The sequence below is a fragment of the Delphinapterus leucas genome, chromosome 20 (genome assembly GCF_059928025.1).
Source record: "Delphinapterus leucas isolate spDelLeu-1000000601 "Yukka" chromosome 20, BTC_Dleu_Yukka2, whole genome shotgun sequence".
NCBI classification, from domain to species: Eukaryota; Metazoa; Chordata; class Mammalia; order Artiodactyla; family Monodontidae; genus Delphinapterus; species Delphinapterus leucas.
This window is the reverse complement of record NC_143148.1, coordinates 15,947,477-16,218,443: the sequence shown is the minus strand read 5'-3', so window position 1 is coordinate 16,218,443 and position 270,967 is coordinate 15,947,477. Positions and strand designations below refer to the sequence as shown.

General features: G+C 52.0%; 22 protein-coding genes across 52 annotated transcripts in view; 14 read left to right on the top strand and 8 right to left on the bottom strand.

The window, feature by feature from the left end:
* The window catches only part of RBM42 (RNA binding motif protein 42), a 7,523-nt gene extending 2,573 nt beyond the window's left edge, over positions 1 to 4,950 (top strand). Inside the window, exons 5-10 of one of the 5 annotated variants that reach the window (XM_022586367.2) lie at positions 1,082 to 1,147; positions 1,249 to 1,400; positions 1,895 to 2,227; positions 2,546 to 2,663; positions 4,421 to 4,615; positions 4,707 to 4,950. In XM_022586367.2, the coding sequence (XP_022442075.1) occupies positions 1,082 to 1,147; positions 1,249 to 1,400; positions 1,895 to 2,227; positions 2,546 to 2,663; positions 4,421 to 4,615; positions 4,707 to 4,819 (977 nt within the window). In that variant the 3' untranslated portion in view covers positions 4,820 to 4,950. Of the gene's footprint in view, positions 1 to 1,081; positions 1,148 to 1,224; positions 1,401 to 1,894; positions 2,228 to 2,545; positions 2,664 to 4,420; positions 4,616 to 4,706 lie in introns of all 5 variants that reach the window. The other 4 variants (XM_022586365.3, XM_022586366.2, XM_089902306.1 and 1 more) reach the window with 4 other exon arrangements.
* A 4,491-nt stretch (positions 4,951 to 9,441) lies between these two features.
* On the top strand, positions 9,442 to 11,191 carry ETV2 (ETS variant transcription factor 2). The gene is made up of 4 exons (XM_089902466.1): positions 9,442 to 9,452; positions 9,590 to 10,167; positions 10,614 to 10,726; positions 10,972 to 11,191. Exons 1-4 carry the CDS (start codon positions 9,442 to 9,444, stop codon positions 11,170 to 11,172), a joined length of 903 nt encoding a protein of 300 aa, XP_089758592.1. The 3' UTR covers positions 11,173 to 11,191.
* A 1,998-nt stretch (positions 11,192 to 13,189) lies between these two features.
* COX6B1 (cytochrome c oxidase subunit 6B1) lies at positions 13,190 to 21,517 on the top strand. Its single transcript, XM_022586477.3, has 4 exons — positions 13,190 to 13,307; positions 15,072 to 15,188; positions 16,304 to 16,404; positions 21,020 to 21,517. Exons 2-4 carry the CDS (start codon positions 15,083 to 15,085, stop codon positions 21,071 to 21,073), a joined length of 261 nt encoding a protein of 86 aa, XP_022442185.1. The 5' UTR covers positions 13,190 to 13,307; positions 15,072 to 15,082; the 3' UTR covers positions 21,074 to 21,517.
* Positions 21,518 to 31,820: 10,303 nt separating this feature from the next.
* Positions 31,821 to 47,135, top strand: UPK1A (uroplakin 1A). 4 transcript variants are annotated; one of them, XM_089902334.1, is made up of 8 exons: positions 31,821 to 32,154; positions 33,667 to 33,867; positions 34,833 to 34,907; positions 36,929 to 37,003; positions 37,137 to 37,244; positions 38,965 to 39,144; positions 40,465 to 40,548; positions 40,628 to 47,134. In XM_089902334.1, the coding sequence occupies exons 1-8, from the start codon at positions 31,906 to 31,908 to the stop codon at positions 40,670 to 40,672; spliced, it is 1,017 nt and encodes a 338-aa protein (XP_089758460.1). In that variant the 5' UTR covers positions 31,821 to 31,905; the 3' UTR covers positions 40,673 to 47,134. The 4 variants fall into 4 exon arrangements, with proteins under 4 accessions (XP_089758460.1, XP_022442107.2, XP_022442108.2 ...); XM_022586399.3 differs by lacking the exon at positions 34,833 to 34,907 and having other exon boundaries at positions 40,628 to 47,133; XM_089902333.1 differs by lacking the exon at positions 34,833 to 34,907 and having other exon boundaries at positions 32,063 to 32,154; positions 33,640 to 33,867; positions 40,628 to 47,133.
* An 8-nt stretch (positions 47,136 to 47,143) lies between these two features.
* On the top strand, positions 47,144 to 67,476 carry ZBTB32 (zinc finger and BTB domain containing 32). 2 transcript variants are annotated; one of them, XM_089902260.1, is made up of 6 exons: positions 47,144 to 63,277; positions 64,381 to 65,366; positions 65,560 to 65,696; positions 65,813 to 65,881; positions 66,006 to 66,170; positions 66,357 to 67,476. In XM_089902260.1, the coding sequence occupies exons 2-6, from the start codon at positions 64,480 to 64,482 to the stop codon at positions 66,638 to 66,640; spliced, it is 1,542 nt and encodes a 513-aa protein (XP_089758386.1). In that variant the 5' UTR covers positions 47,144 to 63,277; positions 64,381 to 64,479; the 3' UTR covers positions 66,641 to 67,476. The 2 variants fall into 2 exon arrangements, with proteins under 2 accessions (XP_089758386.1, XP_022442061.1); XM_022586353.3 differs by lacking the exon at positions 47,144 to 63,277 and having other exon boundaries at positions 64,369 to 65,366; positions 65,623 to 65,696.
* A 411-nt stretch (positions 67,477 to 67,887) lies between these two features.
* Positions 67,888 to 88,158, top strand: KMT2B (lysine methyltransferase 2B). Of its 2 annotated transcripts, XM_089902220.1 has the most exons (38): positions 67,888 to 68,271; positions 69,431 to 69,503; positions 69,741 to 69,935; positions 70,080 to 71,758; positions 71,993 to 72,106; positions 72,201 to 72,351; positions 72,635 to 72,914; positions 73,076 to 73,131; positions 73,362 to 73,640; positions 73,940 to 74,034; positions 74,315 to 74,413; positions 74,555 to 74,668; positions 74,790 to 74,936; positions 75,036 to 75,131; positions 75,603 to 75,720; positions 76,218 to 76,331; positions 76,504 to 76,688; positions 76,763 to 76,852; positions 76,938 to 77,042; positions 77,176 to 77,249; positions 77,853 to 77,968; positions 78,064 to 78,155; positions 78,236 to 78,373; positions 79,110 to 79,268; positions 79,513 to 79,633; positions 79,711 to 79,789; positions 79,891 to 80,051; positions 81,131 to 81,358; positions 81,442 to 82,738; positions 82,823 to 82,912; positions 82,990 to 83,099; positions 86,069 to 86,206; positions 86,291 to 86,365; positions 86,470 to 86,647; positions 86,951 to 87,058; positions 87,176 to 87,259; positions 87,378 to 87,507; positions 87,598 to 88,158. In XM_089902220.1, exons 1-38 carry the CDS (start codon positions 67,903 to 67,905, stop codon positions 87,871 to 87,873), a joined length of 8,013 nt encoding a protein of 2,670 aa, XP_089758346.1. In that variant the 5' UTR covers positions 67,888 to 67,902; the 3' UTR covers positions 87,874 to 88,158. The 2 variants fall into 2 exon arrangements, with proteins under 2 accessions (XP_089758346.1, XP_022441930.1); XM_022586222.2 differs by having other exon boundaries at positions 69,741 to 71,758.
* A 393-nt stretch (positions 88,159 to 88,551) lies between these two features.
* On the bottom strand, positions 88,552 to 90,566 carry IGFLR1 (IGF like family receptor 1). Its single transcript, XM_030761383.2, is given in 6 exon segments — positions 88,552 to 88,658; positions 88,661 to 88,930; positions 89,015 to 89,408; positions 89,710 to 89,747; positions 89,750 to 89,894; positions 90,372 to 90,566. Coding segments are annotated over 6 exon segments (1,086 nt in total). The 5' UTR covers positions 90,558 to 90,566; the 3' UTR covers positions 88,552 to 88,605.
* Positions 90,566 to 93,557, bottom strand: U2AF1L4 (U2 small nuclear RNA auxiliary factor 1 like 4). 4 transcript variants are annotated; one of them, XM_022586432.3, is made up of 8 exons: positions 93,461 to 93,552; positions 93,229 to 93,316; positions 92,767 to 92,833; positions 92,634 to 92,683; positions 92,461 to 92,559; positions 92,154 to 92,287; positions 91,948 to 92,043; positions 90,566 to 91,591 (listed from the first exon to the last, which is right to left on the bottom strand). In XM_022586432.3, the coding sequence occupies exons 1-8, from the start codon at positions 93,502 to 93,504 to the stop codon at positions 91,507 to 91,509; spliced, it is 663 nt and encodes a 220-aa protein (XP_022442140.1). In that variant the 5' UTR covers positions 93,505 to 93,552; the 3' UTR covers positions 90,566 to 91,506. The 4 variants fall into 4 exon arrangements, with proteins under 4 accessions (XP_022442140.1, XP_089758485.1, XP_022442142.1 ...); XM_089902359.1 differs by lacking the exon at positions 92,461 to 92,559 and having other exon boundaries at positions 90,629 to 91,591; positions 93,461 to 93,557; XM_022586434.3 differs by lacking the exon at positions 91,948 to 92,043 and having other exon boundaries at positions 90,629 to 91,591; positions 92,166 to 92,287; positions 93,461 to 93,555.
* A 105-nt stretch (positions 93,558 to 93,662) lies between these two features.
* On the top strand, positions 93,663 to 95,066 carry PSENEN (presenilin enhancer, gamma-secretase subunit). 3 transcript variants are annotated; one of them, XM_022586454.2, is made up of 4 exons: positions 93,663 to 93,800; positions 93,972 to 94,089; positions 94,507 to 94,611; positions 94,869 to 95,066. In XM_022586454.2, the coding sequence occupies exons 1-4, from the start codon at positions 93,678 to 93,680 to the stop codon at positions 94,955 to 94,957; spliced, it is 435 nt and encodes a 144-aa protein (XP_022442162.2). In that variant the 5' UTR covers positions 93,663 to 93,677; the 3' UTR covers positions 94,958 to 95,066. The 3 variants fall into 3 exon arrangements, with proteins under 3 accessions (XP_022442162.2, XP_022442160.2, XP_022442163.1); XM_022586452.3 differs by having other exon boundaries at positions 94,798 to 95,066; XM_022586455.3 differs by having other exon boundaries at positions 93,707 to 93,800; positions 93,934 to 94,089; positions 94,798 to 95,066.
* A 1,504-nt stretch (positions 95,067 to 96,570) lies between these two features.
* LIN37 (lin-37 DREAM MuvB core complex component) lies at positions 96,571 to 101,519 on the top strand. Of its 4 annotated transcripts, none has more exons than XM_022586428.3 (9): positions 96,572 to 96,809; positions 99,368 to 99,443; positions 99,605 to 99,655; positions 99,973 to 100,002; positions 100,084 to 100,169; positions 100,255 to 100,421; positions 101,081 to 101,163; positions 101,252 to 101,325; positions 101,412 to 101,519. In XM_022586428.3, the coding sequence occupies exons 1-9, from the start codon at positions 96,776 to 96,778 to the stop codon at positions 101,459 to 101,461; spliced, it is 651 nt and encodes a 216-aa protein (XP_022442136.1). In that variant the 5' UTR covers positions 96,572 to 96,775; the 3' UTR covers positions 101,462 to 101,519. The 4 variants fall into 4 exon arrangements, with proteins under 4 accessions (XP_022442134.1, XP_022442136.1, XP_022442135.1 ...); XM_022586425.2 differs by having other exon boundaries at positions 96,578 to 96,809; positions 101,023 to 101,163; XM_022586426.3 differs by having other exon boundaries at positions 96,571 to 96,809; positions 101,252 to 101,519.
* A 78-nt stretch (positions 101,520 to 101,597) lies between these two features.
* Positions 101,598 to 104,353, bottom strand: HSPB6 (heat shock protein family B (small) member 6). Of its 2 annotated transcripts, none has more exons than XM_022586445.3 (3): positions 103,941 to 104,353; positions 102,799 to 102,954; positions 101,598 to 102,720 (listed from the first exon to the last, which is right to left on the bottom strand). In XM_022586445.3, the coding sequence occupies exons 1-3, from the start codon at positions 104,136 to 104,138 to the stop codon at positions 102,547 to 102,549; spliced, it is 528 nt and encodes a 175-aa protein (XP_022442153.1). In that variant the 5' UTR covers positions 104,139 to 104,353; the 3' UTR covers positions 101,598 to 102,546. The 2 variants fall into 2 exon arrangements, with proteins under 2 accessions (XP_022442153.1, XP_022442154.1); XM_022586446.3 differs by having other exon boundaries at positions 102,832 to 102,954; positions 103,941 to 104,331.
* Positions 104,354 to 104,844: 491 nt separating this feature from the next.
* PROSER3 (proline and serine rich 3) lies at positions 104,845 to 115,061 on the top strand. 5 transcript variants are annotated; one of them, XR_016390858.1, is made up of 12 exons: positions 104,845 to 105,365; positions 105,763 to 105,859; positions 106,229 to 106,398; positions 106,619 to 106,821; positions 107,792 to 107,919; positions 108,027 to 108,127; positions 108,788 to 108,870; positions 108,971 to 109,113; positions 113,289 to 113,464; positions 113,580 to 114,537; positions 114,637 to 114,775; positions 114,874 to 115,061. XR_016390858.1 is itself a non-coding variant. In XM_089902230.1 (12 exons), exons 3-12 carry the CDS (start codon positions 106,393 to 106,395, stop codon positions 115,013 to 115,015), a joined length of 1,989 nt encoding a protein of 662 aa, XP_089758356.1. In that variant the 5' UTR covers positions 104,846 to 105,365; positions 105,763 to 105,859; positions 106,229 to 106,392; the 3' UTR covers positions 115,016 to 115,061. The 5 variants fall into 5 exon arrangements, 4 of the variants coding, with proteins under 4 accessions (XP_089758356.1, XP_089758355.1, XP_089758357.1 ...); XM_089902230.1 differs by having other exon boundaries at positions 104,846 to 105,365; positions 109,004 to 109,113; positions 114,637 to 114,718; XM_089902229.1 differs by having other exon boundaries at positions 104,846 to 105,365; positions 114,637 to 114,718.
* Positions 115,062 to 119,197: 4,136 nt separating this feature from the next.
* Positions 119,198 to 133,144, top strand: ARHGAP33 (Rho GTPase activating protein 33). The gene is made up of 21 exons (XM_030761344.2): positions 119,198 to 121,461; positions 121,541 to 121,625; positions 121,979 to 122,059; positions 122,169 to 122,306; positions 122,738 to 122,830; positions 123,787 to 123,909; positions 123,997 to 124,074; positions 124,160 to 124,226; positions 124,310 to 124,369; positions 124,460 to 124,612; positions 124,696 to 124,798; positions 126,232 to 126,376; positions 126,454 to 126,536; positions 126,621 to 126,728; positions 128,124 to 128,269; positions 128,905 to 129,058; positions 129,142 to 129,287; positions 129,368 to 129,442; positions 130,488 to 131,153; positions 131,247 to 131,638; positions 131,723 to 133,144. The coding sequence occupies exons 1-21, from the start codon at positions 121,301 to 121,303 to the stop codon at positions 132,500 to 132,502; spliced, it is 3,837 nt and encodes a 1,278-aa protein (XP_030617204.1). The 5' UTR covers positions 119,198 to 121,300; the 3' UTR covers positions 132,503 to 133,144.
* On the bottom strand, positions 132,994 to 139,477 carry LOC111180549 (inactive serine/threonine-protein kinase TEX14-like). The gene is given in 18 exon segments (XM_089902262.1): positions 132,994 to 133,141; positions 133,239 to 133,288; positions 133,806 to 133,946; positions 134,244 to 134,258; positions 134,343 to 134,510; positions 134,512 to 134,541; positions 134,614 to 134,785; positions 134,865 to 134,889; positions 134,892 to 134,960; positions 135,046 to 135,116; positions 135,118 to 135,234; positions 135,674 to 135,778; positions 135,915 to 135,992; positions 135,994 to 136,028; positions 136,105 to 136,156; positions 136,247 to 136,639; positions 137,029 to 137,144; positions 139,346 to 139,477. Coding segments are annotated over 18 exon segments (1,917 nt in total).
* Positions 139,478 to 141,940: 2,463 nt separating this feature from the next.
* PRODH2 (proline dehydrogenase 2) lies at positions 141,941 to 153,779 on the bottom strand. Of its 2 annotated transcripts, XM_022586369.2 has the most exons (10): positions 153,592 to 153,779; positions 153,319 to 153,515; positions 153,090 to 153,228; positions 152,921 to 153,007; positions 147,396 to 147,476; positions 147,154 to 147,309; positions 146,886 to 147,052; positions 143,581 to 143,691; positions 143,107 to 143,192; positions 141,941 to 142,125 (listed from the first exon to the last, which is right to left on the bottom strand). In XM_022586369.2, the coding sequence occupies exons 1-10, from the start codon at positions 153,763 to 153,765 to the stop codon at positions 141,941 to 141,943; spliced, it is 1,383 nt and encodes a 460-aa protein (XP_022442077.1). In that variant the 5' UTR covers positions 153,766 to 153,779. The 2 variants fall into 2 exon arrangements, with proteins under 2 accessions (XP_022442077.1, XP_089758440.1); XM_089902314.1 differs by lacking the exon at positions 147,154 to 147,309.
* Positions 153,780 to 164,264: 10,485 nt separating this feature from the next.
* On the bottom strand, positions 164,265 to 183,009 carry NPHS1 (NPHS1 adhesion molecule, nephrin). The gene is made up of 29 exons (XM_022584926.2): positions 182,351 to 183,009; positions 182,028 to 182,243; positions 181,829 to 181,951; positions 181,494 to 181,622; positions 180,783 to 180,864; positions 180,294 to 180,397; positions 179,983 to 180,110; positions 179,724 to 179,895; positions 179,379 to 179,536; positions 178,968 to 179,112; positions 178,741 to 178,865; positions 177,361 to 177,547; positions 177,006 to 177,135; positions 176,684 to 176,856; positions 176,127 to 176,267; positions 175,896 to 176,036; positions 175,268 to 175,389; positions 174,110 to 174,281; positions 173,858 to 174,014; positions 173,611 to 173,762; positions 172,126 to 172,237; positions 171,861 to 172,042; positions 170,191 to 170,247; positions 168,375 to 168,494; positions 168,210 to 168,234; positions 168,027 to 168,102; positions 167,777 to 167,870; positions 167,577 to 167,695; positions 164,265 to 165,547 (listed from the first exon to the last, which is right to left on the bottom strand). The coding sequence occupies exons 1-29, from the start codon at positions 182,487 to 182,489 to the stop codon at positions 165,416 to 165,418; spliced, it is 3,813 nt and encodes a 1,270-aa protein (XP_022440634.1). The 5' UTR covers positions 182,490 to 183,009; the 3' UTR covers positions 164,265 to 165,415.
* A 336-nt stretch (positions 183,010 to 183,345) lies between these two features.
* Positions 183,346 to 193,551, top strand: KIRREL2 (kirre like nephrin family adhesion molecule 2). The gene is made up of 16 exons (XM_089902465.1): positions 183,346 to 183,372; positions 185,090 to 185,166; positions 186,351 to 186,532; positions 187,144 to 187,293; positions 187,455 to 187,615; positions 187,993 to 188,143; positions 188,416 to 188,521; positions 188,638 to 188,786; positions 189,115 to 189,242; positions 189,320 to 189,452; positions 189,754 to 189,854; positions 190,017 to 190,236; positions 190,702 to 190,806; positions 191,123 to 191,223; positions 191,576 to 191,641; positions 193,158 to 193,551. The coding sequence occupies exons 1-16, from the start codon at positions 183,346 to 183,348 to the stop codon at positions 193,491 to 193,493; spliced, it is 2,193 nt and encodes a 730-aa protein (XP_089758591.1). The 3' UTR covers positions 193,494 to 193,551.
* Positions 193,552 to 195,393: 1,842 nt separating this feature from the next.
* APLP1 (amyloid beta precursor like protein 1) lies at positions 195,394 to 204,759 on the top strand. Of its 7 annotated transcripts, none has more exons than XM_089902234.1 (17): positions 195,395 to 195,615; positions 196,521 to 196,664; positions 197,491 to 197,623; positions 197,845 to 197,957; positions 198,160 to 198,323; positions 198,434 to 198,618; positions 199,080 to 199,210; positions 199,582 to 199,656; positions 200,523 to 200,681; positions 200,760 to 200,888; positions 201,821 to 201,920; positions 202,959 to 203,066; positions 203,330 to 203,353; positions 203,544 to 203,614; positions 203,856 to 203,918; positions 204,050 to 204,193; positions 204,308 to 204,759. In XM_089902234.1, the coding sequence occupies exons 1-17, from the start codon at positions 195,487 to 195,489 to the stop codon at positions 204,404 to 204,406; spliced, it is 1,971 nt and encodes a 656-aa protein (XP_089758360.1). In that variant the 5' UTR covers positions 195,395 to 195,486; the 3' UTR covers positions 204,407 to 204,759. The 7 variants fall into 7 exon arrangements, with proteins under 7 accessions (XP_089758362.1, XP_089758360.1, XP_089758359.1 ...); XM_089902233.1 differs by having other exon boundaries at positions 203,327 to 203,353; XM_022586266.2 differs by having other exon boundaries at positions 195,397 to 195,615; positions 198,190 to 198,323.
* A 3,686-nt stretch (positions 204,760 to 208,445) lies between these two features.
* NFKBID (NFKB inhibitor delta) lies at positions 208,446 to 216,210 on the bottom strand. Of its 2 annotated transcripts, none has more exons than XM_022586373.3 (10): positions 215,140 to 216,210; positions 214,225 to 214,582; positions 213,613 to 213,830; positions 213,165 to 213,355; positions 212,977 to 213,082; positions 212,712 to 212,858; positions 212,543 to 212,594; positions 212,301 to 212,449; positions 210,223 to 210,339; positions 208,446 to 209,934 (listed from the first exon to the last, which is right to left on the bottom strand). In XM_022586373.3, exons 2-10 carry the CDS (start codon positions 214,295 to 214,297, stop codon positions 209,701 to 209,703), a joined length of 1,287 nt encoding a protein of 428 aa, XP_022442081.1. In that variant the 5' UTR covers positions 214,298 to 214,582; positions 215,140 to 216,210; the 3' UTR covers positions 208,446 to 209,700. The 2 variants fall into 2 exon arrangements, with proteins under 2 accessions (XP_022442081.1, XP_022442082.1); XM_022586374.3 differs by having other exon boundaries at positions 208,446 to 209,072; positions 209,770 to 209,934; positions 214,225 to 216,209.
* Positions 216,211 to 216,240: 30 nt separating this feature from the next.
* Positions 216,241 to 219,273, top strand: HCST (hematopoietic cell signal transducer). Its single transcript, XM_089902464.1, has 4 exons — positions 216,241 to 216,331; positions 218,031 to 218,192; positions 218,608 to 218,739; positions 218,965 to 219,273. The coding sequence occupies exons 1-4, from the start codon at positions 216,241 to 216,243 to the stop codon at positions 219,003 to 219,005; spliced, it is 426 nt and encodes a 141-aa protein (XP_089758590.1). The 3' UTR covers positions 219,006 to 219,273.
* TYROBP (transmembrane immune signaling adaptor TYROBP) lies at positions 219,251 to 226,510 on the bottom strand. Its single transcript, XM_022586463.2, has 6 exons — positions 226,507 to 226,510; positions 222,201 to 222,404; positions 221,793 to 221,819; positions 221,503 to 221,637; positions 221,278 to 221,324; positions 219,251 to 219,481 (listed from the first exon to the last, which is right to left on the bottom strand). Exons 1-6 carry the CDS (start codon positions 226,508 to 226,510, stop codon positions 219,422 to 219,424), a joined length of 477 nt encoding a protein of 158 aa, XP_022442171.2. The 3' UTR covers positions 219,251 to 219,421.
* Positions 226,511 to 254,937: 28,427 nt separating this feature from the next.
* On the top strand, positions 254,938 to 269,672 carry LRFN3 (leucine rich repeat and fibronectin type III domain containing 3). Its single transcript, XM_022586295.2, has 3 exons — positions 254,938 to 256,299; positions 257,861 to 259,297; positions 261,668 to 269,672. Exons 2-3 carry the CDS (start codon positions 257,877 to 257,879, stop codon positions 262,131 to 262,133), a joined length of 1,887 nt encoding a protein of 628 aa, XP_022442003.1. The 5' UTR covers positions 254,938 to 256,299; positions 257,861 to 257,876; the 3' UTR covers positions 262,134 to 269,672.
* Positions 269,673 to 270,967: the final 1,295 nt, after the last annotated feature.

Genomic DNA, 270,967 nt, shown 5'->3' with positions numbered 1-270,967 from the left:
CCCCACACATTGCTGGGATATACCAGCAGAGCTCTTGCTGAGGTCCCTTCTCTCCCCTGCTCATTGTCGCCCAACTTTATTCTTCCAAAACCTATGAACTAAACCCAAATCCAGCTGTAACCCAAATCAACTAAAATCTCTCCTCTCCACAGGTCACTCACTCCTACTTTGTGTTGTTGAGATGACCTTTATACACACAATTTTTGTGACATTCGTATTTCCTTATGTGTTTGAAAAGGGTATGTGTTCTGTAAAGTTCTGTTGTGATCTCTATTAGATTGTACTTGTTAATTGTGCTACTTAAATCCTGTTACACTTTTTTATCTGATATCTGAGAAGGTTTAACACCTCCTACCCTTTAGTATGGTTTTGATCAAAGTGCATATCTGACATAGTCCCCTGCCCAGCTTCCAACCCTGCTGTGGCTCCCCAGTGCCCTCCAGAGGACATACACAGTTCAGCCAACAAGACTGCTTGGATGCCTACTGACCTCTTGACCATTCTCCTATGATGCTGTCCAACTCTAACATCCTCTATTACAATTACACTAAACTGAAAAGGGAAAAATTTTTGTTTATAAATGTTCTCCTTGCTAGTAATATTTCCAAACTCACCCTTTGCCTGACCAACTCTTCATTATCCTTTGGGTCTCAGCTCACAGGTCCCTTTCTCCAGGAAGCCTTCTCTAGTCCCCCCAGCATAGGTCTTCTGAGCTCCCACTGCTTCCTGGGCTCCCCACTCCCAGCCTCCATCACTCTGCCTGGGCTTTCCCCCATCCCAGCCCTGATCTCTCTGGCTGTCACTCTGGTGATAGGTCTGCTCTCTCCTGCTCTGGACCAGGAGCTCCCTTAGAGCCCTTGGTCTTTGGTGTGTCCCTAGCATTGCACAGGACAGGGCCAGGCCCAGAGGAAATCATCAGTGGTAAGTTTTTGTTGAATGAACAAATGAAAAGAACCCTGCATCTCCCAGAAGGCTCCCCAGGCTCTTCTCCAGATTTCTTGGTTCTGAGAGTACCCACAAGCACACACCTTGCCCCAAGTGCCCCAGTCCCCCTTGACACACACCCCCATCTCTCCCACAGCTGCGGCCCCCCAGAGGGCCCCTATTCTGCATCCAGCCTTCATCCCTCACGTGCTACAGAGAGCAGGTGAGGGGGCCAGGGTCATCATCCTGCCATGTAACTCCTCCCCAAGCCCTCCGATTTCCCCACTAACACCCTGACAGATTCTGCTCTTTCTTCCACAGCAGGTGGCCCCCGCCCTATGGCTCTGCGGCCCCCTCACCAGGCCCTCGTGGGCCCCCCTCTGCCTGGCCCCCCTGGACCACCTATGATGCTGCCACCGATGGCTCGGGCCCCAGGGCCCCCTCTTGGCTCCATGACTGCTCTGAGGCCTCCTCTGGTGAGTGTGGACAGGGAACTGAGGGTCAGAGGTGCAGTGGGCTGGGAGGCCCTCATCCTGGCCCGGTGGGCTGTGTCCACCAAGTCCGCCTTTCCTGTGGCTTTTCATGTCTCTGCCTTCTCACTCTCTGACTTTGTCTCTGTCTTTCCCTCTTTCCTTCTGTGGCCATATCTTTCTGTTTTTTTCTTTTTATAAGGAAAGTATAGAGAGAAAACACAAGTTACAGGTGTACTTCTCTCTCTGTATCTCTGTTTTTCCTTTGATTGTCTCTGTATTTCTGTCTTCATGTCTTTTTTTGTCCCTATGTCTGTCTGTCTCTCTGCCTGTGTTTCTCTATCCCTGTGTTTGTCTCTAACTAGAGACTCCTTTCCCTGTCTAGGTGTCTCTTGCCTGCTCTCTGGTGCCCAGACCTTTGCTCTGTTGTACAGGGTGGAGGTGGTAGTGAGGTCTGAGCCTGTGATCTGGCCCCCCTCATGCCCTCCTTTTTCCTACAGGAAGAGCCAGCAGCACCCCGAGAGCTGGGCCTCGGCCTGGGGTTGGGCCTGAAAGAGAAGGAGGAGGCTGCGGTGGCAGCAGCGGCCGGGCTGGAGGAGGCTGGCGCAGCGGTGGCTGTGGGGGCAGGGGGCACCCCAGCTGGCCCTGCAGTCATTGGGCCCAGCCTGCCACTGGCCCTGGCCATGCCTCTGCCCGAGCCTGAGCCCCTGCCCCTGCCGCTGGAAGTTGTGCGAGGCCTACTGCCCCCGCTGCGCATTCCTGAGCTCCTGTCCCTGCGTCCGAGACCCCGGCCCCCTCGGCCTGAACCACCCCCTGGCCTCATGGCTCTTGAGGTAGGCAGGGAGCAGAGCAGTGGGGGCACAGAAAGGGCTGATTGGGCAGACAGGAGCCCAGGGGCTTCTTCACGCAGAAACACATGGCATCTTCTATCTGTGGAGGTAGGAGGGACCCAGGAAATTGGAGGGGTTGGGAGGACATGGGGAAGAGGGAGGCAGACACACACACCTGACGGCCAGCAGCACATCCAGTGCCCCAGCTATGGAGGTGGGAGGACCGGGTAGGCAGAGGAAAGTGGGGGAACATGAAGAGGGCATACGGGTCCAGCAGACTCCAGCATCAAGCCCTTTGCACCCCATCCCTTTCCTCTGCAGGTCCCAGAGCCTCTAGGTGAGGACAAGAAGAAAGGAAAGCCAGAGAAATTGAAACGCTGCATTCGCACAGCAGCTGGGAGCAGCTGGGAGGACCCCAGCCTGCTGGAGTGGGATGCAGGTAAGTGGGCTCGAGTGCAGGATCTGTGCTGCTCCACCAAGGGAAGGCGACCCAGGTAACTGCACACCTCTCTGAAGGGCAGCATTGTTGTTAGCCCACCCCGGGGAGAGCCAGGCTAGGACACTGGGGGGGCAGGCCCTTGCCCGGCCACTGAACAGAACTTGGTGGAGGGGATTGGCACCTAGGACCTTCTGGCCTCTGTTTCATTCATGAGGGGCCTGGCTTGCTAAAAGTGAAAGAGCATTCTTTTGTCTCCTAACTTTTTATGAAAAATTTTAAATACTGAACTGCACAGTTAACAGCTATATATCTACCGCCTAGATTCAGAGGTTAACACTTCGCTGCATTCACTTTGACTCTCCACGTGTTTGTACCTTTTTTGGTTTTTGCTCAGTCATTTGAAGTAAATTATAAATGAAGTTACCCCTTCACTACTAAATACCTCAGTATTCATCTCCTAAGAAAAGTGATCTTTTCTTTCATATCATTACACGATTAACACATCTAAGAAGATTAACAATAATTCTGTGGCATCTCATATTCTGTTTATATTCATATTTTCCCAGTTGTCCCCAAACTATATTATAGCTGTTTTTCCCCCGAATGAGAATACATGCGGTTTTGTGTCACTAGATTATCTTTTAATGAGAATTGTCTCCCTCCCACTGCTTTGTCTTATGTATAATAGTTTTTTGATGTGTTCAGACTGGTTGGTTTGTAGAAGGTCCTACCCTTTGTCAGATTATTTCTGCCTGGGGTAAACTAACTTGTTCTCAGAGAGTGTCCTCAGTCACCACCAGAGCTATGGGGCAGCCACAGCGGTAGCCAAGGAGAGGGGCCTGCCTCCCATCCTAGTCTTTGACTTCTGCCTCTTTCCCTGGGACCGTCTACCCACCCCAGGCCAGAGCCATGGCAGCGCCGGCCCAGATGTGGCCAGTGCAGGCTGTAGGCCCTAGTTCTGTGACCTTGGGCAAGTCACTTAGCCCTTCAAGCTTCATTTTCCTCATCTCCAGCAAGAGGATGGTAATAGTATATGCTCATGGGGGAAGGGATTCTTTGGGCTTGAGCACATTTGGTCGAGGCTCAGGCCCAGCCCAGGGGATGTGTCCAGGAATGGCAGCTGAAGTTGGCCTTGGAGAAGAATCAGGCAGTATGTTCAGGTTTAAGGGACTCAAGGGGGATTAGAGTGGGCTTTGCAGAGGAAGCAGAGCTGAGGAACGATGAATTCTGTGGTACCGGGGTGCCATTATGGGAGCCAGTGGGTGTCAGGGGCCCAGGGAATGTCCATGGGGAGGTGTTCAGGAGACCAAAGGATGCTGTGGGCTTGGAGGACAGGCCAGGGCTGGGATGACGAAGGTAGGGGCTTCATCGAGGGAATGGGAGAGCTGGCCCTGGGGTGGGGCAGGGCAGGGCAGTTAGTTAAAAGTGAGGACTCTGGAGCCAGATGCCTGAGTTCTTGTCCCAGCTCTGCCGCTTCCTGATTAACTTGGGGCGGGTGACTTGACCTCTCTGTGCCTTAGTGTAAAGGGTTGTTGAGAGTGCCAGATGTGCTAAAACCTCATGGGTGCTTAGCAGAGAGCCTAGCACAGGGTAAATACTATACAGGCATTGGCTGTTATGACCAAGAGGGCCCCAGGCAGAGACTGCTGGGCATACAGAGGAAGAGGGCTTGGTGATGTTTCCAGAGAAGGTGGGGTCATTTAAATAAGACTGAGCCAGACATCTGTATCCTCTGACCTCCTCTCTCCCAACCCCAGATGACTTCCGAATCTTCTGTGGGGATCTGGGCAATGAGGTGAATGATGACATCTTGGCACGAGCCTTCAGCCGCTTCCCATCCTTCCTTAAGGCTAAGGTGATCCGCGACAAGCGCACGGGCAAAACCAAGGGCTATGGCTTCGTCAGCTTTAAGGACCCCAGCGACTATGTGCGCGCCATGCGTGAGATGAATGGTGGGTGCAGCCTTCCCTAGGGTCAGTGGGCATGGCAGGCATCTGGCCTGAGCCTGACCCCAAGCCTGACCATGAACCCTCCCTCCCACAGGGAAGTATGTGGGCTCACGCCCCATCAAGCTGCGCAAGAGCATGTGGAAGGACCGGAACCTGGACGTGGTGCGCAAGAAGCAAAAGGAGAAGAAGAAATTGGGCCTGAGATAGGGTCTGTGGCTGGGCACCCGCTCCCACCCGGCCGGGCGCTGGCTCCTCCCCACAGTTCTTTGGGAAATCCTCAACTATCCACCCACCCATCCTCCCCAAAACCAGTTTCAATAAATTTACGTTCATTTCCATCCTTGGCTAGGCTTGGAAGCACTCTTTGGGGGGCAGGGCTTAGCATCCCCCACTCTGGGAATAGTGGGGAGCCTTGAAAGTTTACTCAGACAAACATGCAGATGGGCATTTTTCGGTCCCTGCTGCATGCCCCTTACATCTTCTTGAAACCTCTTAAGTGCACGTCCAGTGCAGCCTATTCCACAGAGGAGGAAGTAGAGGCTTAGGGCAAGGCCGAAGCCAAGCAGAGGCTCAAACCTGTGGTCTTCTGACTCCACCCTGTGTTCTCAGCACCAAGATAAGGGGGTCTTCGGGGCCCTGCCCTTCTGGAGCTCACAGCCTTCCAGGCTTTCATCCATTCAGCAGACTCTCATCAAGGGCCTGGACAGTGCTGGGGACACAATGGTGACTTAAACAGCCACAGGCCCTGTTCCCTCCAAGTTCATGGTCCAGTGGCAGAAGATAGGGCTGTAGCCAGACAGTCACAGCCCAGAGTGATCAGGGTTGGGATGGGAGCCATCCTGGGAGTCAGGAAGGGGCTTCCTCAAGGCACTGGCCACTTCTGAGACTCTCATTCTCTTCCTGTTTTTCTCTCTCCTAGTCTCTGCAGTTGTCACCCTCTAGGTCTCTGAGACTGTTTTCCAGTTTCTTCACTCTGCCAAAATCCAGCCAACTTCTGCTCTATCTCTTTGAGTGTTTCTCTGTGCCTCCTTCTCTGTTTCTCTATGAGTGCCCCTCTGTTTCTTGTCTCTTTCTAAGTGTCCATATCTCTCTGAGTCTCTCTTCTCTCTCTGCATCTGTAAGTCTCTCCCCAACTCCTGTTTCCCAGCTCCACGCTTGTCTCTGCCTGTCTGAAGAAGTGTCCATGCAGGAACTTGAATGCCAAACTGGGAGCTTAGACTTTACCCTGAAAGCAGCCAGCCTTGAGAAGCTGAGACAAAGTTCAAGCAGGGGACTAGCATCACAGATTTGCACTTCAGAAAAATCTGGGGTTCTGGAAGGAGGCTGGAGCAGTGACCAGGCAAAGGAGGGAGATGGCATGGGGAGGGGATGAGGGCCTCCCTGGGACATAGCCATCAGAACCCCTGATTGGGAGAGGGCTTGGGAGGGAGGGGAGAAACAATGCCAAGGCTTCTCAGGGAAGCCAGTTACCCAGGAAAGGTGTCAAATTTCCTCAGTTCCTGTCTTCCTCCCTTACTGCCCCCTCTGACGTCACATTTTCCAGTCTGGTTAGAGGGGTGAGGGCCTCCCATCAATGGCAGGAAGTACCCTTCAGCCCCCTGCCACCTGGGCTGGACCACCCAGCTCCAGAACCCTCAAACCCCATCCCCACATCACTAGCCTTCCCTACTCCTGACCCTCTTCTATTCACTGCAGGCAAAGGAGGAGATGGAAAGAAGAATGATTCCAGAAAGGCGTGTTTTAAATGTGTGCATTTAAGTCCTGAGGGGAGACAGAAAAAGATCAATGGGGTTGAGAGACAGAGGGACCGAAATGGAAGGGATGTAGTGAGCAGAGACAGAGAGGTGGGGAGGGAGACAGGAAGAGACGAGAATTGTGGGTCTGAGGCAGTACAATGGGAAGGCAGTTGGGGAATAAACCCAGGGAGGGAAAGAGATGGAAACAGATAAGGAGATAGGGAGAGAGATAGAAAACACTTAAAGACAGGTGGGGAGGAACTGAGACATCAGAAGAGACTTGAGGGAATTCCCTGGGGTCCAGTGGTTAGGACTCCTTGCTTTCACCTCTGAGGGCGCAGGTTCAACCCCTGGTCAGAGAACTAAGATCCCACAAGCTGTGAGATGTGGCAAAAAAAAAAAAAAAAAAAAAAAAAGTTACTGCAGTCAGGCCTGGTACAACAGAGACCCAGGGCCAGGGACGTCAACCCAGGGCAGAGAGACATGGAGAGACAGATACATACAGACAGGAGAGAGGCCAGCTTCAGGGAGAGGAGGCTCCAGGCCTGGTGGGGCACAGCAGGTGGAGACTCCTTTCAGACCCCTGGGTTAGATGGATGGAGGGACTCGTGATGCCCGAGGGCTCTGTGGTTCAACCAGCGCTGGGTCCAATCCCAGGAGCCCCAGGACCACCCACTGTGTGACCTAGTAAGTTGCTCTTCCCGTTGAGGCCCAGTTTCCCTCGTGTAACAATGAAGGGCAGTGCCCACACCCCCCACTCCTCCCACCCCCAGAATGGCAAGTGGTTAGTGATTGAACTGGGTGAATATTGGAAATGGCCCATATTAAAGAGGTTATTTTTGTTTTTGTTTTTGTTTTTGTGGTATGCGGGCCTCTCACTGTTGTGGCCTCTCCCGTTGCGGAGCACAGGCTCCGGACATGCAGGCTCAGTGGCCATGGCTCACAGGCCTAGCCGCTCCGCGGCATGCGGCATCTTCCCGGTCCAGGGCACGAACCCGTGTCCCCTGCATCGGCAGGAGGACTCTCAACCACTGCGCCACCAGGGAAGCCCTAAAGAGGTTATTTTTAATGCTAAATATTTACTTATCAATATTGCAGGATGGGTACAAGCACAGGCTCTGAAGCCAAGCTACCAGGGTTTAGGGTTGCCAGATTTAGGAAATAAAAATACAGGGCACCTAGTTAAATTTGAACTTAAGACAACAAATAATTTTTTAGTATAAGTGTGTCCCAAATATTGCACGTGTGCATGTACATGTCGCAAGTATACATGGTTGGTTTTTTTGCTGAATCATTGGAAACAAGTTACAGACACAACACTTCACCCCTAAATATCTCAGTGTTCCTTATAGAGATAGCTTTCACATCATAATACCATCATCACATCTAAGAAAATGACTAATTCTATATCTCATATTCAGTTCATATTCAAATTTCCCCATTTGTCCTGAACTGTTATTATCAGGGAAGGGCATGGATTCTGGAGATGAAGAAAAGTGGAAGGAATTCCTCCTCAATTTCCCGTTTCATAAAATCAGGATAAGACTAGTACCAACCTGGTAAGCGGATTAAACAAAGGCCCAGGGCACAGCCGGTGGCATGTAATGAGCCCCCAATAAATGTTAGCTATTATTATCACTGTTGTTATTGTTCATACTGTTGTTGCTACTGTCCTCGGAAGCAGCCCCAGGACTTCCCCTCAAAGCCCTCAGAAGGGGAGAAGTGGGCCTGGTGGAGGATCCCAGGTCAACCTACCCCCACAGGCCCCCTGTGGATTGTGACGTCTGCCCACCAGGGGTCTGGCCGGAAATCCCCCTTCCTGTTGCAGATAAGCCTGGCGCAGCCCAGCTGACCCCAGGCTCTCCTCCCCCACCACCTCCCGTGTCACAGGATCAAGTCCCCAAGCCCCCCCCCACCCCAGTCACCCCGGAAACACCTTTCCTCACCCGGGTCTCGCCCAGCCCGCTGTTTCCCAAGCTCCTGTTCAAGTCCAAGCCACCCCTGCGGCAGGACAGCCAAAGCTACCATGGAGGCGGATGGCCATCTCTGGGGGCAGAGGGGAGTGGGGCAGGGGTGACACAGCTCGGCCCCGCCTCAGCCCCTGCAACTCGACCCCCGCTGCGACCCCCAGCTCTGACGTCTTGGAAAATTCCCTCCTGCCCAGGCCCCCGGGGGGAGGGGGTGCATGGTATGAAATGGGGCTGAGACCCCCGGCTGAGGGCAGAGGGACCTGCCAGAGGTAAGCTGTGAACTGGGAACTGGAAGTCTGGGTGTCTGGGGGCCTGGATTCCTGGGTCTGGGTGTCTGGGGGCCCTTAACTCCTGGTCTGAGAGAAAAGGACACTGGAGGCCAACAATCCAGGGTCCTGGGGAAGGAGGGAGCAGAGGCCCGGACTCCTCTGTCTGAGCGAAGCAAGGGATGGGGCCCAGACTCCAGGGTCCCTAAGTGTCACCAGCTCACCCTGGGCCCTTTTTTTTTTCTGACCCAGAATATTCACAGCGAGCAGCCATGGATTTGTGGAACTGGGATGGAGCATCAGCACAGGAAGTGCCCCTGGGGAGCAGGCTGTCAGGTCTGGGGCTGAGACAATGTGTGTGGGGAGGGTGCTCAGGTGGGCGCCTCCACTGACCCTGACGGGGCTCTAACCTTCTTGCCTGCAGAAGGAGCTGAACTCGACTTCTATTTCCCTGAACTGGCACTCCAAGGGGACGCGCTGACAGCGGAGACAGGTTGGAAAAGTGTCTGTGGGCTGGGACCCCTGAGCGCTGGGGAAGGTGAGACGCTGGCTTCTAAGTCTAAGGGAGGAAGGGGGCGTGCCTGGACTCCTGGGGTTGAGCGGAGAGAGGGGTGTGGGCTTGAACTCCAGAGGTTGAAGGAGGAGGGGCCCAGACAGCCTCCTGAGTCCCAGGTCTGAGTGAGTAGGGGCCGGGGGTAATAACTCTCAGTCCCTGACAAATAAGGACCACTGGGTTGAGTGGCTGAGGGGAGTCTCTAGTCATTGTGCACACCATCCCCTAAACTCTGCTACGTCCTATCCCTCTCAGGGCTCCCACAGCCGGACTGGGGCTCCGCATTACCGTACCCAGAAGCTCCATGGGGGGCGGGTGAGTGTGTGCGGAGAGGTGGGGGGAGGAGGGGACTGGGGTCCTCCATTGTGACTAGAGGTTTAGACTCCCCGATCTTTGAGGGGGAACGGGGATAGGACGGGGGACGCCTGTGCCCTTAAGGTGGCATGACCGAGATCCTGGAGCGTGGGGCCCCAGGCGCCAGGGCTGCGAGCTTCGACCCCTAGAACCCCCGAGGGGGCCAGGGATCGGGACACCTGGGCTCCTCTCACTTGGGGTCCGTTCGTCCTCACAGAACCCGCCCCTCAGGCTCTTCCGTGGTCGGGAGACTGGACAGACTTGCCGTGCACCGGCTCGGTCCCTTGGAGCCGCGTCTCCCAGGCCCTGGGTCCCGCCCTCTGGGCTGGCTCTGAAGGGGCAGCCGCCCAGAACTGCGCCACCTCCGCGGGAAGTGCCAACTCATGGTCGGGCGCCCAGGTCGCCGCCAGCTCCACCAGCTGGGACTATTCTGTTGGCCCGGACGGCGCCACCTATTGGGGCAAGAGCCTCGGCGGGGAGCCGCCCGCCGACTCTACCATTTCGTGGGGCGGGCCTGCGGGATCGGACTATACCATCTCCTGGGACTCGGGGCTGCATACGGGCTGCACCACCTCTTCGAAGGAGTACCAGACTTCAGATCTCACCACTTCTTCCGAACCGAGCCAGCAGTCGGACCGCGCAACCTTGGCTTGTTACCCCAAAGCTAACCACCGAGGTGAGGTCCGAGACACTTTGTCCCAAGAGAGCGAAGCCGGAGTCTAGTGAGGCGGGGCCTAGGCGCCAAAGGGGGCGGGGCCGGGAAACTGGCGGGGCTCGAGAGAGGAGGGGGCGGTGGCCCTCCTGTTGGGTCCCCAGGGAGGAGAGGACTAAGACACGGGTAGTCTTCCCGAGAGCAAGGGAGGAGGACCTAGGCTCCTGCATTAGGCAAGAGGAAAGAGATGAGGATATGGATCCCTGGGTCTCCAAGATGGGGCAGCCAAACTCCTAAATCTCCAAGATGGGGGCCCCGATGCCTGGGTCCCCAAGGCCAACTCTTAGGTCCCTTAGACGGAGGAATCCGGACTCGGTCCCCGAGGAGGAGGGGATCCGGATTCCTGGGTCATCGAAGCGACATGATCTGGGGCCAGGAAACCTGAGTATTCACTTGCCTCCACCCCGCAGGTCCCATTCAGCTGTGGCAGTTCCTCCTGGAGCTACTCCACGACGGGGCGCGTAGCAGCTGCATCCGCTGGACGGGCAATAGCCGCGAGTTCCAACTCTGCGACCCCAAAGAGGTGGGGCAGCCTCCCAGACCCGCTTAGTCCCGCCTGGGTCTCCCTGTGTTCAGTTTAGCCCCACCAGCACTTCGCCTAGTGCTAGGCCCCGCCCTCAGCCTCGCCCTCAACTCCGCCCCGCTCCGCCGGGCCTAACCCCCACGCTGACAGACCAGAACCCCAACCCCGCCCCACCATCTATTGTCAAGCCCCTCCTACTCCCCACCTCTCCCGCCCCCTGAGACTAAGCCCGGCCTCCGCCCTAGGTGGCGCGGCTGTGGGGCGAGCGCAAGAGGAAGCCCGGCATGAATTACGAGAAGCTGAGCCGAGGTCTGCGCTACTACTACCGCCGCGACATCGTGCGCAAGAGCGGGGGGCGCAAGTACACGTACCGCTTCGGGGGCCGCGTGCCTGGCCTAGTCTATCCCGACTGCGTGGAGAGCGGACAGGGAGCAACGACTCAATAAAAATACACGGTCAAGCATTGTTGTGCGTGCTGTTTGCATCCTTCCTACTGATACTAACTACGTCTGCTAGGGAGCCTGTGTGCACCAGCACACCCACATCGCCTCCACAGCCCCGTGTGATCCCGAAACACACCGGGGGACCTACCGTGTGCTCACTGTGTCGTGGGACACGCAGAGGAATCAGAGAGTCCCCACTGGGCCTGCCTACCGTGTGCCTGTCCTGTACTGGGACTTGCACAAGAATCAGACCCAATCACTAACTTTCGAGTTTATTTACTGTCCCCACCTTGAAGAGAGGACTCAGACTCCAAAAAGGGCTTACTGTGTGACCTCCCAGTGCTAGGAACCATCAAGGAATTAGACCTAGTGCTTACGCCCCAAAACCATCTACTCTGTTTCCCCACTCCAAGCTGGGGGCCATAGAACTCAGACCCCAAGGAGAGCCTACCCTGTTCTAGGAACTACTGAGCCTCTAAAGAGAGCCTACTGAGTGGTCCCCTTATGGGCCATGCTGGGAACTCAGCAGTGACCAAGACAACCCTGGACCTTGCCCATAGGAAGCTCACAGTCCAGTGGGGAGACAGACCCATCACCAGCCAGGGACAGCCCAGAGTGGTCAGGGCTGGGATGGGGAAACTCTAGGGGGTAGAGGGGGACCAAAAAGAGGGATCTGCCCTAGCCTGAGGTGGGGGCAGGGGGGTGGTCAGGGAAAATTTCCTGGAGAAGAGAATAGCTGATTTGAAAAGTCGGGTAGGCAAAGAATGTCCCAGTTAGAGAAATAGAGTAATCGAAGGCCTGGAGGTAGATCTCACAGCACTGTTCAATGAACTAAAATATCAGCATGGCTGGAGAGGGGACCACGGCTCAGTTCACAAAGCTCCAGTTGGAACTGCCTATGTGGGCCATGGTAAGGGGCCTGGACTTTGTCCTGAGGGCACAGGGGAGCCAGGGAGGGGGTTAAGCAGGGAAGGGCTTTGGGCTTTGGGAAGATCTCATTGAAGGGGGTGGGTGCAGGCATGTAAACAGGCAGTTCCACAAATAATTACAACGCTGATGAACACAGAATGCATAAGAGGCCCCCAACCCAGTTAGGCCTGGACACTGCACCCAGCACAGTATGTGAGAAGCTTTCGAGGCCAGGCTGAGGGGAGGGGCAAAAGCAGGTCTCTTTCACAGCTTCCTCTTCCAGTCCCCGGAAGCCTCCTTTATTCACACAAGAAATTCACTCATTCCACAAATATTTATAGAGTACCTATACTATGTGCCAGAAACAGTTTTAAGTGCTAGAGAAACAATGGTGAATGAGACAAAACTTGCTCCTTTATGATGCTTCTATTATATATTGAGGGAGACAAAAAAAGATAAACAATAAAAGGAAGGATACAGTATGTCAGAAGATAAGTGCTTTGGAGAAATAAAGTAGGGAAGAAACTGACAAGAGAGCAATTTTAAATATTTGGACTGAGAAGGACTCATTGATAAGGTGACATTTTAACAAAGACCTGCAGGACATGATGGAGGGAGCCAACTGCAAGAAGAGCATTCCAGGCCAAGGGGACAGCAAGTGCAAAGGCCCTTACGGGGAAGCCAGCCTGCACGTTTATGGAACTGCTAAGGAGGCCAGTGTGCCTGGAACCGCAGCAGTTAAGAGAAGGAGATAAGAGTATAAAAGGGGGCCAAACCGTGTAGGTCATTTGCAAGGATTTTGTCAGGGTAAGCATTCAATAAATAATTCTTGCACGAATAAGAGCATTTCCGCTAGGATGTTTTTCCCACGCCCACTCTCCAGCCAGCCCCAAGACCCAGACTCCTTTCTCCTGGTAAACACAGAGAGATGACCATGCTGCGCCCACAGCTTGCACAGCCATAGCTCCGTGCGGTTCCAAGTGCCACGCAAGCTTACGATTGGGCCGGGATTGAGGATGAACAGGCATTCAGCCCAATAGGAAGGTTGGACTTCGCTCGCATGGGCGTGGCCTGAACCGCTCCAGGGACGGCGCTCTAGCCGTGCGGAAGGCTGTCCAGTGCGCTGCCTCGTCCCGCTTCCGGCGGGTCTTCGTTCCGCTTCCGGTCCGACGCTGGCGTCATTGCTAAGGGTCACATTGAGCGTCCAGGGGCTTCAGGAGCATCTTTAGGTGAGTGTGGGGGCTTCGGGCGCCCTGGAACCTCAGCCTGGGGAACTGTGGAGCCCGACCCTTGCTTCCCGGAGAACGAGATAAGGTTTCCGGCCGGCGGCGGCCGACCTCCAGGAGCCCTGGGGTCCTGTTCAGTTAGTAATCGTAGCTGACGATTATTTAGTTCTTCGATGCCAGGAACATTCCAAGCGATTTATATTGCTTCATGTAATCCTCCCTCCAGCCCTATGAGATAGGGCCTGCGATTATCCCTTTTTGACTGGCAGGCAACTGAGGATCAGATATTATGCAGTTTAGCCAGCGACCAGGACTGCAGTGCTCTTAGTCACCAGGCCGCAGGCGTCCCTCCCCCCACGACCCCCGACCCCCCAGGCTTGCCTAGGCCGCAGCCTGGCTTCCTGGTGTCTGGCCCCTCCTCTCCCTTGGACGTTGGAGGGGCTGCAGCGTCATCCGCAGTCCACCCTCCCTCCCGAAAGCGGGTGGAGATCGCTTCCAAAACAACTCTTCCGACCGCGCCTGTGTCCCAGCGGCTGGTGTTCACATCACCCCGCTCCCGGAAAGACTCTCCTCCGGTGCCCCAAATCCTTACCGCTACCCTGGGTCGCTTGAATTTATTACTGGTCTGCTTCTGTGTAATCCCACGACTCCTCGAATAATCTGATAGGCAGTTTCTCTCGGATTCCCTGATGAAAACAGTGTGTCACCACATAAGAGAGATTACAGCACAGGTTTTTAACCCTGGGTGCACAGAATCTGTAGAATTCAAGGGGTGCTAGTTCTTGAATGGGGGGAAATTTACACCTGTACTTCTGCTAGTTTCTAATTAAAATGTAGCGTTTCCTTCAGTTAAGAATGGAGGCAATAGCCCTAGTAGTATTGGCATCATCTGTGACTTTGTCAGCAATCAAAATCATAGGTCATCTTACAGACCCTTATGGTTGCAGATTTCACAACATATCATTTTCAGGCATGATTATTTTGAAATTGTGGTAGTTAATAAATCCTCAGCTACAAGTAACTGGTTTTCTTTGTGATCCTATGCAATTTTTAAATGCATTCTTAAGTTTTTATTTATTTATTTTCTTTTTGGCTGCGTCGGGTCTTAGTTGTGGCACACGGGATCTTCGTTGAGGTGCGCAGGCTTCTCTCTAGTTGTGGTGTGCTGGCTTAGTTGCCTCCGGGGCAGGTGGGATCTTAGTTCCCCGACCAGGGATCAAACCCCCGCCCCTTGCGTTGGAAGGCGGATTCTTAACCACTGGACCACCAGGGAAGTCCCCTTTAAATGCATTTAAACATATTCTGAGAAAGGGCTCATTAGACCCCTGAGGAGTTCATGGCATCAGTAGACATTAAGAACCTCTGCAGTGTAGGTTAAGTTAGTGATAGAGTGCAGCTCCACCACATGTGTGCTGAATGACCTTAAGGGAAGTCGCTTAAACTCCCTGTCTCTTGTCTGTGAAGCAGCGATAGTAATAGTTTCTGCCTTTTAGAGTGACTGTAGGAATAAAGCTTCCTTGCTTATAGTAAGCACTCAGTGAATGTCAGCTGGTGTTATGTTGGGACAAATAAAGCCTGATTTTACCAAGGAGTTGACTCCCCCAGACACCCTGCTGTGACTTCCACCCTTAATGTGTTCTTGCCCTGCCTTCGCCTCTGTGTGTACTGAGAGGGAGGGGCGTTGGCTTGTTGCTCACCGGGCCTGGGTGGACTGACAGCCCCTTGCCAGCCCCAGAACCCGTGCCAGCACCCATTCTCTGCCTCCAGGAGTCAGCACTATGGCAGAGGACATCAAGACCAAAATCAAGAACTACCAGACTGCTCCTTTTGACAGCCGCTTCCCCAACCAGAACCAGACAAGGAACTGCTGGCAGAACTACCTGGGTGAGCAGGACATGGGGGGGCAGGGTGCGTGGGGCGCAGTGTTGACCTTCCCCTGGTCGCACACCTCAAGTCGCTTGCCTCTTGGCTCCTCCCAGGGCCTGTGCCCCTCATCACCACCTGTGCTTGAGATCTGGCCCAGGGTCACAAACTTTGGTTCCCACAGTGATTTTTTTTCCCCCCAAGATGTGTGTGTGTGTATTTATGGAATGTGACATACGTACAGGAAGTACATAAAACATAATGTACAGCTAAATGAATAATTCTAAAGTGCATCCGCCATGTAACTATAATCTGGATAGAAAACTAGATACTGCCAGCCCTCTGGGCTCCCATGCCTACTGCACGCCCTGTCTTGAAAACAACACTCTACTCTCCCCAGGAGAGATGTAACGCCACAGACTTAGGGCAGTCACACTTTGGTTTTATCACCGCTGTGAGGTTTGCCTCTTTGCGATCTTTATAAATACTGTATGTGTTGTCTTATGTTTGGATGTCTTCATTCAACAGTTTTGAAGATTCATCCATGCTGTGGCATGTGTTTTGCTCATTTTTATTGCTGTACAGTTTTCCACATTTTATTCATGGACACTTGCATGGTTTCCAGTTTGGGGCTCTTATGAATGGTGCTGCTATAAACATGCTTAAAATGTAATTTGATGTCCATGTGAATGCTTTTCTCTCTAGGGAGTGTGCCCAGGCGTGTAATACTTGGAGTAATTTTTGAATTAATTTCCTACTATTAAAAACCAGATTATCCCCCTCCCGTCTTCCTCTCCAGGATGCCAGCATCTTAGCATCGAGACCACCGTCCCCTTCCCCTGCCCTGGTTCTGGACTTCCATAATCCCCACACACACCTCTCAGGTTGCCTTATCATTCCTGACCCCAGAGTTTTCAAGTAGAACTGTCGTTCTTTAGGGGTTGCAGAATCAGTTTAGCGAGGTGTGTCTAGCCCTTATGAGTACTACACTTGTAAGGGTATGCTTTCTTTGTGAAACTTGGGAGTAGGGGGGATTTGTGTAACTGGTTGTGAAGTAAAAACGATTTCTGTGAATGTTGATCAAAAATGTGTTCCAGCCCTTGGTCTGGGCTGACCCTGATCCCCATTCTTCACAGACTTCCACCGCTGTGAGAAGGCAATGACTGCTAAAGGGGGTGACGTCTCCATGTGTGAATGGTACCGGCGTGTGTACAAGTCCCTCTGCCCCATATCCTGGGTATGTGCCTCCTCCTGGGGCCCTTGGGGTGCTGGGGTGGGGGTGGGGTCCTAGCAGAGGGACGTGTGATGACTTCATGGGAGCTCATCTGTGAGAGGCAAAGGGAGGACAAGGCATCACACTGGCCATGGATGTAGCCTTTTCTTCTTCATAGAATCACCTCCCTTTCCTCCTTTCACCGGTTCTCTCAACCAGCCAGGCTCTCAGCCAAGGCAACCAGATCTGTCTCACCCACACACTCTACAAGTAAATGCCCTGTCCCTGTGGAGCTCACCATCTTTTGGAATCCTGTCCTTTTTTCATATGAGCATTTCCAAATATACATAAAAGTAGAGAGAATAATTCAGTGACCCCCCAGATATACCCATCACCCAAACTGAATAGTTTCAAGATTTCTCCACATTTCCTCCATTTCCTTTTCTTTTTCCTCTTTCCTTTGCTGAAGTATTTTGAAGCAAATCCCAGACATGTCGTTTCACCCCTACCTACTTCCGCATGCATTTCTAAAAAACAGGGATGCAATAAGGCAGTCCTTTTAGGCCTGATCTGACCAGACCCGTTGTTACTATTTAATATTCTGCCATACCCTCTTTTTTTAAATAAAAGATTTATTGCATCAAGTCAAAGACCCCATCGACTACAAGAAACACTGAGAGATGTTTAAATCTTTTTTTTTTAATGCCAGAAATGGATGTAACAAGCATGCTATTTTCAGAGATGTTAAAATGAAAAAAATCATATGTCTTAAAATATGATATTATTACAAAACTAATAGTGCTCATTTTAAAAAATAAAACAGTACAGTACAGGGCAGTGCAGTAAAATGAAAAGTAGACGTCCGCTTTCGCTCCCCAGTCCCCCTCCCCTGAGGTAACTACTGTTAACCGATTCATCTTTCTCTATATACATTTATCATACGTAAGCCTGTGGAACTTTCTGTGTATGCATGGGTCATACTATATAGTCTGTTCTGTGACTTATAGTGTGTCTTGAGCCTTTTTTATGACAGTGCGTATAGATCTACCTCATTCATTTTTGTTTTTTTCTTTTCTTTTTTAAAATTTTTTGGCTGTGCTGCACAGCATGTGAGATCTTAATTCCCCAACCAGGGATCGAACCTGCGCTCCCTGCAGTGGAAGCGCAGAGTCTCAACCACTGGCCCGCCAGGGAGGTCCTTACCTTACAAATGCTTTTACTTAACTGGTCCCCTTTGATGGAGATTGTGTTCTAATTTTGATGTACATCTTTGGGGCTTGTTTCTTGAGAACAGATTGCCTTAATGCACTCTTCCTCAGCTTGCTTGGTTTGCCTCCCACCTCTGTGGCCACACTCTCAAGTGTCTTGAGTACCCTCTCCCCTCCCAGGATTTCTCCTTGTCCCTGCGTGATCTTGGGTACCATGACACCATGATCCCATAATATCCACCCTCCAGCCTCAGGGCCTGCAGTAGGTGAGTGCTGGACAGGGTGCTAGGAAACATGCTTCCAGTCCCGGTGCTGCCCCACACCCCAGCCTTTGGGACCTGGGCCTGCCCTTACCTGGGGAGCGTTAGATTCTGTGGTTCCTCCCCTCGGGTGCCTGCTGTCTCTGCCTTCTGAGGGCTGGATGTGAACACACCCTTTATACCCAGCAGCCCTGGCTTCTTTATTCCAGAAATTTGGTGAAGTAAAAACAAGTGTTTTGTTATTGCTATTGTTTGTTTTTGTTTTTTTATAAGCAATATAACCATTTCACAGAAACTTAAGAAATAGAGGAAGGGGCAAAAAATTGTTTCTCATCCTCCTGACCTGGCTGATAATACTGTAACATCTTCCAGGTGTTTCCTGTGTATTTTTAAAAATTAGTCTCTAACCCCAGTATGTGTATTTGGGGAGGAGTGGGGCTGGGAGTCCAGCACTTATCCTATATGAGCATTTAAAACATTTTTTCCAATCATTTTTTCTTTTCTTTTTCTTTCTTCTTTTTTTCCCCCACATCGCGAGGCTCTCAGGATCTCAGTTCTCTGACCAGGGATTGAACCCGGGCCACAGCAGTGAAAGCTCTGAATCCTAACCCGTAGGCCACCAAGGAACTCCCTTTTATTTTCCCATTTTAAAAAATCTTTAGTTTCTTCATAAAAAATACAGTAAACCTTCAAAGTGAAACTATTATAATGTAAAAAGTGAAAAACTCCTAAGTCACCCCCTTCTGAGTCCAAAGTTAACTTCCCTTAGAAATTTGGTATAAATCTTCCACTTCCTTTTCTAATGTGTGAGTAGGTGTTGGTGTATGTTTATATACTTTTTTCTTTTTAATTTATTTTATTTTATTTATCTTTGGCTGCGTTGGGTCTTCGTTGCTGCACGTGGGCTTTCTCTAGTTGCAGCGAGCAGGGCTGCTCACACTTCGTTGTGGTGCACGGGCTTCTCATTGCGGTGGTTTCCCTTGTTGTGGAGCATGAGCTCTAGGCACACGGACTCAGTAGTTGTGGCTCACGGGCTCTAGAGCACAGGCTCAGTAGTTGTGGCGCATGGGCTTAGTTGCTCCGCGGCATGTGGGATCTTCCCGGACCAGGGATCAAACCCATGTCCCCTGCATTGGCAGGCGGATTCTTAACCACTGCGCCACCAGGGAAGTCCCTATGTACTTTTTAAATATAGATATGGATCATACTGTAGATACTGTTTATCCTTGGCTTTTTTACTTGCATTGTTTACCTATTTTCATGTCAGTACAACCTGCTCAATTATTGGGTAGCCATTGTCTTTAATAGTTAAAAAATAGTCCCTTCCCCTTTAGCTGGACTCAGTCTTTTTTCACTATTTTAAATGATACTGCAGTGTACAATTCCACTGCAGGAAATGTTTTGCCTTCTATTTGAATGGTTTCCTTAGTTTCCTTTCCATGAAGTGGGATTATTGGACAAAGACTAATTTGCCAGAGGATCAGACCAGCCTGATCCTTTAACTTAAAAGGGATGGGGAGTGGAAGGTAGTACTAAGTGTTGGTGGTTCTATAGATTGATCCAATCACTTTTTTTAAAATTTATTTATTTTTGGTTGCATTGGGTCTTTGTTGCTGTGCGCGGGCTTTCTCTAGTTGCGGCAAGCGGGGGCTACTCTTCGTTGCAGCACGTGGGCTTCTCATTGTGGTGGCTTCTCTTATTGTGGAACACGGGCTCTAGGTGCGCGGGCTTCAGTAGTTGTGGCATGTGGGCTCAGTAGTTGTGGCTGGCGCACTCCAGAGCGCAGGCTCAGTAGTTGTGGCGCACGGGTTTTGCTGCTCCGCGGCATGTGGGATCTTCCTGGACCAGGGCTCGAACCTGTATCCCCTGCATTGGCAGGCGGGTTCTTAACCACTGCGCCACCAGGGAAGCCCAGGTCCAATCACTGTTAAGGTCAATCCTGAGACAGGATCTTTCAAAATGAAAAAAATCATACTCTAGATGTGGCAGTTTCACATCTACACATCCTATAAAAATGTTTGTGTACAAGGACAACCATTGCAGAGTTGTTTGTAATGGGGAACATTCAGAAACAAGTTATATATGATGGTATATTCATCTTGATCTATGTGACAGAATACAGAAAGAGCTCTGAGACTCATGGAAAAAGCAAGTTGCAGGACAATCTGTATAGTATGGGGGGAAAAATCTGTATAGTATGGCCCAATTTAAGTAAAGAGTATTTGTGATGTGTGGTGTATGTGTGTAAATAAAATAGGCACTTGCTATGGGCCGGCTACTTTGTAAGTGCTTTATATCATATAAGGGCAAACATGCTTAAAAAAAAAAAAAAGATAGGTACTATTATCAGTATCCGCATTTTACAAAATTGGAAACTGAGGCCCTGAAAGGTTGAGTAATTTGCATGAGGAAATTACAGCTAGGAAGCGATGGAGCAGGGATTCAGTTTGTCTCCCTTATCCATGCATTTATCCATTGCCTCTAATGTATAGCATGTAAATGTGAATGTGTGTGTATATATAAAAATAAATGTGCTCTGACTGCCTGTAAGAGGGTCCACAAGTTGCAGAGTGTTACTTCGGGAGAGTGTTAACAGTTCGATATGGGCCTGTCCATCGTTTTGTATATGTACGCATACATCTGTGAGCAATAGTAGGATCACACTCTGTAGCCGGTTTGGACCTTTTTGCACTCGATTGTGCATTTGATCGTTAGAGATGCTTTCCTGCTGGAGCATAGATAGCCTCATTTTTATTCACAGCTGCCCAGTATTCCTTCTTTCTTCTGTTCTGACAGACATCATTGAGGGTTGACTCTGGGGTTCCTGAAGCAGGGCCTGGTCATACTTTTGAAGGTCTTTACACACATCTCCCCACAGACAGCTCTGCAGTGAGTCTGCCTGTTATTATTCCTCCACCACCACCCCACCCCTCGCCCCACCCCTTGTCCCCTCAGTGGGTCAGTTCATGTTAGCTCATTCAGCACAGTGATTCTTGTCCTTCTGGGTCACTACTGGTTCCCCGGCTCCTGGAACAGTTGCCAGTACTGGCACATAGCAGGTCCTGGGGTTACTTGTTGACTGAACAGGTAGGCAAAGTGGGGAAGACAAAGAAGTTCACCCATCTGGTTTCCCTGTGGAGGAAGGGAGTAACACTGGCTGTCTTTCCACAGGTGTCAGCCTGGGACGACCGCCGGGCAGAAGGCACATTTCCTGGGAAGATCTGAACTGGCTCCACCCCACCTTCTCTGTCCTCCGCCCTTCTCCCCAGGGTGGTGAAGGGGGACCTGGGTACATAGTGATCCCCACCCTGGGGTCCTGAATCATGGCTTAACTAATAATAAATACTCGTTGGAAGAGTGTAAGGCTGTGTATGTGTAAAAGAGCTGGATGATGGGGCCAGAAGCTGGGGCGGAATTAGTACCTTGACCAGTAAGAGAGACTGAATTCAGGGTAGTTTTTTTTTTCTTTTTTTAAATTTTTCTTTTAATAAACTTTGACCACCTCTTCTTTACCAGACAGTAGAGTGAGTGATTATACAAAATAGCCTCATGTTCCTGTATGTGCTAAAATTTATCTGTATGTTCTCCTTTATTATCTGTATAATTTTTAAAAACTTACGTTTTGGGCCACATGAAAATAGTATAATAAAAACTCCTATGTACTCATCACCTAGCTTCAACAATTATCATCAAGTGAACACCCCTCTCCCTCTAGGTTATTTTATTTTATTTTATTTTTACTTATTTAATTATTTGGCCACACCATGTGGCTTGTGGGATCTTAGTTCCCCAACCAGGGATTGAACCCGAGCCCTTGGCAGTGAAAGTGCTGAGTCCTAACCACTGGACCACCAAGGAATTACCCCTGTAGGTAATTTTAAAGCAAATACTGGAGATCATATTTTATCCAGAAATAAGTAAGTATATGTATCTCTTCAAGATACAGGTTTACTTTTAAACATAATCATATAATTACATCTAAAAGTTAATACATTCTTAATATCGAATAAGCAGTCTTCTGTGCAATGTGTAATTTCTCCCTACTTTCTAGGCCTCCTCTTAATCATGTTGATCATGGTGACAATTGGAAGTCATTTAAGTAGGCCAAGTTAAGAAATGTTCTTTCTTGATGTCCCCAAAGGAATGGCCACACAGTAACAGTACAGAATATCATCCACCGTAAACGTGTCAGCAGGGAACTCCTGACGCAGTGTGACCAGCTAGAGTACCATGCTGCAGCCAAATTGGTGTTTCCTCAAGACCCAGATGGTTGTGTAACAAACTTATCTGAAGTATGTTCAAAAGAGCAGAGAGATGATTCTTGTACTGAGGGAAAATGGCCCTAGGGAGGGCTCTTCTGAAATGGCCGCCCATGAGGAGGGGCGCTGTGAAAGGGAGCCTAGTGCATGCTTAGGGGCTTTGAGGGACTGTAGAAGCTTCTGGCATGTGTCAGGAATAGGAAAGAAACATGGTGAAAATTTCAAATGAAACAGGAAGTCCAGTGAAAAGATATAGGACTTCCTTTGACCCCAGTCACCCAATCCTGCCCAGAGGCTGCCACCATTAGCAGTCACAGAGATAGCCTGTACATCTAGAAGCACTTACCTTGTCTATTTGACTTGATACGGTTCTCCCAATCCCTCTTCGCTCTCCCACTGCTCGTTTGCTCATGCAGTTCCTCCCACACTGACCTCTTCATTGTGACAGGAACCCTGTGAGCCCATGAGAAGGTCAACGCACCAGGCTCGCTCCAGCCTCAAGGCCTGTACAACTGCGGCTTGCTCTGTCTGCGAGGCTTAGCCACACAGCTCACTCCCTCCTTCGTTCAGCTCTTCCCCAAATACAACTTAGTGTGCCCTTCCCTGGCCACTCGACCTAACAGTTCGACTCCACACACACACTTTGCAGCCCTCACCCCTTTGGTTTCTTAAGTATTTACACTAATATTCCTGTATTTTATTTATTCATCCTTGATAATTGTCCCCCCACCACTAGAATGTAATTTCTGTGAGGACAGGGATTTTAAAATATATATATGTATGTATGTATATATATATATATATATATTCCCTCTTTTATCATTTTATTATGAAAATTTTCAAGCATACAGAAAAAGTGGACAAATAGTACAATAATTGCCCTTATACCCACCACCTAGTTTTAACAGTTGTTACTATTATGTCATATCTACTTTGTATATGTGTACATGTAATTTTTTCCTGAATCATTTAAAAGTGCTTTCCAAACATGCTGACAACTTCACTCATAAGTACTTAAGCATGTATCTTTCAAAAATACCATGTTTCTTCACTACAGTTGTCACTCCTAAGAAAAACTAACACGAATTGCCTAACATCTCATATTCATATTTCGCAAATCATACCCCAAAATCTTTTTTCTGTTGTTTTTTTTTAATTTATTTTTTATTTATTTATTTTTGGCTGTGTTGGGTCTTCGTTGCTGCGCGCAGGCTTTCTCTAGTTACGGTGAGCGGGGGCTACTCTTCATTGTTGTGCGCAGGCTTCTCACTGCAGTGGCTTCTCTTGTTGCGGAGCACGGGCTCTAGGCGCGTGGGCTTCAGTAGTTGTGGGTCGCAGGCCCTAGAGCGCAGGCTCAGTAGTTGTGGTGCAGGGGCTTAGTTGCTCTGTGACATGTGGGATCTTCCCGGACCAGGGATCAAACCCTTGTCCCCTGCATTGGCAGGCGGATTCTTAACCACTGCATCACCAGGGAAGTCCTGTTGTTTATTTTTTATACCAGGATCCAATCAAGGTTCACCTTCTGCATTTGATCTCTAGGTCTAGTAGTTTTTCAGTTCTAGAATAGCCCCACCCCCGCCCCACCCACTCTTGTAAGAGTGGAATTTTTTAAGAGGCCAGGCCAGCTGTCTTGTAAAATGTTCCCCATTCTGGATCTGTCCGCTTGTTTCCTCATGGTGTCATTTAGCTTCTTCCACCCTCTGTAGTTCTTATAAACTGGAAGTTGGCTCTAAAGGCTTGATTAGATGCAGATTAAGTATTTTTTGCAAGAATCCTTCCTGTGTGTATCTTCCTTACTGCTTCCCATCAGGAGGTACCTGATGCCAGGTTGCCCCAGAGGAGGGGCCACTAGCCGTGTCCTCTGGAAATATCTGGCAGATGACCTGTGGGATGATACTATGGGGAATGGTTCCACCACGACAACCTTGCACATCTCCACATGAGCCACGTAAGCAGTACTTAGTTATGGTCTGGCCCGAACCACAACAGAACTCCTGGTGATTCCTCCTGAAACAAAAGGAGATAAGCAGTCTTGCAAAGAGCTGCCGTGAGGCATTTTCTCACCCGCCTCTTGCAGAGACTGCTTCAACACCATTTCTCACCCAGCTCCCTTGTTTCAGTTGATTACAGGACTTTCCACCTCACTCCTTAGGGTATAGCTGCAGGCTGTAAAACTACTCTGAAGCTACCCCACTGGACACCTTACCTGCCTTATCGCAGATCTTCCAGCAACTCAATATGATTATGACCCCTATTTTGTAAGTGAGGAAACTGGGGCTTCTATTCCCCTGCCAGTCCATGTGGCTGTGGGTTTCCCTTTAGTGTATCTGTATAGGAGAGGGTTCAGTGCAGAAAACAGAAACCTTTCAAGGCATATTAAGTAGAACGGGATTTAATAGGAGAAATTTGGTACAATAAATCTATGTGATGATATGAATTTGGATATAGTATACCCTCATCGTGTTCACTCAGCATAACCCCACATAGAACATACCTCAACATAATAAAGGCCATATGTGGCAAGCCCATAGTTAACGTCATACTGAATGATGAAAGGTTGAAAACTTTTCCTCTAAGATCAGAAACAAGACAAGGGTGCTCACTCTCACCACTCCTATTAACCTAGTACTGAAAGTCCCAGCCAAAGCAATTATGCAAGAAAAAGAAATAAAAGTCATTCAAATCAGAAAGGAAGAAGTAAAATGGTCTCTGTTTGAACGTGATATGATCTTGTATGTAGAAAATCCTAAAGACTCCACCAAAAAAGTGTTAGAACTGATAAATTCAGTAAAGTTGCTAACTTCAAATCACTTACAAATACTATCCTTGTACACCCCCATTTTGTATTTTTGATGTCACAATTAACATCTCTTTATATTGTGTGTCTATTAACAAATTATTTTAGCTATTGTTAATTTTGATACTTTTGTCCTTTAATCTTCATATTAGAGTTAAGTGATTAACGCACCACTATATTACAGTATTAGAGTATTTGACTATATACTTACCTTTACCAGTGTGTTTTATATTTTCATCTTTTTATGTTACTAGTTAGCATCCTTTCATTTCAGCTTGTAGAACTCCTTTCAGCATTTCTTGTAAGGCAGTTCTAGTGATGATAAATTCCCTCACCTTTTGTTTGTTTGAAAAGTCTTTATCTCTCCTTCATTTCTAAAGGACAACTTTTCCAGGTAAGTATTCTTGGTTGGCAGTTTTCTCTTTCAGCACTTTGAATATATTATCTTACTCTCCCCTGGCCTGTAAGGTTTCTGCTGAGAAATCCACTGATAGCCTTATGAGAGTTTCTTTGTAGGTAAGGATATTTTTTCTTGCTGCTTTTAACATCCTGCCTTTGTTTTTCATTTTAGACAGTTTTATTGTGTCTGGGAGACGTTGTGTGTGTGTGTGTGTGTGTGTGTGTGTGTGTGTGTGTGTGTGTTTTAGTTGAAATTTTTGGGGAGGGACGTCCCTGGTGGTGCAGTGATTAAGAATCTGCCTGCCAATGCAGGGGACACAGGTTCGATCCCTGGTCCTGGAAAATCCCACATGCCGCAGAGCAACTAAGCCCGTGCACCACAACTACTGAAGCCCGCGTGCCTAGAGCCTGTGCTCTGCAACAAGAGAAGCCACCGCAATGAGAAGCCCGTGCACTGCAACGAAGAGTAGCCCCCACTCGCCGCAACTAGAGAAAGCCGAGCACAGCAACGAAGACCCAACGCAGCCAAAAAGATTAAAAAAATAAACTGTACTGGAATAAAGTATTTTTTAAAAATTGGGGGGAAGCTTATGAGATTAATGAATTTGAATGTCCAAATTGCTCTTCAGATGTGTGAAGTTCTCAGCCATTTTTTCTTTTAATAAGCTTTCTCCCCCTTTCTCTGTCCCTTCTCCTTCTGGGACTCCAACAATGCATAATTTATTTCTCTTAATGGTATCCGATAGTTCACACAGGCTTTCTTCACTTGTTTTCATTCATTTTTCTTCGTCTCTTCTGTCCGGAAATTTCAATTGAACTTTCTTCTACTTCACAGATTCTTTCTTCTACTTGATCAAAGCTATGTTGATGCTTTCTACTCCATTTTTCAGTTTATTCATTATAGTCTTCAGCTCCAGAACTGTTTGGTTCTCTTTTATAATTTCTGTGTCTCTGTTAAACTTCTCATTTTCTGTCTTGTTTTCTTGATTTCATTGAATTGTCTTTTCTTGTAGCTCAAGAAAAGCTTCCCTAAAACAATTACTTAAAATTCCATATCAGGAACACCACAGATCTCCATTTCACTGGGGCTGGTTACTGGAAAATTATTGTGTTCCTTTGGTGGTGTCATGTTTCCTTGATTTTTCATGTTCCTTGAAGTCTTGCATTGCTTCCTTTGCTTTTGAAGAATTGGTCACCTCCTTCAGTCTTACTGACTGGCTTCAGATGAGCAGTACCTTCCATCAGCCCTGGTAGGGATTCTGAGGCTTTCTCAGGACTTTTCTATGGATACCCCTGCTCCATCATTTCTTGTTCCCTCTTGAGGGGGAATTCTTAAGACTGTATGCCTTCTATCAACGCTGCAAAGCCAGACTGAATGCTCACAACCTCCTGTTTGCTTTCCCTAGGACTGTGCTGAATGCCCAAGTTCATGTGCTTTCTCCTAATCCCCCAGAGTTGGCTGACTTTCTGCATGCGCTCAGTAGCCATCTGCAGAGGCCCACTCTCACAGCCCTCAAGGGTGTGCACAGGGAGCTGGTCGTGAGGTGGGAATGTGTGTGGATGAGGCACGCAGAGCACTGGAGGTGCTGTGGGCCAGCTGTGGGGGAACCACAGGCGAGGCACCCCCAGTGGCTCATGCGCAGTCTTCCTACTGTCTGTGATGTGGTTACTAGGATCCGAGTCCCTTTGATGCTTTCTGAGAGCCCTGGCTGCTATTCTCCCTGCCACTCCCTGCTCCACCACCCACCCCCCGCCAGTTATGCAAAACTCAGTATTCCTCTTCAGAGCATCGAACCTTGGATTTTTTATTTCCCCCAGCAGTGTGCTGGATACCCAGACTTCTCATCTGTGAGTGATTTTCAAAATCACTTTTGGGGGACGATGGTAGAAAAACTCCTATTTCACAATTTTGATAACATCACTCACTCTCTCAACTTTTACAAAGGTACAAAAATATGCAGGAAAAATCAGTCGTTTCCCTACCTTCTCCTCTAGCCACAACGAGGTGACTGCCATCACTGGTTTCTTGTGTGTCCTTCCAAAGATAGTTTATGCATTTGCAAGCAGATCCTCCCTCCTATCTGCCTACCCAACATAGTAGCCTGCTGTTCCTGGTGTTCTGAACCTTGCTTTTCTCCATTAATAATAGTATCTGGAAATCATTCCATGTCAATCTGATATTCTTGAACTTTTGCAAATTGTACAAGTAATGCATAAATATGTTTTCTTCTTTTTTCTTTTTCTTTTCTTTTCTTTCTTTTTTTTTTGACCACACCATGTGGCTTGTGGGATCTTAGTTCCCCGACCAGGGATTAAACCCAGGCCCTTGGCAGTGAAAGCGAGGAGTCCTAACCACTAGACTGCCAGGGAATTCCCTGAATACGTTTTCTTGGCTTAAAAAAAAGGAAAATATTCCAGCAGAGTCAGTATCACCCAGAGAGGCCATATGGTGTAGTGTAGTGGTTAAGGGGGTAGGCGCTAGAGCTAGGCTGTCTCAGTTCAAATGCAGGCTCTACCACTTACTAGCTCTGAGGCCTTGGGCAAATTACTTGACCTCTCTGTGTCACGGTTTCCTCATCTGTAAAATGGAGTTGATGACACTTCCCTCGTTGGGCTGTTGTGCGGATTAAATGGGATGCTATGTGTAAAGTGCCTAGAACAGTGCCTGATACTATATGTGAAGTGCTTAGAGCAGTGCCCTGTGTGTCGCAAGTGCTCTCTAGATACGACGTGCTCCTGATACATTGGTCTCCTTTCTGGGCTGAGGACACATCAAGGAACTTTTCCTTCTCACTGTCTTTGTGTGTGTGTGTGTGTGTGTGTGTAGGACACTTAACATGAGATCTACTCTCTTAACAGTTGTTTTTTTTTTAGCTGCACCACACGGCTTACGGGATCTTAGTGCCCCAACCAGGGATTGAACCCAGGACCTCCGCAGTGAAAGCACGGAGTCCTAACCACTGAACCACCAGGGAATTCCCTTAACAGATTATTTTTTTTATTAAATTTATTTTATTTATTTATTTTGGCTGCATTAGGTCTTTGTTGCTGTGCACGGACTTTCTCTAGTTGTGGCGAGCGGGGGCTACTCTTCGTTGCAGTGTGCGGGCTTCTCATTGCGGTGGCTTCTCTTGTTGGGGAGCATGGGCTCTAGGCACACGAGCTTCAGTAGTTGTGGCACACGGGCTCAGTAGTTGTGGCTCGCAGGCTCTAGAGCGCAGGCTCAGTCACTGTGGCTCACGGGCTTAGTTGCTCCGCAGCATGTGGGATCTTCCTGGACCAGGACTTGAACCCGTGTCCCCTGCATTGGCAGGCGGATTCTTAACTACTGTGCCACCAGGGAAGCCCCCCCTTAACAGATTTTTAAGTGTACAGTATAGTATGGTTAACTGTAAGCACAATGTTGCACAGCAGGCCTTTAGAATTTATTGATCTTATATAAGTGAAACTTTATACCCATTGATTAGTAATTCCCCCATTTTCCTCCCCCCCCCCAGCCCCTGGCAACCACCATTCTACTCTCTGCTTTAATGAGTTTGACTATTTTTGTCACCTCTTATAAGTGGAATTAAATACTTTTTTTTTTTTTTTTTTTTTTTGCGGTACGCGGGCCTCTCACTGTTGTGACCTCTCTCCCTGCGGAGCACAGGCTCCGGACGCGCAGGCTCAGCGGCCATGGCTCACGGGCCCAAGCACTCCGCGGCACGTGGGATCTTCCCGTACCGGGACACGAACCCGTGTCCCCTGCATCGGCAGGCGGACTCTCAACCACTGCGCCACCAGGGAAGCCCGAAAACACCACTTTTAACACATCGAATATGTTTCTTTTGAAAGGATCGACCCTCTTTAGAATAAGGCATTGGAATAAAAAAAAAAATACAGAAAAGTGCACTTATCGTGAGGGGACCGCTTGATGAATTTTCACAATCTGAATACCCCTGTGTAACCAGCGTCCAAATCAAGAAAGAGAAGCCCCCTTCCTGTCCCCCCGCCTAGTCACATGTTCCCAAGGGTAACCACTCCCTGACTTTTATCATTCTAGATTGGTTTTGCCTGTTCTAGAACTTCCTATCTAGAATCATACAGTGGTAGTCTTTTGAGTGGCTTTTTTTTCATTTAGCCTAATGCTTTTGAGATTCATCCCAGTGGTTGCGTGTATCCGTAGTTCGTTCCCTTTTGTTGCTGACTAGTATCCATTATATGCATGTACCATCATGGACTTATCCATCCTCCTGTTAAGGGGCACTTGGGTGGTTTCCAGTGTGGGGCTGCTATGAATACACTCACAGCCTTTGGTAGACGGAAGTGGGGGAATTTCCAGGGGCAAATGGCCGGATCATAGCATAGGCATATGTCATCTTTAGGAGATCCTGGCTTTGTGATTTTTATCATCAACTTTCTGAGCATCTGAGTAATTAGCACTTCAAATTTTATTGTTTTGAAGACTAGCTTATATAACAGTAAGAAAGAATAGTGGAAATTCAAGTTTGACATCAAAACATACTGGGTTCTTGTTTCAGAACAAAATGAATCCCTTTTATGACAGGTGACATATGCCTCCATTGATGAAAATTTTTTGGTTTTACCAGACATTTTATATAACTTCCAATTGCTTATAGTTATCAACTATTTGAAAATAAAAATATTTCATATTATTAGCATGGTCCTATTATTTTGCAAGTTACTTTAGCTAAAACTTATAAAATGTATTTGACAGGTTATATACACTATTAGAAAAACTATTTTAAATGTATAGTGGATTGACTAAAAATCAAATTATCCATTTTAATCGGAAAACATCTCATGAGTCTTATTACCAAGCCAGTATCTTGACGATTGAATTTTAAGTTCCATTTGTTTGCCCATTTCTCACTGGGGAAAGCCAAAGCACAGAGAGAAAACCAAGCAAATGCCCTAGCTTTCTGCGTTGAGAAGTTCTGGGCAAGGCCGGGCCCAAGTCACCCTTTTCGCCTGCAGGATCAGCCTTTTGCCACTAGGGGGCGCCACCGGAGAGACCGTGGGCTGCTCCGGAGCGCTGCTGGTGAGGCGCGGCTGCCCACTGCACACCAGGCCCGAAGACACCCTTTGCAGATATCCCCGCTCTCAGTTCCCACCGCCGCCCAGGAAAGTGGTCTGATGGTACCCATTCTGCAGATGGGCAAATGCACACGCCAGGTCGCGCGGCACAGAGTAGGCGGAACTGGGATTTGAACCGAGGTCTCTTCGGTTCCGCAAACTGAAGACATTCCACCCACGGCTCCACCTCGCTGTGACCCTGCTTTGTCCGCGCGTGTGTGCTGATGGTGGTGGTGGGGGGCCTCCCACCAAGCCCATTCAGGGTGCCCCTCCCTTTTGCTTGCACACTCCTCCCAGCTTGCTCGTTGAACACTCATCTCAAAATCCCATCACACACGCATCTCCTTCCATCCTCCCCCTCAGCGCAGAGACCGAGCACCAGCATCCCGAGCATCCCTCCCACTTGCCTCATCTCCTCCCACCTCCCTGCCTCATCCAGCTGCCCTTGCCAGCCAGGGTCCCTGCCTAGACCTCCCCTTGGGCTCCCAGCCTTAGAGAGGTGGAGCCACCCGTAGAGAATGCAATTCTAGGATTGCGGACACGCGTGTGGGTTTTTTGTTTGTTGGGTATTTTTTTAATTATTTATTTATTTATTTATTTATTTGTGGCTGTTTTGCTCCCGGGCTTCCTTTCTTCTAGTTCTGGCGGTGGGGGGGGCGGGCTACTCTTCCTTGCGATGCACCGGCTTCTCATGGCGGTGGTTTCTCTTGTTGCGGAGCATGGGCTCTAGGCGCATGGGCTTCAGTAGTTGTGGCTCGCGGGCTCTAGAGCGCGGGCTCAGTAGTTGTGACGCACGGGCTTAGTTGCTCCACGGCTTGTGGGATCTTCCTGGACCAGGGCTCGAACTCGTGTGCCCTGCCTTGGCAGGTGTATTGTTAACCACTGTGCCACCAGGAAAGTCCCCTCACGTGTGGGTTTGACTTGGATCTCTCCCTCCTCCCAGGAAGGCCCTAGTCCTGAGGAGAGACATCAGGTGGTGCACTCGCCCTCTCCACCCCGCCCCCCTCCACCACCATGACAGACTGGGAACCAGAGGCCACTGCAGTTCACCCTGCTCATGTGGCCAGATATTAGCACAATCTGGAATTTCAGGTCTGTAAATCACTTGGGGGAGGGGTCTCATAAAACTGTTCTCCCACACTGAGGCTTGACCTCTTGTCCCCTCCTCCAGACACCCTCCCCGCTTCCAGGAAACTGGCCCAAGGACGGGCCTGGGCATATATAGGGAGCCACTGTGGGAGGGCCTGGCCAGAGAGGCTTCAGGCAGAGAAGGTGAGGACGGGGCTCTGGGGGTCTGGATGGGCAGGGGGAGCTGGGGAGTTCTGAGGCTAGGGGTGGGGGGCAGCCCTGAGCTCTGGCCAGTGACTGCCCCACCCAAGGCTTCGTTTCTTCTTTTTTATTTGGCCAAGCCACTCAGCTTGCGGGACCTTGGTTCCCCATCCAGGGATTGAACCCATGTCCCCTGCAGTGGGAGCGCAGAGTCCTAACCACTGGACCAACCAGGGAACTCCCTCCTCCTCTGTAAAATGGCCCACTGCTGGGGTTGTGGGAAGCTGGGCACACTTGGTACTAGCTTGGGCCCATCAGAGAGCTGGCAGCAGCCCCTGGCAGCTGGGGTGTGGAATGGGGTAGTGGGTCCTCTCCCGGCCCCTGCCTGGCCTCATCCCGGCTCGTGTGTCCCAGGCAAGACTATGGCTTCTGCGGCAGCAGCAACAACAGAGAAGGGGTCCCCAGTTGTGGTGGGTCTGCTGGTCGTGGGAAACATCATTATTCTGGTGAGACATTCCCTGGGGCTGGGAGCCCAGTGGGCAGGTGAAGAGGAGGGGGGCGGTCCTGAGCCTGGGAGTGGGACAGCTGAGGGCTCAGGACTCACCTAATGGCCAGTGTCGCCTGGCTCTCAAGTCAGAACAGCCCCGATTCGAATCCCAGCTCTGCCTCTCCCCAGCTGTGTGAACTTGAGTAAGCGACTTTACTTCTCTGTGCCTGTTTCCCCATTTATAAATTATGTCCACACTGTGGGCATTGTTGTGTGGATTAATCCATGTATGGCCCTCAGCTCAAAAAAAGTGCTTGACCAGCGCCAGCTATCATCATTAACATGATTATGGACATAAGGTGCCTGACTGGCGCACAGGACTCCAATAGTAATGTATAATAACAGTGTCTTTTAATTACGTGGTACCTGTACATGGCTCTGGAGCCAGACAGCCTGGGTTCAAATCTCAGCTCTGTCACTTCCTATTGTGGGACTTGGGGCCAGTGATGTAACCTCTCTGGGCCTCAGTGTCCTCATCTGTAAGATGGAGATAAAATAGGAATGCTGAGGGGATAAAATGAGTTATTGGATTTGTGCTTAGGCCAGAATTTGGCACACGTGGTTGCTATCTGTGTCGGCCATAACAGCAGTAGTGCAGGAGAGCTGGTAACTACGATGATTATCATACAGAAAGCAGTTTAAAGGACCAACGCGCACAGTAAATACTCTGTGAGAGTTAGTTTGATTGTTGGCAAAGGTATCCACTGAGCAGTCTTCCTCTCTCCTTGTTCCCCATCCCAACAGGTAACCAGATTTTTATTTTCTCCAATATTTCTTTAAGCAAATACAAGCAAATGGGAACCTATACACCTATTTTCTCCCCTTTCTTGCCCCAAACGTAGCTCATTCCACACCCTGCTCCGTGCCTCCCATTCCCTCCTGTGCACATTCTCTGTCCACATGAGTCCTCAGACAGCCTCCCTGTCCTTTTCCACAACCACCCAGCCCTCCATTGTGTGGCATCCTGGCTCCTTTACCCACGGTGCTGCGGGGAATAACCTTGTGGGTGTGTGATTTTCCTGCCTGGGCAGGTGTATCTGGAGGATTGACTCCTGCAAGTGGAATTGCTGGATCAAAGGGTTGATGCTTTTGTAATAGTTCTGGCCAAGGCCAGACTCCCCTCCTCAGGGAATAGCAACACTCTTCAGGGGAGGCGGGCTAACCTAGCATCTCCTCGGTACCAGTCATGAGCGCCAGGCTTTGCATGTAGCGTCCCTTTGTATCCTTGAAGCCACTGGCAGCTGGGGTGTGGGTGGGGGTGGAGATCTGGCTGGGTCCTCCCTTCCCTCATGGCCTCCTGCCCACCTTCATCCCTGCTCACGGAAGGTGACATCTTTGCCACTCTTACTATGTGTCCACTTTACCAAGAGGGCAGTAGAGGCTCAGAATGGGGAAGGCCCTTCTCACGGAGACTCATGGAGCCGGGGCTGCTGCCCCCGTGCAGGCCTTGCTAACCGGCTGCCCTGTCCAGCTGTCAGGCCTGGCCCTGTTTGCTGAAACGGTATGGGTGACTGCCGACCAGTACCGCGTGTACCCACTGATGGGCGTCTCGGGCAAGGATGACGTCTTCGCCGGTGCCTGGATCGCCATCTTCTGCGGCTTCTCCTTCTTCGTGGTGGCCAGCTTTGGCGTGGGCGCAGTGCTCTGCCGCCACCGGTCCATGATGCTCACGGTGAGGCCCCAGGAGGAAGGGATGGGGACGGCTGGGCACAAAAGTCATCCTCACAGAGTCGTAATAACAACCACACCGCAGCTACTAGTGTGTGTTCTGCATGGCACCACACTTGGGCCTCGTGGCAATCAGGTCATTTAATCTGCCCATAACCTAACAACCTAGGCTCAGCTGTTACCCCCATTTTGAAAAGAAAACTGGGGCACAGGGGAGGCAGGGAAGGCAGCTCTGCCTGGGAGGATGGCTCTTAAGTAACAGGACTGGGATTTGAACCTCAGCTGGTTGGTCTCCAGGGTCTGTGCTCGGGAGCTCTGTTGATAACAATGACAATAATAATAGCACAGCAACCATTTAATGAGCGCTCACTGCATTCTACATGCTTTACATAGATTAGTTCATTTGCTCCTCACAACCCGCCATGAAGTACCATCATCACCTTCATCATTATCATCTTCATGGCCCATTTGACAGAGTTGAGACTGAGGCTCAGAGAAGTGAATCTACTTATCCAGGGTGGCACAGCAAGTGAGTGACAGCGCCAGGATTTAAACCTGAGCACTTCAGTGCTTGAGCCTAGGCTCCTAACCTCTGCCCACAGCAATAACCCACACTCCCCAAGTACCGCTCACGTTCTGACACTAGGCTAAGCAGTTTAGAAAATGAGCTCCTTCAATCCTCCCAGAATCCGTCTGAAGTCAGTGCTTCTCTGCCCATTTACCAGATGAGGAAACTGAGGTTCAAAGAGGCCCACAGCCCAAATGATAGGGAGACCAGGGATTCCAATCCTGGCCCCACTGACACAGAGCCAACGCTGGGTTTTCCCCAGCTGAGGGCTTTTTGGATTCCCAAGAGCAGCTACTTATCCAATCCACAAATGTTTATACAGCAAGAACCATGTGCCAAACCCTGCGCCAGGCGCTAGGCTATTTTGTGAGCAAACCATAAAAGCCCTTGCTGTGGGGGAGGATACTCTCATGGGGGAGACAGTGACCAGGCAAGGGAGAGCTGGAGCTGGGGATGGGAAAGGGAAGATCTTGCAGGCAGAGAAAGCGAAGACCCTGGGCGGGGGCTGGTGAGGGGTTGCGGGGGATTGGTAAGGGAGTGAGCCGCATGAGTATCTGCAGAAAGAGCATTCCAGGTGGAGGGAACAGCAAGAGCAAAGGCTCTGAAGCCAGAGGGGACAGGAGTTCAGTGTGGCTGGAGCCAAGTGGGGGTGAGTGAGTGACTGAGTGAGAGGACGGACAGGGGAGGAAAACAGCAGCGGGGGGAGGCTTGCTGGCCTTGAGGGGAGAGAGGGGAGAGAGCGGAGGTGGTCCTATTAGGTGGACCTGCAAGCCTTGGTAAAGACTTTGGCTTCTCTATGAGTAACGTGGAGCCATGGAAAGGCTCTTTTCCTTTCCTTTTCTTCTTTTTTTTCCTTTCTTTCCTGCATCTAGTTCTCTGGCAGAACAATTTAACCAAAGTCCTAAAAGTTCACCCAACTAGTAAAAGAAAAAAGGTCTGTGTCTGTCTCTCCTATTAGTTTGTCATTAACTAAGACACAGATTTTTTTTTCAATTGTTATGGGAAATTTCAAACAGACTAGAGTGAATGGCACGATGCACCCTGTGTACCTATCACCTGGTTTCCACAATATCACCCGCACATCGTCCCCTCTACCCCTACCCTCTGCCTGCCCACATTTTTCTTTCCTGGGGTATTTTGAAGCACATTCCAGACACCAAGTCACTTCCCTGTAAATACCGGCGTGCACATTTCTCTGAGTGATAAGGACGTGGTTTTAAAGCAGCCAGGCATGTGTGGCCACATCATCTTGTCTGGGCAGTGGAGCTGGCACATCCACACCCCACGCCCTGTTGCTTTAAGGGTGAGGGGAGGGGACAGCTGAGGATCAGAAAAATAATTTTCATTGAACACCAATTAAAGAGCTTTTTCAGGTTTGGGGTTTTTTGTTTTGTTTTGCTTTCCCCAATCACCATACTGTGGGCACGTCGTGCAAAATTCACCCCAGTCCCTTCCTATCTATCTTCCAATACCCAATCTGTGTTCAGATGTCCCTGGTTGTCTCAGGAATGTCTTTATTTTTTTCTTTTCTACAGTAGGCATTCATTTTACTGCATCCAAGCCAACAGTTAACAGTTAAGGGAATACCTTACATATTTTTGTTGATTGCATTGTCCTGTAACGTTTTATTTTTAAAAATTTCAAACATACAGAAAAGGTAAAGACTTGCACGGTGAACACCTGTATATCCCCCACGTAGATGTTTCCATTCACATTGTCCTATACTTTTTTTTTTTAACATCTTTATTGGAGTATAATTGCTTTACAATGTTGTGTTCGTTTCTGCTTTATAACAAAGTGAATCAGCTACACGTATACATATATCCCCATATCTCCTCCCTCTTGCGTCTCCCTCCCACCCTCCCTATCCCACCCCTCTAGGTGGTCACAAAGCAACGAGCTGATCTCCCTGTGCTATGCGGTGCTTCCCACTAGCTATCTATTTTACATTTGGTAGTATTTATAAGTCCATGCCACTCTCTCACTTTGTCCCAGCTTACCCTTCCCCCTCCCCGTGTCCTCAAGTCCATTCTCTAGTAGGTCTGCATCTTTATTCCCATCTTGCCCCTACGTTCTTCATGACCATTTTTTTTTTTTTAGATTCCATATATATGCATTAGCATACGGTATTTGTTTTTCTCTTTCTGACTTACTTCACTCTGTATGACAGTCTCTAGGTCCATCCACCTCACTACAAATAACTCAGTTTCATTCCTTTTTATGGCTGAGTAATATTCCATTGTATATATGTGCCACATCTTCTTTATCCACGTCCTATACTTTTTAAAAAATTGTGTTTCTGGGAATTCCCTGGCGGTCCAGTGGTGAGGACTCGGTGCTTTTGCCACCAGGACCAGGTTCCATCCCTGGTCGGGGCATGGCCAAAAAAAAAAAAAAAATTGCATTCCCATCACGGATCCATCCCTTGAGGGGTGTGACTTCACAGGCTTTGCCCTGCCAGGGCTGTCCCTGTGACCCTTCCTCCATCTCTGCGCAGTACCTGGTGCTCATGTTCACTGTCTACATCTTTGAGTGCGCCTCCTGCATCACGTCCTACACCCACCGAGACTACGTGAGTCGGGGGGAGGACAGGGGAGGGGCATGACTTCCAGGGGGAGTTTGGTGAGGGTCTTGGGCCGGTAGTGGAGGTCGATCTCTCTCCCCACCCAGCCCCGCTGGATCCTGTTCTTCCCGGCCCACTGCAGATGGTGTCCAGCCCATCCCTGATCACCAAGCAGATGCTCACCTTCTACAGTGCAGACTCGGACCAGGGCCGGGAACTCACCCGCCTCTGGGATCGCATCATGATTGAGGTGGGCGAGGGTAGGCAGGATGGGTGGGGAGGGCTGGAAGAGCTGAGGCTCTGACCAGGTCTCCCATTATGGCCCCCATCAGGGTTCCCATTATGCCCACCGGTAGATGATATCCACTCCTGTGGTTCTTATGAGGGAGAGGCTCTGGTCCTTGCCATTTTCGGGATGAAAACAGGCCCAAAAGAGGGAAAGTCACTTGCCCAGGGTCATATGGTTGGTAAGGGGCAGAGCTGGGATCCAAACCTAGATCCAGAGCCCCTGCTCTTAACCATTGCACATGCTATCTTTTTTTTTTTTTTTTTTTTTTTTGGCTGCGTTGGGTCTTTGCTGCTGTGCGCGGGCTTTTTCAAGTTGCGGCGAGCAGGGGTTACTCTTCGTTGAGGTGCGCGGGCTTCTCTTGTTGAGGACCATGGGCTCTAGGCACGCGAACTTCAGTAGTTGCGGCACGCAGGCTCAGTAGTTGTGGTTCGCGGGCTCTAGAGCCCAGGCTCAGTAGTTGTGGCGCACAGGCTTAGTTGCTCCGCGGCATGTGGGATCTTCCCGGACCAGGGCTCGAACCCATGTCCCCTGCATTGGCAGGCGGATTCTTAACCACTGGGCAACCAGGGAAGTCCACACCTGCTGTCTTAATAGTAACAATAGTAATAATAATAACAGATGGTGGTCCAGTGGTTATGACTCCATGCTTCCACCACAGGGGACACGGGTTTGATCCCTAGCTGGGTAACTAAGATCTGCATAGCGGCGAGGCAGCGGCCAAAAAAAAAAAAGAATTGTTCAATTAAAAAAATAACAACAGGGCTTCCCTGGTGGCGCAGTGGTTGAGAGTCCACCTGCCGATGCAGGGGACACGGGTTCATGCCCCACTCCTGGAGGATTCCACATGCCGCGGAGCGGTTGGGCCCGTGAGCCATGGCCGCTGAGCCTGCGCGTCCGGAGCCTGTGCTCTGCAATGGGAGAGGCCACAACAGTGAGAGGCCCGGCGTACTGCAAAAAAAAAAAACAACAAACATTAAAGAGCGCTATCTTTTGTTTAGCGCCATTCAAAGCACTTTCAAGCTTATTTAATCCTTACAACCAGTCCATAAAGAAGATCAGCTCTTTAGCGGTGAGGAAACCAAGGCAGGAAGCCGAGGGTTTGCACGAGGTCACGCAGCTGGTAGGTCACAGAACCAAAAGGACTCAAACCCAGGCTGCCGGCTTCCAGAAGCCACATTCTTAATTAAACTCAACAAGATACGGCAGCACAAGAGGAGAATATTGAGGACCCAAGGGAAATTGAGGTTCCCATTTGGTTCGTCATGCAGCTAGCCTGGACTGAGACCCAGGTTTGAAGGAGCCTATGTTTTCATCATTTGAGAGTCACAAATTAAACACCCACGGGGGTCAGGAGAAGCCAGAAATCTGCCTTTTGGTGTCATTTACCTCAGGTTTTGTTGACAGCTAATTAAAAAAATTTTTTCTCCAATGAATTTTTTTTTCAAAAAAATTTAAAATAAATCAAGAGTGTGGGTTTGAGCCAAATCCCCCATCAGCCTCGGGGTGCTGGGACCAGTATCTTCTGCTCCTTTGCTCACACACAGACACTGCTGCCCCTCTTCGAGGAGGCCCAGGATGTGGGGAAGTGCAGGCCAACCTTATCCTTCCTCGCTGTGTGACCTCAGGGGAGCGGCTGTCCTCTCTGAGCCAGAGTCCTCCTGACCCCTGCCTCTCTCTCCAGCAAGAGTGCTGTGGCACGTCAGGTCCCATGGATTGGGTGAACTTCACATCAGCCTTCCGGGCCACCACCCCAGAGGTGGTGTTCCCCTGGCCCCCGCTGTGCTGTCGACGGACTGGCAACTTCATCCCCCTCAGTGAAGAAGGCTGCCGCCTGGGCCACTTGGACTACCTGTTCACCAAGGTGTGTCTCCTCCCCCCTGCTGTGTCTGTGGGTCTCTCTGGCCCTCTCTGGTTCTTCTTTTTCCCTCCCTGTCTGTCTGTCTGCTCCTCCCTCCCATCTGGCTTTCTCCTTCTCTCCCCTCCCTCTGACTCTCTCAACTCTCCATCTGTCCCTCCCTCCCTCTGCAAGTCAGCGGGATGAACCCCGGTTCCGGTTTGATCTGATCCAGACCTGGTGGCGCCCGAAACTTTTCTCAGGTTGTCTGGGGATAAGAGCAACAATAACGGTATCAGCAGCACAACGCCAATAACAACCAACATTTATCGAGCTGATACTTTGTACCAGGCCTCCTTGTAGGTGCCTTAAGCTTTTACCCTATTTAATTCTCACCACAGCCTTATGAGGTGAAGGTTATAATCACCTCATTCCACAGATGATGGGCCTCGCTGGTGACGGTTGGAGTTGGGATGTGATTTCAGGCAGTCAGGCCCCAACCAGGTGCTTTAACTCCTGCAAAGGGAGCGCAGAGGCAGAGAGAGAAACCAGAGGAGGAGAACCGGTCCCCTTCGCTGCCTGGGGGCCCTTCACCGTCATGCCTTAGATCAGGTGTCACAGAGAGGGGAGCCTGTATGCAGACCATCACCGCCACCAGAGTCGGACAGCCCTTCCTTGAACCCTGGCTCTCTGCAGAGTGCTTTCATGCGTCATCTCACAGAATCACCACGACTGCTTTCGGAGGGCAGTGCTGTCAAAGATCGCCGTTTCACAGATAGCAAAACTGAGGCTCAGAGGGTCAGAATCATAGCTAGGCCCCATAGCCAACAAGCGGCAGAGCTGGCCCCCAGCTCCGTCCTGCCTGACTCCAGGGCACACACCCTGAACCTTTGTTTTTGGCTGCTTCCAAGTTGGGCCAAGCAGGGGTCTACATGAAGGCGACAGGTGTGGGGCTCTGGGCCCACTCAGCCTTACCTCCAAATGAGGAGGTGTCAGAACTGGACTGATCCTAAAGGCGTATTTCAAACCCTTGGAACTTGGGGGCAGCATGGAAAGCCAGCCCAAAACAAAATCACCCTCAGACTGTCATAGGCACCATCGGGGCAGCACCTGCTCGTGCAGGGCCTGGGTTAACATCACATCCCTGGCGCCCTGAAACCGCCCTGGGAGGGAGACACTACCGTGATCCCCAGGGTGAGAAACCCACTTCCTCATGGTCCCACAGGTAAGAAAACCAAGGCTCGAGGCAGGAAGTGACTTTCCCAAGGGCGCCCAGTGACTCTTGCTTTCAGCAGCCAGCCTCCCCCCCAGGGCATTTTCTCAGACCCCCATGTTCCCCCTGCCCAGGGCTGCTTCGAACACATTGGCCACGCCATCGACAGCTACACGTGGGGCATCTCATGGTTTGGGTTCGCCATCCTGATGTGGACGGTGAGAGGCGGGAGCCTGTGGGCTGGGTGGGATGCGGCTGTGAGGCTGGGGCGCCCCTCACCTGCCTCCTCCCCTCCAGCTTCCTGTGATGCTGATGGCCATGCGTTTCTACAGCACGTTGTGAGGAAGAGAAGGGAAGCCCACGTGCACACTCAGCTCCCCTGGCTCCGCTCCCTCCAGCTGCGACGCCACCCCACCTCTCCCTTCCCCACCTCCTCCACCCTTCCCTCCCTCCACTCCAAAGTTTTTTGTTTTGTTTTGTTTTGTTTTTTTTGCGGTACGCGGGCCTCTCACTGTTGTGGCCTCTCCCGTTGCGGAGCACAGGCTCCGGACGCGCAGGCTCAGCGGCCATGGCTCACGGGCCCAGCCGCTCCGCAGCATGTGGGATCTTCCCGGACCGGGGCATGAACCCGTGTCCCCTGCATCGGCAGGCGGACTCTCAACCGCTGCACCACCAGGCCCCTCCAAAGATGTTTTACCAGGTTTCTGAGCCCTGCTGGGAGTTGGGGTGCCCTGAAACCCCTGGACACGTGTACACGGACCCTTAGACCTTAACCCCATCTCACTTGGCTGATTCCTGGCCCATCTTTCAGTGTCAACTTGAAGTCATGTCCTGTGGGGGGGGTACCCTTCCCTGATCTTACCACCCCACTCGCGGATGCCTCTCTAGTAGCTCCCTGAGCTCCTTCTTCATGCTGGATGTCGTCACCATCACTGAATAGTTTGTGATTGTCTATTTAAGCTCTGGTAGACTGGGACTGCCATGAGGGGAGGGACAAGTTCTGTTATGGTTACTTTAATATCCCCAGTATTGCCCGGCACAGGGCTGAGCATGGATATTCAATAAATACTGCTTGAATGAGTTAATTTGTTTTCTTCAGAGGCCGAGGCGAATGAACCAGAACTCTTCCAATGGAAGTGGCAGAAACCCAACTGGCACTGACTGAAACACAAAATAGAAAGTATTGGCTCGTGTAACTGAGTCAGTAAGGCTAGCTTCAGGCATGTCTGGATCCAGGGGTTCAGTCTAGGTGTCCAGGAAACCTGCTTCATTCTCAGGCAGGATTTCTCTGGCGACACCAGACTTACATCTTTATAGCTAGGCAACAGAGCGGCGAGAAAGGGCCTCTTTCCCAATAACTTTTGCCAAGGTTAGGGATTAAATCTCACTGACTTGGTTTAGGTTCTAGACCCACTCTTTGGTTGGGGAAGGTCAGGCTCTATGGATTAACATTCCTGCTAAGGATGCATCCAGGGGTGGTGTTAGGAAAGGGGGTTGTTTACCAAAGGAAAATCAGAGTGCAGGGATGCTGGGCCAGTACAGGTGACAGACATCCTCCTACTAGGGACTAAAGCTTCCAGAAGTTTCTCTAAGGGGTGCATGAGAGCAAACAGTTTTAAGGATCTCATCACTGCTCTTTTGTCCTCTCTGAAGCAGGCTCATGCTCTGGCCACTTTACAGCAATTAGGCCCTGTGAGGAGAGTTTGTCTTCCTTCCCCATCAAATGAGGTTTCTCAGGGTCCTCGTTTACTCTACTGGTCTGCAGATGGTCTGCAAATGCTGAATTCAGATGTCAGCTTTTGAAAATATACTTTAAAAAAAATCTGTATTGGGTGAATCTATTAGGGTGAAAAATTGGAAACAACCTAACCTCCATCAGCAGGGGGTGGGATGTACAACTGGTGTTATATCCTTGGACTGGAATTCTCTGTGGCTGTTAAAAAGAAGATAGATCTATGTGAACTGATATAAAAAGATGTCATAATGGTATAAAGAATTAGAAAGTTCATTACAGTAACCTAAATGAACATCAGTAGGGGACTGGTTAAATTAGCTATGCTATGTCTATTCTCTAGAATACCACACACAGTAGTAAAAAATAATGTTTTAACATGAAAAAAATCTCCAAGAAATGCAAGTAGAAACACTTGCAAACCACATACGGTACTTTTATCCCTGTAGTTGCATATGAAGGGTAGGTCTTGTCTCTTAAAATAAATGGGTCAAGGTTTTTAAAATAATTTTTAGAAGAATTAGGGAAAATACTTTTAAAAATCATTGATAACTCTTCCGCTTAAAAGATTATAAAAATTTACAAATGGAAGTGTCCCATGTTCCACTCCCCAGTAAACTCCCCCCAAAATCTGTAGATAACTGCTATTAATACATGATAAATGTCCTTTTTGGCTTTTCAAAAGTTTATATCGACATATCTATATATACTTATATGAGCACGCACATACACACACACTTCAAATATTGCTTTGCAACTTGTTTCCTTCACTTAGCTGTATATTTTGGGCATCTTTCCATGTCAGTATATATGAATTCACCTCTTTTTATTTTTTTTGACTGTTGCAGTGTATTCCAGAGTATAGTTGTGTCATCGATCATCATGCTCTGTTGTAAGTAGATAAGGCAAGGAGCAGAATAAGCATAAGTGATTTCATTTTTGTAAAAATTCTATATACGTATATATATGGTATGGGATAGAGGGCCCAGAGGAGGAATTTTCACACCATATATATCTTTATAATGTTTGAAAAAGATGTTCGTAAAGATAATCTATTACTTTTCAAAAACAAAAACTAGTAAAGGGGTTTCTAAGATACTAAACAATGTACAGCTTTGCTTTTCAAGCCAGAATTTTTTTTAATGCCGTGTGGTTGTTACACATACCATATTTTAACACACAAGAGTCCCTCCAGGTTAACTGGCCTAACAGGCTTTTCTGCAGGCCCTGGAATGAAACTTCTCCCCCATGCCTGAGCACATATTTGACCACGTTGTAAACATGTCAAGGAAAGGGGGGATTTCATCCCAATCTACTTTTAAATTCCGGTGTGCCCTCAGGAGCAAGTTCACAGTGACCCAGCCCGTGACTTAGATTCTCTGAGAAAGGCAGAGAGGCAGTACTGGGTTCTCACCACACCTCCACCACACTCTGAGCCTCCATGTGCCCCTCTATAAAATGGGGTTCTAGCAGTCCCTACCGCATAGCTTAGGGTCCAATACATTCTAAGAGCTCCGGAACCCATAGACCTCTTTACTATGAATCGGGAATTTTCTAAATTCTGTGCCATCAGAACCAAATGCAGAAATAAACTGCCGGATAAGGCTGCTACTGTGTCTGGTGAGTCCCAGTTTCAAAGGTTTGGGGCTCCACCGCCTCGATGTACCGTAGCCAGCTCATCGAAGTGACTCACATATCTGTGCTTTCAAAAGTCAAATCATACCTGAAAATGCTTGGTGCTTTCGCTGAGAGATGTTCAACCCATGGGCTTGGCATATGTTAGCGTTAATATAATGCTTTTTGCCTGAGGGTCCTTCAAGAACGTTTGTGGAGTTAGTGGAGATTGATATGCCTAAAATCGAATTTTTCCTTAAACGTCACACTGCAAAAGAATATTTAATGTCGTGGGAGAATACCTTTTTTCACTGTTAAGTGAAAAAAGGAGATTACAAAAAGGCATGCCAAGTATGATTGCTTTTCTGATAAAAATTCAAGTATGTGTGTGTTTGTGTTAAAGTTGTAAAACACAGTCTCCCAAAGGTTAGCCTTGGTTATCAAGGAAGAAGAGACACTTGAGGGGGATTTTTATTTCATTCCTTGGGCATTTTGGTATTTTCCAAATATTCTATGATGACTCTTGCTTTTGTCCTCCAATAAAAATAAATATTAAGAGAGCTCCTTTCTACTTACTAGACGGGATGCTGCCTAATTCATGACTTGTTGAATGAAACCAATTAGATCTTCAGATTTACTCAGTTGATTTTTCTTAACACTCCTACTCAGAGCTAGTTCTGATCATACAACCACAGCCTCCTGAAGACAGATACTCCTCTCTAGCCATCAATCTCACGTTGGCTATTGCAATGTAACAGTGGAGCTCAAATTTGCCCGGTGGAATGGGATGTGATCCAATTTCCGATAGACAGTTCCTGAAGCAGAAGAAGTGGGTGTCCCTCTGTAGGCCTTTCTGTTTCAAGTAAGATCCAAATAAGTGACTGGCAAAGGAAACTTAAAGGCAGCTCACCACTGAGCAACTTCAGAGAGACCAGAGCTGGGAAAACCAGACACCTGCCCCACCCCATCTCCAGCGCCCACTGCAGACAACTACAAACAAGCTGCTCTTGATTTTTCACTTCTGGTAGTAACTGTATAAATAAAATAGATGAATAATAGAGAGACGGATGGATGAACGGGTAATGATTGATAATCTTTTTAAAGAAGAAAAAAAATAAATATTAATAAAAACTTCACTGTAGGACATGAGATGTGTACTGAGAAAAGAATTACCTTGCTAAACATTTTCAGACTTTACCTGAGCCGTTAAAACAGGTCAGGCCTTGTCAGATGCTGGGGTCTTGGAGTCAAGCTGGCCTCTGGGCAGCAGGTACGGGGCCTCCGCCTCTGTCCCACATCTGCCACTCCCTTCTCTGGCTTCATCTGGCCACATATTTGCTCAGCTGGAATGGCAGCAGTGCGGCCTGGCCAAGGCAGGCCTCGGCTGGCAGGACGGGTTTGTCTGCCCTGGCCTTTTCACCCAGAGGCCCACTCCTGTGGGTGAGAGAGGAGCAAAGAGTTGAGCGCCAGGTGAGTGAGGCTCCCAGGACCACCCAAGAGTGAGGCAGCCATTCGATGGCTGTTCCTACTGCACCTCTATAGGACCATGTCTGTCCAGAGCTGGATCCGGCCTCTAACCCTCCGTGGCTCCCCAGTGCCCTCAGCACAAAGTCCAGCTGCTCAGCCCGGCACTGAGGGGCCCTGTGGCCTGTCTCCTTGCTACTTCCCCAAGCCTATCTCTCCCTCCTGTCCCCCCTTTTAGTTTTTTAAATTTTGGCCGTGCCGCACAGCTGGCGGGATCTTAGTTCCCCGAGCAGGGGTCTAACCTGTGCCCCCTGCAGTGGAAGCGCATAGTCCTAACTGCTGGACCACCAGGGAAGTCCACCCTCCTGTCCCATTGAACCAACCTCTCTTTCACCACTGGAGATCATAGAATGGAAAGAATAAACTAATGTATATTATAGCAATCAAGCAGGCACACACCTCTGACTACATACACTGTTGCTTACACTCCTTCCATGAGAGCAAGTTGCCTTCTTCACTGAAATGTAAAACCCACGCCCCTTTGACCCACCCGATTCCACCTCTGGGAATCTATCCTGCATATACACTCCCGAGAGTGTGCAAAGACCCATGTACAAGGGTAACAGAAAAGCAATAACTGAGAAACAGCCTGAATCACATCAGAAGAGAACTAGTTATACAATTCATTTTCTCATACCATAGAATACTCTGCAGCTAAGTTTCAAGGGAGCTACATTTATATTTGCTGATATGAAATCATCTCCAAGATAGATTGTTCACTGAGAAAAATGCAACGTGCAAAACTGAATGTATGCTAGAGTGAAGTAAGTCAGAAAGAGAAAAACAAATATCATATATTAACACATATACGTGGAACCTAGAAAAATGGTACAGCTGAACCGGTTTGCAGGGCAGAAATAGAGACACAGATGTAGAGAACAAACGTATGGACACCAAGGGGGAAAGTGGCCGGGGGGATGGTGGGATGAATTGGGAGATTGGGATTGACATATATACACTAATATGTATAGATATTATGTAATTATAATTATGTAATTATAATATGTAATAGATAACTAATAAGAACCTGCTGTATAAAAAATAAATAAAATTTAAAAATTAAACAAAGAAAAAACTGAATGTATGCTAAATGCAATGTGATATCCTATATTGGATCCTGAAAAGACAAGACATTAGTGGAAAAACTAGTGCAATCCAAATAATGTCTGGAGTTTAGTTAATAGTCCTGTACTAGTGTGAATTTCTTGGTTTCGAAAAACATATCATGGCTATGCCTCTAAATTCCATGTATCATTTAGCACAAGGTTAGGTCTTGTGAGTAGAGGGCGCTGGAGGGACACGGCAGAAGTTAGGGGTTCTCTCCAGATTCCGGTTCTTCCTTGTTGTTCCAACGGAGCTGTGACCAGCAGGTGGCTGGGGTTCTTCTCCACACTTTCCTAAGCCACCTTCATTAACCCAGCTAGGGACGCACCCCTTAACCCAAGTAAGAAACCTATCGAAAACAGGAAATAGAATCCTGATTTCTCACTGTCTTTTCAGATGGTCTTCAAATGGAAATACAAAGATGAAAAACAGAGAAAATGGTCTTTTTGAAGAGCCACTTCTAGGGCTGCTGGAAAAAATGATCAAAAGATCCTGGCATTTGATCCCTGGCACTAAAATTCATCTCATAAAAATGTATTCAGAAAATTGAGGGAACAGGTCTAGAAACTGAAGGGATTTTTCAGCTTTCAAGATGTATACCCAGAGCCAAAGCAAGTATATTTGTTGCCTAGAAACCGCTCTAGCCCAGGGTATACTGGTTAATTTTGTTAACACGCCAAAACACAGTGACTTAAAATAATGATTAATTTTTAGCTGCTGATTCTGTGGGACCATTTGGGCTGAGCGCAGTCAGCCAGGCAGCTCTTCAGTTTTTCTCACCTGGGCGTACCCACGCAGCTGCAGTCAGCTATGGGGTGGCTGGGGGCTTGTTGGTCTAGGGTAGCCTCCCTCACATGTGTGGCTGGCTGGAAGTTGGTGTAGGTAGCCGGGGTGAGGGCTCTGACTGGGCCATGTGTCTAAAGAAGGCCAGCCCAAGCACATTCACATGGTGGTGCTTGCAGGGTTCCCAACAGCAGCAAGAAAAGACAAGTCCCAAGGTGCGTAAGCAATTTTCAATGTTCTGCTTTTGCCACATGTGCTATTGTCGCATTGGGTGAAGCAAGTCAGTGGTTAAGGCCAGACGGAGTATGGGAGGTGTGCAGAAGGGAGGAGAATTATGGAGGCTATTTTAACAATCTAACCAGGATGATGAAAAGGTACCAGCAGGACCCAGCAGAAGTATCAAATGCCTTTATTTGAGAGTATCCCACAGTTGTGATCTCCTCAAACAGCTTACAGTTCCCAGAAGGAAGCTAGATAGGAAATAGTTAATGCCAACAGTAGCCTGGACCTTGAGCCGTTCCTCCAGTAATCAAAGAGTTGTCCTGTGAATAAGTGCTTTTTCCAAATTTCAGATATCACAGAAGTTTGAGACAATGTTTTGACTTAATTCATGTTTCAAAACCCAAGCAGGAGATCTATTAAAAACATCAAGTTTCCCTTAGATAGCTCTCAGATGGCCGCCTCAGATGCCATGGGCACTGGAATGCAAATAAATAAAATATAAAAGGTAAAAAGCTGTGAATTCCCTGGCGGTCCAGTGGTTAGGACTCCACATTCTCACTGCCAAGGGCCTGGGTTCAATCTCTGGTTGGGTTGGGGGACTAAGATCCCACAAGCCATGCAGTGTGGCCAAAAAAAAAAAAAAAAAAGGTAAAAAGCCAAGAAAGTGGTCTTTCTGGAGTTCCACTTAGGTACTGTTGGACACATAATTAAAAGAAGGTCCCTAGGGACTTCCCGGTGGCACAGTGGTTGAGAATCCACCTGCCAATGCAGGGGACATGGGTTCGATCCCTGGTCCAGGAAGATCCCACATGCCGTGGAACAACTAAGCCAGTGCGCCACAACTACTGAGCCTGTGCTCTAGAGCCCACGAGCCACAATTACAGAGCCCACATGCCAGCACTACTGAAGCCCGTGCATCTAGAGCCTGCACTCAGCAACAAGATAAGCCACCGCAATGAGAAGCCAGCACACCACAGTGAAGAGTAGCCCCCGCTCGCCGCAACTAGAGAGAAGCCCACACACAGCAATGAAGACCCAACGTAGCCATAAATAAATAAAATTTAAAAAACAAAAAAGAAGAAGAATGTCCCTAGTAGTCAAGTTCCTCTTGCTGTACCTAAGATCAAATTGCCAAGGATGTCTCATCTCACCTTTCTCACTCCTTTTCAACATCATACTGGAAGTCCTAGCTAATGGAATAAGACAAGAAAAAGAAATAAAATGTACAGAGATTGAGAAGGAAGAAATAAAACTGTCTTTGTTTGCAGATGACATAATTGTCTATGTAAAAAACCTAAAAGAATTGACAAAAAACCTCCTGGAACTAATAAGCAATTATAGCAAAGTTGCAGGATACAAAGTTAATATACGAAAGATCAACTTGCTAGTGCAAGCATTACATCTATTGATCACACCCCTGCCTGATGGCAACTGAGATACCCCCAGGACTTACAGAGGATTGGTCTAGAAATAACAGGTGCAATCACTGACATTTTTTGGAGATTTGCAATCATGAGCACAAGTGCTGTTCCTTATTAGTTTTCCTGACCTTCCTCAAGAAAGAGATTATCAATCAAATCACAATAGATGAGTTTATTGTACATTTCCATGCCAAAGTACCAAATCTTTTATTCAGCAAAGGCAAATTTTCTGATCAGGAAGGAATGAGGTTAACAGACACCATGAGCCACATCATATGCTTTTTACTTAACGATCAAGATATTTCATGGGTAAAAGCCCTATTTTGATCGTAGATACTTGTATTTCGAATGTTTACCATACTAATCCTCAAGCCGAGTATGTGATAAAACCCCAGTCAATTTTAATCTTCTAAAAACATTCTCTTAAAATGCAGGCACGTCTCAGAGATATTGCAGGTTCAGTTCCAGACCACCACAATAAAGTGAATATTGCAATAAAGCATGTCACCAGAATTTTTTGGTTTCCCAGTGTATATAAAAGTTATATTTACACTATTCTGTCCTCTATTAAGCATACAATAGCATTATGTATAAAAATACAATATATATACCTTAATTTAAAAATACATTATTGCTAAAAAAACGCTAACCATCACTTGAGCCTTCCGCGAGTTGCAATCTTTTTGCTGATGGGAGGGTGTTGCCTTGATGTTGATGGCTGCTGACTGATCAAAGTGGTAGTTGCTGAAGGGTGGAGTGACTGCGGCAATTTATTAAAATGAGACAATGAAATTTGCTGCATCAGTTGACTCTTCCTCTCACGAAGAATTTCTCTGTAGCAGGCAATGCTGTTTAATAGCATTTTACCTACAGTAAAACTTCTTTCAAAATTGGAGCCAATCCTCTCAAACCTTGCTGCTGCTTTATCAACTAAGTTTATGTAATATTCTAAATCTTTCCCATTTCAACTGTCTTCAGAGCATCTTCACCAGGAGCAGATTCCATCTCAAGAAACACTTTATTTGCTCATCCATGAGAAGCAACTCCTCATCCGTGAAAAGTTTATCATGACGTTGCTGCAGTTCAGTCACATTTTCAGGCTGCACTTCTAATTCCAGATCTCTTGCTATTTCCGCCACATCTGCAGTTACTTCCTCCAGTGAAGTCTTGAAACCCTCACAGTCATCCATAAGGGTTGGAATCAACTTCTTCCAAACTCCTGTTAACGTTGATATTTTGACCCCGTCCCATGAATCACAATGTTCTTAATGGCATCTAGGACAGCAAGTCCTTTCCAGAGGGTTTTCAATTTACTTTGCCCAGAGCTATCAGAAGAATTACTATCTATGGAAGCATAGCCTTACAAAATGTATTTCTTAAATAAGAAGACTGGAAAATCGAAATGTTACCTGGTCCATGGGCTGCAGAATGGATGTTGTGTTAATCTCACTGTGCATCTCCATCAGAGCTCTTGGATGACCAGGTGCATTGTCAAAGAGCAGTAATATTTTGAAGAGAATGGTTTTTTCTGAAAGAGTAGGTCTCAACAGTGGGCTTAAAATATTCAGTAAACCATGTAAACAGATGTGCTGTCATCCAGCACATCTGTTTACAGCATCCGTTTATAGAGCACAGGCTGAGTAGACTTAACAAAACTGTTCAGGGACCTCGTATTTTCAGAATGGCGAATGAGCACTGACTTCAACTTAAAGTCACCAGCTGCATTTGCTCCTAACAAGAGAGTCAGCCTGTCCTCTGAAGCTTTGAAGCCGGACATTGACTTCTTCTCTCTAGCTATGAAAGTCCTAGGTGGCATCTTCTTCTAATAGAAGGCTGTTTCGTCTGCATTGAAAATCTGTTGTTTAGTGTAGCCACCTTCATGAATTACCTTAGCTAGATCTTCTGGATAAGCTGCTGCAGATTCTACACCAGCACTTGCTGCTTCCCCTTGCACTTTTATATTATGGAGAGGGCTTCTTTCCTTAAACTTCACAAACCAATCTCTGCTAGCTTTAAACTTTTTTTGCTGCAGCTTCCTCACCTCTCTCAGCCTTCACAGAATTGAAGAGAGTTGGGGATTTGCTCTGGATTAGGCTTTGGCTGAAGGGAATGTTGTGGCTGGTTTGATCTTCTGTCCAGACCACTAAAACTTTCTCCATATCAACAATAAGGCTGTTTCACTTTCTCATCATTCACGTGTTCACTGGAGTAGCCCTTTTAATTTCCTTCAAGAACTTTTCCTTTGCAGTGACAGCATGGCTATTTGGCACAAGAGGCCTAGCCTTTCTCACTAAGCTTAATGATTTCCAGCTTTTGATTTAAAATGACAGACATGTAATTCTTTCCTTTTTTTGGCCACGCAGCATGGCCTGTGGGATCTTAGTTCCCCCGCCAGGGATTGAACCCGGGCCCTCGGCAGTGAGAGTGCAGAATCCTAACCACTGGACCACCAGGGATTTCCCATGTGATTTTTTTCACTTGAACATGTAGAGGCAATTGTAGGGTTATTAATTGGCCTAATTTCAATATTGTTGTGTTTCAAGAAATAGGGAGGCCCTAGGAAAGGGAGAGAGAAGGGGGGAATGGCTGATTAGTGGAGAAATTACACCAGTAATCCCACAACATTTATTGATTAAGTTTGCTGTCTTATACAGGCGCCGTTTTTGGCGCCCCAAAACAATTACAATAGTAACATCAAATATCACTGATCACAAATCACCATAAAATATAACAATGAAAAAGTTTGAAATATTGCAAGAATTACCAAAATATGCCACAGAAATATGAAGTGAACAAATGCTGTTGGAAAGATGGCACTGATAGACTTGCTCAACGTAGGGTTGCCACAAACCTTTGATTTGTAAAAAAGGCAGTATCTGCGAAGCACAATAAAGCAAAGCACAATAAAACGAGGTATTCCTGTACTGCTAATGCTACTGATTGGTGCTAAAAAATTTTTAAAGCATTTCACAAAATGTGTCATTTAAAAAGCATGCATTATCACTAGATAAAACCAACTATGTGTGTACCTTTCCTCCCTAATAAAGTGTGTTTGTATATTTCCCCCTCTCAAGAGATTTTTGTCCCAATTGCTTTCATTGTCAAGTAGAATGCGTTCAAGGAGAAAAATATTTAAAAGAAAAAGACTGAGGGAGTACTGATGAAATAAGAAAGGCAGAATGTTGATAGCTCTTGCATCTGGGTGATAAGTATTGTACATAGAGGTCCATCAAACCAGTCTCTGTTAGAAAAAACAAATAGACACTTCCTTCTGTGATTCTGCATGGTTCTTAGGAGAATGCCAGCACTCCTGGCAAGGCCAGGCCTTGCCAACTACACCAGGTCTCCCTCTCCCCTGCTTCCCCTGTACCTCCTTGCTCTGAGACATTGGATTCTGGGCCATGTTTCCTCTCACCCCAGAGCTCTGGAACCTACTTTCCTACTGCCTGGAAGCCTCTCCTCACTCCCTAGTCTGGTTAGTGAGTACTCATTTTTCAGACCTGAGTACAAGCATCACTTCCTCCAGGAAGTCTTTCTTGAAAACACTGGCCAGATGAGAGTTTTACTTTCTTAATCTATCTTGTGGTTTTCCTTCGGAGCATTTAGCACAATTTTAATTTTCCTTGTAATTAATAACAATAGCCAACATTTAATGAGCACGTACTCAGTGCCAGGGGCTGTCCTAAGGACTTCAAGGGTATCTGCTCATTTGATCCTCTCAAGGCACAAAAAGTGGAAGAAACTTGCTGAAGGTCACATAGTTGGTAAATGACAGAGGCAGGACATAACCCGTCAGTGTGATTCCAGAGCTGACATCTTAACCATTCTGCTCTGCTCTCCCCACATGTTGTTAATAATATGCATCTCCCCTACCAGGCTGTTTAACCCCTCAGTGGTAGATATTTAATGTTATAGACTGAATTGTCAATAAGTCCAAACTCCCCAGACTCATGTGTTGAAGACTTACCCTCGATGTAACTGTATTTGAAAACAGAGCCTTTAAGGAGGGAATTAAGTTAAATGAGGTCCTAAGAGCATGAAGCTAATCCAATAGGACTGATAAATAAGTTTGTATTGTTTAAGGACTGATGTCCTTCTGTCTTAGTCTGTTTGGGCTGCTGTAACAGAATACCAAAGACTGGGTAGATTATAAACAACAGAAATTTATTGCTCACGGTTCTGGAAGATGGGAAGTCTGAGATCAAGGCACTGGCAGGTTTGGTATCTGGTGAGGGCCCGCTTTCTGGTTTATAGATGGCTGTCTTCTCACTGTAAACTCACATGGGGCGGGGGAGCTCTCTCTGAAGCCTTTTATAAGGGCATTAATCCCATTCATAAGTGCTCCACCCTTAAGACCTAATTACCTCCCAAAGGCCCTATCTCCAAATATCCTCACATTGAGGATGAGGTTTCAACCTCTGGATCTGGTGTAGCTGGGGGTGTGGGAGGGGGCGGCACAAACATTCAGTTTACGGTACCTTATCAGAAAAGGAAGAGACACCAGTAGTGTGCATGCACAGAAGAAAGGCCATATGAGGACACAGTGAGAAGGCAGCTACCTGCAAGCCAGGGAAAGAGGTCTCAGGAGAAACGAACCCAGCTGGCACCTTGATTTTGAACTTCCAGCCTCCAGAGCTGTGAGAAATAAGTTTGTATTGTTTAAGCCACCCAGCCTTTGGTATTTTGTTACAGCAGCCCTAGCAGACTAATATATTTGGTCTCTTCTTGTTTGCCATTATATGTTTTGGACTAAGCACCATGCCTAGCACATAGTAGGTCCTCCAAAAATATACACTTAGGGGTCACCACCTTCTCTGAAAAGTCTTCCCTCACCCTTCTCCCTCCCCCAGCCCTGGCTTAAGTGCCCCTTCTGGGCTTTAGTTGCTACACTTTCCACTTGGTTTTGGAAGGATATGTTTTAAGGTCTAATTCCTTTCTATAAGGTTAAATCTTTTAATTTAAAGATTTTGCAGGGGCTAAGTCTTCCCTGGGCGTGGCACAGATGGCATATGCTCTCGGAGTTTAATAAATATTTGAGTGAATGCAAGTCTTCTGACCCCTACACATGAGCCCTGGTTCAAGACGACCTGAGTTCTAAGCAACATCTCTAAATCCCTGTGCTTGGACACTGAGCCTCAAAAGTAATTATGGCGGACTTCCCTGGTGGTGCAGTGGTTAAGAATCCGCCTGCCAGTGCGGGGGACACGGGTTCGAGCCCTGGCCTGGGAAGATCTCACATGCGGCGGAGCAACTAAGCCTGTGAGCCACAACTACTGAGCCTGCACTCTAGAGCCCGCGAGCCACAACTATGAGCCCTTGTGCCACAACTACTGAAGCTCGCACGCCTAGAGCCCATGCTCCACAACAAGAGAAGCCACCGCAATGAGAAGCCCGAGCACCGCAACAAAGAGTAGCCCCCGCTCGCCACAACTAGAGAAAGCCCGCGCGCAGCAACGAAGACCCAATGTAGCCAAATAGAAGTTAATTAATTAATTAATCATTTTTTAAAAAAGTAATCATGGCTTTGGGTTTCTCCAGAAATCAAAGCTTGGGTAAAGTCCATTATGCTCTGAAAAGTACAGGGTCGTTTTGATGCCTGTTATGAGCACATGTGCAGTTGGGCTGAGCTCCTGAGTCTTAGTCATCTGCCTGGTTCCAGCCGGACTTCTTGCTGTACCTCAGACACACTAAGTTCACTCCTGTCTCAAGGCCTTTGCTCTTGCTACCTCTTCTGGGAACACACTTCCCGCAGACTTTCCCAGTGCAAATATCCAGCCTTAATTTTCAGTATCTACAGCAGAGTCAAGGCAAGTGATGTTGATTGCAAGGAAACAACTCAGTTTCAGAACACTGGAGAAGAGAAGAGATGCCACTGTTCTATTAGTTCATTTAAAATCCTCTTAACAGGGGCTTCCCTGGTGGCGCAGTGGTTGGGAGTCCGCCTGCCGATGCAGAGGACACGGGTTTGTGCCCCAGTCTGGGAAGATCCCACATGCCGCGGAGCAGCTGGGCCCGTGAGCCATGGCCGCTGAGCCTGCACATCCGGAGCCTGTGCTCCACAAAGGGAGAGGCCACAGCAGTGGGAGGCCCGCATACCGCAAAAAAAAATAATAATAAAAAATAAAATAAAATCCTCTTGACAGTCCTGAGAGGTATTTATTATCATTATCCCCACATTACAGATGAGGAAATTGAGGCCAAGAGAGGTTAAGTAACCGGCCAAAGGTCTCACAACTAGCAAGTAGCAAGGCCAGGACATGAATGCAGGCAGACTGGATCCAGTGTCCAGCTTCTTAACCACAAGGCTTCTCAACATATATTAAAGTGTAGTTAACATAGGGCCTGGCATGGGGTAGTTGTTCCATAAGCCATAGTTATTTCTCTACTCCTCTCAGACAGCTTACTCTTCAAATCTTACAGTCCAGCCTCCAGAATGAAACCAACAACCGTTCTGACTCCATCCTGCCAGAACCCAGGGTCCCTCACTCCATCTTCTCATGCTTGTACACACTGGGTAGTAGCTGGAATTGAGGGGTCTCGAAGTTCCAATCCAGGATCCACCATTCACTAGCTCTGTAAACATAGAAATGTTACATCCTGCCCTGGGTCTCAGTTTCCTCACCTGTAAATTGGGGACAATAACAACCCCTATATCCTAGAATTATTATAAGGATTCAGTGATATGATACATGCAGAATGTTTTCCACCTAGCCTGGCTTATAAAAAGTGTACAATAAATTGTAGCAATTATGATTAAGGCTTCTCAATGAGAAGCCCCCAAAGGCTCTGAGGCTGTGAAATACTCTCCCAACCACCTTTAGGGCCAAAGTTGGGACCAGATGACCTCATTGCTTGCAGACAAGGCTGGCTGGGTATGAGGACTTCTCACCTGACCCAACAACACAGGAACTACCAGACACATACTTCCTGGAGGTAATGTGGTTCAGGGAGTGACCTCTTGGGTCTGATAGACCTGGGTCTGAATTCCAGCTTGGATTTCTCCTCAGTGCCTCAGTTTCTTCGTTTGTCAAATGGGAAGGGAGCAGTGTGAGGAGTGATTAAGAATGTGGGGTGTGGATTCAGCATATTAGGTATGACTCATTCTACTCCTTGCTCAGCCATGGACCAGCTATGTGAGCTGAGTGTCTTCACCTCCATGAGCCTCTGTTGTCTGTTCTAGTGAGTGTTGTCATCATTCCTCTTCCTAGAGTGGCTACGAGGATTCCCCAGGACCATGTGTGCCCACGCTCTGGACACTGTAGCTGTTAGGATGACAGGCGTTGTGTATCAGTGGTTAGGAGCTTAGGCTCTGGAGTCAAACTGCAACAGGCCTAATTCAAATTCCAGCTCTGACAATTACTCCTGGTGAGATCTTAGGGAAATCAGGTTCTTCTGTCAGCCTCAATATACTCATCTGTGAAGTGAGAAAAATAACAGTAAACATCTGATACAGCTTATGAGGATTCAGTCAGTGGATGCATGTAAAACACTTAAAACTGGCCTGGTTCAGCGTCAGTGGCCAAAAAGTGGCAAAGATATTATGATGCTGATTTTTAAAATATCCTTTTCTAGAATGCAAATGCATTTGCCCCAGAATTGGAGGAGTTGAAAATATATGCTGAGTGCTGAGCCTTCAGGATGCGATTCAAGTCTAAAAGAAGAAAAACAAACAAGCAAAAAAACTCATTTATATGATGAAGTAAACCAAGGTCATGTGACCACATCAGACCCCATTCCACATCTATATAAGATCAATCCTACTTAATTGTAGTGTAGCTCGGATGTTGGACTCTCACCAGAACAATGTCGGAGTCCCAGCAATGCCCATACTCACTGTGGAACCTGAGACAAGTGACTTCACCTCTGACCCTCAGCGTTTAACCCGGCTGGTAATAGACTCCCTCACAGAGCTATTTAGAAGGATTCAGTGAGATGATGCACAAAGCGTAGTACATGGAAAGGGCTGTTGTTACTACTACAGCGCCCGTCTTGCCCCTGCTATTTGAAGGGTTATCTCCCGCGTGCCAGGCGCTCGCCTTAGGTGGTCTCGGTTCCCACTGTCCTAAGCTCCTCTAGTCGAGTCACGCCCTCCTCAGCGGGGCCCCTTCCAGCTCCTCCCCCCACCCCACTCTCCATCCCCATTTCCCCACTAGCTGTGGGGAAGGAGACGCCAGACAACAGTCGCCAGAACCCCGAAGCTGAACAGAAGCAAAGGGACAGAATTCTAACCGCCGCCCGAAACCATTGGGCTGGGCTCCCTCCTCCAGGTCCCCTGATCAATCAAAGGCGAAGAAGCAAGCCTCGGGACCAATCAGAAGTGGAAGCGGTGGAGCAATGCCCGCCTCCTTAAAGCGCCCTCGCGCCTGATTGGATGTGTCTAGGCTAAGTCACTTAGGAGTGGGGCCAGCTGATCGACGGTGCAATGGCAGCGGGGCCGGGGGAAGAAGGGAGGCAGTCGGCCAGCCACAGATTGGTACGGTGTGTCAGCACCAAAGCCCTGCCTAGTCAGAAAGCCCGCTGGCCGGGTTCTAACCCCGGGCCAGTTAATGGTGGGGCAGCGTAATGGGTCATTCTCTTTACGGTGTGGTGGGGGCTGGTACATGAAGTACGCAGTTAATTCTGACTCAGCAGACAGCTGAGGCGTCATCGTGTATTTGCAGCGCGAGCATCTAGGCCAATGAGGGGGGTCAAGGCACTGCCCTCTCTTGTGTCTTCCCTGTCCCCGCATACTTCCGGGTGAGGCAGGGTGCGTTCTGCAGCCAATTAATGGTGGTGCAAGGCAAGAGGCGGGAAAGGGGAGCTGCCCACTGGCACCAAAAGCCTGATGGCCTCCTATCCAATCCCAGTCACTTCTCCACAGATTGTAAGGGGTTGAGAGAAAGGTGAAAGGGTTTGCAACGAGGACTACACAGGATGGAAAGATAGAAGCAAGAAAGCAGTGGTATCCCTGAGCACTTTCAGAGGGAGCCTCCAAAGCTATGCAGGTGAAGGAGGTTCAGGCCCCAGACTCTTCATAAAGAGGGTGGGACAGAGCAATCTGCGCAGCCAGAAAGCATTGAGGACCGGCTGGTGGATGAGCTCTCAGCCTTAGAGCCCTGAAGCCTAAGTCCGCGGACCAATCAGATTTAAGGCCCTGTCCCTCCACAACGCCAGCCAGGTGGGCGCGAGCTCGGCTCCGCAGCCAATCAGCGGAGGTCGCGAGGCAGAGTTGGGGACCCGGGGGCCGGGAGGGGGAGGGGCGGGGGTGGTGAGGAGTGGAGCTGTCCTAGGTGCCTCCCAGGCTGTTGTGATCCCTCAGCCGGCGGGAGCCAGGAAAGAGGGTGTGGCCAGCACTGCGGCCAATCAGCGTCTGCCTCGGGATCCAGGGCGACCAGCGAGCTGTGCACGCGGCCCCGGCCTCGAGCTCCGAGCCTCGCGCCGCTCCACTTTCTAACGGCTACTCGGGCTTGTGCCGCCCAGAGTGTATGTGGGGCGGAGTGAGGAGAGGAACAGGGTCTGAGTCGGTGAGTGCCATGGATTTTCTTTCTTTTCTTCGGGCTTGGGCCTGGCCCAGGCAAAGCTGAGGTATGGGGGCTTGAGTGGTCGCCCTGAGGATGAGGATCGGGAAGTGGGGGTGAGGGCGTTAGGCTTTGGGGACTCCCTCTGCCCTGGAGAGGCTGGAAATGGGGCCTCCTGGGCACCGTTGGGCCCGGCTGGGCAGAGACCAGGCCGGCATGTCCCCGGTCCCTGAGACAGCCTGATTTGGAAGTGTGTTGTGGGGCTGGTGGAGGCACTTGGAGCTCTGTGTGGGGTCACTGGCCATGAGGTATGGCCTCTGACCTATGAGAGGTTGTCCGGGGTCTCTGGACTGAGACTGGATCTGGTGACTGGAGAGGTCTGTGACTCTCCAGAGGTTCTTGGGAGTCTTTGACCAAGAAATGAAACTAGTGAGAACGTGAGAGGTTTTCTGGAGTCCCTGGATCCAGCCTGGGCTGACAGTGAGTGTTGATGAAGTCGAAAGCCCAATGGGAAGTTGTCAAGAGTCATTGCATCCTGGCTGTGATGGGAACGTGTGGCTGCAAGACTTCTGGGGGACTCTGGCTTCTGGGTTGGGGTGCTCATGTAAGATTTTCCAGGACTGGGTCCAGGTTGGACAACGTGGCCAGGAGGTTAGGGCCATGGTCTTCTGGAGGTTCCGGGGTGGGGAGGGTGTCTCTGAATCCCAGCAGGTTTTTTGCCCTCCATGAAGTATTACTGTTTTGTGGTGGCTCTAGATAGAACCAGGATTGAGTCGTGTCTTGGGCCTTTTAGTCCCTGTTCCCATTCTTCCGCAAACTGTTTCTGGTCATTCCCAGAAGACATCAGGCTCTAAGCATGGGGCAGCTGCTTGGAGACGATGGACGTTGTACTGGAGCATAGGAGGTGTGTGAGATATCCTGCTCTTTAGGAAATCACCCAGGTTGTCTTTACTGAAGATCTTTTTATACTTATGAGGCAGGATGTTGATATCTAATTTCACTCCGCTCTTCAAGCTCTACCTGGTACTAAAGCTTTCAGGGTACTTTCATGTACACCCAGAGTTCTTAAACCAAGGGTGGAGGTGCATGGGGGGAGTCTATGAGTGGATTACAGGGTCTATGAGCTCCTGGAAATAATCCAAAAAACTGTATGTGTGTTGGCGGGGGGCAGGCGGTAAAAGCAGCCACAAGGATGAGGAGTGAAGCCTGTCCAAGGGTGAGTTTCAGAGCAGTCTGTGACTCTCTTGTCATTCATATGCAAAATGGTATAAGAATCTACAATTTTCTGATGTAAAGAGTTGATTCCACGACTTACAATTTTAAAAAGCATAGTGACCCCCTGAGAGGTTAAGAACCACTAAAATAAAGCAGGCTCCCATATTATTTATGGGGCTTAGGCAAGACTAGAAATGGAGATTTCCCCTCTTATCCCCACATCTGGTGTTGGCGCATACTTCAAAGTGTCTCACATACTAGCCTGCATGTCCAAGTTCCGTCCACGTGCCCCTCCCACCCAATCAGGGCCACACAATTACATCAATCACATAGCCCACTCAGAAGAGTATAGACCTGGGTCTGAGGCCAATGTAAACCCAGGAAGTGGGCTATTTGGGCCAGGAGGTCCAGGGTTCCGAGTTCCCAGAGCATGGTCTAGAATTGGGGGGCACAGGTTCCAGGGGGGTACTTCCTAGATACCCTTGGACTCCTCAGCCCAGGGGGAGGGACACAACTAGAGGTCAGAGTGGGGCCCTCTGTCTGGATTTGAGGCAATATGGATATTCAATACTGGTCTTGAAAATAGTCCCTATGAGGAAGTTGAGGGTCTCAGAAGAGTTAACCCCATGTTAGTGCTGAAGAAAAAGGCAGTCCACTGTGAGGATGCAGTGGAACCTAAGTTGTTTTTACTTCTCATCTGGTTGTTTTGCCACTTAATCCACAAAAGGTGTGCTATGATAGGGTCTCTATGATCTAGATTCAGCTCACCTGCCTATTACTATACCCAGATCTTGGGCTATGTAGAACATAGATTTAAGGGAAGAAAGAAACTCATTCATTCTGTGGTGCCTCTCCTCTGGTATGTGTTGGATGTACTTAACTAACTAACTAAAAAGAGTGAACATCTGAAGATTTATGTAAGGTTTGGATAATTGGTTTTAATCTATATAAAATGATGCAGGGAGTTTAACCACCTTAATTTGCCGAAAGTGATGTGTTCCTGGGAAGAGTGGAAAGTTCATAGAACTTTTCTGAATTGAATCTTGTTTAACCTGGCTTTTGGAGGTACTCAATACCTCAATACGTGAGACCAAGGGAGAATATTTTCATAAAACAAATAATCATCCCTCTAATTGGCATATTCTGATGGTTTAGTTTTAATTATAATATTTGAAGAGACTCTATACTTGTTTTGCTGTGTTGACATTTTTACAGCAAGCTGGGTTGTGCCTGAAGGTCAAGTCTATCAGTAAGAATAAAAGATATCAGATTTCAAACTTTATTTAGTAATATGAATATTAGAAAGGATTGAGAGGCAAAAATCATACCTCCTTTTCCCACATTCTTTTCTTCCAATTATATCCTACCTAACCTCTCCCACCTACGGTACCCTCTCCCAGGATGCAGGTTTGTGTCCTCATGACCTGTGGTTTCCTGGCTCCACCCCAGAGAGACAACTGCAGGAGATCCCTACTGAGTCAGCCTGGGAAGTGGAAGGTGGGCAAGGTTTCTGAGGCTGGGGAGGAGAGTTCTTTCAAGAAGAGAAACACAAGACTTCCCTGGTGGTCCAGTGGTTAGGACTCCGGGCTTCCAATGCAGGGGGCACGGGTTCGATCCCTGGTCAGGGAAGTTTTGCATGCCGCGCAGCCAAAGAGAGAGAGAGAGAGAGAAAGAGTCAGCAGTGTCCCTACCCTTCCAAGTCAAAGAGGTATTTGCTTCTGCTTCTGCTATCACTGCTCAGTGCAAGGTGGTTTGGACTGTGCAGTCAAGAATGTCAAGAATGTAGGAAGGAAGAAGGGCTGAGGTGTAGAGGGCCCTAGAGATACCTCTAAGGAGGCAGTCTCTAAAGGGATATCCTTAGATGGGGGTAGACACCAAGTGGGAGGAAAGACGGGGTTTCCCAATCTTGGGGGCTTTTGTTCACTGAATGGAGAGTCCCCTTGCCCCTTGCCCGCACTTCTAGGTTTCCTGAGAGCCCGCTGGCACTCCCTGTCAACTGCGTAAGACGATGCTGCCCTTTGAGCACAGCCTCCAACTCTTTTGAACATCAGTGGGCAACCACCAGTAGGGGAGCCGAGTCATGGGCACATGATGTAGGCCCGGGAGTTGAGGGGACTCTACTCCACTGGGTGATGATGTAATCTTCCAGACCCCTATACCTACACTTGGGGTTTCTCCTTCATGGCTTTCCCCACTTATCCCATATCCTCAGGGAGTGTGTATTTCTGTATTGGAGGAAGGATGTTTCCCTCTGTATACCTACATGTCAGGGATTGGTGCATTTCTGTGTCCAAATCAAGCGTCTTTTATATGGGTATCTAATGAGTCCCTGGGTGTGGTGGTGTGAGGAGTTAGAAAGCTCAGAAATGGAAAATATTTAACGACCAGAGTAGCAAATGAATACAGCTTGCCCATTTGCATTTTCCCTTTCACTCTGACTCATCTTCCCCTCTCCCCACACTATTATTGCCCCTCCACTAGCCCCACCCATTGGCACACCCTGTCTGATCTAGGAGGGATTAACATCCGTTTGCACCCAAGCTAGAATGAGAGGTAGAGGGAAGGCATATTAGGTCTGGAGAGAGAGTAGAAGGATGGTCTGAACATTTGGGGGTCCTGGAGCCAAAAGGTGAAACAGGAGTTTTAGAGACATAATATTTGAGTCTAGGAGGGGACCAGAATCTAAGAGAGAAGCCTAGGGGGAACCAGACTGTGTCTTGTCACCAGAGCAGCCTACCAGTGCCTGACTCATTAACCTTCCAGTTATTTATTAGGCACATATCGTAAGCGATTTAGCAGCAGTTGTTCTGTGAATGAAAATTCTGCCACAGGACGAGGAATAATGAAATAGTAAGAAACAGAGAAAGAAATTTGAGTCTCTCAGAGCTCATCTTTTCCCCAGGTTAAGGAGTGCTAAAGTGTGAAAAGAGGGGAAATCTCTGAGGACCTTCACCCCCTGGGCAGGAAGTCAAAGAAACCTCGGAGTCCTGATTTCAGAGAAATGTCATTTGTCATCAACCCAAGAAAAGGAGTTTTTCTCTTCGAAGACCACCACAGGCCCTTCCTGGGGTTGCCCCCATCAGAGCCTGATGGGAGGATCTGAGTCACTCACACACCCAGTCCCCAGTGATGTCCCAGATGACAGGGGTCATTCCCACAGAGCAGTTGAGGCTTCCTAGTACCAAGGCAGAGAGAGGGAGGAGGAGGCATGCTTTTGGCCTCCTGCACTCTCTCCTTAGAATGCAGATGTTTCAGTCCTTTTTACTTCTGAGGTAGTAGGAAGAGCTTCCAGCTGCTAGAGATCTACTGACACCGCTAAGAAACAGAACTAATACTATTTGAATGATGCTATGTACCGAGAAACCACTTTCACATACATCATGTCATTTCATCTTCACCCCACCTCCAAATGAGGTAAGCAGAGGTTATCCCTATTTCATGGATGAGTTAACTGAGGCTCAGAGAGGTGACTTGCCCAAGGTGACTCAACTAGTAAATGGCAGAGATGAGACTCAAACGCAGGTCTGATTATCCCAAAGTTCTTATTGCTTTAGATACACTTCTTTGACTCTAGGGGTTCACAAATGAAATAAGGAGACAGGAGGTTAGGAGGCAGAATGCCAGGGCTCTGGAGGGGAGGAGTGGTCTCTCCTGGAGGAGTGAAGCACAGCCAGGGGTATAAAACCACACCCCTTGGAGGACTGTGGCAGACTGATACTTGGGACACCCAATGGATGACTGTGAGGTCAGGGGCGGGGCTAGCTCCAGGGTGGGGGTGCCCAGGAGCCCCAACAGCAGTTCAGAGCATGCGGTGTCCAGGAGGAAGCTACAACCGGTGAGTGGCTGCTTCTCCCCAGCTGAGACTTTCCTCCCACTACACCCCTCTTTCTGTCCACTTCCTGCCAGCCTGTAGCCCTCTCCGTGAAGTGTCCAACTAGTAATCCTCCCTCCTATGGGGTCCATACTCATGGTGAGCCCACACCTAGGAATATGCCTGCTGGGCACTGCAACACTTAGGTGCGTCTCTTTATATCTGGGTTCCCAGTTTTCTTAAAAGCCAATGTGGTGGTTTTGATGTGTGATAAATTTCTGCCTTGTTCGGTTCTGTCCTTCTGTTCTTCACTTTTGGCTTATGAAAAACAAAATTGAACCGTCTCCTTATCCTAATCTTGAGAGGAAATAGCCTCTCCCTCTATAGTTCCCATTTCCCTTTCTCTGGCTTCCTCAAGGGTCAAAGCCTTCTCCAAAGCCTCTCCATCTTCGGATGAGGAGCCTTCTCTCCTGTGGCTTCTGACCTGCTCTCTTATCTCACTGCATGGGAGTCTTCGGCCTCTTCCAGTTCCTTCTCTGAGGATGGGTTCTAGAAGTTTCGTCCTCAGGGAGATGATTGATTGATGCCTTAGAGCCTGCCCTCCTGCAGTTACGACCCCTGTCTTGCTGCCCTTTCTTCCTCTTGGGACCCTCAGCTCCACATGATGGGCTTGCAGGGGGAGGACACACTAGCTTTCTAACCTCACCCATGAAGCTGTGTCTTGCTCCATCCCTAACTTCCAGGGCTGACTGGGTTTTGTGGTGATCTTCTTGTCTGGAATGAGGAGAGCATGACCTACTCAGAGGTCTTTCCCTGCAGAGGAGCTTGGAGAAGCAGAAGTATCAGTGTTTGCTATCCTTTAAGTCAGACATTGCCAACTGGCAGGACCCATCTATACTAGTCTTAAATCCACTACTTGAGATAGTTCTTAACTGTCTGGTCCTTGCTCTTTAAGTCCTGAATTTGGTCTAATTTCCATTCTCCCACCACCCCACCTCCACCCCTGGCCCCTGCTATGATTCTGGATAAGCTCAGGTCCTCTCTCGGGTCAGTTTATCTGTTCCATTCAGGACAGAGAGCTCTGATTCAGAACCAGCAACTCACTCTTTCTCCCCTCACCTCCACAGGCTTGAGAATATGCTGTTCCTGCCTCCCCTTTTCACCATGGACCCCACACTGTGGCCCTTCTCTCAGAACCTCTGAGATTGGTACCCAGGCAAGGCACAATGCCCACGTCCCCAACAAGACTGCCTAGTCCCTATGGCTCTGATCGGCTGGTACGGCTAGCAGCCAGGCTCCGGCCAGCACTATGTGATACCCTGATCACAGTGGGGAGCCAGGAGTTCCCTGCCCACAGCCTGGTGCTGGCAGGTGTGAGCCAGCAACTGGGTCGCAGGGGTCGCTGGGCTCTGGTGAAAGGCATCAGCCCTTCCACCTTTGCCCAACTTCTGCACTTTGTTTATGGGGAGAGCCTAGAGCTGCAACCTGGGGAACTGGGGCCCCTTGAGGAGGCAGCCAGAGAGTTAGGGGTGCAGTCCCTGGAAGAGGCATGCATGAGGGCTCGAAGAGATACGGCCAGAGAAGAGCTGGGTCCAGGGCTGAAGGAACAACAGGAGGCGCCAGAGAAACGCACAGGGGATTCTATGAGAGGAGCGGGGGTCTTTGGAGAGAAGCAGAGGCCACAGAAGTTTGTTAGAGCTGGCGGGGAAGAACAGGAGACGCTGCACAGGCACAGGCCACCAAGAGAGGGCCCTGAGACGGCAGAGGCAACTCTGGAGGAGCAAGGGGAGCAGATGAGGCCAGAGGAGAGACTCAGCCAATCCCCTGTTGGCCGCGGAGGAGTAGATGGGAAGCAAGAAGTGATCATGTGGGTGAGGGACAGTCCAGGGGGCTCTGAGGAAAGTCTGCGGGAGTTCCCTGGCCCCCTTCCCCCACCAGGTTCCCTCCAAACCGGCATCACCCCTAGGCCCTGGTGGGCTGAGGCCCCTTGGTTGGGGGAGGGCCAGCCTGCCCTGTGGAGCATCCTGCTGTTGCCGCCCAGATATGGCACTCCCTTCTCCCATAGCACCCCCATGACTGCAGCCCAGCAGGAGGTCTGGCCTCGGGACCAGAGGTGAGTTGAAGGGCCTATGGAAGACCTCCGGCTGGGAGGGAGTGGCTTAGGAGAGGCAGCAGTGAAGGGTGGAAGTGCACCACATCTCTTATCTCTACTATACATTTCCTGAGCTGGGGAAAGGACAAGAAGCTCCCACCACAGGGAAACCCAAAGCCCAGCCCCTGAGGACTCATGACACCTCCCTCTCCAGAAAGGAATTGGCCAGGATCCCAGGTGTAGCCAAAGCTGTAACTCTTCCCCATCCCACTCCCAGGATCCCACTGTCCCTGAACCTCCACAAAGGCCTCTGGAGCCAGAACCAGTTGGCCTCCTGCAGCCCCACCCCAGGTAAGCCCCTCATTGCCCTGCATGCACCCCGTAACATGTTCTCTCAGCTGGGGCTGAGGCTGGGGCTCCAGGAGTCCAGCCTGAGCAGAGCCCCTACTTCACTCTGCTCCCTTCAGGTTCCCTCCCCCAGGGCCCCACACAGCTCAGCCCTGGGGAGATGGAAGAGTCTGATCAGAGGCACACAGGTGAGTAGGGGGAGGGCACTTTTGCTTCAGCCCCACTGTAGCCCCTGATGTCTTGCCTTGAGTGTTCCAGTGATCCGGCTCTGGGATTCCCAGCCCTGCCCTCCTTTGCCTTTTGTTGCCACAGGTGAACTTGCAACCTGTGTGGGTCATGTGGGCACAGCAAGCCACCCATCTCACCAACACCCTCCCCCACCCCCTCCTGCTCGGTCTCGGCCCTATTCTTGTTCTGTCTGTGGAAAGAGGTTTTCACTCAAACATCAGATGGAGACGCACTACCGTGTCCACACAGGTATGGGCGCCCTGCCCTGTGTGAATTGTCTACCTCCTTCCAAACTCCAGTGGGCCCGCTCCTAAGTCCCTCTCTGAGTGTCTGGCTACCCCACAACGACCTTGCCCAGTTGCCCCAATCTACCCCTAGGCCAGCCTTCGCTCCTTTCCTCTTTCCTTCATGGGTCTTCCCCTCCACCTGCCCTAGGAGAGAAGCCCTTCTCCTGTAGCCTCTGTCCCCAGCGCTCCCGGGACTTCTCAGCCATGACCAAGCACCTGCGGACGCATGGGGCCGCACCCTACCGCTGCCCTCTGTGCCAGGCCGGCTGCCCCAGCCTGGCCTCCATGCAGACGCACATGCGCGGCCACTCGCCCAGCCAGCTCCCGCCGGGATGGACCATTCGCTCCACCTTCCTCTACTCCTCCTCCTCCTCCTCGAGGCCATCTCGGGCCTCGACCTCTCCCTGTAGGCCCCCTTCCTCAACCACCTGACAGGGTGTCAGTAGCTTCTTTGGCTTCAGCCAAGCGTACAGAATGAAAGATGGGCCGGCGGGCCTGCTAGGCTTCTGACCTCGCACCGCGGCTACGGCCGCCTAGCAAACTCTGCTCCAAGAAGCGTCGCAGGAAGGGCGCCAAGAGCCCTCTCCCAGATGACCGCGGGCCACAGAAACCTGGGCCAGCGAGCCCGTGTGGGGTGAGGGCAGTGAAGTGTGCACGAGTGAAGGTTAACTGTGCGGGGACTTGCGGTTCATCACCAAAATAAAGAGTTTCCTGTGCCCTCCTCTCGGGACCAGAAAGCCGAGTCCGGACTTTAGCCTGCGGGCGGGGGACAGCCTTGCCCCTAGTCCTGTAGCGGCCCCTGGTGGTTCATCGCGGCGGCCACCTCCTCCGTCTCCCGGGGCTCCCTCTCCTCCCCCAGAGGCAGAGGGCCGCGAGGACTCGGCGTCCAGGCCGACTTAGCCCTGTGTGGGGAGGCTGTCAGAACCCAAGTTACCCGTCCCTTCCACAGCAAGCAACTGCGCGCGGAGTCTGAGTCTGGGCCTCCAGCCGGAGGCTCGAGAGGAACGCGTGCTCCGCCCTGCTTTCGGCCACCCTCCTCCTTTCCTAGAGCACAAGAGCCGAAAGGCCGCAGCCTCTCCAGCATCCTCCCTCCAGGCTGTACGAAACGGCTGCCGGGTTTAGCTCCGAACTGAGACTAATCTTTTGCCGCCGCCCCTTACCCAGCCCACGCCTCCTGCAGTACCGAACTTCATTTTCCAGCGTCTCTGGTGTTCCCAGGGTCCGAGGCCCACCGCACTCTGGGAGTGGTAGTTCACACGGGCCGCTGGCCTCGACAAGAACAATGGGAGGAGTCTGGGTCAAGAACCACATCTCCCGGTGGCCCCGGAGATCGCTTTCTGGGTCGGGTCAGGACCCCATAGTCCCAGCTCTCGCGGCCCTAGCTCGCCAGGAAGGAGCGAGGCGCTCGAACTACATTTCCCAGAGGGCCCTGCGCCTCATCCTCTCCCGCCGCGACGCGGGGGTCTATGCTCTTCAGATGCGGTCTAAGGGTGACGGCCGGCAGGCCTCGGACTCCCGCTCCCGTGGTGCCCCGCGCGCGGCCGGCCCAGCCCCCGGCTCCCGGCGACCCCGCGGCGGCGCTGGTGGTTGTCGTGAGCCGCCGCCGCCCCGCCCCTCCTCTGCTCCCCTCCCCCCCGGCCCTGCTTACGGGCCGCCCCTCCCCCCGCCTCCCCGGCCCCTCTCACGGTGCCAAGATGGCGGCAGCGGCGGGCGGCGGCAGTTGCCCCGGGCCTGGCTCCGCGCGGGGCCGCTTCCCGGGCCGGCCGCGGGGCTCTGGCGGGGGCGGGGGCCGCGGCGGACGGGGCAGCGGGGCCGAAAGAGTGCGGGTAGCTCTGCGGCGCGGCGGCGGCGCGGCGGGGCCGGGCGGAGCCGAGCCCGGGGAGGACACGGCCCTGCTCCGTTTGCTGGGGCTCCGCCGGGGCCTGCGCCGGCTCCGCCGCCTGTGGGCCGGCCCGCGCCTTCAGCGGGGTCGGGGCCGGGGCCGGGGCCGGGGCTGGGGCTGGGGCCCGAGCCGGGACTGCCTGCTGGAGGAGGAGAGCAGTGACGGGGAGTCCGACGATGAGGTGAGGCAGTCGGAGGCGTCCCCATCGTCGGGCGGGGCGGAGGTGGGGGGCTTCCAGGGGTCTGGGTGGCCCCGAGGGGTGGCGTGGGGAAGCGTGGTCCTCAAGGCCTCCTGAGGAGGGAAAGGGCCCTGGAAATAGGCATGGGAGGAGGTAGGCTACACGGGAGCTGTCGGAGGAAGAGGCCTCTGAAAGTGGATAGAGAAGCCCGGGCTGCAGCTGGGCACTTGGGCCCGAGGCAGGTCCTGCTGAAGTGTCTTGGGCTGATTCTTCTTGGTAGTTGGCAAATCCAGGGCAGGAGAGGTTTGGGCTAGGAGGCTGTGGGGACTGCACGCCCAACCGGTGGTTGACAGCAGCAGCGTGGCTCGAGTGGACCCAGGCTAGGGCTCTCTGGGCTCTTACCTGCAGGCTGCCCCGCCTGGCCGCATAACCTCCGGCACATCCCTGATTTCACCAGCGCCCCAATTCTTTTTCTGACTTAAAGTGGAGAGAGGGTAAAATGGTGGAGGTCTTCCTCTTGGGGGCACAGGTTGAAGAGAAATGGAATGCAGGATGTGACTGGGCACTCTAGCAGGTCTGAGTTCAATTCAGGATTTATCACCAGTCTCTCAGAAAAGGCAGGAAGGTGTGCGTTTTATTACTTAGGACAGTTTGTAGCCACCTGAGGACTCAGGGCAGATTATAATATGATAAACCGCTTGATACACACACACACACACACACACACACACACACACACACAAACACACACCCTGCTTGGGTGCCCCAATTCCCATTTTCACTGAGGAAGAAACTACAGCCCGAGAGGGTATAAGCAGAGGTTCCACTTTTTTCTCAGTTGGAGAATGAGGGAATCTGAGGGTAGTGCCTACTGCCTGATCTGAGGAGACCCTCTTCTGTTCCCTTTGAACCAGTGAACCACTGATGGCTGTGCTGGTGTGGTCTGGAACGGGGTGCAGGTTCAATATACCCTCTGCCTCCATCCCTAGGAGGAGACCGTCTTTTCTTTTCCCCTCACTTTCTAGTCTTTTTAGTTCTTTTGTAAATAGGGATATGTTAAGGGGGAAGCTGGGGATATTCCTCGGAACCTGAGTCTCACATGAAACGAGGGCTTTGGCACTGACTGCTGTTTCTCCCCTCCACCCCTGGTCCCCTAAATCAGGAGTTTCAGGGTTTTCATTCAGATGAAGATGTGGCCCCCAGTTCCCTGCGCTCTGCGCTCCGATCCCAGCGAGGTGAGTGACGGGGAAACTCTACCTCTATAGCTTTACAAGAATGTTATTCTTGCTTTTCGTGTCAGCTCTTCCCTGTTCAACTAGAGTCTTCATCAGTTACCAAGTGTGTTCTGTGTTCAAAGCTCAAGCTAGGCTGGGCTGTCGGGGAAACAGACAAGACTTAGTCCCTGCCCTCCTGGAGTCCCTCAGTCTGCAGGGCTACCTTGACCCATCTCCCCACACCTATTCTCCTTTTAGGTCGAGCCCCCCGAGGTCGGGGCCGCAAGCATAAGACGACCCCCCTTCCGCCTCCTCGCCTAGCAGATGTGGCTCCTATCCCCCCAAAGACTCCTGCCCGGAAACGGGGTGAGGAGGGCACAGAACGGATGGTGCAGGCACTGACTGAACTTCTCCGGCGGGCCCAGGCACCCCCAGCCCCCCGGAGCCGGGCATGTGAGTCCTCCACCCCCCGTCGGTCTCGGGGGCGGCCCCCAGGACGGTCAGCAGGCCCCTGCAGGAAGAAGCAACAAGCAGTAGTGGTGGCAGAAGCAGCTGTGACAATCCCCAAACCTGAGCCCCCACCTCCTGTTGTTCCAGTAAAACACCGAACTGGCAGCTGGAAGTGCAAGGAGGGGCCCGGCCCAGGACCTGGGACCCCCAAGCGTGGAGGACAGTCTGGGCGAGGAGGCCGTGGAGGCAGGGGCCGAGGCCGAGGCGGGCTCCCCCTCGTGATCAAGTTTGTTTCAAAGGCCAAAAAAGTGAAGATGGGACAATTGTCCTTGGGACTTGAATCAGGTCAGGGTCAAGATCAACATGAAGAAAGCTGGCAGGATGCCACTCAAGGAAGAGTTGGGTCTGGACAGGGAGAGGGCCCCTGCTGGAGGAAGGAGCAGAAGCTGGAGGAGGACGGAGAGGAGGAGAAAGAAGGCAAAGACGAGGAGGAGGAAGAGAAGGAAGAGCGAGCTGTAGCCGAGGAAGAGATGGTGCCAGCTGAGGAAAAGGAAGAGGCGAAGCTGCCGTCACCACCCCTGACTCCTCCAGCCCCTCCACCTCCTCCTTCCCTCCCACCCTGCTCAACATCTCCTCCATCCCCACTTTGCCCTCCACCACCCCCAGTGTCTCCTCCGCCCCCACCATCCCCTCCACCGCCTCCTGCCCCAGAGGAGCAGGCAGAATCCCCTCCTCCCGTGGTCCCAGCTACATGCTCCAGGAAGAGGGGCCGGCCTCCCCTGACTCCCAGCCAGCGGGCAGAGCGGGAAGCTGCTCGGGCAGGGCCAGAGGGCACCTCTCCTCCCACTCCAGTCCCCAGCACCACCACAGGAGGTCCTCTGGAAGACAGCCCCACTGTGGCCCCCAAAAGTACCACCTTTCTGAAGAACATCCGACAGTTTATCATGCCCGTGGTGAGTGCCCGCTCTTCCCGTGTCATCAAGACGCCCCGGCGATTTATGGATGAAGACCCGCCCAAACCCTCAAAGGTGGAGGTCTCACCTACTCTACGGCCTCCTGTTGCCACCTCGCCACTCGCACCCCAGGAACCAGCGCCAGCCCCGTCTCCACCACGTGCCCCAACTCCTCCACCTACCCCAGCCCCACTCCCTGAGAAGAGACGGTCCATCCTAAGGGAACCCACATTTCGCTGGACCTCACTGACCCGGGAACTGCCCCCTCCTCCCCCTGCTCCTCCACCAGCCCCACCCCCGCTTCCTGCACCCGTCACTCCGTCCCGGAGGCCCCTGCTCCTTCGGGCCCCTCAGTTTACCCCAAGCGAAGCCCACCTGAAGATCTACGAATCGGTGCTTACTACTCCTCCTCTTGGGGCCCCTGAAGCCCCTGAGCCAGAGCCACCTCCTGCCGATGACTCTCCAGCTGAGCCTGAGCCACGGGCAGTGGGCCGCACGAACCACCTCAGCTTGCCTCGATTTGCCCCTGTGGTTGCCACTCCTGTTAAGGCCGAGGTGCTGCCTCCTGGGGCTCCAGCTCCAAGCAGTGGGCAGCAGCCTGAGGCTCAGCTGCAGCAGCCTGTACAGGCCTTGCACAGCCAGCTGCTGCCTCCAGCGCTCCCACCACAGCAGTCACAACTACAGCCGCAGTTACAGCTGCAGCCGCCGCCACCGCAGCAGCCGCCACCACTGGAAAAGGCCCGGACTGCAGGCCTGGGTTCCCTACCACTGTCTGGTGTGGAGGAGAAAATGTTCAGCCTCCTCAAGAGAGCCAAGGTGCAGCTAATCAAGATCGACCAGCAGCAGCAGCAGAAGGTGGCATCTTTGATGCCGGTGAGCGTGGTACTTGGGCCATGCCCCTGCACCCAGCCTCAATTCTCTGCAACCCCTGAACCTCGTTCCCTCCCTAGACACCCTCCAGCATTGCAGGGAACCTTCAGAGCCAGTCCTTCCCCTGTCCCCCAGCTTCCTGTGTTCCTTCCCTGGCCCCATCCCTTCCCAATGCTAGTCTCCTGGCCCCATTTTTCCTCGCTCTCTAGCCTCTGACCCTGTTTATTCCCCCACCAGTCAAGCCCTGGAGGGCAGATGGAGGAGGTCGTGGGGGCTGTCAAGCAGATCCCAGACAGAGGTTCTGTCAGGTCTGAAGATGAATCGATGGAAACTAAGAGAGAGAGACCGTCGGTATGGAGTGGGAAGAAGGCCCTCTGAAGAAGGCTGGTTGCGGGGCCACAAGGGGCAGTGCTCCACATATGTTCCTGCTTTCTCCTCCCCCCAGGGCCCCGAGTCCCCTGTGCAAGGCCCCCGCATCAAACATGTCTGCCGTCACGCTGCTGTGGCCCTTGGTCAGGCCCGGGCCATGGTACCCGAAGACGTCCCCCGCCTCAGTGCTCTCCCTCTCCGGGATCGGCAGGACCTCGCCACGGAGGGTAGGGGCGGGCATGTTGGGAAATTTGACAGCTGTGTCAAGTTTGGGGGCAAGTGAAGGCATCAAGAACCTGGGAGAATGGCAGCTGAGTCGGGTGCTTGGGGCCAGGTGGCAAGTGGGTTGGAGTGCTAGGTCTTAAGCAGATTTGGGAGCACCTGGAATGGGAGCACTGTGGGAAAGTGGGGACCAGAAGGCCAGTTGAATGGAATCTAGGGGAGGTTAGGGAAATGAGGTAGAACTCCTGGTGGCTTTGTGGCTCCATCCCGGCCTCTCCGCTGCACTAGATACGTCGTCAGCATCTGAGACTGAGAGCGTCCCATCTCGGTCCCGACGGGGAAAGGTGGAGCCAACAGGGCCTGGGGGAGACTCAGAGCCTGCGGGGTCTGGAGGGACCCTGGCACATGCACCCCGGCGCTCACTGCCCTCCCATCATGGCAAGAAGATGCGGATGGCACGGTGTGGACACTGTCGGGGCTGCCTGCGTGTGCAGGACTGTGGGTCCTGTGTCAACTGCCTGGACAAGCCCAAGTTTGGTGGCCCCAACACCAAGAAGCAGTGCTGTGTGTGAGTAGCTGGGGTGCAGCCTCCATTCCCACCCGTGGTTGTCAGTTACCCAGGCCTCCTGCCCCAGCAGAGCAGTGGGATTGGCATCCTTGTGGAGAGCTTCCTCTCTTCCCCCAGACCACCAGTCCCCTACCCTGGTGACGTGCTGCTCCCCTCCCCAGATACCGGAAGTGTGACAAGATAGAGGCTCGGAAGATGGAACGGCTGGCCAAAAAAGGTAACGAGGCTTGAGGAGCATTTCTTTACACAATCTTACTGAGATTCGTGGTACGGAGGAAACCATGTCTTCTTTGCTCTCCTCCCCATACCTTTGCAGTCCACCACCTTTCTTTTCTTTTCCATCGTGTGCTTGTTCGCTTCTGCCCCACTTTTTTCTGGCTTTTCTCCATCCCAGTGTCCCATGTCCCTGGCTGAGCTCAGATCCTACTAAGTCCCCTGTTCCCACAGGCCGGACGATAGTGAAGACGCTGTTGCCCTGGGATTCCGATGAATCTCCTGAGGCCTCCCCTGGTCCTCCAGGCCCACGCCGGGGGGCGGGAGCTGGGGGGCCCCGGGAGGAGGTGGTGGCCCCCCCGGGGCCCGAGGAGCAGGACTCCCTCCTACTGCAGCGCAAGTCAGCCCGGCGCTGCGTCAAACAGCGACCCTCCTATGATATCTTCGAGGACTCGGATGACTCAGAGCCCGGGGGTCCCCCTGCTCCTCGGCGTCGGACCCCCCGAGAGAATGGTGCGAATTGTTCGTTGCTTCCTCTGTCAGTCAGTCTTGTGTCTTTTGTGTGGAAGGGTCAGGACTCCCAGACCCAGGGCTTGTCGGTCTCAGTGTAGAGAAGGGGGGTGGTTTTAGTGGACAGGGAGGACGGGTGCAGGAGGTTTTCAGTAGCCTGCTGAACAAGGCCCAAGTCATCCTAGTGGACCTTGTCTAGTTAAAGAAGGCCCTGGGGATCCAGGTAACAATTGGGGGTTGTAGAGGAGGGGGAATGGGGCAGAGAAGAGGGGGAAACCTCACCGCTCATGTGTCCTGCCTAGAGCTGCCAGTACCAGAACCAGAGGAGCAGAGTCGGCCCCGCAAACCCACCCTGCAGCCTGTGTTGCAGCTCAAGGCCCGAAGGCGCCTGGACAAGGTCAGCATAGCCCCACACCAAGAACCCCGAGTCCTGTGGAAGGCATGGCTCCATCCCAAGGAGCTTCCTGGCAAGTCAGGGTAACAGGCTCACCTGAGTGCCGTGGTGTGTCCACGCCAGAGGACAGGTTCTGAGCGGGTGAAGCAGGCCTATCCTTCTGGAAGGCCAAGTAGGATCTGGGCAAAAGGCAGGGTTGGGAAGGCTGGAGGAGAGGGCGGTGAGGAGAAAAGTTGGTAAAGGGTGGGGCTGGCAGCACTCTGAGCACCACCATCTTCCCTAGGATGCTTTGGCCCCTGGCCCTTTTGTCTCTTTTCCCAATGGCTGGACTGGAAAACAAAAGTCCCCTGATGGCGTGCACCGGGTTCGTGTTGATTTTAAGGTATGGCATGGAGCAGGGGAGGGTGGTGGGGACTGCGGTGGGAAGAAACTTGTTAAATATGAGTGAGAAACCAGGGCTTTAAGGTTGGATCTGGCTTGTGTTCCTGGCTGCTCTCTGACCCCTTGTCTTCTCTTCCCTCAGGAGGATTGTGATCTGGAGAACGTGTGGCTGATGGGCGGCCTGAGCGTACTCACCTCCGTGCCAGGGGGACCACCGATGGTGTGCTTGCTGTGTGCCAGCAAAGGCCTGCATGAGGTTGGACCCCTGCCTCTTTTCACAGCCCCCCAAGTCTGGTTTCTTGGGCCCTCTCCACAGGGTCACGTTCCCTAGCCTTCTGGCCTCACACTCTGCCTGTCGTTCCGTCTCCCCACCCCAGCTGGTGTTCTGCCAAGTCTGCTGTGACCCTTTCCACCCATTCTGCCTGGAGGAGGCTGAGCGGCCCCTGCCCCAACATCATGACGCTTGGTGCTGCCGCCGCTGCAAGTTCTGCCATGTCTGTGGGCGCAAAGGCCGGGGATCCAAGGTTTGGGCACGAGGGCCATGGCAGTGGAGGCATGAAAGAGAAGGGGTATCCCTGTGCCAGTAGGTTCTGCCATTGCTGTCTTTCTTCAACATCCAACAGCACCTCCTGGAGTGCGAGCGCTGCCGCCATGCTTACCACCCAGCCTGCCTGGGGCCCAGCTACCCAACCCGGGCCACACGCAAACGGCGCCACTGGGTGAGAGATGAGGCCCCCATCCCTTACTTTGGAGTTCTGATTAATGCCGCACACCACCCCCAGACTTGCTCTAGGCCAGGGTTCTCAGGAGGAGGGGAAGGGTGGAGGTCCTTCTGAGAGTTTGATAAACATTACACGTCCTCTTCAAGAATTTCACGTAGACAAGATTTATGTGCAGAATTTGTATGTAATGGTTTTATGGGCTCATGCATTCCATGGCCCCCAGCTCACAGCCCCCTCCTGCTCTAGCCTAATCTCTTCCGTCTCACTCTACCGATCTCCCCACTTCATTTCTCTCCTGCCCTGCTTCTTTCCTTCTCCCTTCCTCCTCCTCTTCACCTGTCCTGCACACCTTTTCTCCTCTTACCCATCCTTCCTCATCTGTCTCCTGCCTCCTCTTTGCCCATCCCCGCTTCGCACTGCTCCAGCCCGGTGTCTGGCTTTCCCCCTAATGTCGCCCTGCCCTCCCAGATCTGCTCAGCCTGCGTGCGCTGTAAGAGCTGTGGGGCGACTCCAGGCAAGAACTGGGACGTCGAGTGGTCGGGAGATTACAGCCTCTGCCCCAGGTGCACCCAGCTCTATGAGAAAGGTGGGGACCTGGCAGGGGACCGGGGCCCCGGGGGCCACCGGGGAGTGGGCCAGGTTCCTAGACAAGCAGTTGGAACAGATACTCTTCTCTAGTGGCTTTCTACTCTCTTCTAACTATGGAGCCTTTCCTTCCACTCAGAGTACTCTCCCACTGAGGGCAATGGGAGTGGAGGGCGTGGAGCCCACCCTTGTGGTGGTCCCTGAGATGCCTCCTGGAACCTCAAGTCTCCACTGAGCTCTTTGAAGACCTGGGCTTCCTCATTTACTCAGGCAGCATGTTTGGCAAAGCTCTTTACTTTGTGAGGCCTTGGGGCTGCAGAGTTAGAAAAACAGCCTTATCCTTAGCCAGCTTTTGGGGAATGGTAGGGACCCAAGTGGGGCATGATAGAGGCAGCTCCTGCAGCAGTCAAGGGATGGCTGGCCTCTGGACAGGGGCTCTGAGGGGCAGCCAGTGGCACCAGCCCCCTCTGACTTGTCTCTTCTTCTCTCTCGCTCCAGGAAACTACTGCCCGATCTGCACGCGCTGCTATGAAGACAACGACTACGAGAGCAAGATGATGCAGTGCGCCCAGTGTGACCACTGGGTGCACGCGAAGTGTGAGGGGCTCTCAGGTGAGTGGGTGGATTACCTGGGGGGTGGCCTCAGTCCTTTGGGGATCCCTGTTCTACCCTTCACCGCAGGCCCTCAGGGGACAGGGCTGAATGTTCTTGGTGATCTGGGGGCTGCTGAAAGCCCTCACATCTCCCTAAACCATTTTTTCCTTTCCTGCCCTGGCTGTTCTAGATGAAGACTATGAGATCCTTTCGGGGCTGCCAGACTCGGTGCTGTACACCTGTGGGCCATGTGCTGGGGCCACGCACCCCCGCTGGCGAGAGGCCCTGAGTGGGGCCCTGCAGGGGGGCCTGCGCCAGGTGCTCCAGGGCCTGCTGAGCTCCAAGGTGGCAGGCCCACTGCTGCTGTGCACCCAGGTCTGGGGGCCCAGGTGGCAGGACGGGGTGGGCCTAGGCCCAGCACGAGCCCTGCTGACTCCCCCTCTTTGCAGTGTGGGCAGGATGGAAAGCAGCTGCACCCAGGGCCCTGTGATCTGCACACTGTGAGCCAGCGCTTTGAGGATGGCCACTACAAGTCAGTGGTGAGTGGGACACTGAGAGGAACAGGTGGGTGCCAGGAGGAGAGGATTGGGGTCGAGGCTCGAGTCCTGACAAACCCCCTTACAGCACAGCTTCATGGAGGATGTGGTGGGCATCCTGATGAGGCACTCGGAAGAAGGAGAGACGCCGGAGCGCCGGGCTGGAGGCCAGACGAAGGGGCTCCTACTGAAGGTGAGCTCTTTGGGGGATGCCTGGAGGGTAGCTAGTATGGTAGTGGGGAGGAGAGAGTGGGTCCTTTAGACCCTGCCCCCGCCAGCTCTCCTGAGGAAGCCAGTTCTTCTCATCCTGTTAACCTGCTCCCCAGCTGCTAGAGTCTGCGTTCGGCTGGTTCGACGCCCACGACCCCAAGTACTGGCGACGGAGTACCCGGCTGCCCAAGTGAGCGAGGCTGGGTAGCAGGAGGGGAACCAGGGAGTGAGGGCAAAGGCAAGGGCACCTAGGAATCCAGGGTCAAGCTGGACTGAGAATAGACGAGGAACAGGGTTAGGGTCTGGAGGGTGGTGGAACCAGCATGAAAGTCCCCAGTGGTTCTAGACGAGCAGAGACTCAGATTGTGTAGTTAACTCGTACTTCGGTTCTACTTTATGCAAGGCAGTGTTGGGGACAGCAGTGGGCGAGCCATGTTTGGGAGGTTGGGCAGGCACTGATGACCCAGACAGTCAGGGCACTGATGGGGAGACCCAGGGGCTGTGGGAGCCCAGAGGAGGCGCCTGCCTAGGAGCCTAGGGCCTGAGGCTTTCCGGAGAGATGACATCCAAGCTGAGAAGTGGAGGAAAAGTATTCCGGGCATGAGGAGCAGTGTTTCGTGGGCCAAAGGTGGCATGAGAGGGCCTGGCTTGTTTGGGAGCCTGAGAGAAATTCCATGTAGAGAGAGGACAGAGGGTGTCATGGCATGTTCAGGCTGATACTGTGGGTGGGCCCCAGTGCATCCCCCACCCCCTGTTAAGAGACGTGTCAGAGGCTGACCCTGCCTGTCCACAGCGGAGTCCTCCCCAATGCCGTGTTGCCCCCTTCCCTGGACCATGTCTACGCTCAGTGGAGGCAGCAGGAACCAGAGACCCCAGAATCAGGGCAGCCTCCAGGGGATCCCTCAACAGGTACTGGGAAATTGGGGCTGGAAGCCAGATCCCCTGGTTGGTGGGCCAGGCTCCAGGTCCTCATTCTTGGACCTTCCTTCCCGCACCCCTTCCAGCTTTCCAAGGCAAGGATTCAGCTGCTTTCTCACACCTGGAGGACCCCCGTCAGTGTGCGCTGTGCCTCAAATATGGGGATGCAGACTCTAAGGTGAGGGCTACTGCATGAAGCCCAGGCTGTGGGATCTGGTCTCTGGGTCCTCCCCTCCTGCCACCCTCCTCTGTCCCCAGGAGGCAGGGCGGCTTCTGTACATCGGGCAGAATGAGTGGACACACGTCAACTGTGCCATCTGGTCAGCCGAAGTGTTCGAAGAAAATGACGGCTCCCTGAAGAACGTGCACGCTGCTGTGGCTCGAGGGAGGCAGATGGTGAGGGCACGGGCCTGGAGAGGTGGGCAGTCCTCGGGGCTCTCCTCCACTCGGAGACAGCTCTTGTTTAGTCTCTGCCACAGCTTGTCCTTCCACTGCTGGTCCTAGGTACCTTTCTTGGTTGTCCCAGCACTGTGGTGCTGCAGTGACAGCAGCTCTTTTCCTGTTTGTGCTCTCTGGCCATAATATGGGCCTGAAGCCTGGGAGACTAAAAGTTAGTCTGTTGAATCTTGTTGATTAAACCTGTGCTGGATGCTTTCCATACAGTGTGGCATTTAGCTCTTATTACATCCCTATGAGGTGAGGTGTAGCCTGAGTTAGAATCCCCCTTACCAGTTTCGAACCTGAGTCAGGTACTGTAGAACGTCTCCAGCTCACCCTCAGAAAGATGATAGAGAGACGTACTACGGAGGGCAGACGTGAAGATTAAATGAAATAATACAGGTTCCATGCTAGAACAGCATGAGGAAGATGGTAAGGTAAATGCCACTCTCAGCCTTAGCTCTTGTTATTTTTCTTTCTGTTGCAATTCTGTATCAAACAGTCTGAAATGGTCTTGATGTGTACCTGGCCCTGGATGCAGCTAGGGGAGAGGTAATGTTTGGTGAGTGCCTTTGCTTGGTGAGGTGCTGGGCTAGGCAGGGGCCCAAGCAGAGTCTCAAGGACAACGATGCTGAGTGTCAGACCCTAGCTCAGGTCACTGGCTTCCCCCTTTAGCAGCGCCTTCCCCCCACAGCGCTGTGAGCTCTGCCTGAAGCCTGGAGCCACGGTGGGCTGCTGCCTTTCCTCCTGCCTCAGCAACTTCCACTTCATGTGTGCCCGGGCCAGCTACTGCATCTTCCAGGATGACAAGAAAGTTTTCTGCCAGAAACACACAGACCTGCTGGATGGCAAGGTGGGCCCGCACCCTGGGGGAGACAGCTCCCCACTACACTCTCTTCCTCTTCCACTCAGGGAGCTCCGTAGCCCCTCAGGCCTGGCCCCAGCTGCCTCTCAGTGTCTCTTCCTTGTTCCCTTACCCCCTGCCCCCAGTCCTTTAGTCAAGCCCCTGACTGACCAGTCTCTGCCTCCAGAGCCTTCCCTCACATCCCCCTCACCTGCCACCAATCCAGCAACCCCATTTGCCACTCCCCTCCCAGGAGATCGTGACCCCTGACGGTTTTGATGTTCTCCGCCGAGTCTATGTGGACTTTGAGGGTATCAACTTCAAGCGAAAGTTCTTGACGGGGCTTGAACCTGATGCCATCAATGTGCTCATTGGTAAGCAGCTTGCTCTCTACCCTGGTCTTCCTGACCCTGCCTGGGCCCACCCTCCTGACCTCTCCTCTGCACCATAGGCTCCATCCGAATCGACTCCTTGGGCACTCTCTCTGACCTCTCAGACTGCGAGGGACGGCTCTTCCCCATTGGCTACCAGTGAGCAGCCCAAGGGACATTGGTGGGGCTGGAGGTCTCCAGGACTGGATCTTGTTTCCTAAGTTGTCCTGACCCTCTTGTCCCACACGCCCACCCGTCAGGTGCTCCCGTCTGTACTGGAGCACAGTAGATGCTCGGCGGCGCTGCTGGTATCGGTGTCGAATTCTGGAGTATCGGCCATGGGGGCCGAGGGAAGAGCCGGTTCACCTGGAGGCGGCAGAGGAGAACCAGACCATTGTGCACAGCCCCGCCCCTTCCTCAGGTACAGCCTTGGAACTCCTTCATTTTCTTCCCTGAGTGCTGCCCTCCCCAAACAGTTACCCACCAACCCTGACTCTCCTTGTGCCCTAAGGAAACCCCAGGATGCTTGCTGTTGTGCCACTTGTTGTAATGGCAGTAGTTTGAGATGACTTAATGGCTGCGCATAGTGTGCGGGGGCTGTGCTCAGCGTCTCCCAGGACGCTGAGGGGAGAGTGCCATGCTACCTGCTTGTGCACAAATGCAAGGAGCATTTATGGCCACCTGACTTGGGGCTGCGTGCTCATGTAATGCTCCCCGCAGCCCTTTGAGAAAGGTATAAGCTCCTCTGTACAGCTCAAAGAGGGCAGTAGCTCTCCACAGTGACCTAGTGGTAGAGCCAGGATTCAAACCTAAATCTGCTCATCTCCCAAACTGGCACCTTCCAATCTGTGCTAGCACTGAGGGATGTAGCTGAGTGCTGGATGGCACAAAGCAAAGAATGGGCTTGGAGATAGGTAGAGGGAGAGGTCCTTGTGGGCCGAATGGGAGGAGGAGGGGATTTGGATTGCGCTTGTGGGTGACGTGTTTGTTCTGGGTTGGAGCATGACACAGGGTAGAGAGGGGAGGAGGGTACAGCCATCCTGGCTGGAAACAAGGAAGTGTTGGGAGGAGGCAGCAGAGATCAGCTTGCACAGATTGGGTGGAGCCAGGTAATGGGGAGCTGCAAGCACCAGGACGGGGTGGATGCATTTGATGTGGCAGGGATGTGCAGAGCGGGTAGGACTGGCCGTGCTGGAGAGAGGGCAGTGCCCTGTGTGGGGCCTGAATCAGAGAGCAGTAGGCAGCCAGGAAGTGGGGAGATAGCAAAGGATGGGTGAGGAGGGGTCACAAAGGAACTCTGACCCAGGTGTGTATGGAGGTTTTGCAGAAGCCACAGAGGGGTTTGGGACCTGGGTGATGACTGGGAACCCATGCACCTTGTCCCCAGCTCAGGGGCCAGGCAGAGAAGGTGCAGTTGGTTCAGAAGAACAAAGGTTATGTGAGGGGAGGCTTTCACAAAGAGCCCCTGCCACCCATGATGCCATTCTTTTGCCTCTTTAGAGCCCCCAGATCATGTGGACCCCCCACCAGATACAGGTGCCCTTATCCCTAGAGCTCCTGAGCACCACTCACCTGTTGAGAACCAGGACCCCCCACTTCGGCCGGATCCAAGCAGCGCCCCACCTCCAGCCCCCCGCTCCTTCTCGGGGGCTCGAATCAAAGTGCCCAACTACTCACCATCCCGGAGGCCCTTGGGGGGTGTCTCCTTTGGACCCCTGCCCTCCCCTGGTGAGTACCTGGGAGTGTCTGGGAGAGGGGTGGGGCAGGGTGAGGCAGGAGCTCCTGGCTGACACTGACCCTTCTCCCTATAGGAAGCCCATCTTCTCTGACCCACCACATCCCTACGGTGGGAGACCCGGACTTCCCAGCTCCCCCAAGACGCTCCCGTCGTCCCAGCCCCCTGGCTTCCAGGCTGCCACCATCACGGCGGGCCTCTCCCCCTCTCAGAACCTCTCCTCAGCTCAGGGTGCCCCCTCCTACCTCAGTCGTTAGAGCCCTCACACCTACCTCAGGGGAGCTGGCTCCCCCTGGCCGGGCCCCATCTCCTCCACCACCCCCTGAAGACCTGGGCCCAGACTTTGAGGACATGGAGGTGGTGTCAGGACTGAGTGCTGCTGACCTGGACTTTGCGGCCAGCCTGCTGGGGACTGAGCCCTTCCAGGAAGAGATTGTGGCTGCAGGGGCAGTGGGGAGCAGCCACGGGGGCCCAGGGGACAGCTCGGAGGAGGAGGCCAGCCCCACCCCCCGCTACGTCCACTTCCCTGTGACTGTGGTGTCTGGCCCTGCCCTGGCCCCTGGAGCCCTCCCTGGAGCCCCCCGCATTGAACAGCTGGACGGAGTGGATGATGGCACCGACAGTGAGGCCGAGGCAGTCCAGCAGCCTCGGGGCCAGGGGACTCCACCTTCAGGGCCAGGAGCAGGCCGGGCTGGGGTCATCGGGGCTGCAGGGGACAGGGCTCGACCTCCCGAGGACTTGCCGTCAGAAATTGTGGATTTTGTGTTGAAGAACTTAGGGGGGCCTGGGGAGGGGGGCGCTGGGCCTAGAGAGGAGCCACTCCCCCCAGCACCTCCCTTGGCCAATGGCAGCCAGCCCCCTCAGGGCCTGCCCCCTAGCCCAGCTGACCCCACCCGGACGTTTGCCTGGCTCCCTGGGGCCCCAGGGGTCCGGGTATTGAGCCTGGGCCCTGCCCCCGAGCCCCCCAAACCTGCCACATCCAAGATCATCCTGGTCAACAAGCTGGGGCAAGTGTTCGTAAAGATGGCAGGGGAGGGTGAACCTGTCTCACCCCCAGTGAAGCAACCACCTCTGCCCCCTCCCATCCCCCCCACGGCCCCTGCTTCCTGGACTCTGCCCCCAGGACCCCTGCTGGGTGTGTTGCCAGTAGTAGGGGTGGTCCGCCCTGCCCCTCCCCCACCCCCCCCTCCACTGACGCTGGTGTTGAGCAGTGGGCCCCCCAGCCCACCCCGCCAGGCCATCCGCGTCAAAAGGGTGTCCACCTTCTCTGGCCGTTCCCCACCAGCACCTCCCCCAAGCAAAACTCCCCGGCTGGAGGAAGATGGAGAGTCCTCGGAGGACCCCCAGCAGGGTCCAGGGCTTTGTGGCAGCGGGTGAGTGAGCGTGCCAGGCTGCGGGTGGGAGAAGGGTGGGCAGGAGAAGGCAGCTCAGCCTTCTCACAGTCCACCCCGCACCAGGTTTAGCCGAGTGAGGATGAAAACGCCCACTGTGCGCGGAGTTCTCGACCTGGATGAACCTGGGGAGCCCACCTGGGGGGAGAGCCCGAGGTGAGTGGCCAGCCTCCTTTCCCTGGAGGCTCTGGAACCTCTGCCGCTCCGTCCTTCTGACAGGTCTCTCCTCACAGGCCCCTCCAGGACCGGTCCCCTCTGCTGCCACTTCCAGAAGGTGGTCCTCCCCGGGCCCCCGATGGTCCCTCTGACCTGCTGCTTGAGTCCCAGTGGCACCACTACTCAGGTAGGGGCCAGCCTTTCCCTCTCACTGCGTCCTTCCTGGTGCTTGCCTCAGCTGAGTAACTCACAGATACAGAATTGGTCCACTTAAAAACACACACAACGCACTGGGTGTTGCACATTGCACACCTACCTGGGTACGAGCCTGAGGCTGGGTGTTAGAGTTACAGAGACACCCTTGGGAGCTTATGGCCTGTGTCAGAAACAGACACATGCCTGTTCAGTGTGCCCAAGAGCCCAAGGAAGGGCTTCAGGAGCTAGTGCACCAGGGTCAGAGGTTAGGTACCTAGTAAAGCCAGAGATGAAGTTTTGGGGATCATCCACAGAGGATGGAGCCCACCTAGGACCCAGAGGAAAGACAAGAACAGTGGAAAGGAGATCAGAGGAGGGTGGTGTCCCAGAGGCTCAGGGAAGGGAGTGGTCAGCAGTCCCAACTGCCACAGAGAACACCAGGCATGTGGGGCCTAGGGTTGGTGTACTGTCTGGGCAGATGGCACAGGGTAGGGAGGATGTTGTGTCAGAGTCCAGAACCGAAGACAGTGTTTGCCGAGGAAGCCAGAACAGCAGCCAGGCACCTTGCCAAAAAGCTCAGTTAAGAGTCTGGGGTGGGGGTTGGGGGTTGGGGGGAGCAGCTCAAAGGGGTTTGGTGTGAGGGCTGTGACAGCAAAAGCAAGGATGAGGGTGAAGGGGACTCGTGGATGGAAAAGGAGGTGGGAAGAGACATAGTGGTCAGGTTTGCATAAGAGACCCCTGAGATGGAGGGAAGGACATGAGGAAGGTGTACAGGCATACCCCGTTTTATTGCCCTTTGCTTTGTCACGTTTTTTACAAATTGAAGGTTTTTGGAAACCCTGCATGGAGCAAGTCTATCAGCGTCATGTTTCCAGCAGTATTTGCTCACTTTGTGTCTCTGTGTCACACTTTGGTAATTTTCTTAATACTTCAAACTGTTTCGTTATTTGTTACGGTGATCTGTGATCAGTGATCTTTGCTGTTACTCTCGCAAAAAGATTACAACTCCCTGAAGGCTCACGATGTTTAGCATTTTTTTAGCAATAAAGTATTTTTTAATTAAGGTATGTACATTGTTTTTTTAGACATAATGCTGTTGCACACTTACTAGACTACAGTATAGTATAAATGTAACTTGTATATGCACTGGGAAACTAAAAGATTTGTGCGACTCACTTTATTGCAATATTCGCTCTGTTGCCGTGGTCTGGAATTGAACCTGCAGTATCTCCGAGTTATGCCTGTACTTGCAGAGATACGAGACATCAGTATGCAGGATGGGGGCACGTGGAGCAGTTCTGGCTGATGGACTCAGTGAAGCTGGAAGGGCAGTGCTCTGTTGGTCATGGAGGGCAGTGGGAGAGGGAGTAGGCTATAGCCAAGTAAGCTGATAATTGAGCAGACTGAGGCTCGGAATTCCTTGTGGCCCCAAGTCCTGTCCTGATGTGTGGATTTTCTCATTATGTAGAGCTAAGCTGCTGAGTATGGAAGTGGAATGAAGTAGACTGAGACTGTTTTACTGAAAGGCTACTTACAGGGGTCGGAGATGGCATGAGGATATGGCAGTGACCATGACAGACAGGTCCCTGCCCATAGGGACCAGACCACGTTTTGCTAGAGGAAACAGATGCATAATTAACAAGCGCATTCTAGCTTAGGATGAGCACCATGAGAAAGAAGAAAGTGAGAGTGTGCCCAGGCGAGGCCTCTGTGGTTGTGCTCAGGGAACAGAATGGAAGTGAGGATGGGGAAAGGTGGCAGAAGTCAGAGGTGGACCCTAGGGCATTGCGAGGCCCAAGGATGATGTGGGACACACAGCGAGAGTTAGGTTTAGAGTCTTGCTTAGGGCTGGAAGGGCATATAGGCAGGTTGGCCCAGAGCAGTTCTGTGGGGAGAAAGTGTGGCCATGTGACTCCTGCCCCTCCTAAAGTATGCTCCACTCAAACGTATGCCCCCCACCCCACTCAACCCAGGTACAATGGTCAGGCCTCAGTCCACATCCTGCTTGAGCCAGTAGCAGCATTTGGTGTGCTGATCCCTCCCTCCTTGAAGCACTTCCTTTCCTGGCTTCCAGCACCCCAGCCCTCTCCTCACCTCTGGCTATGCCTCCTCAGTGCCCCAGCCTGTCAGCTTTGGTGTGTCCCAGGGCTCTGGCCTTGACTTCTCTAATCTCCACTCACTCCCGAGTGCTCTTGTCTAACTTCCTGACTCTAAACCCCGTCTCTAATTCTGATAGCCCCCAAATCACTAGCCAGGCTCTTATATCCTGCTGCCTGTTCGCCATCTCCACAAGCAAGTTGAAAGGGGAGGTTTTCTAAGAGGAATCTCAGGCTCAACATGTTCCAAACTGAGTTCTTGACCTTGACCCCAAACTCGTTTCTCCCTCACCTTCACCATCTCACTCAGTGACCATTTTATCCTTCCAGTTGTTCAGGCTCCACACCTCAAGAATTGTCCTTGACCCCCCCCCCCTTTTCTCTCACATCCACCTCACCTGTGTCAGCTAGTCCTGTCTGTTCTAGCTTTAACATTTTTAGCCCCTGAGAAATCCATCATAGTGTACATATACTTGATTCTGTGAGTATGGGCCTTTATAATAATATATTGGTAATCTTTACAGCAATGTGGTACACATAAGAAAAATACATGTGCAAAATATGGTAGTTCTCCAGTATTTTAAATTTTGTGTGAGATGCAGAGAAATGAGGAATAGATTGGCATTTACGGTAGACTGAGTTTGAGTGAGCCATAAGCATGTCCTGCAGTAAAGAGACTGTAGGCCCTTTAGAAAAAATAATGTCCATTCTATAGGGTTCACTGGGCAAATATTGCAGGAGGAAGACCCTCAGACCCAGCAACTGTGCTTATACACGGGGAGGAAGGAAGGGCAGAGGGGAACCAGGGGCTTTTGAGTCCAGGAGGGGTGATCGTCACCAACTCTGATCTGCTCCTTGGGACCAGGTGAGGCTTCAAGCTCTGAGGAAGAGCCTCCATCCCCAGAGGACAAAGAGAACCAGGCCCCTAAACGGGCTGGCCCACACCTGCGTTTCGAGATCAGCAGTGAGGATGGGTTCAGCGTGGAGGCCGAGAGCTTGGAGGGTGAGTTTGGGAGTAGCATTGACAGGGACGGAAGGTGTCCCGTAGAACACCATTCTGACAGCTCTGGCCCTGCCCTCTCCCCAGGGGCATGGAGAATTCTGATTGAGAAGGTGCAAGAGGCCCGAGGGCATGCCCGGCTCAGACATCTCTCCTTTAGTGGTAACTGAGGGGTTTCACAGGGATGCTGGGGGCCGGGATGACTCCCTGTTGGCAGGATGGGCCTCCAGCATGACTTATGTGTCCTCACTTTTGACTCTCCCCAGGAATGAGTGGGGCAAGGCTCCTGGGCATCCACCACGATGCTGTCATCTTCCTGGCAGAGCAACTGCCCGGAGCTCAGCGCTGCCAGCACTATAAATTCCGCTACCACCAGCAGGGAGAGGGCCAGGAGGAGCCACCCCTGAATCCCCATGGGGCAGCCCGCGCTGAGGTCTATCTCCGGTGAGAGGTCTGGGGTGTGATGCCTGAGTCGGGGTAGCCCTGTAGGAGTTCTCAAGGGTGGGAATTAAGTCTTACAGATTAGAAACTGAGGTCTGAGGAGAAGATACTAGGCCACTCCAGAAGTTATTCCTAGAGTTCACATCAGAAGAATGAACCTCATCTGTTCCCCGTTTGCTGTGTCTTCAGTAGTAGCAGTATTGCTCCTACCCTACCAGCAGCAGGCCCAGGCCAAAGAATATATGGGTAGCATCTTCTTGAAAGAATGGCTATGAACCTCCTTCCTTTTCTCCCTCTCACCTGCAGGAAGTGCACCTTTGACATGTTCAACTTCCTGGCCTCCCAGCACCGGGTGCTCCCTGAGGGAGCCACCTGTGACGAGGAAGAGGATGAGGTGCAGCTCAGGTCAACCAGGTATGGAGGGCAGGCCAGGGTACTGGGGATGGTCTGGAAAGGTCCAAAAGAGGGTGATCGGGGCAAGAGAGGTCATTCCTGGGTACCAACCTGTGTGACGCTGCCGTCCCCCACCAGACGCGCCACCAGTCTGGAGCTGCCCATGGCCATGCGCTTTCGCCACCTCAAGAAGACATCCAAAGAGGCTGTGGGTGTCTACAGGTCAGTGGGGTTGGGGGGAGGATGCCCCTTGGGTGGATGGACAGGTGCCCTAGTGTGGGACTACCTTGGTTCTGTCCCCCTGCCCCCTGACCTCCCCCTTGCCCATGCAACCCTGCAGATCTGCCATCCACGGGCGGGGCCTGTTCTGTAAACGCAACATCGATGCTGGCGAGATGGTCATTGAGTACTCTGGTATTGTCATTCGCTCTGTGCTGACTGACAAGCGGGAGAAGTTCTATGATGGGAAGGTAGGCTCTGCCAGGCCATGGGAATGAGACGGGTGAAACAGTGTGGTCCACGGGAACAGAGCCCCTGACTGCCCCACCCTATCCCTGTAGGGCATTGGGTGCTACATGTTCCGCATGGATGACTTCGACGTGGTGGATGCCACCATGCATGGCAATGCCGCCCGCTTCATCAACCACTCGTGTGAGCCCAATTGCTTCTCTCGAGTCATCCACGTGGAGGGCCAGAAGCACATCGTCATCTTCGCCCTGCGCCGCATCCTGCGTGGCGAGGAGCTCACCTATGACTACAAGTTCCCCATTGAGGATGCCAGCAACAAGCTGCCCTGCAACTGTGGCGCCAAGCGCTGCCGTCGGTTCCTTAACTGAAGCTGTGGCTGCCTGCCACGCCCCCCGCTGCCATCTTGCCCCTCGTCCCTCCCAGAGCATCTCACCCCACCCTCATGTTCAGGGTGGATGTGGGCATGCAGGTGGCAAGGGCCCTGCCTCCACCCCTCCAGCCCACCCAGCAATCGCCCCCTTCTTTCCCTGGGGGCCCAGGATGTAGATATTGTACAAAAGTTTCTAAATCCCTTCTTTTCTATGCACTTTTTTATTTAAGAGGGTGGGATCCCAGGTGGGAACCCCCCACAATAAAGTCTGTCAATGTTTGGAGAGGTGGTCTTCCATTTGTATGGTGCTGGGGGCAGGTAGGAGCTTCTGTTCCTCTGCGCCCCACACTCATCCTGAGCCAGGGGAGGCGAGAGGGCATCGTTCAGAATCAGAAGTAAACTGCGGGGGTCTGTTAAGGCTCAGAGCATAAATGTAACACCTATTCCAAGTTAGAACTCAGATGGGTCCCTATAGATGAAGCCTCTCAAGGGTAGCAGGGCCATTTCTCACAGGGGACCCTGGTTGCCCAGAGGTAACCCACATCTGGTCTTGTGTGTGTGGTGGGATTGGCCCATTCCCTGAATGGGGAGGGGAGTGAGAGGATGTCTGCTGGGTTTTGGCCCAATTAAGACTATTTTAAGAGGACCCGTGATGAGGCCCAGAGACAGCAGGCACTTACTTCAACGGAAACTTTATTTTTATCGGGTACTAGGCCGGGCAGGCCCCAGCTCAGCCAAGCCTGGACAGCACCTGCAGTGCATCTGCCCGCCCTCTCTGGGCAGGTGTGCGCCAATCTGGCCCAGAGAGGCAGAGGGCTCCCTTGCCACCACCATCTCCATCAGGGCCCACCGAGGCCAGCGACTGGGCTGCAGGGAGTAGGCGGAAGTGGACCAGGCAGCAGGCAGTCCATATTTTGCAGCCAGGTGTCGAGTGCTGCCACAGGCTCTCCCCCATCCTGGCCCAGGCTCAGGATCCAGCAGCACGATCAGCTCCTCCAGCACTTCCAGCTCATCCAGGAGGCGAGACAGCGGCTGTGATTCCAGACTTGGCAGCTCTAGGAGACAAAGGGAGGGGTGAAGGGGAGGAAGCGCAAGCTTCCAGCCCACCTCCCCCCCTCCTTGGTGTATCCTCAACTAACCCCTGCCTAGGAGTGGAGGCAGAGGGACCTCCTTCCCTGAGTCCCCTGCCTCTGAAGCCGCCAGGGAGCCTGGAGGGGACAAGTGCAAGGAGAATAGGGTGTGGGTGTTGAGGTGGTTGCAAACCAAGCCAGGATAGGGGTGTTGGACAGCTTTCCCCTGGTGGTTGCGACGGCGGTGCCTTTGCAGGGCGAGCAGGAGAATTTCTGCTGAGGTCATGAGCAGAACCAGCACCAGGGACAGGTCAAAACTCCAACTCGGCCAGGCCTGCTGAGGGACTTTGTGCTCAGATGTCCACAGGAGACTGGAAATCGCCGGTAAGCTGGGCTCCTGGGAACTAAGGACGCTCAGCTTTCCACGTGTCAGGGGGCAGGGCTCCTTGTTACGGACCGGCTTCTGGAAATAAAGTGGGAAGCATGCCCTACTCCTGCCTCCTCAGCACAAACTTCCCATCCTTAAATTCCTCAATGGGACCACATCTCCGCCTGATCCTGCCCTCCCACCCCCCCACCCCGACTCCTTTAACCCCTGATACTATCAATACTGTGCCCCCATCCCTGTCCTCTTCAGTTAGGTTACACCCTCCCTTCCCTTGATACAGACGCCACCCATCCGACCCCAAGCCACGCTCCCCGCCCCCGCCCCACTCTGGCGGGCTGCACCTTGCCCAGCAGGCTCTCCGGAGCCCAACCAGCACCTGTCTGCCGCGCCTCCGGGTCCCGCCGCGGCTCCCCAAGGAAGTGGGGCCCCCGTTGCTCCGCCGCCACAAGGACTACATAGCTCCTCGCTGTTGGGGTTGCACTGCCCAGGAGGACACTCTTTGAAGGGGTGCGTTACGTGATTGCCCGCATCATCGGGCCCGCAGTTTTCCGAAAATTCAGTCTGGTGGGACACACGTCTCACGTGCAACCGCCAAACCTGCCTCCTCTGCGCTAGCTACGTGCTTTCCCCTTTGTCCTATCCCAGCAGTCCCCGCCCCTTGCACTGTACTCACCCAACCTATCAGCGGACGTGCCCATCTCTCTATCCCCCCCCCCCCCACACACACACACCCCGCCGCACACTAGCCCTGCCAGTCTCCCAACCTTCTCTACATAGGCCCCGCCCCTTTCATTCCCCCGCCCGCCTCTTCCTCGCCTCTCGGTTCCCGCCTGTCTAACCGGCCACACCCCTTAACCATGACCGTCTTAACTCACACTGTCCCTTTCTTCGCAGGCTCATTCTCCATCCCCACTTTGTCTACGTACGGCCCACCGCCCCCACCCCGAAGCATACCCCACAGACCTCGCCCCTTCCCCCTTCCCTATCACCCCTTAACTCCGCCTGAACATATGCAAACGCCCAGTCCCGGCTCCTTACCCGAGCAGGGGGCGGCCCGAAGCGCTGCAAGCAGCTGCCACAGCACAGGTCCTCAGGGTTCCAGTACTCGAGGCGGCTGCAGTGCTGAGAGGCCTTCCTCGGCGCTGCCTGGGCCAGGAGCAGCACGGCAGTCAGGAGGAGGCATAGGGGCCCCATCCTGGCGGAGCCTGCCTTCTGGGGGGCCATGACCACAGGACTTCCTGCCACAGCACCTCTGCCGCACTTGCCAGGAAACCGGGGCAGAAGAAGGAAGCAGTGGATGTGGGGGCATAGGATCCCCAGTCCCCTTTGGAAGCCAGGAATCTACTCTCCAGCTCCAGACCAGCTCCTGGCCCGTTATCAGAGCGGCCACAAGGCCTCAAGATGGCTACAGCGAGGACTCTGGAGCCGGACTGCGTGGATTTATATCCCATCTCTGCCATCTTCTTGCCCTCTCTTTTCCCATCTGTAAAATGGTATAATAGTACCTGTCTTAGAGGGTTATTGTGGAGAAGTAAAACCATTACTGGAAGTAAAGCACTTAGAACGCCTGGCACCTGGCATCGTGTAAGCTTAAGTATTAGGTACTACCTATTCCCATCTCAGGGCAGTGGGCATGGAGGACCCAGCCATCACCCACTGGAGACTCCCACCCAACTCCCAGCAACCTTACCTTAGCTCCTAACCCCAATCTCCTCCAGACTGGGAATCCTCCGACCTGCCACAATCAAGCATCTCCCCCTTGAGAATCCTCTGATGGACGTGCTGAACTTTCAGCACAAAGGCAGCCCCACCCAACCAGTCCCACTTGGGGGTTTCTAGGACCCTGGGCATGCTGCTTTCCCACCTGTTGTTGGAAGTTTCTTGGCTGAGGTTGTGGCCAGAGCCCAGCCCTACTTCCGCTTTTCATCAGCAGATGTGGGGGTGGAAGGAAACCAGCCCACAGCCAGGCTCAAGCTAACAACGAAGCTCTAAACCCTCAATATAGAACTTTATTAGGGGCGGGGCGATAGAAGGTCCCTGTGTTGAAGGTATTACATCATGGAGACCCGGAGCATGGAAAAGATGTCACTAGGGAGTTAAGGGGGCTTTGAGGAGGGGTCCTGGCCAGGAACATATGTGCCTGCCAGGGGTGGAGGGCAAGGAGGTCAGCATCTCAGAAACGGCCATGCCGGTGGTCTGGGGACCGTCGTCGATTTCTTTCTCGGGGACGGTGGCCAGTATGGGACCTTGGGGGTGACCTGGGGACAGGAGAGAGGAGGATCAGAGCCATGGGGATGGTGTGCAGATCCCCCAGTTCTGCCTCTCTGCTCTGGGATAAGGCATGGCAGTTGATGAAATAAGTAGAGTTCCTGGGGGTGGCCTCAGGATAGGTGCACAGGAGCTGACCTCAGGATTGGAGATCCAGGTTGGACTTGGGTTTGGGGTTCAGGCTGGTTTGGGGGTTGGGACTTAGGTGCTCGTCTTCAGATGGGGCTCAGGGCTAGTCTTAGGGCACAAAAGGCTTGAGACACTTATTGGGGCACAGGATCAGATTCATCTCAGGATACAGGGGCCTTGGGATACGAGAAGTCTTGGCAGGCTGGTCCTGAGGTACCTGCGCCTGGGTCCCCGCCCATAGAGCTGCCGCCGGAGGTTGCGGGAGATAGGTCGCAGGTGCATGAAGTTGCAGAAACCACCCCGGGTACATTCCCTGGGTAAAGCATGGATGGACGGATGAGGCCATTGTCACTGACAGCCCCCTCAACTCATACACAGAAGTCTGGGACTCCAGGTGCCCATCCCACCCCTGCACTACCATACCCCATCTCATACTGCCGACAGCACGACTCCCGGAAGTCAGTGACGGGAGACAGCTCGGCATGCACAGCCTGCCCGTTGAACCAGCGGTTATTGAGTTCAGCCACTGCCCGCTCTGCATCCTCCTCGCGCCGAAACTGAGGGAAAGTCGGTCAGGGTCAGCAATCAAACTCAGAAATCAGGGGATTAGCTAGCAGCTCAGGGTCTGGAGTGGATTTAGTGATGGACCTCAAGCTGTGAGGCTTCAGCGGTGGCCGTTAGGCATTGAAATGCCTCCACCTCTAGGCTCTAATGGGGAGACAGCAGGCACCTTGACATAAACATTGCCCACGAGGTGATCCCCCAGGTTGTCGCACACATTCATCTCTTCAATCTCCCCGTACTTCTCCTGCAGTTCCGTGAACACTTCCTGTGGAAGACCACGAGGAACTCAGCTGAGCTGCTGGCCCACAGGAAACTGAACCCACCCCTGCCAACCCTCACCTCGAAGAAGTTATCATAGTGTTCTTGCACCTCCACGTCGCTCACGTGACCTGGTGGAGGGGGGCAGGGTGGAATCAGGGCGTGGCCTGCTGGGAGCTGTCCGCCCTGCCCCCAAGACAGGTCCCTCACTCACAGTGCGATCCGTCTGCGGTTTGGGCGGTGTTCTGTGGATTCCGGTACAGGTTGAGCAGCACTATGGTCTGAACAGAATTTAAAGAGGGCGGGGCCTGAGCTCAGAAGGCGGGACTATATGCAGAGGGATTGGGGATGAAGGTTGGGGGCGAGACCTTGCACCAGAGAAAAAGCATAAGCATCTTGAGTGCGACAGCAACGCCTGTCCCTCGGAAAACCAGAAGAGGGGATACCTAGCAGTGAGGGACAGCCCAGGGGTGTGGTCTTTACGTACGGGGGCGTGGCCAAGTTCCTGGGAGAAGGGCCTGAAAGTTGGGAGAGGAACCTGCAGAGCTCCGACAAGAAAAACGCCGGGCGGTAGGGTGGGCCCTAGAAATCCGGAAAAGGCGGGACCTCGTGATGGTGGACAACAGCAAGGGAATGGACAGGAAGTTAACCCCCCACGCTCCGTGCCGGGTCTCACCTGGCTGAAAGTCGGTTTGTTGTGAAGCCGGGAGCACCGGTCCCCGTGCCGGCAGGCCCCGATCTTAAAGTAAAAAGAGCAGTTAACCCTGGAAGAGGTGCAGAGACAGAGGTGAACCGAGGGCCGGGGAGCCGGACACCCCAGAAACACCGCCCCACGCCGCCCAGCCACCAGGGAACCAAGTGCCTCGTCCTTGGGCTCCCGAGGGGCCACTCCCTGCGCCCGTTCTCACTTGTCCTTCTCAGTCCCGAATATCGAAGCTAAATATTCAGCCATTTTTACCCGAACCCTCCAACTACGTCTGCTATTACGTCACTTCCGTTGCTTAAGGGCATTGGGAAATGTAGTTCTTCGCGGCCTCCGGGCACTCAGAAACTCCCTAGTGCGCTTGCGTGATGGAGGCTCTCACCCTCCCCACGGACTCACCCACTGGCGTTTCCTGAAAGCGCATGCGTGCAGCGTTGCCTGACCAAAAAGACTACAAGGTCCAGAGACACTTGCGGCATCTCGCGCAAAAGTCCGTAGTTGAAAGTGGCAAAGGGGTCCAAACAGGAGGAAGTAAGACTCCACTGGTGAGTTAGGGGTCGTCTCCGTACCCCAATAAACATAAAGAGCGTCTCAACCCAGTCAGCTTGCTGGTGGGGGCGGGGGTACCCTTCTTTCAGAAAACCCACCCTTCAGTTTCTCTCCCTTTTGTCGTAATAGGGGCGTGGTTGTTTGTGATCCTTGCATCTGTCACTTAGGGTCAGGGCTTGGGTCTTGCCCTGAAGACCCTCGGAAGACCCGGCCCCAGCGCAACTATGAACTTGGAGCGGGTGTCCAACGAGGAGAAGTTGAACCTGTGCCGGAAGTACTACCTGGGTAAGGGCTGATATCTTAGGGTCCCCGGAGAAGAGAGTGGACGGGACTAGAACGCCTGGGGGAAGAGGGTCTGGGGGCCTGGATTCTTGGGTCTAGAGGATGAAGTGGCTGGGGACGCTGACTCCTGGGTCCCAAGAGAGGAAGGGCCTGGGTCCTGAGGAAGGAGGAGACTGGGGCCTCAATTTCTGGGTCCCAAGAGAGGAGGGGAGTTGGGGGCCTGGTCTCCTGGTCCTGCCGAAAAGATGTTGAGGACTCAGATTCCTGGATCCCGGGGAGGAGTCAGGATTCTTGAATCCCTGATAGCAGAGATCTCCATTTGAATTTGGGTATGGGAGAGGACCTTCCAAATTGGTCAGCTACATGGGTGTTGGGAGGATCCTCATTGCCTTAAGTCCCAGTTTATTTTCTTCTCTTTAGGTGGGTTTGCTTTCCTGCCTTTTCTCTGGTTGGTCAACATCTTCTGGTTCTTCCGAGAGGCCTTCCTTGTCCCGGCATACACAGAACAGAGCCAAATCAAAGGCTGTGAGTCCAGGGCACAGATGAAGGGAGGCCATCGGGTGTGGGGAGGGGGACTCTGGGAGCCTTGGTGGGAAGGGACAATGGAGGTTCCAGAATTCTGGGACTCTGTGGAAGAGAAGAGAGGGCCGGTCTCGGGGAGACCAGAGAGCAGGTGGTGGCCAACCTGTCCCCTCCTGTTACCTCTTACAGATGTCTGGCGCTCAGCTGTGGGCTTCCTCTTCTGGGTGATTGTACTCACCACTTGGATCACTATCTTCCAGATCTACCGGCCACGTTGGGGCGCCCTTGGGGACTACCTCTCCTTCACCATACCCCTGGGTACCCCCTGACAACTTCTGCACAGGCCTGAGGACCAGGATGGGCTCCTCTTCTCCAAGCCCACTCTCAAGCCCCTAAGACTTGTTCCTATCTCCTGTGTTCTCCGCTGACATCCCCTAATAAAGGACCCTAATTCTCAATATTGACTTCCTGGGATCTTTTGGAGGTTGAAACTTAAAATGATTATTAATATTCAGAAACATTTACTGATTGCTTACTTTGTGCTAGGCTTAGTGCTTCATACATGATGCGCATTAGTTCACTGTATACTACTCATAGCCCTTCAAAAATAGGAACTTTCTTGCTTGGGAACCCTATTGTACAGATCTGGAACCAAGGAAGGAATAATACTTCCATTACTAGGGACTGTTATCCTGTACAGGTAGTATGTGAATTTGAAAACATTACTTCCCCACTCACCCTCATTATTCTTATCGGAAGTGTGGATCACAATGCTACCCCCTAGAATTTATCTATGCCAAGGCACATGTGGTAAATGGAAGTTCCTCATTTTCTGAAGGAGATTGTCTGCAGCAATAGACATGTATTCAAGAGATTTATTAGAGGAGGTTTCCTTGATCCTCCTGTTTAAAATTTCAGTCCCCACCTTGGCACCCCCTGTGGAGCCCTACATCAAGGACACCCTACATCAAGGACACAGGACAAAAACTCTGGAATTAACCGAGCCCCCATAGCAACTGTTGCCATGGTCTCTCCTAATCTAAACCGGACAGTGCCCCCCCGCCCCGCCCGACTCCATATTAGGTAAAATATTCACCATGTAGTAACCTTGTAGCTTCCTGACCAATCACCTAATGCCATCCTGCTCGCAGGATTTTTCTTTGTCTTGAGGCTATAAAAGTTGGCTGCCAGCCCACACAGGGGGTTGACTTTCCCTGGCTACCAGGAAGTTGGCCCGCTGTTCTTGCAGCGACCCTTCTCTTTAATAAACTCTATCTTCCTTACATTCTGCCTTGTGTCTGGAAATTCTTTTCCGACCCGCGCTCGGGCCACCACACTCCCTATGTCTCAGGCTATATCCTTTCTCCTCTTACATTTCATTTAAAATGTTCTACTTGTTTATTGTTCGTCTTCCATCCTCTAAAATATAAGCTCATTAGGGCAAGGATTTTTGTCCATTTTGTTCACTGCGGTGTCCCCAGTACCTAGGAGAGTACCTGGCTCAGGTACTTAATATTTGCTAAGTGAATGAGGCTGCACGTTAAAAGAGTTTAACAGGTAGCTGGCACCTAGTGAGTGCTTAGTTAAGAGGGAACCCAGCCTAGCCAGAATTGTTTTCCTCTTAGGGACCAAGAGAGACTCCCACGGTTAAATAACTCCTGTTCAATAGCCAAATCTGTGTTACTCAAAGCTTCTAATACTATAAGTGCCAAGCAGCCTCGCGACGCTCTGATCCTTGGTCTCCCACCGTGCCTCGCGCGGCGCAGGCGCCCTTACTTCGGCTGAGTCTCGGGAGCTAGAACTACACCTCCCAGGAAGCGCCCTGGGATATTGTTGGTTTGTTTCCGGAAACCTGGACCCCCCCCCCCGAAAGGTGGGACTTAGAGCTGGGAACCGACAGCGGCAGCTGTGAATTGGCCAGGGTACGAGATTGACGGTTGCATTGACTAATGGAAACAAGGGACTGCCGAAGGGCCCGCCCACAGAAGGTGAACTGGAGGAGGTGGCGGCTTCCGCGGCCGTCGCGGCCGGACACTGCTCAGGGCGGAGGACTGACCACACACGAAGCTTACCTTTGACTTCTCCCCGTCTGCCTCTGGCCTTGACTTGTGACCGTAGGCTCTTTTGTGCTTCTCTGACCCAGCTAGCCAGACCCCAGACCCCAACCATGTTCCCGGTGAAGGTGAAAGTGGAGAAATCAGGTGAGGACCCCGAGGTCGGGGGCCTGTAGGGGAGCACCGGACTGATCAGGGTGTGGGAGTCCCTATAGACAGCATTATCGCGATAAGGCGGACTACGCGACTTCTCCCCGCAGCCCATCTGACTATCGCTGTCAGGCATCGAGCGATTCCTGCCACCTTGATACCCTCCCGGTGTGTGTTCAGGATAGCTTTGAGGTTGAATGGTGCTGACTCAGGCAGTGGTGTGGTGCGGTAAGACATGGGGATCCCGAGCCGTGTGACTCAAAGAAGGACTCTTTTCTCCGTTTCCCCATTTCTCGCAGTGGTCATGAGTCCAGCATTTGCTGAGCACCTGAAGTACGGGAAAGCTTTTAATCCTCGTAGTCACTGTATCCCAGTAATCCTAGGACGTGGGAAATGTGGTAGATGGGGAAACTGAATCTGAGAGAGAGGAAGTCATTTTGGGTTGGGGCCAAGCTTGATGGGAACCCAGGACTGGCACGTTAAGGGTGGTGGGAGAGGCATGGAATCCAGACAACAAAATAATACTAAAATGACGTGAGATGTTAAATGCTATAAGTGGTAATAAAACGAAACAGGAGAAGGTAGGGAGATCAGGAGTGAGGCCAGGTGAGGGAGAGAGCGATGAGGATAAGTGAGGGAACAGCAAATCTGACAAAGGAAATAGCTTTGAAACAGCGGAGAGGTGAAAGCCTTGTCCGGAGTGTTCAAGGGCCAGCACAGAGGCCAGTGTGGCTGGAGCAGAGTGAGTGATGTAGAAAGTGTGAGGAGATGAGAGCAAAGCGGCGGGGGGGGGTGGGGGGGTGGGGGGGTGGGGTGGCAGGTCTTTGGCTTTTGCTCTGAGGGAAATGGGGAGCCAAGGGAGGGTTTTGAACCAAGGAGGGAGTTTTACAAGACGGCCCCCCAGATGCCAAAAAATGCCCCAAAAATCGTGGGTGGAAAAGTGAAGGGGGCCTGACCACAACAAAATGATGGTGAGGAAGGAGTAGGCAGGGTCGTGGAGGCCTGTGAACACCAGGCTGAAACACTCAGACTCTGCCCTAGGGGGGCACTGCAGAGTCGTGGAGGGTTCTAAGCAGGGAAGGATCAGGGTCAGGTTTGGGTTTAGGAAGATTCCCCTGGCCACCTTGTGGAGAGTTCATTAGAAGGGGAGACTGAGGCTGGGAGCCCAGGGGGAGGGAGGGAAAGGACCCGGGTGGGCAGACTAGGGAGGGGGGAGGGGGGAGAGACACTCAGGGGACCAAGTGGACAGGCCATGGGGTGGGCGGGGGAGGGAGAGAAGTGACCTTGTTGAGGCCCAGGGAGGGATGGGGTGACAGTGTGGATAAACCTGAGAAGGGAGTCCAGGAAAAGGGATAAGTTTAGAGAGACACTGAGGCCAGTGTGGGACCCAGTAGGTGGCAGGAGCCTGGGGGATATCAAGGGGAAAGTGTCCAGGGTCAGGAGAGAAACAAGGACTAGGGAAAGAGAGGTGGGCGTGATCCATACCTTGGCTCCTAACCAAGGCTCTTTGCTAGAATCTCAGCTGCCCCCAGCCCTGCATCCCCACCCTGTCTCTCCTCTGAGTCATGTCTCCTGGTCTCTTCAGGAAGTCTCAGGGCTGGCAAAGCATGTCCCCAAGTGTCCTTCCAGGCTCTGAGTGCTGGGTCAGAGCTCCTACTAGTTGGAAGAGAAGAGTGAACACCCCACAAGAGTAAGAGGAGAATATTTATAACATCATCACCTACTTATGTTCCGTGATGAAGAGAGGCAAACACACAGGCTGACAGGGCCAGGCAGGGGCTGTGGCATGCAGGAAGGTGGGCCCAGATCTCATTTCCTGGGGGAAAAAAAAGCCAAAAATGGGTATTTGAGATGAAATCTCCCAATTATTAAATGTAGTCATCTTATTCAGATTTAACTCAGATTTAAAATAACACAACTACCTCAGCCAAACAGAGCACATCTGGCGGCTGGATTCTGCACCCAGTTTGAGTCCGTGCCTTATAACTTCAGCTGTGGAGCCAGATGACCTGGGTGCAAATCCTCAGCCTTGCGATTTCCTAGCTGTGTGACTTTGGGCAAGTAGCTTAACATCTCTGTGCCTCAGTTTCATCATTTTTAAAATGGGGATAAACATCATATTTACCTGCCAGGGTTATTGTGAAAACTCAATGGGTTAATATGTGTGATGTGCTTGGAACAGTGCTTGGCACATAATAAGCACTCTGTATATGTTACTCATTATTATTGCATCCTGCTAAGAGATTCATATACAACATAGGTTTGTTTAAACCTCAAAACAGTCCTAGCAGGTAGATATCATTCGGAGACCCATTTTCGAGATGAGGAAACAGGCTCAGTGAGGTAAGGTGATTCACCTTAGGTCACACATGAGCATGTGGGTCAGCCCTGGAAGCCAGAGCTCTTGCTCATCATTTCAGTAGTCTCTGCCCACTGTACCCTCCCAGCATGCCTGGGCCTGACCGAAGGATTGGATACACATGCCCTTCCCCGGCCCAGTGGCTGCCCACCTGCCGTGGGCCTGGGAAATGACTCCTCGGTACCCTCTTCCCCAGAGTTGGAGATGGCAAAGGCCCGGAACCAACTGGATGCTGTTCTGCAGTGTCTGCTGGAGAAGAGTCACATGGACAGGTTGGGACCTGGCCCAGCATGGGGTCATAGGGAGTCGGGGGCCCTGGGTGGGACCCCAGAGGCTGGCGTAGGGAGGAAGGGGCCCAATGGATGAGGCCACTGGGTGCCTTCCCACCCTGGGCCCTTGGAACCCTGAGCCTACAGTTCTCCTCTGCTACCAGGGAGCGTCTGGATGAGGAAGCTGGGAAGACCCCCTCAGACACCCACAACAAGTAAGTTTTATTGATGGGGTCTGTGTTTGAGGGTTTGTGGTAGATAACTTCTTTCCTCATCCAAGCCCTGACCACCCTGCCCCATGCTTTCTCCACCATGCTCCTAACCACTGTCCATGTACAAAGGCCCTGGGACAGCAGAAGCTTAGGTCCCCTGACGGTGCCACCTCGGGCCCCGGTGTGGGGGGACACAAGGCCTAAGGAGTTGGTGGCGTCTATATGAGCTTGATCACAGTACCCCAGGGGTGCCCTTTGGGGGGTTTTGAGCAGGCATTTGTTCAAGGGTAAGCCTACTGACGCCCTGTCTCTCCCCACAGGGATTGCTCCATCACGGCCGGCGGCAAACGGTAAGGTGGCAGGGGCCCCAGCCAGCTGATGAGAGGTCCTCAGTCCCCACCCCGGTCCTGAAATTCTCCCTCCCCACACAGGCCATCTGCCCGATTCCCCCATCAGCGGAGGAAGAAGAGGAGGGAGATGGATGAGGGGCTGGCCGAGGGAGGGCCACAGCGATCCAGTGAGTAGTCGGTGGCCCTGGAGGGCAGGCAGTGATGGCGGTTTACGTGACGATATTCATACCCCTCCCACTCTCACCACCCTAGACTCGTACGTGATCAAGCTGTTTGACCGGAGCGTGGACTTGGCTCAGTTCAGTGAGAACACACCGCTGTACCCGATCTGCCGAGCCTGGATGCGCAACAGCCCCACAATGCGCGAGCGCGAACGCTCACCCAGTTCACCGCTGCCCCCACTGCCTGAGGATGAGGAGGTGGGATGGGTGGTGGGCCCCTGCCCAGCAGCCAGGGAGGGCAGTGGGTAGACAGTCGCAAGGTACCTTCCCCGCAAGCTAATGGGATAGACAAGCATAGGTCTCTGTGTCTCTCGGGTAACTCCTGGATCCGGTGAGGTACACAGATAGGAACCCTTAGGCCAGGGGAACGGTTGGAGTGCCCCAGAGCAGACAGACGTGGCTATCCGGTCTGGGAGGGAGAGGGGACAGGGTTCCTCTGGGCAAATAGATGTGACCTCCAGGATCAGGGGTCCCCAAGAGCTGGGGGACTGGGCAGGGGTTCTTAGTGCAAACAGGTGTAGCCACCTGGCCTAGGGGAGCAGATGGGGACCCCTTGGGCTGGGAATGGAAGTCTCCATAGATGGAAGTCTGTGTGCTGGGCAGGAGTAATTGAGGAGATCCCTGGGTTGGATAGGAGAAAACAGGGATCATTGGAGCAGACAGACATGACTCCTAAGTACAGGTCCCTGGTGAGACCCTCATGTCTTTTGTCACTGGGAAAGGAAGGAGGTGTGAAATGTGTGCCCCTGGCCCTCTTCTTTGACCCTCTTGGGCTTGGTGTGGGGTCCTGTATCCTCAGGGTTCAGAGGTCACCAACAGCAAGAGTCGTGATGTGTATAAGCTGCCTCCACCCACAGCTCCCGGACCACCCGGAGATGCCTGTAGATCCCGAATTCCATCCCCACTGCAGCCTGAGACCCAGGGTACCCCTGATGATGAGGTGGGTGTGCAAGGCCGGCCTGGGGCAATGGGGCAGGAGTTGTGGGGCTCGGGCGTGGCCACCCAGCCTGGCCTCTCTGTCCATGCAGCCCTCTGAGCCTGAGCCCTCACCCTCCACACTCATCTACCGAAACATGCAGCGCTGGAAACGCATCCGCCAGAGGTGAGCATCCCCCAAATGCTTGTTCCCTGTGGCCTGTGCTCCAACTGCTGAGTCCTCCCTCTGCCTTCCCCCCACCCTAACTGCAGGTGGAAGGAGGCATCCCATCGGAACCAGCTTCGTTACTCAGAAAGCATGAAGATCCTACGGGAGATGTACGAGCGACAGTGATGTTCCCCTGTCCCCACCCCCACCCCAATAAACATTCCCCTCCTCCACACTGGCCTCCGCTTTCTCCAGCCCATCCTTCCCGGATCAGACATAAAGCAGTTGGCACAGTTCTAGCACATTTATTGGGGGAGTGAGGAGACAGGGCATCAGGGAATTTGAGGCGAGAGAAAGATTGTGGGGAATCAAAGAAAGTGGCTGCTTGTTTGGGTCTTGGAGAATAAGGGGAGGGGTGTGGAAGGTGGATATGTGGTTGGAGACTTGGGGGTCAAGACAGTGACTGGGGGGTTCTGGTTAGAGCTGGGCGTAGGGGTCTAGGACATCCGTGCAGAGTCTGAGGAGATGGGGTGGGTATCGGTACAGTGTGAGGTTGAGGGTCCTGGTTGGCCTAGAATAGGTGTACAAGGGTGGGGGTCAGAAAAGGGGTTCAAGAGTCTGGGGGTGGCTGGCTGAGGTTTCAAGTTAGAAGATGGATTGGGGGGAGAGAGTGAGGAGAAGTGGAGTATCTGGTTGGAATGAGGGGAAGGACCCAGAGTCTTGGGGACCAGGCCAGGAAGGTCCAGGGTGGGAGGTCTGTGCAGAGTCTGGGACATTTGAGGGGAAGCGGGGACTTATGCTTGACTAGCCTAGGCCTAGGGTGGTGGCAGGTCTGTCTATACCATAATCTTGGGTGGGGGGGGGGGAATGAAACGGGGTGTGGAGATGTTTTCCTAGAGAAGTCAGAAGGAAATAGGGAGTTTGGAGTGGGGTTCTATGCCAAGCGGGGTCAGTGGGGATGGGAGACTGTAGGCTGAGGGACTGTGCTTGTAGGGTCTGGAAGCCAGAGAGGTGTTGGGAGGTTTGAAAACAGGAGAGTGTGTGAGAGAGGGAGTGTCAGCGGAAAGGTCTAGGTTATCAAGGCTGAGTCTAGGTTGGAAGGTTCAAGGCAGATCCCAGATTGGGTGGGCGGGTAGTCTTGGCGCGCTCGGGATATCTGGCTAGGCGGAGTCAGGTCGGCTTTAAAAGTGCGGTGGAGGGGCCTCAGGCGGCTTCCAGGGTTCAAGCGTGCCCTGGCTCCTACTTGGCGGCAGCCGCTGGCGGCGACGGCAGTGGAGCCTGGGCCGGAGCAGGTGCGGCCTGGATGGAAAGGACGCCCTCAGGGGACAGCGCGGACGTCACGGCCGCAGGGTCCACGCCAGGCGGCAAGCGGTAGCGGCGGTGAAACTCGCGCGCGATGTATCCGTGCTCATCCTGGAGGGAAAGAGGCTTGAGGGGCTCGGCCCATTCCCTGTAGATGCCCCGCCCCTCCGGCCTGCGGATCCCGCGTACTTGTTCTGGCCCCGCCCCCGCCAGCGGGCTCACCGGGCGCTCCTCGTGGCGCGCGTGCACCTCCACGTGGTCGCCAACCACCTTGACGGCGATTTCCTCTGGTGAGAAGTGCTTCACATCCAGCAGCACCGAGAAATGCCCGGGGTCGGTCGATACCTGTGCACAGCCCGATAGTCATTGGGCGGGGCGAGGCTCCGGGGACCCAGAAAGGCCCCTCCCCTTGGTTCTCCGTTGGTTCCGGTGCTGCAGCTGTTCCTGGCCTCTGGAACTGGGGCGTCCCCTTTCCTACACGTAGCCACCGAGGACCTCTTCGCCCAGAATAACTGGGATCATCCCTCCCCTTGTGGCCACTGGGATTCCCCTCTCATCCAGAGTGATGAGGCCCCCTTACCCTGCAAGGTCAGGGACCTCCGTCCTCACGGGGTAAGGCCTGCCCTCTCCCCCAGTGTCAGCAACGCCGTAGTCAGCGTGTCCTTCTGAACACTGCTCAGCCCCCTTCCCCTCAGAGCCCCAGGGGCCCTTACTGCGCCACCCCCGCCAGAAATCGTCAAGATGCCTCCTCCCACAGTCTCCCCTTTCTACCCTCCCACTCGAGTCACGGGATTGCTTGAGCCCTCAGTAGTTACCAGTACTCCTCCCCCACTTCTGAGTGGCCAGACCCCCCTTTCTCAAGTCACAGGACCCTCCCTCCCCTCTACCTCTCCAGGAGACATACAGTCACCACAGTCTCCAAACTCTCTTCCTCAGGAATAACAAAATATTCCCTCCCCTCGGGAGGCACTGGGAACCCCACGCCCTTCAGAATGACTGGGCTCCCCCTTTTTCCCAGATTCCCTGGGTCCCCAGCCTCCTTCAGAATCACCAAGACTTCCCTCAGAGTGACCGCCCCCACCCAATTACTGACCCAGCCCTTACACTCCCTCTCGAAGCTGAGACCCTCCTCAGACTGACGGGGACCTCCCACCCCTTTCAGTAACCTGAACTCCGAAAATCCATACTCAGGGAACTCCGGAAGCCCCTCTGAGGGGCCGGACTCTCTGGGCCGCTCAAAGTCAAGGGACATTCCTTCACCCCCCTCAGGGTGACCGGGGACCCCAGCCTTGGAAGTAGACGGGTTACCGCCCCTCCCCCAGGCCTGGCACCTGGGCGGTAGGCAGCGCCACGCTGGGTGCGCGCAAGTAGTAGGGGGCCAGCGCGGCGGGGCAGAGCGCAGCCAGCTCGGCCTCCAGCAGCCCCTCGCCGAAGCGCTGGTCGAAGAGGCGCCCGGGTGCCGAAAGCCCGGGCAACGGGGCCGAGGCGCGGCGCAACCAAGACGGCTGCACAGGCACCGGGATCTCCATCGTGCTCCGCCGCCGCCCTAGGCTTCGCAGTGCCCCAGCGGCTGCCGCCGCTGCTTTATAGTACGCTCTGTGTCCGCCCCTCGGCGGGCCGCCCGGGGACGTTGGGACTGCGGCCAGAGCCGGCCATTAATAGAGCCTTATTTAGACAGCCCAACAATGACTTGGACATTTATTAAGCGCCTGCTGAATGCCAGGGAGGTATCATTCCCCAATTTTCCGGAAGGAAAACTAAAGCTGAGGAGGCGGAGCCTTGCCAGAGTGGGGTGCAAGCGTGGCGTTTGGGATCCACGGCCTGAGAAGCCCACCAAAGAATTCCCAGTCCCTTTAATCCACCCCCGCCCCAAAGGCGCTCTGAGGATGACGCAGATGGCGGTCTTAGGAGCAGATTCCTGGGTACAGGGAATGCGGTAGCTGGGCCAGGCTGTCAGGAGGACACAGAACAGACCCTATTCCCATCTCAGCAGGGCCCTGGTCCCAGCCTAAGCCGGGCCTAATTCTGTGCGTCTGACTCAGCCTCGGGTGCACAGGACAGCGGGGTCTGCCAGGTGAGCAGCGGCCAGGGGGCGCGGGCAAGAACAGTCCAGGCTGGCCCCCCTGGGGCAGCGCGCCGGGGCCCAAAATAGCTCATTTTGATCCAGCCACCTCGGCCAGGAGCCCAGGCCTGGCATCTGGCGCAACCAGCTGCTCCTGGAGCAAGACGGAAGTGCTTAGATGACGGGGTGGGACTGGTAGGCTGCTGGACTGATGGAGGGACGGCGGTTAGAGAGGGCATAGACGCCCTTATTGCCCCTGCAACGGGAAAAGCCGTAGTTAGACTGAAATCTGGATGAGATTTACGCAGCAAGAGGGGGAGTGGCCAGAATACACGAGTACAGGAAAGCAAGAGTACATTGGAACCCCTCCTAACCGCGAGCCCAGTCTCAGCTCCTTTCCATTGGTCCACGGACTTGCCAATTACTGCAGCTCGCTACGGTTCTCCAATTAAACATGCTCTCTCATTCCCGTTACAGCCAACCAATTGTGAGACACCTCCCTTTGGCCACCGTCCAATTACTTTTATTTTCCTATCATTCGTCGCCTTGGAGGCCGCTCTCTTCCCGCGCCTGCAGTCCCAGAGAGGGGCGGGGCTGATAGGGCATTGCTAAGCGACAAAGATGCGCTCCGAGTGAGTCCGGTGACCGAGCAGAGCAGGCGGAATCGGCGAGGGAGCTGCGGGATGGACCGCAGGTGAGACCGATCCCTCTTCCGGGGATCACAAGGGGCCTGGGGAGGACCAAGGGTGAGAGCAACGCAGCCTAGGATCAGGTTTTCTAGGGTGCGGAGTCTCCCGTTCTCAACGGCACTTGAACTACAACTCCCAAGATGCTCCACAGCCTTAAGCGGCTCCTGCCTTGGACTTCACCGTCTCGGGGGTTCCCTAGCGTCTTACGTTCCGCTAAGTGGCCCCGAGGGCTTTTTTTTTTTTTTTCCTCTAACCTCGCAATTCTCAGGGGCATCTTGGGAATTAAGATTCTTAATTTTGAATTTGTCCCCAGACTCCCATGGGTGTTATTTTTGACCTTTCTTGCTTAGGCGGAGCCCAGTGACTATAGGGACTGTAATCCATCTACCCCTTTCTCCTCAGATAGCGTCCCAAGGACTTATGGGAAATGTACAGTGATAAGGTTTAGCCCTTAACGTGAGCTCCACTTCAGAATCACCTGGGACACTGCGAAGAAGATGTATGTAGATGCCCAGCCCCCTTCCTGATATTCTGATTCTTTTGGTCTGCGGTGAGGATCACGCATCTGTAGTTTTAAAAGATTCCTCCTAGACTAGATCCACGGTTAAGAACCACAAATCAACAGTTCCTGGGTTCTTCTCTTTTGAGACTGCTCCAAGGGCTGGTGGGAATCGTGCGTCCAGTATCTTTATCTTGAGTGTGCAGTGGTGCTTCAAGGGAATTATAGTCCATCTCTTCCAGGAATCCATGGGAATCGTAGTGTGGTTCTGCCCTCTTACCGTTCTCCCATCCACCCCACCCACATACAGCCTCCCAGCAGGGCTGCAGTGACCTTGCTCTGCCTGCCAACCCCCCTCTCCCCTTGCAGCTTGCCAGTTTTCTCCACCCAAGACAGTACTTTGGGGGACGGTCCCCTGGGTCGAAGCCACTTCTGACCTGGCACCCCAAGGTGAGGACACCCAACAGAGAGTGCTGTGTTCCAGCCCAGTAGCAAGGGAGTGACGACTAGAGGGAAGGAAGACATGATGAGAGATGGGGGTGAGAGATCAAAAGACAGTCCCTCCTCTTTTCCCTATGGCCCTACCCTTATCCTGTCTTCTACCACCTAAATCCCTCATCACAGCCCCAATCACTTTGAGTTGTTGCAATCGTGGGATGTTTCCTCCCCTCCGGACTGAGACTTCGTATGTGTCTTCGTTACCCTACAGGGATAACCCCTCAGCCTCCCTTTTTCTTCTCCTCGCTTCCCCTATCTTAGACCCTGAGCTCATCCAGGTCCCAGAGATCCAGGCTCCCAGAAGCTCCCAGGGCTCTGGCCACAGGTCCCAAATCCCCTGAGCTGTTTGAGGAGTCCTGGCCATCCAGTTCAGGGACCTCATCCCCACCCAGCACCACTGAGGGACAGATGGGAGCCTCTCCACCACTCACCGTGACTGACAGCGGGGACTCTGTGGTGGCCAAGTAAGTAGCAGTAGCCCTGGGGGAAAAGAAGGGTTTGGATCAGTGGGAGGGGGCAGACATCCCATGATATCACAGCCAGATCTGCACTTTTAGGACCACACTTCATGCATGTTAGCAAGCGATCTGGAGCGAGGTTCAAATCCAAGCTTTGTCACCAACTCTGTGTATGATCCTGGCCTCAGTTTCCTCATCTGTAAATTGGGGATATTAATAGCATGTATGCTCTAGGGCTGTTTTAAATTTTCAATGAGTTACTGTCCGTGCAGCATCTATAACAATGCCTGTCACATAGTGAGCACTTGGATTTGTAGGATCCAAGTTCAGCTGCTATAACATAGAGTCCCAAATTAATTGTGGCTTAAACAAGAGAGTACTTATTTCTTCCTCACCTAATAGTCTAGACAGAAACAACCAGGCCTGATATGGCAGCCCCTAATTGAGGTCTCAGAGACACAGTTTCCTTCTGTCTTGTCGCTCTCACTTCCCTAGGCTGTTACCCTTTCCTTCATGGCCCATAATGGCTCCCAGCCACATCCACTTTCCAGAATCACATCTCCTCATACCTGTTGGTCAAGAACAGTTACATGGCCATAAAGCTACAAGGGCACGGGGTAAATGTATTTATAGAAGAGTGACTATGTGCCCCGGATTATATCATCTTATATAATACTGCATTACTGGGGGACTTCCCTGGCGGTCCAGTGGTTAAGACTCCGCACTCCCAATGCAGGGGCCACAGGTTCAATCCCTGGCTGGGGAACTAAGATCCCACATGCCACACAGCGTGGCAAACAAAACAAAACAAAACAAAATTGCATTACTCTATAAGAAAGGAGAACTGATGTTGAGGGACAACTCCCAAGTGCTGCTATGGAGTTAGGTAAACATTGGCTATTGTGATTATTATTGTTATTATTAAGTATTAGGCTCTCCTCATCCCACCCACCTTGCAATTCTCTGATGCTCACAGGTACATAAACCGGTTCCGACAGGCTCAGCCCACAAGCCGAGAGGAACGCGAGTCTGCAGGCCCAACCCCAGCTGACTTTTGGTGGCTGTGGCCTGAATCACCAGACCCCAGCAGTCAGCTTGCAGCAGGTACCTGCTTCAGTCTCATCTACTCCTGGCCTATAACCTCTCCTGAGCGATACCCCCAGCAGCCACTCCTCCTGGCCCCCCCTAAATCAACTGGAGCTTCTCAACAGGAGCCAATGAACCAGAAGGAAGACCCGACACAGCAGTCCCGACTCGTGCCAAGGTAGCCAGTGCATCACAGACTATGGACCCCCTTCAGGAAATAAAGCAGGTGACATCCCCATCCACTCCTTCCCCTACATGCCTGAACTGGCAGTACCCGCCCTGGGATAGAATTAGAGTCAACCCCCAATTCAAGGAAGTGTAAACAAAAAAGGAAGGTCTTGCTGGCTAATGCAATCAAGAAATCCAAAGGTAGCTGCTTTCAGGCGTAGCTGAATCCAGATGTTTGCACCATATTGGGAGGAACTTGACTCTCATGGCTCTCTGTTTCTCTTTGTTTGGCTCAACCTCAGGTAGGCTTTCCCCTCAAAATAGCTAAGATGGCCCCGTTAACTCTAGGCTTCTAATGTACTTGATCACTCCAGTGGAAAGAGAAGGCTTTTCCAATAGCTCCATCCTAAATCCCAGGGCTTACTCTCATTCGCTCATCTTTGAGCCAATCACTGTGAACCAGAGGACAGAACATTATGACTAGCCAGGCCTGATCAGGAAGGCAGGGTCAACCCTTCTATAACAATGACTGCACTGAGGGATATGGATCCACAGAGGAAAACCTGGTCTCTCTTTCCTGAGGAGGAAGAGCAGATTCTAAGCCAGCATGTGAGGGCACCAGGTGGAATGTAGACCTGCATCCAGGCCCTCTGTCCCGAGCCCCTTTCCCAGTAGCCTTTGGGATGGGGACTGGCCTCTGACCCCTGTCACCTCACAGAGCCTCAACACGTGGAACTCATCCCTGCTGGACTTGGAGACACTGAGCCTGCAAAGCAGAGCTGCCAGGCTGCTCAAACGCAGGTGCCTCCCCCACCCCCATCACCCTCCCCACTCCTACCCCTCCAGGCTCGGGCCACTGCCTCTGAGACCCCCGTTGCCTCACTTATGCCTCTCCCTACAGCAAGGCCTCCATCCCTTCCTCCTCCTCCCTCAGCCCCAGCGATGCCGGCATCTCCTCATTCCCCGTCAGCTCTGATGGCCTCTCTCCCTTCTCCATGACCTTCACTCCTGACTCCAGCAAGGGCTCTGACCCCAAGGCACAAGGTAGGTTCTGGGAGGCAAGGATGAGGGCAGTCTGGGTGCAAATCCCAGCCTTTCGACTTACCAGCTCTGTGACCTCGGACCTCTCTGGGCCTTGTTTCCCCAGCTGTAAAACAGGGGAAATAATTGTACTCCCCTGCTATGGGTGTTGTGAGGATTAAATAAGCTGGTGAATACATGGAAAACCTAGCACGGCTCTGTTAACAGTAGCTATCAGAAGTATGCATGTTCTCTCTCTGCATCCTGTCTGCAGTACTGAACACGAAGCCCCAAAATCAGAAGGCTTTTTGCAAATTTGGCACCACAGCTGATTTGCCAGCAAAATTTGATGTAAACAATATGAAGACTATTCATATACCTATCTTATTTTATTGAGGTATAATTGATTTACAATATTATATTAGCTTCAGGTGTACAACATAGTCATTCAAAATTTTTACAGATTATACTCCATTTAAAGTTATTATAAAATATTGGCTATATTCCCTGTGCTCCACAATATTTCTTTGTAGCTTTTTATTTTATACATAGTAGTTTGTACCTCTTAGCCCCTGTCCCTATCCTGCTCCTCCTCTGCTTCCCTCTCCCCACTGGTAACCACTAGTTTGTTCCCTATATCTGTGAGTCAGTTTCTGTTTTGTTCTATTCATTAGTTTATTTTATTTTTTCAATTCTACATATAAGTGATAACATATGGTATTCACCTTTCACTGTCTGACTTATTTAACTAAGCATAATACCTTCCAGGTCCATCCATGTTGTTGCAAATGGTAGAATTTCATTCTTTTTAATGGATGAGTGGGATTCCATTGTATATATACACCACATCTTCTTTATCCATTTGTCTGTTGATGGACACTTACTCAGGTTGCTTCCATATGTTGGCTATTGTAAATAATGCTGCTATGAACATTGGGGTGCATGTATCTTTTTGAATTACTGTTTTCATTTTCTTCAGATATAGACCCAGGAGTAGAATTGCTGGATCATATGGTAGTTCTATTTTTAGTTTTTTGAGGAACCGTCGTATTGTTTTCCACAGTGGCTGCACCAGTTTACATTCCCATAAACAGTGTACAGGGGTTCCCTTTTCTCCACATCTTCACCAACATTTGTTATTTGTGGTCTTTTCGATGATAGCCATTCTGACAGGTATGAGGTGATATCTCATTGTGATTTTGGTTTCCATTTCTCTGATGAGTAGCATTGTTGAGCATCTTTGAATGTGCCTGTTGGCCTTCTGTATGTCTTCTTTGGAAAAATGTCTATTCTGGTCTTCTGCCCATCTTTTAAACAGGTTGTTTGTTTTTTGATGTTGAGTTGTATAAGCTGTTAATATATTTTGGTCATTAATCCCTTATCAGTCATACTGTTTGCAAATATTTTCTCCCATTCAGTAGGTTGTCTTTTTGTTTTGTTGATGGTTTCCTTTGCTGTACAAAAGCTTTTAAGTTTAATTAGGTCCCATTCATTTATTTTTGCTTTTGTTTCCTTTGCGTTAGGAAACAGATCTACAAAAATATTGCTATGATTTGTGTCAAAGAGTGTTCTATACCTGTGTTTTCTTGTAGGAGTTTTATGGCTTCAGGTCTTACACTTAGGTCTTTAATCCATTTTGAGTTTCTTTTTGTATGAAGTGGGAGAATATATTCTAATCTCATTCTTTTACATGTAGCTGTCCAGTTTTCCCAGCACCACTTATTGAAGAAACTGTCTTTTCCCCATTGTATATTCTTGCTTCCTTTGTTGTAGATTAATTGACCATAAGTGTGTGGGTTTATTTCTGGGCTCTCTGTTCTATTCCATTGATCTACTTGTCTGTTTTTGTGCCAGTACTGTTCTGTTTTGATTACTGTAGCTTTGTAGTATAGTCTGAAGCCAGGGAGTAAATATTCTTTCTTCTTTCTATGGATATATAACATTGAGCCATATGAAATTTTTGTCTGTAAGTGAAAAATGGTTGAATAATGGCAATTTCATATTGTTCAACTAAATACCAATGTGTTTGAGTCTGGTGTACTGACCCAGACCCCTGTCAACACTGTACATACCATGTAACTTTACTAAAACATGCAAACTGTTGAACTCGCAAATTTCTGCCCCCAAGATTTCAGAGATTGGATTAAGGACCTGGGTTACTGTTACGGTCATTGTTGTTACCGTTACTCTGTGCCCAGGTCCTGGGATGCAGTGGTGCACAGGACAGATGCTTTCCATGTTTCACAGGACTCCCGTGAGTGGGGACAGGCAAGCAGAGAGAACAGAGTGGTGTTTGTGCATGTTGTGTGATCCTGCCCAAGCACTCCCCTGTCTGATTCTTTGCTCCTTCTCTTCTTATTCACTTCTCCTCCTTAAGCCTCAGTTTCCTCATCTGTAAAATGGGGATAAAACTACTACCTACTTCATGAGTTGTTTTGCAGATTAAATGTATTCATTATTTCACATAACAAACATCGAATATCTGTTGTGTATGAAGCCTGTGAGCAGGATTGGGGATTCCTTAGTGAACCAGCCATACATGGTCCCACCTTCACGGTCCTCACAGGATACTGAGTGTGGGGCAGAGGATAGCTACATAACTCCACAAACAAATGTGAAATATTAAGCAGAAATGAGGGCCATGCAGGAGAGAATTGCGATGCTGGGATGTCAGAGAAGGCCTTCCTCGAAGACGTGCTATCTAAGTGGAGACCTGAATGATGCAGGTGGGGACAATAGCCCTCTAGCCTGTACAAAGGACCTGAGGTCGGAGGGAACACGATGCAGACAATGAACTAGGAAAGGCAAGAGCCAGGAGTTAAGAGTAGTGTGGGATAAGGTGGAAGAGATTGGCAGGGGTCGGATTCCATGGGCTATGTAGGCATGTGAGGCATCTGGTCATAATCTACCGGGGAGCCACGGAAGAGTTCTGAGCAAGGAGGGCACGGGATCTTTATCGCTCCCTATGGCTGCTATCAACATCTAGTGAGAGACAGACTCTGGTAGTTTGGGTTGGGCCAGAGCCTGAGGAGCAGAGTAGAGGGGAGTGGCCAGGTCTGGAAGTAGAATCACAGTATATAGAAGGGAGAGAAGAAGAGGTCCCACATGATGCACCACCCCCCCTTCTCGGTGCAGCATTAGTAGGTGGGGCTTCCGAGAGATAATGGTAGCCATACTAATCATAACTGACAAAATGATGCTCTGGGTGATAGGGAATGGTGTCTCTTTGCCCCACAGGACCGAGGACAGCCAGTGGCCCTGCCTTTAGTCACTGCTGTATTCCCAGCACAGGGCTGGGCACTGGGATGGAACACGATAAACAGTTCATTTTGCATTTATGCCACAAATACTGACACTAGGTCCTGTTCTTGACACTGAGGATATGATAATGGCCAGATAGACAAAAATTGCTCCCCTTGTGTAGCTGGCATCGTGGAGGGAGAGGTGAACAATAAATAAGTAGAGAAGTATGATATTTAGTAGTTAGAAGGTAATAAGTGCTAAGGAGAAAAATGGAACAGGAAAGAGGATGGAGAGTGGTAGGGCCGGGGTTGTTGCAGTTTTGAATAGGGTAGCCAGGGAAGGCTTCACTAAGAAGGTGGTACCTGGGAAAATATTGGAAAGACTTGGAGTGAACCCTGTGGTTACATGAATGAAGAGCCTTCCAGGCAGAGGAAACCACAAATGCAAAGACTTTTGCTTTTTACCAGGAGAGAGGTGCAGCCCGGGGAAGATTCTAACCCAGGAGCACCCTGATCTGACTCAGGTGTTCACAGGCTCCCTCTGGCTTTGGGTGGGGACAGTTTGGGAGGATAGGAAGAAGGGAAACCAGGGAGGAAGTTGCTCTGAGGTTGGCAGGTGAGGGAAGTAAAGTGGGGAGAAGTGGGCAGATTCTGGAGGATCCGCCTTGGTCACTGCTATAACCACCACGTCCAGAACAGTGCCTGGCAAATAGTAAGAGCTCAATAAATATTTGTTGATGAATGAAGAATTGAATGATGACAGGTTGAGAAGCCCATGAGGGCTCTCTTCTCTGATTCTGCCCCTTTCCCCACTTCCCAATCTGCAGGGGAGTTGGGACATTATCTGGAGAGCCTGTCTGAATAACCTTCTGGTACAGTCGAAGGGTGTGTGCTAGGCTGTCCTTGCTCATCCCCCCAGGCCCTGCCTTACCCCTCTTCCCTCTACTTACTCCACAGCAACCCCAGCACCTGCCCCCATCCCTACTCCATCCCCAGTCTCCTCCCGGGCACCCCTGCGGCAAGAGGATGACATTCTGTACCAGTGGCGGCAGCGGCGGAAGCTTGAACAGGCTCGAGGAAGCCAGGGTGATGGAACCTGGGTGCTGCCCCAGACCCCTGCCCTCACCCCTACGGTGAGATGGGGGAGGGAGGAGACTGAGGGGGCTGGAGCAGGGATCCTAAGGGAAGTTGGAGGAAGGGGGAGGCTGAGGGGATCTGAGGACCCTCTACCCTTTCTCTCCCTCTCAGGTCCCTATCCCCATCTGTCTACAGACCTCTCCTGCCCCTGCGGAGACCCTTGGTTCCCTGGGAACCCAGCCTAACTGCATCCCACTTCGGGGCAGTGTGGCTCCACCTGGTCCCCGGGAAGCCTTCCACTTGGAGAGGCCTCCTATTCCCCCAGGGTTCTCTCCACATATCTTTTGGGGCCACAGCCCCCATGGATTCTTCTGGGCCCCGCAGCCCGGTTTCTGGGTATCTCTTGGGGCCATCCCTCCCACGGCCGCGGCCTCCACCCCAGCGCCCCCCGCCTCCACTCCTGCGCCTCCAGCCTCAACCACTGCGCCCTCTGCCTCCACTCCCGCGCCCCCTGCCGCCCCCCAGGGCCCGCCCACCCCTGCACCATGCAGCCCAGCCGAGCTCGAGAGGCAGAGCTCCAAGCCTCGAAGAAGCAGAGCCCAGCGCCGGGAGTCTGCTGGGCGAATCACGGCAGCGGACGAGGGCCCTGGCCCGCAGCTCAGAGGCGCGCTGGGCCAAGTAGTGGCGGCTCGGCTGTTTCCGGACAGCCTGGAGGACACGCCCCCTCGCCAAGAGGGCCAGCCTCCACCCGAGGCTGAATCTCAGGAAGTCAAGGCCACACGCCCTCAAACCGAGACTCGGTCCTCTCGTTCAGAGGTCACGGCCCCTCCATCTGAATCACGGTGTCCCCAGGCAGAGACCCCGCAGGATTGGTCTAAGGCCGAGTCTCGGAACGCCAAGGCCATGCTCCCCCTAGTGGGATCGGTGCCTAGGAAGGACAAAGACACTTTCTTGGCTGACGTCGGGTGTAAGCCGCCCAAGGTCCGGCCTCCTCCAGCTGAGGAGGCCCCACCCCGTCCGTTCAAGGAGGGGGCTCTTGAAGTTGTGGCCACGCCCTCATCCGCTGATGGCCACGCCCCCTCAGAGGACGTCCTGTCCCAGGCTGCCAGACTTCTGCAGGCTGCGGAAGGTGGGCAGATGCGCACTGACGCTCGTGGCTGCCCGGATCTGGATGGCAGTCCAGCACGCTACGAGTCCGGCCCCCTGAATCTCGCTCTTTTTCCCCCAGACTCCGACGGCAGCGAGTTCCAGGACGACCCTATACTGCAGGTGCTAAGGGTTCAAAGGGCGGAGCTGCGGCGGCAGAAAAGGTGACCATGCCAGGATTTAAGACACCCGGCCCCTGAATCCTCTGAGACTGCCGTTTGGTACCCACTTCTCCTGAGCCCCTTTCCCAGAACATACACAGCCCCAGACCCCAATCCTGAGCAAAACTTCAGCCTCTACTCCCCTGTCCTTTTTCCAGGAAAGTAGATGCCCAGATATCCCGCCTGCTGGGCCACACTGAAGACCCAGGGTCTTGGTCTCCTCCAGCCAGGTCGCCTCCCGGGTCCCCAAGGATGCGGCTGAGGAGGGAAGGAGACTCTCTTGAGGCCAGACGACTTTGAATTGTACAGATTCTATTTTTCCTAATAAATTTTTTTTTTCAGGTTACTGGTTGTCTCTGAGAAAGAAGTTGTTTTGGAAAGTCCAAGGGTCATGCTAATTTAGGGAAATAGCTCCCATGCCCCGCCTCCCCCCCCCCCACACACACACCCTAGCTCTGCCCTGCCCCACCTCACCCTAGTTTCTGACCACTGAAGCAAAGTCTCTTCTGGTTTCATCCTCTATGAGGGCAGGAGAGGGGTTCCGGGCAAGACTGGGACTCACCTTATCTGACCTTCAACTCAGGAGTGTATCCTCTTGTCTCAGATGAGACCAAAGGAACTGTCCTCTGGGTATGAAGCTTGTAGAGTCATCAGAGTGTTGGACAATGGTCAGGCCTCAGTCCACATCCTGCTTGACCCAGCAGCAGCATTTGGTGCTCTGATCCCCACCCCCTCCTTGAAGCACTTCTTTTCCTGGCTTCCAGAACCCCAGCCCTCTCCTCACCTCTCTGGTTGTGCCTCCTCATTGTGCCTCACACCTGTCACTTTAGTGTGTCCCAGGGCCCTGGCCTTGACTTTTCTATCTACAGTCAATCCCAGGTGCTCTCATCTGGCATCATGGGCTCTAAACCCCATCTCTTTTCTGATAGTCCACAAATTTCTATCTTCAGCCTAGAACCTCAGGTTCTTGTACCCTGCTACTTGCTCATCATCCACACAAAAAGGTCTAAGAGATGTCTCAAACTCCACAGATCTTAATCTTCCCCCTAAACCTGCTCCTCCCTGGCTCTCAGCTCCATCCTTCTACTTGCTCAGGTCAGAAGCCTCACAGCTGTCATTGACTCCTCTCGTTCCCTCACACCCACAGTCAGTTGACCAGCAAGTTCTATCATCTCTACCTTTAAAATCTCTCCAGAATTTAACCCTGCCTTTCTCCCCACTCCACTGCCCCACCCCAGTCTAGGCTATCGTCACCTGTCCGGACTATTGTGAAAAACCTATTGTTTTATCTGTGAATACTTTGACACATTTCCCATCAAAAAAGTAGAGTCTATGTCCCTTCTTGAAACTGGGTTGAACTTTGTGACTGCCTCCACAAATAAAATGCAGAGGAAGTGATATTACTTTAACTTTCTAAATTGGATTAGAAAAGATGATATAATTTCCACCTGTTTTTCTCCCAGTCTCTCTTCTCTCTCCATCTGTCCCCGTCCCCCTCCTTTTGGAGCCTTGGGATGCCATATAAAAAGTCCAGTTGCCATCCTGGATAAGGATTTTGACTACAAAGGTGTCAAAATTCAGTGAAATTTATGAATTGCATGGTATGTAAGGTTTACCTCAAAAGAAAAATAAATATTGAACTCCAATGAAGGATATGCATGCTGAAGTATTTAGGAGACAGTATACAATGTCTTTAATTTATTTTGAAATGCATCCAAAAATTAGATTAATGGATGAATAGAGTAATAGGTAGATGTGAGATAAAGCAAATATAGTAAAATGCTAATGGTAGGATCTAAGTGGTGGGTATATGGGTGTAAAATTGTTCAGCTTTGCTGTATGTTAGAAAATTTTTATAATAAAATGTTGGAGAATATATGATCAGTATTATTTTGATATTTGTATTTACAAAAAAAGAGAAGATAGGATAGATTTCTGTAAAAAGTAGCTCTGTATGTCACAGACATGGTAAATACTTGTTTTCAGTCTTTTTGAACAAACCATACATTTAAATAAAATCAAAAGAAGGAAATAGCTGCTTAGGTATAAGGAGAAAAAAAGATGTTTATAGTAGCAGAATCTGATCTTGGGGGGTGAGTGGGACCTAGAAATTTTCCTGAGGAAGTTATATTTGAGCTGAGACAGGTAGGAATTAATAACTAACAAAGGGCCATCCTAATTGCTATTTCTGGGTTACAAGCCACCCCAAAACTTAGTGGCATAAAACAATCATTTTATTATGCTCATGGATTCTGTGAGTCAGAAATTTGGACGGGGCACAGTTGGGGACAGTTTGTCTCTGCTCCATGATGTCTAGGGGTTCAGCTGGGAAGACAAAGGTGGCTTGACAGCTGGGGGCGGAATCTCTGGAGCTTCTTCACTCCCAAGTCTGACATCAGGGCTCAGATGACTTTAAGCTGGAACTACGGACTGTAGTGCCTATACAAGGTCTCTCCATGTGGTTTATGCTTCCTCAGAGCACGACTACCTCAGCAGAGTTGCACTTCTCACATGATGCCTCAAGGCTCCAGAGCTAGTCATTCCAGTGGACGAAGAATGCCTTTGCCTTTTACTACATAGCCTTGGAAATCACATAGTGTCAATTTCTATTCATTCCTATTCTCTATTGGTTGAAGTTGTCACAATCCTGCCCAGATGGAGATAGACTCTACCTTTTCATGAGAGGACTGTGAAAGAATTAGCAGTCGTGTTTTAATGGCGGGGGTGGGGGTGGGGGTGGCGCGCAGAGAATACTCCGGGCAGAGGGAAATTCATGTGGGAAATCCCTGTTATGGAAGTGAGGTCAGCAAGTTCAATAAACTGAAATAAGTAGCTGTAAATTTACCCCCCAGTCAAGCACTCCCTTTCCCCAATCTTGGCTTAAATTTTATCCATAGAACTTACCGCTTTCTAATATTCTATATTTTAAAATTCTTATTTTGTAAACTGTCTTTTCCCACTAGCTTTTGAGCTCCATGTGGGCAGGTTATATTTTCCCCTGTTTTGGTTACTGACATATCCACAAATTAAGCGATCAGAGTTTTTGAATGAATGAATGGGTGGATCAAGGATGTACCTTCGAGGGCCTTGTTGAGGGCATGACCAATGGCAAATGCTCTTGAAAAGGGCGTTGTTACAGAGTGTTTTCTTTTTCTTTCTTTCTTTTTTTAAAATGTACATACCTGGTCCAGGGACCAGAGAGCTGTATTTATTTATTTATTTATAATTTATTTATTATTTATTTTTGACTGTGTTGGGTCTTTGTTGCTGCGCACAGGCTTTCTCTAGTTGTGGCAAGCGGGGGTTACTCCTGGTTGCGGTGCACAGGCTTCTCATTGCAGTGGCTTCTCTTGTTGTAGAGCACAGGCTCTAGGTGTGCAGGCTTCAGTAGTTGTGGCATGCAGGCTTAGTAGTTGTGGCTTGCGGGCTGTAGAGAGCAAGCTCAGTAGTTGTGGCACACAGGCTTAGTTGCTCCACGGCATGTGGGATCTTCCCGTACCAGGGCTCGAACCCGTATCCCCTGCATTGGTAGGCGGATCTTTAACCACTGAGCCACCAGGGAAGTCCCTACAGAGTGTTTTCTGAGCCTCAGTCAACAGCGGGAACAATTGGGACTGGCTTTATAGGAGGCGTGGTCATGTTCAGGCATGCAGGCTAAATTTATTCCTAGGAAAAAGGAGTGAAGGCTGGAGGCCAGCCTGTACGAAGCAGTAGAGGAGGAGGCAAGGAAAATGTCCAGTGAGTAGCGGGAGTCTAAGTCGCAGATTGCCTAGGGTTATGTCCCAGGCAGGGCATCTGAGCCAGTGAAAAACATCCAGAGGCCAATGTTGTTAGTATTCTGTGGGCAGGGGAGGGGTCAAGGACTGACAAAGTGGGGTCAGAGGATCGAGACTTTGAAGAGCTGCTTAGGGGATGGAGAAAAGCTTGAGGCCATGGGAGAAGCCAATTGAAAGTGGCAGAGGAGCGGTCACTGACAGTGGACTAAGGGAGGGGTCCACAGCTTAGTGTTACAAATGTTAGAAGCAAAGCATAAAGAACCTGAGGGTGTGTCTCAGGAGGGGAATGACGGCCAATGAAAAGCAGGCATAGGCGTGGCGCTGTCAAACTTCGCGGGGCGGGACCGGAGAGACCGAGCCAGAAATGAGACCCAAGCCAATGAAAATCCGCCAGGTGGGCGGGGCGTCGTCCTAAGGCCAAGGGTGGAGCCAATGAGACGCTCCGCCGCGTCCCCCATTGCCCCCGCCCCTGTGAGGCTAGTGCCGGAGCCATGGGCGGCCGTTAGGGGCGGGGCCTGCAGCTGCCCGCGCGCAGCTCGCGCCCTCCCCTTTGTGTCGCCATGGCGGCGGCATCGGCGACGAAGACGACGAGCGAGGGGTCCAGCGCGGCCGGCGCCTGAGGAGGCTACGCGACCATGGTGGTGAGGCGCCCACGCGGCCGTCAATCTGTCGGCGAAGTCAGTCTGTCCGCGCGGGGCCACGCCCCGCGCGCCCCGCCCCCGGCCCCGCCCGAGCCCGCGGCCTGCGCCGCCCCTCACCCCTCACCGCGGTCCCTCTCGTACCCCGGCCTGGTCTTGGGCCCGAGCTCTTACCCGAGCCCCACCCCCTCAGCGCGCATCCCCCTTCCACGCCCTGGATGGGGGTGACAGTGGCCGAAGACCCAGACTTGGGAGGAAAAAGGGCTGGTCCAGGGAAGGACCCCACATCCTCCAAGTGGCCCCCGCAGGGGCCTGCTGAGGCTCTCTGGGTCCTTCAACAGCCCCTATCCCAGCGCCATCCTCAGCGTCCTCATCCCAGCCTCCACCCCTCCCTGGCCTAGACCCCTACTCCTCCTCCTCCTACCATCAGCCGGTTTCTCATTCTTGAGCCCCACCCCCACCCGGCTTCATCCTCAGCCTGACCCTTTTCTTCTCTTTCTCGTCTTTCTCACCCCTTCCCAGTCCCTCTCAGCCAACCCTCCCTTATCCCCCATCAGCCTGAACCTTTACTTCAGCCTCTCCATCTGCTACCCTCCTCCCTACTCCACCCTAATCCCAAGCGTGCATTGTACCCCGATGTGATCCTTGGGTCCTCTCCATCTTCTTGTCCTCATCCACCCTCCCCCACCATCTCCCTCTCCCACCCTGCTGCTCCTGCTCATTCATCCATTCATTCCCTCATTCGCTCACTTAACATTCACTGAGACCTCTGTGTAGCCCCTTTGCTCCAGGCACAGAGAAAGTCAGATCCCCTCCTGCCTTGGGGAGCTTCATGGGCTGGAGAGGGACCCACCCAAGGGTGAGACCCAAAGGATGAAGTCGGCGTTGTAGAGATACGAAGGAGGGAGAGGCTAGAGCCCAGTCTGAGGAATCCTCATCTGGCAGATGGTTAATTTATTCATCAGATTTTACCCAGCCCCTGCTGTGTGACTGAGCTGGCACTGGGCATTGGGACCCAGAGAGGAATCAGGCACAACCCAACCTGTGAGGAGCATCAATTCTGTGCCCAGCTCTGTGCTGGGCAATGCTGGGGGACTAGGGACTCAGCCCCAGTCCAATGGGGGAGATGGACTCCTCCATTGGACTGTCACCAGACAGGGACATCTCAGAGTGCTCAAGGCTGTAATGAGGGAAGCTCAGGCAACATCAAGCCTGGGATGGGGGTGGCTCAGGGGATGCGGGAGTCCAGAAGAGGAGCCTGACACAACCTGAAGGGTCAGGGAGAACTTCCGAGAGGTGGGAACATGAGAGTTGAGACCTGAGGGATAAGTGAAAAGACAGGGAAAGGATGGGGAAGAGTGTTCCATGCAGCAGGACCAGCCTTTGCAAAGCCCTAGAAGGAAATGAGAAGATGGTACTTTTGTTGGACTCTTAGAAGTTTGAGAGCTCTGAGAGCAGAGGCAGTGGGAAGAGATGAGGCTGGAGAGGTAAACAGACCAGAATATTTAGACTTTAACTTTTTTCTTTTTTTTTGCGGTACGCGGGCCTCTCACTGTTGTGGCCTCTCCTGATGCGGAGCACAGGCTCCGGACGCGCAGGCTCAGCGGCCATGGCTCACGGGCCCAGCTGCTCCGCGGCATGTGGGATCTTCCCGGACCGGGACACAAACCCACGTCCCCTGCATCGGCAGGCGGACTCTCAACCACTGCGCCACCAGGGAAGCCCTAGACTTTATCTTAAAGACAACAGGGAGCCATTGAAGATTCATGACCTGTGGAGAGACAGAGGCAGATTTGTGTTTTGTGAAAGTTATACAGGCTCTTGTTGTGAAGAAGCTGGCTGGGAGGGAGAGGTGGAAGCAGGAAGACTGATAAGATGGGAGCAGTGACTGTCCAGATGTCTATGAGAGGCGTGGAGAGGCACATACGGGAGATGACTGTACTCCGCTGGGGCTACAGGAGGGTTTTAAGTGGGGAGAGATGGTACCAACATGCTCTTTCCCTAATTCACCCGTGGGCCCTGCTCTGCCAGCTCCCCACCCCAGACCACACACGAAGAAGCAGACCTACCCTCAGCCCAGCCTTTACCTCCCCCTGACCTACCCCTCTTCTCCCTGCTCAGGGCAGTGTATGGCGCAATTCGGGCCCGCAGGCCCAGGCTGACAGATAACAATGCTCCCGTTGTCTCTCTGCTCCCATCTCTGGGGGCCTCTGATTCTTCTTTCTGCTCTACAGGCTCGCAGCACTGACAGCCTGGATGGCCCAGGGGAAGGCTCAGTGCAGCCCCTGCCCCCAGCTGGGGGGCCCAGTGTGAAGGGCAAGCCTGGGAAGAGGTGAGAGGTGAGGGAGAGGCTCAACTTAGGAGGGGAACCAAGCGCAGGAGCCACTAGTGACCTGTCACCTGTCCCCCAGGCTCTCGGCTCCTCGAGGTCCCTTTCCCCGGCTGGCTGACTGTGCCCATTTCCACTACGAGAACGTTGACTTCGGCCACATTCAGGTATGGGGGCAGCACCAGGTGGGTAGGCAAGATCCCACCCAGCCCTGAAGCAGTATCAGCCACTTTACCGCTGAAACCTACCCTTGGGACTGGCTGCTCAGTGGCAGGAGCTGCAGGGCAGAAGGGGAGGGTTGTTCATTCATTCATTTGTTCCTTTATTCATTCAGCAACAACTTTTTGTTAAGTGTATGCTTTGTGCCAGGACCCTGTACTCTGACTAAGACATCACGAGGCCCTGCTTTTGGGGAGGCTTAGGAGGGGGACACAGACCCATCCTTAGATAATGCCGATCTGGAGAGGTCAGGGCTGGAAAAAAGTGAGACCCTCACCGGGACCTTTGTTTCCCTCTACAGCTCCTGCTGTCTCCAGAGCGTGAAGGTCCCAGCTTCTCTGGAGAGAATGAACTGGTGTTTGGGGTGCAGGTGACCTGTCAGGTGAGGCCACCCACCCCTGCCTCTCATCGAGCCTGGCGGACTGGTTGCCACAGTCCTCAGCTCAGGGTAATGGAACCATTGCTCCCTCCTGTCCTTCCCGCTCCCACAGGGCCGTTCCTGGCCAGTTCTCCGTAGTTATGATGACTTCCGTTCCCTGGATGCCCACCTCCACCGGTGCATATTTGACCGGAGGTTTTCCTGCCTCCCAGAGCTTCCCCCACCCCCAGAGGGTGCCAGGGCTGCCCAGGTAAACTACTTGTTGTCCCAGCCCCTACCTCAGCCAAGGTGTGTCCTCATCAGAGATGTGTGAAACCATCAAGGCAGGGGAATAGATAAATATTTAAGCACTGGTATGGCCCGAGTCCCAGCCAGTCAGAGGCCTTAGAGCTGCAGCAGGGTTCTGGAGACTCCCTTTAGTTGTAGGATCATAGGGAGTTCCCGGGGGTTCCATGGAAGGGTCAGAATGGCCAGACCAATGGGGGCACACGGGGACTTAGCATAGTCTGTTTAACCAATTGATATAACAGCATTTCAGTACTTAAGAGCGAACGGAGCAGCACCCATGCGTACAAGTTGAATTTCGGCTCTGCCAGAGGCGAGCTAGGGCAGTATAGGAGGGCAGTGGGCTGTCTTGGGTGGGGTCTTCTCACATAGTCCACTCTGACCACCTGCCCCCAGATGCTGGTGCCGCTGCTGCTGCAGTACCTGGAGACCCTGTCAGGGCTGGTGGACAGTAACCTCAACTGTGGGCCCGTGCTCACCTGGATGGAGGTGGGCCCGGGCAGGAGGGCTTGGAGCTGGGAGTGAGTGAGGAATGTCTGGGGAGCAAGAACCAGCCTGGGAGGGTGTGTGTGGGCACAGGAAAGAAACGAGTAGGAGTGGAGGAGACGCTGGTATTTCAGTGTCTGTGTGGGCGCTTGCCTATGAGGAAAAAATGTGTGTGCGCGCATGCGCGCACAGGTGTTGAGCTGTAGGGATGTGAGAATTTCAAGGTATATTGGTTAGAAATAGGTTTGGCTGTAGCTCACAGAATGCCGGGCTAAGAGTGGCTTAAAGCAGCAGGGTTGGTTTTTTTTTAAATTAATTAATTAATTTTATTTTTGGCTGCGTTGGATCTTCGTTGCTGCACGTGGGCTTTCTCTAGTTGCAGGGAGCGGGGGCTATTCTTCGTTGCGATGCACGGGCTTCTCATTGCGGTGGCTTCTCTTGTTGCGGACCACGGGCAGGCTCTAGGAGCGCGGGCTTCAGTAGTTGTCGCACATGGGTTTCAGTAGTGTGGCTCACGGGCTCAGTAGTTGTGGCTCGCGGGCTCTAGAGCGCAGGCTCACTAGCTGTAGCGCACGGGCCTGGTTGCTCCGTGGCATGTGGAATATTCCCGGACCAGGGCTCAAACCCATGTGCCCTGCATTGGCAGGCGGACTCTTAACCACTGCGCCACCAGGGAAGCCCTAAGCAGCAGGTTTTTAGATAGCAGATGTGCAGTGTCTGCTATGGAGGACGAGGGTGCAGGGGTGTATCAGAAAGACTTCGGGCAGGAGAGTCCTGGGACATGGAAAGGGCTTTGTTTTGGGAGGGGCAAGGATGTAGGTGTTTGACCAATAGCTCTGAGTGACAGGGGCTCTTGGGTGGAAGACAGGTGGTGGCCTCCATTGGGCATGGAGGAACCTTCTCTGTCTTTATTATTGCCTTTCTCTGGCCTCTCCCTGCCACATTCTCTTCCATCTCAGCTGGACAACCACGGCCGGCGACTGCTCCTCAGTGAGGAGGCCTCACTCAATATCCCTGCGGTGGCTGCTGCCCATGTGGTGAAGCGGTATACGGCCCAGGCACCAGACGAGCTGTCCTTTGAGGTGAGGCTGTGGAGGAGCAGACTCCAGCTGGGTCCCCACTTCCCCTGCGCCTTCTGACCCTCCCTTCTCACACCTGCCCACTCCCAGGTGGGAGACATTGTCTCAGTGATCGACATGCCGCCCACGGAGGATCGGAGCTGGTGGCGGGGCAAGCGGGGCTTCCAGGTGAGCCTGGCTTGGGGTGGACATGTGGGGTTGGGGCACCGCGCCAGCTCAGATGGCCCAGTCACTGACCCCAAACCCTCCTCAGGTCGGATTCTTCCCCAGCGAGTGTGTGGAGCTGTTCACAGAGCGGCCGGGTCCAGGACTAAAGGGGGGTGAGTGTCTTGGGCAAAGTGGGGAGGCCTTCCTGCATCCTTTGTCTGCCATCCATCCTTTCCACCCCTTGTTCGCCCCACAGATGCCGACGGTCCCCCGGGTGGTGTCCCAGCTCCCCAGGGTATCTCCTCTCTGACCTCAGGTAATGCAAACGAGGGGCGAGGCCCCTGCCTCCCACCCCATCAGACCGGGGGCTGCACTGACCCTGTTTGACCCGCCTTTACACCCACAGCTGTGCCCCGGCCGCGTGGGAAGCTGGCCGGCCTCCTCCGCACCTTCATGCACTCCCGCCCTTCCCGGCAGCGGCTGCGGCAGCGGGGCATCTTGCGGCAGAGGGTCTTCGGCTGTGACCTTGGAGAGCACCTCAGCAACTCAGGCCAGGATGGTGAGGCCCGGGCCCACCTGCCCTGCCCGATCCTCCCAGCCAGGCTGCAACCTGCCCAGCCCTGACCCCGCTGTTTCTCCCAGTGCCCCAGGTGCTTCGCTGCTGCTCTGAGTTTATCGAGGCCCATGGGGTGGTAGATGGAATCTATCGGCTCTCGGGTGTGTCATCCAACATCCAGAGGCTACGGTAAGGACCCTCCACCAACCCCTTCCCTCTGCAAACATTTATTGAGCATCATCTCTATTCCAGGCCCTGTGCCATGTGCTGGGGACACAGAGTTATTGGGAGGGCACAGGGTAGGGTTGGACCGGGGTGGGGGCAGGGAAGGCTTCCTTGAGGAAGTGACACCCCAGCTGAGGTCTGAAAGGTGAGAGCAGAGCAAGCACTCAAAGCAGAGGGGTCGGCCTTCACTGAGCACCTGCCACATCCAAGCGCTAGGCACTGGGGACGCAGTGGTGAATGAGACAACCAGAAAATCCTGCCCTCACGGGGCCCACGTGCTAGAGGGGGAGCCAAACAAGGAAATGAGAGAGTTTACAATAGGTGACAAGTGGTATGGAGGAAAAAAGACAGGGGTAAGCAAGATCATAATAAGAAAACGGGGGGGGGGTATTGTGGTTTTCAGTAGGGTGGGCGGAGAAGGCCTCCTGGGGGAGAGCTCGCTGTGGAGGAGGTAGGGAGCGAGCCATGTGCTTGTCCACGTCGGAGGGAACAGCCAGCGGGAGGGGAAAGCAGCAGGAGATGATGTCTGCGAAATGATTAGGGGCAGAGCATGCAGGGCCTTTTTTTTTTTTTTTTTTTTTTTTTTTTGTGATACGCGGGCCTCTCACTGTTGTGGCCTCTCCCGTTGCGGAGCACAGGCTCCGGACGCACAGGCTCAGCGGCCACGGCTCACAGGCCCAGCCGCTCCGCAGCACGTGGGATCTTCCCGGACCGGGGCACGAATCCGTGTCCCCTGCATCGGCAGGCGGACTCTCAACCACTGCGCCACCAGGGAAGCCCCATGGGGGGCCTTTTTGATGACTGTTAGGATTTGGGCTTTTACTGGGAGTAAGAGGGGAGCCACAGGATGGGTTCTGAGCCCAGGAGGGGCAGCATGCATAACAACAGTCAAAGAGGTGGGAAGCAGTGAGGCATGGGCTTCCAAGCTGACAGGAGGCTGTGAAGCAAGAGCGTGGAGCCTGGGGCAGTGAGAGATGAGGCCGAGGTCACGTGCATAGAGCTTTTACCTGAGAGGGTGGGACACCGCCAGGTTGTGAGCAGAGGCCGCTGGGATTTCAGCTGCATTTTCCAGTGTGACCTCTTGGAGCCAGGAAAATGGCACAACTTTGTGGACAGAGCCCTGTCACACTGTGGAGGCAGGTAGCCTTGGGTAGTTACAAGCAGGGCATCTCCCGCCTGAGCCTCAGTGTCCTCCTCTGTAAGTGGGGTGCCCTTGTCTTTGGCACGTAGGGTTGCTGGGGGCAGGGGGCTCAGTAAGGCCCTGAGAGCCTCTGAAGAGCCCAGCACAGGAAGAGGATTGCACCCACCTGGGGACACTTTGGGGGGCGGGGGAAGGACACGGCCAGGTGGGCTAGCTCTGACCCGAATCTTCCTCCTCCTTGACCTGGTGGCCTCAGGCATGAGTTTGACAGTGAGAGGATCCCTGAACTGTCTGGCCCCGCCTTCCTGCAGGACATCCACAGCGTGTCCTCCCTCTGCAAGCTCTACTTCCGAGAGCTGCCGAACCCCTTGCTCACATACCAGCTCTACGGGAAGTTCAGCGTGAGTGAGGGTGCTGGCAAGGTTGGAGGGTGCTGGGAGGCGTGCGGCCCCCCTCATTCATGCTCACACAATCTCAGGAAGCCATGTCAGTGCCTGGGGAGGAGGAACGCCTGGTGCGGGTCCACGACGTCATCCAGCAGCTGCCCCCGCCGCACTACAGGTAAACCAGGAGGGGCAGGGAAGGGCTGTGGTGGGCTCCCAAGGGAGTTGAGGCTCAGGCGTCCCCCTCCGCTTCCACCCCCAGGACCCTGGAGTACCTGCTGAGGCACTTGGCCCGCATGGCGAGACACAGTGCCAACACCAGCATGCATGCCCGCAACCTGGCCATTGTTTGGGCACCCAACCTGCTACGGTAAGCTGGCAGCTCACCAGCCTGCCCCCCTAGCTCCCTCCCACAGGCTGGGCCTTGAGTCTCCCCCTCCCCCTCCCCCACCCCAGGAACCCACCCAGCTTTTGCTCTCTTGTTCATTTCACATATTTCTTAAGTGTTGGATGCCAGTATGCCAGCCCCTGTTCTCAGCACCGGGGACACAGTAGTGAGCAGGAACCTGTGCTCTGGGCTCACATTCTCATGCGGGAGATGACAGTGAACCATTACAAGAAAAACCCAGAGCGCTGTCTGATGGTGATGAGTGGCAAGGAGAAAGATTACAAAGTGGGGAAGGGAGATCTGCAGGGCCATGGCATTTGAAATGTTTAGACTGGCAGTGAAGGATTCAGGAAGAAGTCTTCCATGGCCAGCAGCAGGGTAAGCCCCAGAGGATTTGATGGTGACCAAGACAGGCAAGTTCTCTGTTCTGGAGGAGTTCAGTTCTTCTTGGGAAACAGATAAGTAAATAAATAAAATAGATGGTACATGGTAGGTATAAGAACTACAGGAGAAAAAATAAAGACAGACCTGGAATATAGAGGTTTACAATTTTAAATGAAGTGGGTGGGGAAGACTCCATTGAGAAGGTAACATTTGAGTTGATACCTGCAGAAGGGGAGGGAAGGACCCATGTGGATATCTGAGGAAGAGCAAACTAGGCAGAGGGAATAGCAAGTGCAAAGGTCCTGGGGCTGGGTCAGGGCCTAGTGTTTTGGAGGAGCAGCAGAGGGGCCAGTGTGACTGGAGCTGAGTGAGTGAGGGAGGGGTTGAGGGGGAGGAGATGGTAAGGTCAGAGAGGTGATGGACCAGGTAGGGGAGGGACTTATGGGTTGTGGGTCATAGTGAGGACTTTGGCTTTTACCAGGAGTGAAATGCAGCCAGAAGAGGGCTCTGAGCCAGGAGGGCCCTGATCTGACTCAGGGGTTCACAGGCTCCCTCTGGCTGTGTGTGGGGAGCAGACTGTAGGGGCGGGATGGGAGCAGGGAGACCAGGGAGGAGGTTGTGTGATGGTCCAGGAGGGAGAGCATGGAGGCTGGGCCAGGGTGGGGGTAGTGGAGGAGCAGAGTTTAGATTCTGGATAGACTTTGTGGGTGGAGCCAACAGGGTCTGCTGAGACTGGATGTGGGTGTGAGGGAAAGACGGGCCAAGGACAATTCTAGGGTGTTTGGCCTGAACCACTAGAAGAAGTACACTGACTGAAATGGGATAGGCAGGGAGGGAGCAGGTTTGGGGAAGGGTTGAGAATGCAGTTTTAGTTTGACAGGGTCAGAGACATTGAATGATAGTCATTGCTTCCAAGGCTCCCTACCTCGCCTGGCCAGAACCCACCAGCTGGGGCTCGAGGCACCGGGCCACCCTCCCCGTCCTCCCATCCAGGTCCATGGAGCTGGAGTCAGTGGGGCTGGGGGGGGCAGCAGCCTTCCGGGAGGTGCGGGTGCAGTCGGTGGTGGTGGAATTCCTGCTCACCCATGTGGACGTCCTGTTCAGCGACACTTTCACCTCTGCTGGCCTTGACCCTGCAGGTATGCCCATCCACCCCCGATGTCCTGACTACTGCCCCCTCATTGTCCGGGCTGCAGCGGGAGGGCAGGTGGGCTCCCAGCCCCATCCCTATCCCACTGAAGCTGGACCTCCCTTCTGGCTCCTTGAGGACCCCGCCCCGGCCTCTCCCTCCCCTCCCCCCCCTTCTCATTTCAGCTCCTACGCTCAGGATCCCCACTTCTTGGCCCGGACATCGTTCTTCCTTCACCCCTTGTAGCTCCTGGGGGCGCTCGGGGCCTTGGGTCCACCTGGGAGGAGGTGGGAGGTCCCCAGACTTGACCCCGCCCCAGCCCCACCCAGACTCCCCGCCCTGCCCCGGACCCCAGCCCAGTCAGGATTCAGCACGTCGGAGGGCCCTCTGGCTCGAGGTAACTGAAGCCAGAGCCGCTGTCCTCGCTGGCTGCTGGGAGCTGCCTCCTCATCAGCTCGTTCTGCCTCACGCCTCCTCCTCACCTGCCTGCTGCCCACCCGTTCCCGCCTGATCCGCCCTGGCCCCCTGCCTTGCCAGCCCGGGTGGGCACGCTGCTGGGCCGGGGCTTGGGCTGTAGCGCTTGGCTTTGCCTGTGGCCTTGAATGGTCCCAGAGCTGACGGCTGCCCCCTTTCCCGACTTCCCAGGCCGCTGCCTCCTCCCCAGGCCCAAGTCCCTTGCGGGCAGCGGCCCCTCCACTCGCCTGCTGACGCTGGAGGAAGCCCAGGCTCGCACCCAGGGCCGGCTGGGGACGCCCACCGAGCCCACAACTTCCAAGGCCCCAGCTTCACCTGTGGAAAGGTGAGTGGGAGGCCTGGAAGGGGAGGGGCTCGCCGGGGGGCCCCAGCTCTCAGCCTGCCTCCTGTGTCTCACCCAAACTCCAGGAGGAAAGGGGAGAGAGGCGAGAAACAGCGGAAGCCTGGGGGTAGCAGCTGGAAGACCTTCTTTGCCCTGGGCCGGGGCCCCAGCATCCCCCGAAAGAAGCCTCTTCCCTGGCTGGGGGGCACCCGTGCCCGACCGCCACCTTCAGGTCAGAGGCCGGGCAGCTGGCGTGGTGGTCAGAGAGGCACTGCGTAGTGCCCCCCGTGACCCTTCTTCCTCTCCCTGCAGGCAGCCGACCTGACACCGTCACGCTGAGATCTACCAAGAGTGAGGAGTCTCTGTCATCGCAGGCCAGCGGGGCTGGTGAGCACAGGGCAGCGCTGCCTATGCCCAGGTGGAGCTGGGAGGGACTGGGGCCCTGAGCTGGCCTCCAAGTGGTGTTTTCAGATTTGGGGGTCTTGGGTTTTTTTCGTTTTTAATCTGGACATAGGTACAATAAGTTGGATAAAGCTTCACCCTTGTTTCCTGATGCACTATGATCACTGGTCCATTGCAGCGTCCTTTCAAAGTCCTTTATTCATCCCTTTTGAAAAAAAATTAAATAGTATAATGAACACCCATGAACCCACTGGCCAGAACTAAAAGAGCGCCACTGTGTTACCTGCGAACTCTTCCCCCTCCCACCTGCTGCCTCCCCACCACAGGCATCCTCTAAATTTGATAGTCTTCATCCCTTTGCATTTACAGTTTTATCACATACAGGTGCAGGCGTCAGTAACATACTGGGAAGTTCTCGTTGTTTTGAAACTTTAATTAAAGGGTACCATTAAAAGCGGTATCGTGCTGTATGTGGATTCACTCACCACCGCATTATAGGCTGCCGTCCGCGCTGCTGAGTATAGCTCAGCCTCCTCTCCGTCACTCTCTAGTGTTCCATGTGTGGGTGTCCCCTTGGGAGTTGCTTGTCCATCCTCCTCCTGATGGATCTGGGGGCTCTGATGAGCTCGCCCAGGAGTGGAGGTGCATACTGTACGGTATGCTCACGTCCAACTGTACAAGACAAGGCCCAAGTATTTCCCAGACGTGGTCGCCCCACGCTGTACTCCCAGCCACTGTGTATGAGATCTTGCTGGTCTCATGCTCACAGCCAGTGGGGTCGTCAGACTTCATTCTTGCCTTTGGGTCTGGAAGGATTCTCTTCATGGACTTGCCATTTATTTCCTTTATCACCCATGAGTCTGAACAGCTCTCCCTGGATTCCCAGCCATTGTGACCCTGTCCAGGGACGTGCCTCTTCATGTTATTTCCCCAACTTACTGGGTGGTGTGTCCTGTTCTCACTGATATATATGGGTATGTAAAGTTCTGACCCCTGACCCCTAACTGCGCCCCCCATACTGCCCTTCCAGGCCTCCAGAGGCTGCACAGGCTACGGCGACCCCACTCCAGCAGTGATGCTTTTCCTGTGGGCCCAGCACCTGCTGGCTCCTGCGAGAGCCTATCATCCTCCGAGTCCTCTGAGACCTCCGAGTCCTCCGAGACCTCCGAGTCCTCCGCAGCTGGGCTGGGGGCACTCTCCGGTTCCCCCTCACACCGAGCCTCAGCCTGGCTAGATGATGGGGACGAGCTGGACTTCAGCCCACCCCGCTGCCTGGAGGGGCTCCGGGGGCTTGACTTTGATCCCCTTACCTTTCGATGCAGCAGCCCCACCCCAGGGGACCCTGCACCTCCCGCCAGCCCGGCACCCCCGGCCCCCGCCTCTGCCTTTCCACCCAGGGTGACCCCCCAGGCCCTCTCGCCCCGTGGACCCACCGGCCCTGCCTCACCCATTGCCCTGGACATCTCAGAGCCCCTGGCTGTATCGGTGCCACCCGCTGTCCTGGAGCTGCTGGGGGCTGGAGGAACACCTGCCTCGGCCACCCCAGCACCAGCCCTCAGCCCCAGCCCAGGCCTGCGCCCCCATCTCATCCCCCTGCTGCTGCGTGGAGCTGAGGCCCAGCTGAGCGATACCTGCCAACAGGAGATCTGCAGCAAGCTGGCACTGACTGGTCCCCGGGGAGCCCAAGGCCAGCATGGTGAGTACTGTCCAGCCCACCTGATCCCGCACCCTCACAGCCCTGAGGCTGCGCCCAAGACCCTGCCGACTCCTCTTCCCACTCCTCTCCTAGGTGCTGGTATGGATTCACCGCTGCTGCCCCCACCCCTGTCCCTCCTTCGTCCTGGGGGGGCCCCGCCCCCGCCTCCCAAAAACCCAGCGCGCCTCATGGCCCTGGCCCTGGCTGAGCGGGCTCAGCAGGTGGCTCAGAGACAGAGTCAGCAGGAGCAGGGCAGCACCCCGTCTGCTTCCCACTCCCCTTTCCATGGCTCGCTGTCCCTGGAGGTGGGCAGTGAGCCCCCAGGGACCTCAGGGAGTGGGCCACCCCCCCGCTCCCTAGCCCACCCAGGTGCCTGGGCTCCGGGACCCCCACCCTCCCTACCAAGACAACAAAGCGATGGGAGCCTGGTGAGGAGCCAGCGGCCCACGGGGACCTCAAGGAGGGGACCCAGGGGCCCTTCCCAGGTCAGTGCCCAGCTCAGGACAGGTGGGAGGTACAGGGATGTGCCAGAGATGGCAGCCCACTTCCTGTGTTCTGTCCCCCCACAGGTTCCTACCCCTGGCTTCTTCTCAGCCCCCCGGGAGTGCCTACCATCCTTCCTCGGGGTCCCCAGACCAGGCTTGTACCCCCTTGGCTCCCCATCCTTCCAGCCCAGCTCCCCAGCCCCAGTCTGGAGGAGCCCCCTGGGTCCCCCTGCACCACTGGACAGAGGAGAGAACCTGTACTATGAGATCGAGGCAGGCGAGGGGTCCCCTTACTCTGGTCCCACCCGGTCCTGGAGTCCCTTGCGTTCCATGCCCCCAGATAGGCTCAATGCCTCGTATGGCATGCTTGGCCAATCACCACCACTCCATAGGTCCCCCGACTTCCTGCTCAGTTACCCACCCCCCCCCTCCTGCTTTCCCCACGACCACCTTGGCTACTCAGCCCCCCAGCACCCTGCCCGGCGCCCCACCCGACCTGAGCCCCTCTATGTCAACCTAGCCCTAGGGCCCAGGGGTCCCTCACCCGCCTCTTCCAGCTCCTCCTCCCCTCCGGCCCACCCCAGAAGCCGCTCTGATCCTGGTCCCCCAGCCCCCCGCCTCCCCCAGAAACAGCGGGCCCCCTGGGGCCACCACACCCCTCACAGGGTGCCTGGGCCCTGGGGCCCTCCAGACCCTCTCCCCTACAGGGCAGCCCCACCAGCCTATGGAAGGGGGGGCGAGCACCACCGAGGGTCCTTGTACAGGAATGGGGGGCAAGGAAGGGAGGGGGCTGGTCCCCCACCCCCCTACCCCACTCCCAGCTGGTCCTTCCACTCTGAGGGCCAGACCCGAAGCTACTGTTGAGCCAGAGCTGGGAGAGACCTTCCTCCTTTCTCTTCTCCCTCACTGATCTTGGTCCAACCTAATCCCTTGTTTTGTATTTTCTTGAGCTCCTGACCCCTACCCCAGGTTTCTAACTTTGTAACTTGCCTCTGATGTGGGTCCCTAACCTGTTATCATAGCTTACCTACCCTGGGCTGAAGGGCATGCCCATCACCCCACCACCCTCCATCCTGGGGGCTCTTGCACAAATCTGAGAGGGTTAGGCTGACTCCCTGTCCTCCCTTTCTCTCCAGGAGTTCCCAGCATGTCCTGTCCTGTGCACAGGGGGTGGGGGGACAGCTCCTGCCATCTCCCCCCACATACCCCACTAAACCATCTGACAAAATTAATGAATAAAAATGGTGAAAATGTGGCTGCTAGTGTCATGCTGGGGCCAGGCTCAGTGAATAAAGAGGCAGTAACAGATGGGTTGCTTTCTCATTTTATCATTTCAGCAGGTGCTAAGTGGCGAGTCACTCCTGGGAGACTCTGAGGGGTAACATCTGCAGAGAAGGGCCATGGGTGCCCGGACAATTTGTGTCAGGAGTGGGATTGAGCCTGGGCCTGTCTTCAAGTTGGCATCCGCCTTGTAGCTCTGCTATGATCTCCAGCAGATCCATCCTGGGGGTGGGGGACGGGGTTGGTGGCGGGCAGGTGAGGGTTATCTCAGGGATGAGGAAGGGGCCTGTGGCCATCCCACCAGTGCCCCATTTCTCACTTCTGCAGGCTGGAGAAGAGACTTCCTCTGATCAGCTCAGGGCTGGGCGCCTGCAGGAGTAAAAGACTAGAGCTGCCACCCGGTGGCCACGGAGCTCAGGATGGCCCTGGGAGGGTGGGGTGGGGCAGGGGCTGGGCTCAGGGTCCTCTGCTTCACCTGCCCACGTGGCCTTCCCTGCCAGCAGTCTCCAGGGTGTGGGAAGCCTCCCTGTGGGTCAGTAGGCAGGGGGTGGGCTCACAGGGCTGGGGGTCAGCAGGGCAGCCCTGTGTGTGTGCCACCGCGGCCCCTGCAGGGCTTGGATCTCGGCTGAGAACTTCCTCTCAAACTGCTCCTCAGAGCTCTGAGTCCCCAGCAGGGAGGCTGAGTCCTGAAGGCTGGAGTACAGGGCAGGGCCCTGGGGGAAGCAGGGTTGGTTGGGGGTCACGGGTCATCGAGTGGACAGTTGGGGGTCCCAGCGGGTCCCTGGTCAGAGGAGAGGCAGCCAGGGAAATTGGGGTTGGTGACAACTGGAGGGAGGGGTCACAGGTGAGCAAATGGTTGGTGGCACAGGGCTCAGGGCGTCCATACTGTTGATCTGGGCTCCAGGCAGCGGTCCAGGCTGACGCTGGCTGTGGGGCTGTGCCCTGGGCAGAGGCTGGGGCTGGGACTCGAGCTGCTGCCTAGAGAGTCCCAGGCTGCACCCCTCTGGACTTTGCTGTGGCCCGTGACCTGCAGAGAGCGACGGCAGAGAGCTGGCATGGTTGCCCAGGTGCCCCACAGCTCCCTTGGTCCTCCACATGCCTGTCCTGGCTCCTACCTGGGATGCGGAGGGGCCTGGGGACATCACAGGGGGCACAGGCCTGAGTGCAGTCTTGGCTCTGGGGGAACAGACCAGTTGGTTGGAATGGGGTGGGGTCACAGCTGACCTGTGCTTAGCACCTGCTACCATCCCCTCCTTGCCCTCTAACCTGGTGGAGACCCCTGGGGTGAAGGGCACAGTGTGGTCCAATCCATTGGGGAGCTCACCTCAGAGGCTGAGTCCTGTGGAGAGGAGGCTGGGTGTGGGACACGGGCCCTGCCTGAGGTTCCAGGGCTACCACCCACCCTGGCCGACCCGCCCTATACCTGAGCCATGGCCTTCCTCAGCAGGTATTGTGTACTCGGCAGGCTGCCCCAGTGGTCAGCAGGCCCTAGACCCAGCCCAGCCCGAACCAGGGCCTGGTAGGGGGCTGGCACCAGGGGGTCCAGAGCTGGGCTCTCACCGGTCTCCAGTTCAGCCTTCACCGGCCTCCAGTTCAGGCCCTTCTCTTCCAGCCCGGGGAAGCTCTCTTGTGAGGAAGCATGATTGGGGGACCCAAACGGGTGGGGGCCTCACTGGGGCAGGGAGCGGGGTCACTCGCTGACCAGTGAAGACCTCCTGGGCCAGGATGCAGAAGCTGTAGAGGTCTGAGGTGGCGGCAGGCGTGTTACCGCAGATGAGCTCAAGTAGCAACCATGGGTACAGTTCGGGAGGTGGGGGCAGCCCTGGGCCTGGACCTGGGCCTCCCCACGGGTAGCCCTGCTGTGGCCTGTGGAGGCCAAGGAACCTGGTGAGCCAGTGGCCGCCGGACAGGGACGCAGGGGCAGGCAAGTGAGGCAGGCGCTCACCTGGGCCGCAGCCAGGGTTGGTGCCCACCTTGGCCAGGCCTGGCTGCATCAACTGCACAGCATGGGAGCTGAGGCCTCCAGGAGCATGCCAGCGGCCTGCAGGAACAGCAGGAGCTGAGGCCTCCAGGAGCATGCCAGCGGCCTGCAGGAACAGCAGGAGCTGAGGCCTCCAGGAGCATGCCAGCGGCCTGCAGGAACAGCAGGGCCTCCAGCACCTGCAGCGGCAGGTGGCCAGGCAGCAGGCCGGCACAGGGCAGGGGCCCCCTCTCTTGGTCCCAGCCACACGGGTTCGAAGAGAAGGCACAGCCCCGACGGGTCGGCCGAGGGGCTCAGTGCCGTCAGCAGCAACAGGCTGGGGTGGTGCAGGGCTCTGGGCAGGCAGAGAGCAGGCCACTCGTGAGGAGGCCCCAACCCACACGGGGCAGGGGGCTGCCCTCGGGCACAGATCACCACGCACCAGGGGCTGACGATCTGCCTCAGCCACCAGACGGAGGGGAAACCGAGACCCCGGGTCACACAGCCTGGCAGTGGTAGAACCAGCACCCTGTCTGTGGTATCCCTCCCTACGCCTGCCTCCTCTCAGAGGCCTACAAGACAGTGCACAGAACTGGGTACCCACTTGCCCATGGGGAGGGGTCACACCAGTAGGAGGGCTTCATGCCAAGCGCTGGCCCAGAGGTGAAGACTGTAACCGCGGCCACTGCCACACTCCCTGCGCTTCTGTTTCCGAAACACTTGAGTCGGGAGGGCAGGCAGGAGACTGCTCTGCAGGACTGGGCTGGCCTGGCGGGAAGGCTGGGGTGACGTACCTGCAGTGCTGAAGGTCAGGCAACAGCACGTCAGGCTGGGCTCCAGGTGCCTTCAGCTGCCACACGGTCACGGTCACGGTCACGGGGTGGCCCCTCCACAGGAGGCTGGAGAAACGGGGAGGGGGAGAGAGTGTGGGTCTGAGACAAGGGGATTTTCCCTGTAAGGGGAGAGGAGAGCTGGACTCTCCCCCGAGCTCTGCTGCACAGCCAGGCAGGCGTGTGGGAGGGGTCTCTCTCTCACTTGGCCATGAGGGTGTGGGAGCTGCTCTCATAGGTGCGGTCGGGCTCGCCCCGGGCTGGCAGCCGCTCCTCGGGGTCCACCTGTTACCAGCCCCAGTGGCCACAAGCTGCTCCGCTGGGGGTGGGGAGCGGGACCATGAGGCAGGAGGAGGACGGAGTGGTCCCCGCTCCCTCCAACATCTCCCGCTTACCTGGCCGAACCCTACGGCTGGGATTTGGGGGGTTCTCCTGATCTGCTCCGGCCTCCGTGCCCCGGGGTGAAGGGCCGTCTGAGAGTAAGTCCAGGGTAGCTGGGAGCGGCGGGTGGGCAGGCTTCGGGATGTGGGCTGTTACCTGTCGGCCTGCATCAGCCGCTCACTGCCACACAGGCTCCGTCCAGAGCTGGCCTGCAGCTGGCCCAGCGGGGCCGTGGGTGCCAGCTCACTGCCATGCACCAGTGCTGATGTGTGGGCACGGCAGAGCTGTAACGGCTCCAGCACCCGGACAGGGGGTGGCCCGTGGGGTGAGGCAGGGTGGGGCGCCCGCCCTGACGCCCTCACCCCACCCCGGCCACGGCTCACCTCCCAGCTCTGCTTGGCACCGCCTTGCTCTGCCCACTCCCGAGGGCTGCGACCCTGCTGGTCGTGCAGACGCAGGTCACCCCCCGCCTGCAGCACGTGCAGCATCACCAGGCTGCGGCCCGAGAAGGCGCCCGCGTGCACAGGTGTGCTGCCGTCCAGGCAGCGGCTGCAGCAGAACGATGAGAACAGTGATGGATTAGGAAAGGGACAGGAGGTGGCAGGGGGGAGGACTGAGGGATAAAGGGGTCACCACGATCATGGGAGGTGGCTATCAAGATGGGGGCTCACTTGGGAACACAGTGGAGTCTGAGAGGGTGAGAGGATAGCGGTGAGCATGGGAGGCAGTGGGAGAATGGGAATAGTCACTGGAGGATAAGAAGGGGGGAACTGAGAGAACAAGGTGGGGGCTGGTCACTGGGGATGGGAGGGTCATCAGGGGATGGAAGGGGGTCTGAGGGAGAGAGGCCTCTGGGGAAGACAGCCCTGGCTCTCAGGTTCCCTGGGACTCAGACTCAGGGCGCTGGGAGTGTGGGGCATCACCGCCTGTCCACTCACTGGTTGGGGCTGGCACCAAAGGCCAGCAGGAGCTGCACGGCAGAGCTGTGGCCCAGCAGCGCCGCGAGGAAGAGCGCCGTCTGCCCAGCAGAGTTCTCACCATCTACCTGGACAACGGAGGGGCAGCAAGGTTGAGGATTACCCCTGCCCTTTACTCCGGGGGCAGAGGTCCTCTCCCAGTTCCCTGCCCCCACAGCCCCTCCTTGACTGGGTGATCCTTGACTCCAGGTTCCGTCTCTATGTCCTAGAATGCCCACCTTCCAGCTGCTGGGGACTCTGCCTCGGAATCCATCTCAACACAGTCCTCACCATTAAGTCCACAGAACTGGAACAAGGTGACATCTACCTGCTATGCCAATATCCATCCCCCATCCCAGAGGTGTCAAAATCACACCAAGGTACCCAGGGGCCAGGAGGAAGTGGACTTCATGGGCACTTGGGCTTATAGGAGCCTCGTGCACCGTCTAGGGCAGGCAGGCTCCACCCAGCTCTACTTCACTATATGAATACGGGTCCCATGTGGTCAGTACCAAATTCAAGAAAAGCAAACTCTCTGGATTTTGTCACGAAATCTCTCAAGTTTATTTTTGAACACTGCATTTAAGAGCTGAATCCAGGTAGTAACCTCCTCTGGATTCAGCCTCCATGCCCTTGCCAATCCCCTACTCACCGTCATCCTGCTCAGAGCCCCCCTCCCAACCCTTCATCTCCACACCCATCATGTCCCAAGCCCTGTTTCTCTGCATGCATCATCCCTGAGTGCCTCTTCCTCCAGACTCTATCCCATATACCCATGGTGTCTCTGTCCTTGCATTCCTATGTAACTGGCAGACACAGCTAATTAATCATGTACTTGGTCCAACCTAGCTTGGTCTCTGCCGCAAAATCCCTCCAAATGTGGTCCTTCAGGAACCTCTGAATATCATATTTACTGCATCCTATTTTACTCAGTAGCCTGCCATCTTTTGCAATGGCATCCTAACTGGTTTTCTGCATTTGTTTGGCACTGCAGAGGGATCATCTTAAAACACAAATCATTTCACAATATAATCATTACGATAATCACTTCATTTCACATATAACCTTATACAAGTTGTTCCAAAACAGAAAAATAGAAAAAGAGGGCAAGGCTCATTTTTATGAGGCTAGTACGACCTTAACTCCAAAACCAGATGAGAGTTTCCAGAATCAGAACTGAAGCTATATATCAATTCAATTTATGATCATATACGCAAAGCCCCTAAATAAAGTAAAAAGGGTAACCCAATCGATTTATTCCCAGAAAGCAAGGATGATTCAACAAAAGAAAATCTATCAATGTAACAAAACACACTCATGAATTAAAGGACAAAAATCACGTACAACTGCATCAGTAGAAAAAAGCACTTGATAAAATTCAATGCCTACTTATGATTAGGGAGAAAAAAAACCCACCGCAGAAAACTAAGAATAGATGGGAACTTCCTTACTTGATAAAAATTACAAACCAAAACCCAAAGAGCAAGCATGGTACCTAGTGCAGAAACATAGGCTCTTCTCTTTAATATCAAGAACAAGGAAAGAGATGTCCATTGACAGCAAGGTTTGGGGGTTCTGGCCAGTACCTTATGACAGGAAAAAGAGATTGGAGTTTAAAGATGGAATAGCTGAGACCAAACTGTCACCGTCTGCAGATAACAAAAAAGGAAAAGAATCAACACACAATTACAACTATTAAGCAAGTTCAGAAAGTGGCTGGATACACAATCAACTTACAAAAATCAATGAAAAACAGAAACTAAATTTGATAGTGTTAATTTCCTGCCTGCAACTCCGATGGTTTCCAATCACACACAGAACAAAATCCAACAAAATTCGCACCCCTCTTAAGGCCCTTTCCTGTCTGTACCTGCTGCCCCCTCAGCTTCAGTTCTCTCCCTGAGTCCCCTTGCCCCTTGCTGCTACTTACACATACCCAGTGTGTTTTGACTTCAGGGTCTTTTCACTGGCTATTCCATCTTTCTGGAGTACTCTTCCCCCAGCTGTCTGCGTGACTGACTCGTACTGTGGGACCCAGCTATCACCCTATCTGAAAGGCCATCCCCTTTACCTCTCCTTCCTACGCCATTCTCATCACTCTCTTAAATTCTCATATTAGATTTCATTCACAATGACCCAGAAGGTCAGGTTTACCCATAAATCCCCATCGCAGACAACAGAGCCTTGGCACACGATAGGTGCCTGCTACACAATTGTTGACTGGCCAACTGAAGTCGCACCCTCCGTTCTGCCCCTTGATCTTGTCCCCCCAGGCAGTTCCAGCAGCCAAACTCTCACCTCTCCAAAGGAGCCAGGTGAGGCCCCAGCCTGGGCCCCTGGCCATAGCCAGGCGATGCAGACGGCCCACCTGGCCTCCTGGATCCCGAACGGAGCCCAGCTCCACGGGGAAGCGAGAACGCAGTGAGGGCATCTGTGGGCTCTGGACTCAGCTCCTGGCCAGGGATCAGCTAGCGGGTCTCATGAGGGCATGAGGAAGTGAAGGACTAGACCTCTGGGGGGCAATAAAGACAGAGCTGGCTGGGAGTCCAGGGGGGCAGACTGAGAAAAAAAGGCAATTCAGAAGGGGTCTGCTTGGGAGAGAGGCATTAGAATGAGAAAAGGGGTGGGCTCTGGGACAGCTACGGAACAGGTCAGGGGTCCAAGGGAGTCTGGGAGTGAAGAGGATCTATGGAAATCTGAGGGCTGGGCACTCCGTCTGGGAGAGAGGGTGTAAGGGCTACGGGGATAGGATTTGGGCCAGGGAAAGGAGTCTGGGGGCTTGGGAAGAGGGTCTGAAGACTACCTAGGGGCTGGAGGAAGAGGGGTCTGAGGGTTAGGACCTGAGAGGGGCTGGGGTCTACGGGCTGTGAGAGGGAGGCGTCCAAGGGAGGAGGACAGTCTGAGGGCAGGGTCTGCAGGCTTGAGGAGGGATCTGAGGGTCTGAGGGTAGTGGCTGGGGTCTGTCACCTGGGAGAGGGTCTGAGGGTTGGGGGCGTGGGCTGAGGTTTAGGGAAGCGTCTGTATGCTAGGATGGGGTCTGTGGATTATGAGAAGGGACGGAGGGAAAGAAGGGGTCTGAGGACTGCATCCGTGGGCCGAGGGAAGGGAGCGCATAATGAAGACAGGGTCTGATAAAGGGGTGGGTCTGAGGGCGTAGGAGGGGTGGGAAGGACGGGAGGAGTGTGAGGGAGGGGGAGGTCTGAGGGCGGGGGTCTGTGGGCTGGGGAAGGGGCCTGGTGGACAGCTGAGGGCCCAGTCGCTGCAGCTTTGTACCTACCGTTGGGCTCCGAGAGCGATCCCCACGCGGCTGCCACGTGACCCCGTGCACTAGTTCTGGCGTCCTGAGCGGGAATCCTAGGCTCCTGCGCACCAGCTGTCTCTGGCCACCTGTGCGCTTGCGCAGTAGCCTCCCTCCCCTGAGAGCTGCTCCTGCGGCCCTGAGGTGCCCCGGTAGGAGAGACAGCAGTGGCCACCCCAGAGCTACTGACTGCCCCCTAATGTTACCGCCTTCTTGTTTGGGCTGGCGGGCCCTTTATGATCCCTGCCCTTGGCTGTCTTTCCATGCTTTTCACCCACACCCATGGGCGGTTTCCTCCATCTCAGCCCCAGCCTCTCTTCTTTGCCCCACAATGTCCTGATACTCTGCCTCTCTCTGGACGTTCCCTGGGGCCCTCACACCCACTGGGTCCCACGCTGGCCTCAGTATCTCCCCCAAACTGCATCTCCCCCCAGATCCCCATCTCAGAGTTGGACCCACTGTCCCCTCTTTAAGCCAGAGCCCTGGGCCTGGCCCTGAATGTCTCCCTCAAATCCAGCCTATCAGCTCCACGGCCCTTCCGCTCAGCCTCCTGATTGCTCTTTCCACCAGCCCCCTCCTCCCTTCCCCACACCCTGCCCTGCTCTACCCACCTGCCAGGATTCCCTACCCCAGCTTCCCCTGGGCTCTCAGGCGGAAAGCTCGAGGTCCACTCGCCGTGCTGCAGCCAAGGGACTCTCACTAAAGCCCAACCTGACTCTGTCCCTCCCCTGCTTCAAAGCCTCCTTACTCCCCAGTGCCCTTGGGACAGAGTCGATACCCTGCAGTGTGGCACTAAAGACTGCATCTTCTGGCCCCCCAGTCTCCATCCTTGTCCCCCGACTCTGCAATCTGTTTATGCACATGCCCTTGTCCTGGAATGCCCTTCTCAGTATTTACTTGGTTAGTCTTAAGAATTCTCTGGGACGCCCTCTTGATCACCAGGTGTCTCCTCTGGCCTCCTACAGCCTCCAGGCTTTTCCCAACGTTGCCCTGATACTCTGCCTGGGCTCCCCTCATCACAGCCCTGACCACCCTGGGCTGTCGCTGTCTGAAGATGGGTCTGTCTACCCCTACTGGACTAAGAGCTCTGTGAGGCCAGGCCTGGGGTTGTGTTTGGTCACTGTTGTGTCCCTAACACTGTTCACCTGGAAGCCTAGCTCAGAAGGAGATTCAGTAAATGCTTATTAAATGAGAGAGTGGCTTGGTTCTTCTCTCTGTCCCTCCGTGGACGTGTGGCCTTAGCCCAGCCTCTAGATTTCAGTGCCTCAGTGTCTGCTCTTCATCTGTGCTCTTCACCTGGGCGTCCACTGGAGTAAAAAAATTCCCACGTGAGTCACTAACTGGCTGAGTAGAGCTGACCCCAGGCCCATCGCAGGATCGTCTGCCTCAGGGTTGGTGGGGGAGCTCATTAGTCTTTGATCAATGCCCTTGCTATGCTCTAGGGTCATCTAAAGATCTCTCTTGAGCCACAGAGCCCCCTTAGCTTGGGCTGGCTGAGGCTGAGATGAGCCCTTCCCCAAGGAGGTAGCTTCCATACAGGGCAGCTGCCTGGGCAGCAGCTCAGGACCTTTATTGACCATATGACCCCTGGGGGTGCTAATGGGGTACCCTCAGGCCCCGCCCCAGCAGCCTCCGCCGAAGTTCTTGGCTGAGCAGTTCCTGTTCCCTGCGGGCACCCCGCAGTACACTTTGGTTCTCCTGGGCCCTCCGGATCAGGTAGGGGATCACTTCCTCCAGGGAGCCATAGGGGATGGACTTGTACACAGCATAGCCAGCCTGCCCTGGAGGGAGAGTATTTGCAGGGTGTGGGCTGGTGTTTGGGGAGAGGCTCCCCCAGGCCCCATCTGGAACAGAGATTTCCATTTCTTGAGAACATGGCAGACTAGGTGGGTTGGACAAAATCTCCCACTGAAAAAACTAAAAATCCTGGAGTAAACATTAAAAAAAAAATCTTCTCAAAGTTATGAAAATGCTGCCAAGAGAATAAGGAATTTACTAATCCAAGAATTAAGAGAAAGTGAGAATCCAGAGAAGGAAGTGTTACACAAGAAGCATTTCTATCCTGAAGGCAAAATTGAGCTGCTACTTAATGACTTCAAAGCTGAGGGGGTACAGAAATGGAGGCCCAAAGCCTGACCACGGTAAGAGTTATAAAGGAGAACTTCCCCAGATTAAGTTGGAATCCAAAAATCTAGACCCTCAAAGTAAGAGATAACAAGAAGTCAAACCTCCCACCCTCCCTCACTCCCGGGGAATGGCCTTGACCATGAGCAGAGCAAGGAAAAAAATAGAGAAATCCATCTCTGATAGGTTGTGGCCATGGGTTAGTCCCCTAAAATATTTGCAGCCTCAATTTGCATCCCTGGGATATCTCAAAAAAAAACCCTCAAGCTGTGAAGTTAGGGTACACTGACTTTGTACCCCTTAGCACCTGGCAGAAGAAAACATAAATCTTCTGGTCTCAGGCCCTGGTGAAAAACACAGTAAAGATAACAAAGCACACAGGCGACAAGATACCATGATGAAGAACCAACAAAAACAACAGACCGCAGACACAGAGACACAGGCCCGCAAGGCCTTCAGCTATGGGACAGATCTATCTGGAAGGGTCTGGCGCTCGGGCCGGCTGCAGGCTCTGGATGGGAGCCTGGCCAGGCATTGTCTGGGAATGGAAGATGGGATCTCTTTGGGAGGGAATGAGGCCTGGGGCTGACTGGGTGGGATGTGGGAGTGGGGCTGGGAGGGACAGATCATTCACATACCCAGTGCCAGGGAGACATGGTCACACATCCCCAGAAGTTGTCCAAAACAGACAGGCCCATCCAGAGGAATGCCCAGCTCCCACATGCTACAGAAAAGGCCACATCATCAATCCAGACAGTGGCTGGATCCAGAGCTGAAAGTCAGCCATGATGCACTCGTATGGCTGTGCTAGTTATTCAAATGTTGAAGTACTTCCAAACTCACTGATAAATAACCACTGCCCTGGGCCCCCTGAAGGATCCCCAGTGAGTCCCCACTTCTTCCCTGGAGCCCTGGGACCTCCCCATGCCCCAGCAAATAAGGGGCAATGCCTTGTTCAGCTGGGGCCTATGGGACCTGCAGGTGTAGCAGGAGTTAAATATTTTGAATATCCTCCCCAGATCCCCTTTGAACCTACTGGCCCACACTGTCCCTCCCCTTGTTCCACGTCCACCACCCTTTGGCCACCTATTTCCCAGTCCCCTACTTCATACCGCTTGGTTGCCTGGTGAACAGAGTCCTCATTGTGGGAAGCCACCATGAGGGGGCACATGGGGCCACGATGGGACACCTGGGTCAGCATCAGCTCCAGACAGCGGCTGTAACTGAAGGGAGATGAAGGTCTGGCATATGACACCTGGTAAGTGAGAGTTAGGCCCCAGGGACTGGGGATTTCTGTCCTTGGGAGGTGGGGTGCCTAAGGGCAAGGACCCTGAAGTCAGGAAGTACCTGCCTCCCACCTGCCTCCGCTGCGAGAGACATCCCCTCTCTGAGCCTTTTTCTTCTCTTTAACAACCCACGTTCACCTAACAGTGTTGTTGTGAGGATGGAGTGAGATGAGGGTGGACATAAAGCCTCTGGCACAATGGCACTCTCACAGCAAAGGGCCACATCACACAAGATGACATTTATCCAAGGTCATTCACTGCAGCAGTGTCTACAGAGCAGGGTTAGTAACAACCCAAATGACTGTAAGTGGGGGACCGGCTAAATGGACACCCAGAGGAGAGTGGAGTGCCCCTGCGGGGGCAGGGAGACCCCGTGATTACATGGTGATGTGAGTGGACGTGAGCTGTGTCGGTGTGTTCATTTTCATATCATTTTGATGCTTGAATCATGTGAATGTATTATTTATTCAAAATCTCTATTAAAACATTAATGGTACTGTGCTGGAGAAGATGTGGAGAAACTGGAACCCTCCCACCGTGCCGGTGTGAGTCTAAAATGCTGCAGCCACTTTGGAAAACCATCTGGTAGCTCCTCAAAAAGTTAAACGTGGAGTGACCATATGACCCAGCGATTCCAGTCCTAGAGAACTCAACTTTTAAGAGAATGAAAACTGTATGTTTACACAAAAATGTGTACGTGAATGTTCATAGCAGCACTATCCACAATTGACAAAAAACGTGGAAACAATCCAAATATCCATCAACTGATGAAAGGATAAATCAAATGTGGACTCTCCATACAATGGAATATTATGCGACCATAACAAGGAATGAAGCACTGACACATGCTACAACGTGGTTGAACCTTGAAAACATTATGCTGAGTGAAAGAAGCCAGGTACAAAAGGTCATATATTATATGATTCCATTAATATGAAATGTCCAGAATAGAGACAGAAAGTAGATTAGTGGTTGCCAGGGGCTGAGCGGGGGTGGGAATGGGGAGTGACTGCTAATGCATATGGGGTTTCTTTTTTTTTTTTTTTTTTTGCGGTACTCGGGCCTCTCACTGTTGTGGCCTCTCCCGTTGCGGAGCACAGGCTCCGGACGCGCAGGCTCAGCGGCCATGGCTCACGGGCCCAGCCGCTCCGCGGCATGTGGGATCCTCCCGGACCGGGGCACGAACCCGCGTCCCCTGCATCGGCAGGCGGACTCTCAACCACTGCGCCACCAGGGAAGCCCTGGGGTTTCTTTCTGAGGTGATGGAAATGTTCCGGAATTCGATAGTGGTGATGGCTGCACAGCCTTATGAACATACTAAAGGTCACTGAACTGTACACTTTAAAATAGCAAATTTTACGATATGTGAATTATATCTCAGTAAAAAAAAAACAAAGATGGTGCCAAATGATTAAGCCTATGGGACACAAATGTGCCTAGGAACCTTCATGGGCTTGGATGCAAGCTTAGCCTTCGTGGCTTGGCAACTTGCTCTGGAAGCTTGGTAAGTACTTGCAATTCTACAGACCTCTCCTTGGTCCACTGTGAAATGGAATTGGGCTTTGAAAACTCCATGAAGACAGGGCTTGGTGGCCACCTTGGTTGCCACTGCAACCAGGGTGCAACACAGTTCCTGATCTGAATCAGGTGGTCAGGGACTTCCCTGTTGGCACAGTGGTTAAGAATCCGCCTGCCGATGCGGGGGACAGGGGTTCGAGCCCTGGTCCGGGATGATCCCACATGCCGTGGAGCAACTAAGCCCATGCACCACAACTACTGAGCCTGAGTTCTAGAGCCCGTGAGCCACAACTACTGAGCCTGCGTGCCATAACTACTGAAGCCCGTGCGCCTAGAGCCCGTGCTCCACAACAAGAGAAGCCACCGCAATGAGAAGCCCACGCACAGCAACGAAGAGTAGCCCCCACTTGCTGCCTGAGCGCAGAAAGCCTGAGGGCAGCAACAAAGACCCAACACAGCCAAAAATAAATAAATAAATTTAAAAGAAAAATAAATAAAGTGGTCAGCAAGTATGTATTGAAAGAATAAATTCTTTTTTTTTTTTGGCTGCGGCCTCTCGGCTTACATGATCTTAGTTCCCCAACCAGGGATTGAACCTGGGCCCCTAACAGTGAAAGCCCAGAATCCTAACCACTGGACTGCCAGGGAATTCCCTGAAAGAATAAATTCTTTCTTCCCAGGGCCATGGGATGGTGGCCCAAGGAACTCACAATGATTTGAGGTGAGTAAAAATGTGGGTTCTAGAGCCAGTCTGCCAAAAATCTTGGCCCTGCCACTCACTAGCTGTGCAACCGTGGGTAAGTGATTCCACTTCTCTGTGCCTCGATTTCATCCTCTGTGAAATGGGGATGATAATAATAGTATCTACCGCTTGGGTTGTTTATTCATTCTTTCAACAGATCTGTACCAAGCACCCACCACACAGCAGGCGCAATTTTAAGCACTGGGGGTTCAGCAGTGAACAAATCAGAATGCCCTGCCCTCCTGGGCCCACGCTCCCGTGGGTGAGACGAATAATGAGCAACCGAATGTGAAACCTCAACTGCTGATAAGTGCCGGAAGAAAAATAAATCTAAGAAGTGAGTGGGTGTGGAAAGTTCTAGTTTTTGATAGGGAGAGCAGGAAGGTCCCCTGAGAAGGTACCAACAAGTAAAGATCTAAGGAGTGAGGGATTGAGCCACACCACTGTCTGGAGGGACAAGGTTCTGGGCAGTGGGAACAGGAAGTGCAAAGGCCCTGGGGGTCATCAAGGACGCCAGCGTGGCTGGAGTGAAGTGAGCGAGGGGACAGGATTGCAGGCGGCTGCAAGGATCTGGGGTTTCTCAAGGGTGCACTGGGAGCCATGGGGGGATTTTGAACTGAGGAGGGACAAGATTTGAGGCAGGCTCCCTCTGGCTGCACATGGGGACCGAATGGGGAGGGGGGATAGAGAAGGGAGCAGGAAGCCCAAGGAGGAGGCTGCTCTTCAGGTGGGAAGTGACGGTGTCCTGGACTGGGGAGAGGGAGTGTTGTGTAGACCCACACAGGACACTCAGCACCCTGGGGAGTGAGCTCTAATGAAAGGTTAGATGCTAATATTATTTGTCTCAGAGGCCAGCCTGCCCCAGTCCCACCTCTGACTGGTAGCCTTGTAGTCAGGCTGAGTGGGATCTTCGGTACCCTGGAGCCGGGCCACCTCTCTCTCCTTGTCCAGATATGCCCCTCGTACCAGCTTCACCCCGAAGGCCAGGCCAGCCCTGTCTGCGGCCTCAGCATCCCGCCTCAGCTGCTCGTAGGTGTCCTGGCAGAGCACAGGGGCAGCTTCGGGTCAAGGTGCTGGGACCCCGGCCTGCGGTCCCCTCCCCCGGACCCCCCCCCACCCGCCCCAAGTGCACCACACACCTTCAGATAGGCCTGGTAAGTGTTCCACACCCAGGGCCCGCCTTCCCTGGGGCTGTTCCAGCGAGTGGCCAGAGCGGCCACCAGCAGAGAGAGTGCAGGGTTCAGGGAGGTATACTCAGCGTCCACCAGGAGCCTCACATGCTGGGCCCGGGCGTGCTGAGGGTGAGAGGGACTGTGGTTGGGCCCCCAGGAGTGACCAGCAAGCAGGTGCAGTGGAGCCAGACCGCGGCCGCAGGTGTTACCTGTACCACCCGGTGCAAACGGCTCAAGGAGGCCTGGAGATGCCGGGTTTGCTCGACATTGAGGCAGGAGACCTGGAGGTCCTGTGGGGGGTGGGGGGTGGCAAGAGCAGTTCAGGGCTACTGGACCCTTCCAGAACCTAAGTCTTCTCTCCCCCACCAGCAGGAAGGGAAAAACAGTTCAGAAATTGTTAGAAATCTGAAAAGTAGCTGTATCACATTGATATTATTTATTGAGGTATAATACAATGGTTGAGAGCTCAGAATCTGAGTTTGAATCCTGGCTCCACCACTTACTGTGTGGCCTTGAACAAATCATATAACCTCTCTGGGCCTCAGTGTTCTTCTCTGTAAAATGGGGGTGATAATAATAACTACCTCATGGAGTTGCTGTGTGGATAAAAATGGGTTAATATATGAGATGTGCCTGGACATAAACAGGACAGGACAGTGCCAGAATATGGTAAGCACTCAATACCTGTTATAATAACAGGTGGCTTCAAATGCCATCTTACGTATTTAACCTTTACAATGATCCTAGTAGGCAGATGTTATTCCAAGCCCCATTTTCCAGTGGGAGGGTGACGTGACTTGGAATTAGCATCTAGAAAGTGCCTGGAACAGTAGCTAGCTCAGAGTAAGAGCCATAAGTGTTACCTCGCATTCGTCTCTTGGGACCTCAGTTTCCTCATCAAACTTTGAAGGCCTCATTGCAACTCACTAGGCTCCCCTGGTCTGACCCCTCTGCTCTCACCTCCTCCCGCCCTCCACCTGACTTACTGCCCTCCAGCCTCACGGGCCTCCCTGCTAGTCTTTGAACATGCCAGGTACCTTCCCACCTCAGAGCCTTTGCTCTGGCTGTTCCTTCCGCCTGGAACACTTTTTGCCCAGATGTCTGCTTACTTCACTCCAACCTCTCTGCGGGGTCTTTATTTCAATGCCACCTTCTCTATGAGGTTTTCTCTGGTTTGAACTTGCAACTCCCTTCCTGGGGCTTTCCTTTCCCCTTCCTCAGCCTTATTTTTCCCTACAATGGCTGTCTATACTTGTAACATATCGGCTTTGTTTTAGTATAATTAAACATTTATTACATTTTTTCACACACTTAGGGATAGAGTAAAGAGAGGGCAATGTTTCTCTGTGTCTGTCTCTGAGCCACACTCCCCATCTGAATCCAAGATTATTTGATTGTAAGGGAGCAATAAACAGAAACCTTTCAAAAGAGCTCAAGTGAAAAGGTGGTTTACTAATATGGGGAAGCTCTCAGAGCCCAATTTCTTTCTTTTTTTTTTTTTTTTGCGGTACGCGAGCTTCTCACTGTTGTGGCCTCTCCCGTTGCGGAGCACAGGCTCCGGACACGCAGGCTCAGCGGCCATGGCTCACGGGCCCAGCCGCTCTGCGGCATGTGGGATCTTCCCAGACCGGGGCACGAACCCGCGCCCCCCGCATCGGCAGGCGGACTCTCAACCACTGCGCCACCAGGGAAGCCCTCGGAGCCCAATTTCAAAAGCACCTACTTTATCTGCATTAATAAATTTGATCCCCTAAAACAATTAAGTAAATATTATTCCCAATTTCCAGATTAGGAAACTGAGACCCCGAGGGGTACTAGAACCTAAACTTGAAAAAGAATGATTTTCCTGGCTCGGTGCGCTGCCCACCCCCCCCACCCCCCGCCACCCTGGCACGAGGCCCTGCAAGCCCCAACTGGGCGTTGGTTTTAACAATTGAGTGTCTCTTGCACCTCCCAGACTAGCAAGTAATTACCTCGAGGGCAGAGATTTTGTTTATCTTGGTCATCATCCCCACCCCTGGCACAGCACCTGGAATGTGGTAGATGTTCAACAAACGTTTAGAGAATTGTTACATTTGTAATGTGGAAATAATAACTATCCCTAGTTCAGGGTCCTCTTATGGGGATTCAAGGGTGAATGTGAGCTGCTGGTGACTCAGGGAGTCCAGCTGGGTTCAAAGAAATTGGGAAGTTAAAGAAAGAGGAACAGGTGGAATTTAGGGCTCCAGTATAGTCAACAGGATGGATATGGATCCCATCCTGGGGGAGAAGACTCTCCAGGAGAAGGGGAGGGTGAGGGGCACCTGCGGAGTTCTTCTCCTCAGTCAGAGAATTGTCTCCCTATGGGGCATCATCCCAGGAGAGTTCTGGGGTGTGAGCAGCTGGTGGAGCCACCACCCTCACAGAGGGTCGACAGGGTGCCACATGCAATTTCAGGTCCTCATTTACCCTTCACCACCCTCTGAAGTAGGGACTATTGTCATCCCCATTTTACAGAGGGGGAAACAGAGGTGAAGGCATAGAGAGTTGAAGTCATTCGTCTAAAATCACACAGCTTGGGACTTCCAAGCTGTGTCTGGTGGAGAATGGTTAAGAATCCGCCTGCCAATGCAGGGGACACGGGTCCAAGCCCTGGTCCGAGAAGATCCCACATGCCACGGAGCAACTAAGCCCATGAGCCACAACTACTGATTCTGCACTCTAGAGCCTGTGAGCCACAACTACCGAGCCCGTGTGCCACAACTACTGAAGCCTGCATGCCTAGAGCCTGTGCTCCGTAACAAGAGAAGCCACAGCAATAAGAAGCCCACGCACCTCAACGAAGAGTAGCCCCCGCTTGCCGCAACTAGAGAAAGCCCGCACGCAGCAACGAAGACCCAACACAGCCAAAAATATAAATAAATAAATAAACTTATAAAATCACACAGCTTGACCTGGGATTTAAACCTCAGCATCTTCAGGCAGAGAGTAAATGCTTCCCTTGAACACATATAAACCACTTAGGACAGTGCACGTGGTAAGTTCTCCACCATTAATTTTCTGTTTCAGACTCACTTGCTCCATTCATTTACTCATTTATTTAACATATGTTTATCACATCTTGTCTAGGTGCCATGGCCTGGGATATGGCCGTGAACAGGACAGTTATGAATCGTGCTGTGGAGCCAGTGGCTGTGAAGACCAAGGATGGGTGGGGCCTGGGATCGGGATGGGGGTGGTAGGACTGCTCTGAGATGGGGACAGGAGGAAGGGGCAGGTTTGGGGAGACACAGGCCAGTGTGGGACCCAGTTGGTGTGAGGGGTCTGGGGGACGACCAGGCGGAGGTTCCAGAGGGACTGGAGACAGAAGGCAGGCATCATGAGTGCAGAGCAGGGAAACAGGCTGTAGGGGTGGGTGCGAAGGCCCCTCGGAGGGGAGTAAGGAGTGAGAGGGGAGTGAGCCGGCACCTCGCCCTGAGGAACCTCCATATTTAAGAGTCAGGCAGAGTAAAACCTAACAAAGGTTGAGAATGAACTGGCAGAGATGGAAAAGGAACACCAGGTCTGATGGTGCTGGGGAAGCCAAGGGAACCTAGTGACACAGAGGGATGAGGGCCCCTCTGTCATCGTGCAGATGCCAGCCTGGCAGGGGCTTTAGTCTTTAAAACCACCCTGGGAAGAAATTACTATCACTGCCCTCACATCAGTAAACTAAGTTCATGAAGAGGTGAAATTCGGTACACTCCAGAGCTGATCCTTTGAAGCACTAAGTCCTGCTTCTATGTGTTCTGTGACACATATTAAAAATTACGAATTAAGAAAAGAAACCTCAGCAGGTCCCAGGCAGCATTACTTGGGGTGACGGAGACTCAGAAACCACCCGGGTGTCCATCCCAGGAGAGGTAAACCATGTGGCCAGAAGCAGCCATTAAAAACAACGGATTAGGGACTTCCCTGGTGGTCCAGTGGTTGGGACTCCACACTCCCAGTGCAGGAGGCCCAGGTTCGATCCTTGGTCAGGGAACTAGATCCCACATGCTGTAACTAAGAGTCCACATGCTACAACTAAAAGATCTCGCACGCGGCAACGAAGATCCCGCGTGCCACAACTAGGACCCAGAGCAGCCAAACAAATAAATATTTTAAAAAATGGATTAGATGTACACAGAGATGCTTGGAGGGATCTTAAAATCAGAATGCTCAGTGAAAAAAGTAAGAAACAGAATGCCGTAGATAACATAATGTTACTTGTGTGCGTTTAAAACTATACCCTCCACCCCCCACCCAGCCCCATTGATGGAGAAGGGCACAAGGGAACTTCCTGCAGTGATGGAAATGTTCTATACCTTGATAGGGATTTGAATTGCTCAGGTGTGTGTTTGTCAAAGCTCATCATCAAAGGGTACATTTACAATGTGTGCATTTCATTGTACGTAAATTTTACCTGAAAAGAAATAAATACAGAACTCTAATTAGTGATGTGCATTCTGAAGCATTTGGGGGAGAAGTGTGCTGATGTCTGCAACTTACTTTGAAATGCATCAAAAAAATGTGGATTGATGGATGGATAGAGGAATGGAGAGAAGGATAGATACGATTTAAAGCAAGTATAAGCCCAGTGGCATGGACATACATACACTACCAAGTGTAAAACCGATAGCTAGTGGGAAGCAGCCGCATAGCACGGGAAGATCAGCTCGGTGCTTTGTGCCCACCTAGAGGGGTGGGATAGGGAGGGTGGGAGGGAGGGAGATGCAAGAGGGAAGAGATATGGGGATATATGTATATGTATACCTGATTCACTTTGTTATAAAGCAGAAACTAACACACCATTGTAAAGCAATTATACTCCAATAAAGATGTTTAAAAATAAATAAATAAATAAAGCAAATATAGTTAAATGTTAACGGCAGCAGGTATATGGGTGTTCACTGTAAAATTCTTTCAACTTTTCTGTATGTTTGAAAATTTTCATAATAAAATGTTGGAAAAATATGCCCCCAAAGAGCATATACTTGGCAAAACAAAATCACAGTAACAAAGAGATACATGCTGCTGATGGCAGGGAAGGTAGAAATAAGATATGGAAATAAAGAATAAATGAAAGAGGGACTTCCCTGGGGGCGCAGTGGTTAAGACTCTGTGCTCCCAACGCAGGGGGCCCAGGTTCGATCCCTGCTCAGGGAACTAGATCCCACATGCATGCCGCAACTAAGGGGCCTGCCGGCTACAATTAAGAGCACACGTGCCACAACTAAGGAGCCCACCTGACACGACTAAAACCCGGCGCAACCAAATAAGTAAATGAATAAAGTAAATATTTTTCAAAAGTTACAGTTAATTAAAAAAAAAGAATCAGTGAAAGAACAAATGAGTGAATGAATGAACCAAAACCCATTGGTCTAATCATAGCTTCCATCTAGTTAGCACACACTAGCATAGCTGAGTCGATTGATAAAATATTGATTGCTTTCTTCTAGTTGGTAAAGAGCTGCTGTCTCAGTGTCTCCTCTGAGAGCTCCCAGCCCCCAGGCCCCTCCCCTAGAGTCCCCAGGTGACCCATATTCCATTTATTCCAGCCATGCCCCAGGTCTGTAGCCACACTTATTCTGATCATTCTAAGCCTGGAAAGTAGAGGTAGTTAAACATTTTGAACATGCCGCTGGCGGGTGCCTGCTACCTCCAAGTCCAGGGGGCTCTGCTTCCCCCACATTCCCCACCAACCATTCAATCTCCCCCAGCCTGAGCTCCTTACCCGCCCAGAGTCCATGGCTTCAGCCAGTCTTTCAGGGCTCAGCTCCAAGGAGCCCCCTGGCCTTCGGACACGTGAGGTTAGCTCCTTCTGGAATGGGGTGGTAGGTGGGGTAGCGAGGGGGACCTGGGGGGCGCCCACCCCCTCCCCTCCCACCCTGCCCGTCCCTTACACAGAGCCGAGTGCTCATCAGAGCCGTAATCTTCAGCTGCATGAGGATGTTTCCAGTCGGGCCGGGGCTCTCCAGGAGGCCTCGTGACAGGTCCACACATCGAAGCATAGCGCTGAGGTTCCCCTCATACCAGGCCTCGCTGCCCAGCCAGCAGGCGTCAGGGTTTGGAGCCCACTAACCCCCTTCTTGCAAGCCTCCCGGCCACCCTGGTCCCTGGCCCCCTACTCACCCGGTCTTGACAGCTGAGTCTGGCTCCTCCTCAGTGGGCACCGCCAGCAGGGGCCGGAGGCCTAGGCTCTGCAACTGTTGGACACAGCCCCTCACCTCCTCTGTGGTCTCACCAGCCACAAACTGCCCGTAGATGGATGCTCGGAGAAGCGCGCCCGAGAGCTGGGACCCCAGGAGTCGCTGAGACCAGGCTTGGAGCTGGGGTGACAGGGAGCAAGGGCTCAGAGCCTGGCCCTGGGGACCCCCTGGGCCAGTCCCCACGGTCACTGCTCACCGCCAGGCCGTGGGTGACCAGAGGGGGCCAGGCACACAGCCGTAGCACCAGCAAAGCCCGGGTCAGTTCTCCTGTGCCCTTGAGGTGGAAGGCCCCACCATCAAAGCTCAGGGGCTTCCAGCCCCCAGCGGAGGACCCCGCTTGGGAGCAGAGCACACGACAGGTCCAGAGCATCAGGAATCCTTCGCCACTTCCACACCAGGTCAGGGGGCTTCGGAGGCAGCTGGTCCACCTAGTGCCCCTTGCCCGGCCAGGGCCAGTGACTGATTAACCAGACAGTAACCAGGGAAAGGTAAATCTTTAGGATCACAGGCTCCTTGAGGGGCAGTTAATTATTAACTTATGGGGACATAGTTCAGAATAATGGGGACAGGAAAGGAACCCCCCCAAAACAGCCCCCAACGACCCTCAGAATAACAGCTCACAATTATTAGGTGCCCATCATATGCCAGTGGGTGTTAAGTGAGAATGTGGGCTCTGGGAGCAAGGCAGTGTGGCTTTGTGACCTTGGGAAAGGTATTCACCTCTCTTGTTGCAATTGCTTCATCTTAAAATGGGAGAGAGGGTAGTGCTGCTGAATAAATTTGAAAATGCACATAACCTTTTACCTATCTGTTCCCTGTTAAGTATATATCTTAGAGAACTTGAACATGGGCATCAGGAAACATGTACAGGAAGAAATGTTCCCAGCAGCATTGTTTGTAATAGTCCCAAATGGGAATTTCCATCAACTGGAGAATGGATAGATACATTGTGGTATCGTCATACAACAGAATACTACAGAGTCGTGAAAGGAGCGTAAACTACTGATACGTAAAACCACATGGATAAATCTCACACACGTGGTGTGTGAAAGAAACCAGACATCAAACAGCCAAACAGGACATGCTGTCCTATTCTATTCAAAAAACTCAAAAGCAGGGATAATGAAATGGCAATATAGTATGGGGGATACATACATCGGTGGTCAAACTATAAAGAAAGGCAAGCAAGGAAATTATTATCACAAAAGTCAGAAAGGTGGTTACCTCAAGGGATTAGAGGAGTTGTAGCTGGGTAGGGGCTCATGGGGACTTCTATGTCCTTTTTATCTTAACCTGATGAAGATTCACAGTTATTCACATTATAAGTATTTTTTAAAGCCATACATTTATATTTTACACTCCTGAATGTACAGTACATTTCACAATAAAATAAAAACAAGAAATTAATCATAGTATCAGCCTCACGGAGTTGTTATGAGGATCCAGTGAGCTCGTGGACACACACAGCCTGGTATACAGTATGTGCTCAATACATACTGGCTGTGATCATTAAGTTTTGTGTACGTACAACCCCATTGGTGTCTATGCCCCTGAAGAGGTATATGACATTAATCACCCCTGTGTTTAGGGATCCCCAAAACCACATCAGGCTCACCGATTTGCTGGAGGGACTCAACTCAGAAAAACTGGTTTACTCATGGTTATGATTTATTACAGTGAAAGGATACAGATTAAAAATACCAAAGGGAAGAAGCTATGGGACATAGGAGACATACGACCTGGAGACACCAAGACAAGACATAGGTCCTGGAGACACCAAAGCAAGCTTCTCATTGTCCTTTCCCAGCGGAGCCCAGTGAATGGTGCTCAATTCTCCCAGCAACAAAACATGAAAACACACATGGAGTGCTACAGCCAGGGACATTCACATGAGCTGTGGTGTCCAGACTTTTATTGGGGGTCAGTCACATGGGCATGGCCTACCTCCCACATGACTGACCTTAGTCTCCAGCCCCTCCAGGGGTCAAGCTTATACTGCACAGCCCAAGGACCCCAGGTAAACAAAGATACTCCTAACAAGCAGGATATTCCAAGGGATTAGAGGTTACCTCCCAGGAGTTGGACAAAATTAATCCTTTAATGCACAACCTCCCATTCACAGATAGTAAAAGTGGAGCCTCAGAGAGGTAAAGATGTCTGAAGTCACACAGCCAGTGGCCAAGTGTGGATTTAATGTCCTTGTCCCCTAAACCCCAGGAATAATATTTTAACCACCCTTTTTGCAGTCTTTTCCTCAGTACCTAATTCACAGAATCAAGGGACAAGAGTCAGACTATAAATCCAGAAAATCCTGGGTTAAAAAGTCTTTAAACTTTTCTTATTACATGCACAGTTCATATTTTAAAATTAAGATAATACAAAAGGAAAAGGAGTGAAACAGTTTCTCCAACTCCTCAATTCACGCCTCTAAAGCAACAGGGTATCCTTGCAGAGGGTAATTTGTGCATAGAAACACACCTATATAGCTATTTTTTGTTACATAAATGAGAAAATACTACTTGTCCCTTTGCACATTGATTTTTTTACTTAATGTATTTTGAGGGATTGTTTCCATCTGAGCACATATAGCTGGATCTCAGATTTGAAAGATTTTATGTTATTTCTCTCTTTAATCTTTAATAGATTTCACCAGCGAAGCCATCTGGGCCTGGAGCTTTCTTTGTGGGAAGGATTTTAACAATAAGTTCAATTTCTTGAATAAATATATTTTCTATTGCATCTTGAGTTGCTCTCATATGTTGTGTTTTTCAAGGAATTGGCATTTCATCTAAATGGTCAAGGCCTTGACACAAAGTCGTCATAATATTCACTTTACATCCTTTTAATGGTGACAGAATTTGTAGTGATAATCTCTCTTCCAATCTTGATATTAGTAATTTCTGTTCTCTCTTTTTTTTTTCGTGATCAGTCTAACTGGGGATTTTATCAATCTTGCTGATTTTTTCAAACTTTGTTCATTTTCTCTATAGTTTGCTGATCTGCCTCATTTTTAACATTTGCAGATCGTTGTGTTGAATGCATTCCCATCACTGATAATTTCTTCACTTTCCCTGACATTTTATCATGAAAATTTGCAAACAAAGTTTAAAGTTGTCTTACAGAATGTCCTACATATTGTATTTGCCTGATCATTGTGATGTCATTTAATGTGTTCCTTTATCTTCTGTATTTCCTGTAAACCAGAGTTTGGGTCTAAAGTCATAAATTTTAAAATTTATTTTTTTGAAGTACAGTTGATTTACAATGTTGTGTTAATTTCTGCCATACAGCAAAGCGATTCAGTTATACATATATATACACATCATTCTTTTTCATATTATTTTCCATTTTGGTTTATCACAGGATATTGAATATACTTCCCTGTGCTCCACAGTAGGACCTTGTTGTTTATCCATTCTGTATATAATAGTTTGCACCTGCTAATCCCAAACTCCCAACCCATCCCTCTCCCACCCCTTGGCAGCCACAATTCTGTTTATGTCTGTGAGTCTGTTTCTGTTTCATAGATAAGTTTTCTGTGTCATATTTTTGATTCCACATGTGAGTGATATCATATGGTACTTGTCTTTCTTTTTCTGACTTATCTCACTCAGTATGATAATCTCTAGGTCCAACCACGTTGCTGCAAATGGCACTATTTCATTCTTTTTTATGACTGAGTAGTATTCCATTGTATATACGTACCACGTCTTCTTTATCCATTCATCTGTTGATGGACATCTAAGTTGTTTCCACGTGGATAAGATCAACTTCTTGAGTCAGTGCTGATCCGGCAAGAAGTAGAGGAGGCCACAAGAATCACTCCTTCAAAAAAGTCATGATCTGACAGGGGATAGAGTAGGGGGCAGCGGGGAGAGGTAGAGTGCTCTAACAGTGGTTTTACTGACAGTGGCGCTGCTTACCAAGGTGCCGTGGTGTTGCACTCATCGCTCCACTAGAGGCGGTGCCAAGATCTTCCCCTCCCTCATGAGAGGTTCTCAGGACAAAATTAGTTATCCAGGTGTGTTTGACGTTTTCCAAGGATGTTTATGCTGGAGGGTAGGCAGGCAGGCCCTGATTGCTCTTTAATTAAGTTACAAGGAGATATATAGCAGTGGGAAAACTCAGTTCTGGGTGGGAAAGGCACCTTAGTGGGATTTGGAGAAGATATTTTTTATTTCTCAGCTGGCAGATCTTACATTTTTCCCCCCTTGCTTGTTCTTAAGGAGATAGAACCAGGACTTCCCTGGTGGAACAGTGGTTAAGACTCCACACTCCCAATGCAGGGGTCCCGGGTTTGATCCCTGCTCAGGGAACTAGATCCCACATGCATGCTGCAACTGAGAGTTCACACGCCACAGCTAAGGAGCCCGCGTGCCACAACTAAGGAGATAGAACCAAGCAGCAGCAGGTGAACTGCTTGCATTTAGGGATCTCAAAGGTTAATGGTGATAGAGGGAGATTATTGAAGGGAGAATGAATTTGCTCCTTTCTCAAATTAGGCATAGGTGAGCCACACTTACACTGAACTAGTGATGTGTGTGGTTGTATCAATTTCCCATAGTAGGAGGAAACTAGCCTGCTCCCTGACCTCTGACAATGTGTTAACCAATCGAAGAATTTAGTTCTTCTCCCAGGGTAGAGATGTGGGGGGTGAACTGGGGCGTGGTGATGAGATTATTATCAGTCTGATGTTGATATTTACAAATGTGAAAAGTACAGACTGTCCCAGGATGGGGCCATCCAAGGCTAGGGGTGAGTTCTTTAGGGTTATCGAGTAAGAGGGATGAGAAATGGGAAATCTCATCAGTAGTTAACTTTGAGGTCTGTCCTAAAAGAGAAGATAAATCACTCTAAAATAATGATGTTCCAGCCTGGTAATATATAGAAAAATAAAATCACCAAGCACACAAGAAAGTAAGCCACTGTGAGTGAGGGTTAGCAGAAGCAACTGCTCCAGTTAACAACTGTTGCAAAGTAAACTACCCCTAATATTGGTAGCTTTTAAAAATAGCGATAATTTATTTTGCTTACAATTTCCCAATTTGGGCAGGGCTCAGTTCCGTTGTTTGTTTCTGTTCCATGTAGTATGAGCAGGGTTGGCTCAACTTGGGGCTGGAGGATGCACTTTCAAGATACTGTACTCACGTGCCTGACAACTTGGTGCTGGCTGTTGGCTGGAGATTCGGTCAGGTCTGTGGGCTGGGGGCCTCAGTTCCTCTCCATAGGATGCTTGGATTTCTTTGCAGCATGGTGGTGGAGTTCTTAGAGAGAGCATGCTAAAGGAATCAGGGAGGAGTTGTACTGCCTTTTATGACCTAGCTTTGGAAATCACAATGTCACTTCTGCCATAGTCATAAACTTGCCCTGTGTCAAGTCATATTGTAAAGAGCAAATCTTGTTTTGGCCATCTTTGGAAAAATACAGTATAACACAACAACAAACAAAAGATTCAGACCTGCAAGAATTTCAGATATTGGAATTGTCAAAATCAGACTACAGACTAGCCCTTTGTAAAATTTTTAAAGAAATAAAATATACAATCACAAATGTAAGCAAGCAACAAGAGAGTATCAGGAATGAAAAAAGTGGATTTGAAAAATAAAAGATGAAACTTTTAGAGATTAAAAATATAACAAATGCAATTCCCACAATAAAAATTAAAACAGTGGATTAGACATAGCTGAAGACAGAACTTTTGAACTGAAAGATTTATCAGAGGAAATTACATAGCACAAAGAGATGGATATATGAAAGAGAGATTAAGATACATCAAATATCTAATAGAAGACCAAAAAGCAGAAAATAGAACAGAGGAACAGCAATCTTTGAAGAAATGATGGCTGAGAATTTTCCAGAACTGATGAAAAACATGAATCCACAGTTCCAAGAAGCAAGTATATCCTAAACAAGATAAATAAAAATAAATTCATGCCTAAATACATCAAAGCGAAATTGCACAACATTGAAGACAACCAGATCTACTATTTATCTCTGCATCCTCCAGAGTACAGCATGGACTAGATGCCCCACAAATTCTTACTGAATAAAATGGGTGGGCATACCAGGTCGAGATCACAGACGATTTAAAGACAAGGAGGTAAAGCATTTCTTCTTAACTACCTGAAACACAGAACTAGGATTGGTAGAAAGTGAAGTTGAAAATGACAGTGCGGTGGGAGGCAGAGGCTAGGTGGGGAACCTTGAGCTCCTGGCAGAACAGGCAGAACACAACAAGCCGCTCAACAGTAGCTAGGGAAGGTTCTTGAATGAAGTTTCCAGATGGTCTTTCTGTGGGTGACCACCCACTTCCTGCTGAGAGTAAAAGGGGCTTTAATATTAGCTCAGAGGCAGGGCAGAGTTCTAAGGGGGAGAACAACTGCGGGGGTCAGAGTCCTCTCGCTGGTTCTGACTGGGTCACCTGATGACCCGTAAGCCAATCACTGGGCTTTAGAAAATAAGACGCTCGGGTTGGTCAGTTCCCAGGGCTGTCCCTATTCGTGGAGCCCCAGGTAGAGTGGGCTACATACGAAGCACAAAGCATATCTGAAGTAGGAGACCAGGCACCAATGCTTCCCGAGGGGAGACTGCAGGTCACCAGGAAAAGGGTGAATGAACTCTGGATGACAGGACAACTGAGCTCATGAGTAATTCTGATGGTTCCGGAAGAGAATACATAAAAAGAACTTAGAAAAGGGGTTGGCATGTGGAAACAGCTAATAAATGCTGTCTGTCCGTTGTTGCATTTCAGCTATTTAGTGGCTTCGTATCACCCATAGGATAAAGTACAAACGCCATAAGATGACCTTCGTGATATATCTTTGCCCATCTCGCCAGCCTCAATTCCTACCTCTCCCTGCCTTGACAGTTATTCTCCTGCGACAATTTTAAGAAAATCCCTCCGCACGCTGTGCTCCTGCGGTCCCCTATGTCTTGATGCCCTGCACAGCTACTTAGCCTTTAATATTGGGGCTCAGTGACCACTTAACATGCAGAAGACACTCCCACCACCACCACCAAGTTATTATCTCCAGCACAGACCCGTCCCCTGAGCTCCCAATACACAACAAATCTGGTAGATTGGTTCTTCCCAAAAGGGGCGGTACCGCCCCCTGGTGGGAGTTTTGGAAATTTGCGCAAACGTTTTTGGTTGCCGCGTTGACGGAGGGCGCTACAGACATTTTTTTTTTTAACATCTTTATTGGAGTATAATTGCTTTACAATGGTGTGTTAGTTTCTGCTTTATAACAAAGTGAATCAGTTATACATATACATATGTTTCCATATCTCTTCCCTCTTGCGTCTCCCTCCCTCCCACCCTCCAGACATTTAAGAGGCCAGCGTCAAGGCATGCTGCTGGATATTGCGTCCGCGTCCTGAACAACTTGAAAACATCGTTAAAGGCATTCATATGGGTAAAAAGATAAGTTTATAATTATCTTAAACTAATATAAATACGCATGTATGAAAAATTTTGGTATGGTTTAAAATATACGAACTTTTTTTCTGAAATGAAACTATACAGTAAATAGAGTGACAATTATAATTTATTTGTTCAGAACGGTACCAAGCGTTATTAACCATATCAGAAAATTATAATTCCAACCATAATGCCAGATATGAGATATAATGTAAAAAATTTAATGATATATAACACACATAAAGAAATGTGCCCATATCACAAGTATTGTGTGATAAATTTTCAAAAAATGACAACACCTGTGTAACTAGCACCCAGGTCAAGGAGCAACATTATCAGTCTCGTAAAAACCCTCCTTGTGTCCCTTTCCAATCACTGTCTCCCTCTCCCCCAAAGGTAACCACTCTTGCCACAAATCAGTTTTGACTGTTTTTAACTTTAAAGAGATGAAATCATACAGTATGTTCTCTTTTGGGTCTGACTGTCCATGTTGTTGCTCTAGATAGTCTTCATTTCCCTTATGATCTCCTTTTCTTAACCCAGCTTGAGCCAATCCGATTTGATCTGTCTGAAATTTGGAATAAAGGCACTACATTTCAGAGTCAGGCAAGGGTGTGGTGCTCTAGAACTGGGGCAGTCAATTCCTGGACAAGCAATAATTATGGACAAAGAGGGAAGCTAGGTATCTACAAGGAGAGAATGGAGGAAATCTGCTGAGGGATGTAGACAAAAGATGATGGGACCAATGAAAGATAAAAAGAACTGGATAGGGCTTCCCTGGTGGCGCAGTGGTTGGGAGTCCGCCTGCCAATGCAGGGGACACGGGTTCATGCCCCGGTCCGGGAGGATCCCACATGCTGTGGAGCGGCTGGGCCCGTGAGCCATGGCCGCTGGGCCTGCGCGTCCGGAGCCTGTGCTCCGCAGCGGGAGAGGCCGCAGCGGTGAGAGGCCCGCATACCACAAAAAAAAAAAAAAAAAGGAACTGGATAGATTTGCACAACCCATGAGACCCAGTTGTACTTCCGATTCTTTTCTTCCATGACATTGTCATGCACCTTTACAATGCACTTTTTAAAATCAACTTTTATTTTGATGTGATATCAGGCCTCCAGAAAAGTTCTGAGAAGGATACAAAGCATTTCAATACAGTTCACCCTCATTCCCCAAATGTCAACATTTTACCTTTGTTTTATCCTTTTCTATCTCTCTGTATAAACACACATTATTTTTCTCAGTTGTTTGAGAGTAAATTGAAGACATGATAACCTTTTACCCTAAACGATTAAGTGCACATTTCCTAAGAACAAGGCATTCTCTTACCCAACCGTAGTGTAATAGAATTAACATTGACACAATATTGTTATCTAATCTACAATTCTTACTCAGTTTTGTCAATTGTCCCCATAATACCCTTTATAGAAAATATGTGTTGCCCTCAGTTGCCATGTCTCTTTAGTCTCCTTTAAGCTGGAACAATTCAGTCATCTTTTGTGTTGTATGACCCTGACATATATGAAGATTACAGGACGGCTATTTTGTGGAATATCCTTCAATTTCAATATGTCTCCCTCATGATTAGATTCAGTTATGCACTTTAGTCAGGAATATCATTGACATGCTGTTGTACCTTCAATATTTCATATCAGCAGGCCCATGATGTCAATTTCTTACATGCCTGGTAATGTTAACTTTGATCATTTGGTAATTACTAATTTTCCCTTAGTAAGTAATAAAGTAAATGCCTTTTAGCTCTACTAATTTGAGTGAGTTTCTTCCCCTTGTAAATTATTCATTTCTGTATCAGTTTACTAAAGACCCCATTCAAACTGGCTTAAGGGAGAGGGTAATTTATGGTTGCAACTAACTAACTGAAGACGCCATTCAGATTTACCTAAGGGAAAAGGGGAATGTATAGTCCAGGAGTGGCTCTGACTTTGGGTATAGCTGGATCCAGGGGCTTAGCATAATTAGGAACTTGTCTTATTCAATGATATCTATATAAATTAAGAGGGACTCGATTCTGGGCAGACAGAAGCAATAGATATCTGTTACATTGATTCAAACAGTAGCAAAGAGGAAGTAAAAAGTGCGTGAAGAGACCCAACCACAGCCTGAGGGGTTCCTTTGGTGAGCCTTACCCAAGTGGTTTATGTGGTTCTGAGCAACCCAGGACCTGGATTATCCACATATTTTGTTCCCTGGCCATAATGATTGGTTCAGGGATGGACGTAAGACTCAAGCTGGGCTGATGAAAGACAGCCCCAAGACCTTCCAGAACTATTGGCAAAAGATGTACTCTGGCTCCTGAGCTTCTGGAATGCCAGCCTAGAACGGCAAGCGCTCATCTTTGTCCCCAAATGAAGGCTCTACCTGAGAATGAAGTCAACACAGAGAACAGCAAAGCCAAGAGATACAGAGAGATAGACCCCTCATAGTTTTGTTTCAATAAATTCACCTTTTCTCCTTAGCCAAAGTGGAAACAGAATGTTGTATGTTTCTCCTCCTTCTCCTCCTTCTCCTCCTCCTCTTCCTTCTTCTTCTCCTTCTCCGCCCCCTCCTCTTCCTCCTTCTTCTTCTTCTCCTCCTCCTCCTCCTTCTCCTCCTCCTCCTCCTTCTCCACCTCCTCCTCCTCCTCCTCCTTCTCCTCCTCCTTCTCCTTCTCCACCTCCTCCTCCTCCTCCTCCTCCTCCTCCTCCTTCTCCTCCTCCTCCTCCTCCTTCTCCTTCTCCTTCTCCTTCTTCTCCTCCTCCTCCTCCTCCTTCTTCTTCTCCTCTCTCTTTTTTTTGGGGTGGGTGGGTGGGTGTGGGCCACCCGGCTTGGCTTGTGGGATCTTAGTTCTCTGACTAGGGATTGAACCTGCGCCCTCAGCAGTGAACGCGCAGAGTCCTAACCACTGGGAAGCCAGGGAATACCCTGTAGTTTTCTTCTTTGAACAGGAAAAATATACAATTAGAAAAATTCTATTCTTAGGAATGGAGTATTTTTTTAATTAAAGGGAAATCAGTTGGACTCCAATGTATTTGTGTATTCAAGTGCTGTGGTATAAAAACTTATTTTAGCCTATGCTGATAAAAAATAATATGTGGACAAACATTTGTGGGTTTTTTAAAAATATTTATTTATTTATTTGGCTGTGCCAGGTCTTAGTTGCGGCACGCGGGATCTTCGTTGCGGCATGCGAACTCTTAGTTGTGGCCTGTGGGATCTAGTTCCCTGACCAGGGATCGAACCCAGGCCCCCTGCATTGGGAGCACAGAGTCTTAGCCACTGGACCACCAGGGAAGTCCCTGGACAAACATTTGAACTAAACAGTTTTGACAATATGATTAATAAAATAGAACTGGGGGCCTAAAGAAAGATTATTCCTAACTATACTCTGTTCTCCATGGAAATAGACAGCTTCTCAGTTATCTTTTCCTGCTTTTCACAAAAAAAATAAGAGACTAATAGGAACCTGCTGTATAAAAAAATAAATAAAATTAAAAAATATAAGAATTCTCTTGCTGGGCTGCTTTATTATAGTGACTTTTTAAAATAAATTTATTTATTTTATTATTTATTTATTATTTTTGGTGGTGTTGGGTCTTTGTTGCTGCGTGCGGGCTTCTCATTGCGGTGGCTTCTCTTGTTGTGGAGCACGGGCTCTAGGTGTGTGGGCTTCAGTTGTTGTGTCTCGTGGGCTCTAGAGCGCAGGCTCAGTAGTTGTGGCACACGGGCTTAGTTGCTCCGCGGCATGTGGGATCTTCCTGGACCAGGACTTGAACCCATGTCTCCTGCATTGGGGGGCGGATTCTCAACCACTGCACCACCAGGGAAGCCCCTATGGTGCCTGTTTTTAAAGTCACTTTTGTTGAGGTGTAATTTATGTACCATAAAATGCAACGATCTTAAGTGTAGAGTTCAGTGAGTTTTGACAAATCTATACATTCATATAACTACCACCACAATCATCATAAAGAACATTTCTATCACCCCCTCAAAAATTTCCTCATACTCTTTTTTCGTCAGTTCCTTCCCATGGCCCCAGGCAACCACTAATCTGGCTCTGTCACTGTAGATTAGCTTTGCCTGTTCTAGAATTTCTATAAGCGAAATCACATAGCATGTATAATTTTGTGTCCAGCTTGTTTCAGTAAAGGCTGTTTATTTTCTATAGAGTCTATTTATGTTTACATGTGTGTCATAGTTTATACATTGTGTTGTAGATAACTATGGAAAAGCATAAACCAAGCTATTTCAGATGCAGTTGAACTCAAAATGAACTGAGTTTTTAACATGTCTTTTCCCACTTCTGAACTGTTTACTTTAAAAAGCATGAAGACCCTCAGACTACCTTTTCATTATTGAGATGTCTTTTACAATTCATGTGTCCCTATGGAGAACTCTAAATCCAACCCCAGGAGGAGGCTTGTTTATACTTTGACACCAGCTTGAACCATCTTCCGTCACTTACACACACCCCTCCACTTCCCTTTCTGAAAAAGTCCAGTCCCTTTGTGTCCAATGGAGATCACTTAACAAGCTCAGCCTAGGCTGGAATAAAAAGGACAATTGGGATATTATGTCTTGCAGGTGTAGGAAAAGGGTGTTGAGAAGCCTCTCACACCAGCTGTCCCCTCAGCTCAAAGGGTAGAGCATCAGGTTCCATAGGGTCCAAATCTCCTGCCACCTGATCATAAATTCCTCTTGCATCTTCATACCTGTCTTCAGGCCAGTAGAGGTCACAGGAGCCCTGACAAGCAAAGGTGGAGTTAGAACCATAGAGAGATGCTCTGTGTGTCATCATTGCAGCTCTGGGGGATACAACCTCCTGCTCTACTTCATAGAAAAAAATGTTTTAGCTTCTAATTATGGGGGAAATTCCGACATAAACAAAGAGGAGAGTGATTATTATGTACCCCCGCGAGCCCATCACTTAGTTTCAACAATATCAACCTTTGGTCAATCTTTATTTATCTATATCTCTATCTTCTCATCCCCCACCCCACCCCCAACTGGATTATTTTTAAGCAAGTCCAAGATATCTTGTGATTTACTGTCAAAAAAGTAATTTAAATGTCAGACATGTGAAACTTTTAGTTAGCCCACGATATCAGATATGGGAATTGTGGAATGTGAGTCTTGATTCTGTCAGTCTTATGAAGGTCCAAAACATTCCCTCATCAAAATAGAAGAGATAAAAGACCATGTAGGGTGGTCGCTACTGGGGTTGTGCTTTCCCTAGATTTGGGAGAAAATGGTTCTTTTTGATCAGCAAACTTTAGAGCAGACTTGCCCACGGGCCAGATATGGCCCACTGTATTTTTTTATTGCCTAAGAATAGTTTTACATTTTTTAGTTGCTGGGAAAATATCAGAAAAGAATGATACTTGTGACATGTGAAAATTACATTAATTTCAAATTTCAGTGCCCCAAAATGAAGTTTTATTGGAACTTAGCCACAATTGTTTGTTTATCTATTGTCTATTGCTGTTTTCATGGCAGAGTGAGTAGTTTCTAGAAAGACACTATATCCTGCAAAGCCTCAAATATTTACTAACTGCCCCTTTTCAGAAAGTGTGCAGACTGCATCTGTGCTTTAGAGGGCTCGTGTGGTTCAGCACCATGGACAGCATCGTGCACTTTATTTCCACCTTTGTGGGGAGAACAGTTCCCCACCTGGACAAAGTTACAGAGGGAAATCTTTGGCCCACTGTAGCCAGAGCATTCGTCAAGGCCACACAGAAAGTAGGGGTTCTGCCCCACCTCCCTTACTGTGAGGCAGTAGGTGGGGCTTAGTTTGTGGCCAAGGTCCCTGTCGGCTGCTTTTGCCTGCCCAGCCACAATCTTCATTTCCCTCTGTGCTCTCCATCCCTCTCCCACGCTCAGCCCAGTGGATTGAATGGGGCTGGCCCCTACTCCCTGATGCCATGGGTGGGCACTGATTCAGACCTGTCCGATTAGCATATTCTACTCCCCACTTCAGTGGTTCAGCAATGAGTATGAGCAAAACTAAGCCAAGAAGCACCTGCATTGGGGCTTTGGAGCTACTGAAAAAGAGGCATTCCCTTTATTTGAAGGTTTCTAGAGGCATTCCCTTTATTTGAAGGTTTCCAATCTAATAGGATACAAACCTGAATTTGTTAGGGACATCTTTAGAGAGGAAATTCTGGGTGGGCCTGAAGACATTTCTATCCCTTGACTTTTCCATTGAGTAGGCCAAAAAATTATTTCTCTATATCTCTCTGCTTAACCAGTATAGTGGAGATGGCTAATTATCCAACCAAATACATACCTTCCTCCTTCCACAGTAACAGAATTGTAGTAGGGGATATAGCTGCCAAATAGGCTGCATTTCTCGGACTCCTTTGCAGTTAGGTGTGACCATGTCCATATTCTCACCAGTGGAATAAAAGCAGAATGCACCGTTTCTGGGCCTGTACCATGAGTCAGGGTTGTGCCTCTACCATGCTCTCTTTTTCCCTTTCCCACCGGTTGAAACCCCCAGGGAACTGTCCCATCCATGTAAACTTGGTCAACTTACTAGAGGATAGCAGAGGAATACAACAGAAAGAACTTGGGTTCCAGAATAATTGCATGCAGCAGGGCCACTCACCTCTGACTGCTATGTGAGAAAGAAATAGACTGTCTCGTTTAGGCCGCTGGATTATGGCCAAGGCCTCTTTGCTACAGCAGCTGGCTTACCCTAATTAATACAAGCAGTAGGAGGTGGGTTTCTAGCACTGGCCAAGAAATATTTCTGCTGATACAAATCTCCTCACCATTGGTACTTCATCGTAGAGGGGTCCCCAGGCCCCAGACGGGGCGGCGTACAGTCTTTCCAGCTCATCATACACGTGCCCAGGAAAAGCCATATTCTCCTGCTTAAGACCTGTGACACCTGGAAGGGAGAGATGATCAGGACACCAGGTCCAGATGTCAGGGTTACTTATGGGGGGGTTCCGTTGTGCTCCCCACTCACCACGGGGATAAGACACCTCCTCCAGCGTGGGGGGAAGCTGGGGGCTGAAGTCTCTCGTGGAGTGGTAATATGGCTCTACATCTGTTGTGCTAACCTGTCAATGCCCCCCCCCAATAAAAACAGATAAAGTCTTTTCCATCCTTTGACTCCATCATTCCTGGAAAGGGCAATGATTAACGTGAAGCTAACAGTGGAATTTTAGTCACTGTCGATTCCCTGTCAGGGGAGTGTCAGGACCACCCCCACTCACCATGGAGCTTCGAGTGTCACGGTCTCCAGTCCACTGGCTCTCCTCGTATTCGTTCCTGACTCGGTCTTCCTCCGACCTTCCAGGATGGAGGCATGGGGGCAGCTGGGTGTTGACCCTCTGACAGCTGTCTCCCTCAAACCTCCTCCCCCAGAGGCTTCCTTACAGAAAAATATACCCACTTACCCTGCCTCTGTCTTCTCTGAGATGCCTGAGGGAAGTAGGGAAAAAAAGGGTCAGAAACATGCTCCTGGAGCCCACTTGGCCCTGGGATACCTTCAATATGCAGCCAACCCAGGGCTCCCATCACCCTTGGGCCTCCGTCCCGGCAGGGGAAAGGTCCCTCCTCACCCTCAGCAAGACGCTTCAGTCTCCGCTGCCAGAGGAACCCCCCGACACAGGAGGCGTTAGAAAGCAGCAGAAGACCCCCAACAGCAAACAGCACAGGCAGCAGGGGCAGCCTTGAGGGTCCTGTGGGGACAATTGGTTTTAGACTTCAATTGGGGTTCTCTGGAAAAGCCTGTCCCTGACCAAGCAAAGTCCTCCCCCTAGGTCAGGAAAGCAGATGGGCAGGGGTTTCCATGTCCACTCCTTTTGCCACCCCAGGGAAGGTGGCTCCTTTCTCAAATCAGGCCATTAGCAGTGGGTCCTACCTTTGCCCAAGCCCCTTGTATGGACTCAAGCAGGAACTTCAGCTCTTTAGCTGGGCATTCAAGACCTTCTATGATCTGGCCTCTTTCCATGTCCCCACTCTTGTTCACCAACTACTGACCCTCCAGCCACACAAAACTAACAACTGGCTGTTTCCAAAATCACTGAGACAAACCCACACTTCTAAGCTTTCAAATAGTCAAGTGTCTGTCTTTAAATGTCCTTTCATCTCAAGCAAACTTCTCTTCTCCCTTCAAACTCCCTCTCGAATGACTTCCTCTTTGCACAAACTTCCATCCCAGACAATATCAGAATCCCCTGCTATATCCCTGAGGACAGGACTAAGTCCCTCTCAGCAGACATCTGCTTAGCACTCATTTCCCCAACTTCTGCTAACAGGACTCATTTTCCTTTGACGGTGGTTACTCCCTGCTCTCCTCAGTCTGGATGGCTCCCCAGGACTCCGTGGAGGACACGTGGCCTGACCTGGCCAATAAGAGCACCCATCCCTCTTCCCACAGTGATCAGTTCAGAGACTGGTATTTAACCTAAGGTGGATTTTTGCAAGAACATCTAGGACACTCTTCTGCTAGCTGCTAAGAAGTGAAATAAAAGCTGAAGGTGTGGGAGGATTTCTTTGCCTCCTTAAGAGAAGAATCCGAGAAGGAAGTCATCAGAGTTGAAGGCAAAGTTGAGAGAGTGAGAAACTGATCCTTGGTGAAAATTTTGAGCACCTGAATCCAGGCACACTAAGAGGTTTCAATTTCATGAGCCAAGCCATTCTTTTTATTGTCAACGACAGCTGAATTCCTGTCACTTGCAACCTTCTCAGACTCTAAAGGGGATTATTTGCAAAAATGATCATAATTGTCTCCCTATATGCGTACCCTTGAGATTTTCCCTTCCACACTGACTCTGAATTGAGCCATGTCACTTACTTCAGCCAATGAGACAGAATCAGAAGCTTGAAGAGTGCCTGTAAGTTGGAACTTGCCCTCTCCTGCTGCTCTTGGGATTCCAGTGACCACCTCCATGTGAACAAGCCAAGGAGACACATGAGGCCCACTTACCTCCATTGTCCCAACCAAGAGCCAGATTGTCAGATGTGCGAGGAGGGCCCCCCCTAGACCAACCAGTCCCAGCAGAGCTGCTACATGACTATAGCTCAGACCAGAACTGTTCAGCCACTCATAGAATCACAAGAGATAATGTTTGTTGCTATAAGTGTGCATATTTGGAGTGGTTTGTTACGCGGCAAAAGCCAACTGACACAGGCTCTGCACAGGGCATGGAATCAGCTAGTTTTTCGTTTTGCTTTGTTTTTCAGAATTAAACTGAATTAGGAAGAGAGAAAATTGATCACATCCAGGTAAGAGGAAGAGCTAAGGATATGGGTGAGGGCCTACAGGGCAGACCTAAGTCTTAAAAGGCTGTGGCCACAAGGAAGAGGAGGTGGGGTTAGAGACCAGAACGTTTTTTCCGGGAGAGAGAAGGTGTTTGGGGATTGAGGACTTGCCTGCGGGCTGCTCTGTGGGCAGCTGGTAGTCAGGTTCTCCAGAAGGTTGGTCTAGACCTGGGAGGTGAATATAGAGAGTGCAAATTAACACCATTAATCTGAGACAAGCCTTAAATATTTCTCAGCCTCCTATTAAGCTTTGCAACCCATTTTGAGACTCATGGGAACTAATTTATGACTTCTTAGGAATATTTCAAAGAGAACTGGAAACTGCTGATGACAATACTATTAATAGCCATTCTAACGCTAATGCTAATAATAATAATGCTAATAATAAAAATAATAATAATAAATTATTGATGAGAGCTTTATGGTGTGGAAGGTTCTTTTAACCTGAATTGTCAAATTTGGGGATTAATCAAAAAAGATGCTGGGTTCTCAGGATGCCTTAATAGAGGTATAAGTTCTAGAGCAAGGGAGGTAAGTATAGTACTACTTTATGCTTTAGTGCTTAAAGGGAAAACTGGAATGGAGGTGGGGGGAAGGGGAGGGAAGATTGTAGGGATGGGAAAGAGTCCTTACTTCCAGGAGGAAAAAGGCTGCTCTGTCAGGAAGGGAAAGACAGAAAAAGGGAGCTTTCATGGGGCAAAGTAAACAGAAGGTGAGCAGGGGGCATTTCGTTAAATTAGCATCTACATAGCACTTACTTTGTACAGGGCCCTGTTCTAAGAGTTTTAGATATATTTTATTTAATCCTCACAACTGTCTAAGATAGGCCTTATTTTCAGAAACTGAGATACAGAGGCTGGAGATATGCCTTATCTTTAGAGCCTGAGGCTCAAAGATTATACTGAGTCTTAAGTGACTTGCCTAAGGTCTCACATCTAGGAAGTTGCAGAGCTGGGACTTGAACCCAGGTTTGTCTGAACCAGGCTCTGTGTGATTAGCCACTACACTGTAGTGTCTACCAGAGTCAAAATGTTCTCAGTCATATAAGAATTTATCCGTGTCGTCAAGTTGCTGAATTTATTGACATAAAATTGTTTGTAATACTTCCTAATTTCCTTTAATGTCTGTAGGATCAGTGGTAATGTCCCCCTTTTCATTCCTGATATTGGTTAAGTGGTGTCTTCTCTCTTTTTTGCCTTGATTAGCTTTATAAACATTACTGATCTTTTCAACAAGTCAGCTTTTGGTTTCATTGATTTTTCTTTATTGTCTTTTGATTTTCTAGTTCATCAATTTCTGCTCTTTATTATTTCCTTCCTTCTGTCTACTTTGGATTTGGATTTAATTTGTCTTTGTTTTTCTAGTTTCTTAAGATGGAAACTTAGAGAGATAATTTGAAGTCTTTTTAAAAAAACAATATGAGCACTTAATGCTATAAATTTCTTGCTAAGCACTGCTTTAGCTGCACCCTACAATTTTCATGTTTTCATTTTAATTCAATTCAAATTCTCTTATAATTTCCCTTGTGTCATCAATCACATTCCAACAGTAGAGTCTAGTGGCAAATACTAGTCTTTGGAGTTCATCTGCCTGAGTTTAAATCTGAATTGAACTACTTCTCTGTAGTTCCTTCCACCTGTGCAAGCTTTGACAGTTTGTTTAACCTCTCTGGGCCTCAGTTTCTCCATCTGCAAAAAGGGAATAATAGTATTGACTTCACTATACCACCCTATAAGTTCTCTGAGGAATTTTGCAACCTGCCCAAGAATGTCCCTTCCCACCTGGAGTGGTGACTGAGATCTGGGACCCTTTGTCAGCTATTCCACTGTCGCCCAGGGCATTGCTGGCCAGCAACCAGACCCTGTATCGTGTAGAAGGCTGCAGCCCAGTCAGTGTGCAGGTGGTGGCCTGGGGTGGTAGGACATTCATGTAGAGGAACCCTGGAGTCCCCAGAGCCTCATACCTGCATGAAAGGGAGGGCAGTCATTCAGGGAGGTGCCCCAGTCCTATTGGCTACCACCCCTTCCTGCCATGACAGGGACCCACCTGACTTGGAAACTTTGTGGCAAGCCCCCATCAAAGCCAGGCTTCCACTCCAGCCCCACCGAGTATGGGGTCATGCTCACGACCTTCAATCCCAATGGCGGATCAGGGCGGCCTTTGAGGTAAGGGATGGGGGACATAGTCAGAGGATACAGAAGGATTCTGAAAGATTCCTTCCAGATTCCTTAAGCATGATTTTAAATATACAGTCGATTCTCATTATTCATGGTGGTCATGTTCTCTAAAATCACTGTGAACCCTCAGCGAGCAAATACCAAACCATTGCTTCTAGGGGAAATGCAGGCGTAGATTCCCATGAGCCTCTAGTCACATTTTCATCAACCAATTAATACATGATCTTGTGTTATGCATGTTTCTGCTTAAAGACATCTTATTTAATATATCTTGTTGATTCATTAACATTGAACTCACAGCCAGTGGTGCTATAACTCACACCTGAACGAAGCTTATCCAAAACAAGTATTTTCTCCAAATGGCACACCACAGACTTCTTGAGCTTAGGAACACCAGACAGCACTTTAGTGCTGTGCTTGGGGGCCATTTTATTTAGCACAATCACTAACAAAAAGCACGAAGGTACAAAAATATGAGAGCTGTAAGAAAGCAGAGTGTTGTCTTGCTCCACCGCAGCTGAGAATGTGTTCATTGGGTGACTCAAAGTTTTCACCCGCTCTGTACAGTCCCCTGAATGTCTGAGAGAGCAGCATGAGTATTGATTTGAGGGTTATGAATAAATTTTAGCAGGCAAACGTGCAAATACAGGCTCCACAAATAAGGAGGATTGACTGTATAATATATGTTTCTTGTAGTGGATTTTTGTGCCTATCTCATACCCATTGCCCTCATTTCTTCTGGTTACAGAACCCTGAATATCCATTGGAGAACCACTTGCCCACGTTCTCAGGCCACGTGCTTCTGATGGAAGTGGCTCCACTCCTTGTAGGATGGACATGTGACTAGGCCTAGCCAACAGGAGCAACAATCAGATCAGGTTGTCTTCCCCTCACCTCCTGATTGGATCAGGGATGGGCTGGGAGCTAAGTGGAACCAATGGATCTTAATTCTAGCACTTTCACACCACTGTTAGGAAGCCTTACTTTACTGTAAAGCTTCTCATAGTGGTTGTTAGATGTCTAACAGACATCTCACAATAAGGCCAACACAGAGAAAAGCGGTCCTGAGAGTTGAGGAGTTCTTGATGACGGCTGAACCTAGATCCAGCAACTCCTGAAAATCTACTTTTCAGTTACTTGGGCCAATAAGAAACCCCCTCCATTTTTTCCTTTGTTGTGGGTTTCCCTAAAAATCCAGTCTCCATTGGGATTTCGGAGCAGGCAAAAACTCCATCCTCATTCCTAAACACTTCTCAGGTTTCAGGAACACTGCCATTCTGAGAGCAACCAGAGACTTGGGGACTGACCTAGGGGAGCACCCTCCCAACACCCTCAGAGCCCCCTCCCACCATACTGATGCTGACGAGTTGAATATCGGTGTGGTCCGAGCCAAGGGGGTTGGTGGCTGTGCACGTGAAGAGGGCATAGTCCTGGGCTGCGGACACGTTGGCAATGGTCAGGAGGCTGCTGTGGACACCACTCTGGTGGTATGTGTGCTCTGTGTACCTGGAGAGGAGGTGTGGCAGGGACTCAGGGAGGGCGACTGGGGCTGGGGGATCAAAGTTAGGGCTGGACTGTTACCTGGCTGGGCCTGGGCTCACCTGGGATCCTGGAGATCCAGAGGGACCCCATTTTTGGTCCAAGTGAAGACGATATTGGGGACACCTCGGGCACGACAGTGGAGGGTGGCAGAACTAGTGCTGTCTCCAGCTGCAGCCACTTTAGTTAGAGGAGAGGGATGCTCCACGTGGGGGGCAACTAGAGGGGTTGGAGGTCAACATGAGGTGTATGGAAGGACATGATATGTGGATTTAGTGGCAGGCGTTGAAGTTAGGGCTTTTGTTGTTACTCACATCTAACAACAAGACGGACCAGCCCTCTGGCTGGAGGTGCCACCCCATTGTCCACAATGCACTGGTAAGCACCAGCCTGGGTCAACTTGGCATGGTGAATCCGAAGGCGCCCTGTGGACCCCTTTGATATCTTCTCCATGTCATCCAAGCTCTGGTCCTCCTCCTCTTCTCCCTGGAGGCACAAGACTCAGGAGATGGTCCCCAAATCTGGCCCCAGCTCCATTATCCTCCAAACTGGGTCCCCTCTGTAGCCTCATTCTCCCAGCCACAATCACCCTTTTTAGCAAAGAAAAAATTTCTGCTGTCCTCCACCCATGCACCCATCCATCCATTTATCCAAGCATTCATGCATGGATCCATCCATTCATCCATCAATCCATCCAACCACTCACCCAACCATTTATTCAACCATTCATGCTTGGAACCATCTACCCACCCATCCATCCATCCATGTATTTAACCATCCTACACATCAACCTCCCATTCCATCCATTCATCCATTCACCCATTCATTCATCCAACCATCTGTCTTCCTTCTACCTGTCCATTCACCCTTCCATCTCTCAACCCATCCACCCCATCTATTTCCTCATAGACACACACACCAATAAATACATGCATCTGTTCATCAATGCATCTAGCTACCTATTTATCTATCTCTCCATCTCTCCATTGACTTGTGCACTCACCCATCCATCCATCCATCCATTTACCCATTATCCTTCCACAGACATCTTTTCCACGGATGGTGTATCTATCCATCCATCTACTCTCTAGTCTAATCTACTCATTTCTCTCATTCAATCATCTAACTGCCCATTTATTGATCCATTTATCCAGTCATTCACGTGTTCATTTGTCCATCTGTTCTTCCATCCACTCATTCATCCATCCACTTATTCATCCACCCATATACCTATCCATCCACCCATCTACCTATCCATCCATATATCCACCCACCTGCCCACACACTCACCTGGTTATCTATTTACTCATCCACCCATCCATCTGCCATTCAACAGTTATTTCTTGGAGCATGCCCGGACAAGTACATAGTTATAGAAGGTCATGTAGACGTGACCCCTCCTCCCAAGGAACTCACAGTCAAGAAATCACATCCCCCCAGGCCCCTCCATTTACTAAAGGTTGGATCCTCACCAGCCTCTCCCAGTTGAACATCTCAGGAAGGATGGGATTGGCATCAACAGTGCAGACTATGTCCACAGAGCCCCCAATATTCACTTCAGTGGGGTCTTGGAGAGCTCGGATGATGGGAGCATCTAGGGAAGGGAGGAGCTTGGGGAAGGCACTTGGGCCCAGACAGGCCATGGTGGAAGAGGGCCCCAGGTGGGTGAGGTGTCTTAGAGGTGCCCGAGAAAGTCATGGGTGGGATAAAGTCTGCCTTTAGAGTAAAGTTCTCAAGGTTAATGAGGTTGTCCCCACCCTTTACTATACCACCGTAGTGACAAGAGTAGGTGCGGTGGACTTCCAGAATTGTGTGGCAGTGGGGCTTCCACAGTGGGCTTGGCTTCCTGATGGGAGTAGGTGGGCAGAGATTCTACATAGGGTCTCTCTAGTGGGCAGATTTCCCGAAGTGGACGTGGCTCCATCACAGTGGGGGCTCCCAGAGTGGGAGGCTTCCAGGATGGGTGAAAATCCCTGGGTGGGTGGAGCTTCCACAATGAGGAGACTCCACAGTGGGCGAGATTCCCTGGGTGGGTGTGGTTTCCATGGTGGGCGGGGCTCCCAAAGCTCCCTAGTTGCCTAGGGTGACGAGGGGGCTCACAGTGTACGTCCAGCCTCACGAGAGCTTCGGCGGTGCCCTCTGAGTTCTGGCAGTGCAGCTGGTAGAGGCCATCGTCAGCGCGGGTCACGTTCCATAGTTGCAGAGCTCCACCAGACAGGATACGATGCCGGGGGCCGCCAGCTGGGGGAAGTAAAAGTTGAGGGGCTTACCAGACCCTCCCGCCCCGGAGTCCCGGAGACCCGCGCTCCTCTTCATTCCCCTTCCCTGTACCTGGGCTGAGGCGGTAGCCGCGGAAGGTCCAGTTGAAGGCCTCCGGGGCGGGGTTGGCAGACACGGACACGGGTAGCAGTGCCTCGCCCTGCTCCACCGCGGTCACCATAAGCACCTGCTCACCCAGGAACTCTGGAGGGTCTGCGGAGGAGGCGCCGCTGGGAGTCAAGATTGTTAAGGTTCGGATCCGGGGAGGATTTGAGATCAGGTGCAGGCATGAAATGTTAAAGTCGAGATCATGACTAGATTTTAAGGTTGTGGACAAGGTAGCAATTAAGTTCAGAGCTGAGATGGGGGTTAGGTTCAGGAGAAGCCAGAGTCAGCTTTAAGGATGGAAAGAGGGTTCGGGATGGGGGTGATGGTCAGGGGTAAGGATAGAGGACAAAAGGCAGGATGGGGGTTGGGCAGGATAGGAGCTGGTGCAGGGACGGGTGTGAGGATAAAGGTCAGGAAAGTTTCAAAGTTTAGGATGGAAGTCAAAGACAGTATCAAGATGAAGACCCACGTAGTATAGGGTCAGGAGGGAATCAAGAGGGATGCCACGCCTGCGTACATACACAATACGTTGAGGCGGTAGAACGCGCTCACAGTTTCCCGTAGCTCGGTGCTGTGGGCACGGCAGGTCACGCGGTGGCCGTGGTCGCGGGATGTCATTCTCAGAAGGACGCTCCTAGCGGCAGCGGAGCCTTTGAATGGAGCACTCCGGGGCGTGGCGGCCACACCCTCCAGCCTGTGGACCCGGCAGGGAGTAGGACCAGAGCCAGAGTCTGGGTACTGCGCAGGGTACTGGACAGAACGGCAAGTCGGGCGGGGGCGGGATTCTGACTGTCAAGGAGCGTGGCCAGAACCAGGGAGCGATGGGGCCACTCGCACTCTCACCTCTCCCCCTCCTTGTCCCACGACAAGTTGACCGGAGGGTTGCTGCTAACGCTGACGCACGTCAAGTTTAAGGCATCCCCGGGGCGCAGCGCTGACGCGTTGGCCAGGATCGTCACATTAGTTGGGGGGACTTCGAGAACCGGTGGGAGGAGCGAGGCTCAGAGGTGAGGAGGGGGCCCGGCCTGCTTCCGCCTGGCAGTGACCCAGGCCCCGCCCAGCCCCGAGCGCGCCGGGGCTTTGCGGCATTCACCCCTCCCCCAGCCGCCCCCCATCCCCAAGCCACCAGCCACGGCTCCGGCTCAGTTCCCCGCCGCGGCCCAGCCCTCGCCCCCAGCCCGGCCGTGCGCCCCCTCACACTGCACCACAAGCTGCGTGGACGCGCTGAGCTGGCCGGCTTTGCACGTGAACTTGGCCTGGTTGTCCGACGGACCGGTGATCAGTACCAGTTCTCGGGAGAAGGTGCTCCCGGACTTCTCCAGACTTCCCAGCTGCACCCGCCGTGGCTCCTGGGGCGGCCGCGGCTCGGTCACTGTGCGCGAGTCCTGAGGGCCGAGACTGACTGGGGGACGGCGGGTAGCCCTGCCATTCCCCGCGAGACGCCCCACTGGGTTGGCTGCCAGCCCAGATAAAGCTTTTGTGTGATGAGGAAAAGGCGCCCCCTTCCGTGGGCACCAGCTAGGGTAGAGGAATGGGGACTGGAACTGAGCACACCCTACCGGAATCTCTCCCACCGACTGGGCCCCCGGAGCCCCGAGATTTTGCTGTCTGATTCCGCCTCCAGTCCCACGCCTCACCACCCCCGCCCCCCGCCTCCTCTGCTCTCTGGATGCCCTTGGCCGACCCTCAGCCCCACTCCTCAAAATTCATTCCAGCTATGTTTACCAGACACCCTACGCCAGGAAACTCCCTTGGAATTCCCAAACCTTTCCCAGAATTCCTTCACTTTTGCCTATCCTTAGTTCTTTTTCTTAAACTCCCCACCTTCCTCAAAGATTTCCTTTGATCTTTCCCTTAATTCCATTGGCTGGTCACAAATTTCTAAATCCTTCCCCAATATTCTCTTATTATCCTAATCTTTTACTAGAATCCTTTGTATTGTCCCAATTCGTGGTATTTCTCCAAAATTCCATCCAATTAAATGGAATTCAATTTCGTTCCTATAATGCCTAGTCTTTCCCCCAGAATTTCCACTAGATTCCTAATTTCCCAAAAGTCTCCCAGAATTCTGCCAGAATTTTAAAATTTTAATGGAATTTCATTTTCTTACCCCCAAGTCCCAAGAATTCAATTTAATATTAATGGATTTTTCAAATGTGCTGGAGAATTACTAGTCTTTCCCCCCAAATTTCTAGGCTTTGCCCACCATTGTCTTTGTTTCTGGAATTCTTAGTTGTTCCCTAAAATTCCTGCCATTTCACCTGAATTCCAAGGTTTCACCAGAATTTCCTTTAATTTTAATGAAATCAATTGCCTTATCTCTAGAATTCCCAATCCGGATCCAGAATTCTTTCTTTTATTCTAGAATTCTCACTGTTTTCCCAGAATTTCCTCACTTTTTCTAAGGTCGCATTTAATTCTCATGGCGTTTGTCTTTTCCAATTCCCTGCCGAAACTCAAAATCTCCAGTATTTTTCAAGAAATTCAGGTTTCCCAAGATTTCCCAAGAGGAGGAGAGAAGGGGCTTCATCTTTCCCCCACATTCCCAGCCACCCCACAACCCTTGCTTGGCACCAACCTTGTACCAGGTGAGGGAAGGGTCTGGATTGCCTCCAATGGCCAAACATACCAGCCTCACCCGGGTCCCAGCCCGGAGACGCTGCCCCTCTGGGGGGCCCTCAATCCATAGCTTCTGGGCAGGATCTGTGGGGAGAGCCAGGAAGAGTGGATTTTCTCTCCCAGCTGGGGCCTGAGGGTGGGGGTCTCTAAGGCATGGGGCACCCCCGGGTGATGGTGGAGCCTCACATTTCACATTCAGGGCGAGTGACTTCTTGAAGGTCTCCTTGGTGAAGGCCTCACTAAAGGCCTCACATGTGAGGGTCAGACCATTGTCCTCCCGTCGCGCCAGGAATGTCAGGTTAGACATGGAGATGTAGCCACCATGCAGGCCCTGGCAGGGAGCAAGCTTCAGACTGGGGGAGTAGGGCACCCCCATCCATGGTACCAGTGACTTGGGTCCACCCCAGACCCCAGCAGGGACACATGAATCATCTCCACCCTCTCCTCTGTTAGACCCAGGAGGCCCTGGGCCCCAGTCCATGCTTGCTCCCCAGGCACCAAGGCATCCCAGCCGCCAGACCCCTCCTCTCCCAGATCCAGGAGTTGTGCCCTCAGCTCCCTCCTCCCACAGGCCCAGGAGCCCGGCCCCCGCCTCACATCAATGACCGTCTCCTCTGTGGACAGCAGCTGCCGCCAGCCCAGCCACCATCGCAGTAGGACCCTTGGGCGACTGGACTTGGTGATGCAGGAGAGTGTCACGTTCTTGTTCTCAGACTGGGATGCAGATCCCAGGATGGTAACGGCACTGGGGGGAACTGCAGGGATGACGGACGGAGGAGAGACACTAAGCTGGGCCGCACGGCTCACAGATGAGCCCAGACAGAGAGGAGACCGGGGACAGACGACGAGGTTTTTGGCATCAGACAGGCATGATTTGGGGGCACAGACAGATGGTTCTCCGGGGCACAGACTGACAGATGGGCAGCTGGCCCCAGGACTCACAAGTGACCTGCAGCGTGACCCCGCGTTCCTGGGTCCCTGTAGATACGCTGTTGTAGGCCTCGCAGCTGAGCCTTGCCCCATGGTCTTCCGGCCGCACGATCATCACTAACATACTGCGGGCCACTGCCTGAGTGTGCTCTGTGCCCCAGGCTGTGGACACTGGCTGGCCGTTCTGGAGACAGGGACAGGCCTGGCCAGCTCAGCGCCGGCTCCTGGCCCTCGCCCCTTCCCCCATCTCCAGACCTGCCTCTGCCCTCACCTTCAGCCACTGCAGTGTGGCTAGCGGATTCCCCCCTCGGGCCATGCACAGCAGCTCCAAGTTCTGCCCTGCCCTCGCGTGCCCCTCATCCAGGCCTGGCCACTCGATGACAGGGGGTCCTGGGGGAACTGGGCAACAGCAGTCACGGGCCTGGGGACCCCATGCATTCTTTCCAGGCCCCACAACCTGCCTCTGAACCCCTATGTTTCCCCCTTGAGAGTCTGAGCCTTCCATAATCCCTGTGCTCCCCGGGCCCCCCAATTCCTGCTCCCCATTCTTAGTGCCAACAGTTGACTCAGTTCCCCACTTACACAGAACATTCATGGTGACTGAAGCCTTGATAGGGGTGTCCAAAGCTGGGCTGGACCCCTCACAGACCAGTAACTGCCCGTTATCCGAGCTCTGGGGTGTCACCCTGGGGTGGGAAGTGGGGGTTCTAAAGTCAGGGTCATCATCTGAAATTTGGGCAGTCAAGGTGAAGAGGTGGGCGTGCCAGCTCCCCACACCTGGCCTAAGTCTCTATGATGATTTCCTTTAGGATTTGGATAGAGTTCCATGGAAGAGATTTCAGGGTCAACAGCGAGAACTGGGGTCCCAGAGGCCCACACCTGGCCAGAACCTTTGTACTTGATCCTCTGGAACTGGGATTCCATGAAGAAATTTTAGAGTGTCAGGGTGAAGAATTGGGTCCCGGATGTTCCTACCTGACCCAAGTTTCCATGCTTGAACCCCTAGGATATGGGGTTTTCATGCAGAAATTTGGGGATCCGTCTGCGGGGAGGGCACCCCAATTTCCATACCTGGCTGTGGCCTCTGTGGTGAAGAGTTTCTCCTGGGATCCCTCATTCACATTAGCAGAGATGTCAGAAATTGTTTGTCCACCTTAGGGTAACAAGAAGGCTGCAGGGGTGCCAGGTTTCCCCCAAGGTAGATCCTGGGAGCATGGCCTGGAATTCCTCAGGGTGGACATACAACCCCTCCCTCCTGGTTCTGGAGGAAAAACACTATATCCATTCCCTCCACACATTCCAGCCTCCCTGAATCCTGGAGTCCTCACTCAGGGCTGAGTCCTGGCCTGGGCCTCACCCCTCCTCTCTCTTTTTTTTTTTTTTTGGCTACGCCATCTGGCTTGCAGGGACCTTAGTTCCCTAACCAGAGATCAAAGCCATGCCCCCTGCAGTGGAAGTGCGGAGTCCTAACCACTGGACCGCCAGGGAAGTCCCTCTCCCCTCCCCTCCTTGCTGGGCTGTATTACCCACCCCCATCACCTCAGCTTCTCGTTGCTGCACCAGAAGGACACCCGTATCTCTATCTGGAGCCTCAGCCTCTCCCCTGAGTCCCGGCCTAGCAGTCCTGTGAACTCCTTGGTACCTTTCCTGGATGTCCCCTCCCATCCACTGGGTCCCCCAAGCCTGTTCCTGCGTCCCACCTCAGGAGAACCCTGGGCAGGGACACATCCCCTCCCCACTCCAGGGGCTTCCCGCTGCCCCCGTCAGTTCACCCACACTCACTCAGAAGGAAGGTGATGTCAGGTGCTGGCTTTGCATCCCCAGACACACAGCTGACCAAGTACTCCTGCCCAGCTACCCACGTGACCATGCTCCCTGCCTCGGGGGTCAGCTGAAGCACCTTGGGGGGCACTGGTGAGAAAGGGTCTGGGATAAGCCAGAAGCACCCAGAAGGATATGAGGATTTGGGCTTCGTGTCTCATTGCTCAGGAAATGAGTTCTGCACCCTGGGTCTAAGGAAGGGGGTGGTGGGGAACTGGGGGCTTGGACTCCTGGACCCTGGAGCTGGCGAGGGTGGAAGTCCAGACTCATGGGTCCTGGAGGTCTCTCACCCGTACCCAGGATGGAGAGGATCACTCTGGGCGACACGAGCTCAGGACCTGTTTCTGAGCGGCTGACCTGGCACTCATACCCTGCGTCGTCGCTGAGGTCACATGCTTCAATATGCAGGTGGAATTCACCTGCAGGGAGGACCCCAGATCAGGGCCGCGGTCAGCCTCTGCTGGTGGCTCAGAATCTCAGGCTCTTGTCCCTTACCTTTCGTAGGGTCCCCTTGCAGGCGATACCGTGGGAAACTGGGGATCCTAGGATCGGGGCCTAGGAGCAGCCCATCTTTGGCCCATTGGACTGTACTGCCAGGGGCGCTGACCCCACACCACAGCTCAGCGGCAGCCCCCTCCACCACCGTCAAGTTTTCAGGCAGAGCCCAGAAGCCTCGCGGGGCTGAGGCAGGGACTGGCACCTGGGCCAGGCCTGGGGACACAGAGGTATCAGTAGGAGAGGGCAGAGGGTCTGCCTGGAGAATGTGGGTGGAAAATGAGGGCCACCTGGCTCTGGTCACCGGCCAGGATCCCACTCACCTGTCATCAGTAGCCCCAAGAGGAGCAGCGACGTCCTGATGGGGAGCCTCAGAGCCAGCCCAGGTCCTCTGCCTGTGGCTCCCACGGGGACCACTGCCCGCCTCCTGCGTCTGCCTCTGTCTTTCTCTGGGTTTTCCATGTCTCCGTCTCTTACTTTTCTCTTTGTTTCTCTTTTTCTTCTTCTCCTTCTCTGTTTTTCTCTCCTCCCAGGAGTCAGCCTCCCCTCCCCCACACTGTCTTTCTCTCTCTCTCTTCCTGCCCTAAGTCCCCTCTGATCTCCCTCCTGTATTCTCTCTATCGTGCTCTCCTGGTCTAAAGTTCCCTCTCTTTCTCTCTCTCTCTCTCAGTCTCTATCTCCTTCCCCGAAGTCAGTGTCTATTTCTCTTTCTTCTCCTGTGCCACTCCCACCCCTGGTCTCCTCTCACCACTCATAGCCCCTCAGGGAGGACCCACTGCTGAGTCGCGCAGGCCCTGGGAGCCCAGGAGAGCGAGGATGCGGTCAATGGCAGAGCTGGGTCCAGTTCTCAGTCGAATCTCGTCCTCACACTGTTACCTCCCCCAGGCACCCTCCTGCGTCTCCAGCTTCAGGCCTCTGCCCAAGAGGCTCCTTCCGGCACAGCTGGAGCAAGAAATCCCCTGTCAGCACATGCCAGGCACATTCCTCGGTGCCTCCCCAGCCCCCATGACCCCAAGGGCCTGGCTTGGGCCAGGGGTAAAGGAGGAGCAGTTCAGACCCAGGAGGTCCCAGCTCAGTATGGGGAGCTGAGAGCTGGACCCAGCGTGGGGGTAAGACTCTTCGACTCTTCCCACCCTGGTACCTGACCTTCAAGTCCCTTCCTTCTTTGAGTAGACGTCTCCCTCTCAGTGTAGACGTCTCCCTCTCAGTGACGCCAGGGGTCTCTGCTGAGGACTGTGCAACAGTGTGTGAGAGGGGCTGGGAGAGTGCCGATATCTGTGTGCACACATATGTGTGAAGTGCTTGTGGGTGTGTGAGCATGCGTGTGAGCCTGGGGAAAGCGAGAGTGAGCTGTGATCTGTGGAAGTTTGTGCAGTGTGAGTGTGTAAATGTCTAAGGTGTTAAGTGTGCCTGGCAATCTGAGTGGGTAGGAGTGACGGGCAGGGTCCGAGGCCACAAGCACTGAGCCCAGTGTGGGAACACTTTGGCAAGGGCCTTGTGAGTTCCAGTTCACGTAGCTTCCCTCTATCCCTTTCTGTCTCTTCTTGCCTTCTGGGTGTCTGTCTCTCTCCCTCCCTCAAGCCATCTCGATTTATTTTCCTATCTTCCTCCATCGCTTTGAGACTCTCCCTCTCTGACTCAGTGTCTTTCTCCCCCTCTCTCTCTCCATTAGGTGGTTACATGTCAGCCAGCCTTTAACTCTGTCACTGTCTGTGCCTGTATGTTTCTCTGTTTTTCACTTTCTGTCTCTGTTCTCATCTCTATCTCTCCCCCACCCCATACTCTGTCTCTCATGCACACCGGGAGCTCAATAAATATTTGTTCTCAGTCAGCCTTTGACTGTGTGTCTTTCTTTCATTTGTTTCTTCATCTCTGAGTCCTCCTGATTGTTCACATCTTTGGATTTTATAACCATATGCTGGTTGGCCTGCCCTCCCCACTCCAGTGTGTGCATACACACCCACATGGGATAAGCTTCTTCTGCCCGCTTATCTCCTGCAGGAATTGGAACTGCTCGTTTTCTCTCTCTCTCTCCCCCACTATGACCCCCATCTGGTCCTCACCCAGAAACAAGATGAGGCATCTGGCCTGAGTCCCCACACCTCCATCCTTGATGCTCCCTCTAATCTTTCTTCTTGCCTCCCATTCCTGACTCCTTGCCCTCCTCCCACATTCCCTCTCCCAATGCCCCCACGCCTCCTGGGGAATGGGCTGGATGCAGAGCTGGAGGTTCTCTCACAGCACCATCACCAGATGGTGTCCCTCGGGGCCAGGGCATAGAGCTGTCCATTGCTGGGACCTTTAATTAGCACAAACCTTCCACCCTCCACCTTGGATGTTTTCCTTCTCTGGATATTCCTGGGACCTCAGGCTCTCCATCTTTCCATGCTTGTGGCCCCAGAGAGCCAGGAAGGGGAAGTGATGTCAGGTGTCTGGAAAAACAGCCTTACTACCTGACTTCCACCCCAAGACTCAGGAGTCCTGGACCCAAGCTCATCCTGTTTCAAAATCCAGGGGCTGGATCCCCAAAACAAAAGCCAAGAGTTCTAGAAGTCTGGGCCCCCAGGATCTACCCTCTCAGACTCAGGAGTCGAGGCCCCTTCTTCCCAAGGACCTGGGAGTTCAGGCCTCCAATCCTTCCCACCCCCCCACCCCCCCATGCACACACAGGAGTTAGGGCAGATGTTCACTGTCTGCTGATTTTCAAATCCTTCTGGGCCTGAGTGGGGGTGGGAGAGAGATTGGTGGTTAAATCCACTGACTCTAAGATTTAAGGCCAGATTTTCTGACCCCAGGTCATCCTTTCCCAACTGCACTCTTCTGTAGGCAGGGGACCTAGTTGAGTCCCCAACTCCTCAGAAACTTGGCGTTCAGGCCATTAGCTTCTCAGTCCTCAGAGGTCTGAACCCCTAGTCTTAGAATCCTGGGGATCCATGCCCCTGCTATTTAGGGACACAAGAATCTGAGCTCAGGAACAACGGAGTGTGGAGCCCCAGTCCCTACAGGCTCAAGAATGTCAGACCCAGGGTCCCAGGCCCCCAGTCCCCGCTCTGTCGGCTCAGGGTCCCTCCCACCTGCCCGGCCAGCTGCGCAGCGCACCGCGGGCCGGCAGCGTGGGAACGCCCCAGCTGGGCGGCATGTAGCCGTCAGGACAAGCTGCGTGGTTCCCAGCCTCCCCGCCTGACTCAGCCCGGACACCGCCGCCTCCCAGCCGTCGCCCGGCAACCACGGCCGAGTGGGGCGAGGGGGTGGTCCCGGAACGCAGGGTCCTGGGAAAGGAGGGGCCGGGGGCCTGGATTCCTGGATCTTAGGACGTGCTATGGTTTGCAGCGGTAGCAAGGCAGGCAGAGGGATATTTTGAGAAGGGGTTTTGAGGTGGGGAGAGCTGAACCCCCCTTCTCGGAGGGTCCCAGCTGCCCCCCAGGCAAACACGGCGCCCTCTTCCTGACCCACCAGGCCCAGAGGAGCCCCGGGCCCCGCTTCTCCGGGGCGCGGAAACTAGCGAGTCTCCAGGGGTTCCCATTTATAGCTCCGTTTCCACTCAGCGCGGTCCCTCCAGGACCCGGGCTGAGCAAGTTTCTTCCACTCCCTCCCCTCCCTCCTCCTCACCCCCAGCTACCCCCCAACCCCGGCAGGGTGCAGGTGTCCAACCCAGCCGGTACCCCCTCCTTCAACCCAGGTGTTCCAGCTCCCAGACTGAAAGGGCGCTGGGGTGTCCTCCCGCTGGGGGGACCCGGCCCTGCATGCCCCCATTCATCCGCTTCTGGGCCGCGGGAGTTTCTCAGCGGGAAAAGGGCGGGTCTCCCAGAAGGCGGGCCGGGGCGGGGCGAGGGGGATCAGGCCCTCAGGGTCTCTCCGAGACCGAGCGCGCGGAACTGGCCTGCGTTTCAGAGCCGCGGAGCCTGCGGCGGAGCAGGCTAGAACTCCGGGCCAGAGACAGGGGGTGCTGCTAGCCTGGAGCGAAGAGTTGGGAGCGAAGGGGACTCCAGGCTAGAGTGGTGGGAGGTGTGCTGCCGAGGAAGGAGCTGGCAGGGAAGCCAGTGCAACAGCAAGTCTGCTGGATCTTGGGGGACACACACTCAGGATGCTGGTCCCCGCACTCCTTGTCCTTCTCTTCTGCCTCAGAGGGCGTGCAGGTACCGCGAGGGGCAGGGGCAGATAAATACAAGAGAGGGTTGTTTGCCAGTTGTCGCTTTACTGTGGTAAGTGCAGCTGAGGGTTCAGACTCCTAGATCTGAGGGACCCTGGGCTTCTGGATCTGAGGGCAGAGGGGATTGGGGACTGAACTCCCTCCTGAGTGAGGGAACTCTTGAATGTGCTAAGCTCTGCTCTGCTCCTCCGCCCCATTCTCCTAGGCCTGTCACCCCACTTCCTGCAACAGCCAGAAGACCTGGTAGTACTGCTGGGGGACGAGGCCCGTCTGCCCTGTGCCCTGGGCGCATACTGGGGGCTGGTTCAGTGGACTAAGGATGGACTGGCTCTAGGGGGCGAAAGAGACCTGCCAGGTGAGGCTGTTCTATCTATTCAGGGAGGGGCTGACTCCAGGGTGAGGGTGTTGGGCTTGGGCTATAACTGAAGTTTCTATTTTGACGTTTTCAAGTTTGGGAAATGAATGGGCTCAAGGAAACATTTGGGAGTTCAGAATTTTCAGCTTCTTCTTTAGAGGTGACCCAGGGTTTGGGAATTTTAATTTTTATTGTAAAATATTGCATAAGTGCAGAAAGGCTCATAAAGCATAAATGGAAGATTTGCCAAATAATTCTAAAATAGACAGCCATGTAACGACTACCCAGGTCCATTGCCAGCTCCCCAGAAGCCCTCCTTATTCCCTTCCCCTATCATAGCCCACTCCCTCCTCACCCAGGAGGTAGTATCTAATCTGACTTTTATGACAATTGTTTTCTTGCTTTTTTTTTTCCCTGAATTTGTCACACACACACACACCCCACCCCCACCCCCCGCAAGTTTGCAGCGACTCTGGATTGGGAGAGGATTAGTGTCTCTCTGGCCCAGCACCCACTTTTGGTAGTGTCTTTCTGGTGTGGGGTGTCTGGGGTTGGAGGCCTGGGGCCAAGAACTCAGAACCATGGTGTGACTGCCTTTTCCCTGACTCCAGGGTGGTCCCGGTACTGGATATCAGGGAATGCAGCCAGTGGCCAGCACGACCTCCACATTAGGCCCGTAGAGATAGAGGATCAAGCGTCCTACGAATGTCAAGCTACACAAGCAGGTCTCCGCTCTCGACGAGCCCAACTGCACGTGCTGGGTGAGGACCCAGCCCACTTGTCCCTGGGGAGCCCAGGCGGACGGCCAGTGCTAGCTGGGAATATGAGAGTCTGGGGAGAACGGAGGAGTGGTCGGTCGGAGCTGGGAAGATCAGGGTCTCTGGGCCCAGGATCCAGCTCTGACCCCAGATCCACCCTACAGTGCCTCCGGAAGCCCCCCAGGTGCTGGGTGGCCCCTTTGTGTCTCTGGTTGCTGGGGTTCCTGCGAATGTGACCTGTCGGAGCCGTGGGGATGCCCGCCCCACCCCTGAGCTGCTGTGGTTCCGAGATGGGGTCCGGCTAGATGGGGCCACCTTCCGCCAGGTCAGGTCCCAGTCTCTATGCCAGCCCTTGCTCATTCAGGGAAATTTGGGGGTCCACTCAGACCACAGGCTCATCCAGAGGAGGCATGGGAGGGCAGGGATTCAAGGCTTGGGATCCTTGGTACGTACTTAAGTATAAGGGCTCTAGGGCTAGACTACCTAGGTTCAAATCCTGGCTCAGCCACTCGTTAGTTGATCTTAACATTTCCGTCCCTCAGTTTACTTATCTGTACAATGGAGTTAATAGTAGTATGCACCTCTAGGATAGTTGTGAAGATTAAATAAAGTAATATTTATAAATGCCTAGAAGAGCGCCTGACATAAAGTAAGTACTACCTAAGGGTAGATAAAATCATCATTATTATTCATAACCTACAGACCCTGTTGAAGGAAGGAACCACTGGGTCAGTGGAGAGCATCTTATCTTTGACCCCTTCCAGCCACGATGATGGAGCCATCTTGGTTTGCCGGGCTCGGAGCCAGGCCCTGCCTGCGGGGAAGGACACAGCTATCACACTGAGCCTGCAGTGTGAGTGCAGTTGGACACTGGGCCTTGAGCCTGAGGTCCTTGGGGAAAGAGGCAGCTGGGGCCTGGACTTCAGGGTATGAGAAAGGAGAGGGCTGTGGACCTCGGGTCCCTGGGGGAATTGGGTACTGGAAGCCTAGACTCCTAGCTGAAAGGGAAGAGGGGACTGGGGACCCAGACTCCTGGGGTGGAGGACCTGAGAACTAGATCACTAGGTCATCAGTGGAGGTGCTGCATGTCCTTGCCCACCGCTGACCATTGACTCACCTCTACAGACCCCCCAGTGGTGACTCTGTCTGCAGAACCACAGACAGTGCAGGAGGGAGAGAAGGTCACTTTCCTATGCCAGGCCACAGCCCAGCCTCCTGTCACTGGCTATAGGTGAGGACACAGATCATTTCTCCCCAGCCGGGAGAACCGGCTTGGGGAGGGCTGGGGCTAGGACGTGAGTAGGTGTGCTTCGGGAGCAAGGACAACACAGCCCACCACCTTCGCAGGTGGGCAAAGGGGGGCTCCCCTGTGCTTGGGGCCCGCGGGCCAATGTTGGAGGTAGTGGCGGACGCTTCATTCCTGACTGCACCGGTGTCCTGCGAGGTCAGCAACGCAGTGGGTAGCGCCAACCGCAGCACAGCGCTGGATGTGCGATGTGAGCAGGGGCGGGGCCGTGGGTGTGGCCAAAGTGGGGTGAGAGAAATGGGACTGGGGCTACGGTGAGGCGCGGCTCTGACGGACTGCGGGAGGTGGTGGGGCCGAAGTAGGATTTAGGCGGGATTTGGCTGTGCTGGATCAGTACCAAAGCGGAGTAGGGGCGGGGCGCGAGCGGGGCCGGGGCTTGTGAGCCGGACGTACGAGCTGATTTGTGAACCGGGGGCTTAAACCCAATGGCCCTTGGGAGTGTCGTTTCTGAGTGGCTAATCCCAAGTCAGAAGTTGCATCCCTCCCTGGTCATGTGACCCCTCCTCTGTCTCCTCCAGTCGGGCCGATTCTGCAGGCAAAGCCGAAACCCTTATCCGTGGACGTAGGGGAAGACGCCTCCTTCAGCTGTGTCTGGCGCGGGAATCCTCTTCCACGGGTAACCTGGACCCGCCGCGGGGACGCGCAGGTGAGGCCAGACCTGGGGCTTGTGTAGATGGGGCTTTCTCCCATGGTCGTGTCCCTGACGCCCCTTCCCTATCCCAGGTGCTGGCCTCCGGGCCCACGCTGCGTCTTCTCGCGGTGGGGCCGGAGGATGCAGGCGACTACGTGTGCAGAGCCGGGCCGGGGCTCTCGGGCCTGCGGGGTGGCGCTGCGGAAGCTAGGTTGACTGTGAACGGTGAGAAAGCGGTGCTTCCTAGTGGACCTGGCATGTCCTGGGATAAGAAGTGGGCAGAGGGGGCGAGGGCTAATGAGAGTGGGCGTGGCCTCGAGAAGGGGAGCTTAACTGACGGCTGGGGCCGTTGGATTGAAGCGGGACCTAGGGAAGGCAAGCCTCAGAGGGGTTCGAAGTTTGTTAAGAGGCTTGGCCTAGTTGGTCGGGGTTAGTGGGGAGTGCCCAGGCCTGGCCTCGCCTGCTTGAGAACGGGCCTTGGGTGGGCGGGGCCTCTCCTCTGATTGGTCCACAATCTCCAAACCAGCTCCCCCAGTGGTGACCGCCCTGCACTCTGCGCCCGCCTTCCTGAGGGGCCCCGCCCGCCTCCAGTGTCTAGTCTTCGCCTCCCCCGCCCCAGAAGCCGTGGTAAGGAAAGTTCCCACTCTCATGACCCTTCCAGCGGTGATCCCAGACCTCCTAGCCGGACTCCCAAAACTGCTGGGATTATCTGTGACTTTCCCGACACCTTGACCTCCTCTTCCCGCCCTCCTTCTTCTCCTCAGTGACCCTCCTCTTCTGTGCCCCCAGGTCTGGTCTTGGGATGAGGGCTTCCTGACGGCGGGGTCGAGGGGTCGGTTCCTGGTGGAGACATTCCCAGCCCCAGAGGGCCGCGGGGGACAGGGTCCAGGCCTGATCTCTGTGCTGCACATTTCGGGGACCCAGGAGTCCGACTTTAGCCGGGGCTTCAACTGCACTGCCCGGAACCGGTTGGGCGAAGGAGGCACCCAGGTCAGCCTGGGACGTAGAGGTGAGACCCTGGGCCCGAAGACCCCAAATCTGAATATTTCAAGCCCCCAAAATGCCACAACCCCCAAACAGAGGACCCTCAAGTGCAGAGACCCCCCAAACCTTGGGAGCCTCAAAACTATGAGTCCATTGAATCCTGAGATCCCCAAACAATAATTTCCCTCAAATACGGAATCCTAAACTAAGAGACCCCTCACACTTAGGGGCTCCAAAGAAGGCAACCTCCAAATACAGGCAAAGTAAAAATACCCTCAAAGTCTAAGACTCTCTAAAGCCAGGGAGTTTAAACTTGTGAAACCTCAAGTTCATGAGTCCTTAAACCCAAGGGACCCCAAGCTAGGGGACTGCAAAACTTGGAATCCCCAAACTTGGTGACCTTTGAACCCAGAGATTCCCTACAAAAGCCCCAAGCCCTGTTCCCCAGTTCCTGCTCAGCATCCTCAGGAACCCCCTCTTCTTCCCACAGACTTGCTGCCCGCTGTGCGGATTGTGGCTGGAGTGGCCGCTGTGGCCATGACTCTCCTTATGGCCGTCACTGGGGTGGCCCTCTGCTGCTGGCGCCACGGCAAGGGTCAGTACCTGAGCCCCACCGCAGGCCCATACACAGGCCCTGCCCACTGACTGGCCTGGCCTTTGGACCTGGTCCCAGTCCTGCCTCTCTAGACCCTCACTGGCCTTGGCTCACATTTAGGACCTGACTCCCTGCTCAAGCTCTAACTCCATCTCCTCAGGGTCACACACCCCTTACTCTCCTAGGCCAGGGTTCTCTCCCAGTCTCCCGACCTGATTTGCCCCAGTCCTCTCTCTTCCTGCGCACTGGTCTCCACAGACCGTGATCCAGCCCCATTGTTTACCTCTGCCCCCACCCCCAATGTCCCTGGCCTCAGCCTCTTTCTCCAAGCAAAAGAATCTGGTGCGAATCCCAGGGAGCAGCAACGGCTCCAGTTCGAGGGGTCCCGAGGAGGAGACAGGCAGCAGCAAGGACCAGGTAGGATGCCAGGGTCCCCAGACCTGATGGTACCTCAAGACCCAAATAGTAACCCAGTCCCAGTTGTGATCCCAGTCGCAACTGGGTGCCCCAAACTCAAAAAGAGCCGTAGTCCCAACAGTGATCCCCAGATCCAAATATTCCCCAAATCCAAATACACCCAATATGACCCAATTATTCCCTAGACCCAATATGTCCCTAAGGCTCCTTGTTGTCCTGAGCCCAGACCCCAGCTCTCAGGTGCCCTTGGTCCCTCCTGCCTGGCCTCAGATGTTCAACTGAGGGTCTCTGGGGTCTGGCACTGGGGCCAGAGGGTCCTCTACACTCCCTTTCACTAAGCACCCTACCCCAGGGCCCCATCGTGCACACAGACCACGGTGACCTGGCTCTGGATGAGGACGGAGCTCTGGAGACCAAGGTGAGTGTTGGGAAAAGAGGGGCTCCCTTCACTGTATCTCCAACTCTCTCTCCACTTCTTTTTATTTTTTATTTTTTTATTTTTGGCTGCGTTGGATCTTCGTTGTTGCGCGCGGGCTTCCTCTAGTTGTGGCGAGTAGGGGCTACTCTTCCTCGCGGTGCGTGGGCTTCTCATTGCAGTGACTTCTCTTGTTGCAGAGCACGGGCTCTAGGCACGCTGGCTTCAGTAGTTGTGGCATGCGGGCTCAGTAGTTGTGGCTCTAGAGCACAGGCTCAGTAGTTGTGGCACACGGGCTTAGTTGCTCCGTGGTATGTGGGATCTTCCCAGAACAGGGCTCGAACCCGTGTCCGCTGCATTGGCAGGTGGATTCTTAACCACTGCACCACCAGAGAAGTCCCTCTCTCCACTTCTGTTCCCTCCTTTTTCATTCTGTTGCCCCCAGAGCTGGCACCTAACCCCCTCCACCCACTTCTTGCTGCCTCCTGGGCTGTCTCACCCACCTCCAGTCTCAGTTTGTTTATCTGCTGACTGTGCCCACATATCAGCCCCAGCCTTGGCCTCCATCTTGAGCCCCAGATCAAAGTTCAGTCTGCTTGTGCTTTCCCCAACACAGTCATGTTTCAGGCCTCCTAGATGCCTCTCCCTGGTTGCTTCACCCAGGCCCCTTCTACCTACCAGGTTCCACACTGGCCTCACATTTCCCCAAGCTTGTACATCCTTTAGGGTCCCATCTCTTTTAGGCCCCACTGACCCCAGTCCCCAATCCAGAGCCCTTCTCTCTCTTCTCTGTACCTAGTACATGCTATTCTCTTGGCCCGAAACACTCCTACCTTTCTTCCCATACCTACCTAATTCTCTCCATTATTCCTCTGGTCTCAACTCAAACATTTCTGGTTCCAGAAAGCTCATGCTTCCCTCCTCGTAGCCCTGATCATTCTGTCTGTGTTTCACCTGTCATAGCCATGACCACTGTGAGCTAGGCTTTCCCCATCTCAGTCTGAAGATCCCCCCATAGCTGTCCCAGTCACTTCCTCCATCACAACCCTGACCTTCCTGGCTCTATCTAGTGATTCATCATTTCTCCATTGGCCTGGATCTCCATGAGGACAGGGCTAGGTCTATCCTAGTGAGAGATGTCTAGGCATGCAGCACAGGGCATGACTCAAAATCAAAGCCTCAAGGCTGCTGGGCAAATGAATGAATGAATGTCTTGATCTCCATTTCTCTCTCTTGTTCCCTCTGCATCTCCTTCCACACCGCCACCCCTCAGCAGGCCTATATCCTTCTGTCTCTGTCTTTCTCTGCCCATCTCCTCTGTCCCTTCATCTCTTGTCACTGTTTTTCTGTGTCACTTTGTTCTTCTACCAGTCCATATGTCTCTGGGTCTCTGACTGCTCCTGTTTCTATCTTTTCGTCTCCCCCTAGGTCTGGCTCTATCTCAGTGTGTCTCTCCATCGGTGACCCTCACCCCGCTGTACCCTTATATACCTTACTAAGTCCCATTTTGTCCCCTCAGGACCCAACCAATGGTTACTACAAGGTCCGAGGAGTCAGTGTGAGCCTGAGCCTTGGAGAAGCCCCTGGAGGAGGTCTCTTCCTACCACCCTCCTCCCCTCTTGGACCTCCAGGGACCCCTACCTTCTATGATTTCAAAACACATGTGGGCATTGTCCCCCCCTGCAGGTTATATAGAGCCAAGGCAGGTTATCTCACCACACCCCATCCTCAAGCTTTTACCAGCTACATCAAACCCACATCCTTTGGACCCCCAGATCTGGCCCCCAGCACTCCCCCCTTCCCATATGCTGCCTTCCCCACCCCCAGCCACCCACGTCTCCAGACTCATGTGTGACATCTCTCCAACTGAAGAGTCCTGGGATCTTCAACTTGCCATAATGGATTGTCCTGATTTCTGAGGAACCAGAACAAGTTGGCGACCTTACTCTTCCAAAATTGAACATTGAGGGGAGGGAAAGATCGTTACAATTGTCTGGGTCATTGATATACAGTCAGCTCAGCCAAAGGGGATGCCCCAAGTGGGAGCAAGAAGGCCACTGTGCCTACCTCTTCCCCTGTGTAAAAGAGATGCAAGATGGCACATGGACCCTTTGCAGAGGGATGGGGGGGGGGCAGGGGGTGATGGGAGTTAGGGGCAGAGAAGGAAGTTGTTTCCCAACACTGAAAGAAGATATTTCAAGATGACCACCTGCATTGAGAAGAAAGGCAACATAAGGCAGATTAAGACGGAGGACCTGTCCTGGCTCTCCCCAAGGGACACTTTGCTTCACCCATGGAATTGCAGCCAAAATGCCCATTCACTCCCTGGGAATCCAAGATGGTCACTATCTTGATTTTTTTCTACCTTCCTTAAAGGCCCTGGAAGAACTGGACCCAAGGAGTAAGGATAGGGTGAGAGCTGTTGTGGGGTTGGTGGGGGTGAGGGGGTGGTGTTGGAATCTGAGAATGAGAATATTTATGTTTAATAAAAAAAGTTGCGAAGTGAATGTCTTAGAGATTCTCCTGGCATTATTACTGTCTATCAAAGAAGGGGTCCATCGAAGCTGCCCCAAGGCCCTTCTTCTTACCCTAGACTATGAAGTGGCTGTAGAAAAAACCGTGAGCCACCCCCCAGCCCTTTACTACCCATTGGGCACTCCAGGCTCTTTTAAGATACATCTACACAAACATACATGCACAGATGCACACACATGACAGGACTGCCCCAGTCAGCTTGGGGAAGACAATTCTACACTGCATTTTGAGGAGACAAAGAAGTGAGCCCTGAAGGGGAGGGGGCGAAGGAGAGGCTAGGGGTGGGAGAATAGAAATGCCCTGATCCTTACAGCAAGGATTGGGGGTCAACTCTTATCTTGAGGTGCTGGCTACCTGACTCAGCTCATCCTTAAAGAAAGGGTCTGGGGGCTTTGGTTCATGAATCCTTGATCTAGGAGTTAAAGGTCTAGATGACTGGGGTTCCTGGGAAGCAGAGCAGAAGGCCTGGACTCGTGGGTCTTAGGGAGAAAGGGCTGAGAGCTTGGTCTCTGGTCCTGAGAGAGAAGGTACCTGGGACCAAGACTCCTGGATCTGAGGGAGAAGGGGACTGGGTCTCAAGTGCTATGTTTTTTTTGTTGTTGTTTTGTTTTTTGCGGTACGCGGGCCTCTCACTGTTGTGGCCTCTCCCGTTGCGGAGCACAGGCTCCGGACACGCAGGCTCAGCGGCCACGGCTCGCGGGCCCAGCCGCTCCGCAGCATGTGGGATCTTCCCGGACCAGGGCACGAACCCGTGTCTCCTGCATCAGCAGGCGGACTCTCAACCACTGCGCCACCAGGGAAGCCCAAGTGCTATGTTCTTGATTGGGGAAACTTTGGAGGCCTGTATTCCTGGGACCTCAAGAGACGATTTGGGGGTGGGGGCCGCTCTCCAATGCTTGCATCCCTAGAGGAGAAGGGAGATGATTTGTGGCTATCTGTATCCGAGGGAGGGGAACACTGGTGGTGAGAGTCTTGAGGGAGAACTCAAAATCCCCAACCAGGAAGCCCGTGACCCAGACTCCTGGCTAGGCGCTTGCATGGGGTGGGACGCCTAGAATCTCAAGGCGGCGGGGGCCTGGCGCAGGTTCCCACCCGGGGTTTCCAAGCTTCTCCGCTGTGCGCAGAGCTGCCACGCTATTGTCCTGACCAGGAAGGCGGGGCCAGCGCGGGGCGGGGCTGGCGGCGCCGGCGCAGCCCGGGGGCGGCGGGAGGAGGAGGCGGCGGCGGCCGTGGCGCTGGGAGCTCCTGTCACCGCTGGGGCCGGGCCGGGCCGGGCGGAAGTGCTGGGGACGTGAGGGCGCGAGGGCCGGGACATGGGACCCGCCATCCCCGCCGCTCGCGGTCTGGGCCCGCTGCCGCTGTTGCTGCCACTATTGCTGCTGCTTCTGCGCGCGCAGCTCGCCGTCGGGAGTCTGGCCGGTGGGAGTCCCAGCGCTGCCGAGGTGAGGCCCGGCCGGGTCCAAGGGGATGGGGGAAGGGGCGGGACCGGGCCTCTGGACCCCGATGCGGGCAGGTCCAGAGCAGAAAGCGCAGTCTTTCCAGCTAGGTGGCCGGGCCCCCCGGCGCCGCTAACTGCACTAGGCATTCAGAAAACCGCAAGTCCAGGCCCCATCTCCTTCATCATCTATCGTCCCAGTCCGCTCCAGCCCCCAGCGTAGGAACTGGCTTTTCCAGAGCCCCTGCTCCCAGAAGTCCAGCCCCCTCAGACCCTCTCGACCTAGGTGACTCAGCCCCAGACCCTTCCCACCTGAACAGGACCCACCAGGCAGCAAGGCACCTACAGCCAAGAATCTGGGCCCCCTGCATCCTCTGGATCCATATGAGGCCTCCCGCAAGGATCCTAGGACCCAGAAGTCTAGGCCTCCAGCCACCGCCCCCCAACCCAGGATGTAGCTCTCCATCCCTCAAGGACTTGGTGTCCAGGCCTGCGGGGCGCTGAAGCCAGGCCTTGTGGTCTTTGCACCCGAGAATGCGAGCATGAGCTAGGGATGGAGGGAGGAGGGGCCAGAACGCCTGGGTTCTGACCTCCTCCCCCGCCATTCACGTTTAACCCTTTCAGCTCTAGTGCGGCTGAGCTGGGGTGAGGGCGGAGCCTGTCTCCGCGGCAACAAGGCCGCGAGAATCCCGGGGGACCCGGGTCGCCATAGCAACGGCAGAGCTGGGGCGCCCCCGCCCTGTGGGAGCTGTTTCCCGGGGAACCGAACGTCTATGGAGGCGGTGCGCGGTGCTTGGTGGAGGGGGCTGGTGCTGGGGGTGTGAATATCTGGGTCCTAGGGAGCAAAGGACCAGGGGACTCACATGCCCGCGTCCCCCGTGCCCTCACTGACCCCTCCGTCGCCACCCCCAGGCCCCAGGGTCTGCTCAGGTGGCTGGACTATGCGGGCGGCCAACCCTTCACCGGGACCTGCGTACCGGCCGCTGGGAACCAGACCCACAGCTCTCACGACGCTGTCTCCGGGACCCGCAACGCGTGCTGGAGTACTGCAGACAGGTAGGCGGGACCTACTGGGAGGGGCGTGGCCAGCAAGAAAGGGGATCCAGCTTGGGACCGTGTCGCGCGTGAGAAGCTAGTCGTGCAAAGGCAAGGTCCAGGGAGATGAGGGATCCAAGAAGGCATGGGAAACTAGGGGACGTGGCCAACAAAGAGGCGAAGTTAGGATAGGACAGGACCTGTTTCTGAGAAACTAGGTCAGGAAAGGGGAAGAACCGTGCAAAGACGGCCCGCTGAGGAAAGTGTCCAGTGAAGAGACAGAGTTTAGCAATAATGTGGTGGACTTCTTAAAGAGCAGGTGTAGGTGGGCGTGACCAAAGGAGACGCGGGGCTAAGACAAAAAGACCTTTGGACCGGCGTGACTGGGAACGGGGTGGAACCCAATGGGAGAGTGGAAAGCTAGGAGGCGTGGCTATGAAAGCAGGTCTAACACAAAGAAAGGATACTTACTGAGAGGCCAGAGAGAGAGCCGAGGCTTAACGAAGGGAGGAATCTATGGGGAGATAAACCTGATAGGGGGAAGGGGCAGAGGCGACTACAAGAGAGGTGGGCTTAGAGGGATTGAGTTTTTGGGCAATGGAGGGACCTTCGTAAAGAAACTGGACAGGCAAAGGGGCGGAGCCTAAGGATGGCGTGGCTTAAGGGAGAGGTACTAGGGGGCGTGGCCAACGGGCTTGAGGGGCTTAGATATCTAAGACCTGTTCTACAGAGAAGCGGGGCCTAGGGAGGAGAGGTCCTTATGAATGCTGGAGACTTGAAAAGGGACATGGCCAGTGCAGAAGCGCAGGCGGGCCGTGGGTTGATCACCCCCACCCGGTGCCCCCAGATGTACCCGGAGCTGCAGATTGCGCGTGTGGAACAGGCGACACAGGCCATCCCCATGGAGCAGTGGTGCGGGGATGCCCGAGGTGGCCGCTGTGCCCACCCCCACCACCAGGTTGTGCCTTTCCGCTGCCTGGGTGAGTCACAGGCTGGGGGAGGGGAACGGAAGGAGGCGGGGGTGGGGGGGGCGTCTCCGAGGGGTGAGATTCTGGCCCTGGTTTCAGGCTCACATTAGGGAGATGGATGCCTGGGTCCAGAGTGGGACAGAAAAGCCTATGAGGATAAGAGATCTGGATTCTGAGGAGGGTAGGGCTAGTGGTTGCGGCAGTGTCTCACATCGATGACCCCCATTTGCCAGAGGGTGAATTTGTGAGCGAGGCCCTGCTGGTGCCTGAAGGCTGCCGGTTCCTGCACCAGGAGCGCATGGACCAGTGCGAGAGTTCAACCCGGAGGCGTCAGGAGGCACAGGAGGTCAGGACCCAGCTCACTCATTCTCACCGCCCCCCAGAACCCAGGGATCCAGTCCTCTAACACCCTCCTCCTCCAGAACCCAAGAGTCTGGGCCTCAGCCTTCTCTTCCCAATGGGACAGAACCAGGAATCCAGGCTCCCAGCCCCATCAGCCCCCAAGACCCAGGCATCCAGGCTACCCCCTACCTTCTGTTACCCCACAGTCCTGGCATCTGGGCCCACTCTTCCCGCAGGCCTGCAGCTCCCAGGGCCTCATCCTGCATGGCTCGGGCATGCTTTTGCCCTGTGGCGCGGATCGGTTCCGAGGTGTGGAGTATGTGTGCTGCCCCCCTCCAGTGACCCCCAACCCGTCTGGGACAGCAGTTGGGTGAGTGGGAGGGAAGCCTCCATGCCCAACCCAAGACTCCTGAGGCAGGAGATGGAAGCCTGGGGGCCTGGGCCCAGGTTCTCATTGCCTTGAGTCTTCTGCTCCCTCAGGGATCCTTCCACTCGGTCGTGGCCCCCCGGGGGCAGAGTTGAGGGGGGTGAGGATGAGGAAGAGGAGGAATCCTTCCTACAGCCAGTAGATGATTACTTTGTGGAGCCCCCACGGGCTGAGGAGGAAGAAGAGGAGGAAAGAGTCCCACCCTCAAGCTCCCATCCCCCTGCAGGGGTCAGCAAAGGTGAGGCAGGCTCTGAACCCCCAGTCCCCTCCACCCTTGGGGGAGGATGATTTAAGGGAGCCTTGGTATAGGGGCCTCTTTGGGAGGGACCTGTGGGGGAGAAGCCCTGTTGGGGAAAATGGGAGGGATGGGAATGGCTTTGAATAAAGTAGAGGTGGAAGGGGCAGCCTGTGAGGAATGCAAAGGGGGAGGGTGGTTTGGGGGTGCCCGCAAGTGGAGGAGTCATTTGGCAGGTCTGAAGGATTATTGGGGGGAAAGCTTAGAGGATAGTGTAATGGATTCCTAAGCTTTACAAGAACAGGCCCAGTTCAGAACCACATTTCGCATGATGCCAGGCAGCAGCTATGGCTGAAGTGAGCACATGAGGGTCTCCAGTGCGCTCTAGGAAATGCAGTTCTCTGGGAAGGGAAGGAGACCTGGAGCTGAGCTTCTGGCTGACTCCCTGGTTCCTGGCCTTGCAGTGACTCCCACCCCAAGGCCCACGGATGGTGTGGACGTGTACTTTGGCATGCCTGGAGAAATCAGCGAGCATGAGGGGTTCCTGCGGGCCAAGATGGATCTGGAGGAGCGCAGGATGCGTCAGATTAACGAGGTGATGGTGCCGGGGGCCCCAGGACCCCCCATAAGGCAGAGCTCCCTAAATACCAGGAAATTCCTCAGGGACACATTGAGACTACCTCTAAAGAGTCCCCAAGTCCCCATTAACCCCCAGTCCTCAACACCACCCCTAAGAGGACCAGGGATCTCTGACCCACCTAGAATCCCACTGAGATGCCACCAGATTCTATGGAAACTCTGATGCATGGTACTCTTCCACTTTAAATTCTTTCTGAATCCTCTCGGGAACCCAAGAGGCAGAGGGACTTAAGGGATCTGGAGACTCTGAAGAAGGATGGGGGCAGGGGAGATTCAGTGGGTAGAGCAGGGTGGATTCTAGGATCCTGAAGCTCCCCTTGTCCCCAGGTGATGCGTGAATGGGCCATGGCGGACAACCAGTCCAAGAACCTGCCTAAAGCCGACAGACAGGCCCTGAATGAGGTAGGACAGCCTCCAGGGTGTCCTACTCAGGCCTGTCCACTACCGGGGGCACACTGGCTTTGTCTGGCCTCATCCAGTTTCACCCCTTCCTACTTGCACGGGCCTCTCCGGGCCCCACCCTTACACTTGGCTTGGCCCCTCTTGGCCTACATCCAACCTGACTTTGCTTCCCTCCTCTTCCCACTGGCCATGTTTTGCCCTGTCTTAACTTGATCCTAGCCTCTGAGGGCTGGCTCTGGAGGCCTCTCCCAAGCTGGGCCCCTGCAGACACAGCCCAGTCCTTCTCAGCCTCTCTTTGATGCTTGGCCCTGCTCCCTGACTCTGATCTTGCCCCTGTAATCTCCCTTTTACTCAATCCCTCCTCAGTAGTCCCAGCCTCATGACTCTCTGACCCACCTCTCTCAGCCTCACTTTAGTACAGCCCTACCCTGTGTAGACCCCACTTGGCTGCGCCCCATTACTTGACTCTTGCTCCTACCCAGCTCAGTCTTATTTAGTTACAGCCTGTCTCCAGTGGGTCCTGCCCAGGCCCGAGCCCTACCTTTCCTACAATACTTGGCTCCTTTCATCTCAACACAGGCCAGCTCTGTGCCTAGATTGTTCCCACCCATGTAGTGAACACCTTCAGCGGGGCTCCCAGCAGGCCTAGCCCTGCCCCCACTCTACCTGGCCCTGCAGCCCCAGCTCCACCAGTCAGTCTCCTGTCATCTAGTCCCACCCCAGGTTGACTCTGCCCAGGCCTGGATCCACTGCATGCCTCCCTCTCCCCCGCCACTTGACCCTATAGCCCTACCCTTCCAGACTGCCTTTGACCCGGGTTTCACCCCACTACGCCTCTCCTGGCCCTGTGCCCACCCCCTCGCCAGCACTTCCAGTCCATTCTGCAGACCCTGGAGGAGCAGGTGTCTGGTGAGCGACAGCGCCTGGTGGAGACCCATGCCACCCGAGTCACTGCCCTTATCAACGACCAGCGCCGGGCTGCCTTGGAAGGTTTCCTGGCGGCACTGCAGGAGGATCCGCCTCAGGTGCGGGAGCCGTGGGGGCAGAGGGCAGGGGGTGGAAAGGGCTGGGGCAGGCCTGGGCAGCCTTCATCGCTTCCACAGCCAGAGCGTGTCCTGCTGGCCCTGCGGCGCTACCTGCGAGCAGAACGGAAGGAGCAAAGGCACACGCTGAGGCACTACCAGCACGTGGCTGCCGTGGACCCCGAGAAGGCCCAGCAGACGCGCCTCCAGGTGCTCAGGTTCTTCCAGCTCCCAAATTCTCAGCTAGCCCTCAGACCCCGGCCTCTGGGACCCCATCCCTCAAACTCTTCTCTTGCCCCTCATACCCTCTTTCCATCCCTTGGACCTCCTTCGTATCCCTGGAACCTCCCCGTTCTGTGCTTGGGACCCACTCCAGTCCCTCAGATCCTTACTTCTTGACCCTGGAATGCTGCCTCCCCGACCCCTGTGCCTTTGACCCCTTTCTTGAATTCCCACTCTCTGTCCCTCGACCCCACTTCTTGTCCCTTGGATTCTTCCTTTCCTAGAATCCCCCTCCTGTGCCTTGAACCCTGTTCCTGCCCCTCAACTCTCCTTTTTCCCTAACCCCACTTGTTCTCCCTGGAACCCTTGCTCTGTGCCCTCAGATCCTAATTCCTGTTTCTTGGATGTCCTCTTCCTGTCCATTTAAGCCATTAAGAATACTCCATTCTATGCTCTTGAACTCCAAGTCTTGCCCTTGAACCACATCATTTCTATATGACCCTCCAATTCTTCCTTCTTCAGAACCTCCTCAAGCCTCACTTCCTATTCCTCAGACCCTACTCGCTGCCCCTCCTACCCACTTACCATCTTCTATACCATATTCCTTGTACCCTATACTTACCTTGTCTCCTGTGCCCCACCTTTCCTAGCAGCTACTCCTTTTCCTTCTTCCTTACTTTCTTTCCCAAGACTCTCACAGCCTGTCTTCTGTACATCTTTTCCTTTTCATTGTATTCCACTTCTCCTTCTCCAGTTTCCTTCCTCCCATGGCCAAGTTCCTGCCCTTGTACCCTACTTCCTGTCCATTGTGTGTGCTAATTTTGCTTGGACCCTCTTGACCTTCCTCCTTCACCCTGCCTCCGTTTCCCCATCTCTAGCCTGCACTGCTCAGTTCATCCCTCGTACTCACTCCCCCACAGGTGCAGACTCACCTTCAAGTAATCGAGGAAAGGATGAATCAGAGCCTGGGGCTGCTTGACCAGCACCCCCGCCTGGCTCAGGAGCTGCGGCCCCAGATCCGTGAGTGCCCAGTCCTGACCCCCAGCCTTTGACTCCCCTGCCATTTCAGCTATCTATTCCTGTGTAACAAACTGCAAAACTTAGTGGCTTAAATCAACCACTTTCTTTTCTTTTCTTTCTTTCTTTTTTTTTTTTGAGTTTGGAAAACCAAGGTTTATTCCAGTCTTTCTTTAAATTTAAATGGTCCACAGTCCTTCAAGGACCTTCATTAGCATCACTTGAAAAGTTTGTTAAAAATCCAAGTTTAGGGACCTCACTCCACACATAATGAATCAGAATCTTTTGAGACATGGATGGAAAATTTGCATTTAACAACTTCTTTGAGTAATTCAAATGCACACTGAGGATAGGAAATCTTCATCTTCTGGTCATAGGACAGCATGTACCAGGTATTATAACTGTATTAAATCAACCATTTTCATTGCTTATGATTCTGCCGTCTGCTCTGGGTTCTGCTGGGTGCTTCTTCTGCCGGTCTTGTCAGTAGTCAAGCGTGTCACTACATTTGGCTAGCAGGTCAGCTAAGGGCTGGGACTCTGGCACGAATGAGCCTCTCTCCCTCTCTGTGTAGGCTCAGGGCCTCTCTTCTCCATGGAGCCCCTCCACGTGGTCTCTCCAACAGGGGAGCTGGACTTCCTACATGGTAGTTCAGGCTCCCCATACCGTGCAACTGGAAACTGCCAGGTCTTCTTAAGACTTGGGCCCACCTTCTGTAGGTTAAAGCAAGTCACAAACCCAGTCCAGATTCAAGCTGCAGGGCCTTCACAAGAGCATGAATACCGGAAAGTGTAACCCCCAGATCTACTGCGACTTCCTCCTGGATGTCCCATGCCAAACCCTAATTCTCCTGCTCTTTAAGGAGGCTGTTCTCTTGAACTTCAACCTCCATCCTCCAACACTCAGCTCCACTTCCCCAGGTCACACGTATGGCTCCCCCACCCCGATCACTCTATTGTTAGGGTGCCATCCATTCACCCATTTTTGTTTTGTGGATCCCTATGCTCACAACCTCACCACCTTTCTGCATGTTCCCCTCAGAGGAACTCCTCCACTCTGAACACCTGGGCCCCAGTGAATTGGAAGTCCCTGCCCCGGGGGGCAGCAATGAGGACAAGGGTGGGCTGCAGCCCCTGGATTCCAAGGATGGTGAGTTAACCCAAATCTACATAATCCCAGACTTTGGGGTACAGGTCCCCAACCTCAATTCTAATCCCCTAAAATCTGGGGGTGTCTTAGCCACCACAGTGAGAGGAAGAGGGTGGGAAGGAATGTCTGAGGTTGTAGAGGCCTCTGTAGGATCCTCGATCCTCCTTCCTCAGCCCCTGGGAGGGGGCTTCCCCACACTATCTTTGGTGATGCTCTCCTCTCTTCACTGTTCCACCTGTCTTGCCTCCTCTGGCTGCCAGCAGACACCCCCATGGCCCTTCCAAAAGGTGAGTATCTCACAGAGTAGCCCCCAGCCACCAAATCCCTCTGAGTCCTTGAGCCCAGAATGGAAGAGGGCCCGTACACGGGGAACCCCAGGCCACCTGGGGTGGAGTCTGGTGCCCCTTCTGACCCCCTCTTTAGGCGGGGGTAGCACCATTCTGGGCTCTCAGGAATGAGATAGGATTTGGGGGGTAGGGTCCACAGAACAAGATGCTGCATCCTCTGAGAAAGAGAAGATGTCCCCCCTGGAGCAGTATGAACGAAAGGTAAGTTAGTCGGACCCACGGGCATCGGAGGGAGGATGGGCCAGGGGGCCTGGACTCCTAGGTCTGAAGGAGGAGGGTGCTAGGGGTTTGGGTTCCTTGGCCTCAGAGGAAAGAAGGGACTGAGGACATGGACTTCAGGGTCCTAGGGAAGAAGAGGGCTGGGGGATGCCCTCTTGGGGCCCAGGGGAGGGGGAGGCAGGGGCCCAGACTTCTGGGTCCCTGACACCTCCTGCTCCCCCAGGTGAATGTGTCTGTTCCAAGGGGTTTTCCTTTCCACTCATCGGAGATTCAGAGAGATGAGCTGGTAAGAGGAGGAATATTGTGGGTACTTAGGGGAAGAGGTCAGAGGTCAGTGGCTAGGCTGTGACTCCCAAAGCCACACAGGGCCCTGGTGAGCCTCCAAGATGACCCTGGCCCCATCTCCTCTCCCTGCAGGCACCAGCTGGAACAGGCATGTCCCGAGAGGCTGTGTCTGGTCTGCTGATCGTGGGAGCAGGTGGTGGCTCCCTGATCATCCTCTCCATGCTGCTCTTGCGCAGGAAGAAACCCTACGGGGCTATCAGCCATGGAGTGGTGGAGGTGAGAGGCAGAGACCTGGAATGGGGAGGACTTCCAGAGCCTGGGAGTAGAGTGGCTGTGAGGTCTGCGGTCAGGCCCCTGTGGCCCACTCTGCCTCCCCTGCCCCTATTGCAGGTGGACCCCATGCTGACCCTGGAGGAGCAGCAGCTGCGTGAACTGCAGCGTCACGGCTATGAGAACCCCACCTACCGCTTCCTGGAGGAACGACCCTGAACCAGCCCCCTTCACCCCTTTGGCTGAGCCCAGACCTTCCCTCTTCCTGGAGCCCCAGAACCCCAACTCCCAGCCTGGGAGAGGGGTCTTGAAAAAGTTCATTTCACACCCTTTGTGAGGGGGCTGGAAATTCTTATTTCCCCTGTCCAATTCCAAATTTAATCCCTAAGAAATCCCCAGGTATTCCCAGCTGCCTCCCCACTTGGGACCTCCTCACTTTAATTTATTTTGTACATTTATGTATTGTTCGTTAAGGTGACCACCAGTTGGTCCCACTGTCTGTTGTTCCCTGGAATTCACCCTCCCACGTGTCCCCCACTAATATCCCAATAAAGTCCTCTTCCCCACCAGGCCATCCTCCGTCTCTGTGGGGGAATCAGGGTGCAAGCCCGCCCAGACCTCCTTCCTCTTTAAACTGTTGGAGAGATCTTTAAATCTGGGCGGGGCCTTGGGAAGGGGCGGGGTCCAGAGATCTAGGCTAGGCTCCCACCCAGGAGCTTTCCGTGGTACTGAACGGGCAGCCACTTCTAAGCCTGTATCAGCTGGGTTCCAGGGTGGACTCCAAGGAGGCTGGGCTCTAGCAAGTTTCCCCTGCCTCCCACTCACCCTCATACACAGTCACATACAACATCCACCCCCAACCTGTGAACTCGATGAGGGACAGGGAATCTTGAACTGCTCTTCCCATTCTTGAGTCTTAAGCCCTTCTGGGGGAGGTGATAAGAATCCCCTTGGAGTGTGGAAATCCAACCATGTGTCCCAGAGAGGGTTATGTGATGTCTGCAAGTGCATCGCATTTTGTGACATGTCAGAGTTGTCCCTCTACATATACTGTTACCTGTCTCAAGAGGGTTGTTATGAGGATTAAAAGGAGTGATACTTGTTGGGACATTAGAATTGTGCCTGGCACTTCGCAAGTACTTGTTGAATAAATTCTAAAATGACATGGCAGCAAACATTCATATGGCACCCTGTGCCAGGAACTGCTCCAAGGGCTTTCACGCACTGGCACACTTAATCATTATTTCTACCCCGTGAAGTAGGTACTATGACTATTCTCATTTATAGATTAGGAAAGGGAGGCAAAGAGAAGTTATGTCACATTCCCAAGGTCACCATCTAGGAAGGGATGAAGCTAGGAATCCAACCCAGGAAACCTGGCTCCAGTGCCCATACTCTAGGCCATTTTGCTAACCTCCTGCCTAATAATTCATGGCCGTCCCATATGGTGTTTGGGTTGCTCACTGCAAAATTTTAAGTGATACCATTCATCTCCTAGACATTGTAGATTTGCATTTTTACCACAACTTCCCAGCAGACAGCAGTAGTGTGCCATGTTCTAATATCAGGATAGCACAATTTTCTGACAGATGGCTAAGGGAGGGAGCACGTATTTTTAATTCTTCCAACGGACCGATGAGCTCACAGTGATGAGCTCTACATAATATATACATGAATTATAGGTCATGTATATTAAATATAGACGTGGTAGGTATTGGGAGGAAGATGCCTACATGATGCAAGTTGGATACAATGCCACAGCTTTATTAAGAACCCAGTTTGCAACATCATTCTGATACTGGCTTTACCATCAGGTATACTCAGACCATTCTAGTAGAAATCTATAGCTAGCACCACAAGCAGGGGAAAAACTGCCTTTGTATTTTCACAGCCAAGGGTGATTAACAGGCTAACAATAGGTAAGGCACTCCAAGCAGGTGGGATAGGAAATGAAAGGCCATTTGGCTCAATACGCTCAGTGCATGATTCCCTAATAATATTTGCATTTTAATGGCAATACTTAGAGTAATTAGTTTAAAAACACTGTTTTTATTGAAATTCCAGCAGGAAAAATAACTTTACTATTGCTCATTTGATGCTCTTGTGCCCCTAAACCACTCTTCTTTTCCCACTGAATACGATTTAATTCTTCTTTTAGTAAAGCAAAGTTTCCTAGAGACTTGTTATCACGTTAGTGGTGTGTGTGTGTGTGTGCGTGTGTGTGCGTGTGTGTGTGTGCGCGCTGATACGTGTCGGGAAACACATCTTATATGTCAACAGAATCTAAGATGCCATCAAAAATAAGAAATACCGGGCTTCCCTGGTGGCGCAGTGGTTGAGAGTCCGCCTGCCGATGCAGGGGACACGGGTTCGTGCCCCGGTCCAGGAAGATCCCATATGCCGCGGAGCGGCTGGGCTCGTGAGCCATGGCCACTGAGCCTGCGCATCCGGAACCTGTGCTCCGCAACGGGAGAGGCCACAGCAGTGAGAGGCCCGCGTACCGCAAAAAAAAAAAAAAATAATAAGAAATACCATTATTTTATGTACCACAAGGAAAACTACGCAGACGTTAAACTATGCCACCTAATTGTAAGATGAATTCCAATTAAGTTCTCCCTAGAATTAATGAAATACAACATACTATTATGAATTTTTCATGGGTCAGCTGCCACTATGTGAGTACCCACAGAAGAGCACGCTCATGCTGGTCCAAGGCAGCTGAGGTGGGAGACTTGTGCTGGCACCACCAGTAATTCCACCTCCCAATATTCTTGTTCTAGTGCAGTACCTTCCTCCCCACTGATTCTGGGCTTGGCCACATGGCTGACTTTGACCAATGGGGTATCAGCAGACATGATGCAAGCAGGGGCTTTTTCTCTTGGAATATTCCCTCTTGGAGCTACTGCATGAGGAGATCCTCCTACCCTCCTGGAGGGACCACAGGGAGAGGGATGCTTGGCTCGCTCTCAGAAGTTCCAGCCATCTCAACTGAGCTATCAGACACGTGAGTGCTGTTGTCTAGGCCAATCGGGCCTCCAGCTGACTGCAGCCACGTGTGTGACCAAAGCAAGATAGCAGAACTGCCCAGCTCAGCCCAGCCCAGATCGCAGAATCATGAACAAAATAAGTGGTGCTGGACTTCCCTGGTGGTGCAGTGGTTAAGAATCCACCTGCCAATGTAGGGGACACGGGTTTGAGCCCTGGTCCAGGAGGATCCCACAGGCCGTGGAGCAACTAAGCCCATGCGCCACAACTACTGAGCCTGCGCTCTAGAGCCCACGAGCCACAACTACTGAAGCCCGGGTGCCACAACTACGAAAGCTTGCATGCCTAGAGCCTGTGCTCCGCAACAAAGAGAAGCCACCGCAAAGAAGCCTGCGTACCACAATGAAGAGTAGCCCCCACTCGCCACAACTAGAGAAGGACTGCGCTCAGCAACGAAGACCCTATGCAGCCAAAAATAAATAAATAAATTTATCAAAAAACAAAAGTGGTGGTTGTTTTAAGCGTTAAGTTTTGGGGTAGAGACTCTGGCATATGCCCTGAAGTGTGCTTGGTTTGTTGTCCGTGAGAGGCTCCAAGCAGTGGGGGCCACCGTGCGTCAGAGGGCTTTCTGGAGCGACAAGACTGGGACGGAAGACAGAGCAGAGGCTGTGGGACAGAGGTACAAGGGGGCATTGTGGAGGTCTTCCGTCTTTCGTTTGGGTTTCTCTGGAAGCAGAGGTTGAGGCAAGGATTTGAGGACAAGATTACCTGCAAGGAGTGGAGAACATTGATAGGGGAGCAGGAAGGGACCCAGAAAAGGGAAAGCTGCCAAGAAAGGGTACGTTATCAAGCCAGAACCATGGTGGAGAACCGGAGCTTCGTTCCACTGGGGAGCTTTGAGAGCCCGTGTAGAACACACACTTCCCAGTTATCCCCACGGAGGCAGGGGACCTGGAGCATTTACATACCGCCTCCCTTCAGTCAGTCACTGGTTGAGAGCTGCTGGAGTGGGAAGAGGCATGATCCTCCTGGCATGGAAGTCTTACCACACTCACACCCAGGGCAAAGCGGGCACCAGTGGTCTGAGAATGCCCACAGGCAGAGTCACGTGCCGGCCCTGGCAGTTAGACCGCCAGGTGTTGACAGGGTGAGGGGGACAGGGTAGGGACTTGGCACCCGCCGTGTCTGCTACAACCCCCACCCAGACACATCCACCCAAACACGGCTCCTCAGCCGCTTCCCTGCACAATGATTAGAGATTAGACAGTAACGGTTCTAGTCCAAGCTGAGTTTAATCAAGAGTTTCAGACAGGGGAGGGATTCACTAGAAATACTGAGGTCTGGGTCAGGGGCCTGGCTGTGTTGTGACTTAAAGCAGTAGGACCTAGGGGACTATGATCGAGAGTCCTTCCTATGTCTCAGGGTTAAGGACCTGAAGGGGGTGGGTCCTGGGGAGGTCAGGGGTCATCTTAGGAGCTCTACTAGGATGGTACTGGAAGCTCTTTTGGCATACTCCAAGTACCATATAGGGGAGTTACATCTGGACCCCAAAAGATCCTGGTGGGGAAAGGGCTGGGGGTCCAGTGTGTTTCACAGAAACAATCAAGGGGCCTCGATTTCACAGAAATCATCAAGGGGGCTCCTTGTGGGTGGAGGAAGGGTATCACACCACCCCAAATATTGGGGACTGTTTACCCACCAACAGCCATTTTGGGGTTTTAATGTAAGACCCCGATGGCAGGACATTATGCACATACATTATCACGGATTTGCAACATTAGCATACGCTGGCTGTCCCACAGGACGGTGGGGACTGGAAAATCAGTCCAGGTTCTGGGTTTGAGTCCTAAGAGGACAGGCCTGGGGGTGCCACACGGCTCCTCTTCAGTAGCTGCCGGAGCTGTGGACAAGACAAGATGGGGGAGACGCTTGAGAGGTTGCAAGGAGAACAGGCACACCCTGTTGGGGTGTGAAGTTGGGGGTCAGAGAGAAGTGAGTAGGGTCAGTTGGGTTTGAAGGTCAGAGGTTCTGAGTCAAGATGCGGGGCTGGGGATGAAGGCTCGTTCACACAATGAATGAAGGCTCCTGAGCAAAGGTGTTGCTGGCTGGGCGTTCCCACCTTGGGATTAGCATTGAGGACTGGGAGTCAAAGGGGAGAAGCAAGGGGCCAGAGTCACATTTGGGGGTCAGAAGTCCCACTCTGAGATCAGGACTAAAAGTCAGGGGGCTGGAGGTCATGCTTGGGGATCAGAGGTCACACCTTGAGGTCAGGATACAGGGTTGAAAGTAGAGGTCAGGAGGAGTCACGATTATCAGGCAAGGGAGCAAACACTGAGGTCCAGTGTCATTTTTTTTTGGCCGTGCCACATGGCATGTGAGACCTTAAGTTCCCCAACCGGGGATGGAACCCATGCCCCCCGCAGTGGAAGCGTGGAGTCTTAACCGCTGGACCGCCAGGGAAGTCCCTCAAGGTCACATTTTGAAGTCAGGGTTGGATAAGGGCCAAGGTCACCTTCTGAGATTACAAGTCACCCTCTACAGTCAGGAATGTTGGGGTCGGGGGTGCACCCTGCGGTCAGGGTGGGCTCAGTGCTCACCCCCTCAGGGCCCAGCCCGGGCCGTAGCAGGTGGACAGGCTGCTCATTCTCCAGGTTGCGCAACGTTGGATCCGCCCCAGCTGCCAGCAGGCGCCGCACAATGGCCTCCTGGGCCGGCCCAGGGGGCAGGGCGGCCGCCATGTGGAGGGCTGTGTTCCCATGGGCCTGCGGGCGGTGAGGGGGGGCCTGCTGAAGACGCAGGCTCAGCTGGCCTGGGCCCTCGATGGCGCGTTTCATATTCCGTCACACCCAGGTCCCACATGTCCCTCCTCACATACCCCAGAAGCCCCCTCCAGGGCCACATTCCACACACCCCTCTAGGCCCTACACGTGCCCCGTCCACGTCCCACACAGCAGCCCCTCCCCAGACACAGCCCGTGGGACTCCCAACATCCCACTGCCCGCTCTCTGCCACGTCTCACCCAATCTGCACATTCCAGCCTAGGCCCCTACCTTCATGTTGACAAAGGCCCGCAGGTCTCCCCGTGGCAGCGCCAGCAGCAGCTGAACCAGGGTCGGGTTGGCAGCCTGCACAGCCAAGTGCAGAACTGTCTTGTTGCTCTTGATCTCCTGTGAGGAGGGGAACGACAGAGGTCAGGCCAGTCTTCACACCCAAGCCTCCACCCATGGAACCCAAGAGCCTTTAGACACCCTATCTCTCTTTTTCAAGCACCCAGGAGTGCCTTATACAGTTGTACGTGCTGTGCACTCTACAGGAATACCAGATTTAAGGGGGTGCCATTCAGATCATACACATCACCGAACGGTACATTTATTAAGACAATTTTCCAGCCCAAGTATCTTTGAGAAAAAGATTTCTTTTCTATTCCTCCAAAGGAGCTCTCTGGACTAGCAGCTGCCCTGGCCAGCCCACATTCTATTAAACACAGTAAAATGCGCCCACATCCCACATGGACTGTATTTTATCTATAAAGATGGGAACTGAGCAGCATTAATCAGTGGCCTATCTAAGCCTGTATCTACTTCCATCCTGAGCTGTTCTCTCTTTTTTTTTTTTTTTTTTTTTTGCGGTACATGGGCCTCTAACTGTTGTGGCCTCTCCGGTTGCGGAGCACAGGCTCCGGACATGCAGGCTCAGCGGCCATGGCTCACAGGCCCAGCCGCTCCGCGGCACATGGGATCCTCCCAGACCGGGGCACGAACCCGTGTCCCCTGCATCGGCAGGCGGACCCTCAACCACTGCACCACCAGGGAAGCCCCTCTCTTCATATTTTGAAGCAAGTAAAGACATTTTCCACAATGAAACTTTACTATGTGCCTTTAAAGAATTTGTAATGATAATAAACATTAAAAATTGTGTGTTTAGACATAGAATATAAACTTATGGTTACCAAAGGGGAAAGGGGATGGGGGAGGATAAATTAGGAGTTTGGGATTAGCAGATACAAGCTACTACATGTAAAACAGATAAACAACAAGGTCTTACTGTATAGCACAGGGAACTAGATTCAATATCCTGTAATAATCCATAACAGAAAAGAATATGAAAAAGAATATGTGTATATGTGTACAACTGAATCACTCTGCTGTACACCAGAAACCAACACAACACTGTAAATCAACTATTCTTCAATTTTAAAAAGAGTTGTGGGTTTATATAGGGCAAAACAACCTAGCTGGCTCTATCAAAAAAATTATGAAGAGAAAACTCTAAAGGAGGGGAAGCTCTAAATTAAGAGCTTAAAAGGACGTATCACTGCAATGTGTGGGCTTTATTTGAATCCTAGTTTTTTTTTCTAATGAAAAAAATAAATGTATGTCACTTTAAAGCCAAATAAAAATTTGAACACAGGATATTTGATATTATGAGACTGTTAATTTTTTTTAAAAGTGGAATAAAGGTACTGAGGTTAACGAGAGTTCTTGTCTTCTAAAGACAAATATTTATGGGTAAAACTATAAGCTTGGATTTGCTTAAAAATAATACAGGAGAAGTGGATGGGAAAGGACTGGCTATGAGTTGCTGGTTATTTATGTTGGCTACATGGAGTTCATTATACTATTTTCTTTACTTTATCTATGTTCAAAGTTCTTGAACTAAAACGTAAAAATCCAAAACAATGAGTAGATGTTTAATTCTCTCAGCCAGCCTTTGAAGGAGCCACTGTCAGGAAGGAGGAAACTGTATGTATTCACAGCTAGATTCTGGGGTCAGGCCACCTGGGCTCAAATCCCCTCTGACACTCACAAGGCAAAGTCCTTGAGCCTCAGTTTCCTTATCAGTGAAAGAGAGAAAGTAATAATAGTATACACATCAAAGTGTGTTTGTGAGGATTCAATTAGCTAATCCATGAAACAGTGTTTGATGAATAGTAAGTGCTTGGTAAATACAAGTTAAGATCAGTAATATTATTCCCAGTTGACAACTGGGGCACAGAGAAGTGAAGTCACATGTTCAAGGTCACACAGCTGGGAAGAGGCAAGTCAGAATTTGTTTCGAGCCCCTGGATAGCCAGGCGCCCCCATCCCACATGCCCTCCTGGAGGCCAGCTGCCCACTGCCCAGCTCACCTGGCTGGTATGATCAGCACCCATGTGCAGCAACATCTTGACGCAAGCCAGCCTGTCTTGGGCCTGGGTACTCAGTACTGCGGGATATAGGTCGGGTGGGTGCATAGCAACGTTGAGGGCCAGGATGGCCGTGTGGAGAGGGGTGAGGCCTGCAGAGTAGAGACAGTGAAGACTCTACATCTGGATCACCGACCCCATCCAGCCCCACCAGCCCCACCCACCCTGCCCACCACCCAACTTACCCTCGAAGTCTCTGGCTTCGATGTCAACTCGAACCCCTGAGTTAATCACAGCCTGGGAGGAGGAGGAGGTAGAGAGCTGGATTAGGGTCTCCCCAGGCCTCCTAGCCCTGAAAGCCAGGATCTAGGCAATCAGTCCATCCCATTCATCCCACCTGCCAGGTGAACATACCGAGAGAACTCTTGGGAGCCCATATGTAGCGGCCACATGTAAGACAGAACGCCCTTGATGGTCAGTGGCGTTGGGTTCCGCTCCCAGGTTCAGTAGATCCTCCACAATCAGGGGCTGGTTGGCAGCAGCAGCCACCAGAAGAGGGGTCTGCAGGAGTCAGGAAAGGTCGGTCTGGGCCCCCAGCCCCCTCCCCTCTGAAAACCAGGAATCCAGGCCTCCAGACCCTCTGCCCTCAGATCCAGGAGTCCAGGCCCTCAGCCCTCACCTTGCCCTTATGCTCACGAATGTCCAGATGTCTGTATGCTTGGAGCATCTCAGCTGCGGCGTATGCGGCCCAGCGCAACCCTCGAGCCGCAAACAGGTGCAGGAGCCTGAGGATAGGTGGAAGGAAGCAATGAGCACAGCACCCCAGCTAAGCAGGAGAGCCTGCAGACTCCATTCCCCTATACTCACGTGTCTCCCTCCTCATCCTGGGCCAGCAGCTTTTGTGGCCCCAAAGCCAGCATGTGAGCACGGGCAGCGTCCAGGGATGGTCCGTTGACCACAGGAGGCAACTGTGGGGGTCCTGAAGGGAGTCCAGAACTTCTCCAGGATCCTGCCTGTGGCAGGGGAGGTTCTACATAGAGCCGAGTATCCAGGGGGTCCTGAAGGGTACAGGTGATGGGGAGAGCCAGTCAGCTGAGAATTCCCTCTTTCTACCACACACACATACACATACAGAGTGCCAGGCAGAGTGGCTGGGCGTCCCATCTGTGCCAAGTGACCTTGGACCTTTGGGCCTCAGTTTTGCCCATCTGAGGAATGGGCTCCTAATCCAACCCCAGACATCTCAGAATGCTGCATAAGGGCAACTGGGAATCTTAGGAGCCCTTCAGCACCCAGTTCCCATTCTGTATCTCACCTCCATCCCCAGGGGAAATGAACACGGCCGCCCTGGGTCCGAGTGTGAGTAGAAGTCAGGAGTCAGGAAACCTTCAGCAGCAGAAGCAGGGTAAGAGTAGGGCCTGTCCGTGTAGGCAGCATGCGTGTTGGGGTCCCAGTCTGGAAAGCCCATGGGGGGTGCCAGGCTGCCAAGTCCAGAACCCACAGTCTCCTGGTGTGCTGGGAAGTGAGTATGGCCTGCATGTGAGAGGAGGAGCAGAGGCAGGCCTGGTTACCAGAGTTAGGGAAGTCACAGCCCAGACAGGACCTGTGTGAGGGCCTGGAGTCCCCAAGGTACTGAAAGCTAGTACTTCTGGGGCACCAAGGAGCTGGAAGCTTGGACTTATGGGACCTAAATGCCTGGGACACTGAGGGGTTGAGGGCCTAGATTCCAGGCTGGGAGCCTGGGCCCCTGAAGGACTATGTGCATAGACTACTGGGCTCCAGAGAATCTGGCTCTACTCTGCGGGTCTCAGCAAGAATGAGGGTCTAACTCCTAAGTTCCTGAAAGTTCTAAGAGTTGGGATGTTTGAGTCCCTGAGGGAAGCTGGGGCTAGGAGCTGAGGGAACCAGGTTGAGTTTCCAGACTTACCAGCTGCACCCTCATTCACAGGTGGGGTCAGGGGCTGGGCCAGGGGAGCCAGGAACTGTCCCTGTAGAGGCATAAGCAAAAAGAAACAAGGGTGAATTTACCTGGCAGATTCCTCAGCATCCATTCCCCACCTACGGGGCATCTAAGTCAGGACTACGTCTCTCATCAGCCCTGAGGGCCCAGCAAGGCAGCAAGTCCTTGCCCAACAGGACATGGCCTCACGGGAGTTGTAGTTTACAGCGCTTCATCGGCCTCACCGGTAGCCCACCAGCGTCAGGCTGCTGCTGGCGGCGCCTTTGTTCTTCTAGGAGCTTCTTCACCGTCTGTGATGGGCAGTGGCTGCGCTCATTCCGGCTCACTGCGGGGTGAGGAGGGAGGGAAGTTATCAGGGGTCCTTACGTCACCCAAGTGCGCCGGGGAGTGGATCTGAGCGCCCTCTTCGCCCTCCCGCGCGGAAAAACTGGCACACTGATGCCGCCTGAGAACTCCAAAGCCAATCTAAGATTTCGGGTGCGGCGCCGCCTCCGCGGTTTCCTTCCTTTTGCTCCGCACCTTCCCCTCTGACCCAACTTTCCGCCAGCGTCGTGGAAACTGAGGAAGGAGGTGGAGGGCGCCCTCTGCAGCCCCCCTCCCTCTGCCTAACACTTCCGTGAAAAATCCCACCCCACCCCCAGATCTCCCAGTTCTGAGGGATTCGGGGCGTCGCCGGGCATCACTCCCCAGTGACGCACATCCAGGTTCCCAATATCTCTCTGCCCTAGAAGCTGCCCTGATACTTTTTCCTCGGGATACCAGGCATCCGAGTCCCCAGCCCCTCTCCCTGAGGAACCACGAAGTCAGTAGCCCCCTAGCTCATTAGGAATCCAAAGGTTCAGACCTCGCCCCCCTCTTCAGACCCAGAAGTCCAAGCCCCACCTCACGGGAGTCTGGGAGACTCGCATACCCTTCCCCAGGACCCAGGAGTCCGGGCCCTCAGCCGACTCCCCTCTAGGACCTGGTAATCCCAGTTTCCAGACTCCTTGTTCGCACGACGCAAGAAGGCCGGTCCCTCAGCCCTCACCCTTCCGAGCCCCGCTCGAGCATAGGAAGGGTTAAGCGCCGGAGGGCGGACTCGGAAACCGCCCAGACGCGACGCACTGACGTCACGTCGCTCACGCAAGGGAATCTTCCATCTCTTTCTTCCTCTCCGCCCGGCGACCCAGGTGTCCCGCTCCGAGACGCGATGCGTGGCCAAGCGTGGCGCTCGTGGAATCCCCGCACAAGGGAAATTCCTGCTCAGCCCGGGGACCCGGGCCGGGTGGCGACTCGGGAAATCCCAGGGTGGGGCAGGGTCACGGCCAGAGTGCATTCCTGCGGCCAAACTCCGGACCTTGCCCACCCAGACCTTGGCTGATTTCAAACAACGCCCCCAAGGACTCGATCCAGCCTTTTTCTACAGCATGGAGTCCGGGTCCCCAGCCCCCTCCTCCCAGGACCCAGGCAGGAGTCGGGGCTCCCAGCGCTTTCATCCCCGGGACCTAGGATTCAGGATCAACAGTCCTTTACCCCACCCCACGCCCCCCCCACCCCGGGACTCAAGAGTCCAGAATCCCAGCCGCTCCGGGATCACGACCCAGGAGTCTGGACCCTCCGCCCCCTCCAAACACCGGGTACCCTCACACTCAGCTTGATGCTTCACCCCTCACTCTTTTTTTTTTTTTTGCGGTACGCGGGCCTCTCACTGTTGTGGCCTCTCCCGTTGCGGAGCACAGGCTCCGGACGCGCAGGCTCAGCGGCCATGGCTCACGGGCCCAGCCGCTCCGCGGCATGTGGGATCTTCCCGTACCGGGAAGAATCCGTGTCCCCTGCATCGGCAGGCGGACTCTCAATCACTGCGCCACCAGGGAAGCCCACACCGCTCACTCTTGATGCTCCAGCTCCGTCCCTCAGAGCCTCAAGAGTCCGTCCCCCAGCCCCTCTCTTAGGGGCCGAGCGTGCCTCACCTCCCCGCCCCTCCATTACCTCGGGGATTCCGTGATGCGGATTGTGGGGCCCCAGGGCCCCGGCCTCGGCGCTGCGCCAGCCTCGCTGTTTCCCCGCGGAGCCGCCGCCGGGTCCCCGATCTTGGGTCGGGTTCCCCCGCGACTTTTTAAACTGAGGTTCTGGCACCGCCCAGTCGTGGGGCGGGCCCCGCCCACAAGCCCGGGAGTCCCCGCGTTGCGCTCGAGCAAACTTGGTGTCTAAATGGGCGCGGCTGACTTTAAGAGCCCGACTCCTAAGTCTCCCCGGAAACAGGGATTGGGAACCCCGTGTTTGGTCTGAGGGAGAAGGGGCCTGAGGTAGCGGACTCCTGAAAGAGGAGGGAACTGGGGACCTGGATTTTGTCCAGGGGGGTGTTGGAGGCCTTGACTCCCAGGCCCTGGGCTGGCCGAGGGGCGGGGGGGACGCTGCCAGTATTATTGGGTCCTGAGAGAGAAGGGGGCTGGGGTTCTGAACTCCCTGGTCTCGAGGGAAGAAAGGTCTGTAGGTAAGAGGGATATAGGTGAACTCAAATTTACCGCCTTCCACACATCACCTTTCTCAGAGGCCAGTTCTCATTATTCATTCATCATTAAAAATAATTACTGCAAGGGAGGTACTTTGCTGGGTGCTGTGGTGTAGCTGTGAACTAAGCAGGCAGGAATTCCCAACCCTCAAGCCAACTGACATTCCAGTGGGGGGCTCATTCTCAGTTCCCATCTTGGTGACCATGTAAATCATATTTCTCCCCTGCTCTCAAGACTCTATGCTCTCCTGGTTCTCCTCCCTCACTTGCTGCTCCTTCCGTTTTACTGGCTGCTTCCTCCTCTTCACCCATTCTTGGTGTTGGGAGGAGGTGGTGTTGCTCCTCTGTCTGTACTCACTTCCTTGATGATCTCATCCAGTCTCATGGCTTTAAATACCATCCATAAGCCAGCAATCCCCAAATTTACATCTCCAGACCAGACTTACCGCCTGAACTCAAAGAGGCAGCTGTGGTCATTCAGCTTCTCCACAGGGTGATCTATCAGGCATTTCCAACCCAGTTTGCCCAAACCTTGGCACTCTCCCCCCTAAGCCTGCTTCCCCTCTTTCTCCATCCTGTCAAAGGATGCTCTGTCTTCTCAGTTGCTTAGGCCAGAAGCTTTGGTCATCCTGGACCCCTCTCTCTCATGCACACTCGTATCTACTCCATCAGCAAGTTTTGTTGGCTCTACCTTCAAAATCTTTCCAGGATCTCCCCAGTGCCCACACCCTGGTCCACCTGTCATGTCCCACCTGGACGATCACAGCAGCCTCCCTGATCTTTCTGACCCTCCCCCTAGTTTGTCCCTAAAGGCTGTCAGAGAGATCCATCACCTCTCCCCCTCCCACACACACACAGGAAGCAGGTGGCCTTGCCACCAGCAGAGTGACATCCGCTATTGCTGCCTCTCTACTCCCCATTGTTCCTCAGGACTTCTCTGGACCAAAGCCCTTTGACAGACCTCTTCCAGCCCCCAGCCCACCATGGTTCCTGCAGGCAACATCCTGTTTCTGCTTTTGCTCCCAAGTGAAGCCAGTGGTTATGGGGGCTGTTAGGCAGAGTTTTGTGAAAGGAGTGGCTTGGGGTGGCATCTGAAGGGAGGGGTGCTGAGGATGGGTCCTTCTCCCAGTGCCCTTTCCCTTCCAGAGAGAGACTTCTGGGCCTGGTTCTTTGGGGAGGGAAGCTGAGTTTGGATGGCTGCTGTTCGTCCCCTTCTCACCGCTGGGTGAGATTTCCTGTGAGGTGAGATTTCTGATTTCCTGTCTCCCTCTGTGTCTCTGAGTGCTTCCCTCCCATTTGGTGCCTCTTTCTTATTTGACCTCTCCCGAGTGGAGGCTACTTCTCAGGACATCACCTTTCCCTGCACCCTGTTTTGAGAACCACCTCTCCCCACTGATCTACCTTCCCTCTCCTTCCTCAGTGGCTGCAGCTCAGACGACCCCAGGTGAGAAATCAACACCCTGTCCCCTTTGCAGCACCGCTTCAGGTCCTGCTTCCATCCCTAAAGTGTGGCCTGTGGGTCCTGGATCTCACCTCACATCCCCGAATCAGAGCCCCCAGAGGATCTGCAGCCCTCTCTAGGTCCCCATCTCACTGTCCTCGTCACCAAGCTGAAGGCCCAGGGACTCGGCCATCCGCCAGCCTGTCTTCAGGAGTACTTACTATGCCCAAAGCACAGTCCTGGGAGCCCTGGGACACCCCCCAGCCTCTCTCTGGACCTCCCGCTCCCCTTTCATTCCCCAGGGAATCTGGGACACCCACCTCCAAAGGGACTTCCTCTGACCCATATGCCCAAAGCCCAGGCCCAAGTGTCTGGAACCCCCCTCAGCTGCCTTCTATCTTGGCTCCCACCCCTTCAGGTTCCTGTTCTGGATGTGGGCCCCTCTCCCTGCCACTCCTGGCGGGCCTCGTGGCTGCAGATGCGGTCGTGTCATTGCTAATCGTGGTGGTGTTGTTTGTGTGTGTGCGCCCACGCAGCAGGCCCACCCAAGGTGAGGGCAGGGACAGAGCTGGGCCTGAAGAGGCATGGTGTCCCTAGGGAGGGGGTCCCCAGGGCGGGTGCCCCCGGGCAAGCCCTTGAGGTTCTGGGGAAACCCTGGGGGCGGTGCTTAGGGGAACTCCTGAGGAAACCCCTGAGGCAGGGGGTCCCCAAGGAAGTGGAGACGTGGGTGGAAGGTGGGTGGTCAGGCCTCGTGATTTCTCTCCCCCACCCCCAGAAGATGGCAAAATCTACATCAACATGCCTGGCAGGGGCTGACTCCCCAGTAACTGCCACACAGGACTTCTGACCCTGTCATCCTGGATTGTGTGTGGCAGCACAGGAAATCCAGCCCTCTTCTGGGCTGGAATAAAGCAATTGAAATACTTCTTGTTCTAATTCTTTCTCAGACAACCCAGGTCCCCCAAAGGCTCCCTCTCATTTAGCTGTTTCTGGGTCCTTGATCCACCTAGAACCCCGCATATCCCCATCCCGTCAGCCCAGGGATCTGGAATAACTCAACATTGTGTGCTCCATGTTTATTTGGGGGCAGTAGTGGGGAGAGGTCTGATGTGTCATTGTGGACACTCTGTGGATCCGTATCTTGGTGGGAGTAGGAATAGAGTGCTGGGCAGGCATCAGGAATGATTGGATCCAGGCATCAGGTTGTTGACTGCCCTGGTCTGGGCTCATTTTTAATATGGCCTCTGTGTGTTGAGGTTGCTGTAGACATCTGTCCTCTGTCCTTGGAGCTCCTAAAGGGATGGACAGGGTGTGGACCATCAGTGAAGGGGGTCCACCAAATAAACTGAAAATAAAATCTAGCCTTCTCCCAGTGGCCTGCAAGGCCCCTGGCAGCTTCTTAAACCTTGTAGCCATGAAAGAGATCTGGACTTTATTCAAGTGCCTTCAATGTTCCCCCTTCTCCTCTGCCTCATTGTTATGCCCCAGCCAAGGGGCCTTTGTGTGTGCTCTTCACTCTGCCTGAAACATTGGTCCCCTAGATATTCCCATGGGTAGTTCCTTCTCACCCTTCAAGTCTCAGCTCATGTCACTTTCTCATAGAAGCATTTCTTGATTTCCCCATCTATAGTTTCTTCCCCACACACTCGAGTCACTGTCACATCAACCTACTTTATTTCCTTCATGTTGCCTCCCGCAAATGATCTTATTTGTTAATCTGCTTCAAGTCTGTCTCCCCAGGACTTCCCTGGTGGTGCAGTGGTTAGGAATCCGCCTACCAATGCAGGGGACATGGGTTCGAGCCCTGGTCCAGGAAGATACCACATGCCACGGAGCAACTAAGCCCATGAGCCACAACTACTAAGCCTGTGCTCTAGAGCCCGCGAGCCACAACTACTGAGCCCACGTGCCACAAGTACTGAAGCCTGCACGCCTAGAGCCTGTGCTCTGCAACAAGAGAAGCCACCGCAATGAGAAGTCCGCGCACCGCAAAAAAGAGTAGCCCCCGCTCGCCGCAACTAGAGAAAGCCTGCGCGCAGCAACAAAGACCCAACGCAGCCAAAGATAAAAATTAATTAATTAATTAAAAAAAAAAGTCTGTCTCCCCAACTAGGATGTAAGCTCTGCTGCTGTGTCTCCAGCATCTAGCATATATAGGCCCTCAACAAATTCCACCAAAGGAATGAATAAACTGGGGCTTTGCCCTAAAATTTCACTGTCCCCCACCTCCCCCAGTAACTGGAAAGCCCCTTCAGTCCTCTGGACCTCACAGAGCCAAACTTGAGATTCTTATACTTTACAAAGAGACTTTTTATCCACAAGTGAGGCAAAGCAAAGTTGGCTGCAGACAAGTAAAACAGATTTCACAGAGCAGGGTTCACAATGGGGATGGGGTGGGGTTCTATGGCCCTAAGATGCAGGCCTCAGATAGAATCCCTGAAATCATATACAAATGCCCAGTCTGGAGTTCGTCTTTCTGGAGAGGGTCTGTTTGGCTTCCATTAGATTCTCAGAGGAGGTCATGACCCCCTAAAGGGTTAAGAATGGCATGGACAGGAGGTGGGAGATGGAAAGATGACATTTGCATTATGGTTCTTAAGAAGGGTTTCAAGGATACTTGCACCGCCTCTAGATTATATGCACAATTTTGTACTTTTTGTGTGGATTTTTCTGAAGAGTCTCTGGCTTTCGTCAGTTTCTCAAAGGCTGCAGGGTCCCTCCCCCACAAATTCAGAGCTCCTCTCTTTAGAGTTACCAAACTAGGGTTGAATTATATCCTCTGCCCTTATGAGGACTTCTCTGAGACATCAGCCTGTCCTGGGCTGGGCTTTTGCAGAACAATTCAGAGCCTGCCTTCTGGCTGAGACAAACTCTCCCTGTATTTCCCCTCCACGCATTTTAAGCTGACCATAAGGTGGTAATTGATCATTGAAAGCAGTTTTGGATGTTTTGTCTTCAAGCGTTTGAGGAGCTGCTGAGAAAGTGGGCTTTAGGGCCTAGGTTCTGCAGGGGCTGGGGGAGAGGTATTTGGGACAAGACACCCTCAGCGCAGGAGTGAGGTGTGAGAAAGAAAAGCTGGTTTCCTCACCTGATAAGGCGACTCTGTCTCAGTGATGTGCTGTTTCCGGGTCACTGCTTGGGGGTGGGGAACAGCAGAGTTCAGAGACAGACGGGGTGAGAATTGGGACCATTTGGTTGCAAAAGCCGCCCCTCCATCACCTCCTTTTGGGTGGACTGTGACTTGGGAACTTACCCCTCCCCGCCAGGGAAGTCCTCAGAGGGTCCCAGGCCATCCCCGGCCAGCTCCACTCACCCTCTGTGGGCCCTCGCCCCCGAGGGACCAGCCGACCCAGGGAGTACATGGCCAGGGCGATGAGGAGGGTCAGCACCAGGTCCCCCAGCACGATCCCCGCCAGCATGCCGGGGCTCACAGAGGAGCAGCTGCAGTCTGGGAACGTAAGTGGCACAGGAGTCAGACCAGTGGGAGCTGGGAATTGGGAGGTGGTGTCAGTCAGCAGGGGGTGGTGTGGAGAGACCGGGGAAGGGACAGAGGTGGGGTGGTCTTTGGGAGGCAGGGAGGGGGATCGCAAGGTCTAGGCCTACCTGCGTGGGCCTGAACGAGGCTGAGACCTGAGGAGAGAAAAAGAAGGTAAACTGAGACACGTGACTATGACTGGGGGTTGGGCAGAGAAGCTGGGTAGGGTGGGTCCTGACAGGCAGTAGGCGCGGGTGGAGAGCCACGTCTGGTGGGACCTGCGGGCCGGCATCACGGCCACCGGACTGTGTTACTTCTACATCGACGTGTCCTGTTGCAACACCCTCAGAATCCCCTCCCTCTGCTTCTCCCAGAGGCCAGATCTTGTGGGGCACAGGCTCTGGGAGAGACCCATAGGGTTTTGGGCGCCAGGGATCTGCTCCGGTATCAACCCCCACCCTTTGGTTCTCTCTTTCCGCCCTGTTCCCTTTCCTGCCCAGAGCTGAGCCCAGGAGCTGCCAAAGCCCCCAACTCACCACCCACAGTCAGGAGAGACAGGAGCCTGTTGGAAGGTCCAAGGCCCCCCATGATGCAGGCGACGCTGCTGGACACCACAGTCCAAGGCGGGTGGGATGTGACGTAGTGTCCAACCAAGGAAAGGAGGAAGTCTGAGGTGGGTGGTGGCAGGAGGGAGGAGGGGACAATGGGGGAGGAGGAACGGAGACGGAGACCACCAAAGACTCAGGCCCAGACACCCCAGAGGGCCATGCTGCAGCCCCCAATGGCTGGAACGAAGGGCAAAAGATACATGTGTCAACTCGACCTCCATCCCTAGGCAGGGGTCAGACATTATAACAGGAGGGTCTGTGGCTGACTGTGATTGAAGCTATCTCTGCCTCTTCCTGGCTGGACAACCTTGAACAAGTCACTCAACCTCTCTGGGCCTCAGTTTCCTCATCTGTAAAATGAGGAGTAAAATAGTACCTACTTTATACTATTGTTGTGGGGAATCAAATGAATTAATATTTCTAGAACAGGGTCTGACCCTTGTCAGCTTTTTATAAGAACCAGTTATAATTACTTGACAATCAGAACCGCGTGATGTTCATAGGATATTAAAAGAGAGCCATCAGGATACGGGTACTAACGACGTGCAGGCGCCCCGTCCCAAGTGTTCATGCATTTAACCCCCAAGAACACTCTTCTGAGGGAGATGCTCTGATCCCCATTTTACAGAAAGATAAAGACACTTGCCCAAGGTGACACAGAACATAAAGGCAGAAATGGAACCCAGGACCCAAAGACAAATATTTGACCCTTAGAAAGAAAAAAGAACCAAGGTGGAGGATAGAGAAGGAGAAAGTAGCGGGAAGGCAGAGAAAGAGGGAGAGGAATAGGCAGTGACACAGATGCACACAGCACAGATGCAGGACTGGGGCTTTGGGGTGAGGCAGGTGGGGGAAACGTGGTAACACTGGGCCAGGTTAGGCTGCTCCCACCAAATGAGGAAGTGGCTGGAAGCGAGCACTGAGGGAGGCCACCCAGGAGATGACAAGGACTTCTAGCCCCAGCAGGAGATGAGCTGGGGCTGGGGAAGGAGGAACCTGAGGTTAGGGCCAGCAGCAGGAAGCCCCCCTCCCCTGTCCAGGCGGAACACCCACAGCTCCCCAGGGGGCCGGGCTCAGGAGAAAAAAGGGGAAACTGGATGCTGGTCATGGGACAGACGCTGAGTGGCCTGTTGCGGGGGCGTAGTATTTGAGTCTGGAAGAGGGCCAGGGCCGAGTCCCAGACAGCACTGGCTGCTAACGCCGCCACTGCCCAGGCCTGGCCAAGTTCCGCCGCAGAAGAATCAACACCCCACCATCACCACCACCACCACCAGGTCTGGAGGGAGTAGGTCCTGCAGGCCCTACTGGCACACCAGGCATCTCAAGGTGGCTGAAGCCCAGCAAGCGGGGGGGCAGTCAGAGACCAGAGGAAGCTCTGAGCCAGGAGGGCTTTGATCTGACTCGGGTGTTCCCAGGGCTCCCTCTGGCTGGGGGTGGGGAGCAGACTGTGGGGGGCAGGGGCAGGAGCTGGGGGCCAGGCTGCTGCAATGATCCAGTTTCTTGTGAGGATTTTGTGAGGTCTGTTAGAATCAGGCTTCCTGGCACCCTGTATATGCTCGATGAATGTTAATCTTTATCAACATCATTGCTGTTACTGTTATTAGTACTTCAAGTCTTCAGTTCTGGGCTCGCCTTGAGAAAAATCCTCCCTCTACCTCTCAGCCTCAGCCTCCTGATCTGATTCTTCCAACTCCAACCAGGCCCAGGCTGTCCCCAGTCTAACAGCCCCACACCCAGACAGCACCTAGTCAGAACAGATGTGGCCACAGGGCTGGATCAGAGTCCTGGGGCTCCCCTTTGGTTGACGAGATGTGGGGAAGTCTGAGGTGTCCCAAGGGAGCCGACTGGGGTGGTGGTAGATATTTGTGGGATGTGGGATAGAGGCTCTTTACCAACCAAAAGTGAAGTATTTCAATATTTTAGCAACAGGTACAACTTTACTGGTGCAGACCCCAATACGCCAGCCTGGGCTGGTCTCCACTCCCTGGTCTCCATTCCACAGGAAAAGGAACAGGCTGAGACGGAGGGCAGCACCCTCCTCCCAGAGCCAGACTCCAGGAAGCAGGGTTGCCCCCCTGGCCACCAGATCTGTTAGTGTCTCAGTCTCTCCTGGCAGCAGCCCAAGAGTTGGGGGAAGGTCAAAGCTGACTTTCCCAGAAGGCAGGCTCTGTGCTGAGTCTGTGACAAGCTTGCCTCTGTGGAAGCTACAGTCCCTCCCCACTCTCCCTGCTTCCACTTTTGCCCCCTACAGTCCATCTTCCCAACACCAGCCGGAGGAAGCTTTCTGAAAAGTGAGACAAACAACCCACTTTTTTAAATGGCCGAAAGATTTGAACAGACACGTCACAAAACAAGAGATGTGACTGGCCGAACAGCATGTGAAAAAACGCTCAACATCATAAGTCATTAGGGAGAGATACAAACTAAAACCACAATGAAATACACACCTGCTAGAATGACAAAAAACATTTTTAAGTATTTATTTATTTGGCTTCACCCGGTCTCAGCTGTGGCATGCAGGGTCTAGTTCCCTGATCAGGGATCAAACCTGGGCCCCCTGCATTGGGAGTGTGGAGTCCCAAACACTGGACCACCAGGGAAGTCCCTAGAATGACAATAATTAAAAACACGGACCCTACCAAGTGTCAGCAGAGACGTGGAGCAATTGGAAATGTAAAATAGAACCTTGGAAAAGAGTTTGATAGTTTCTTATAAAGTTAGATAGTCACCTGCGCATAGATCCAGCAATTCTGCAAAAGAAGGCATTTACCCGAGAGAAATAAAAACATATGTTCATATAAAGACCTGCCCATCTCTGTGTCCTCCCCTCGGGCCTCTTTTCACCTCACTTCCCCTACTTGAGTTACACTGGTCTTCTTGCTGTTTCTTGAATAAGTCAAGCTCATTCTCACCGCAGGGCCTTTGTACCTGCTGTTCCCCCTGTCTGTGATGCTTTTCCTGAAGTCTTTGAATAATTGACCCTTTCTCATCCTCCAGGTGTCAACCCAAATGCTACACACTCACAGAGGCCTCTCCTAGTCACCACTGCTCAAGTCACCTCCTACCAATTTCATTTTCTTCCTGTATTTGTCATGCCTGAAATTCTCTGACTTACGTATGCCTATTTCTACGGTCCGCCACTTCCTCTAGAATGGAAACTCCATAAGAAGAGGAATCTTTCTGTCTTGTTCACTGTTGTGTCCCCAGCACACATAGCAGATGCTCAATAAATATTCTTTGGCTCTTGGCCCTAATGACCACCAGTGGTAACAGGTTGTATTAAACATGGCTCCTCGGGCTTCCCTGGTGGCGCAGTGGTTGAGAGTCCGCCTGCCGATGCAGGCGACACGGGTTCGTGCCCCGGTGCGGGAGGATCCCACATGCCGCGGAGCAGCTATGCCCGTGAGCCATGGCCGGTGAGCCTGCGCGTCCGGAGACTGTGCTCCACAACGGGAGAGGCCACAACAGTGAGAGGCCCGCGTACCGCAAAAAAAAAAAAAAAAAAAAGACTGGAACTTCCCTGGTAGCCCAGTGGGTAGGACTCCGTGCCATGCTCCCAGTGCAGGGTCCCAGGTTCGATCCCTGGTCAGCAAACTAGATCCCACATGCATGCTGCAACTAAGAAGTCCACATGCTGCAACTAAGATCCAGCACAGCCAAAATAAATAAATAAATATATTTTTTAAAAAAAGATCAAAAACCCAACTACCACTTCTGAGGTGTCAGGAGCAAAAGCAGGATACTGCACGTGGTCCCTGCACACAGCACCACCAAGTGGGTTGGCCAACCGCCTAAGCCAACCCTCCGGCCCGGACCCATGAACCCACCCCTACCCTCACCCAATTTAAGTTACCAGCTCACTCCCCTTCAGGAAGCAAGCAAGGGGAACTGTTACTTGTTTTTGCTCTTTCGTGCTGCAGCACGAGTCCCAGTAGAGCCTTGCCTGAATTTCTCATCTGGCCTCTTATCAATTACTATTGATTAAGGAGTCCAAGAACCCTGGTTGGTTAGATAGATAGATAGATAGAGATATATAATATATATATAGATATAGATATATATATCCTGGGAAAGGGCAAAGATTGGCTCAACACAAATAATCTGCCCACCTCAAAACTGGGGTGAGGGGTGAAATCTGTAAGAAAATGGCAGGATGCATGAGGACACTGAAATGGAGCGGGAGGGAGGAACAGTCCCTAGAAGCAGCGTGGAGGGGATGCTGTTGGTGTCTCACCCATATTCCCTCAGCATTTACCATTTCCAAGCACACAACCTGGCTTCTGAGTGCCTGCACTGTGGCTATCTTCTTGAGGGCTCTTTCTGGCTGTTGCAACCCACTCCGCCCAAGCTGGAAAGGGCCAGGGAGTTAATGCTCCTGGGAGCAGCTCTCTACCAATAACTGATGGGAGTTGGTAGATAAATACCCCAGCTCCTTCAAGCCTTGGATGAACAACTCTAGACTGTTCTACCGTCTTCCAGGATTCCCCAGCAAGATTAAGCTCCAATTGCTCTAGATAACACACCCTCCATTGGCTCATCCTTCCCTGTCTCCCTTCCCCACTCCCTGTTGGTGTTCTTTGAACTTCAAGTAAATGGCTTGCACTTGAATCCTCTTTCAGCGTCTGCTTCTGCGGGAACCTACACTAAGACAAAGGGAGTTTAATTTCCAGAAGGAAAGAGGGGCACCGGGTCATCAGTACAATGGATGCCCGTGACATCTCTTAATCTACCCCTTTCTCAAAAGACTTGCTGCTTCCACAATTTGAAAGTAGGTATTATCCATGCACCTGTTATTAAACAAACGTTACACTTGACCCAAACATAGCAGTCAGGGTTCTTCGTTACATACCATAGAAACCAAGGCAACAGAAAAGGAGGTGTGTTCAATGATGTTAAGGAAACCGCTGAATCTCTAGGAGGGCCAGAGAAGCACTCCCGGGGCTACACAAATCCTAATGCCCACACAGAATTTTCTGCTAAGACTTCTGATGTTCACATCAGAATCGATTTTACAGGTTGCCTCCTTCTCACTCTCTTTCAAATCGAATCATGATGTGAGTACCAAAATACTTGCAGATGAAATATGATGTTTGGGATTTGCTACATAACAAGACAGAAGAGGGGAATGAGTGGTAAAGGATGGGCCATGGTTGACCGGTTGTGGGGAGTAGATAGATTATTGAGGACTCCTCATACTTTTCTGTCTACTTTTCTGTCTTTTCAAAATTTTCCAAATTAAAAAAACAATTTTCAAACATGGGTGCATTTGGTTGGCAGAGTACGGAAAACATGCCCACACCACAGCTGCAAGGAAGGGTGGAAAAGTGGTCTCTGATTTCTAGACTGGGGAGGCCAAATTCATAAGGTAGGAAATTCCTAAAATGTAGAGCTGATGTTCAGAAAGCCCTGGACCTCTGGATAGAAAGCATGAGAATTGTCCAGAATACCAGGGGGACCCATCCATCTGGCCTGCCTTACCCTTCCTAGATAATAGTTTGATTCTTTGGTCAAAATAAAATGGAAAACCACAATGAGATACCACTACACACCTATTAGAATGGCAAACAACAACAACAACACTGACAACATCTAGAGCTGCCAAAGGTGTGAACAACTAGAACTCTTATACATTGCCGACGGGAGTGCAAAATAGTACAGACCCTTTAGAAAACAGTTCGGCTGTTTCTTCTAAGGTTAAACATATTCTTACCATATGACCCAACAATCTCATTCCTAGGTGGTTTTTTGTTTTGTTTTGTTATGTTTGTGGCTGCACTGGGTCTTCTTGCTGTGCCCGGGCTTTCTCTAGTTGTGGTGAATGGGGGCTACTCTTTGTTGCAGTGCGCTGGCTTCTCATTGCGGTGGTTTCTCTTGTTACAGAGCATGGGCTCTAGGTGCGCGGGCTTCAGTAGCTGTAGCAAGTAGGCTCAGTAGTTGTGGCTCACGGGCTCTAGAGTGCAGGCTGAGCTCAGTGCATGGGCTTAGTTGCTCCATGGCATGTGGGATCTTCCCGGACCAGGGCTCGAACCCGTGTCCCCTGCGTTGGCAGGCAGATTCTTAACCACTGCACCACCAGGGAAGCCCTCATTCCTAGGCTTTTACCCCAGAGAAGTGAAAACTTAAGTGCACATAAAAACCAGTATGCCATATGAATAGTGGCTTTCGTCGTAATTGCCCCAAACTAGAAACAACCCAAGTGTTCGTCAACAGATGAATGGATAAACAAACTGTGATACTTCCATACAATGGAATACTATTCGGCAATTAAAGGGAATAAGCTACTAATACACACAACAGCACAGACAAATCTGAAATGCATCATGTTATGTGAAAGAAGGCGGACTCAAAAGTCTACATACACGATTCCATTCATATGACATTCTGGAATAGGTAAACTATAGGGACAGAAATCAGATCAGTGCCTGCCAAGGGCTGGAAGTAGAGGGAGAGGTTGACCACAAAGGGAAATCCGGGAGTGATAGAATTCTATATTTTCATCGTGGTGACAATTACATGGCTGTATGCATTCTTCAAACCCATAGAAAAATACACTAAAAAGGGTGATTTTTACTCTATGTAAATTCTACCTGAATAAAAAAAATTGTTTTTGTTTTTAATGAAATGACAGCTGTAAGCACCAAAGAAACTGGTAAAGAGGTTTCACAATCTCTTTATTTCCTATCAGTTATTTCCTATCAGTGGATGACTGCCCAGATGTTTCCCACTCTGGCGTAAGGGAAAGTGCTAGCAAGCACTGTTTGGCTAGAAGGTGAGTGAGCCTGAATTCTAGTGATCTGCAAACATTGTTTTCTCCCCTTCTTCTATTGAAATAGCATTTGGAATTGGGCATCTGGTCCCCTGGCCAAGACTATGTTTCTCAGTCTCTTTGGAGCCAGGTGAGGCCTTGTAACTGTCTTCTGGCCAATGGAATGTGGGAAGAAACAAAATGGGCAACTTCTGTCTTTTTGTTTGTTTGTTTTGTTTTCGGTTTGGTTTTTGGCCACATTGTGTGGCATTCGAGATCTTAGTTCCCCAACCAGGAATTGAACCCGTGCCCCTTGCATTGGGAGCACGGAATCTTAACCACTGGACCGCCAGGGAAGTGGCCCGGTTGTGTTTCTGAAGGCAAAAGTGTGTCCTGCCCGTCTCTGCCCTTCCTCTTGGCTGGAGTGTGGCCCTGACACTGGCAGTGGGCACCCATCTTAGACCACAACGGCCAAGTTTTATTCATAAAATGAAGGCCTTTTAAATATAATTAAAGCAATACTTGATAGATTTATCAACTGTGTTTTACCCATATCATAAACGCAGTCATTACAAATGAATTAGAACTCTACAAGCTGATTTGAAGGGATTTTAACTGAGAAAAGCAAGATGCAGAGAAGTGAATCTAGTACGATTCCAAACAATGACCAAAAAGAATCCCTTATAAATATATGTATATATGTTTGCATATTTGAGTGATGGTGGAGTAAACTATGTAAGGATACACCTGGGCTGCTAACGACGGTAATACTTGTGACCTGGATCAGGATAGGAGATGGAGGAGGGTAATCACAAAACAGGGTTGAAAGGAAAGGAACTGGGACATCCCTCGTGATCCAGTGGTTAAGACTTCGCCTTCCAAAGCAGGGGGTGCGCGTTCGATCCCTGATCAGGGAGCTAAGATCTCACATGCCTCTCAGCCAAAAAACCAAAACATAAAACAGAAGCAATATTGTAACAAATTCAATAAAGACTTTAAAAATGGTCCACATCAAAAAAAAAATCTAAAAACAAAGTGAAGGAACTATATGAGAACAATGTGGGTATAACATGATGCCATTTACATAAAATGATATAAGTAAAATTGTGTATATCTGCATAGAAAGAAGTATGAATGTGTAGTTAAGTGAATGCCAACTGTGGTATCTCTGGGCAGTGGGATTTAGATTATTTAATTTTTAAAATTAATTTATTTGTTTTTATTTTTGGCTGTGTTGGGTCTTTGTTGCTGTGCATGGGCTTTCTCTAGTTGCGGCGAGTGGGGGCTACTCTTCGTTGCAGTGCGCGGGCTTCTTATTGCTGTGGCTTCTCATTGCTGTGGCTTCTCTTGTTGCGGAGTGTGGGCTCTAGGCATGCGGGCTTCAGTAGTTGTGGCACGCGGGCTCGGTAGTTGTGGCTCACAGGTTCTAGAACGCAGAATCAGTAGTTGTGGCGCACGGGCTTAGTTGCTCTGTGGCATGTGGGATCTTCCCGAACCAGGGCTCGAGCCCATGTCCCCTGCATTGGTAGGTGGATCCTTAACCACTGCGCCACCAGGGAAGCCCTATATTTTCTTACTTTTAAAAATTTGATTTTTTTTTATGGGGAGTATTTTTAATCTATGTAATTGGGGGAAAAAGATATTTCAATATCAGAAAACACAACAAACAAATAAATTCAATTTTGCAGAAGAAAAAATTACAGGACTTCTTCTGCCAGGAGTGGTGTTCTAAAGAAATCGGAAACCACCCTCCATTGGAGAACAGATAAAAATGCAGGATGAAATCTACGGGAAAAAAAATTTACTAAAAGCAGCAAAGCACTAGTAAGAGGCTAAGGAAACAGTACTGAAAACTCAGAATAAAACAAGAGAGGAGTTCAAAACTCAAATGCCTTTGGGACAAATGCCTTCATTTGTCCCAAAGGCATTTTCCAACTCAGAAGACAGTCTGAGAGTAGAGGAGCAAAAGTAAAGGCCCAGATCCACCCAGACTGGAGAGTCTGAACCTCAGCTCTTCATTTTAAGCTGAGACCTGAAGGCCATCACACTCAAGGTAAGAATGAGCCCGGAGTCACCTAGCTTTCATGTGAACTTACAGTTTATCCTTATACCCCTTTCACTATGCTATAGCTACACGAATTTTCAAGAAAACAAAGCACAAGTTTGAAGTTTTTATCAGGAAACTGGAAATTATAAAAAGTGAGAGAGGTTTTTTTTTTTCAGTATTCGAATACAAAACAAAAAGCAATCTAGGATGGAAAAAATATAATCACTGAAATTAAAAACTCAATGAATGTGTTTAATAGAGATTAGACATAGCTGGAAAAAGGAGGTAGGTTAAAAAAATTAAGAAAAAAAACTATCCAGAATTCAGTAGAGGCAGAAACTAACACACCATTGTAAGCAATTATAATCCAATAAAGATGTAAAAAAAAAAAAAAGGTATAAATAAATAAATAAATAATCCCCACGGAGGGCATAAAGCAGCTTTCCTTCCAGGGCCCTCATGAGGGACTCCCAGCTCAGCAGAACTCCTGCAAACAAAGATAAAACACTCCTGCACTTCCCACTGTGGCCCCTTGGAACCCTCCTGACACAGCTGTCAGGCTGAGGAAGGGCTGACCAGCCTCCTGGCCCCAGAAGGAGTGCCCGTGTTCTTGCGCGTTCGAAGACACCCCTCCCGTAAAAGGACAGCGCCAACTGCTGAAGGATTACTTCTACACTGGTCTCTCCTAACTGGTGGACAAGAGCAAGAGAGGGGACACAGAATGGTCGAGGGATGTCATCATGGGTTACTTTACAGGAATCCCAGAGATGATGCAAGGGCAGACATCAAAGAAGAGAATAGTCGAAGCCTTCAGGTGACAAAAACATTCTGGAAATAGATAGTGGTGATGGTTGCACAACACTGTGAATGTACTTAATGCCCCTGAATTGTACACTTTAAAAATGGTTAAAGGCTTCCCTGGTGGCGCAGTGGCTAAGAATCCTCCTGTCAGTACAGGGAACACGGGTTCGAGCCCTGGTCCAGGAAGATCACACACGTTGCGGAGCAACTAAGTCCATGTGTCACAACGGCTGAGCCTGTGCTCTAGAGCCCGCGAGCCACAACTAATGAGACCGCGTGCTTCAACTACTGAAGCCCACACACCTAGAGCCCGTGCTCCGCAACAAGAGAAGCCACTGCACATATATACACTACCAAATGTAAAACAGATAGCTAGTGGGAAGCAGCTGCATAGCACAGGGAGATCAGCTCGGTGTTTTGTGACCACCTAGAGGGGTGAGATAGGGAGGGTGGGAGGGAGACGCAAGAGGGAGGAGATATGGGAATATATGTATATGTATAGCTGATTCATTTTGTTATAAAGTAAAAACTTACACACCATTGTAAAGCAATTATACTCCAATAAAGATATTTTTTTAAAAAAGAGAAATACAAAAGATAGGATGAAAGAGAATTTCTAACTTATTTCATTGTAGTCATAGAAGAATGGGGTAGAGGCAATATTTGAATAGATCATGACCAAGTTAGAGTTATAGTAAGAAAGCAAGATTGGTTGAATATTAGAAAATCAATGTAAACCAGCACATTAACAGGTTAAGGGGGGAAGGATATGATTACCTCAACAGATGCCAAAAGTTTTTGATGGAATTCAACATTCTTTCAGAAAACTAGGAATAGAAGTGAATTTATATATTTGATGAATAACTATATATAAAATAGACAACTAATAAGGACCTACTGTATAGCACAGGGAACTCTACTCAAAACTCTGTAATGACCTATATGAGAAAAGAATCTAAAACAGAGTGGATACACATATATGTATAACTGATTCACTTGGCTGTACACCTGAAACTAACAGAGCATCTTAAATAAAATATACTCCAATAAAAAAGTTTTATAAAAATTTGATGAATAGCACTACCAAAACCGAGAGCTAGCATCACTTATGGTTAAGTATTAAAACATTTAATGGTTAAATATTAAAAATTTTCCTTCTGGGACTTCCCTGGAGGTCCAGTGTTTATGACTTTGCCTTCCAATGAAGGGGGTGTGTGTTTGATCCCTGGTCAGGGAGCTAAGACCCCACATGCCTCAGGGCCGAGAAACCAAAACATAAAACAGAAGCCACATTGTAACAAATTCAATAAAGACTTAAAAAACGGTCCACATCAAAAAAAAAATCTAAAAAAAAAAGTTTTCCTTCTAAGCTTGGACTAAGACAAAGAAAGATGCCTATTGTCATCACTTCTGTTCAGTTTTGTCCTGGAGACCTTAACTCTGAAGTAAAGCAGGAAAATAAATAAAAGGTTATTGCCACCATTATTCATAGATTATATGATTCTGGCTAAAGAAAATTCAGAAGACTCTATAGACTAATTTATTAGAATTCATAACAGAATTTAGTGAGGTAACTGGATATAAAATCAATCTACAAAAATCAATTTTATTGCTATATACCAGCCATAAACCAAACAAAGGTGGAAAAAAGTAACCCTTTACATTAGCATAAATGGCCAAGTAGCTAGTAATAAATCTAACAAACTATATGAAAAGCCTGCACAGGGAAACTCTGTAAAAGACTTTTAAAAAAATCTAGATAAATGGTTTGATATACCACGTTATTGGATTTGGATAGCAGTTTCCCCTGAATTTACCTATATATTCAATCCATTCATAGTCTAGATTCTAAAAGCTTTTTTTCTGTGGAACTTGCAGATGGATCCTAAATTTTACACTGAAATACAAAGAGCCAATTATAACAAAGATACTCTTAGACAAGAGCAAGATGAGAGGTCTCACCCTACCTGATATCAAGACTTATTGTACAGCTGCTGAGGGAGTGAGTGGAAGTGGTTTACCCACTTTGGAAACAGTATGGCATTGTTTTTCCCAGTGACTCAGAACTTCTGCCTCTCTACCTGTATCCTGGGGAGACTAGTGGGTGGACACCAGGAAGCCTGTGTAAACCTCTTCACAGCTGCGCTATTTGCAAAGCCCTTCAGGGGAACCAACACACATGCCCATCACAGGAGAATGGGTACGTATATTGTAGCACATTCACACAATAATGATAATAAATATCCTGGATCCATAGAATAAACACGGTAGATACTAATTCTTGCTACAACATGGATTTATCTCACAAACAGAATGTTAAGTGAAAGAAAAAAAAGCCACATACAAAAGAGTACATGCAATATGGTCCTCATTTGCATAAAGTTTAAAAATAGTCCAGATTAGACTACAGTGTTTAGGAAGCACAGGTAGGGGGAAAAACTATTAAGAAAAGCAAGGAAGGGATTCTATCAAATCAAAATGGTGGTAACCTGTCAGAGAAGAGGAAGCTTTACGAATAAAAAAGGACAAAACATTTTCTAGACTGCACTGATGACCTCTTTTTTTTCTGTGGTGGTAGATGGTCGAGCGTTCACTCAATGATTCATTGTGCCGTGCATTTGCTTTCTGTTTGGGGGTTTTGTGGGCTCTTTTGATAGGTGTTCTATATGTCACAATAAATAAAATTTAAAAGATCTGATAATGCTTGCTCGTTATGAAAAATTTGAAAAACACAGCAAAATACAAAAAGTAAAAAGAAAAAGAAACTTCACCTACATCTGAGAGACAACCTCATTATAATATTTTGTTATATTTCCATCCTGTCATTTTACTGGGTATATTTTTATATATTTCTGACCATATCATATATGCAAATTTGCATTCTGCCCATTTTTGCAAACAACTTGTATTAACCTGAAACAAGCAGCTATATCCCCTTTGACTGCTCATTCATGATGTGACCTCACTGTTACCCTCGCTATTTGCCCTGGGAAGAAACCAAAGAGATGACCCTCAGAATAAATTAGACACCAAAGCTAAGATTTTATTTCTCTGTCCACCTATGCTTAGAAAGAGTGGTGGGCTGAGTCTCCATTTCCCTTTTCCCCTTCCCACTGCCTGGAGCATGGATGTGGTGGGAGCCACCTTGGACCACTCAGGCCGGGACGCTCCCCTAGGGATGGGAGAGCCATAGGTCAAAGCAGCCTGCATCTCTGATGCCATAAAGCCTCCATACTGACACCATGAAACCCTGGACTGCTTATGCTTGTTCTACTGGTGAGAGAGAATTAAAGTTCTCCTTTGTTTAAGCTATAGTTATACTGAGTTCTGTTACAGATTCATGTCCTACCTAAAATAGACCCTACCTAAATGCTCATTATATGTGAGCATTTTCTCATGTTCCCAAAATCTCCTTAGAAGTATCAGTCTTGGGACTTCCCTGGTGGCGCAGTGGTTAAGAATCCACCTGCCAATGCAGGGGACACGGGTTCGAGCCCTGGCCTGGAAAAATCCCACATGCCGCAGAGCAACTAAGCCCGTGCACCACACAACTGGACCTGTACTCTAGGGTCCACGAGCCACAACTACTGAGCCTGTGTGCCACAACTAATGAATCCCGCACTCCTAGAGCCCATGATCTGCAGCAAGAGAAGCCACTGCAATGAGAAGCCTGTGCATCACAACGAAGAGTAGCCCCTGCTCGCCGCAGCTAGAGAAATCCTGCGGGCAGCAACGAAGGCCCAACGCAGCCAAAAATTAATTAATTAATTAATTTTTTAAAAGTCTCTTAAAAAAAAAGAAGTATCAGTCTTAATTGGTTCATAATATTGTGTCCTGTGAAGTTACTGAATTTTTCATTCACTCATGCATTCATCCATTTATTCCATCACATATTTGTTGAGTGCTTACTGGGCCCCTGGATGGGTGATGGGTATGCAATGGTGAATAAAACTGCCTTCCTGCAGCTTACATCCTAGTGGAAGAAGACAGGTGATACACAAGAAAACAAATAAATAAACAAGATAACCCTTCTCTATGTTCAGATACAGCATGTTCCCAAATGTGTAGCAGAGACTAATTGCTCACTAAAACTGCCCCCCTTTGCCCCTTTGCACACAGCTGGACCACATTTCCCATCCTCCCTTATAATCAGGTATGTGAGCCAATGAGCAAGTGGGCAGACGCGTGTCTGACTTCCAGGTGTGATCCCCCAAACCTCCCACTTAGGATCCTCACCTCTTTTAACATTCACCAATGGAGAGGACTAAGGGCAGGTGCAGGGAAGCTAAAGGAGCCCAGAGGTGCCAGGTGGGAGGAGCCTGGGTCCCTAAGTGGCTCTGAGGAGCAGAGCTACCCCACCTGCTGTATCACACAACCCTGTGAAAGAAGATAAGTTGCATCAAGCCACTGAGATTTGGGGATTCTTTGGTTACAATTGCTCGTAATTTACCTTGCCTCATACACATGAAGAAAGGGCTCTAGGGCTTCCCTGGTGGCGCAGTGGTTGAGAGTCCGCCTGCCAATGCAGGGGACACGGGTTCGTGCCCCGGTCCGGCAAGATCCCACATGCCGCAGAGCGGCCGGGCCCGTCTGAGCCATGGTCGCTGAGCCTGCGCGTCCGGAGCCTGTGCTCTGCAACGGGAGAGGCCACAACAGTGAGAGGCCGGCGTACCGCAAAAAAAAAAAAGAAAAGAAAAGAAAAGAAAGGGCTCTGGTCAACTGCAAAAATGGCTCCAATTTTTCACCCCTCCCTGGCTCCTTATCTTTTGCCGTCTGACTTCACAGCATCTTCCATCAAAGGGTGGAGTCTATTACCCCACCCCTTGAATCTGAGTTAGGTCTTGGGCCGTGAGGTGACCAATAGAATGAGAGAGAAGAAATGGCATGATAGTTGCCAACAACTGCTAAAGAAGTGAAAATGAAGTCAGAAATAAGTAAATACATTCAGGAAAAAAATGCCTAGCAGGTACCCTCATACAGTTATCATGGACTCTAGCATGTTGAGGAAAATTCCTGCAGCTCACCTAACTTCTTTCAAGCCAGCATTTCCCACATTTATTTTATCAAGGAGCCTTTATTCTCAAATACCAATTAACATCCCATGGATCTTTGTCAAATGCTAGTAGGACACAGTCAAATTATTTCCAATTAGTTTTTGTTCGTTTCACTATTATTTTTAAAATGGTGTTATAAAAATCCTTGTAGTGAAATCTTTTCCACTTGCTGGATTCTTTCCAGGGGCTAAGTTCCTAGCAGGGTAAATGGTGAATTAACAGATATGCACATTCTCAGGCTTTGGACTCAGGCTGTCCAATCCTTCTCTGGAAGGGTCACTCCCATTCACATCCCAATCATAGTGAATGTGAACAGGGTCTTCCATTTCCCTGAACACTCCTCACCAAAGGGAACCACATTTCAAACATCCTTGCTGATTTGACAGACAAAGGGATGCATCTCAGTATTTCAAGTGGCAAGTTATTTGAATATTACTGGGGATAAACTTGCCTTTCATCTTTTTTGGCTATTTGTATTTCTTCTTTGAATTGTCTTTTCATATTAATTATTCATCTTTCTTTTGGGTATTGGTTTTTCCTGTTAATTCCACATTAATTTATTAATATCTTTATTACATTAACCACTTTTCTATCATACCTGTTGCAAATATTTTTCTCTACTATTTACTTAACTTCAATTTTAGTCATGCCCTTTTTTTTTTTTTTTTTTTTTTTTTTTGCGGTACGCGGGCCTCTCACTGTTGTGGCCTCTTCCGTTGCGGAGCACAGGCTCCGGACGCGCAGGCTCAGCGGCCATGGCTCATGGGCCCAGCCGCTCCGCGGCATGTGGGATCTTGCCGGACCGGGGCACAAACCCGTGTCCCCTGCATCGGCAGGCGGACTCTCAATCACTGCGCCACCAGGGAAGCCCCGTCATGCCCTTTTTGAACATATGGAATATTTAACTTTTTATACAGTCAAACCCATCAATCCTTTCCTTTGTAATTTGTTCTTTTTTTAACAGGATTTTTAAATTTTTATTTATTTTTGGCTGTGCAGCATGGCATACGGGATCTTAGTTCCCCAACCAGGGATCGAACCCATGACCGCTGCAGTGGAAACGCGGAGTCTTAACCACCGGACCGCCAGGGAAGTCCCTGTGATTTATTCTCTTAAAGTTCAGAAAGTCTTTTCCAGCCCAGAGGTTATTAAATATTTATTTCATCTTCAAGATTTTTTTTTTCAAGATTTTTATTGTGTAATTTTCTTCCCACATTTTCCTCTAGTCCATCTGGAATTTATTTTCATTTATCATGCAAGATGAGGCTCCAAATTGATATTTTCCCCCAAATGGCTGAGACATAAACCCAGCTGGTATGACATTATGTTTCTGTTCTATAATACATTCTTGCTTTCTTTACTCTGTCTTTGGCCAATCATTCTGGTACATTACCCAGGATGATTGCTCTTACACTGAAATCACACTTTATATTATATGAATTCTATGATTTTGCCTGTCTTTTCACCAGTGTATCCACAGCACCTAGAACAGAGCTTGGCACATGGCAGGATCTCAATAAATATCTGGTGAAAGAATAAATTAGTGAATGAATCAGTGAATGAGTGAGCAAATAAATGAATGCATACAATATGCCAGCCCTGATCTGGGCAGTGAGTGTACAGAGGAATAGGAAATAGTTTACTCAGTGTGTATCAGGTAGCCATTGCTGCATAACAAAATTCCCTACAACTAATGGCTTAAAACGGCAACCATGTTATTATTTGTTCACTGTCCTGTGTTTCAAGATTTTGAATAGATGCAGAGATGGTTTTTCTCTGTTCCACATGATGTCAGCTCTGGTTAGAACATCCAAGAAAAAAAAGAACATCCAAGAAAGCTTCTTCATTTGCGTGTCTGGTGCTTTGGAAAAAGTTCGAATGGCTAAGGGATAACTAGAACAGCTGAACTGGGGTCATGTATGAGGGGCATCGATTCTCACTGTTACCTGGCTTCCTTAGGTCTCCACATGGCCTTTCCATGTGGTCTCCCCAACAAGGAGCTCAGAGCTCCTGAGTACACAGAAGTAAAAACTGACAATCCTAAGGCTTAGCCAATAACTGGCTGGGGGTGACTTCTGTCATATTCTATTGGTTAAAGCAAGTCACATGTCCAAAGCAGATTCAAGGGGAGAGGATTATATGAGTGTGAATAGGGAGGTATATCTCTTTGGGAATTTCAGCATAACTGACTTCCACAATCCATTAAACGGCTGCTTATTAGCCATTCACAAGGGTCAGGCAGAAAGCAGGTGCAATGGCAGGCCACACAGACACAGGCTCCTGAAATGCAGTGAATGTAGGGGCCCAAGCCATTGCTGGGCCCTGAGGCAGGTACCTCTCCCAGTCTGAGAAAGGAAGTGGCTTCCAATGGAGGTAACCCCAGACATGTGTATTAAAAATGAGAGCACAGTCAGTTAAATGGAAGAGCATGTACTAAGGTTCACAGGCGAGAAACCACTTAGAGATTGTCTTGGTGAATCCCTAAAGTCCAGAGGCAGAGAGATGAGGTTGGGGCCAAATCAGGGTCTGTATAATTTGGAAAGATGGGAGCCCTGAATGCCACTGTAAGAAAGCTAGCATTCATCTTGAAGAATAGTGATTCCCAATCAGCAACTGGGTATCAGAATTACCTGAGTTTAAGAGGGCAGACAGCAGAAGCAAGAAGAACTACAGTTCTGCAGCCTGTGGAAGGAAAACCACATTCACAGAAAGATAGACAAAATGAAAAGACAGAGGACTTTTTACCAGATGAAGGAACAAGATAAAACCCCAGAAAAACAACTAAATAAAGTGGAGATAGGCAACCTTCCAGAAAAAGAATTCAGAATAATGATAGTGAAGATGATCAAGGACCTCAGAAAAAGAATGGAGGCAAAGATCAAGAATATGCAAGAAATGTTTAACAAAGACCTAGAAGAATTAAAGAGAAAACATCTAGAAGAATTGAAGAGCAAACAAACAGAGATGAACAATACAATAACTGAAATTAAAAATACATTAGAAGGAATCAATAGCAGAATAACTGAGGCAGAAGAACAGATAAGTGACCTGGAAGACAGAATGGTGGAATTCATTCCATGGAACAGAATAAAAAAAAAGAATGAAAAGAAATGAAGACAGCCTAAGAGACCTCTGGGACAACATTAAACACACCAACATTCTCATTATAGGGGTCCCAGAAGGAGAAGAGAGAGAGAAAGGACCCGAGAAAATATTTGAAGAGATTATAGTTGAAAACTTCCCTAACGTGGAAAAGGAAATAGCCACCCAAGTCCAGGAATCACAGAGAGTCCCAGGCAGGATAAACCCAAGGAGAAACACGCCAAGACACACAGTAATCAAATTGACAAAAATTAAAGACAAAGAAAAATTATTGAAAGCAACAGGGGAAAAACAACAAATAACATACAAGGGAACTCCCACAAGTTAACAGCTGATTTCTCAGCAGAAACTCTACAAGCCAGAAGGGAGTGGCACGATATATTTAAAGTGATGAAAGGGAAGAACCTACAACCAAGATTACTTTACCCGGTAAGGACCTCATTCAGATTTGATGGAGAAATCAAAAGCTTTACAGACAAGCAAAAACTAAGAGAATTCAGCACCACCAAACCAGCTCTACAACAAATGCTAAAGGAACTTCTCTAAGTGGGAAACACAAGAGAAGAAAAGGACCTACAAAAACAAACCCATAACAATTAAAAAATTGGTAATAGGAACATATGTATTGATAATTACCTTAAACGTGAATGGATTAAATGCTCCAACCAAAAGACACAGGCTCGCTGAATGGATACAAAAACAAGACCCATATATATTCTGTCTACAAGAGACCCCCTTCAGACCTAGGGACACACACAGATTGAAAGTGAGAGAATGGAAAAAGATATTCCATGCAAATGGAAATCAAAAGAAAGCTGGAGTAGCAATACTCATATCAGATAAAATAGACTTTAAAATAAAGAATGTTACAAGAGACAAGGAAGGACACTACATAATGATCAAGGTATCAATCCAAGAAGAAGATATAACAATTATAAATATATATGCACCCAACATAAGAGCACCTCAATACATAAGGCAACTGCTAACAGCTATAAAAGAGGAAATCGACAGTAACACAATAATAGTGGGGGACTTTAACACCTCACTTACACCAATGGACAGATCATCCAGACAGAAAATTAATAAGGAGACACAAGCTTTAAATGACAAAATAAACCAGATAGATTTAATTGATATTTATAGGACATTCCATCCAAAAACAGCAGGTTACACTTTCTTCTCAAGTGCACATGGAACATTCTCCAGGATAGATCACATCTTGGGTCACAAAACAAGCCTCGGTAAATTTAAGAAAATGGAAATCATATCAAGCATCTTTTCCAACCACAACACTATGAGATTAGAAATCAATTACAGGGAAAAAAATGTAAAAAACACAAACACATGGAGCCTAAACAATATGTTACTAAATAACCAAGAGATCACTGAAGAAATCAAAGAGGAAATCAAAAAATACCTAGAGACAAATTACAATGAAAACACGACAATCCAAAACCTATGGGATGCAGGAAAAGCAGTTCTAAGAGGGAAGTTTATAGCAATACAAGCCTACCCCAAGAAACAAGAAAACTCTCAAATAAACAATCTAACCTTACACCTAAAGGAACTAGAGAAAGAAGAACAAACAAAACCCAAAGTTAGTTGAAGGAAAAAAATCATAAAGATCAGAGCAGAAATAAATGAAATAGAAACAAAGAAAACAATAGCAAAGATCAATAAAACTAAAAGCTGGTTCTTTGAAAAGATAAACAAAACTGATAAACCATTAACCAGACTCATCAAGAAAAAGAGGGAGAGGACTCAAATTAATAAAATTAGAAATGAAAAAGGAGAAGTTACAACGACACTGCAGAAATACAAAGCATCCTAAGAGACTACTACAAGCAACTCTATGCCAATAAAATGGACAACCTGGAAGAAATGGACAAATTCTTAGAAAGGTATAACCTTCCAAGACTGAAGCAGGAAGAAATAGAAAATACGAACAGACCAATCACAAGTAATGAAATTGAAACTGTGATTAAAAATCTTCCAACAAACAAAAGTCCAGGACCAGATGGCTTCACAGATGAATTCTATCAAACATTTAGAGAAGAGCTAACACCCATCCTTCTCAAATTCTTCCAAAAAATTGCAGAGGAAGGAATACTCCCAAACTCATTCTATGAGGCCACCATCACCCTGATACTAAAACCAGACAAAGATACTACCAAAAAAAAGAAAATTACAGACTAATATCAGATGCAAAAATCCTCAACAAAATACTAGCAAACAGAATCCAACAACACATTAAAAGGATCATACACCATGATCAAGTGGGATTTATCCCAGGGATGCAAGGATTCTTCAATATATGCAAATCAATCAATGTGATACACCATATTAACAAACTGAAAATAAAAACCATATGATCATTTCAATAGATGCAGAAAAAGCTTTTGACAAAATTCAACACGTATTTATGATAAAAACTCTCCAGAAAGTGGGCATAGAGGGAACCTACCTCAACATAATAAATGCCATATATGACAAACCCACAGCAAACATCATTTCAATGGTGAAAAAATGAAAGCATTTCCTCTAAGATCAGGAACAAGACAAGGATGTCCACTCTCGCCATTATTATTCAACATAGTTTTGGAAGTCCTAGCCACGACAATCAGAGAAGAGAAAGAAATAAAAGGAATACAAATTGGAAAAGAAGAAGTAAAACTGTCACTGTTTGCAGATGACATGATACTATACATAGAGAATCCTAAAGATACCACCAGAAAACTACTAGAGCTAATCAATGAATCTGGTAAAGTTGCAGGATACAAAATTAATGCACAGAAATCTCTTACATTCCTATACACTAACAATGAACGATCAGAAAGAGAAATTAAGGAAACAATCCCATTCACTATTGCAACAAAAAGAATAAAATACCTAGGAATAAACCTACCTAAGGAGGTAAAAGACCTGTACTCAGAAAACTATAAGACACTGATGAAAGAAATCAAAGATGACACAAACAGGTGGAGAGATATACCATGTTCTTGGATTGGAAGAATCAATATTGTGAAAATGACTATACTACCCAAAGCAATCTACAGATTCAATGCAATCCCTATCAAATTACCAGTGGCATTTTTTATGGAACTAGAACAAAAAATCTTAAAATTTGTATGGAGACACAAAAGACCCCGAATAACCGAAGCAGTCTTGAGGGAAAAAAACGGAGCTGGAGGAATCAGACTCCCTGACTTCAGACTATACTACCAATCTACAGTAATCAAGACAGTATGGTACTGGCACAAAACAGAAATATAGGTCAATGGAACAGGATAGAAAGCCCAGAGATACCATGCATAGAAACCCATGCCCCTATGGTCAACTAATCTATGACAAGGGAGGCAAGGATATACAATGGAGAAAAGACAGTCTCTTCAACAAGTGGTGCTGGGAAAACTGGACAGCTACATGTAAAAGAATGAAATTAGAACACTCCCTAACACCATACACAAAAATAAACTCAAAATTGATTAGAGACCTAAATGTAAGGCCGGACACTATAAAACTCTTAGAGGAAAATATAGGAAGAACACTCTGACATAAATCACAGCAAGATTTTTTTTGATCCACCTCCTAGAGTAATGGAAATAAAAACAAAAATAAACAAATGGGACCTAATGAAACTAACTTTTGCAAAGCAAAGGAAACTATAATCAAGACAAAAAGACAACCCTCAGAATGGGAGAAAATATTTGCAAAGAAATCAACAGACAAAGGATTAATCTCCAAAATATATAAAGAGCCCATGCAGCTCAATATTAAAAAAACAAACAACCCAATCCAAAAATGGGTAGAAGACCTAAATAGACATTTCTCCAAAGAAGACATACAGATGGCCAAGAAGCACATGAAAAGCTGCTCAACATCACTAATTATTAGAAAAATGCAAATCAAAACTACAATGAGGTACCACCTCACACCAGTTAGAATGGGCATCATCAGAAAATCTACAAACAACAAATGCTGGAGAGGGTGTGGAGAAAAGGGAACCCTCTTGCACTGTTGGTGGGAATGTAAATTGAGACAGCCCCTATGGAGGTGTCTTAAAAAACTAAAAATAGAATTACCACTACTGGGCATATACCCAGAGAAAACCATAATTCAAAAGGCACATGCACCCCAATGTTCATTGCAGTAGCCAGGTCATGGAAGCAACCTAAATGTCCATCGACAGACGAATGGATAAAGGTGTGGTACATATATACAATGGAATATTACTCAGACATGAAAAGGAACAAAACTGGGTCATTTGTAGAGATGTGGATGGATCTAGAGACTGTCATACAGAGTGAAGTAAGTCAGAAAGAGAAAAACAAATATCGTACATTAACGCATATATGTGGAACCTAGAAAAATGGTACAGATGAACCGGTTTTCAGGGCAGAAATAGAGACACAGATGTAGAGAACAAATGTATGGACACCAAGGAAAGTGGCGGGGGTGGTGGTGGTGTGATGAATTGGGAGATTGGGATTGACATATATATACCAATATGTATAAAATAGATAACTAATAAGAAAAAAAGAGAATTACCTGAGTTTAGATATTTTGAAGTGTCTACATAATATCTGGGAGGAGGGATGTCCAGTTGATAACCATTCTATACATCAAGAGAGGGTCTGGGCTGCAAACAGGGCTTGGAATCGTAGCCGTGTAGCTGGTCATCAAAGCCACCAGACTATAACAGAGAAGTTCATCTCAGGAGAATGTCTAGAGTCAGGACAGAAAAGGACTCCTATCAGTGCCTCAAATAACATTCCTTGTAGCAAGTTCCTCACATCAAAAGGTGGGATCTATGTAGCTTCATCTTGAATCTGGGTGGGTTTGTGACTGCAGAAGTGATGCTGTGGGATTTTTGAGGCCAAGTCATAAAAACAAACAAACAAACATACAGTTTCTGCCTGGATCTTTTGGAACACATGCTCTGGAAGAAGCCAGCCACCATGTAAGGTCACCATGCTGGAGTAGCCACATGTAGTTGCTCTGGTCAACAGCCCACCAAGCTCTCAACCGACAGCCAGCAACATTGCCAGCAGTGTGAGTGAGCCACCTTGGACATCAGCCCCTAGAGTTCTCAAATGACTCCACCCCAGTCAACATCGGACTCCAGCCACAGCACAGACACCACACGAGAACAGCCCCACTGAGGTCTTTGTGAATTTCTTTTTTATTTTATTTTATTGATTTTTGGCTGCATTGGGTCTTCATTGCTGCGTGCCGGCTTTCTCTAGTTGTGGTGAGCAGGGGCTACTCTTCATTGCAGTGCGCGGGTTTGTCATTGCAGTGACTTCTCTCGATGCGGAGCACAGGCTCTAGGCGCGTGGGCTCAGTAGTTGTGGCTCACAGGCTCTAGGGCGCAGGCTCAGTAGTTGTGGTGCATGAGCTCAGTTGCTCCGCAGCATGTAGGATCTTCCCGGACCAGGTCTCGAACCCTTGTCTCCTGCATTGGCAGGCGGATTCTTAACAGCTGCACCACCAGGGAAGTCCCCTTGTGAATTTATGATCCATGAAGTTGGAAGAAAAAGAAAATGGTTGTTTTAAGCTGCTTAATTTGGGGATAATTTGTTATGCAGCAATAGATAACTGAAACATTGGAGTTGCAAACAGCCCTAACCCTAATCCTACTGCAGCCAGACACGTAATGCAAATCAGTGAGCGAGGCCTGGCGTGGGACAACCAAGTGGGATCCCTGGTGCATGGAGGGGAACCCATGTTGTGCTGCTCTGGGCTGTATTTGCCCCGATCTGTTCCTTGCCCTCCCCTTTCTGCCTGCATCCCAGGCCACAGTTCCATCTCGCCTTCATCTGGATTCACCTGGGGTTCCGCCAGTGGAAAGCAGTGGCAGGAGCCTGGAGGGTAGGAGGAAGAGGCCAGAGCAATTCTCCCCTTCCACAGTAACTCCTCCCTCTCTCCCTGTCGTTGTGCCCCCTCCACAGTCCAGCCAGCCAGACAATCCCACTGGGGTTCCAGCTTCTATCAGGTGACTTTGGGTTCTGGTGACACCACCTCCTCCCTTTGTTCTTCCAGCCTGGAGCAGCGGTGGCTTCCCACTGCTGTTAATTTCCGATGGCTTCACTGGCTCTTGTTTGGCCCCTCAGCACCTCTATCTGCTGCATAACCACCCCGATGTGTTAACGTCCCTCTGTTCTTTGTTTTCTGTATCCTCAGCAAGCCCTCACAGGTATAGCAGCTCCAGCCTACTGGTCCCAAGTTGGAAAGTGGGCTCTGTGTTGTCAGATATCCCAATGTGGCAGAAGCCAGAAATCAGGATTGTCATGGGGAACGTTCTGAGATTTCAAACACCATGGATGCCAACGCTCCTCTGATTTCAGAGTAGGTGGAGGAAGCTAGAGAGACTGAGGAGGAGCAGCTGTAGAAGTTCACATGCTGGGTCAGTGAGAAGACCTTTTTTAAGCACCTACTGTGTGCAGGCACTGTGGGAGGAGCTGAGGACAAAGTGGTGGGCTAGAGAGATGAGTTCCTGCCCCCGTGTGCATACATGATAAGACAAATGAAGAACAGTGTGTGGTACGTGCCATGCTGAGAATGAAAGGTGGGTGACATTGTGTGAACATGGGTGCAGGGAGCCAGGCTTTAATGACACATGGCAGCATGGAGATGAGGACATCTAAGCTGAGGCCCGAAGGAAAAGAGAGAGCCAGTCTTACAAAGAACCGTGCTCTCAGAAGAGGGAATGGCCATCACAAAGCCCCCGAGGCAAGAGAGAGCTGGGAGTGTGAGCAACAGCGAGAAAGGTGGCAAGGCTGGGGCAGAAAGAGCGAAGGGCGAGCTGGGGGATGATGTGAAGGTGGGGAGGCCGCAGGGGCCACAGGAAGGAGTTTGGATTTTATTCTAAATGCAATAAGAAGTCACTGGAAGGTTTTAAGCAGGGAAGTAATGTGATCTGATTTATGTTTTTGGAGGAGCCCCAGAGCTGTGTGTGAGAACTACAAGTAGGGTACAAGATTAGATGCCAGGAAACCAGTTTGTAAGCAATTGCAGTGGTCCAGGTAGGACCGAATGATGCTCAGACCACGGTGCTAACAGTGAAGGGGTGAGAAGTAGGTGGGTTTGGGAGGGTACTGTGTCACAGAAACTGGGAGGGGAGTTTTCAGACAGGAATGGTCTGGAGGACTTGGTAAAATGCAGACTGCTGGGTCCCTTCCCCAGAGACTCTGGTTCAGTAGGTCCAGGGCGACAGAGAATTTGCATTTCTAACAAGTTGTCATGTGATGCTGATGCTAACGCCCCTGGTCCAGAGATCACACTTGAAAACCACTGGTCTAGAACAACACTTTCTACTAGAAATGTAATGTGAATCACATAGGTGATTTTAAAATTTCTAGTAGCCACACTTAAAAAGTAAACAGGTGAAAGTACTTTTAATAAAATAGCTCTCTCGTGTATTTTATTATTAATATATCCCAAAACTATCGTTTCAACATGTTATCAATATTTTTTAAATTTTTGAGATATTTTACATTCTTCTTTTTGTACTGTCTTTGAAATCGCAGTGTGTATTTTATACTTACAGCACACATCTCAATTAGAACTAGTTAACCTCTCAAAAGCCACTTGTGTGGCTAGTGGCTACCCTACTGGACAGCATAGGACAGGTCCATTATTACAGGACCAGTGAGTTGAGGATGGAGAATTGCCTCTTGAGCTTAGCAACAAGGAACAGGTTTAGTAATAGGCGCCAACATTTGTGAAATAGAGGGAGAGAGATGGAGGGGAGAGCACGGAGACACTTCCTTCCTGAAGTTTGGCTGTGGTTTCATAATGGATGGATCAGGCCGACAACACTCAAACCCAACACTGAATAGTAACATCACACACAAAAAGAAACATCCAGGCAGTATTATGTGCCTCCTGGTGGAAGGACTTGTCATCACCCACGAAGCATACTTACCCCTAAATTGAATCTGAATCCGACCCAGCCTCTAGATTTACCAGTTTGCAGGGCATACAGGGGACCGAAGAACATATTAAAGGACACCAAGAAGTGCAACCAGACTGTGAGATAGATGGGAGTGAGGGGGAACTGTCACTGAATAAGACTTAAAGAGGTACCAACAAAATGCAATGCACTATCCTGTTTGGATTCTGATTTGAACAAGCTAACAGTTAGGAGACATTTATAAGATGATCAGGGAAATTTGGTGATGGGTTGGATATTGGATAATATTATGGAATTATTCGTTTTTTAGGTGATAAAGGTGTTTTTTTTTAAGAACCTTATATTTTAGAGATACATAGAGAAGTATTTATGGATGAAATCATATGATGTCTGGCATTTGCTTTAAACAAATTCAGCCAGGGAGGGAAGCGGAAAAAATAAAACAAGACTGGTCATATGTTGATAATTGTTGCATGGGTAGCTGGAGGATCATCGTACTATTCTATTTTTGTGCATGGTTGAACGTTACTATAGTAAGGTGGTTTTTTTTAAAAGGGGGTGTGGCTATAAAAGGAAATGAGAGAAAAGAAGGATTTTTTTTTTTTCCTCTTAAGACTGGAGCACTGGGACTTCCCTGGTGGCGCAGTGGTTAGGAATCCGCCTGCCAATGCAGGGGACACGGGTTTGAGCCCTGGTCTGGGAAGACCCCACACGCCGCGGAGCAACTAAGCCCACGAGCCACAACTACTGAAGCCCGTGTGCCTAGAGCCCGTGCTCCCCAACAAGAGAAGCCACTGCAATGAGAAGCCCACACACCGCAACGAAGAGTAGCCCCCGCTCGCCACAACTAGAAAAAGCCTGCAAAGACCCAACGCAGCCAAAAATAAATAAATACATAAATTAAAAAAAAAAAAAAAAAGACTGTAGCGCCAAGGAAATACTAGGGACAGTGGAGATGCAGGACAGAGCCTGACGGCTGGTGAGCTGGTTCCAGGACACACACAGTGTGGGGAGGGGGGTGGAGCGGGGGGGCGGGGATCCCGCTCTTCCTCGAGTAATGGACTGCATATCCTCCACCGCTGCTTCAACTTCAGCTCCGCGTCTGTGGCTCCAAGGCCTCCCACCAGCTAAGGTCCAGCGGGCGCTACAGGCCACCCACGCCTGCACAGCAACCCCTCCTTCCCGCGCGGGCCTCAGTCCCTACACCCCATAATCCCCCGCGCCGCTCTGGAAGCGCGCCCTCTGTGGGGGGAGACCTCCGCTTCCAAGATTTGAGCAAGGTGAGGCAGAGGGTGTCGCGTGGCCTTCCGGGAAACGCAGTTCGCATGCTGACCCAAGCCACCGCTTAACCTGCCCTCAAGCCTACGCGCCCCACAATGCGCCGCGCGCGCAGCTGCTGAACGGTGTGTTGCTGCCCCCAAGTGGCGATTGAGCGGTTACGCCCTGGCCTGGGAAGGGTGCTGAAAGGGATAGGGGCGAAGGCGGGACTGGGGACTCCCTGGTGCCTGGGAAGCTCTGGGAAACCTTTCCAGAGGATGAGGCCCTCAGACCTGGGCCAAGGAAGGTGGTGAAGAGATTGCAGGTAGGGCCCGCTATGAGAATTACATGAAATCAGAACAATAACTGTTGGCTGCTTATTATCATTATTATTACAGCTAGTACTTAGCGAGTAAGCACTTAGATGCCAGGCCCTGCTCCCAGCGCTTTACTTGTATTAACTCATTTAATTCTCCCCAAAGACATTTGATTTACTATCAGCCCCCTCTTTACAGGAATGGAATTTAAACCCAGGCTGTCAGGCTTCAGAGTCTGAGAGTCTTCAGAGTCTTCTTCACTCTGAATTTAACACCCTCTGATCATTCTATTAAATTATCCCAAGATTGTAATTAGCACAGGAATCAACTCTAGATGGCCATTAGCAACGTGGATCTCTTTGAGTTGATGGGTATCAGCATGTGTTCCTGCCCAAGTTTGTGATTTAGCCCTTCTCCAGGACAGAGTTCGCAATCAACATAGATGTATAATTAGCGCATGAATCAGAACATGGGATCAGATTTCACAGGGATCAGATTTCTGATTAGCACTTGAATCAGCAGTGGTTTGTGTTAGGAGCTGGAATCATAGGTTTCTGATTAGCACATGGGTCTGCACACAGGGATTATGTTCACACCTAGAAAGCTCTATCCCCTTTTGGTCCAGGTGACCCCCTCAAATGTTGCCCCCATCCCTTCCCTGAACCCCACCCCCACCGTCACCAACAGACAGACAGACTTGGTGGTTTCCTTGCCCCTCCCCTCTCTCCCATCTTGTTCATAATGAAATATCACAGCGACAAGCACAGGTTCAGAAACCATCTGTTCTATTTCTGCCCTGTGAGGAGACACAGTTCCAAAGCCTGGACTGTGTCTCATTCATGGGCATGTTCCCAGCATCGGGCCTGACACACAGTAAGGGCTCAATAAAAATGCTTAGAGAAAGAGTGTCGGGCTCTCACCATTATCCTTCTGCAGTGACCTAAAGGTTTATCAAATCAAGTCAGATTCTCTTTGCCCTCAAAGGAGTCAAATTTGTGGTCACCCGCCCCAAAGGCAGGGAACCAGGGTAGATGGGTGGGTGGGTGGTCAGGGTGGGGCTGGGAACTTCTCCCTGGAGCAGGACTCCATGTAGTGGATGGAAGGAGATCCCATAGCCTCTTTCTGCTGCTTCCCCTGAGGTTGTGGATCTGGTGGTGGCTGATGTTGGCTCCATTATAATCCACACTCTCCTTGCATAACTGTGACTGAGAGGGAGATGCCCAGCCTAGAAATATGTTCTCAGCCCCCCTTGCATCTCTCCAATAAGATATGAGCAGAAGGGAAATCTGTAGAATGTCACTTCTGGGCCAAGTTTTTTTAAGAAGCTGGTGAAACTTCTCCACTCTGTCTCCTCCCATTTGCCAGGTAGAAGCAGATAATTCTGAGCCCTAGGAAATAATGGAGGTGCAAGATTAACAAATCTGGCATGTGAATCAGCAGATGGAGGATAGCTGCCAGGCGCACAGGACACCTGTGGCGAGAAATAAACTATTGTATTAAGTCACTGAGAATCAGGGGGTTATTTGTTACAGCAGCTGGCATTACATTCACTAACACACTGATCCTTCCTTTCTGGCCCCAGATATCAGTAAAGCTTGAGCCCTCCTCGTCATTCTGTAAAATGAGCCTCTAATCCCCAACTGTGGCATTCAGGCTTTCACAGAGCAGGTCTATACAGTGGCCCAAAGTCTCTATGTTTGCTAGTTAAAAGTTTTCGGCATATTTCCCTCCATTCTTTGCACAAATGTAAACCTTTCCCCATGTTCTTATGGAAGTGTTCTTCCATGTTGATAGCTGGAAGTCATTAAAGCAGACCTTGAAAGTTGCATTCCGTCTTCCACGTAGTTCAGCAGAGCCTCATGTAGAGGGTCTCCTGGTTGCTGTGTAGAAGTCAGTGCTTGTTTGGGACCCATCAATCTGATTTAGGGTGGTTAGAATGCGTGTACGGGGTGTGGATGGAGAGGATGTACTCATCTCCTTGCCCCACTCTTTTGACCCCTCCACATGGGGGTGCACCTTCAGACATGATCTTTAAAGTGAGTCCCTAGTTCTCAGCTCTGATTCATGTGCTAATTACAAAGCCGAGCTAATTTCAATGAACCCCATTGACCGGACTTGGGTTGTACAAGGAGTTGGTAGGTACTAGTTGAGGATAAGGAGATACCACCTCCATCCCTTCTTGCGCTAACAACCCCCTGACTTGGAAGGGGCCTAAGTTTATTTATAAAGCGACCCCTTTTTGGCAGACAGACTGAATCCGTTGGTTTGAATGTATGTGTGCACACATGTGCATGTGTATGCCCATCCCATGGAGGTGTCTGATGTGACTCTCTGAATATGTTTCTGTGCATATGTGTGGGAGTGTGGCTCACACATGTGTACAAGAGAGAATCTGTGTGCAGAGTGTGTTTCTGCACATGTGACCTCTCACATGTCTGAGTGTGAGTCTGTGTGTGTGTTTTGGAAGTGTGTCTAAGTATTCACTTTTGTATGCCCCTGTATTTGAACACGAGTCCAGGTGATATAAGTTCCATGTGCCTGCTGTATCCATGTGTGTTCTGGTGAGCCTCTGAGTATGTGATGTGCATGTGTGAGTATGGATGTATATTTTGGGGCAGATTCTGTGTGTGGATATGAGCAGTTCCCTTCCCCCCAAGTCTCCCTCAGCTCTCAGGCAATTTAACTTCATTCTTCCTGCTGTGGCTGTTTCCACTGCTTCTGTCCCCTTCTCCAGATGTTGCAATTATGTAAATGCAGCAATTAAGCGGAGTCCCCCAAACGAGCATCCCACCAGGATCCCCTTCCAGGAGCCAATGAGAGATTACAGCACATGCAGACACATACACGGTGCTATTCAAGCACCACAGGGACCACCCCCCCAGACTGCACATGCTGTGGCATGAGGGCACACAAATGGCATAGGGGGTCCCTTTGCCCACCTGCTTCATTCGTACTTATCCTTAAGATCTCAGTATAAAGACCCCCTCCTCCGGGAAGCCCTCCTGACTCCGGGGGTGGGGGAGTTGGGGGGAGAAGGGTTGGACTCTGCCTCTGGGGCCCACACCCTCTGTTTCCCGCATGAGAGCCCTGACCACTGTGGCCTGTGCTTTGTCATCAGAGCCCTTATTATTTTGCCCTGTGCTTCCCCTAGCACACTTTGACCACTATGGCCTGGACTTCTGTCATGACAGTCCCAATCTTTCTAGCCCAAGCTTCTCCCATCCCCACCTTGACCACGCCAGGCTGTCTAGAGATGTGTCTTACTCCCTTTTAGAATGTGAGCTCAGTGAAGCAGGACCTGACGCTGTCTTGGTCACACTTCTACTGCAGTGTCATCTAGCACACAACCATGCCCAGAAATCCAAAGTAAATGTTGAACTAGCATCTTGGCCTCCGCCTTTCTTTGTTGCCAAATCTCTCTTTATGTCTCTAAACATGTTAGTTTCTTTGGCACACATTTGGGGTGCTGCATGCCCTCAATTCGCAAGGTTTTGGCATAGGTGTAGTGGACAGTACCACACACATTGCAGATGTTCCTGGTTTAGCCCAGTGGTTCTCAAAGTGTGGTCCCTGGACCAGCAGCATTACCATCACCTGGGAAGGTAGACATGCAAATCAGAAACTCTGGGACTGGGGCCTGGAGATCTATGGTTAACAAGTCCTCCAGGTGATCCTGATGCAGCTAAAATGTGAGGACCTTGGGTCTAGTTCATGCAAGTCATCCCTCTGCTTTTCCACCTCAGATCTCAGATGGCTCTCAGTACCACCCCCTCTCACCAAGGGAGAGTCATCACCAAAGGGGGCAAGATTCTGTGGACAAATGCCCCAGCCTCTCTGAACTTTGCAGCAGGGAAGGAAGGGAAGGAACGACAATTCTGATGTGTTCTACAGGGTTCCTTAATGTTCCCCAGCAGAACTGAGCCCCAGTTGCCCAAAGAGGTAACCCATTCCTCGTCTGCACCTTCTATTAACTTTGTTCCTCCTCTGCCTCACTCTTCCCCCTCCCTCCCTTGCCTATTTCCTGGGGCCATACACCAAATCAGCCAGATCCTCTGAATTCTAATCCCAGTCTGTTTGGGATTGTCTCCAAGTATTTTCCTCTATCTCCCCCACCTCCACCACTTCTGCAGCGTCTCTGAAATTTCTCACCCTTTTTCTGAGCTTCTAAGAAACCGTATCTGCTGTGCTGGGCCAGGAGCACTGATGAACTTTGCTAATGATTGGGAAAGGTGGACCCTAGAGCTGAGTTAATTTTAGCTGCAATTTTTCAATACACACAAGTGGAAGGAGCCAAAAGTCTGTTCTGAAACCTTCAGCAGAGCTAGGGATGCCAGGGCGGATGTGCATTCATGCCCCCGCCCCCAACAAGGTTACTTTACTCCTCTGCTCAGTTGGGGGTTCCCGGGGGTGGTTTTTGATCAGGTCCCCCCAGGGTAGGGCCATGACCACAAGCCAAGGCTGTGCCCCCTTCGGACGAGGGCTTGCAAAAGGTTAAGTCCCCCACGCTGCTATAACCTATAGCAACGTTCCCAGGCGAGGCTTGTAGACCACGGCCCACATTCCTCTTCCTGCAACACCATCTGCCAGGAAACATGTGGAACGCACCCCCCTATCCCCTCCTCCACTATCCTCCACAAGCATCAGCACAGGAAGACATCACTCCTGGTGAGTCATGTGTTAGTACAATTCTAGTAGGATATTCTGTGGGGCAGTGGACCTGAGTTGGGGAGAGGGGAAGGCAGTGGACATACTTTTCTGGGTCAACCCAGCCAACCCCCTGCCTCTCTCCCAATTCCTAATTTCTCCTTCCTCCATGGGATATCTGGCCAGTGCATCTTGAGGTCTACCTCTAAATCCAGAGGGCACAGGGTCTTGGAGCCAAGTTTTCCCCTTGCAGCCAGGGCAAGGAGTCTTGGGAAGGAGCAGAGTCTCCCCTCTGGCCTGAAAGATCAGGCTTGTTGCTGGGCAGGGTTCAAGAAAGGAAACTCCACCTGAGGGAAGGACATCCCAGAGAGGTGGTGCTGAGGCACAGGGACAGAAGGATACAGGCTTCTGTGGGGACCAGGGGCTCTGGGATGGAGAACCACATTCAAGGCTGTGAATGAGAACTGGACACACACATATATACACATACCCATCCTCATAGCTGAGTTGCCCCAGGTCAGTCTGTCTCTGTCTCTGTCTCTGTCTCTCTCCCATTTCTCTGTCTCTCTGACTTTATCTCGATCTCTAACTTGTGCTGTCTCTTGTCTCTCTTTTTCTTTCTGGGTCTGTCACTGTCTCTGTATTTCCATCTCTCCTTGAATATGTGTGTCTCTTCCTATCTCTCTGTCTCTCTATCTGCCTCTCTCTCATTCTACTCCTCTCTGTCCCTCAATCTAAGCCTGCCTTTTTATCTCTGTCTTTCTCTATCTCTGTGTTTCTCTCTGTCTCAGTCTCTGTGTCTCTCTCTATCTCTCTGACTCTCTCTTTATCCAAGGATTCTCCCTCCGAAGCAAAGCCAGAACGACTCCGTGAGAGGTGAGGCCAGGGGCGCGCCTTTGAGCGAGGGGACCTGCCTACACCTTTAAGTGCGGGCGCGCGCGGGGCCTGCGCCTTTAAGCACGGGCGCGCGCACGGCCCTGGGTTCCCGGCGAGGAGGCCGCGGGAGCGCCCGGACCCGGCCCGCCTGTCCCGCACCTGCCCGGCCCCCGCCCCGGCCCCGGCGGGGGAGGGGTCTCTGAGCGCGGCCCCTCCCCCCTGCGCCCCGGCCTGTGCTGCGGTGCCCCCACCCCGCGTGTCCGTGTCTGTCCAGGCCTCGCCCCACCCCGGCCCCGGGGGCTGCCTGGCCGCCCCCCCGCCCCCACCGCAGCCGCCCCCCTCCCTCTGGGCCAGCCCCCGCCGCAGCCTGGGAAGCAAGTCGGGACGCCGCCACCCCAGATCCAGGACCCGCACCCCGAAATCTGGGGCCTGCACCCCGAGATTGGCTCCAGAGATCTGGAAGCCCAAGCCTGGGAGCCTGATTTGGGGCTGGGACCCCAAGACCTGGAGCCTGAACATCAATATCTGGGGCTGAAATCTCAACATTAGTCCCTGGGACCCCAAGATTTGGAGGCTGAACCCCAAGAATTTGAATATGGACCCCAAGATTTGCAGCCTGAACCTCAAGATTTGGCATCTAAAACCCCAAATCTGGAGCTGAACTCTGAGCTCTGTGCCTGGGACCTTGAAATCTGGGACTGGATTCTCATTTCTATACCGTGGAACCCACTCTTTGGGACCCCAACCCTGAGACTTTAGGCCTCAGATTCCAAGATCTGAACCCTGGCATTCCAAAGGGCCTAAACCTGAGTTTGGGCCTGAAGTCCTTGCTGCAAACCTGAATACTGAAATTTGGGGCAAATCTTGACTCAGAGCCCCAGTATCTGAACCCAGCACCCCAGTATCGGATCCCAAGACTGGGCTTGGGACTCAGATCTTAAACTCTCCATTTGACTGTTTAGCATCCCAGGACTGGAGCTGGGAGACCATGCCTCCAAGCAACCCAAACTGGGGCCTGGGTCTCTAAAACTGGACCCTTAGAGGCCCAATATTTGGAGATCTAGGACCCAAAGTATCCAGGTCTATCAAAGTATCAAGGATATCAAAGTATCAAGACTCCGTGGCCACAGATCTGAGCTGAGACACAACAGACGGTCCCTCTACAGAGGCCTTGGGGACAGGGAAGGAATGACCAGGCACCCCCTCCAGACCCCTGACCCCCTTGGAGCTTGAGGACTCTGCTCCCTGGGGTTGCTTCCAGCTCAGGTAAGACTACTGGGAGGCCCCATAGTGGGGAGGGGCTTGGGAGGAACTTTGTGACTGGGGGTGGAGGTAAGGATTACCAGGTTCCCCTGGGCACCTTTGGAGTTTCCCAGGAAACAGATATCCCCTCACAAGGGTCTGCCTCCAGCTCCTGCTCTGCTTCAAACACTCTCTGGACATTTGGCCAGCCCTGCCCCTCTCTAACCTCCTCTTCCCCAGTTGATGGCATCTCCAGGTCTGTGACCCACTCACCACCACCCCCTCCCCCCCCCCCCGGCTCTCCAGCATCTTCCTACCATCTGTCTTATTTGATCATCTCCAGCTGCCTCTCCTGTCCACCATTCCGCTCTCCAGTCTCCTTTCTCTGCTTCTCCTCTCACTGACCATCTCTATTCACCTCTCCTCTCTCTGATCATCTTTGACACTTCTGTCCACTGTTCTTCTCTCTGGCTACCTCTGGCCACCTCTCCTCTCAGTGACCGTCTCTGTCTGCCACTTCTGTCTTTGATCATCATCTTTAACCCCCCTGTCCACAGCTTCTCTCTCCAGCCACCTCTCTCTACTGTTTCACTCAATGACCACCTTTGATATCGCTGTCCAAGGTACCGGTCTCTAATCATCTTTCAGCAGCTCTCGTGCCTGTGTCTACCCCTGACCCTAAGCCTTGACCTGTGACTGTCTCTGACCATCTTTGACCTCTTTTTCTACCACTGTTCTCTCCAGCCGCTTCCATCCATCTCTCCTCTCTGACTTCCTTTATCCGCCTCTCCTCTCTCGGACCATCTTTCACCATCTCTCTTGCCCTCCACCCACTCCTGACTCCAGCTGCCAGTCTGTGACCATCCTGGCCTTTATGGACCACCTCTCTTCTCTGTGTCTCTCTTGCTCATTGGTGTTCTCTGATCATTTCTAACATCTCTGGTTGCCTTTCCTCTCTCGGATGACTTCTCCCCACACCCATCATCCTAACCGTCTGTCCCATGTCCAGCTGTCTCTGACATGTCTGTCCTCTCCTCCTCTCTCTGACTGCCTCTCTGCCTTTTGACCATTTTGGACCATCTTTGACCATCTCTCCTGGACCTGACCACCCCTGGCCACTTCCCCTCTCTGTCCACTTCTGATCTTCTTGACCATCTCTAACCACCTCTCTTCTCTGGTCATGTCTGGCTACTTCTAATCATTCCCACTACCCTGACCAACTCTCCTCTCTTGGGCCATCTCTGAGTATCTCTCTGACCATGTCTAAAGCTCTCTGGCTTACCTTCTACCCACCCTGACTGCTGATCCTGTTCTCTGACTGTCGCTAACCGTTTCTAATCACCTCCCTTCCCTCTGACCGTCTTTGCACATTTCTGCTCCCTGGGTTCCCCCGGGAAACATCTCTCTGAGTCTTTGACCGTCACCTCTGGCTTTTGATCTGTCTGACCAGTCCTCTCTCTGACCATCTTTGACCAAGTCTTCTGCTCTGTGACCTTCTCTTCTGGTCTCAGACCACCCCAACCCCTTTAGCCACCCCCCCACTTCTGGCCTCAGCCCGCCCTAACTCCCCCCTTCTTCCCTGCAGGCCGCCCCTGCCCGCGATGGCCGTCCTCCCTCTGCTCCTCTGCCTGCTGCCTCTGGCCCCCGCCTCGTCTCCACCCCAGCCAGCCACACCCAGCCCGTGTCCCCGCCGCTGCCGCTGCCAGACACAGTCCCTGCCCCTAAGCGTGCTGTGCCCGGGGGCAGGCCTTCTGTTCGTTCCACCCTCGCTGGACCGCCGGGCAGCCGAGCTGCGCCTGGCGGACAACTTCATCGCGACCGTGCGGCGCCGTGACCTGGCCAACATGACGGGCCTGCTGCACCTGAGCTTGTCACGCAACACCATCCGCCACGTGGCCGCCGGCGCCTTCGCTGACCTTCGCGCCCTGCGCGCTCTGCACCTGGACGGCAACCGGCTGACCTCGCTGGGTGAGGGGCAGCTGCGCGGCCTGGTCAACTTACGCCACCTCATCCTGAGCAACAACCAGCTGGCAGCGCTGGCGGCTGGGGCCCTGGACGACTGCGCTGAGACACTCGAGGACCTCGACCTCTCCTACAACAACCTCGAACAGCTGCCCTGGGAGGCGTTGGGCCGCCTGGGCAACGTCAACACACTGGGCCTCGACCACAACCTACTGGCTTCCGTGCCCGCCGGCGCCTTTTCCCGCCTGCACAAGCTGGCGCGGCTGGACATGACCTCCAACCGCCTAACCACCATCCCGCCCGACCCACTCTTCTCCCGCCTGCCACTGCTGGCCAGGCCCCGCGGCTCCCCCGCGTCCGCCCTGGTGCTGGCCTTCGGCGGGAACCCCCTGCACTGCAACTGCGAGCTGGTGTGGCTCCGGCGGCTGGCGCGGGAGGACGACCTCGAGGCCTGCGCCTCCCCGCCGGCCCTGGGCGGCCGCTACTTCTGGGCTGTGGGTGAGGAGGAGTTTGTGTGCGAGCCCCCCGTGGTGACACACCGTTCGCCGCCCCTGGCCGTGCCTGCCGGTCGGCCAGCCGCCCTGCGTTGCCGGGCAGTGGGCGACCCCGAGCCCCGTGTGCGCTGGGTGTCACCCCAGGGTCGGCTGCTGGGCAACTCGAGCCGAGCTCGCGCCTTCCCTAACGGGACGCTGGAGCTGCTGGTCACCGAGCCGGGCGATGGCGGCATCTTTACCTGCATCGCGGCCAATGCAGCTGGCGAGGCCACGGCTGCTGTGGAGCTGACCGTGGGCCCCCCGCCGCCCCCCCAGCTAGCCAACAGCACAAGCTGCGACCCCCCGCGGGACGGGGATCCTGATGCCCTCACCCCGCCCTCTGCTGCCTCGGTCTCTGCCTCCTCCAAGGCGGCTGACGCCGGGCCCCCTACCGACCGTGGCGTCCAGGTGACTGAGCATGGGGCCACAGCTGCTCTAGTCCAGTGGCCAGATCAGCGGCCTTTCCCAGGCATCCGCATGTACCAAATCCAGTACAACAGCTCAGCCGACGACATCCTCGTCTACAGGTGCAGGGTCCAGGCGGCGGACAGATTGGGTGGGGGAGCGAGGTGGAGGGAGGGCTGGAGGAGCACCTACTGATACCCCAGGTTGCAGCACTGGAAATGAGGCTGCAAGGTTACAAAGGCAATCAGACAGCAGAGGTAAAAGAAATCAGGCAGAGAGGGTAAAAGAAATCTGGCAGCAGTGGTAAAAAAGAAAGAAGGCAGCAAGAATAAATACTAATCAGGCCAGAAGAGTAAAAAGATAATTGGGGGTGAGGGGCAAAGTTGAGGGGATACAAACCAACTTAAGTAGTAAAGAGAAGCCGGGTATTTCCAGATGACAGGGCTAGACTCAAGCCAGTCTGCAGGAAGAAAAAGAGATCAAGCGGGAGAGTACACGGATCATGGGAAAAATGCAGTGAGGCAGCCTGGCTGCAAAGAACTCAGACCAGAGGCTAAAAGGAAAATGGGGGAGGACGTTACATAGAGATTAGGCTTTGCGTTTGTGCGGTGCGACCTGCTCCATGTGTTTGGAGTTCCAACGTGGTGACATCTCAACTTTTGGTTTTCTAAATCAAGTTAAACCTAGTTCAAGCTCCACCTCTGGGTGACTGCTGGGGGCTCCCTTCTCTTGCTGCAAACACAAAACTTGGGGTTTACACACTCCAAGAGGCGGGTTACATAACTTCTGCCCCCAGGCCGGAGAGCACATGGAACATCTGCTGTGGCCACATGTGGTCACTAGTGGTGGCTCTCATCCAGATGTGCTGGCACATCTCACCCAAGTCCAGGCTTGCATGGATGCCTGTGGACGGCTCCCTGTCCTCACTGCCAGGCTGGGCCAAGGGTACAGCCCCTGACACCTGGCTGCAGAGGACTGGGCCTCCCAAGGCCTGGGGTCTTCACCTCGTAAACCCAGTACCTGGGTTCCCTGTGCCTCCCCAGAAGCCCAAACCTCAAAAGATAGTCACTTGATTTCCTTTTCAGTCCCGGAAATCCAACGAGCTTTTTCCACTCCCTTTCGTAGACAGCGGTACTCAGTAGATTCCATAGAGGGCCCACACCTGAAAGTCACACAAGTCCTATCTACCTTGCCTGTCAGGGGACGGGACAAATGCTCTCCTAGATCATCACCCTCCTAGAGATAATCATGGAGTTCCCTCATTAAAGCAGTTTAAGAATAAAACAGATTATAAAACAAGTTAAATCTGCAACAGGGTGCCATGCTACAAAAGGAAATATAGTGGAATTGGGTACTAAGGATAAAAGGGAATGGGAAAGATAAGGATAAATAGAAACCAGGCTAGAGAGATAAAAGAGAATCAGGGGACAGAAGTGGAAAGAAATAAGGCAACAGGGAGAAAAAGAACTCAGCAATGATAACTGAGGCACATCAGTTTAATGAAAATGGAGCCAGATGACAGGACTCACTGGAAAGCAGGCTGTGGATACGGTAATAATAACACAGCAGCGGCAGCGGGGCTTGGGGGACATTCATTGGCAGGCTAGAAGGAAATCGGGCATCAGCAGTATGGGGGGATCGGGTGGTTAGATTAGAGAGAATTCTAGGTTTAACACTAGAGGAAGGTCAGGCAGCTGGAAAAGGGAAACCAGGCACCTGCTGGAGGAAAGTCAGAGGAGCAGAGGGAAATTAGGTGAAGGTCTAGAGGGAGACTGGGAGGTGGGATTAGAGGGAAATTGGATGGGCGTGGGGGGCGGGGAGGTGTGGCTAGAAGGAAATGGGCATCAGGTTAGAGGGATACCAGACAGCATTAGAACAAAACTGGGTGCTGAGTTGGAGAGATGTCTGGCAGCAGGGCTGGAGGGAACTCGGTGGTGGGCTGGCGGGAAATGGGGTAGTAAACTGGAGGGACTCGGGCAGTGAGCTAGGGGAGAGTAGGGTGGGGGGACCAGCGTGAAGTCAGGCAGGAGAGTGGAGAAAAACTGGGCAGCAGAGCTAGAGGGAACTTGGAGGCTGGTGGGAAATTGGGGGGCAGTGCAGGATGGGAACCAGGCAGTGGGGTATAAAATGAAACCCCACATGGGGGGCAGTGGGGCTAGCGGGAAGCTGGGCAGCAGCGCAGAGGGGAAGCGGGCAGCGGCACTAGAGGGAATTTGGGCGTTAAGGCCACAGGGAGATCACATGGGTATTCGAGCAGTGGGAAAATGAGAGGGTGGGCTCGGGGGAAACAGGCTAACAGAACGGAGGGATATTGGGCAGCTCATGGGTATCAGACCAAAGGGAATTCCGGTAGTGGTTACAGGGAACTCAGGGGCTAGGGTGAAATGAGACAGTGGCCTGGGGGGAAATCCTCCAGCTTGGAGGGTTGGGGCAGAGTGCAGGGTGGGTGCTGGGCAGCCGGAGACCTGACTCCCACCTGTCTGTCCCTCCAGGATGATCCCAGCCGACAGCAGCTCCTTCCTGTTGACGGACCTGGCATCAGGCCGCACCTACGATCTGTGTGTGCTAGCCGTGTACGAGGACGGCGCCACGGGGCTGACAGCCACACGGCCTGTGGGCTGCCACCGCTTCTCCACTGAGCCAGCGCTGCGGCCCTGCGGGGCCCCGCACGCACCCTTCCTGGGCGGCACTATGATCATCGCACTGGGTGGTGTTATCGTGGCCTCGGTACTGGTCTTCATCTTCGTGCTGCTCATGCGCTACAAGGTGCACGGTGGCCAACCCCCGGGCAAGACCAAGGCACCTGCGCCTGTCAGCAGCGTTTGCTCCCAGACCAATGGCGCCCTGGGCCCCACGCTGGCCCCGCCGGCTCCTGAGCCGGCCGCACCCAGGGCCCACACCGTGGTCCAGCTGGACTGTGAGCCCTGGGGGCCCAGCCACGAACCCATGGGACCCTAGCTTCGCGCCCACCTCTATGGCCCTTCTGGCTCCAGGGGTAGCAGGACCCGGACACCCTGTGGGACCTGGCTTCAGACTCACCAAATTGCTCACGGTTTTTAAAACTCTGATGGGGAGGGTGTCGCGGGCACCGGGACACAACAAGAAAGTCCTATTTTTCTAAGCTTGGGCCTGGGCCCTTGCCCTTGTCTCTGTCTGTTGGGGCTGGGGGATCGTTCAGGGGTCTGGAGCTGGGATGCCCCCTCTGGGGAGAGAACCACCCCCCAGTTCTGTCTGAAGTCCCCGGGTAAGGCTGAGAATGGTTGTCCCTTTAACCAACAGACATTCCTTGAGTGTCCTCTCTGGGCCTGCCCTGTGCTGGGTGATGCTGCAATGACTCAGGCAGCCCCCAGCCCTGCCCCTCAGACAGTGATAGCTCAGAGCGAGCAGAGTCGTGGTGAGGAGGGAAGCCTAGGAGACTGCAGGAGCCCAGAAAAGGGGCCTGTCTCAGCCCAGAGTGTGGTCAGGGAGGGCTTCATGAAGGAGACGTGATCTGAGAATGACGTCTGAAGGAGATAAATGGGGAAAGAGCAGTGGGAAAGGTGTTCCAGGCAGAGGGACAGCCCAAGCAAGGGCTTAGGAAGTGCCAGGCACTGGGGGTGCCGTGGTAGAAGTGAGGCAGGAAGGGTGGGCAGGGTTCAGGACCTCCAGGCTGAGGAGCTCAGACTCTAACCTGATAGTACTGGGGAGCCACGGAGGAGTCTATGCAAGGGAGGGAGAGGTCAGGTTTGGGCTTTAGGAAGATCCTTCTAGCCATTATGAGGAGGGTGGACCAGAGGAGAAGACTGAGGTTGGGAGCCTGGGGGAAACCAGGGCAGGGACCTGGGTGGGTGAGGACAAGGCTGGACCAGAGCCGGCCTGGGGGAGGGCACTAGGGGGTGAGTGAGAGAGACATTCAAGAAGCTCAGTGGATGGGTTATGGAGCTGAAGGGCTGAGGGGGAGAGAAGTGTCCAGGGTAAGGCCCAGGGCTCTGGCCAGGGGAGAGACAGCGGAGCTGCCCTGGCACAGGACCGGGGAGGAGGGGCAGGTTTGGGGAAGACGCTGAGGCCAGTGTGGGACTTGGTGGATATGGGGGGGCCCAGAGGGTCAGCATGCCACCAAGGCGTGGCAGCCAGGAGGCCTTAGGACCCCTGGTCCAAGACTGGAACTGGGGACAGAAATGGAGCCTCTGTCAGCTGTGATGGGGACCTGAGGCCACCAAATTCTCCATATTTAAGGGACAGGCAAATAAAACCCTAGACTAAAAAACAAAGACTAAATAGGAGCAGTAGGTGAAGGGATGGATTGAAGCAAACCAGGCAAGTCAGACCCAAGTGACTCTTGTGTTTAATGATATCAAGGCTGCGGTGACCTCAGCGAGAGCAGTGTTAGGGGTTCAGCTGGGCAGTTGCCAAATCCAGCTGATCTGAGAGGAGGAGGGAAGAAATTGTAGACAAGGAGTGTAGGGACCCTGTGATTCTCGGGGTCTAGAGCCTGGTTCAGGTTGATCTGGGCCTTTCTGCCCTACGTCTCTCCAGGGCTGGTCGTCACTCAGTCTAGGTCTACTCTAGGCTCCCCCACTCAGACACCAGGCCTGGAGGTTTGCAGGACTAAACCCTGGTCCTTGGAAATGTTGAACCTCACTGGAGATCCAGGAATGGGATTGGCAGTAAGAGGATAGCGCTCCCTGACTTCAGCCCACCTGTAGTGGTCCAGAGGCAGAGATGTGGAGGGAACTCGGGTTCTGTCATTCTACTCTGAAGTGATGTGTGAGGGGCATGGTGAAGAGAGCCCAAGACTGGTTGGGCCGTTCTCATGATCTGGCTCACTTGACTTGTCCTCGTGGGATAACATCCTAGATTCTGGCGAAGCTTTCTAGATGGGTGTAGGCCTTGGAAATGATCCTACGTCGGCCAAGGGAACAACCTAAGTGCCAGGGACCTGATCTGACTCCTGAGTCCTCCAGCAGCATCCAGAGTCCTCCTTCTTCTTCTTGTTTGTTACCCTCGGTGGCTGAGGTCAGGTGAAGCCATCAGGGAGAGCGAGGTGTCTTGGGTAAAAGGGCCCAGGGGCTGGGAGGATGGGATGGATTCCTAGCGCCAAGCTACAAAATACCAGTGTATGCCATGAGGGGGAGCCAGAGTGCGCCATCCCTCAACCCTCCTTTTAAAATCTGAACAATTTATTGTGTGCCCACTGGGTGCAACGTGCTAGGGATTTAATACTGAACAAATACAGGCCTGTCCTGCCCTCCCATATCTCACCATTTGGTGGGGGAAACAAGGGTCAAATTAACAAGTGTAAAGCACGTATGGTGACAAGACAGGTCATGCAGGAGAGAGCCTTGGAACTGTGAGACCCTATAACCAGGGGACTTGACCCAGGAAGAAAGGTTGAAGGAGGCTTCCTGGAGGAAGTAACGCCTCTGCTGAGATGCTCAGGTTGGAGTTAACTACACAATGGGTGGAAAGGACATTCCATACAAATGGAACAGCACTGCAGGAGGCCAGGGGGCTGGAATGGGGTGAGGATAAAGGGAATGATGCCGTGTTGAGGCTGGAGAGCCAGAAGGGGGCAGATGACGCAGGGCCCTGTAGGTGGCTTGGAGGAGCCTGGGTTTTATTCTCAGTGGCACGAGAAGCCATTGGAGGGTTTTGAGCAGTGAGGAGAGTAGTGCTCCCTGATCTCAAGGAAGCTGGCAGTTCTGTTTGCATGTTCAGGACAAAGGTGAAGCGCAGAGACCAGGGAGGGGGCTACAGTGATGGTCCGGGCCGAAAAGTGGCCAGACGAGTTTGGGACCTGAAGTGGATGGATTCAGAGATTTGAAACTACCTCACCAGAGGCCTCCATCCCCTACACAGAAGGGGACAGTGTGGACCACTGTCCAGCTACCCTGTTCTCAGGCTAGATTGCAGAGACTGGGAAGAAGAGTTGTAGAGCCTAGGTCTCTGATATCCAAGGACCCATTCCTTAGAAGGGGGAGCTGACTTCCCTGTAGGAATTAAGGACCTTTTCTAGGTTCAAGTGCTAGGACTGAGGCCATGGCTGGTCGGGGGGAATGTGGACACAGGAAATGCAGGCCCAGAAGGCGGACACACACCCAGTGGTAGCCTATTACACATTCAGAAGTCGGAGGTGGGAGGAGGCCCATGGGGGCAGGCTGGTCCCTCTAACGTGGTCCCCTCCTGCCTCCTGCGCAGAATGCCTGGACCATCCCCCACCCCCAGGCAGAAACAATACAGCTGTGGACAAATGGTGACGTGTCTGGAATTTAAAGTTAAAATGTAGCTTGTCCAACATTGCCTGGTTGAGTCCACCAGTTTCCGGAGCTCAGAGAGTGCTACTCTTTGCACTGTCCATCCTCCACCTGGCTTTGAGGATGCCCTGCACATTTTTGAGACCAGCTTTCCTGGGGCCAAAGCTCCAGGCTATTGGAGCATTTTCTTGAAGACACTGTAGTCCTGATACCAAGACTCTCCCCTGTCTGGGTCCTACCAGATCCAACCCATGTGTCTGGGTGTGGCTGATCCCCCACAGGCCCTGAGTGTCTGGACATACCTGTGATCCCTTGAGAGGCCTCAGCTAATGCCAAGCCTTCACAGCTCTTTACCTGGGCACATATGTGGGAGAATCAGACAAAGGGTCCTCAGAAAGGGGATGTTTCTTTTCTAGGTTGAACTTGGGCGTGGCTCCAGCCTTTGATTCCTCCCTGATCACGCCTCACAAAAGCAAGGTTAAGTATCAAAGCTCAGTGTTGCCCTGACCTGTGCAGAGTGATGCTGGGAACACAGTGGTGACCGACATAGCCCCAGATCCTGCCCTTACAGAGTTCAAGTCACCAAACAGTGGCAGCTCAAAGTGGCCAGGGCTGGGATGGGGGAAGCACAGGCAAAAATGATTAGGGCCTGTTTAAGCCCAAGGGACTCTGGGAGCCTGGAATGGGAGGTGGGGAGAATGCAAGATTTCCTGAAGGCAGGGCCGGCTTCGTGGCAGCGTGCCCTGTGTAGTCGCCCAGTGCCCTGTGTTTAAAAGGACGCTGTGCTTGGCTGATGCCCTGCTGTCACCATCATGAAATTCTTAACGATTCTTGAACAAGGGACTCCACATTTTCACTTTGCACTGGGCCCTGCACACTTGAAGGATATACAAAGAGAGGCGGGAGAAGAGAGGGTCTTCCAAAGAGAGAGAACATCGTATGCAAAAGATAGGAAGGGAAGAGAGAGGATTGTGCATTGGAGAGCTGGCCAAAGTTCCGTGTAGCTGGAGTACAGAGTGCGAGAAGGGGGGACGGTGACAGTGAGCTTAAGAAGTGGGCGGACGCCTGCTGCCAGGCTTACGAACTGTGACTCCACGCCAGGGGCACTGGAGCCAGGGGAGGGGCAGGATCTGGTTTGGACCTTAGATCTATGGTGGGGAGGGGTACATGGCACAGAACAAGGTCAGGGTGGGAGGCTCATTTGCCTTAGGAGGGGTTGGGAGTGTCTGGCCACTGGTTAGGCTTTTGAAGAGCCTTGAATGCTTGGGTGACAGACACCCCAGTGTACCAGGAGACTGGCTGGGGAGATCCCACAGCCACAGGCTGAACCCAGAGCTTCATTTTCACTTGAAGATTTTCACTGTTGAGGGTGGGAGGGGAGTACACAAGGGTAGGTTAAAGGGTGTCACTGGTAAGTACTTGAAAATCTTTTTATATGAGAGCTCACATGCATAGACTGATGGAGGGGAATGCAAAATTGATGAGAATTTAGAGTATAAAATGTGAGACTTCAAAGGACTTTATTCTCGGTATATTCTGGCTTCAACTCTGTGGAACCCCCGGGGTACACTTCACTCTGGATGAAACATCGGTTCTTTGGGAACTTCCTCTTCATCCACAGCGCTGAATGCTATGGTCCCCAGGGCTGGGAACTCACCGCCTTCCTGCTTCTCCACTCACCTCTTTCTGGGGCATCACCCCCAACACACCCCAATGCCCCCGTTTTCCCTCTCTGCTGAGGCCCTCCACATTGCTGTCCCCGGCCCTGGCCCCTCTCCTAAACCCCAAGCCTGGCTTACCTTGGCTTCCTGGACATCCCCCAGGCCTTTCACACACACTGGGTCTCACACTGGCCTCAGCTTCTTCCCACACCTGACCCTCTTCCCCGGTCCTGTCTCAGGGCAACCCCCACCCAGCCTCCTGAACAGCCCGCCCACCTCCCCTTCCTCCCTTCTCAGGTCCCATCCTGTTCTAGCTCTGGCCTCACCCACCTGGGTCCCTGCATCTCCTCCCCCTGGGCTTCTGGCCTCAGTCTCAGTCTCTGGTCCAGGGAGTCTTCCTAAAGCCAAACCTGGCCCTCCTCTGCATGGAACCCTCCATGTTTCTCCAGGGTTCCCGGGACAGGGTCCCAGTTCCTCAGCCTGGTGGCACAGGCCTTGCCCCCTCCCCTGCTCCCTTGCCCAGCTCCATCTCTAGCACATGTGTTCAGGGACCTACCTGGCAGTCCAGTGGTTAAGACTGCACGCTACCACTGCAGGGGGCACATGTTCCATCCCTGGTCTGGAAACTAAGATCCCACATGCCTCGTGGCGCGACCAGAAAAATAAAAGTCTAGCACATATGTTCTCCACCTCAGGCTGGAAGGGAATCGCTGCTTCCTGAAAGGCCCACACCTTTATACTCCCACACCTTCCCTCACCTTAATCCCTGTGCCCTCCCTCACCTCCTCTGCTTGTGGTGAAGAGCCTGGGAAGGATCTTAAGCAGGTGTGAAATGAAGCTACTGAAAGAAAGTCGGTTCCTTCTTGAATTCTCCCCCTACTCCTCCCACCAAAGGCAAGGGCTCTGGGGGGAAAGGGACTAGGGGTGCGGGCTCCTGGGACCTGAGGGAGGGAGGGGCTGGAAACTGTATCCAAGGTCCCTTGCCTTTCCCTGTCTAGAGCCCCAGCCTTGCCATTCCTCCCGGATCCTCCATGGACGGTGCGGCTCCACTATTCTCCGGCTCAGGACTTTCTGGGAGGACGGGAGTGACTGGAAGCCATTGTCTTCCCTTGGGGAGCCCCACCCCCCAATCCTCCAGACCTTCACATCGGGCACATGGTGTCCTCTCCCGCCTGGCTCCAGTCCTAGGGGTCCAGGCCCCAGTCTCCACCTTCAGGTCCCCAGTCCTTCTCCCTCACACACAGAAAACCGGTTTCTATCCCCCTCCTTCTGCAGAATCCCCAAAGCTCCTGGCACCCTGGCGCCCTCCTTCCCAGGATCCCAAAAGTCCAAGCCTGAAGCTCCTCCCTCCTCAGCAGGCTCAGGAGCCCTGCTCCTCTCCTCCTAGGAACCATGGTATTCTTGCTTGCTCCCTTCCAGCCCCTGATTTGTAATCCTCTGTCTCAAACTTGGAGCCGTCACCTCCTCCAAACACAACCACTTCCTCCACACTCGAAGGCCCTCCTCTGAAGAAATATCTTTCTTGTCTCTCTTGGCCTTTACATCTCTCCACCACGCTCAGCTCTCTCTACGTTCCTTACTCTGCCTGTCTCTCTCCCCACACCCATCTCTCCATCTCCCTGTAATTTTCTTGTATTTTTTCCTCTCCCTCTTTCAGTGTCTCTGCCCATCTCTCTCTCCCCTCTTCCCTCTCTACCCCTCTCCCTCCGCTCTCTGTCTGCCCCTTCTCCCTGACCCCGCCCACATAATTAGGCCTCATTATGATCCATGGCACCAGGTCAGGCTGGAGCCACTGTTAATGGGGACTGCAGTGTGCTGACCCTGGGAGAGTGTTGAGGGCAAGGCCCAGGCATCTGGAACTATAAATGCCCCCACAATGTGCCCGGCCTCAGTCTAGCTCCTGGCAGGTGAGATCCCCAATCTTGCCTTTTTCCTGGGGCTTGGAGGTCCAAGCCCTTCTCTGGGATTCCTCTTGTGTCCCCTTCCACTCCTGCAGTAGGAGGGCTGGAGGGCAGACTGGCAGGAGAGACTGCACTGACTAGCCTGGATCTGTCCACTCCCTCTCCAGCCGTGGCTGCCCCGTGTGTGAGCACCTGCCCCGCTGTGCCTCGGTGCCCTGAGTTTCCTATGGGGTGAGTGACCCATGGGAGATGCAGAAGGCTGGTGAGCTGGTCTGGATCTACAGCAGAGGACTGGTTGTGCCGTCTGGGGTTGGGGGGCTGCCTGGCAAGTTCTGCAACAGGGGATTGGCCACAGTGGAGCTTCTTGGGACAGGGCCCTGGCCAGCTGGGACAAAGGACTATTTGGGCAGACTTTGTGACAAGGAATTGGCCAAACTGCTTGTGGGAAGGGGAACAGTCAGGCCTTTCTGGGACGACGGCCCGATGGAGGCAACTTTAAGTTAATGTTTATGTACCATTGTTCCGTGGCCTTTACGTATATTATCTCGTCTAATCTTCCCATAGCTCTGTGAAGTATGGGCTAAACACTACCTCTTACAGATGAGGCAAGTGTGGCCCAAAGAGGTTAAATACCTTGCCCACAGTTCACATGGCCAGGGAGTGGTAGAGTCAGGATTACAATATAATGTGTTTGGCCTCAAAATCCACCGGATTATGCTGACTCCTTCCTATCCCCTCCCGGTTCCCTCAGGCCAAGGGTCTGCATTTGTAGGTTTCCAGGGCCGTGACATCATCATGGCTTTCTTGGAGTACCGGCGCTGAGAAGGCCAACTTCCGGCTGTACGTGTCGCCACCGCCCAAGGGGCCCCTGGTGCTAGTGAGGGCGCACCCGATGCACCACTGCGTGGGTTCGCGGCAAGCGGCGGGCAGCGAGGTGCGCCTAGAGGCGTCGCGGCCGATGTGAGTGACCGTGATGACCGCGAGTAGGCGCCCCTCCCTGGACACGGCACTGGCTCTTCCGCGCCACCTGCTGAGTACCCATTACGTCGTGGTGACGCCGTCGCTGCAGCCCCACGACCCGCACAAGGAGTTTGCCATAGTGGCAGGCGCTCGGCCAACGTGCCTGAGCCTCAAGCCTCCCGTGCGGGTCCTGCTGGACGGCGTCAAGCACGCTGCCCGCCGGCCCCTCCTCGTACACCTTGAGACTTTCCAGGCACTGCAGCTGCAGAGCTCAGAAGACCTGTCAGCACCTGCGTGGTGGCCACTCATCCCGTCGTGCTGCTGACTGGTCACAGTTGCCTGCGAGTGGGAGACAAGGCCTGTGGCCACGTGTCCAAACTGCTGTCCCAGGGTCTCTGAGGCCCCGTCTACGCCGTGCCTCCGTTCGCGCTGGCGTATCCCGGGCCCCGAGACCTCGTGTACTTGGCGGCTGGCAGCCGCGGCGGCCGACGTTTGTGGAGGAGGCGGCGCCGGAGGAGTGCAGACTCTGCGCCCTGTCTCCTCACTGCACTTCGACGTGGACCTGGTGCGCCCGCTTGTGCTGCGCTCCTCGGCCCGTCTGTCTGCAGGTGCTTTTTCTGGGCGGGGCCGCGGCCCTCGGCGGCGTCGCCTACGATCCTTTCTTTTCTCTCGGGCTCCCAATGGGCGCGTTCAGTCTAAGCTTAGCGCTCAGGGAGCTGCCAGGCTTTCCCAACCGGCGGCCGCTGCCCAACCTGCACTGGAGCTTCATCCCCGCCGGCCCTGAGCCGCATCACGGGCGGCATTCTGGCCACAACCAAGCCCCGGCTCAGGGCTTCGCCTGAACCGAGCTGGCCTAAAAACCGGGTCGCGGGCGCAGTGCCGTGCACAGCCTGGAGACGCGCGAGGCGTCCTTCTGAGTGTTCAGCTTAAGCACCGCCCATGGCGGGGCCTTCCGGATCCAGGCCGTTGGGCAGCCGGAGGTGGGTGAGCAACCCTGGGGCCGAAGAGAGTCCGGAGTTGGGCACGTGATGGGATTT

Excerpts from the sequence above, each read along its gene's own strand:
- ETV2 (XM_089902466.1), top strand. Across the intron at positions 10,168-10,613 it reads CCCCAAAGCTAACCACCGAG|GTCCCATTCAGCTGTGGCAG; the intron begins GTGAGGTCCGAG and ends TCCACCCCGCAG. Across the intron at positions 10,727-10,971 it reads AACTCTGCGACCCCAAAGAG|GTGGCGCGGCTGTGGGGCGA; the intron begins GTGGGGCAGCCT and ends CCTCCGCCCTAG.
- COX6B1 (XM_022586477.3), top strand. The coding sequence starts at position 15,083 with ATGGCAGAGGACATCAAGACCAAAATCAAGAACTACCAGACTGCTCCT. Across the intron at positions 15,189-16,303 it reads CTGCTGGCAGAACTACCTGG|ACTTCCACCGCTGTGAGAAG; the intron begins GTGAGCAGGACA and ends CATTCTTCACAG. Across the intron at positions 16,405-21,019 it reads CCCTCTGCCCCATATCCTGG|GTGTCAGCCTGGGACGACCG; the intron begins GTATGTGCCTCC and ends GTCTTTCCACAG.
- UPK1A (XM_089902334.1), top strand. The coding sequence starts at position 31,906 with ATGGCCCACTGCTGGGGTTGTGGGAAGCTGGGCACACTTGGTACTAGC. Across the intron at positions 33,868-34,832 it reads ACCGGTCCATGATGCTCACG|GATACTCTCATGGGGGAGAC; the intron begins GTGAGGCCCCAG and ends GCTGTGGGGGAG. Across the intron at positions 40,549-40,627 it reads TCGCCATCCTGATGTGGACG|CTTCCTGTGATGCTGATGGC; the intron begins GTGAGAGGCGGG and ends CCTCCCCTCCAG.
- ZBTB32 (XM_089902260.1), top strand. The coding sequence starts at position 64,480 with ATGCCCACGTCCCCAACAAGACTGCCTAGTCCCTATGGCTCTGATCGG. Across the intron at positions 65,697-65,812 it reads CTCCTGCAGCCCCACCCCAG|GTTCCCTCCCCCAGGGCCCC; the intron begins GTAAGCCCCTCA and ends TGCTCCCTTCAG. Across the intron at positions 65,882-66,005 it reads GTCTGATCAGAGGCACACAG|GTGAACTTGCAACCTGTGTG; the intron begins GTGAGTAGGGGG and ends TTGTTGCCACAG.
- KMT2B (XM_022586222.2), top strand. The coding sequence starts at position 67,903 with ATGGCGGCAGCGGCGGGCGGCGGCAGTTGCCCCGGGCCTGGCTCCGCG. Across the intron at positions 77,250-77,852 it reads CGGAGTACCCGGCTGCCCAA|CGGAGTCCTCCCCAATGCCG; the intron begins GTGAGCGAGGCT and ends GCCTGTCCACAG. Across the intron at positions 79,269-79,512 it reads CAGACCTGCTGGATGGCAAG|GAGATCGTGACCCCTGACGG; the intron begins GTGGGCCCGCAC and ends CTCCCCTCCCAG.
- U2AF1L4 (XM_022586432.3), bottom strand. The coding sequence starts at position 93,504 with ATGGCTGAATATTTAGCTTCGATATTCGGGACTGAGAAGGACAA. Across the intron at positions 92,834-93,228 it reads ACAAACCGACTTTCAGCCAG|ACCATAGTGCTGCTCAACCT; the intron begins GTGAGACCCGGC and ends AATTCTGTTCAG. Across the intron at positions 92,684-92,766 it reads AACCGCAGACGGATCGCACT|GTCACGTGAGCGACGTGGAG; the intron begins GTGAGTGAGGGA and ends CCCCTCCACCAG.
- PSENEN (XM_022586452.3), top strand. The coding sequence starts at position 93,678 with ATGCGTGCAGCGTTGCCTGACCAAAAAGACTACAAGGTCCAGAGACAC. Across the intron at positions 94,090-94,506 it reads GTGCCGGAAGTACTACCTGG|GTGGGTTTGCTTTCCTGCCT; the intron begins GTAAGGGCTGAT and ends TCTTCTCTTTAG. Across the intron at positions 94,612-94,797 it reads ACAGAGCCAAATCAAAGGCT|ATGTCTGGCGCTCAGCTGTG; the intron begins GTGAGTCCAGGG and ends TACCTCTTACAG.
- LIN37 (XM_022586425.2), top strand. The coding sequence starts at position 96,776 with ATGTTCCCGGTGAAGGTGAAAGTGGAGAAATCAG. Across the intron at positions 100,422-101,022 it reads CACTGCCTGAGGATGAGGAG|GGTTCAGAGGTCACCAACAG; the intron begins GTGGGATGGGTG and ends CTGTATCCTCAG. Across the intron at positions 101,326-101,411 it reads TGGAAACGCATCCGCCAGAG|GTGGAAGGAGGCATCCCATC; the intron begins GTGAGCATCCCC and ends CCCTAACTGCAG.
- HSPB6 (XM_022586445.3), bottom strand. The coding sequence starts at position 104,138 with ATGGAGATCCCGGTGCCTGTGCAGCCGTCTTGGTTGCGCCGCGCCTCG. Across the intron at positions 102,955-103,940 it reads TGGCGCTGCCTACCGCCCAG|GTATCGACCGACCCCGGGCA; the intron begins GTGCCAGGCCTG and ends GGCTGTGCACAG. Across the intron at positions 102,721-102,798 it reads CGGGGGCGGGGCCAGAACAA|GATGAGCACGGATACATCGC; the intron begins GTACGCGGGATC and ends CTTTCCCTCCAG.
- PROSER3 (XM_089902229.1), top strand. Across the intron at positions 107,920-108,026 it reads CAGCAGTCAGCTTGCAGCAG|GAGCCAATGAACCAGAAGGA; the intron begins GTACCTGCTTCA and ends GCTTCTCAACAG. Across the intron at positions 114,538-114,636 it reads ACTTCTGCAGGCTGCGGAAG|ACTCCGACGGCAGCGAGTTC; the intron begins GTGGGCAGATGC and ends TTTTTCCCCCAG.
- ARHGAP33 (XM_030761344.2), top strand. The coding sequence starts at position 121,301 with ATGCTCCCGTTGTCTCTCTGCTCCCATCTCTGGGGGCCTCTGATTCTT. Across the intron at positions 122,060-122,168 it reads GGGTGCAGGTGACCTGTCAG|GGCCGTTCCTGGCCAGTTCT; the intron begins GTGAGGCCACCC and ends CCGCTCCCACAG. Across the intron at positions 124,370-124,459 it reads TATCTCCTCTCTGACCTCAG|CTGTGCCCCGGCCGCGTGGG; the intron begins GTAATGCAAACG and ends TTACACCCACAG.
- PRODH2 (XM_022586369.2), bottom strand. The coding sequence starts at position 153,765 with ATGCTCTGGACCTGTCGTGTGCTCTGCTCCCAAGCGGGGTCCTCCGCT. Across the intron at positions 147,310-147,395 it reads GTTTGCACCGGGTGGTACAG|CACGCCCGGGCCCAGCATGT; the intron begins GTAACACCTGCG and ends TCTCACCCTCAG. Across the intron at positions 142,126-143,106 it reads CCATGTCTCCCTGGCACTGG|GGCAGGCTGGCTATGCTGTG; the intron begins GTATGTGAATGA and ends CTCTCCCTCCAG.
- NPHS1 (XM_022584926.2), bottom strand. The coding sequence starts at position 182,489 with ATGGAAAACCCAGAGAAAGACAGAGGCAGACGCAGGAGGCGGGCAGTG. Across the intron at positions 173,763-173,857 it reads CTGGATCTCCAGGATCCCAG|GTACACAGAGCACACATACC; the intron begins GTGAGCCCAGGC and ends CCTCCTCTCCAG. Across the intron at positions 172,238-173,610 it reads TATTCAACTCGTCAGCATCA|GCCGCCCTGATCCGCCATTG; the intron begins GTATGGTGGGAG and ends CTTACCTCAAAG.
- KIRREL2 (XM_089902465.1), top strand. The coding sequence starts at position 183,346 with ATGCGTGTGAGCCTGGGGAAAGCGAGA. Across the intron at positions 188,522-188,637 it reads CCTCCTGTCACTGGCTATAG|GTGGGCAAAGGGGGGCTCCC; the intron begins GTGAGGACACAG and ends CCACCTTCGCAG. Across the intron at positions 189,243-189,319 it reads CCCGCCGCGGGGACGCGCAG|GTGCTGGCCTCCGGGCCCAC; the intron begins GTGAGGCCAGAC and ends TCCCTATCCCAG.
- APLP1 (XM_089902233.1), top strand. The coding sequence starts at position 195,487 with ATGGGACCCGCCATCCCCGCCGCTCGCGGTCTGGGCCCGCTGCCGCTG. Across the intron at positions 196,665-197,490 it reads TGCTGGAGTACTGCAGACAG|ATGTACCCGGAGCTGCAGAT; the intron begins GTAGGCGGGACC and ends CGGTGCCCCCAG. Across the intron at positions 197,624-197,844 it reads TGTGCCTTTCCGCTGCCTGG|AGGGTGAATTTGTGAGCGAG; the intron begins GTGAGTCACAGG and ends CCCATTTGCCAG.
- NFKBID (XM_022586373.3), bottom strand. The coding sequence starts at position 214,297 with ATGCCTCTACAGGGACAGTTCCTGGCTCCCCTGGCCCAGCCCCTGACC. Across the intron at positions 213,831-214,224 it reads TGTGAATGAGGGTGCAGCTG|GCCATACTCACTTCCCAGCA; the intron begins GTAAGTCTGGAA and ends TCTCACATGCAG. Across the intron at positions 213,356-213,612 it reads CATTTCCCCTGGGGATGGAG|GACCCCCTGGATACTCGGCT; the intron begins GTGAGATACAGA and ends TGTACCCTTCAG.
- HCST (XM_089902464.1), top strand. The coding sequence starts at position 216,241 with ATGCGGATTGTGGGGCCCCAGGGCCCCGGCCTCGGCGCTGCGCCAGCC. Across the intron at positions 216,332-218,030 it reads CGCCGGGTCCCCGATCTTGG|TGCTTCCCTCCCATTTGGTG; the intron begins GTCGGGTTCCCC and ends TGTGTCTCTGAG. Across the intron at positions 218,740-218,964 it reads ACGCAGCAGGCCCACCCAAG|AAGATGGCAAAATCTACATC; the intron begins GTGAGGGCAGGG and ends CCCCACCCCCAG.
- TYROBP (XM_022586463.2), bottom strand. Across the intron at positions 221,820-222,200 it reads GTCTCTCCTGACTGTGGGTG|GTCTCAGCCTCGTTCAGGCC; the intron begins GTGAGTTGGGGG and ends TTCTCTCCTCAG. Across the intron at positions 221,638-221,792 it reads CCTCGTTCAGGCCCACGCAG|ACTGCAGCTGCTCCTCTGTG; the intron begins GTAGGCCTAGAC and ends TTACGTTCCCAG.
- LRFN3 (XM_022586295.2), top strand. The coding sequence starts at position 257,877 with ATGGCCGTCCTCCCTCTGCTCCTCTGCCTGCTGCCTCTGGCCCCCGCC. Across the intron at positions 259,298-261,667 it reads GACGACATCCTCGTCTACAG|GATGATCCCAGCCGACAGCA; the intron begins GTGCAGGGTCCA and ends CTGTCCCTCCAG.